The sequence below is a fragment of the Mesoplodon densirostris genome, chromosome 18 (assembly GCF_025265405.1).
Source record: "Mesoplodon densirostris isolate mMesDen1 chromosome 18, mMesDen1 primary haplotype, whole genome shotgun sequence".
In the NCBI taxonomy this organism is placed as follows: Eukaryota; Metazoa; Chordata; class Mammalia; order Artiodactyla; family Ziphiidae; genus Mesoplodon; species Mesoplodon densirostris.
The window spans coordinates 63,614,396-63,902,753 of NC_082678.1; positions in this window are offsets into that span (position 1 = coordinate 63,614,396).

The window sequence follows — 288,358 nt, forward strand, 5'->3', positions numbered from 1 at the left end:
TCCCTTATGAAATAGATACCACTCTTTGAAAGTCCTGTTTTAATTTACTCTGGGCCATATTAATTGCACAGTCCCTACTGGGCTTATTTGTTTTCATTTATGTTAGTTGGTTGGATCCTGTAGGCATTTTTATACTACACTGCTGGAAGCCGGCCATCTGTATAAGTTTACCGACACACCCCACCCCACCCCAAACATGCTAGCCTTCCTAAAGGAACCTCCATGTCACCTGTTTTTTTCAGATTCTCCATAGCAAATGGGATTCTTCTAGACACATGGCTGGCATGCCATCGATATGTTGAGTTTGAAACATACAGTTCCCTAACATCCTTCTGTGAAGTAAGCCAGTTTGGGAGACACTGTAATATAAAGGTCGTAAAGGTTAGTATCGGAACTGGGTTTGGTTTTTGGCTTTTCTGCTTATTAACATTGCAAAAAGAGCAAGTCAGTTCCCTCCCTAAGCTTCTCATTTATAAAATAGAGGTGTAATAACATGTATTCTAAAGTTACCATGTGTATTCAATGAAATCTAATTTATTGACTACAAAGTGGTTAATCAATGTGTAGCCTCCAGGGCATCCCCCTTTCCACACTATTTCAAAGGAATGTTCTCATCTTAGACATTGTTGTAACCAATTAATTACATTTTGATTGCTTGTGGGATGCCCAGAAGGGTCCTCTCCTCTTTAGGCTGACTCTGTCAGAGCTGTTTATAACTTAGTCGGGCTTTACTTATACTGTGTTTAGCTACCTTGATCAGTTATTTCTAGAATTTCCTCTGATTTTCAAGTGGATAATTTGAAGTAGAAATCTGAACTTGCTTCTACCTTAAGAAATTCATCTCCTGGGACAGTGCATGTGGCAGATGGCATCCTCTGATCCTTCTGCTATACTCTGAAGGGTGAAGGTGGTTTGCAGTTTTTTCTTTCTTGATGATACTATTTCTTGTGAATGAAGAACATGAAAATAGAATTCACTGCCTACTCTTCTTCTGTTTAGAAAACTGTCCTTCAGATTTGCTCATCTGCATCTGTCCTTTAAACCTTTCCACAGCCCACTTCTCTTCCTCCCCTAAGGCAGCTGTACTCCCGCTTTCCATCTGACAATACATCTCCCACACACCTTATATAATACTGGAAAAGAAGGGACCTTACATATCACTGAGTCTAATTTTTTGAATTATTATTTTTCAGACTAAATTTGCTCAATTTACCTTAGCCATAAGTGCAAAGAGGATTAGAACTTCATAAGCCAGCATTGAAGCAGGCATATATATCTAAATATTAATCACTTAAATACAAATAATAGATGCAAACTATTATATATGGAATGGATAAACAAGGTCCTACTGTATAGTACAGAGAACTATATTCAATATCCTATGACAAACCATAATGGAAGAGAAGAAAAAATAAATACAAATAATACATGCCTGATGTAATAATTTAAACATTATGAAAGTATTTAGATTAAAATTAATAGTGTTTTTTCTCAAGCTCCAATTCTGCCCTCTTCAATGTATCCACTGTTAAACATAAAATTCTTATCATTCTATATATTTTTATTTGTTTATGCAAGATTACATCAATTGTATACATATACAATTTTATTGTAAAACCAGGATCACAGTGTATGTTATTCTGGAATTTTTTTCACTTCACTCTATTTCATGAATATTTTTTCAAGACAGCACTCAAAACTATAACTCAGTTTTTAAAATGAATGCATTATATCCCATATTAAGAATGTACATCATTTATTCAACCATTCTCATATTGAAAGATGCTCCAATTTTCCCATTTTTTTGCTAATAAAATAATGCTTTTATATACATTCATATGTCTATATTTTATTTTTATTTTTAAAATAAATTCCTGGAGGTAGGATTGCTTGGTTAAAGGATGCCTGCATTATAAAATTTAATCCATATTGCCAGAAGGCAACTCAAAAATTGTTGCAAGTTAAGCCTTTCAACAATGCATGAGTAGACTTCTTTACTTACTTACTTGCTTCATGAAATGTTGTTAAACTTTTCCAGTTGGAAGGAAAACTTTTACATTTTAAAAATTTGTATTTATTTTGTGTTTTGTCAACTATTCTGTTTGAGAGTATTTTCATATTGGACTTTTTCATGTCATTTTTTGTGATTGCTTCTTCAGATACTTTTGCTCATTTTTATTGGTTTATCCTTTCTTAATGAGTTTGAAGGAGCTCTTTGTAAATTAATGATAATTATTCTTTGTCTTCATACATATTGCAAATAGTTTGTATTTTCCTAAGTTTATCTTTTATTCTTTGGTTTTGTATATAGTATCTTTTGCCATAAAAGTTTTTTTAAGTTTTACTGAATTAAATCATTTATAAAACGCTCCTAGGTTTTCTGCTTTCCTTTAGAAAATTTTCACAAGGAGTGGGTATTTTAAATAGAAATGCATACAAATTCTCATATTTTTTTCATTTTTAAGAACCCATTCAGACTTAAAAGCCTTAGGCTAGATTTTCATTGCACATGAAGAATTTTCTTCAGTGCATTTTAATTTTTCTGGAAGCGTGTCCTCATGAATCACATCTTTAAATTGACTGTACCAGTTATGAATTTATTGCCTCAGCCTGAAATATACTCTTCTTCACTGTGCTTTGGATACTGGAGCTGGACCCTGTAGGCATTTCTTCTTTCCAGTTGGCACAATGTTTGTCTTTGATAATAAACTGTGCTGGAGTGATTCTGCAAGGCCAAAGCAGGAAGAAGGGATTTCTTTTCCTTCTTCCAGTCTGCTGTGAGAGCCACATGTTGGTTTGTGTATGTGTGTGTGTGTGTGTGTGTGTGTGTGTGTGTGTGTGTGTGTGTGTAGGTAATAGTGGGAAACATGCTCACCCCTGCAGCCCTCATGGTTTGTTTGCAGCCTTCACTCTTCAGCAAATATGTCCTCCATTCAGCAGCTGTCTACCCCTGTAGTCTAGCTGTAGTGGCTGCCTTTTGGCAAGCTGATTTTCCACTATTGGCTGTGTGTTCCTGTAGCTGCCATACCTTTCCTTAGAGATCTGAATCTCAGCTTGTGGGAAGGGCTCCTATAAGTTTCCTTTCTTGTTTGTTCTCCCTTAGTCCTAGGAATAGTGCTGCTTCCTGCCATTGTTGCTTCAATTGCTACTATGTCTTAGAAGCCTCTCTTACTGCTTTTAGTATTAGCCATTCTTTATTCATTAATAATTCTTTATATTAAATTTTCCGTGTTAAATTACTGGTGTGGTGTTTGTCTCCTGACTTGGCCTTATTTGAAATGTAAGCATAATTTTAAGGTTTCTGGGAGAAAACGTCTTCTGTGCATCAATATGGATTGGTATGTAGATTTACCTTAAAAGATGAAGTTACAAATGTTGACCACAGTGACAAATGAAGGCAACATGATAGGTAGATAAAACTCCCAAATATAGAACCTATAGTAATTTCCCAATCGGTAGTAGTTTGTGTTTTGCCTTATAATGTTTGCCATAACTATGGATCACCTGTGCTTTTATTTATTAATATTTTTCCTTCAACCAAAGCATATTTAATTGTCTTTATTTTTAATACAGTCTTAGATTTACAGAAAAATTAAGCAGATGGTGCAGATCAACACATTTTAACTTAAATAACTTGTTTAAAAATTAACTTTATAAAATGGTAGGTAGTAATAATATATATTTGCCATAAAGTGTCAACTGATAAAAGATATTTAATTATTAAAATAAAGTGTTCACATATGAACTAAAATCATATCTTGTAACATTGTATGTTCTATGTTTGAGAAAGAGTAGACCAGAATATCTCTGAGGCAAGTCTCTGTCTCTAAACTATGGGCACACTAAGTTCATGCACTTTTGGTTTGTTTCAGGAGAGTGTGAAGATCAATTGTTCCAAATACTATCTTTTATAAACAACAAAAATACCTATCCATATATACATATATATCTATCTACATTTGCATTTGTGTATATACCCACAAATCTTTCTGAATATATGGCTAATATCTATGTCTGAAATATCTTAATCTATATACCATCATTTCCTTTTTCTTTGGAATTTGTTCACTTACTTGATGTACTGGCATAAATCAGACCCATCATTATCCCTCAGCTGTTCTTGACATTTTTATTTAAATTGTAACCTTGAAAGGGCAAAAGCAAATTGCTTTCTCTATACTCTGTAGCCCTATAGCAATCAAATAGTGCTATTATGATTTATCAGCCATGAGGAAATGTTTTCAATGAAGATAAGGAAGAAATTTCAAGGATTTTCTATTGTTTATTGAGTTCAAACAAAGCACGTGGGGTTGCTGTTGCCACAGTAACAGATCTGTCTGCATTAGTTCATAGCTTTGTCTTTAATAATAAGAAACTGGATTCTTTGTCTGTGTGTGTGTGTGTGTGTGTGTGTGTATGCATGAATGCTTGTGTACTTCTATTCCACTTTACATTAGATTTGTGACCTTTATTGTAATAGCATATGCACATACAGATCCATTTAAGGACTAAACAGTCTTTTTTTAGACTCCTTCTGAGGCATAGACTGTTCCCTCTTTTTACTAATAGCAATAATATTGCAATGAACATACATGTACATATCTCCTTGAACATGGAAAAAAATCTTTAGAGAGCTTAAAGTGAAATTTCTAAGTTAGGGTTAGTATTATATTATAAATGTACAAGCAATATATGTTTTTATTTTCCCACATTGTTTCCAAAAGTTAATTTCATGAATCTTATTAACTTCATTCAGTTAGATGAATGTGTGAAATTGTATCACATTTTAAATCTACATTTTCTCAGGACTTCCCTGGTTGCACAGTGGCTAAGACTCTGTGCTCCCAGTGCAGGGGGCCTGGGTTCAATCCCTGGTCAAGGAACTAGATCCCACATGCATGCTGCAACTAAGAGTTCACATGTCACAACTAAGGAGCCCGTGAGCTGCAACTTAGGAGCACATGTGCTGCAACTAAAGAGCCTGCCGGCCACAACTAAGGAGCACTCCTGCTGCAACTAAGACCTGGTGCAACCAAATAAATAAAAATAAATAAATCTACATTTCTTATTTGGTAGTGAAATATAATATTTTTTCCATATATTTATTGTCCATTTGTGCTTTTTTGTTTGTAAACTGCTATTACAATATTCTTTGCTCATTTTTATGATCTCATGTCAGCCTGAGGTGTGTCTTTTCTATCTATTTATGGCAGTTCTATTTTTCCTACAAGGAAGTTCATCAGTAAGCCTACGCTGGGTTCTGCTGTATTAACAACCTTCAAATCTCAATGGCTTCATGCAACAAAGATTTATCTTTTTCACAGGAAGTCTACTGTGGGTTCAGATGTCTCTTTAGGAAAGCTGTCCTCCACGTAAACACTCAGCAATTTAGACTGCTCTGACTTTTTAGCACAAATTCTCCTCCACAATTCCTGTGCAGGGAAAGAGAGCTGAAAGGTCTCACACTGGCAATTAAGTCCTTATGTCTAGAAATGACACAACCCATTGGCCAGAACCAGTCACATGGCTTAGCTTAATTGCAAGGGGCAGGGAAGTGTAATCCTCCTACATGCCTGAAAGGAGAAAAGGGCCACTTAACGATGATCACTAGACATTGTTGTCACAGGAAGATTTAAAACATTGTGGAAATTTATTCTTCCCGATGAACTTTAAAATTAGTTTAAGTTCTCTCCCCAAATAGCATTGGAATTTTAATTAATATTGCCATACCATTTCAGAGTAATTGGTGACAAAGAGGGAGGAGGAGAACTGACATCTTCCATTATTAAGCCTTTCTATTCATAAGCATCTTCGTCTTTCCAAATATTAAAACTTCATTTATACCTTACAGGGAAGATTTACAGCTTTATCTATATTTAGTGTCTCTAGTCTTTAGTTAATTTCTAGGTACTTTATATTCTATGTTGCACCTATAAACAAAATTTTTTTTCTAATTGGTTGTTTCTTATTTATAAAAGGACATTTAGGTATATTTATTTTGTATATTTCAACCTTAAGAACTCTCCTTTTAGTTTGAATAGGTTTTAATGGATTCTTTTAGATTTTTCCAGGTAATAATATTGAATATAATATATTCAATAATAATATTGAAAACAACAATACTTTTACTTTTACCCAGTTCTTTCTCACGTCTATATATTTTTAATATAAATAAACATTATTTTTCTGTTTAAATAACAGTAGTTTCAAATAGTAGTAATAATTACATGCAACATTACCTTCCTACTATATAGAGAATGACTTTAGGATTTTACAATTAAGAATGACATTTATTACCAGTTTGAGCGAGTCTCACTCTTTACATGATTAAGGTACTAACTAAGATGATTAGGAATGGATATTAAGTTCTATCAATTATCTTTTCAGTATCAAGATAATCACATGATTTATCTATTTTGACCTACCAATATGATGAATTATATTTAAAAATTTTCCTATTAAACTCCTTTGCATTATATAACAAAGCCAACTTGGTCATACTATACTTTTAATTATGTTTATGGACTCATTTTACAATTATTTAGAATTTTCCTGTGTTTTTAAATAATAATTGGCCTAAACTTTAGTTCTCTTTGTGCTATGTTACACCTTGCTGGCAAGATTATGCTAGCTTTGTATAATGAATTGCAGAGATACATCTTTTTTATTTGCACTACAATAGTTTAAGTGGCGTCTGGATTTTCTGATAATTAAAAATTTGTAAGCAATCACTTATAACAATCTTTGGTACTGGAATTCATTTTTGACTATATTTCTCAATTTCTTCTTCATTCATTTTTAAATTAAGTTTTCTTACCCTTCTTGGGACAATTTTGGTCATTTTTGTTTTCTTAGAAAATGCCCATTTTATCATAATTTTCAAATACATAAGCACAGAATTGTAGACTATATTCAACTATTTAAAATATACCTCTGCATTGATGGTTACGTTCCTTTCTATACTACTTTTGGGGGTTTATATTCTCTTTATATCATAAATTTATTATTTCTTTCTTCCTGCCACTCTTAGTCTAATTTGATGTTAGTTTTTATAAATTACTGTGCTGAATGCTTAATTTATTTTTATCTCATTTAATGATAACACCAATTATAGTGTAAAATTTCATCACAATAAATTAGTCCATATCTCATAGGTTTTGACATAAACTATTCCCTTTCCTATTGTTATATATATTGTCTTATATAAACAGCTTTAATTTCTTCCCTTGCCCAATTGTTATCTTAAAAAGTTTTTTCTATTTTTAAATAGTTGAGTTTTTGTTTGGCAATTTTGTTTTATTTCAAGTTTATTGCATTATTAATAAAGTCTTTTTTTTTACTTTGAAATACTTTGAAGTTTCTTTAGCTTGTTCTAGTATGTGCTGATTTTAATCTGTTCTAGGGAAATTTGAAGCATGTGTTGTTCCTAGGATACAGAGATTGCTATACATCCTTCTAATTTGTGTCCCTGTTCCCATTGTTGACCCCATGCAATCCATGCTCCATGCTGCTGTTGGGGAGGATTAAGGAGGAATGTTGAGCTATAATTAGGCACAGGGATAAGGATCAAACGTCTGTGGTTAACTGAGACATCAGAATTACCTCAACATATCCCTTTTTATTTCCTTGTACATGCCTTAGCGTTCTGCATTTTTCATTATATCCTGGCTTCCCTTCATCATAGAATGGTTTACATATTAAAAGATAGTGGGTACTAGTTAAAGTGTTGGAGGCATGGTCCTTACTCTTCTTATATTTGTTAGGTTTGTTTTATTTGTTGAAATGTGCATCGAGACATTGGGGAGAACCTTTATACTTCTGAACTGTTTTCCTGATGCCACTGAAATCAGTGCATTTTCATCAAAATCGGGCGGTTCTTAGTTTTGATTGGCCAAGGATATCAGTTTCCTGAAGACAAACACTTGAGAATTAGGAGACTGGCACATAATTAACCATCAACAAATATTTTTTGAGTAAATAAGTTTGGGGGGTACTTTTTTTATAAATAAGATTAAAATTTAAAGTTCAAGTGAAAGGCTCTTCATTGTAAGGCTCATAAATGGTAAGACTTGGATTTGAGCCTAGGTCTTCTGCCATTGGGTCAGATTTTCCCAGTGAAGTGTTTCTCAAAATTTTGCAAATTTCTTTTGCAGCCCAGACAAGAACAAGCGTAAAGGTAAAATTCTGCAAAATCTGCTTTTTTGGGGGTTTTGCCAGTTTTGTCAGCAGAATCTTGTCATTTGGGCTCTATCTCACGTACATTAAGTTTTTGTAAAACAATTATACACACACACACACACACACACACACGTGCATACCTATATGAAATCTAAACAGTAATTAACTCAGTATATTAAAACACAGCAAAGGATTAACAAAGAATTACTGAATGGGATGAGAAACATATGCAGTTTACTAGTGAGTTAATCTATGCACATTTATATAAGAAACAACCAAAAAATAATGTAAAGTTTGGTTCAAGGATGAACTTTTATTCTGTTCTTACAGAAGAATTGATTAAACCAAAAGTAGGAAACAGCAAAAGGCAATGTTTCTCTTGGTTTTATTTGGATAGCTTTAAAAAAAATTATTCTCGTTCTATATTTTCCATTGATTCTTTTCTGCATTCTGTGCTATGTATATCCCATAGCAACTTTTTTTTTTTTTCCTGGTACACGGGCCTCTCACTGTTGTGGCCTCTCCCATTATGGAGCACAGGCTCCGGACACGCAGGCTCAGCGGCCATGGCTCACGGGCCCAGCTGCTCCACAGCATGTGGGATCCTCCCAGATCGGGGCACGAACCCGTGTCCCCTGCATCGGCAGGTGGACTCTCAACCACTGCGTCACCAGGGAAGTCCCCCATTTTTTTTGAATGAGTCAGATAAGCATCTATAATAAAGCTTTTATAAACACCCATAAATAAATTTTAATATTCAGTAGTTGGTTCAATTAGTTTAAAATACTTTATAAGAATAAAATTGAATTTAAAACTGATTATAAAACACTTTTGATGTTAAACTCTTAAAAAGCATGAAAATTATATTGTTTTAAATTTATATTCTCTTAATCCAAACATATATATTTTTCTACCATTAATTGCTTCTGAATTAATTTTTCCAAGCCATGTATTTTTAAATTATTTTAACTTTTTATCATTGAATTATTATTGCATTTTCAAATTATTTATGGAGATTCGTTCTGGAAATATGCAGATGAGATTTTGTTTCTTGTTCAGACTTTTGATTTTTTATATTTAGGAATTTCACATCTATATCATCTGTACCTTGAGATGGAAACCTCTTCAAGGTCAGAGCCCAAAATGACTCTATTCTTTATTATTAGTCACTAATAAACTGCCTTCACTACTTACTACCTCTGTGACCTTGAACAAATGGCATCTCAGCTCTGGGCCTCAGTTTCCTCAGTGAAAAAATCTGGATAATTATAATAACCATTTCATAAAGTTGTTGTGGTTGATTTAAAGGATTAATCATATCAGGAATTTTTAACTAGCACTTTGGGTATATTAGTAATGACAAAGTAGCTGCTTAGCTGACAACTCCCCAAATCTCTGTTGTTTCACAACATAGAAGTTTATTTTTCATTCCATAAATGAGAGAGGGTACTCCACACAGTAATTCAGGGGCCCAGGCTGATGGAGGCTCTGTCATCATCAACATGTAACTTTTAAGTTTTTACTGGGTGATCTATTATCTATCTGACCTATCTATCTATCTATCTATATCTATCTATCTATCTATCTATTTATCTATCTATCTATCATCTATTTCAGGTGGCAGTGGTGGGATATATGCCTGGAGAGGAAAAGCGTTAATGGAGAATATCAGAAAAACATCACTTCTGCTCACATTCCATATGGTCTTCCTTATATTTGACTGTGACTGCGAAATGTAGTACCTATGTGGGCAGCTTCTTCCCAGCAGTAACTCTTCCCTTCAGAAGAGGAGCATGAATCTTTGATAGATAGCTTGATATCACTACCTCACAGATACATGGGAAGTAATTGGTACATGATGGGTATTGTTTACATATCTTTATATACCACTCAACACAATGTATCATACTTACAATTTCCTTGTTAGACTCTCCAATTAGGCAGGAGTCTTTTGAAGTCACACAGGGACTATATCTTTCACAGAGTCCCTGATTGTTAGCAGAATTGAAGAACAATATAAGTTCTTAGCAAATGCTTGGTGAATGGATGTCTGTGGATGGCTCTCACTTAAGAAATAAATAAATATCAGATCTGTTGTTGAATATACAATCGTAATCACCATTAGTATTAACTGAAAATTACAAATAGCTCCTCTACATTGGAAGTTTAAAGTTCCAAAAAAGTGAACTAGTCTCATTGCTTGGCCTCACTGAGTATCAACAATCTGAAGAAAAATAAGCCATCTGGGTGTAGATGGATTTGAAGAATAATAGATGTTGTCATGGCAGTTAATGACAACATGGTCACCCCTTTGAAGTATTGTATAATGGTTGTCACTGACTTCCCATTTCTCCACACCTTTTTTGGGAAATACTCAATAAACCTAGATGTGTAGTACAATTTATCAATGATTTTGTAATCTAAAATCAATATCTAGAGTTATAAGAATCTGCTTAGATTGACTAAGCTTTCCTCCACTGCTCCAGTTGTGTTGAAGCCTGCTTTTCCAATTAGATGACATTTAATCTAATGGGGAGTGGGCTGTTGAACACAGTGTCACATTGCCTCACCATTTGGTCTCATTACTTCTATTAAAATCACAAAAGAGGACTCCAGTAAGAGGTGAGTAACTTGTAATCTAACCTTTGCATTCTCAGAGCCTTATATCCATGTCTCTCATGACGTGCAATACTTTCTCTCCTCTAAGAAGGCAATATCTCAGGATGCTAGAGCATTCTGAGCAATTTTTACTCAGAGGCAAAAATTGGCATGGATGGTTGTGTCACTATTCCTCTGGAACTTTCACATATCCTCCCCCTTTTTCTGGTTCTTCTGAGATCAGGACAAAAGGAGGGTTCTAGATGGTAGGAGAAAAGTTTTTTTTTTTTTTTTTAGTTGTTTGTATTTCTCTTGTGGTTGTTCATGCACTGTCTCATGACAGGCATCCAGATATTGGCTCTTCTGTGGGTGTATCAATGAGTTCTCCAAAGGGCCCTATGGGCACATCTCTCATGGACAGGCCCCTGATATGGATGCATCCTCTGGCTGGACCTGCTGATACCCCCCAAAAGCTTTTTCCTGTAGCAGAAATCCCTATAGCTTCTTACCACTTGCTTGTCCTGTGCCAGCAGGGCATCCTCTTTGGTAGAAGCCCCACAAGACAATTCAAACAGGGTTACTTGGCCCCTAGGACATACATCCTTATCCTGCTAAATCATGGAAGAACAGTCTCCCAAATTCTTATAACCCTTTTTTAAATGTGTAGACAAAGGCTGATCCAGCCAGTCTCTCACCTTCAGATTTCCCCAGTGACTACTATTTGTGTTCATTTGTGCCCACAAACTCCTGGGGATACATAGCAGACTCTTCAAATATCTCTCCCCATAGCTTCACTTTGGCTCCACAGAGACTTGGGACAGGCCTATGAATTTTTCTTGCTCAAAGGGCATTAAACTAGTATTAACCTCACTTCTTTTCTGATATGAACTTAATCTTTAAGATTTCTTTCTCCTGGCATGATAGAGGGGAGACACCACCCTTCCAAATCTTTTCCTAAGGGGGTAGGAAGAGAAAGAAAAAGAATTCTTCCCTTGTATGAAAATTCTTCGACCAATTCTATTCAATAACTATTTGAATTTCTAGTCTTATAAGACAGAAGCAGAAGATGATGGAAGGTTTCATAGTCACTGATTTGATGTGTTTATGTTTTAGCACAGCATGGATTCATCTTATATACAATAATTATCTGCTAAAAATTTGTACAACTGCCACAGATCAAGCCATTTCAGGGTCTTTAATTAATTTAAATTCCAAAATCCCATACCAAATTCAACTTTTCAGCTCCCCTGACTCTCTACTATATTCTTATTTTTGTGTGTTTTTATGTTTTGCTGCATGCTTGGACCATTTTTCTTTTCTTACAAACCATGTCTTGTAAGTCTGTGTTTGGATTTAATTTTCTTTGCATAACCCAAGGGATATATATCATGAAAATCTGTTGTTTTGCCACTAAGTGGTTCTGATTCTGAAAATAAATATAGTAACTTGTATGATTATGTGTATATTGGCTAGATTTTTCTGTGTTTATAAGTTAGGTATGTTGTCTTCTGAGGTTGAATGGAAACTATTACCACTTGTCTCTCCTGAATCAGTCAGTTCGTCATTAATTTCCTAGTCCATTGTGTCATTCATGGTGGTGCTTTGATATTTAGCTCTGCAGGGAGAAAAAATAATCTAAGAATATGTTTTATTGTTTTCTGTGTTAGAGTTTCAGCCAAAATCCTGAGATAATAGCAAAAGTTCCATTTAATATACTGTTACTCTAATAGGAAATTTTAATGGCATATTTTCTTTTTTGTAAAGTATGAAGAAAAATCTTAACTAACCTACTTGAGACTTTTGACACATATTGTCACTCACATGGCAGTTAGTTGATAACCATAAAGCTGAGTGAGATACAGTTGCTGGGAGGTGGGGCTAAGTGGTCCTTTCCCCCACACCAGACTGACAGTACACACTTTCCAGCCCTCTCCTCAGAAAAACTGCAACTAGCCACACATCTTGAACCTTCAGAGTGACTTACAAATATTCAAAAATCTCCCATTGTTAAATAGTCAGATGCTGAGGGTCTGCTAAGTGGAAGTAATAGGTTGTTTCAAAGATTAAAAGCAATTACATTTTTTTTCTGACCCTGACATCCTAAATATCTCCCCTGCTTGACTGAAACCTTTCTGAGGGCTCACTTACTTATCTCTATCCTCTTCCACCATCCCAGTGGGGTTGAACATTTGATCTTTAGAGTGTTGCCAGCTTGAATTTTGCTCTGGAACTTAATGGGATCCTGAATCACCCTATGGTTCAGGAAACTAGCCAGTGGTTTGATTCCTTTGTCAGGGTTTTCTCCCCTTTATAGAGAAATTCCTCAAAACCAGATGTCTATATTTGCTGTTTCCATTTCCTCTACTCTCAGTCTCTTTTGAATCCATATTAATTGGTGTTTTGTTCCCTCTTCCACTGAAAGAGCAATTCTATAGTCCTTGATGATCACCATGGTACCAAATCCAGTAGGTGATTATTATCCCTCATCATATTAGGTCTATCAACAACGTTAGGCAGAGTTGATCATTCTCTTCTTCTTGAAACACTTTCTTCACTTTACTTCCAGGAAGTTCCCTGGTTGTGTTTTCCTTCTATTTTGCTTGTTACCCTTCCTCAGTCTCCTCTGTTTGTTCTTCCTCATCTCCCTGAAGCCCATTCTTCAGACCTCTTCTCCTCTGGTTTTATACTCTCTCCCTAAGCTCTCTCTCCCAGTTTCAGGGTTTTAAAAGCCATGTGAACTCTGAAAACTCCTAAATTTATATCTACAACCCACATGCCTCTCCCGAAATCATTCTCATACATCCAACTGCCTACTCAACACATCCCCCTTGATGTAAAGTTGTCATCTCAGACTTAATATGGCTAAAACATAACTCTTGATTTCTAAGCTCCCAATCTGCTCCTCCCACAGGGTTATCTTAGTGACTGGCAGCTCCATCCCAGTCACCTGAGCCAATAATCTTGGATTCAACTCAAGTTTCCTCTTTCTCTTGTAAAATTCTTTCAGTGGTACCTTCAAAACATCTCCTGAATCCAATCATTTCTCAAGACCTTCTTTACTACCTATTTTATTTAAAACAATATTGTCATTCACTTGGATTATTATAACCTCCTAATTTGCCCTGTCCACCCCGACATTTGGCAAAAGTAGGCATTCCAGTAATATGAATTAACTAAATTCATATTAAATTTGAATTCAGAATTTTGCTAAGGGAATGAATGGATGGTTGCTTATTGTTACTGAGTGGCTGTTTGGAGGTCATGTCCCCCAGGCTCGCCCTCAGGATTTGAGATCGCTTTGAGACTCCCTCACCAATCAACATATATGTGTACACGTCTGTGTACACAGTTCTCACTTCTCTTATCTCTTAATAGGCTTTAAAGACTGCCTTTTAACTCTTGGTAAGGTTATTCCAGTAAGGCAGTGAATGCCCCTTTAGGTAGAGGAAGGTGAGCTCCACCTTAGAGCAAATTATGGGGCTAAGCTGGCAAGACATTCCAAAGGGTAGAAGTGAGAGCTTTTTTTATTTGAAGACTAAGATTCTTTTATAATAGATGATGGAGTAGGAAATTAACAATGAGTGGAATCTGGCAAAACTGCCTATCTAGGTGGGATCTTAAATCAGGTATAATTAGCCTATGACTTCCCAGTGACAGGAACAACTTCAAGATCAATGACCACTGGTGGACATTTTCTTCCTAAAAAGAGCCCAAATCAGCATTTATGCTGGCTTGGTTTGTTTCTCACTCACTCTGACCCATTCCATTATTTATTGCCAGAGGTCTGTGGCTTGAATATTATCTCAGCCCTGATTTTCTCATTGCCCTACTTTTAGGCTTCATGCTATGTGGACTTGATCTGCCTTTGGCTATTAGGTTCATGCTATGTGAACTTGATCTGCCTTTGGCTATTAGGTTCATCAAAAATGTTCAGTTTTTAATAATAACTTCTAGTTCTTTGTGCCAGGTGCCCTAGGGCCTTTGGATCCACAGCCAAATCACAAAAATGAATAAAAACAAGTTTTCTACTTTCACTAATAAGAGTGCAAACTTCTCATCACATTTTCAGCAGAATTGTCCTTTCATCAAAGTCTCTTATTTGAGGTGATTGGGTCTAAGATTTAATCAAAGGACATTTGGCTCAGACAGAAAGGTGTGGAATTGTTAACACTTCACTTCAACGCTTCTTTGAGTATTCAGATAATAATAATAATTATAGCTACAGTTAATACTGCTTACCTTGTGCTAGGCAATGTGTTGTATTTTTTACTTTTAACTCTACTGACAGCCTTATGAAATATGTACTAATTTTAATCTCTTTTCTATGTAGAAGATATGAGGTTTAGAAAGGTTAAGTGACTTGCCAAAAGTCACAGAAGAGACAAATTGCAAAATGGATACTCACAAATGTACTCCTAATGCCAAAGGCTATTATTTTAAAAAACTTCACACTACTATCTCCCTTAGAACAAGGGGTAGTGACAATGAGGCAAGGCATGTTGCTTTCTCCTCTTTCTGTAAAAGAAAAGGCCCAACATGTGAGTCCTCTTCAATTATTTTCATTTCTGTCCTGAAAGAATAAGGTAACAGAGTCATTTAGATGCACCTTTGGTGCCCAAGTTGAGACAAATGATTTCCTAATGTTCCCTACTTGATAGAAGCTTAGGGAAGCTACTCACTCAATTATGTCATTGAACAAACCATGAGATCAGGATATTTTCTGTCCTGGCAGATTCTGAAAAAAATGGAGCCAGAAACCTTTTGGAGGAAAAAAGCCACATTTGAGAAGCATTCTCTAGCATTATCCTGTCCCAAGGCATCCACTTTCTGTGACTTATTAAAAGTAGCTTTGACTCAAATGCTAACGTTTAAATTAGATTTTTAGTATATCAATTTCACTATTTTTTTAGAAAAGGGCTGTAATTCTAACCCTGGGCCTTTTTAGCTACATTAATAAGGCCCAAACCTATATAAATAAGTTTTGATGGTCTGAAAGTGAAAATACTTCATGAATCAGGCTGACAAAAACAAGGAAACCCAAACTCATTTAAACCAATAATTGGATCATTCCTACTTTTGGCAATTCCTTATATATTTCCCAATAAATTAATATGATTACACTTGAGACCAGAGAACATCAATTTTCACTTTAAATTAAAGAGAAAGTGCTTTGATTGATCATTTATCTGACCAGCAAGAGGTCTCCAGAGACTCCAGGAACTCATTAATATATTGAGCTTTGAAGGTTTTGATTTGGTAGAATATGTATGTTGAGTCACTATTAAGTGGTATAATGCTCAAATTCCTTCTCAGCTAGTTAGCTCCATGAGTTAGAAAACGCTGCTAGCAAAGCCATTTATTCTTTGTAGAGTAGAGAAAGTTGCTGTTCTGAACTATTGGTTGGATTCTTAACTCCAGCTTGTAAATATTTGCAGTGTTTCACAAGGCAGGAACCAGGGACGATCGAACCATTGCATTCATTAGGGCCTTTTGTACTTTGCTAAGCTTGATCTCATCACTAAAGGAAAACAAACAGTGTTGCTTTCCTTCTACCCCCAAGAATCTCACCTTGCTTGGTCAAATCCATGCCACTTTTTAAAAGATGAAGCAGAAGGCTCTTTGGGTTGTATCTAAGGGCATCAACGTTGGGAATGGCCCAGCCAGGGCAAATTACTTTATATCAAGGACCATTTTGTCAATTACTCGATTGTATAGGAGAGACTCCTGTGACATCTGAGCAAGCAAGGTTAGAGGAAAGAGTGGTTGAACTCTTGGCTTCCACCATCATGTGATTGTTTACTCAACATCTCCACTCAATAAATTCAGACAAGTCTCATATTTAACATGTAAAAATAGAACTCTGGTTTTCCCTTTGTGGAGGGTTGAATGGTGCCCTTCCCAAAAGATATTTCTACCTGGAATCTGTGAATATGACTTTATTTGGAAAAGGAACTTTGTAGATGTAATTAGGTTAAGGATCTTGAGATGAGATATTCTGGGTTATCCAAGTAGGTCCTAAATCTAATGACAAGTGTTCTTATAAGAGACAGAAGAGAAGATACACAGAGGAGGAGAAGGTCTTGTGAAGACAGAGGCAGAGATTGTGGTCATACAGCTCTAAGCCAAGAAATGCCACCAGAAGCTGAAAAGGCAAGGGAAGATGCTCCCCTAGAGCTTGGGAGGGAGTACGATCCTGCTGACACTTTGATTTTGGACTTCTGTGCTCTAGAACTATGAGAGATACTAATTTCTGTTGGTTTAAACCATCAAGTTTGTGGCACTTTGTTACAGTCACCCTGGGAAACTACCCCCCTCTTCAAATCTGCTTCAGCCCCAGCCTTCAGATGATAGTAGCTCTGGTGTTCCAGCTCAGTCCAAAAACCTGGCAGTGGGGGTGGTCGTCCTTGACTCCTTTCCTCTCATCTAATCCATCAGCAAATCCTGTTCCTCTACTTTCAAAATATTCCAAGAGGTCAAATTATTTCTCATTATTTCCAATGCTACAGTCATCATCTCTTGCCTACTGTATTACAAAAGCCTACTAACTCATCTCCCTGCTTTGATCATGTCCTACTACACTTCATTTTCAACAGAACAGTAGGAGAGAGACTTTAAAAACCAAATCAGATCATGACATTTCTCCATTTAAATAATGTCAGTGGTTTCCTATTTTACTGAGTAAAACCCAAAGTTCTTACAATGCCTCTAAAGCCCCAAGTCAACTGCTCGTTACCCTTAACTCTGTAAGAACTGCCCAAAACACCTTTTCAGAATGTGAAACTCCTCCCCTTAAACATGACCCATTCCCTTTACCCTGATTAATCTCTCCCATGACACTTAACTTTCTAACTATATGATTAACTTTTTACTTAAGCATATTGACAGTCTTCTCCCATTAGAATGTAAGCACCATGAGGGCGGGGTTATTTCTGTGGTTTTTTGTTTTTCCTATTTTTACCACTGCTGTATCCTAAGCTTCTACAATAGTAGGAAGCAAATTCGTTCTACAAAGGGCCAGGGAGAAAATATTTTATGCTATATGGTCCATATGGTCTTTGTTGCTGCTATTTAATTTTACCATTGTATCAATAGTATGAAAGCAGCCATAGACTGGGTGTGGCTATGGCCTGATAAAATTTTATTTACAAAAATACGCATTGGGCAGGATTTAGCCTGTGACCTATAGCTTGCCAATCTCTGCTCTAGAACAATATCTAGCACGTAATATTTGTTGAGTGAGTAAATACATGAAATTCACAAAAGTGGGAAGATTATTAATCCTCTGGGAGCCTCATTTTATTTAGCTATCAAATCAGGATATTAATGTAATTCTCCTAGGGGTGTTTTAAGGTTTAAATGAGAAAAGATATGTGAGAAAACCTGGATGAGTGTCACATGCATGAAATTCATAACAGGGCTTTCTCCCTCTGCCATGTAGAGAGTAGGAAAATGTAAAATGGGTTATTGAAAAGCATTGTCTTAGTCCAATTGTTTTAAACAGTAAACAGTTATTTCTCCCAGTTCTGAAGGCTGGAAGTCTGAGATCAGGGTGCCAACCTGGTCGGGTTCTTGGTTTGGGACCTCTTACTGGTTTACAGACCACCATATTCTCATTGTATCCACACAGGGCAGAGAGAAGAGAGTAAGGAAGCTCTCTCACTCTCTTATAAGGATACTAATCTCTTCATCAGGGTTCCATCCTCACGAAGCAAGCAAGGCCCCACCTCTTAATTCCATCATGTTGGAGATTAAAGTTTCAATATATGAATTTTAGGGGACCACAAACATTTAGTTTATAGGAAGCATCTTGTATTTGTACATTATTTTTAATTCTGGGCATTTCACATGTATTACTTCAGTGGATCCTCACAGAAACCCTCTGATGGAGTTGGGACCCTCATACTCATAGAGCTTATGTGATTTCAAAATCCCTCAGCTGGGTGCAGGGCAGTATGAGAATCTTATCTTGGGATCCTGATCTCTGATCCTGTGCTATTCCCATCATGATGGCCGCAATCATTTAAAAGTTATTCTTCTTGAAAATAGTGCAGTTCTTCTAAAATATCAAGTAGTTCAGTTTTGTTCCAGTACCACAGTCTTCCCATTTCATGCCCCAGATCTGAGTTATATAGGACAAAGACTTACAGGATTCTCTCTATGTGGTGCCTGCAACACATCTAGTTGTACTTATTTGCTAAATAGTTGCCACAGTGGGCTATATTTCTAAGATTCTAAGATTTTTCCCCCTCACTGTTGATTCAGAGCAATGAGAAATAGAGAGGAATAATCAGCATAGGAAAAGCACCTCATAAGATGCAGAGTGGGCACTGAGATATGGTAGGAGTGAAAATTTGATTACATACAGAGCTCTGGTCAGAGGGACTTGGAGGAAGTTTCTCCTGGGAATCCCCTTCTCCCCCTTTTACTTGGCTGCACAGTGCATTTGGATACCAGGCATCAAGAATGTTCTTCTGACTCAGTGCAGGGATTTCTGGGAAGTCAGCTTGTCAATATGGGGCAAGAAAAATCATCATGAGGCCTGATGGCACGGAACCAGGAAGACTGCCCCAAAGAATGTATCTGTGGCTGTGCTTCCCTCATCCGTTTTATGCATCCCATTTCCACAAAGAGAAAGCAAACACATCACTTTGCTTCTTAGTCTTTTTACTCCTCTGGACAACTGTCAAAAAAAACCTAACCAATAAGACCTGTGTATTTCTATTTTGCAAGTATTATGTCTTATATTATTTCTTAAGATCATTTCTCTCAACCCCTTTCTCACTTTCTTCCTCTTCCAACCAAAATAAATGTTAATTTCATTAGCTTTTGTAACCATAGTGGAGAGGTCCTTCATGATTCATGGATCATTGCTCCAACCCAGCCTCGTTAATTTTCTGTGTCACATAAGTCTTGAGGTCCACTAATCTCAGGATTATTGAAAATAGGATGCAGTCACTTTTTAACATATTAATGCTGTTTAAATGGGCCTTTGTATACTAATTTTGATTTAGTAAACGTAGTTAGGGTTAGGAAGAAAAAGATGAAAGGGACACTGTGACTAAAACGACAGTGTTAGCCAGGAGCTACATTGGTAATAAGATCATTTGAACATATTTTGATAATGTGCAGGCACCAAAAATATTTGAAAAGTGGGATGAAGAGAAAGGATAATATTGGAAATGACAGGGGAATGATTTTCTGCTGTATCTCAGCTCTGCCAACAAGGCAACCAGGGAAGAGAAGGGTTGAATAAACACAAAATTTTGGTTGCTGAACAAAATAGGATCAAAGAAAAGGGAAGAATAATCAGGGGTAATGATGGTAAATTGCTTTTTAGTTCAGAGATAATTGACCCGCACTGAAAACATAATTATGGTACCTTGAGGAGATTAAAAGAAAGACAAAGGCAAAGGCATGGAGTGACAACAAACATGATTCAAGATCTTATAATTATGATGTCTTTATAACCACAATATTTTGATAGTAGCCTTTCAACCTACAAAATGCAGGAACAGCAGAAAACCAAGCAGATTCCATTTCAGTTGTTATATATGTTTTCTTTTTAAAATTTCTATTTCTTCTCCTTTTCAGTTTCTTCTAACAGCTGCCGGTACTTGAATGGTATCTGCTAGTAGTAAAGATGTGGAAAAGTGGAGAGAAATGATGGTGTATTTAGATGAGAAGGGTGAGTCTGCAATGAGAATTCTCCACTCCTGCCTTTTCATCCAGCTCAAGCTAGGGTATTTTGGGCTCAGTCTGAAATTCTAGCAGCTCTCAGCTGGGCTTTCTACTAGATGTGAATTTCCCAAAGTGTGACTTAGGCACATAAGATGATTTTAGGTCATAAGTGAACAATTTTTTTTTGTTGTTCCATCAGTTATGGATTTGAATGAGCATTTAAAAAGTTATTCATCCCTTAAATCTGTGTTACCATGGTTGTTATTTGCTTAGGATGAGGCCAAGTAAATATAGCAAGTCAATTTGAAGGATAATACAATTAAATAATTGTATTAATGGTGCATGACTTTGGTACAAATCATGATAGAGCCTATCATAAATTACTGACATTTGCAAAATGCTGGTTAATTCCTCCTTTTCCTTCATCCCACGGAGCTGTCCCATCACTGCCCCATGGCAATACAGTGAGAGAGAGGTGGGATAAAAGTTCTGAAAAACCATCAGAATGGAAATTGTGTTGCTATATACTGACCACATTGGTGTTAGTCAAGGCAATCTGTAATCTCCAGAAATCTGGACTTGAATTATGTAACGAGTCAACTACTCACTGTTGGCAGGTTAGCTATTAATCTAGGGAGTATGCAGAGAGAAACCCATAGGTGCCACCAAAGCTGCATGATGTAGCAGGGATACATGTGTTTTCTGTCTCAATGTGTGTGTGTACGTATGTGGTGCAAGGTTGACTGCAGGCAGAATATGCCTCAATGTGGAACAGGTGGTGTGCTTTCCAGAACCAAGCAGACTCTTCAATCAAAATGGGATCTGTCAAGAATAACATACAGAACCCATTATAAGAAATTCAGTTTTCCCCAACTCAATTCTCTCCTTACCTAGCCTCTCCTATTACACAAATGAAGACACACACCTTTTCTTTGATCCATGGCTCAATCCATCATTTTTGGAAGTGCAATTCACTGTTTGCTTAGTTTTTTAGGAGGCTAGTATTCACCACTCATTGTACTTTCTAACTGAACTTCTAAAAACCTTTTCAATTACACAAAAACTAGAACTGACATTCAAACTACTTGCTCAGAAGGAAGTGAGACAATTTTTCTAAGTATACGAGGTGAGCCAAGTGGGTTGCAAAGTCTAGAACAAAAATGGTCTCCAGGTTGGGAAAAATAAGTTTAAGAAATACAAGGAAAATTGCTTATGAATTCTTCTTAGATGGAAATATCTTACCAGGTAGACCTCAGAAATGCTATTTAAATTTTTTTTCAAGATTAGGTACACAATCCTCACATACCATTCTCTTTATGGCAAAGGTTTCTGTTTTGAAAGTTGCCATCTACTGCTCTCTCTCATTTGGAGCATCCTCCAGGACTTGGTGCTCAGCTTACCAAGTTTACCCTTTGCTCATGTCTCTGATTGTGAGTATTTGTCTTCCCTAAAACTCTTGCAGGACATTTTCCTCATCCAGTTCCTACATAGTCACCTTTGGCAGGGGGCGTTATTCAGCCTACAACATGTGCTTTTCAACTCATTTGCCTTTCAGAACTCATGTCATAGAAATGTTTAAGGTTGGACAAAGGAAAAAGTCACTGGAAGTTTATATTTAACTTCAGTTAACCATTTTATTTAATGTCCTTGCAACTTACATAAATTCTTAAATATCTGTCATGTGTAGCACACCTATCTGTCTATCTATCTATCTACGTATCTACCTATCTATCTATATTTGTAGTGTGTGGCATACTGGGTACGTTTCTTCACTGCAGTTGTCAGTCATACCCATATTCAGTTATCATTAATTAACAAGATTTGGAGTGTCTAACTTGACCTTGAACATCATCCTCTCCGTTTTCAGCTTCCATTTCAGGCTTGTGTAAATGGTTTCCTTCCTCTCTATATATTTGTATCATAGAATTTCTCCAGATTCTTACCCTTGAACTCTCTTGCTATTTGCTTGACCAGTGTTATCAGTCTTTTGCTTCAGATTCATTTCCTCCATCATTTTTGACTTCATGCTTCATTAAAAAAAATATTTCTCCCTTACTCAGAATACAATCTTGACTCATCCACTTTGTTCCCATGAGATATTTTTTTCTTCTGTATAGTAATATCATTAGATGGGAAGGTGAATTTTGTCTAACAATAAACCTTTCCCTACAAGTCTACAACATTTTAACTTATTAACTACACTGAACATGGCCCCACACAGAAACAGATACAACAGATCTCTGCCATACCCAGCAGTTTAGTTTACAGCCAACACCTGGCACTTGTATTGACATTTTCAACCCACACCTCTCTGGCCAGACTGGATTGTGATACTCTTTAGTTTTAGCCTAGAAATGGCCTCTCAACACGGTGCTTGAGACAACCATCACTAATCGTCAAAGGGAAACTTATATGCATCCTTGGAATAAGTCCATGGAAGGAAACTTGGTAGAATCATATGGGCATTTGTAGAAGGAAATAATATATCATGTAATAATTTCACTTGCCCCCTTACTTCACAGGGAATTTTTAGTAGTTTTAATAAGTATTATTTTTCAAGTACTTTGTAACCCAGGTGCAAGTGCCTAGGTACATTAGTCTGTTTGAGGTCTGTAGGGAAAAGTCAATATTAAACCTTCTAAGCTTGACAGCTCCATTTCAGACATGCCCAATTTACCACACTTCAGCTTTAAGCAACCTGGGTCAGGATGAAGGCTGTGTTCTGCTCCTTTTTGACACCTTCTGAGCATCCATTGTCAGCTTTAACAAGCTGTGTATTAACATTATTCAATATACCTTATCTGCCAAGATGCATTCTAGCCATTAAACAAGGGTGTACTTTTAAACTGGCAATGGGAATGACTAGTGTAATGCTTACAGTGTCAAAACTTGAGCACACAATGTCACTCATTTGCTATATAGGTGTAGGGAAGATGCAAGATGCAACTTTTTAGTTTCCAGGAATTTTACAAGGAAAAGGTAAGAACCTCCAAATCTTTTAATCAGTTCTTTCTTTCAAAAGGAATTACTTGCAAAACAAACTATCTATCTATCCATCTTTTATTTATACTTATATACTTGTGTATATGAATGTGTGTATATGTAGATATATATTGTGTGTATATATATACACATATTTCTGCTATTCATTCTATTTCTGCACCTCCTCTTGTATTCAGTAGTGAGGGTTAGTTTCATATTCTTTTTGAGTCATGGGTTATTCATGGAATCACTGCTCCTTAAGGTCGTGTGTACTGTATCTCTCTCTGCTGAACACCACTTGTATCTCCCACATACACCCACTTCTGTAGTATGCTTGGGCACCAGAAAATCACACTAGCCTTTACTCCCCATTTTTCTTGTTGTCCAAAACACCACTATGCAAGCCTTCATGGGTATAACCAACTTTTTTAAAAGATTGGGGTCTAAAGGAAATTACAATATAATAAGGGAAGAACAGTCAGTGGGAAATACAACTATTCCCATAGTGGAAAGCATCCAAGAATTTCAAGTTTTGAGGGATAATGGTTGATTTTGAGTGTGGGAGGTTGTCTTTGGAATGTTTTCTGTTCCTTACCCAGTATCACTGTTCTCATATGCATCTCTTTCTGGGACCACCACCTTCTACTTGCTGTGCTTCAGGCTATCCATGCTATTCACTACCTACATGGAGGACATATGACAACGTTTTAATTATTTGTTTAAGTAATATTTAGAATAATGGTTCTGAGGTCTCCAGCACAACCAAACCCATGGCCCCTTTCTCTTTGACCCCACTGAATAATATGTTAAAGAGTAATGGGGTCTGGAGGACTTTATTACTCAAAACCCACACAAAAATACAGGATGGTGTAAGACAATTCCCTTTGAGTATTTTCCATCAGTGGGAGTTGCAGATTCATTTCTTCATTATTTTGGTTGTCCAGTAGCTAACTATAAAATCAAACAAAGAGAAATACTTACCTTTCAAAAAGAAACAACTCTTAGGATAAGTATAATCTAAAGCAGAGGTAACAAACTCAGTTGCTTAGATGGCCAGGTAAGGAAATTGATTGATTGGGTAGGGTAGGGGTTGTGTCAAACTGAAAACTATGTATTTCTTTTAAAGGTGTATTTCACAGATATCAGGACCTCAGAAGTTGCTCAGTTCCAGGGAGTAACACATGTGCATCATATAAGTAAAACTCCATTATATTAATTTTACTTAGGTTACAAGCTAAGTGGTGCTCTTTGAATTTGTAAGACAACATGGCCCTGTGACATTATATTTGATTTTTAGTATGCGGAAATTCAAGCTTAGTGTTGTCAGGACTTTCTTTCTTTCTTCCTGAGAAAACACAATTCTATGTGTGAAATCTCCAATTTAATTTTTTTTGCAAGTAATTCAAATAAAAAACAACTCTGTGTAATCCAACAAAATGTCTGCAGGCCAAATTTGTACTATAAGCAAAGCTACTGCAGTCCATCTAAATCCTTAAGGCAAGAGAAACATTTTCCTAACTTCCCTAATAGGTTGAGAGATTGTTTTTCTTACAGTGGGGATAGTACTTCACATTTTAATCAGAATGACTGTACCCCATGTTTTGCCTGAGGAAATCCTGGTTTATGGCAATAATCATGGTATCCAGTTTCATTTAGCATTTGTCCTAGATTTTTCATTTTTTTGAGCATAATGTTGTTATAGATAACTGCATTAAGATAAGCAGTGTGCCTTTGGTTGATTTCATTTCTACTTCTAGTTTCTGCCATCTTTTTAAAATTTAATTTAATTAATTTATTTATTTATGGCTGTATTGGGTCTTCGTTTCTGTGTGAGGGCTTTCTCTAGTTGTGGCAAGTGGGGGTCACTCTTCATCGTGGTGCGCGGGCCTCTCGCTATCGCGGCCTCTCTTGTTGCGGAGCACAGGTTCCAGCCGTGCAGGCTCAGTAATTGTGGCTCACGGACCTAGTTGCTCTGCGGCATGTGAGATCTTCCCAGACCAGGGCTCGAACCCGTGTCCCCTGCATTGGCAGGCAGATTCTCAACCACTGCACCACCAGGGAAGCCCAGTTTCTGCCATCTTGAGTGTCAGATGCATGTGCAGTTAAAAGAGTTCTTACTTTAACACATAGTTAAATATGAAAAATGGGCTAGTGATGACCTATTTCTGTTTTCTGACTCTTTCCAAATGTAAGGTAGCTAACACCCTAAATTCTTTGAATGATAGCATTAAGATGCTTGCTGGTGAACTTAAGTGCACTCTAGAGAAGCTAGGGACAGCTAACACTTACTTTTAGGCAGAAAAGGAAGAATTGTTTATTGCTGCTGTTTCTGCTGGCCAGTTGGTGAATTGCTGTGGGCTTGCTTGAGATGCTAGACACACAAAGCACCAATCACAGACAGTGGGAAACTAGCAAAATTATAGGTGAGATATCTGTGTAACATGTTTGAGAAATATTTATCGGAATGCTGTTTCTACAGTGATTTTTGTCATTTATTCTATGGTTACTCTATCTACAACGATTTATTTATTTTACTGTTTCATTATGCATTTTTAAATTTTCTAAGAAATTATTGTTGCAATGAGCTAAAGCAAAAAAGTGTATATTTAATAAGAGATTAAAAATGAATTTTTGCTTCTTAAGAACATTGTAATGAATGTGAAGCTTTCATAAAATTTTATTGACAATTATTATTAACTAAGGAGGTTGTCATGATATTGATGACCACATAAAAACCAGGAGTCAAAAATATACTAAATAAATAAAATATTAAAGAAGCATCATCATCTATTTTGAAAGTTAGCAGTTACTTTAAGAACACTATCTCGTTGGCAATGACTAAAAACATACAGCTACAGAAAGTGCACTTATATATCATCTTGTGAAGAATGACTTTTCATTTAGATCAAATGATGGCTTAAAATTAATTTATTTTATTGTTGATTCCAGCTTTCCTTGTGAACATAATAAAAGTAGAGTAATTGTTGCTAATATGGTAATTTCATTAGCAGAAGAACTTTGTAAAGATTTAAATGATACCAGTTTTTTTCCCCTCAGTGTAAACAAATAATTCAAGTAGAAAATAAATTTAGATAAATTCAACAATAGTGAATTTTTAAGTCCCAATTAATGGAATCAAAATCATTCTGTCGAAATTACAACATCTGACAGTATGGTGAATACTATTATAAATTTAGTTAAATATGTCAACATTTAATATAAAATATTTATTATATGGAGAAAAGATGAATACAGATTTTAGTGGAGTATGGTGGTAAAAATAATGTTCTTATTAAAATAAGAGGTCATGGAGCAGAAAGGTACTTGAAGTTGGTTGTGGTACACACATTATTTATAATTGCATCTAAACCAAACATACTATTTTACGGATCAAAATGAGAGCTGTAGAGATCAAAATAACAAATGTCATATATATCCACTTAGAATAAATAAACTACAACTTTTTTTGGTAATAAAGATGGTATTAAATTTTTAAAAATATTTCAGCATGGCAGTACATGCTTACTGCTCTTAGTTATCCAGCATTAGTCAGAAATGTTGGATTTGTGATGAGAAACTTTAGAAAATAAACTAAATGTTTTATGATGCTTTTTTTTAAAGTAAATCCTTTAATTTTGATTGCATTTTGCTCAAAATTAATTGGAAATCTTTAATCAAAATATTTAACACATGAATGCCAAAAAAACTTCAGCTTTTGAAGTATTCAGCAAGCTTGAAAACTGGAAGACAGTGAATTTGATCTCTCAAAAGAAAGGAGAAACTGAACAAATAAAACAATAAAAACCTAGATTGTAACTTTGCTATTCAAACTGTGGTCCTAGGCAGCATTGGCATCACCTGGGAACTTGTTAGAAATGCAGACTCTCACCCACCCCAGAATTACTGAATCAGAATCTTTGTTTTAACATGATTCATGTGGCTTTTGTATTTACATTATAATTTGATAAGCACTGATGTAAAAGGTTTCATTTAGAAATTTGGTAATTACACTTCAGAATACCTTGACAAATAAGAAGAATACTTTGATGATACTTTTTTATTAATTGGAAAAATTATTATTCTCTGCTAGGATCATTAAATTGAAAAGGCCTATGAAGATGGCATAATTTGGCAAAATATACAAAATAATCATAGAGAAAAAACCATAAATAGAGATTTGATGATTTTTTATTAAAGAAAATATCTAAATGGAAGCAAAAGTAACAGTATCCATAAAAATATTTGTTCTGAAATATTTACACATTAAAAAAACCCAAAAAATTAGGATTGAGAAAAACATCCATTTATGAGAAATTGCTCTGAGCTTGTCAGATACCTCAGTGTCTCTGGGAATGATTTTCTCAATTAAAGACATTTCGATCTACAGAGAAAGGCTAGCTGGAGGTGTCAACAATTTTAAATCTATTACATATAAAATGCAATGTTGAGGGTGATGTGTGAAATTTAGTTTTAAAAATTAAAAAAAATAACATTTTGAAAAAAGCAACTTTAAGAAGAATACTCGTGATAAGAGATTAGAGGTAGATATGGCTAAGAAAGTAAAGTAAATTAATCCATACAAAAATAAGTATTCTACTTATGTTATTTATACTTTTTTGCTATAACATCAATAATCAAACATTAAAGTTTCATAATAATCAGTAAAATACTGTTTTGTTTGCAGCTATATGGATATATATTATTGTAATTTAGAGAAAGAATTATATTTTGAAAATAATTTTTAATTCAATTATTTTAAGGTCCAGCAATATATTTGATAGTCAATAAATTATTTCAAAAATTATATAATTTTAAATTATCCCTCAAAAGTGTTTGGACAGTATATCATAATGCAGGACTGTGTTAGTTTCTTTCCACTTGTTTCTTTCACCTTACCCTTTCCAAATTATTCCTCTGCTGACCTGTTTAAAGAAAAAAAAAGGTAGCTTTAAATTACCTATTTTCTTTTTTTTTTTTTTTTTTTTTGTGGTATGTGATGCGCAGGCTCAGCAGCCATGGCTCACGGGCCCAGCTGCTCCGCGGCATGTGGGATCCTCCCGGACCGGGGCACGAACCCGTGTCCCCTGCATCGGAAGGTGGACTCTCAACCACTGCGCCACCAGGGAAGCCCACCTATTTTCTTAAGTGTGAAAAATCTGGTTAAAGCCTTGAAATTGTCACTTTTAAGGGCTCAACTAAATTAAATTCTCAGACAAGAACAATAATCCTCTTCAGTTTTGAGGGGTGGGAAAAAGAATAAAGATGGGTAGTTTCAGAACTGCAGTTACATCTAAATTCATTTAAAATGATTTTAGTAACTATGCATTTATATTGACATTATGCCTAATATGGCTATTATACCACATTAATATGTAGTACCTACTATCACTACTGTCACCATCCAGGTTCAAATCACCATCTATTACAGGGATTATTGAGGTAGACTTCAAATAATACATCTCCTCTTGCCCTATTACAGTTAAATGTTAATATAACAGCCAAACTTTTCAAAGTTCACTTTATAACACTTTTCTGCTCAAACTTCTGGTGGCTTCCAAATTCATTCACAATAAAAGCCAAAGTTCTTACAAAGTCCTATAAGCCCTCTCATGTTTGCTTTCATCTGGATTATACATACCACAGTGAATGTAATAATGTGATGGCTTACATTTTATTTGGTCTTATTTCAGAGATCCTTGATTAGCATTTCTCCGTTGTTGTTACCATTGTTGCTCCACATCTCACGCTCTGCTATCTTTTCTCTCTCCCACCATGAGACTCATCCCACTCAGACTCTAATTCTACCTGCTCCTCTTTTAGAGAGAGTTCCATTTAGCCAGCTAGCCTTCCCTTAGAGTTCTGGAAAATACATTTTTTCTTTCCTATTTTACTGCATGAAATTATTAGCCAGTGATCTATTTCTCTGGTAGATTTATTTTTTATTTTTTATTTTTTTTTTTTGCGGTATGCGGGCCTCTCACTGTTGTGGCCTCCCCCGTTGCGGAGCACAGGCTCCAGACGCGCAGGCTCCGGACGCGCAGGCTCAGCGGCCATGGCTCACGGGCCCAGCCGCTCCGCGGCATATGGGATCCTCCCAGACCGGGGCACGAACCCGTATCCCCTGCATCGGCAGGCGGACTCTCAACCACTTGCGCCACCAGGGAGGCCCGGTAGATTGATTTTTGACAAGTATTTGTTCCCAGTTAGACTTCATCTTTCTAATTTAGGACTTGCCTTTCTGGCTACCAATCAATGGCTATTAGAGCAATACAGATCTGCTTGAATATGAGAATGAGCAAAATGCACTAAGACAGTAGTTTTGCTGAGTCTCAAAAATCATCCAATATCCATTCAAAGCCCACAGTGTCTTTTGTTCTGACCTTCTCAATTAACTCTGTTGTGAATCATCCATGTGTGTATTTGAGAATTGATTCTGCTACAAAGATAGCTTTCCAAGAACGATATGGCCTGTGGCAGTCTCTCTATATTTTGATCTCTAAAAGAAACTATTTTGTGTACCATGCATTTGGACAATAGAATATACACTGCATTTTCTAATGTATAATTGTTTCACTCATTTAATAGTGCATTCCTACTAGGTGTTGAGCACACTTAAGTTTCAGAGCTATTTTCAGGGTACCATTAGTCAAATGGCAAATTTATGCCAATTTAAGAAAAAGCAGCTTTTCTCTTAGAAGACATAGCTCTGTGTCAGGTTGCATAGTTTGATGAGCAGAGCATGGGTTATTTCAAACTTTCTCTTACTTCCTTGGCTGGGCATCTTTGGACAGTGAAAAACTTGCACCACAGTATGTGACAGTTCTAGAGATGAAAGGCATTTCCTTTGTTCTTGAGGAATTTCAGTACTGTTGGAAATTTCTGGAGGAGCTGGACTCTTGTTTGATCTTTTTTATTCCCACTTATACCTAGAAGAAAGACCTGAACACATAGTAAGCTCCTGATAAGTACTTATAAGGATGAAATGTCTAACTTACTAGAAATAATGGGACAGTATAGTCTAAAAATCAGCTTGTGTTTTTTTCACCAGCTTTTTTCTAGCTGTTGTGAAACTTTTAATTTTGACTGAAAGGGGAATATAAAAAAATTAGAAAGAGAATGAGAGAGAGGGAGAAAGAGGAAGATGAAACAAGTATTCTTACTTGATGAATTGAATTGCAAATGGGTTTTTGTTGTCAACATTAAAATAATATATAATTTCATTTGGAGAACACAGTAACTCTTTGATTGCTTTCAGAGATATAAATCCCTGTGCGTATAATAATGAAATACATTCTTTGAAATATGGGTGATGATAAAGATTCTTTGATTTTAGACATCTATTCAGCCTCTTTTCACCTCTCTCTGCAGAGCAGCTGTTATTCTTGTTAGCAGAGACGTCAGAGGATCCATTTGAATTTTACGGATACCTTTTTAACACTCTACTCAACCAACCCTGGACAGATCCTTGTCTATCAATTATACAAAAAGAGATGTCACTTGAAGTAAAACCAATATCTCAGAACAGAGACAAACCGCTTCCAGTTCCTAACATCTTCTCTCCTTTAGTGAGACTTAAGAACAGTTTTCTTAAGTAGCTTTATCACTTGTTTATCATCCTTATGTTTGCAATTGAAACACACTGGTGTGCCAGAATGTCCATGACTTCCCAGTGAACGTAGTACCTGTTCATACCAGCTTTTCTCTAGGGGGCTTGTGGCAGCCATGAGAATACTCCTTGCACACTATCAGTTATGGAAGGTGTAATTGAACAGGAGCCCCAGCTGCTGTGCTCTGAAATCTACTGCCACATTTGTACCTAGTCCATGCTTCCCATGGCTGCTTCCAGCCAATGACTGAGCTTGGCCAGGATACACAGGCAGACCCATTCCTGGGAGATTTGGGACTGCTCTGATGGATAATTTGTCTCAAGTACTCTCTCAAGACCTTGTCAAACATTCTTCTGAGAACATGGTGGTCTAGAACATGTCTATCAAACACTGGGCTCAGACTGGCATCATGGTCTGATGGCTCGCCCAGAATTTCCCATATATTTTTCTATTTTTTCTCATACAGGTATTTCCTTAATAACTCCTTGCAAATTTCATCCCATCTTGGCACCCAGTTCTTGGATAGACTGGAATAACACAGAACCTGACTCTTAGCAGCATATGCCCAAAATCCTACTTGGGAAAAAGACATAGAGTCAACTGCCTTTGTTCTACCTCAGGTAGCATGTTGGTAACTCAATGAATAGTAATCCCCATCTTCATAGTTTAATCTCACTTCTTCATCTGTTGCTTTTTACCCATTTAAACTAACCCCTGAGTCATAGCTGTACTCTAGAAAACCATATCTGTTCATACCTGTCTGTTGGGTCATTTGGTCACTGACTCTGTATGTGAGGCCCTAAATTCAAGTCCATGTGGTTGAACTTCCTAACTGCAGTCTGTCATGTGACCTTAATCTTGTCTATATCCTTGACTGGGATGAAACTGTAGGTTTGCCTCAGGGCCCACAGAATTTCTGCTCAAAGGTAAATTTGTTAAAGGAGGAAAATAAAACTTCTATAATATTTTAAAATGGAAACCTTTACTAAAATCTTTATATACCACTTTATTCTTATGTTCCAGGCACTCTGCTAATTAATATGCATGGATTATCTCTACTAATCCATATCAGCCCCTTTAGGCTGGCATGATTACCACTCCATTTTACAGATAATCAGCCTACCAGAGGTCTCGCACTAATGAGTGGTGGATCCAGGGAGTGTGACCACAGAATTTTGCTCTTGATTTTAATGTCTATATGCCATTTCTTCACTATGAAAAGCTGTGTGACCTTGACTAAGTCACTTAGTTGTGGTAAGCCTATTACACATATGTAAAAGGAATATAATAATACTACTGACTCTTTATTGAGTTTGTCATGTTTTTGACATTTTAGGTTATATATTATCTTAGTCCTCATTACAATCCTAGAAGGTAGGCATTGTTCTTGTACCTATTGCTGTGTAACAAAACATTGCAAAACTTAGTGGTATAAAACAATAATATTTTATTATTTCTCATGATTCTGGGCATGTACAATCTGGGTGGTTCTTTTCCTGGCCTCACTGGAAATAATTCATGTGATTGTTGTCATCTGATGGCTCCACTGGGACTGGAGTTTCCAAGAGGGCCTCAGTCACATATCTGGCAGTTGAAGGGACAGAGACTTTTCAGTTCTTCTACCTTTAGCCTTTTAAACTTCACTAAGCTAGACTGACCTTCACAGCATCATGGCCTAAGGATTCCAAAGAAGTGAAACTGAAAAGTATAAAGTAACTTAAAGCTTAGGTATCACACTTGTAAATATTGCTTTTGCTGGTCAGGGTAAGTAACAAGGCCAGTCCTGATGAGAAGAGCAGCAATGCCACATTCCAAAGTGGACATTATTCCATTCATTGGGAGTCATTATTACTATAAACCTCATTTTAAAGGTGACAAAACTAAATAGAAAAGTCAGAATTAAAATCCAGATCTGTATTCTCACCTCTTTGGTTTTCTTCCCGCTCTGCCATGCTATCAGTAGTACCTCCTTCTCCACAGTTTTGGTGTTAGGACTAGATGAGACTGATACTAGGGAAACAGTCTGCAAACTCAGCTGTGTCATTAAAAGTCCTCTCAGGTCTATGTATTGAGTTTTTATTCTAGCACATTTTTATTAATTGTAAGACACAGTTTCAGGGCATGGAGTTATAACCCAATGATAAAGTAGGATTGGAACTTGAACATGGATCCTCTGAATACCAATACATTACTCTTTTTACCATATCAAGGGATGATAAATGCATGGAACTTATGCTGCCACTACCATTCTCCCGTGTCCCTGGTACCACTAATTGATCAAAGTAAACACTGAAGAAGAAAGAATTTTCATACATAAAATGGGGAAATAGTAGTCTCAAATAGTGCTGGGCACACTGGATATTCATATGCAAAAGAATTAAACTGCACCCTTATCTCACACCTCTCACCCAAAATAACAGGAAATAGATTAAGGACTTAAATTTAAGACCTGAAACAATAAAGCTCCTGGGAGAAAACATAGGGATTACACTCCTTGTCATCAGTCTTAGCAATGATTTTTTTGGATTTGACACCAAAAGCAAAGGCAACAAGAACAAAAATAAACAACTGGGACTCCATCAAATTAAAACACTTCTGCACAGCAAAGGAAACCAGCAATAAAATGAAAAGGCGACCCATGGAATGAAAGAAAATATTTGCAAGCCATATATCTGTTAAGTGGTTAACAATCAAAATATATAAAGAAGTCACACAACTCAATAGAAAAAAAATCTGATTAAAAAATAGGCAGAGGAATAAAACAGACATTTTTCCAAAGAAGACATATGAATGATCATCAGGCTCATGAAAAGGTTCTCAACTGCATTAATCATCAAGGAAATGCAAATCAAAGCCATAATAAGATATTACCTCAGGGCTTCCCTGGTGGCGCAGTGGTTGAGAGTCCGCCTGTCGATGCAGGGGACACGGGTTCGTGCCCTGGTCCAGGAAGATCCCACATGCCGCGGAGCGGCTGGGCCCGTGAGCCATGGTCACTGAGCCTGCGCGTCCAGAGCCTGTGCTCTGCAATGGGAGAGGCCACAATGGTGAGAGGCCCGCGTACCGCAAAAAAAAAAAAAAAAAAAAAAAAGAAGATATTATCTCATACCTGTCAGAATGGCTATCATCCTTCACAAAATATAAGAAAATCAAACCATCATGCTGTACACCTTAAACTTATAGAGTGATATATGTCAATAATTAATAAAACTGGAAAAATAACATTATATAAAAAGGAATGACTATCCTCAGAAAGATAAGAGATAACAAGTGTTGGCAAGGCTGTGGAGAAAAGGGAAACCAGGTGCACTGATGGTGAAAATGTAAATTGGTGCAGCCACTGTGGAAAACATCATGGAGGTTTCTCAAAACTTGAAAATAGAACTGCTGTATGATCCAGCAATCCTACTTCCACGTATGTATCCAAAAGAAATGAAAACACTATCTCAGAGAGATATCTGCACTCGCAAGTTCATTGCAGCATATTCACAAGAGCCAAGATACAGAAACAATCTAATTGTTCATCAATGGATGAATGGATAAAGAAGTTGTGGTATATTACATACAATGGAATATTATTCAGCCATGAGAAAGAATAAAATCCTGCCATTTTCAACAACATGGATGGGCCTTGAAGGCACTATGTTGAGTGAAATAAACCAGACACAGAAAGACAAATACTGTGTGGTATCACTTATATATGTAATCTATTTTTAAAAGCCAAAGTCACAGATACAGAGAGTAGAAAAGTAGTTTGCTAGGGGATGAGGGTTAGGGGAAATATAGATTTGTAAAAGGATACAAACTTTCAGCTATAAAATGAGCAAGATCTGAGGGTCTAATGTACAGTGTGGTGACTATAGTTGATTACACTGTATTATATAATTGAAACTTGCTAAGAGACTAGAAATTAAATGTTTTTCCCTCCGTATCTATCTATCTATCTATGTATCTATCTATCTAAATATGTGGGGTGAGGGATGTGTTAATTAATTAGATAGGAGGAATCGTTTCACAATGTATACTTATATCAAACCATCACAATGTACACTTTAAGTATCTTACAATTGTATTTGTCAATTATATCTCAATAAAGGTGGAAAAAAAATGGGTCCTACTTGAAATTTATCTATCTTTTCAGATAACAGACAGATATACAGTAAAATCATTGGTCATTTTCTTCTTAAAGGTTAGAACTGCCCAACTCAGCTTCCTAAAATATCTAAGACCGGGTACTTTGCAGTCAAAAGAACACTTTTTCTTTTGTTTTCCCTTTTAAAATTAGGTATTTCCTTTCCTGGTGAACTGGGCATGGAAATATTTGGGGCCTCTTTACCACTATTCCACAAATCCTTTTCTGATTGTTCCTTCTTTTCCTCAGCCCCTGCCTCCTTTTTTCATCATTTCCTCTCTTTCTCTCTCTTTTCTTCTTCCATCTTTCTCTGTCTCTGCCAAAGACATAATTAGCACATCTTGCATTTAGAAATGAAATCCTGCAGAGTGCACTATTATACTACGAGTAATGACTACATGCTAATGGCAGTAAAATTGCCATTTGGAATAAGAAGTTTAATGCTCTGCACATCTGCAATGAATAAATCAAAAGAAACCATTGTTGATTTTGTTTCATGATTCCTGCAACAAATACCAATTTTGATCAAAGCAGTTGTTTAAATGTTTCCTTTTCAGCAGTACCTCACTGCAATAATTGAATGCAAACATTAGGCCACTGTTTTTCACCATGCAAACTCAGACATTTCTCTGAGTTCCAGAGACCTGTTTGTATACAGTCGCTGTTGACTTCAAACAATTTAAGAATGTTGAAATCATAAAGGCGTCTGAAAGAAAATTAAAATTCTCATTGGTCAGAAAGTTTATCTGGACAAAGTGGACCTCATATGTGAGTATTTATATGATAAACTGGATGTAACTAATCAGGCAATCTAAATGTAGTCACAAATCTATTTTTAATCTATGACTTTTTTGTCTGAATGAACATGAAAATTTACTTCCCTTACTATTGTTTTGAAATTGTAGAAATTGAAGTGAATTCTGAGGATCATTTTGTCTAGTTTCCTGTTTCTAGAATTTTATTCAAAAAACTTTTATTAAACTAATATTATATCAGATCTTGGTAGTTACAGGAACATTTCAGGATGAATAGAATACAGTATCCGTTATTACTAGCTATACCACGTAAGTCAGGAGGGTATTTCTACTTATAGGCATCTTTAGGAATAAAAATTCCATGAACTCTTCACGTTATCCAATGATCAAAGCAAGCAGTTCTATTTCACTTATATTTCTATGCAACTCTAATTATTACTAGGGGATTAGAGTGGAAAAGAAACCCTTAGCTCTCAGCTTATAAACAAAGAAATTAATTGTTATTTTCCTTTGCAACCAAGGAAAATAGCCTATTGACCTAGTGAAAAGAATTAAAATGCATTTGTTTCACAATTGCTTGGCATGAAATCTATTTGGCATAAATTCAATTAGTCATTTATTTGAGAGAAATGCATTTCCATCTGTGGCCATGTCAGCTGAATCAGCTACTGGGAGTCCACTTACTGTGATGTTCCATCGATAATTATTTTCGTTTTTTCAACCCAGGTGGGTTTTAACATACTCCAGTTAGTTGCTATATAGTTTTACTGTTATTTGTTTGCTTTTCCCCCAAAGATCTTAGTATTTTGTACTCTCTAAAATAAAAACATGACGTGTATACTTTTACCTAATCTAAAATCACACGCACATGAATCTATCATAGTGGTTTAAGCAATGAATTCGATGTGTATCGCAAAGTGAAGCATGAGTAAAAATGAAAAAAGTAGAAGCTAATTGTCCAGTTTACGGAGTAGTCAGGGAATGCTGCCCACTGGTCTTTTCTGTGGCAGACACGCTGGCAGCAAGAATGGAACTACCGTTTAATTTTTTTTTTTAACATCTTTATTGGAGTATAATTGCTTTACAATGGTGTGTTAGTTTCTGCTTTATAACAAACTGAATCAGTTATACATATACATATGTCCCCATATCTCTTCCCTCTTGTGTCTCCCTCCCTCCCACCCTCCCTATCCCACCCCTCTAAGTGTTCACAAAGCACCGAGTTGATCTCCCTGTGCTATGTGGCTGTTACCCACTAGCTATCTATTTACATTTGGTAGTGTATGTATGTCCATGCCACTCTCTCACTTTGTCCTAGCTTACCCTTCCTGCTCCCCATATCCTCAAGCCCATTCTCTAGGAGGTCTGTGTCTTTGTTCCCATTTGCCCCTAGATTCTTCATGACCCTTTTTTTTTTTACATCCCATATATATGTGTTAGCATACAGTATTTGTTTTTCTCTTTCTGACTTACTTCACTCTGTATGACAGACTCTAGGTCCATTAACCTCACTGCAAATAACTCAATTTTGTTCCATTTTATGGCTGAGTAATATTCCATTGTATATATGTGCCACATCTTCTTTATCCATTCATCTGTTGATGGACACGTAGGTTGATGCCATGTCGTGGCTATCATAAATAGAGCTGCAATGAACATTTTGGTACATGACTCTATTTGAATTATGGTTTTCTCAGGGTATATACCCAGTAGTGGGATTGCTGGGTCATATGGTAGTTCTATTTTTAGATTTTAAGGAACCTACATACTGTTCTCCATAATGGCTATATCAATTTACCTTCCCACCAACAGTGCAAGAGGGTTCCCTTTTCTCCACACCCTCTCCAGCAATTATTGTTTGTAGATTTTTTGATGATGGCCATTCTGACCAGTGTAAGAAGATATCTCATTGTATTGTATATCTCATTCACATTTCTCTAATGATTAATGATGTTGAACATTCTTTCATGTGTTTGTTGGCAATCTGTATATCCTATTTGGAGAAATGTCTATTTAGATCTTCTGCCCATTTTTGGATTGGGTTGTTTGTTTTTTTGATATTGAGCTGCATGAGCTGCTTGTAAATTTTGGAGATTAATCCTTTGTCAGTTGCTTCATTTGCAAATATTTTCTCCCATTCTGAGGGTTGTCTTCTCGTCTTGTTTATGGTTTCTTTTGCTGTGCAAAAGCTGTGAAGTTTCATTAAGTCCCATTTGTTTATTTTTGTTTTTATTTCCATTTCTCTAGGAGGTGGGTCAAAAAGGACCTTGCTGTGATTTATGTCATAGAGTGTTCTGCCTAAGTTTTCCTCTAAGACTTTGATAATGTCTGGCCTTACATTTAGGTCTTTAATCCATTTTGAGTTTATTTTTGTGTATGGTGTTAGGAAGTGTTCTAATTTCATTCTTTTACATGTAGCTGTCCAGTTTTCCCAGCACCACTTATTGAATAGGCTGTCTTTTCTCCACTGTATATTCTTGCCTCCTTTATCAAAGATAAGGTGACCATATGTGTGTAGGTTTATCTCTGGGCTTTCTATCCTGTTCCATTGATCTATTTTTTTTTTTTGTATCAGTACCATACTGTTTTGATTACTGTCACTTTGTAGTATAGTCTGAAGTCAGGGAGCCTGATTCCTCCAGCTCCATTTTTCTTTCTCAAGATTGCTCTGGCTGTTCGGGGTCTTTTGTGTTTCCATACAAATTGTGAAATTTTTGTTCTAGTTCTGTGAAAAATACCATTGCTCATTTGATATGGATTGCATTGAATCTATAGATTGCTTTGGGCACTATAGTCATTTTCACAATGATGATTCTTCCAATCCAAGAACATGGTATATCTCTCCATCTATTTGTATCATCTTTAAGTTCTTCATCAGTGTCTTATAATTTTCTGCATACAGGTCTTTTGTCTCCTTAGGTAGGTTTATTCCTAGATATTTTATTCTTTTTGTTGCAATGGTAAATGGGAGTGTTTTCTTGATTTCACTTTCAGATTTTTCATCATTAGTGTATGGGAATGCAAGAGATTTCTGTGCATTAATTTTGTATCTTGATACTTTACCAAATTAATTCATCAACTCTAGTAGTTTTATGGTAGCATCTTTAGGATCCTCTATGTATAGTATCATGTCATCTGCAAAGAGTGACAGCTTTACTTCTTCTTTTCCAATTTGGATTCCTTTTATTTCTTTTTCTTCTCTGATTGCTGTGGCTAAATCTTCCAAAACTATATTGAATAACAGTGGTGAGAATGGGCAAACTTGTCTTTTTCCTGATCTTAGTGGAAATGGTTTCAGTTTTTCACCATTGAGGACAATGTTGGCTGTGGGTTTGTCATATATCAACTTTATTATGTTCAGGAAAGTTCCCTCTATGCCTACTTTTTGGAGAGTTTTTATCATAGATGGGTGTTGAATTTTGTCAAAATCTTTCTCTGCATCTATTGAGATGATCATATGGTTTTTCTCCTTCAGTTTGTTAATATTGTGTATCACATTGATTGATTTGCTTATATTGAAGAATCCTTGCATTCTGGGGATAAACCCCACTTGATCATGGTGTATGATCCTTTTCATGTGCTACTGGATTCTGTGAGTTAGTATTTTGTTGAGGATTTTTGCATCTATGTTCATCAGTGATATTGGCCTGTAGTTTTATTTCTTTGTGACATCTTTGTCTGGTTTTGTTGTCAGGGTGATGGTGGCTGTGTAGAATGAGTTTGGGAGTATTCCTACATCTGCTCTATTTTGGAAGAGTTTGAGAAGGATAGGTGTTAGCTCTTCTCTAAGTGTTTGATAGAATTCACCTCTGAAGCCATCTGGTCCTGGGCTTTGGTTTGTTGGAAGATTTTTAATCACAGTTTCAATTTCAGTGCTTGTGATTGGTCTGTTCATATTTTCTATTTCTTCTTGGTTCAGTCTCGACAGGTTGTGCATTTCTAAGAATTTGTCCATTTCTTCCAGGTTGTCCATTTTATTGGCATAGAGTTGCTTGTAGTAATCTCTCATGATCCTTTGTATTTCTGCAGTATCAGTTGTTACTTCTTCTTTTTCATTCTTAATTCTATTGATTTGAGTCTTCTCCCTTTTTTTCTTGATGAGTCTGGCTAATGGTTTATCAATTTTGTTTATCTTCTCAAAGAACCAGCTTTTAGTTTTATTGATCTTGGAGATCATTTCCTTAATTTCTTTTTCATCTATTTCTGATCTGGTGTTTATGATTTCTTTCCTTCTGCTAAATTTGGGTTTTTTTTGTTTTTTTTGTTCTTCTTTGTCTAATTGCTTTAGGTGTAAGGTTAGGTTGTTTGAGATGTTTCTTGTTTCTTAAGGTAGGATTGTATTGCTATAAACTTCCCTCTTAGAACTGCTTTTGTTGCATCCCATAGGTTTTGGGTCGTCGTGTTTTCATTATCATTTGTTTCTAGGTATTTTTTTATTTCCTCTTTGACTTCTTCAGTGATCTCTTGGTTATTAAGTAGTGTATTGTTTAGGCTCCCTGTGTTTGTATTTTTTACAGATTTTTTCCTGTAATTGATATCTAGTATCATAGCATTAGAGTCGGAAAAGATACTTGATATGTTTTCAATTTTCTTAAATTTACCAAGGCTTGATTTGTGACCCAAGATATTATCTATCCTGAAGAATGTTCCATGAGCCCTTGAGAAAAATGTGTATTCTGTTGTTTTTGGATGGAATGTCCTATAAATATCTATTAAGTCCACCTTTATTTATGTATCATTTAAAGCTTGTGTTTCCTTATTTATTTTCATTTTGGATGATCTGTCCATTGTTGAAAGTGGAGAGTTAATGTCCCCTACTATGATTGTGTCATTGTCGATTCCCCCTTTTAGGGCTGTTAGTATTTGCCTTATGTTTTGAAGTGCTCCTATGTTGGGTGCATAAATATTTACAATTGTTATATCTTCTTTCCTTGATCATTATGTAGTGTCCTTCTTTGGCTCTTGTAATAGTCTTTGTTTTAAAGTCTATTTTGTCTGATATGAGAATTGCTACTCCAGCTTTCTTTTGATTTCCATTTGCATGGAATATCTTTTTCCATCCCCTCACTTTTTCTGTATGTGTTCCTAGGTTTGAGGTGGGTCTCTTGTTTGCAGCATATATACAGGTCTTATTTTTGTATCCGTTCAGCCAGTGTATGTCTTTTGGTTGGAGCATTTAATCCATTTACATTTAAGGTAATTTTCGATATGTATGTTCCTGTTAACATATTCTCAATTGTTTTGGGTTTGTCATTGTAGGTTTATTCCTTCTCTTGTTTTTCCTGCCTAGAGAAGTTCCTTTAGCATTTGTTGTAAAGCTGGTTTGATGGTGCTGAATTCTCTTAGCTTTTGCTTGTCTGTAAAGCTTTTAATTTCTCCATCAAATTTGAATCAGGTCCTTGCTGGGTAGAGTAATCTTGTTTGTAGGTTTTTCTCCTCCATCACTTTAAATACATCCTGCCACTCCCTTCTGGCTTGCAGAGTTTCTACTGAAAGATCAGCTGTTAACCTTATGGGGATTCCCTTGTGTGTTATTTGTTGTTTTTCCATTGCTGTTTTTAATATTTTTTCTTTGTATTTAATTTTCTTGAGTTTGATTAATATGTGTCTTGGTGTGTTTCTCCTTGGATTTTTCCTGTATGGGTCTCTCTGTGCTTCCGGGACTTGATTAACTATTTCCTTTCCCGTATTAGGGAAGTTTTCAACTATAATCTCTTCAAATATTTTCTCAGTCCCTTTCTTTGTCTCTTTTTCTTCTGGGACCCCTATATTTTGAATGTTCGTGTGTATAATGTTGTCCTGGAGGTCTCTGAGACTGTCCTCAATTCTTTTCATTCTTTTTTCTTTATTCTGCTCTGTAGTAGTTATTTCCACTATTTTGTCTTCCAGGTCACTTATCCTTTCTTCTGCCTCAGTTATTCTGCTATTGATCCCTCCTAGAGAATTTTTAATTTCATTTATTGTGTTGTTCATCACTGTTTGTTTGCTCTTTAGTTCTTCTAGGTCCTTGTGAAACGTTTCTTATATTTTCTCCATTCTATTTCCAAGATTTTGGATCATCTTTATTATCATTATTCTGAATTATTTTTCAGGTAGACTGTCTATTTCCTCTTCATTTGTTAGGTCTGGTGGGTTTTTGCCTTGCTCCTTCATCTGCTGTGTATTTCTCTATCTTCTCATTTTTCTTAACTTACTGTGTTTGTGGTCTCCTTTTTGAAGGCTGCAGTTTCATAGTTCCTGTTGCTTTTGGTGTCTGTCCCCAGTGGCAAATGTTCGGTCAGTGGGTTGCGTAGGCGTCCTCGTGGAGGGGACTAGTGCCTGTGTTCTGGTGGTTGAGTCTGTATCTTGTCTTTCTGGTGGGCAGGTCCATGTCTGGTGGTGTGTTTTGGGGTTTCTGTGGCCTCATTATGGGTTTAGGCAGCCTCTGTGCTAATGAATGGGTTTGTGTTCCAGTCTTGCTAGTTATTTGGCATAGAGTGTCCAGCACTGTAGATTGCTGGTCATTGAGTGGAGCTGGGTCTTGGCATTGAGATGGAGATCTCCGGGAGATTTTCACCGTTTGATATTACATGGAGATGGGAGGTGTCTTTTGGACCAGTGTCCTGAACTTGGCTCTGCCACCTCAGAGACCTCATGCCATGCTGGAGCACCAAGATCATGTCATCCACACGTCTCAGAATATAATGGAGAAAAAAAAGTTAGATAGAAAGAAAGAAAGAAAGAAAGAAAGAAGATAAAGTAAAATAAAGTAAAATAAAATAGTTATTAAAATAAAAAATAATTATTAAAAAATTATTTTTAAGTACTAAAAAAATAACAAAAGAAAGAAGAGAGCAGCCACACCTAAAAACAAATCCACCAATGATAACAAGAGCTAAAAACTATACTTAGAAAAAAAAAGGACAGACAGAACCCTTAGACAAATGGTAAAAGCAAAACACTACAGACAAAATCACACACAGAAGCATACACATGCATGCTCACAAAAAGAGAAAAAGGGTAAACAATATATATATCATTGCTCCCAAAGTCCACCTCCTCAACTTAGGATGATTTGTTGTCTATTCAGGTATTCCATAGATACAGGGTACATCAGTTGATTGTGGAGATTTAATCCGCTGCTCCTGAGGCTGCTGGGAGAGATTTCCCTTTCTCTTTGTTTGCACAGCTCCCGGGGTTCAGCTTTGGATTTGGCCACACCTCTGCATGTAGGTCACCTGAGGGCGTCTGTTCTTCACTCAGACAGGACGGGGTTAAAGGAGCAGCTGATTCGGGGGCTCTGGCTCACTCCGGCCGTGCAGAGGGAGGGGTACAGAGTGTGGGGTGAGCCTGCGGTGGCAGAAGTTGGTGTGAGGTTGCACCAGCGTGAGGCGTGCTCTGTGTTCTCCCAGGGAAGTTGTCCCTGGATCACAGGACCCTGACAGTGGCAGGCTGCACAGGCTCCTGGGAGGGGAGGTGTGGATAGTGACCTGTGCTTGCACACAGGTTTCTTGGTGACAGTAGCAGCAGCCTTAGTGCCCCATGCCCATCTCTGGTGTCCACACTGATAGCCGCGTCTCATGTCCTTCTCTGGAGCTCCTTTAAGCAGCGCTCTTAATCCCCTCTCCTCATGCACCAGGAAACAAAGGGGCAAGAAAAAGTGTCTTACCTCTTCGGCAATTTCAGACCTTTACCCGGACTCCCTCCTGGCTAGCTGTGGCGCACTAGCCCCCTTCAGGCTCTGTTCACGCAGCCAACCCCAGTCCTCTCCCTGCAATCTTGACCTCCAAAGCCCGAGCCTCAGCTCCCAGACCCGACCTGTCCTGGCGGGTGAGCAGACAAGCCTCTCGGGCTGGTGAGTGCCGGTCGGCACTGATCCTCTGTGCAGGAATCTCTCCGCTTTGCCCTCCACACCCCTGTGGCTGTGCTCTCCTCCGCAGCTCCGAAGCTTTCCCCCTCCACCAACCGCAGTCTCCACCCACGAAGGGCCTTCCTAGTATGTGGAAACCTTTCCTCCTTCACAGCCCCCTCCCACTGGTGCAGGTCCTATCCCTATTCTTTTGTCTCTGTTTTTTCTTTTTTCTTTTGCCCTACCCAGTTATGTGGGGGAGTTTCTTGCCTTTTGGGAGGTCTGAAGTCTTCTGCCAGCATTCAGTAGGTGTTCTGTAAGAGTTGTTCCACATGCAGATGCATTTCTGATGTATTTGTGGGGAGGGAGGTGATCTCCACGTCTTACTCTTCCACCATCTTGAAGCTCCCCAGTCTAATTTGCATTTTATAAATTTCAAAGTAACTGAAAAGATACCTCAAAGAAGTGTATCTGTGTGAAGTTTTCAGCCAGTATAATGCACAAAGACAAACGCAGGGTCACAAAAGTTCTCATGTACTCGAAATTCAAACGTAGAATCAGACACACAGAAAGGTGAGTCAAAATTATCTCTGTCTTACATAGGTAATACAAGCCACTCAAATCCCTACCATTCTGTCTTTTTGATATTCAGATAAATATAAATTTTAATATGATATACATGACTCAATCCACTTAGAAAGTGTATCTTTATGTTTTTGAGAAGTGGTAAATGTTTATTTTTTCTTCTTCTTTTTCTCCTGAAACATCTGTTGGCTTACGCTCGGCATCCTTTGTAATGCACCTGTGTAGGAAATGAAAATTTCAATAGAGAAGGGAGAAAGTTGGGCAGGAATAGGGAAGAAATGGGAAAGGCATGTAAAATGTTATCAATTTATGAATGCCAGCATTTCATCTTGTTATACAAAAAAGTAAATGCATGTGTTAGTGTGTCTGTGTATATTGTCTTCGATTCACTTGCTCTTCTAATTAGGTAAACACAAGATTATTTTTAAATTGTGCGTCACAGCCAAAAGCACAATTGATGTCTAAAGTACAGGCTTAGTTCTGTATGACTCCCACTGTCCCTCTTCCTTCTTGCTCTCTGAGGCAAACACCCATTCTTCTGGAAGAATAGCTCCTCAGGGAGTAGATTTTGTCCCTCTCTTCTATGTCCTTTGAGTACTTTGAATCCTCTAAAATTGCTGCCTTTTTTAGGGCTTTGTATGAGGATCAAGGATTCTCAGTGAGTCCTCTAGGGATATGTACATACAAATCAGATAAGTGCCCTTTCCAGGTCACCTCTTGGCCAGTAAGTTGGTTTGATTGCTTTTGGTGCTGCACTTTGGGAGTTCTTGAATAGTTTGGCAACAAATTAAGGATGCAGAAGAGTTGTTGGTGGCAGGGGAAGAGACAGGTACTGCTCTTGACTCCCACCTTTAAAAATACCCTCCTGGTCCCCATAGGGAATTGTTGGTTGTAAACCTTGGCACCCTTAAGTTTTTTCTTTTATATAGGGGTAGGCAACATCTGTGCTTTAAGCACTTTATAGAATAACTATAAAATAAAGGAAAGCCTAAAATTAAAAAAAAATACATAATGTGAAGGCATAGCAGGCATATTAATATGTGCCAACTTAATCCTCACAATGTCTTTATAACCTCATTTTACAGATTGGGTAGCTGAGGCACAAAAAGTTTAAGTACCTCACCCAAGTTCACACAGTAAGTTGCAGAGCTGGGATTTGATCTAAGAGTCAAATATTCACTAGCCAAGAGAGAATCTTATAAGCATGAAGTCAAAAAAGCAGTAAAAATAAACTGACATAAATACATAAATATTTAAAACCTGTATTCATCAAAAATTATAAACAAAATTGGAAATCAACAAACTGGAGAAAAATGCCATTGCACTGTATGGCAATATGTTTTGTAAAGGAGCAAAGTGCATTTCAATATTTGATTTGTACTGAAAAAGAGGAAGCTAAATTCTATTTCTTTTGCATATTTAGAAGATAAAAGAATCAACTTCTAATGATAAATTTAATATCATTTTAAAGGAATTAAATTTTGGTGGTTCTAGAGATTATGTAGGGAGACCTATAAGAAGATATAAAGTACAGAAAGCTAGCATATTAGAATAAGGAGAGACTAAGAATATTAAATGAAGCCAGAAATTAAACAAAAAAATGCAGACCATAGACTATTTTATCCTTGTAAATGGGCTATGAACGGCCTTCTCAAAATATTTATATCATTACAGCAATGACTTTGAAAAACTTGTTCCCACACAGTCCCTGTATATAGCTGATAGCATCTCAACAGAACACGATTCCATAAATGCACATCTACATTGTACAGGAATAAATATGAAAATTCTTTTAGGTACAAGGTAAATGTACAAAATCAATAATAATTATAGACAACTCAACTATTTACAGAATGTAATGAATGAAAAAAATCCTTATTTCACAATTGCAACGAAGAAGATAAAAACCCAGCAATAATTTTAACTTAGACTACATGACATCTATATCAAGGAAATCTATAAATACTACTGAGAGACGTTAAAAAAAAGACTAAACTCTAACCAACATTGTAAATTAACTATGATTCAATAAAAAGGGCTATAAAATAAATAAATAAATACTAAGAAAAAAAAGACTAAACTATGGAAAGTCAATCTAAATTAATAGATGGAAAGTTCCAATATGATAAAATAACATGTCAATAAATGTATTTGTTAAAATAGAGTTAGTTCTCATTAAGGTGTGTGTATATATATACATACACCTTAATTCAACATTTTGTCATATATACATAAGATTTTGGTAATTTGTCTAAGTGATTCTAAAGTTAAATTGAAGAATACATATATATCACTATCTGGGAGATAATTTTATCAGCCTAAAGCCAATAAAGCAGTAAAAAATCAATTAATAAAAATACATAATTATTTAAAACATATATACATAAAACATTTATAAACAAAATGGAAATATCAACAAACTGGAGAAAATATACCAAAAGTATAATTGTGATAAATTGTAAAAATAGGCATTGAAGAAAAGGGAAGCTGGATCCACCAGTTCCAGTGCCTCACTGATTGAGGGTTTCCCTTGGGAAGGTTGAATCCATGGCACTTTGGGACGACCACAAGCTCCCATAAACCTGGAGAAAGTCTTCAAGCAGAAAAACAGAGATGCTGATGATGGAGATGGGAAGCTGTCAGCGTGTCTGGGAGCTGTCCATGTGACTGCAGGTGAACTCAAGGAGGGTGGAGGCAATATGGGGACAGGGGAGATTCAGCAGTATCTCTACAAAGGAGAAGTGTCTTGATTATAGAATTTAATGAAAAATGCTGGAGAAAAACTGTGTGTATGGAGAACAATGACCATTATGTAAGAAAAGTGCATAGGTTAAAGACTGGAAGGAAGCATGGCAAAACATTAAAAGTGAATGTCTTGGATTCTAGAACTATCACCAAATTTCATTTATAATTGTAGTAGCAATAATATAGAAATAAAGAGTTGTTATAATTATGGTTGTTGTTAATTTTGTTTCATTTATAGCAGGTGTTGGCAAACTACAACTCAGTTTCTATTTTTGCAAAAACAGTTTTATTGGATGCATAGCCACACCCATTCATTTACATATTTTCTATGGCTGATTTTGCTACAACTAAAGAGTTGAGTCATTGCCACAAAGACTGAAAACCTAATATATTTATTTTCTGAATTTTTACAGAAAAGTTTTGCTGATCCCTAGTTTAGAACAATATACTGAACTAATAAGATAATATGAGCACAATTTGAGTATTTAGGGGGAAAGAAAATGGACGGGGCAGTAAAGTACTGTATTTATGAATGCACATTGTGACATAAAGTTAAGAAGCGCAAAGGTAGGGACATAAACTACTCATAATATCCTCTCAGGTAATAATCAAATTCAACTTTTCTATCCCATATTTTGGCTGTTAATCTTTTATAGCACAGACTGGGAAAATTTGAGAACATCAACCATTCCTCTTGAAAGAGTTCAATCAGTGCTTGAGTTTCAAATCAATACCATCTTGAAGTTATGTGAAGATAATGAAGTGGCCCACTAGCAAATTACCTTTAAAATTGGGTCTGAAAAGCTTCAATTAAATGGCTTCATTAAGAAAAGTGAGACCCTAAATATCCAATAAAAGGGAGCAGGACTCCTTTGAGAAATGGGTAATTCCAGGACTGAGGCAGAGAAAATACAAGGTGAACCTAGGAATGTTTTAGTGCCTGAAAGTAAGAAAGTGTTCAAAAACCATTGACAACATGTCAAGTGGATACAAGAGCTAAACTGATGGGTCTCGCTAAATTTGAGACAGTTTGAGCATAAAAAATAATGATGGCAATGGAGTATAATACAAGTAAAAAAATACATGAACTTATAACAATACCAAAAAATGGGAGAGGGGGATGGATGCTTTTCTTCATAGAAGAATGCCAGCTAATACATGTGGAAGAAATGATAGTGTTAGAATATAACCATTTAGATACCACCAATATAATAATTCAGGCAAGGATCATCAAGGATGCTAAAATTAGTTGGTGAAATAGGGAGCAGCATATTTCATGGTCTCAAAATATCACCCTAGTGATTGCTTGTTAAATGACAGAGAAAGGGTACTTTCATAATGAAAAGATTGGGCACTAATCTGACCTGAATCAAATATTTAAACTTGGGCCCCCATTAATAGAACAAATGTGACTCAGGAATTTACACAACATCACCTATGCAGTATTCTTATCAAAAATGTTTACTCTGAATTTAATCATGAAGAATCAGGCAAATCTAGAATATGGGACATTGTACTAGTCAACTGACCTAAATTATTAGGAGATTGTTCTAGGTTGAAGGAGATTATTTTGGTTTAATAGGAACCAAATGCAATACACGTACTCTGGATTCTGGACAGGGGAAAAAACAGATATAAAGGACATTTGGGAAAATTTGAAGATGAATTTTATATTAGACAACATTATTAAATCCATGTTAAATTTCTTGACATTGTAATAACATTGTGGTTATATAGGATAATGTTCTTGTTCATAGGAGATAGATGCTGAGGTATTTAGGGGTGAAGTGTCATGGTATCTGCTATGTACTGCACATAGTTCAGAAACGAGAGGGGAGTGAGAAAATGTAGCAAAAACGCTAACTAATATTTATTCAAAATTATCTTTATTTAAATTACTTTTTATTATTTAAATTGCATTTGTTTTGTTTTGTAATAACATTATTGCAAACATTTTTCATACAACTACTATGTCTAAATACCTTTGCTAAGTGTTAGATCACTAAGAGGCATAAACCATAGAATCCAGTTCTCAAGAAGGCATCTATTTGCATGGCAAACAATTCCCAATTACTATATGTTAGATGCTAAATAGATAACTCCAGAAACAGGTACTGGAAGAGTTCAGAGGAGAAAGCAGTTTCTTCAGCTGAACTAATTTGATACGCTACAAGTAGTAAGTGAGTCCTGAAGGAATTACCACCATTTACTATGCTGAAAACTCCAACTAAAAACTTATACTCACCTTTCGTGGTAAAATCTCTGAAATCCAAATTCTGATGAGCTCACCCTTACAAAATTCCAAATGTATTGTTTTATACCTCAAACCTTCTATCATACTTTCTCTGATCAAATATAGAAAGAATAAAAGTAAAGAGTGAGTCTTCTAATCCATTGGTGTCTGGATAACCCTCACAAATGGACTTATTTCCCATCTGGTAAGAGATATGCAGCAGGTTGTTCTGACACTTTGTTGGATCTTAGCAACCTTTCCTCCTGTCTGTGCTTTCACTTTATCACGAGAGACTAGAGCCTACAAACTGCACTTCTCTGATTCCCTTGCCAGCTGGCTTCTAACTAGGTTCTTCCAATAGAAGACACTGGAGGCATATTGGAGGGCTGGAGAAAAGAAGTCAGTCCCCCTGGTTGATGCCTCAGACAACAGAAGTCCAGGCTCTTGAGGTCCTGCTCAGGTAGAGTTCCACATTGTGCAGTGGCAGCAAAGACACAGCAGCCTCCACAGCACGGGGCTACCTGCTCTGGTTCTGGTACAGGTGGCATGGCAGCTGTAGACCCCAGTGCCTCAGTGGCATAGCCCTGTGGCCTTGGGCTCCGACAGTGTCTGTGATGATAATAGCTGAGTATGCCTTCGGACTTACAGCAGCATCAACAGAAGAGCAGTGTCTTAGCTTTCTGCCAAGTAGCAGAAATGGGGTTCCAATAACGGCTGTGGATGTTCCGGCAACCTCAGTGACACAGCAGGGGCTTTGGATACCACAATTTACCCTTTTGCTCCTTCAGTCCTATTAGAAAATAGAGGCTTCCTATCATTACCAATATCTGAACAAACTAAACTCTTATTTTTCTCCTCTAGTCAGTCCAACACTTTGGAAATGCTATATTTCCAATGCCACTTGGAATTCCTTGGAAATGCTACTTGGAATTCCCAGAGCCATTCCTGCTTCGTTTTTGTTTTGGACTGAACATTGACTGACACATCAGAGACTTTAAGGATTTGTGTAGAATAGGGCTTCAGGACTTGGGGTCCTGGGAGCAGCAGATTTTAGGTTTAATCTAATACATTTTTCTTTATGACTGCCTCTTAGGTGTGTTTAAGAAACTGAAATTTGATTCACTCATTGAGATGGTTTCCTGATGCATTTTCTGCTGATGGCAGCAACAGCATGAGGTATCAGGAAATCTTTGAAGCATGGGAGCAGCAGAAGTGGTGCTGGTTGGTTTTGCTGGATGATACCTGTATAACTTTGGGAATTACTCCTGACTATATGTATTTAGCACCTCCAAAGTGCCAATACTGAACTACATGACTTCACATGTGTTACCACATTTTTCCTCCCCAGCCCCGTGCCAAAAAACCCCTCAAACCCCTAGTCTAATGAGTATTATCATTTCCTCCCTAGGAGAAAGATATTTTGGCCACCTGCATTAGAATATCTTGGTGTGCCTATTAACAATCAGGTTCCAGGAACTTACCCTACGCTTACTAATCAAGAATCTCTGTGGGTGGCACCTGGGTGTCCTAGGTGATTCTTATGCATCCCCCAAATTTGAGAAGCACCATCAGAGAGAAGTAACTTGCTCAAGGTCAGAGTATTAGAGATAACATTTGAACTTGTTGGTCCGACTTGAAATCCCACATTTCTCCCACTCACCCCATTTACATAGTCCTATCATCTAAGGGAAGGAATTGTTGAGCAAAGATGAGAGGCCACATGCTCTCAACTATTATATTAATGTTCTACCTTTGATGAATATTTTGAGGTTCCAAAGTATTTTTATCCAGCTTTCCCATTTAACAAAGCATAATATGGTTTGATTAAACAAAGGCTTTTTCTTCAAATTTATTCCGAGTAGTGCTTCATATTTCTCTTCTCTTGGCAAGTGATGAAACAACTCAAATTATCTATCATTAAATATATTATGAGAATACACCCCATGTCAATTTACTACATTTACTGGTTCTGAAATGGAGGGCAATTTACCTCTGTCTTCTTTATTTTTCCAACAACCTGCTTGTTATTTGTTGCTTTGACTTTTCTTCTAGTATCTCATCTAATTTAACAATCTTGATTCATTTCAATTCAGCAGGCATTTATTGACAACCTATATTTTTCACACTGTCTTAGGCCCTGTGGGAGATAAAGACTCTGCCCCCAATGGAGCATGTTCTCCAAAGCTCCTCTTGGCGTGGCCTCATATCCATGCTATGCTGCTTTTGGAGTGAAATCAATAAAAATCACCCTTTCATCTTTAAAATTATCCAAATTGACAGCATATGGCTCAGGTATTTCTCAATTAAGAGGTCATTGAGGGCTTCCCTGGTGGTGCAGTGGTTAAGTATCCACCTGCCAATGCAGGGGATACAGGTTCGATCCCTGGTCCGGGAAGATCCCACATGTCACGGAGCAACTAAACCCGTGCGGCATAACTACTGAGCCTGTGCTCTAGAGCCCGTGAGCCATAACTACTGAAGCCTGCGCGCTTAGAGCCTGTATTCTGCAACAAGAGAAGCCACTGCAATGAGAAGCCCATGCACCGCAACGAAGAGTAGCCCCCGCTCGCAGCAACTAAAGAAAGCCCGTGCGCAACGAAGCAGCCAAAAAAAGAAAAGAGGTCAGTGAAAATGTCATAAAATATGCTAGGCAAGGAAGTTGAAGTTTCCAATGTTAAATGTAATTGAAGTTGAAGATGTTGCAAAACAAATTCCTTCTTGAGATATATTTCCCAGGAGTGGGACCACAAGCTGATTCACTTGGCTTTCCAGTGTGTTAAGGTAAGCAGTCTTTTCAGAATCAGAAATTCCCATTTTAAAGGAAAGTCTCATTTTGAAGGAAGAGATTTCCACAGTACCTTACCTTCTAGAGTTGTTGGGATGATTAAAAGAGGTTTTGCATTAAAAATGCTCAGGATAGTTTCCACCTAAAAGTAAGAGTTCAGTAAGTGTGAGTTACTTTAAAATTGAGGGCTGTGCTTGATAGGAAGCATTTTCAAAATGCAGGAACAAACTTATAAACCATTTAGTACACATTTCAGCACACATTTATGGAATGTGCTTATGGGAAAGAATAAAAATAAGACCTGGTTTTAACTTACTATCAAGTTGCTTACCATCTAGATTTATACAAATATATACATAAACATTACCTAAAGCATTATTTTTAATGATCATAAATGAGGACATGTCCAAATAGTGATGATGATGATAAAGATGATGATGATGATAAATAAAACAAGAACAATATATTTTTATATGGCTTTAGAGCTTCAAGTGCTTTCACAAACATTTTCTCACTTAATCCTCACAATAACTGTGTGAGACAAATATTCTTTAATTGAGATAACTGAGCATTGATGAATTGATTTGTCTGTGGTTCAGAGCTTTGAGGGAACAGAGCTAGGACAAAAATCCAGTTTATTCGAAGGTTAAATCTGGACAAATGATATGAGAGAGGTATGAACTGTCCCTTGGATTTTAAGGGACAGTTCTAAGAAAAAAATGGAGTCCATTTGTTCAGATTAAAGAGTTAGGCTTTTTAATTTGCCAAAGGATGTACATACAAAGAAGTGATCTTGTTCTCTGGGCTTTTTACATCATCCAACAAATCATCCTGCACTGCCTGTTAATAAACCAACATAAAATTCCTAGCTCATATTCAAGTGTGATTGATGGTTGTGTGATATTATTATGAAAACAATAAGTTAATATCATTAATTAGTCGCTAATATCTCAACTGAGTCTGCTAATTGGAAAATGAGCTTGGAAATGTTGGTCAAAAATAAATTACACCAATACAGTCATACAGTTTTGGACCTAGTTAAAAGAATTAAACATTTACATCATTATATTTTCTAATTAAGCATCAGCCTAGGACACCCTTAGAGTAAACACTGAAAGGAAGGAAATGCTGTTTGACTTTCAAGCCAATAATATTTAAACTATGGCTAGGAAAGAGGGAGGGAGGGAGGGAAAAGGGGGAGAGAGAGAGAGAGAGAGGAAGAGATAGAGGTAGATTGAGGAGGGGATGGAGGGAGAGGGAGAGAAGGAAAGAGAGAGAAAATGTTTAGCTTTTAAATTCATATTCCATGATGCCTATGATATAGATGTTTAAGACTGAGTTTCTGGAGAAAACATACAACTAAATAATAGTACCATGGCTTTTACTTTAAACTAGTAGAGAACTTCTGTTAAAATATTACAGAGAATAGATAGGATTTTTAATTCTCCACTATGTTTAGCCTACATGAAACAATGAAAGAATAAACAGTTAACCTCCCTTCACAATAAAATTAAGAAATAATTATAAATTCACCAACTATGAAGACAATTTGCCAATAATAGACACAGCAGCCAAAAACTGATATATGATTCAAATGTAAGTTAAAACCCACGTGATCCAGTCTTCGAGCAGTATCTCAGTCTAGCAGCCAGGAACAATTAAAAATTAATTCATCACTAAACTATTTTCTTTCAGAAAAGTCTATCTCTTCCATTTGTAATCTTAATTTCTTTAATCCCTTCTAAACTCTTAGAAGACTTCAGTTCTACAGTTGGCCCCTCTCGTTCCTGCATCCCCATCTCTAATAGGATAAATCTAGTAAGCATATGAACAAGTTAGTGCTAACATCTTAATATGCACTTGATCCCACAACCCTCTCCAGCTGTGCCTCAATTCTTCACCTTTCTCCTAGAAACATTATTTTCTTAGTTGTCCCCACAACCAGCTTTACTGAGATATAATTGGCATATGACATCGTGTAAGTTTAAGGTGCACAAGGTGATAATTTGATACACATATATTGTGAAATGTTTACAACAATAAGGTCAGTTAACACATTCTTCACTTCACATAGTTACCATTTTGTTATTGTTGCTATGGTGAGAATATTAAAGCTCTACTTTCAAAGCAACTTTCAAGTAAATAATACATATTGTTAACTATAGTCACCATGCTGTACAGTGTTGGTAACTATAGCCACCATGTTGCACCTGGAAGTTAATCATCTTATAATTGAAAATGTTTACCCTTTGACTAATATTTCCCCATTCCCTCCAATCCTCATCCCCTAACAACCACAGTTCTACAATCTGCTTCTATGGGTTCAGCTTTTTTAGATTCCACAGATAAGTGCGATCATACAGTGTTTGTCTTTGTGTAACTTGTTTCACTTAGCATAATGTGCTCAAATTCCATCCATAGTGTCACAAATGGAAGGATTTCCTTCCTTTTTATGGCTGAATAATATTTCATTGTACATATATTACTGTTACTAAAATGCAAGTCCATGTGCCCAATGCACAGTGAGGTCAAACAATACCAAAACGTCAGAGTTTGGAACAGAGAAAAGTTTATTGCAGGGCCGTGCAAGGAGATGGGTGGCTCATGCCTTATAACCCCCAAACTCCCTGAAAGCTTTCAGCAAAGCCCTTTTATAGGAAAAGTGAGGGAGGGGAGTGGTTAGTTGTTGCACACTTCTTGATGTCAGATCCTTTGTTCTTGAGGTCAGGTCATGGTCAGGTAATGATGTTCCTGTAAATCTTTCACCAAGAAAATGTTATTCTCTGTTCTGACAAGAAAGGGCAAGGTCCCAAGGCACAACTTTCACCCTCTGAGGTCCAGATCCTGGCTGAAGAGGCAGATCTCAGCTGGTGGTTCCCTCAGGGCCTGGTCCCCAGACCCTGTCCAGCCACCATCAGTGAGGGAGCCAGGTGCCGAGGACCCAACCAGCACTCAGGCTCCCCAGGCCACACAAATGGTGAGGGCCAGGTCCCACAGACTGCATCCTATGCAAACTGCCACTGTCATTAGGTTGCAGAGGCAGGGATGGGGGAGAGGTTCGCTGCTCCCTCAAGGTCTGGGCCTGGCCAGTGGGTGGCCTTGGCGAGGGCTCTGGAGCCCTGCAGGGCACAGCCCCCAGCCTGTTCCCTGGGCCCCACTAGCTCACCCACTGGCCCGAGGCCAGGTGAGCTGGAGGGCTCCAGGGAGAAGGCCGGGATCTGTCTCTAACCTCACTCTCTGCCTGACGACCACCACTCCACTGACCGTTGGTTGAACAGGCCCACAAACTGTCGCTTACTGACAGTTACTTGCTCGGGGGAGGGGCCCACTGCAGCACTGAACAATGGCTGAGCAACCAATAGTGGTCTTGAGGTAATGGGGTGCGGGGTATTGGCGCAGAGCAACAGCTGCCTGCTAAGGGCTGCACACGGCTGTGCTCTATTATATTACCACATCTTCTTTATCCATTCACCCATCAACAGGCACTTAGGTTGTTTCCATGCCTTGGCTATTATGAATAAAGCTGCAATGAACATGGGGGTGCAGGTATCTCTTTGAGATAGTGATTTCACTTCCTTGGAATATATACCCAGACATGGGATTGCTGGATCATATGGTAGTTTTATTTTCAATTTTTGAGGAACCTCCATATTGCTTTCCATAGTGGCTGCACCAATTTACATTCCCACCAATAGTGCACCATAGTCTAGTCAGCACATTTTATTTCTTGTGCTTTTGATGATAGCCATTCTAAAAGGTGTTAAGTGATATCTCATTATGGCTTTGATTTGCATTTCCCTGAGGATTAGTGATGTTGAGCACCTTTCCATATACCTGTTGGCTAATTGTATGTCTTCTCTGGAAAAAATGTCTATTCAGTTCCTCTGCCCATATTTTAATAGGAATTTTTTTTTTTTTTTTTACTATTGAGTTGTGTGAGTTCTTTATATATTTTGGATATTAATCCTTATCAGAGGGCTTCCCTGGTGGCGCAATGGTTGAGAGACCACCTGCTGATGCAGGGGACATGGGTTCATGCCCCAGTCCAGGAACATCCCACATGCCATGAAGCGGCTAGGCCCGTGAGCCATGGCAGCTGAGCCTGCGTGTCCAGAGCCTGTGCTCCTCAATGGAAGAGGCCACAACAGTGAGAGGCCCACGCACAGCAAAAAAAAAAAAAAAAAAAAAAAAAAAAAAAATCCTTATCAGATATATGGTTTGCAAACATTTTTCCCATTCTGTAAGTTGCCTTTTCGTTTTGTTGGTGGTTTCTTTTGCTGTGCAGAAGCTTTCAGTTTGATTCATTCCCAGTTGTTTATTTTTATTTTTGTTGCCTTTGTTTTTGGTGCCAAATCCAAAAAGCATTGCCAAGACCAATGTAAAGTAGCTTACCCTATGGTCTCTTCTAGGAATTTTATGGTTTTAGGTCTTAAAGTCCTTAATCCATTTCCAGTTAATTTTTGTGAGTGGTATGAGATAGTGTCCAATTTAATTCTTTTGCATGTGAATATCCAGTTTTCCCAGCACCGCTTGTTGAAGAGACTATCCTATCTGCATTGATTATTCTTGGCTACCCTGTCAAATGTTATTTGAACATATATGCATGGGTTTATTTTGAGGCTCTTTATTCCATTCCATTGGTCTTTGTGTCTTTTTCTATGCCAGTACCATACTGTTTTGATTACTATAGCTTCATAATACAATTTGAAATTGGGAAGCTTTATATCTCTAGATTTGTCTTTCTCAAGATTGCTTTGGCTATTTGGGGTCTTTTTTGATTCCACACAAATTTTAGGATTGTTTTTTCTATATCTGTGAAAAATGTCATTGGAATTTTGATAGAAATTGCATTGAATCTATAGATGGCTTTGAGTAGTATGACATTTTAATAATGTTTACTTTCTGATCCATGAACATGAGATTTTTTTCCATTTATTTGTGTTTGCTTCTATTTCTTTCTTCAGTGTTTCCTACAGTAAACTCAACTGATTTTTATATGTTGATTTTTTATATTGAAATTTTACTGAATTAGTTTCTTGGCTCTAACAGTTTTTTTGTGGAGTCTTTAGGACTTTCTATATGCAAGATCATGTCATCAGCAAACAGACAATTTTACTTGTTCCTTTTCAGTTTAAATGACTTCTACTTCTTTTTCTTTCCTAATTCCTCTGACTAGGACTTCCAGTACTATGTTGAATAGGAGTGGTGAGAATAGACACCCTTTTCTTTTGATCTTAGAGGAAAGATTTCAACATTTTACCATTTAGTATGATGTTAGTTGTGGGTTTGTCATACAATATATGGCCTTTATTATGTAGAAGTACATTCCTTCCATATCCAATTTTTTGAGAATTTTATCATGAAAGCATGTTGAATTTTGTAAAAAAAAATTTTCCTGCATCTATTGACATGATTATATGAGCTTTGTCTTTCATTCTATTAATGTGGTGCATTATATTTATTGATTCATGTATATTGAACAATCCTTGCATCCAAGGATTAAGCCCCCTTAATGAACTCTTGAATTGGTCTTGCTAGTATTTTGTTGAGAATTTTTGCATCTATATTCATCAGGGATATTGGCCTGTAGTTTTCTTTTCTTGTAGTATCCTTATCTGGCTTTGGTATCAGGGTAATGCTGGCCTTATAAAATAAGTTTGGGAGTTTCCCTCCTCTTCAGTTTTTGGAAACAGTTTGAGAAGGGTAAGTGTTAATTCTTTAAGTTTCTGGTAGAATTCACTTCTGAGACCATCTGGTCCTGGACTTTTCTTTGTTCATATGCTCCTGAATTGATCCCATTAAAGGGCAGGGGTGTGGGGACACATGATGTAGGAAAGAGAGGGTAACTGTAGGACTGAAGTTTTCAAAGAAAATAGAAGAGATTAGAGAAATTCAGATTACAAACAGAGGAGCTAGACTTTTCTGAAAGAAAAAAGTTTAATTGAATTAATTATTGATTGTTTCTGGATGCTGGATTGAGATGCTACTTCAAGGCTGGGCCACATGGACTTGAGCTTCACCATCTGGCCTCTGATCCCTCTCCCACTCACCTTGTGCTACTCTGCCCTCACCCCTTTGTCCATCCGGCCACATTGAGACATTCCTCATACTAGTTCACTACTCAGATGAGGCAAGTTATTTCCTGTTTTAGGGTTTACGTCCTCTGACAGGCACACCCCTTACCCAGGTTTACAAAAGGAAGCTTTCTTTAATCCTTCAGGCTGCAGTTCAAATGTTACTTTTTCCAAGAGGACTTCATTGACCCCCTCAACTGCCCTCCATCTCATCACTTCCATCTTACCATCTTGTTTATTTCCTTTTTAGAATTTACCACAAGCTGAAGCTAATGTTTTTTGTTTGTATGTTTGTTTATTTATTAACTATCTTCACCAACTAGAATGTGAGCTTGAGGAAGGAAACTTGATGAATCTGCTTACTGCTCTACCCTGCAGTGTCTAATATATAGAAGATACATGTAGAAGATAATAGATATTTGACAAACAAATAAATGGAAGAAAAACACATCCTTGGTGACACTTTGAAAAGTCACCTTTGCTGGTTTCTCTCCTCCCATTTTCTCCCTTCTGTTACCATATTTTCAGTCTAGCTGATTTCTTCTATTCTCTTGTTGTTCATTATGGACGTGTAGAAATTGGTCTAGCAAAAATCAGACTCTACTCAAAGTGCAGGAAATCGGGGGTCGGGGTGGACCTGTGTTTGGAAGGGAGCTTGAACATGTTAATCAATTGACCCCCTTCATAGACTCATATTTTTTTAAACCTAAACAATGGTAAAAAATTCCTAAACATAGTGAGCTTGTCCTAAAAGTTCTAAAGAAAGAGTCTCTTACTAGGAATGAGGATCATCAGGGTGTGAGTCGGCCTAAGGAGAAGCAAGAAACACATCCTTAGGATCCCAGTTTCATACTATTAGAAATACATGCCATCTTCCCTTTTCTTGAGATAGCCCCTGATCCAAGATACATGAACTGGGGTGAGGCAGAGTAGAAGAGAGGGAGAAGCAGCAATCAGCTTTCTATTATAAGTTCCCTTCAGATTCAGCTGAACAGAGATAAAAAATACTAAACTACAAAGAGGGCCTGGGAGCTTTGAATAATCTTCTTAACTCTTAAAGTGGGAATTCTGAAAACTGAGGAATGATATTTCCCTAAGAAAGAGGACACTGTTCTAAGCTAATCCCTGACCCCAACTGCTAGTTTTAGCAAATAAGAGGACCAGAGAGAAATGCCTACATTCAGGGATAAATAATAATCTACACATAAGATGGGAATATATCTCATTACTATAAAGAGTAACGGGAAGGACTGACCAAAGCCGAGAGAAAAGAGAAAGAAATGAGGTAAAAAGATTTGATAGAAGGAGGGAATTCATCATTATTTTTAGATGATGTAGTGGGATGAATAATGACAACCCTCTGTGTTACTTTACTTGGCAAAAGGGACTTTGCAGACATGATTAAGTTAAGGATTATGAGATGCAGAGATTATATTAGATTACCCAGATGGGCCTAAGTAATCACATGGGTCCTTAAAAGAAGCATGCTGTACAGGTAAGGAAAACATGTAAAGATGGATGTAGAGGTCAGAGAGGAAGAAAGATGCTATACTGTCGGCTTTGAAGATGGAGGAAAGGGCCATGAGCACGGAAAATAGGTGGCCTCTAGAAGCTGGAAAAGACAAGGAAACAAATCCTTCCCTAGAACCCTCAAAAGGAATGCAGCCCTGTGGGCTTCTGTGGTCCAGAACTGCTAAAATTTGTGTTGCTTTAAGTCACTAAGTTTATGGTAATTGGTTACAGGGGCAATAGGAAACTAATACAGATGATGTGTTTATAAACCTGGAAAGCCCAAGGTGATTAATTTTCAGACTCTCTTAGAGATGAAAAAGTTCATTAAAATATTTCTACTTATAAATTAATGTGCAGAAATCAATAGCTTTTCTATATACCAACAGTTACCACTTAGAAAATATAATGAAAGAACAGATCTGATTTACTACATCCACAGGGGGAAAAAAATTTCCTTGAAATAAACAGTCTAGAAATGGGATACCTCAGTGGTTCTTAATCTTGGCTGAATATTATTATAATAATCTGGGAGAATTAAAAAATCCTGATGTTCAGACTGTACCCCAGACAAAGTAAATCAGAATTTCTAGGGGAGAACCTTGACACTGATATGTTCTTAAAAGCTCCCCAGAGATTTCAATGTGCAGCCAGATTTAAGAACCATTGGTAAACTGTATTTTGGGTGGGGATAGGGGTTGCATGGAGTTATAGTCAATTAGGATAGAATAGTCAAGCCCACACTTGAGGATTGAGCATCTGGACTGAGATGCTGATCATAGCAATAAAAGGAGAGGAATTCAATAGGTGCTTTGCAGGCAACACTGAAAGGACTTGGCAACAAATTCAATGTGGAAAATGAAGAAGAAGGCTACTTCAATGATTATTCAAAGGCTTCACAATGGGCAGAATGTTATGTCACTAATTCAAACAACTATGTAGGGAGATAGATGTCCAGATTGAAGGAAGAAAACATGCTGACATGTGGAAACTGAAGGAATGGTGAGGAAAACACATGCATTCTTTAAGCAACTGACAATAGGCATTTGAGATCTCAGGAAAATTGGAAAACCTAGAGATAAAAATTTGGGCATCACTAGCTCAGACATGAAACAGCAAGAGAGAGAGAAAAACAGCTTCACAGGTAAGCCTGCAAGAAAAGAAAGAGGAAACATAACCAAAAGAGAAAAATGAGTAGAAATAATAGAAGGTATGCTACTGCTACATAGAAGTGCTATAACTAAAAGAAAATACGATTTTGGAAAGAGGTGATTTTCAGGTTCAAAAATCAAAAATTAAAATAAATTTAAAAAAGTAAAGGAGGCTAGGGAAAGTCCTTTGGATCCACCACTAGCAAAGCTACACATTAATTGACATTAAGAATAGACGAGAATGTGAAATCTATCTACTGAAATTACAAAGCATATTTGGAAATATTGATGATTTTAGCCAATCGAATCTAAGTTAAGAGAAATGGATGCTCCTTCCTAATTGACCAATTAAATTCAATAAATATGTACTGAGCATGAAACACAGTGCTTAGTGCTATGGAAAATACTGAATTTTGAAAGCATTATTCACGATGCCATAAAGCACTTATATTTTGGAATACGATATTTCAGTTGTTTTGATGTATATTTTGGTGGCTTTGTAGGTCACTAGTCACTTTGAATAAATGTCAGTGGGAAAGTGCTGGCATGTGCCAAAAGCCCAAATGTAATCAAAACTCTGTCTCCTCTGTTGCATCCTAAAACTACCTCAAGACATGCAATATTTATATTCTTTGAAATAACAACTTTTTTGACCATAGTTTAAAAATTCACTTTTAGTATTTCTGAAGACGTTTTCTGTGGGCATGTCTAACAAATTTACACTCTTGGCAGATAAGATTAGGGCTAGAAAGATTACATGACTCGGCTAAGATCAAGTAGTATTTGGGAAGAGAAAGATCAGATTCCCAGACCTTTTAACTGGCCTAAAATGGTTCTTATATTTTGATAATACATAACATTCAGAGACCCCCATCCCAATTTGTAATGGTCCAAACCCAGTAAAAGTTTATTTTTTCTCATGAGAAATCCAAAGATAGGTATGCTTGGTCAGTAGGAGTCTGACCTCCCTGTTGATGACTCAGGGACCCAGGCTCCTTCCAAATTGTGACTTCCCCCATTCTGCAGGTCCTATGGTCATGCTATCTTCTGTATTCAGTTGATGGAAGGGGAAGCAGAGTGGTAAGCAGGCACACCCATTTCCGAAAAACCTTGTCTGGAAAGTGATATAAATCACTTCTTACCACATTCCTTTGATGATATTTACTTACATGGACACAACTTGCTGCAAGGTGGGCTTTGTGAGAGAATGGATTTTAAGAATAAAGGGCAGTCTCTCCCATATGTTACAAATGAGACTTTAAAAATCAATAATTTAATTCAACATTTTAATAGTAATTCTGAGTCGACACATCTAGAAGCTAGTTGCTAAGGGAGATCACTGCATGATCACTAAGCCCCTTTGGTTGTTTGGTTTCATTTTACAAATATAATGAAACCTTATTTTTTTTTTTAGTGGCACTTCTAGCCTAGTATCTAATTTATTGATATGCACAATTACTGTCTGTTTGAATGCAGTGTACAAACATAGTAACATAAATTCTGCAAGTGTCATACCACTACTGTAATTACTTGTCATGTTCTCACCTTTTCCTTGGCCTGTCAATGCTTTAATCATGCAAGAGAGATATTTGTGTTGAACTTTTATGTAAGCAGTTTCATTAACAATAATAAAATACATCTCTCATCCGATTTGTTTTGGATAGGGGAGGACCAGCATGGATTTTCTATAGCTGGTAATGTGCAGGTCTGAAGGACAAGTGGCAGAGACCGAAACTGAGGCTATCGAACAAGCATCTGTGTATCTGTACTGTCATCGGCCCCGGGTGCTTGGCTCTGCAATTCTACATTGTGACACAGTAGATGCCAATTGTAATAAGGAAAAGAAAGACAAGTAGTGCTAATATGCAAATACCTGAAGCATTCTAGTGGAGCTGAGTTGATTAAATTGCTTATTATACTGAAGACTCAAACAGAAGTAAGAGAGAAGCAAGAAATTTTCCCCAAAGCAGATCTGATCATAGACTTACAGCCTCCAGGTAGAATATATATCCCGAGTACGTTTTCCAAGCAGGATTAGATACTGCTGGGTTCTATCCTTGCATGTCGGCAACTGCAGAGTGAGGGGGGCTGCTCATGGTTGCTCCCCATGGGTGGGGGGAAAATATTCATTACGATTCCCCTTTTCACTGCATCTATGCTGATGTATTTAATTTAGCAGAATGAAATGAGTTGAAAGGAAAATAGAAATTGTGATAAAAATATTTTGGTATTACATGACAGCCTTTATTTTCAAAGAATTGTTGTCTCTCAGGAACTCTGAACTCGATTTCTTCTCTCAGTCAGAGAATGTGACTGTGAGGGCTGGAAAGGAAATATTTTGAGCATATCTTTTGGCCTACTAGATTCCTTGTCCATAAAATGAAAATAATAGTGTTGAGAAAGTTCATGGAGGAGAGTTATAATAGAGAAGAGGGTGAGCAATATTGAATTTCCAATTTTAAGATAGAACCTGAGGCCAGCTATAATCTGATTTTTCCAGGGGTTAAAAAAAAATTCTCCTTAACATTCTGCATTTCATTGTGCTTTAGAGCATATGCCAGTCATCAACTTGTTGCCCCTCAGTTCCAAATCCACCTTTCTTTGTCTTTAGTAATACCTGGCAACCCTGGGCTGGTATATTGTATACATTCCTCCTTTGCCAGCTGGGACAAAGCTAGCCCTTGTCAGTAGAGGGCGCTGGAGGAACGCTGCAAGATGAAAGGGGTGTTCATTGATTCTGGTGCTTTTCTTACTCCTTTGGCAGTGGGCAGCTTGTCAGTGAATCTCAGCACAGCCACCACCCTGAAGAGCTTCTCAGGAAGTCCCACTGGTACTTACGCAGGCACTTCCTACTTGCTAACATTGACAGGTATCACCTCAGCAAACATCTTCCCACTCCAGGGAGCCACAGTCACGCTGCTCCAAGGAGATCTGGCTGTTAGCCTTGGGGGAGGCAGGACCTTTCCACTGTTCCTTCTTTGAGTGCTCTCTCAGCCTTTCATTTATTCTTTAGCATTTACTTTCCCCCTATTAATAGTTAATCCCCTTTCACGTGATCAAAGTTCTTATTAGTTTTTTTTTTTCTGTGCAAATCACTCATGTAACTTTTGTCTTCTGACAGACCCTGACAGATACAGAGTGCTTCTAGAATTTTCTTTTGTGACTATGGTTGTCTGAGCAGGGACTTTGGAATGTGCTTAGGATACTGGGAAAAGCACATGTGGTTGGTTCTAAATTCTATCCTTGTCACCAAGATGCCTTGGTACCTGTTTCTAGTGGTAGGACCGTTTGATGTTGATGAATGGGTCTTATGCATTATTAAATATTAAGAACCATCAGGAGGAGGTTAAGAAAAAATACTCCACTGGATAAGATGGCAGGGGAATGTTTTACTTCTAGGCTTGCACTTCTCAACTCTCCTGTCAAATGTCCCTGCTGCTGTATGTCGTGTGGTGCATAGTAACAGGAAGAAAGTGAAATGGGGATAGAGAAAGATGTTGCAATGAATATATTTTGTTCCTTCCTTTTGAGTTGAGCCAGTTCATCCCATCATCTCCTGCCATTGAACTGGTGAACGCTCCAAAGAATCTGAAATACAGAGTGTTCCCTGTCATCACTGTTTATCCTGATGACAACTAGGTGACCCAAGTCATGTAATTTGTCCTCAAGATTGAGCATTACAACAAAGATTGTGCAGTATCTGAAATGTATAGTGGAGTGATTTTTGTAAATGACATGACATAGTGACATTCTATCTTTTCAGGGTATTGCAAACAAAAAAAGTCAAATACCAAAGAATGGATTTACTAAGAAGTGTAGATCACATTTGTGAGGAAAGCATAAAACCATTATCTATTTCTGTATAAAAATTATCCCAAATCTTAGCAGCTTAAATCTGTAACAATTATTAATTACCTAACAGTTTCTGAGGGCCAGGAATTTTGGAGAAGATCAGCTGGATGTTTCTGGCTTGGGGTTTCTTATGAGGTTACATTTAAGATGTTGGCTGGGGTCATAATTATTTAAGGGCTTCTCTGAGGTTAAAAGATCTGATTCCAAGATGGCTCATTGTATGGCTGGCAAGTTGGTGTAGGTTGTTGACAGGAGGCCACAGTTCCCCATTAACTGGACCTCTCCATAGGCTACTATAATGTCCTCACAACATGATGACTAGCTTCCCTCAGAATGAGTAATCCAAGAGAGAGCAAGGATAAAGCCTTTGAAGTTATATACTGTCACCTCTGCTGTATTCTGGGGTCACTCAGAACAACCCTGATAAAATGTGGGAGAGAGCTGTACCAAGGCATTAATTCCAGGAGATGCAGATCATTGGTGACATATCTTAGAGGGTGGTTACCACTGGTATTTAAAGAAGAGATGAACACATTAAGAAAATTACAATGTTTCTGGATGGGAAGACCAATACTCTTCAAAATGTCAATTCTCCTTATATTCATATATTAATTTAATGCTATTCCAATCAAATTGTTTCTTTTTGGTCAAAGATTTTGACAAATTGGATATATTAGTTCATCTGGAAAAATAAATGCATTAGACATATAGTTTCTAAATTCTGAAAAAATGATAATTAGGTGGGCGTTTGTTCTATTAAGCTGTTAAGTTTTTTAAAAGGCACAGTAATTAAAACATTGTATGGATCAGGACATGCTGGACATTAAAACATGCTGGATCAGGAATGATTTAATAACCTGGTTAAAACTGTAATAAGGGGTCTGACTCTGTTTCTGATGTTTGCAGACAGTTTGAAGACCCACCAATCTCTTCTCCCCTACTGCCTTACATCTGGGCAAACTGATAAGAGAGCCCAGGTGTTCCCTTCTTTGGCATCAGCATGAAGTTGAAACCACAGGAGATTCTGCCTGTCCATGGGAAACCCTCACCCTGGCCCCATCCCTAACCACCATAAAAACCATCATTATGTACTGAATTGCATCCCCTCTACCAAATTTGTGTATTAATATCCTAAACCCTACTACTTCAGAAAGTGAACTTGCTTGGAGATAGGTTTTTTTTTTTTACAGAAGTAATCAAGTTAAAATAAGGTTTTTAGAGTGGGCTTTAATCCACCATGACTGGTGTCCCTATAAGAAGGAGAAATTTAGACTCAGACAGACAGAGAGAATGCCATGTGAAGATGAATATGGCCATCCACAAGCCCAGGAGAGAGGCCTGGAACAGATCCTGCCTTCAAGGTCCTCAGAAGAAACCCGCCCTGCCGACATCCTGATCTCAGACTTCTAGCCTCCAGAACTATGACAGAATACATTTCTGTTGTTTAAGCCAGAGGTCCCCAACCTTTTTGGCACCAGGGACTGGTTTCATGGAAGACAATTTTTCCATGGACCAGCGGGTGTGGGGGGATGGTTTCGGGATGATTCAAGCACATTACATTTATTGTGCACTTTATTTCTATTATTATTACATTGTAATATATAATGAAATAATTATATAACTCACCATATTGCTGACAGGAGGTGGAGCTCAGGTGGTAATGCGAGTAATGGGGAGCAGCTGTAAATACAGATGAGGCTTCACTCACTCGCCTGCTGCTCACCTCCTGCTGTGTGGCCTGGTTCCTAACAGGCCACGGACCAACAGCAGTCCATGGCCTAGGGGTTGGGGACCCCTGGTTTAAGCCACCCAGTGTGTAGTGCTTTGTTACAGCACACATAACAAACTAATACAGACTTACTACCAGCACCATTTCCCTGTTCCTGAGGCCATCGTTGGACCTGCTTTGGACCCTACTGTGCTCTCTCCAGAAAGCTTCATTGTGTAAATAGTAAATCTTTTCCTATCCTCTTGAGGAGTGTGTGTGTGTGTGTGTGTGTGTGTGTGTGTGTGTGTTATCATCAGTCTCAGCTTATGAATCATGTCTTGGATGTATGTTTCGGGGGTCTTCCCACTTCTGAAATGACCACAGCAGGGGTCCAATTAAAGTCTTACATGTTTTCAGAGACAGCATAATAGAGTGGTTTAGAACTTACCCTGGAGCCAGATGCCTAGGTTCAAATCCAGTTCTACCAGTTACTAACTCCATGAATTTGGGTAATTCAGTAACCCTTATAGGCTGAAGTTTTCTGGTCTTTATAATGGGAATAATAATAGTAATACTTCATAGGGTTGTTTGGGAATAAAGTAGTTTAACTTTAAGTGTTAAAAAAAGTACTTGGCATATAGTTAGCATTTAATTGAATTTGTTAAATAAATCTATGAAAATTTAATGAATGATAAATGAAACATTTCGAATCAGTAAGTAAGAAAAGGATTATTTAATGTTTATTTTTTTAACAAATGTCACATTGTATATACATCCTTATACAAAGACAAGTTCCAGATGGATTCAGTGTGTAATATTAAAAATAAAACCATAAAAGTAATAGAAGAGAGCCAGTAAATATTTTTATTCATATAGTGCCATTCTTTCATAAATAATACATGTGTATGAAATATGTATGAAACTAAATGTATGGAAGTAAAGCAATAGATATGTACTGTTTTATATAGTCAGGGGATGTAGTAAACTGGCTAGATGCTCTCAAGTCCTGTTTCCTTTTCTTGGAAATGCAGAGAGCCTAAATTTCTCAACCTCCTTTATATCTGACTGGGATCTTGTGACTATGTTCTGGCCAATGGAATCTGTGAAAAAGGGATATAGACTATTTGAAGACCTGACCACAAATGTTTGTGCAGTCTCCCATAGTCTTTCATTCTCCTGTTTATCTGCGTAAAAGCAAAGGACAAGGCAAAAGCTACACAATGTGTAACCATTTCAAGCAGAGCCACTCAGAACTGTATTGTTCTGTGAGGTGAATGAGAAATAAACTTTCATGGTGGTAAGCCACTGATATTTTGGGGTTGTTTGGAACAGCAAATAGCATTACATAGCCTAAATAATTTGGGGGGGAGCGGGGGTCCATTCAAATGGAGGGAAAAATGTTGCCTTATAGAACCAATCTTTGTTAAAGCAAAGCAGAGTAAAATAGTGATTAATTGCAGAAACACTACTGCAAGGTTAAAGGTAGCTATGTTGTTGAAGCTGACCTTGGCTAGTAGGGAGTGCAAATATACAATAATTAAAATGGAATGTTTATGACCTAATGTCATAAACACTGAATGTCTAATTGTCTGAGTTCATTATTGGCAAGTTGGTTTGGGGACAGCAGTGTAGTATAGGGAACTCCAGCTTGTGTGAAAATTAAGCATATGAAGATCAAGGGCTACCTATAATTTTAGTTGGGGAAGACCCCAAGTCAGAAGCCATCAAAGAATAGACTGCAAGATTTTACCATACGATATTTTTAAAGCCTGCATGGCAAAATCATCATAGCAATATTAAAAAATAACTGACAAACTGGGAAAATAATTATATATTATATAACTAGGCATTTTAGTAGATAAAAATGCTTAAAATAGCTAAGAAAAAATTAATACCTTAATGGAAAATTTGGTAAAAAAACAAGAAAAAGTATTTCACATACACTTACATACAGAAATGCTATTGACAAACAAACATGGACTAAAATGTTTATTCTCATTTAGTATCAAAGAAATATAAATTTAAATAATAAACTGAAGATTAAAAATGAATAAAGCTCAATGTTGACATGGATGTTGGGAAGTAAGCACTCCATACGTATATTTTTGGAGGTCTGGTTGTAACTATCCAATATTTTTGGAGGGCAATTTGTGCATATCCTTTCATCTGTCAGTTTTACTTCTACCATTTACACATTTATTTTAAGGAACCCAGTAATTATGTGTAGAGTTGTTTACAATAGTGAAAACTAGAAACAAATCAGGTGATTAAATAAGTTATGGGGGATTCTTACAAGAGACTATCATTCAAAAGTCAAACAAAATGAGGTAGGTATTTGTGACTTGATGTAGAAATGTTCCCATAATACATTGTTCACAGATTGGGGAGGGGCACAAGCAGGCTACAAAACATTTTGGAAAGAAATATATATATATGACGTACATATATTTTACCTCCCTTTCTTTCCAGAGTTGCTTTCCTCTAATGTTTTGGGAGTGGGATTCTTATCTTCCATTCACTCCTGAGGTATCAGGATACAACAGTGCTTCTCCACTGTTACCTGGCTCATGCCTTCCTTCCAATCTGTTTTGAAGTATCGTCCCCACTTGGGGATCACAATGTTTCTCCAGGATGATATTGTTGCCATCACATGCTGACCTCAACATAGGGGCAGTGTTGGAAAAGAACTGAATGTTCCACACTAAGAACAATTCTGTTAAAAGAAACAAAGAAGAAAATGACTGCATTTAAGTCAGGGTAGAGAAAAGAGGTAGTACACACTTGTCATTATGTGTGTTGAACAGAACAAGGAAAGGGGCATTTGCTTCTTGACAAACTGGCCTGAAATGTCCTTCCTACAGGAGACTGAAGAGAGAGGTGGAATGTTTTCCAGGGGAGGGCTCAGTCCTTTACCTGAGATCTCTCCAGCCTCCCTGGCTGGTTTGGTTCCAACATCTCTTCCCCTCTGCTAAAACCTACTTTGACTCTTGGCAAGAATGTCATTAGTGGAGGGGAGACAAACCTGGTCTGACAGATTTTAGAGTTAATGGTACAGTTAAAATAGCTGTCAAAGTAAACCTTGCCAGAATTCATGGCACTCATGAAATAGAGTAATTTGTTCAAAATCTTATTATCCCAGGAGCATGTATATTAGGAGAAGGAAGATGAGGTGCTGCTTAATGTTCCTTGTAACTGAGTATATCTCTTACCCTAATTCTAACTCATGGCCTTAGGGAGTTTGCTTTCAACTGAAATGGGCAGCAGGGTGTTCTTTATGGGGAAAAATAAATAATAAAAAATATATATATATTTTTTATCCTCAGTTTTTGCTTATGGGAAGCCACACACATATATTCAGAGAACACCACAATGTTTTTGTAGAACTGAGTCAACTCCTAGTCTTGGCTCTGTGTTAGACTAAGCGTGACTCAGTGGTTAGTGATGTACGGCCTAGTTAGGTACGTTGATGGAAAGAAATCACACAATAGAGGATGCTGTTGGGTGATGCTTTTCAATCACTGGAGATGTTGTATGATAAATATTGTATTCAACAGTATGTATTATTCATGCTTTCTGCAAAAATGTCTGCAAACTAATCTCTGACAAGCACAGATGACAGGAAATACTTAATGCAGGGCATTGGCAACTTGCTGACATGCTGCCTACACATTCAGTGTAGGCAGAAGCTCCCTTACAGAGAGATGAAGCACTTCATAAATGGGATAATAATAGTCCTCAGTGCCCAGTGCATTTTTATTTATCCAAGAAACTGAAATGCTTCCCAAAGGTTGTCCTATTCCTCAGTGTTTAAATCGGAGCAGAGAGAGTTTAAATGCTTTTCTACTGTCTTCCAGCAAATCTAATGTAGGTGAGAGTCCTGACTTTATATGCACAAACCCTCCAGTAGGCACCTGGCAATTTCTGTGTCCCGCTAACCTACATCAGAGGAGTAATGGGGCTACTTAAGTGTTGATTATAAATGTCAAGATGTTTGTAGGTGTGGATTTGAAATGGTCTAGGTGACATAGAATATTTGTAGAAGTCATGCCCTGAGCAGCAAAAGTGAAAATGAAAATGTGTTTTCCTGAGAATTAGAAGAGATGGGGAGGGTGTCAGGGAAGGGTGAGGCTTGTCATCAGACCAGATCTTTGAGCTTAAAATTTTATCAGCTCTGAATTCACACCCAAAGGGGAGCTGAGAACTGAACAGTATGTATTCAAGTACTTATATACTCTAGGGCTCTGAAAACTATTGAAAAAAATCAGAAGACAAATATCATTGATTCAGAGGGCTGAAAAAACCCTGGGGATTGTCTCCCTTAAGCCACTGCCCCCTTTTCCTTTTACAAATGAAGAAATGGAAATCTCATAAGCCATAGTGATAAAGCGACTTACCTAAAATCATCCTATGGGTTAGCACGGAACCAGGAAAGAACCAATCCAGTTCTCTCTTTTTGCTTATTGGACATTTATAGGAGTTAAGGAGACTAGATTGTTTTTAAACCAACGCTTCCTTGGAAATATAGAGAGGAGGTATCAAAGCTATCATTCCTTCGAATATTCTTTCAGACCTACTCTCTATCTCTTCTCCTTCTGGAATTCCAATGACAAGAATATTGTATTTTTCATCATTGTCCCACAGGTTTCCAAAGGTTCTACTCATTTTTTTCCTGTCTCTTTTCTCTGTTGTTCTGATTGGATATGCTCTTTTATCTGTCCTCAGTTCACTGGTTCTATCCTTTGTCATCTCCCCCCCTATTATTCAGTTCACTCAATGAGTGTTTTAAAATTTGTTATTATATTTTTCACTTCTATAATTTCCATTAGATTCTTCTATATAACTACTATTTATTAAAATTGAGTTTTGCTCTTTTTAGCTTGCTTCAGAGAATTTATAATTAACTGTTTAAGTGTTTTTACGATGACCGCTTTAAAATTCTGGCCACATAATTCCAACATCTGATTTGTCTCAGCCTTGGCATCAGTCGATTGTCTTTTCTCCTCCAAGGTGTGATTTTCCTAGTTCTTGGTATGATGAGTTTTTATCTACTGTAGTCTGGACATTTTGCCTATAACCTCAGGACACTCTGGGTCCTATTTAACTCTTTTATTGAACAGACAGTCACACCATTTAAGGTTTAAGCATGCAACTCCTGGCCTATTTTATGGGCTGTGTCTCCAATGAGAGTTTCCTAGTCAGAGCTTTTGCTGTGTCCTTTTGTCCTGTTTGGTGTATCTGGTGCCTCTGGGGCTCCATTGTTCCCTGCTGGTGCTGCCTGAGGGGACAGTAGGGACTTCTCCAGGCTGTGCCCCTTAGGTGTCTCTCAGTTGAAAAAGGGAGTCTCAGGACTACGGACGAATGGGTTTCCTGGGCTCAACTACTTGTGGTGGTGGGAAAGGTGGATCCCCTTGCTAATGACTGGCTGCTGCTTCTTAGCTGGGCCCCCTAATGAGAAATGGTGCCCAACTCTTATGGTGCATGCAGGGGACTCCCGTTTGATCCTAGAAGAGGAACGAGCCTGCCTGGACTGCCTTCTGTTGCTCAGTCAGGGGTCAATAACTCTCATGCTTGGTTGCTTTTTTCTGTTGGGATGCACTGGTAAGGTGTCCTAAGACTGTTGTGTTGTTCCTACAGTCAGAGAGCTCCAAACAAGTTTGTCTTCCTCTAACCGCCTTTCAGAACTCTCCTTTGGTCACCACCGGCTTTATTTCCAGGGGTTATTGTATTTAATGGGGAAAAGCATGGAAAAACAAGTCTATGCCAACATGTCTGGATCAGAATCTGCTAGTTTCATTTTTATTACCATTTTATTCTTACTTATGGTGTGTGTGTGTGTGTGTGTGTGTGCACGTGTGCATGCGTGAATGTGAAAATTAGCAACAAAAGGAAGAGAAGCCGGGTGAAGTTGTGGTGACCTAAAGAACGGTATTATCCCTTTGGCCTTAGCCTGTCAGATCCTCAGGTAAACTCCACTACCTTTGCTATAGTAAACCTAGAAAGCATAACTGAGTCACTGTTTTTGGAGATTGGGGTGTTGGGGAAGGGTGACAACTCTGCAATGAAACAGTCACCTTGTGAGAATGTGATACGATTTCAGAGACTTTTGAACCCAGACATCAAAGAAGCACAGGTATGAGACCATAGTGTTTCCTTATAACCAGAACTCTGCCTTTCTCATATGAAGACTTCTGATAATTTTACGAAAGGGCTTGCAGTTACTTCTTTGTCCTGTATCATCCAAGATTTCAAAAAAAAAAAAATTGTTTCAAGTGGGTAGTCAGATCTAGAGAGGTTTCACCCTAAAATTTAATATCTTTTGGAATAATCTTACATTTACAGAAAAGTTGAAAGTACAGTACAAAGAGCTCCACTTTTCTCCAAACCATTTGAGAACAAATTGCTATCACCTGAAAATGCTGCAGTATGTATTTCCTACACAAGAATATTTTCCTATATAACTAAACTGTAATTAAAAAATTAGGAATTTATCACTGATACATTGCAACCATCATATTCTCAGCCCTTTTTCAAGTTTTTCCATTTGTCCCAATAATATCTTTTCTGGCAAAATGATTCAGTGCAGAATACTGTATCGCATTTGGTTGTCAGATCTCTTTTGCCTTCAGTTGGGAGCCGTTCTTAAGTCTTCCCTTGACTTTGGAGACCTTGACTCTTTTAAAAAGGCCAGGCAGGGGCAGCCTCATGTGTGTGTGACCTGTGTAGTCATACAGGACCCTATGTTTAGAAAGACCCTGTACTTTGTTTAGTGTTCTAATGTTACTTCTTAAAAATGTTGATAAGTTTTGAACAAGGGTCCCTGCCTTTTCAGTGTGCACTGGGTTCCACAAATCACATGGCTAGTCCTGAATCTAGTTGTTTTACTGAGTGTCCCTCAGCTTGTCTGATTCTTTCTTAGGATTAGATTCAGGTTATACACCTTTGGTAGAATATCATAGACATGATACAACATTCTTACTGCCTCCTTCCAGGTGGCACAACATTTTAATTTGTCGCATTACTGACGATATTAACTTTGATGACTTAAGTTTGTGTCTGCTAGGATTCTTCAATTTGTAATTAATATGTATTTTGTAGGGGTATTTTGAGACTATGTAAATGTACCATTCTTCATTACACTCTCAATTTATTTGTTGCTTTTTTTATAACAGTATGGACTTGTAGATTCCAGTTTTACTCAATGATTATAATCAATTATTATTATTTATTTTGATAGTCAAACTGTCTCAGATTTGACCAGTGGTACCCCTGCAAAATGACTCTATGTCCTTTTGAGAAATCTGCATCATTTTGGGAGTGTTGCCTTATTTTCAGGTATAAGAAGATATTCCAGGCTCAGTTTGTATCTTCCCAGCCATCTTTCCAAAAAGTTCTGATTTCTGTAGGTGGAGAAGGGTATTTAAAATCATGATCTGGATGCTAATTATGCTCTTGGTATTGAGTGTTACTCTCAGTAGACAGAGCTAGGGACACACACCCATATCCACACCATATCTATACATATATGCTTGCATACATACATACATACACACATTTATCTATCATCTATCTATCTATATCAATCAATCTATCTATCTATCATCATCATCATCATCTACCCATCCATACATCCATCCGTTTTGAAAACCATGAGTTCACACTGATATCTACAACTCAACTCCTACACCACAAAATACATTCCAGTTTTCTCTCTTTCCATACTTGTAACTCCCTTCTCTGACAAAGAGAAACTTTGCTCTCATTCTCTTTAATATATTCACTTATTTGATCTATTCCCTAATCTCCTGTTGCTGCTGCCTGCTACACACCCCTCTCCCCCTTCACTGGATGCCATCAGTTTGTTCCCTGTGTGGGTGCTTCCTCTCTTTACTGGGGTCCCCAAATCCTGGACCACTGTTGCTGCATCCCCCATGTGGATCCCCTCCTTTTCCTCACTTTGGCTTCAACACCCATACCAGAATCTACCTTATTCTGCTTCCAATATGATGCCTACCTGTTGAATTCTACCTAATAACATTTTTTCTTTGGATCTCAAGGACTTTACTCTGAGTAAAAAAAGGGAACTCTTAAAGGTTACATACTATATAATTCTATCTATATAAAATTTTTGAAATGAGATAATTATATAGATGGAAAACGTATTACTGGTCGCCGTGGTTTAGGGATGATGCATAAAGATGATGGATGTGCCTATAGATAGGTAGCATAAGAGAGAACTTTGTGAGGATAGAACAGTTCTGAATCTTGATTTTGGTGGTGGTTAGAGAAATCTACATGTGTGATAAAATGACATAGAACTATACACACAAACAATGTACAAATGTCCTTTTCCTGTTTATATATATATATATATATATATATATATATATATATATATATATATATATATATATATTGGAGTATAATTGCTTTACAATGTTGTGTTAGTTTCTGCTATTTGACTGAATTGTTTTGGAAGGAAAAAAATGGGAAGGGAAAGAAAAAGAGGAGGAGACTTAAGTTCAATCTTAATGAAAATCCCAATTATTTTCAAGTTCTGTTTCACTTCAAAATGTTACTAGGAGCCAAATATAAAAGAAATTTGTTATTTAAATTTTGAAAATTCCATTTTAATGCAGGAAAAGTTAATCCTCTTTCCAGCATTTTAGGTCTTTAAAAGAATTAAGGTTTGTTTCTCCTCATTTTCTACTTCTTATAGGAAATTTGGACAAAGACATTTCAGGTTGGTTTCTTCTGAGTTCTACTACTTGACAAGTTACAAAGTAAAAAAGTTCTGTCATAAAATCAAGGTCCAATGACAAATCAAGAAATTTTCAAAGAGTGAAGACATAAGTAACTGTATATTTAGTCTGTATCTGAGAATAAATGGCTATTCTGTTTCTGATATCTATTCAGGAGTATTGAGTTTGTTGATCACACCCTAGCAAGCTTAATACTACTCTTAGTAGGATACAAAAGAGCCTCATTACTTTCCTCTCCATTAGAAAATACTGTCTGGCTTCTCTGCCTGACTTCTATAAACTGCCTAATTCCAAGAAGGGTATTATAATTTAACTGACTCTCTATTTTACCTTAAGAAGTCATCAGGATTAATCTCATCATGATGTGTGTACCCATCCATAATTACCAGGCCAACAATAATACTGTCAATATAAGGGAAACTGAAATACATATAATTTATATTTATATATATATTATATATTTATGACTTCTAAGTACATATCTTATATGTATAAATTTAAAATTTACAGATATTTATAGACGTTTCAGTTTCTCTTATGAGTGTGCTCATTTAAAAGAAGAGTATATCCAGTCTCCAGCAGGTTGATTGTGATTGCATCTGTGTAACTGCTAAATTTGAGGCTACAGAGTAATACTGACTTCATATGAATAAGAATTAGTACAGACTTTTCTCTGATTCCACTTGGCAACATCTCCCCGCATATACACATGTAAACACATGGCTCCCATGCTACTCTACTTGTTAGAAAGGCAACGTGGTGGCATGCAGGAGAAGCAGGAGGTAACAAAAGAGTGAGTACCCGGAGGAGTATTGATTTTTTCAATGCTGGCCTTGGTTGTCTCTGATGAATTCCAGGTTGCTCTACAAAATTAAAGAATAGCTTTAGAGCAGCCATAACTGAATACAAAATAGAGTTGAAGGTGAATCATTTATATGTTTGCTCAAAAGACTCTCCCTTTCTGAAGTGAGCCTGTGTGGATTTGTATGGCACAGGTGAGAACTACACACCCATTTGTTTTACGGCTAGCCACTCACCACTCCTCCAGTACCCTTCACATATTGGATTTCTCTTGAGGACCCAGCCCAGAAGCACTGTTATTCCTTGAGGAAGGACACAAAGGAATGTAAATGCAAAGTTTCATGGTATTAATAATACCATCTGACTGCTTGCAAGGAAGCAGCTGTCATGCAGGTCAAAATATTACACAATATGTTCAGAATTAAAATTTGGAATTAATTTTAATAATGAATTAATGTTTTAAAAAATATTCAAAAGGTCTGGAATGAGAATATATAAAAGCACTTATTATTGCAATATGTATAATTAGGTAATAATGCATATCCTGAAATGTCTTAGTTATAGCAGTGCTCTATAAACTTTGTGTGGTTACCCCAAAAGACCCATTAAAATGAATAAAAGTTTGTCTTTTTTGACTCTGTTGGTACTATTGAATTCAGAGTAAAATTTAAGTGTATTGGAAAGGGGAAAGAGAAACAGGAACCCGAAAAACCCTGAAATGCAACAGTCTGTCCTAAGGGGATTTGGGTAGAAGTACCTAGAACAGTGCTGGATTTTGATAAATATTTGATGAATAAATGGATGGAATATGCAAAAAATTAAAGCAGTACATTCTACTGTGGTGAATCTAAACAACAGATGGAAAACAATCAATTTAAGGGGTATATTTTCCCTTACTTAAATCATGCTTAATCTTATCTAATATGGAATCACTTAAGTAAGTATCATTTTAATAGTTTATATTTAGGTTTGTTTAAATTTAATGAAATTCATTTCATTAAACTTTCTAGAGCCTCAATATATTTTGTCTACCAAGTGAATGAGGTGAGAACACAGAAACTCACATTGATCCTGTACCTTTCCAGTATAAAATTATCATATTTTAAATAAAGATTTGTGTAAAAGATACTAACCATAATGCAGTGTGATTGTTGCTGGTGGGGATGTGGCTGTGTGGGATATAGACATGAGTTAGCTTAGCTCCTTCCTTCAATGATCTCACACTCTGGTTTCAGAAACAAAGAAAAAATTTGTTACTATAATATAGAGCTGAACAAACATTTTGGAGAGGTAAAAGCCACATGCTATAGGGAGAATAAAGAGAAAGGGATCAAGTCCAGTTTCATGGATCAGGATGTATGTCAAGGTGATGATGCTAAAGGATGCATAAGATTTTGATTGATAAAGAGAGCAATGAGAAACAGAGAATTTTCCTCTGGAACAGACATAATCATTTAGAGATGTAAAAGCAAAGGACCTGTTAAGGAAACCCAGAGAATATTCTTCCAGTTTGGATGGCACACAAGATACATGCAAAGAAGTAAGTTCAAAATGTAGCTTAAAGTCACACTGTGGAAACCTTAACAGTCAAATTAGAATTCAACTTGATACAGTAGGCAAAAAATAAGGGCATTTATCTGTTATGGACACTTAGGTTCACTGCATATCTTGGCTATTGTAAGAATGCTTCAGTGAACATTGGATGCATGTAACTTTTTGAATTAATGTTTTCATTTTTTTTCAGGTATATACCCAGGAGTGGAATTGTGGATTATGTGGTAGTTCTATTTTTTATTCTTTGAGAAACTTCCATACTGTTTTCCACAGTGGCTGCACCAATTTACATTCCCACCAACATTGTACATGAGTTCTCTTTTCTCCACATCCTTGCCAACATTTGTTATTTGTACTCTTTTTGATGACAGAAGATGTGGCATATATACACAATGGAATACTACTCAGCCATAAAAAAGAATGAAATATTGCCATTTGCAGCACCATGGATGGACCTAGATAATATCATACTAAGAGAAGTAAGTCAGAAAGAGAAAGATGAATAATATATGACATCACTTATATGTGGAATATAAAAAAATAATACAAATGAATCTATATACAAAATAGAAACAGAGCAACAGACATAGAAAACAAACTTATAGTTACAAAGGAGAAAGGGGGGAGGGATAAATTAGGAGTATGGGATTAATAGAAACAAACTACTATACATAAAATAGATAAGCGACAGGGATTTACTGTATAACAAAGGAATCTATATTCAATATATTGTAATAACCTATAATGGAAAATAATCTGAAGTATATATATATATATATATATATATATAACTGAATCACTTTGCTGTTCACCTAAAACTAACACAATATTGTAAATCAACTATACTTCAATTTAAAAAAATCATCCCCAAGACTGAATGTCAAGGGAAAAAAATCTACTCCAGAGTGCAAAGTAGAGGAAACAGATCTTAGAATAAAGGGAAAAATAATCTGTGGAAAAGATATAATTTGGAATATCTGAGTTTAAAATTTGGCCTTGTCTTTCTTTGATTTGTCTTATCATTGTAAGAATTTCTTTAACTTCTTTAGGCATCAGGTTGATTATTTTTAAAGTAATAATTACTTACCTTCTTAAAATACTTATTATTCTTCAATCCCAAGACTTTTATTTTACAGTCAATTAAAAATGTTCATAAAGAAAATACTGGAAGACTTCTCAAAACAATTGCTGAAAATATGCTCCATGGTATTGCCCAAACTTCTTGTGTGGGAAGCCATGGATGAAATGATTCTCAACATGCAGTGCTAGCTTGTCTCTCTCTCCTCTGATGACTGGCTAGAATTTCTTCCACATTCAAGCAGAACCCAGTATACTCTCCATTGTTGAAATTTTCTCTGGACTCATTTACAGTGCTTTTACTAGCATTCTAAAGTCACACCATTATTAGACTTAAATTATACCCCTGTACTTAAAAATAAAATGACATAGCATGGCTGAATGGATTTAAAAAAAAGATTCATATTTATGCTGAGTACAAGAAACTCACTTCAGATTCAAAGACATACACAGGCTAAAAGTGAGGGGTTGCAAAAAGATATTCAATGAAAATGGAAACAAACAAATAAAAAGGTAGGGTAGCTTTCCTTAAATCAGAAAAAAAGACATTAAAACAAAGACTGCAACAAGAGACAAAGAAGGACATTACATAAATGATAATGGGTTCAATCCAACAAGAAGATATAACATTTGTAAAAATATATGCACCCAATACAAGAACACTTAAATATATAAAGCAACTATTAGCAAACATGCAGGGAGAACTTGACAGTAACACAATAATAGTAGGGAACCTTAACACCCCACTTCAATGGACACATTATTCAGAGAGAAAATCAATAACAAAACACTGGCCTTAAATGACACATTAGATCAGATGAACTTAGTAGATATACAAAGAATATTCCACCCTAAAACAGCAGAGTGCACATTCATTTCAAGTGCACACGGAATATTCTCTAGGATAGATCATGTTAGGCCAAAAAACAAGTCTCAGTTAAATAAGAAGACTGAAATTATATCAAACATCTTTTCTGACCACAAATGTATGAAACTAGAAATCAGTTATAAGAAGAAAACTTGAAAAAACACAGTCATGTAGAGATTAAATAGCATGCTACTAAACAACTAATGGATCAATGAAGAAATTTAAAAGAAACCTTTAGACAAAGGAAAATGGAAATACAGCTTTCCAAAATCTATGGGAAAAGCAGTTCTAAGAGGGAAGTTTATAAGATACAGGTTTACCTCAGGGAACAAGAAAAATCTCAAACAATCTAACCTTACACCTAAAAGAACTAGAAAAAGAAAAAAATAAACAAAACACAAAGTTAGTGGAAAAAAGGGAATAATAAAGATTACAGCAGAGATAAATGAAATAGAGACCAAAGAAAACAGTACAAAAGATTAATGAAACTAAGAGCTGGGTTCTTTGAAAAGATAATAAAACTGATAAACCTTCAACCAGACTCTTCAGAAAAAAAAAGAGACCGTCCCCAAAATCAGAAACAAAAAAGGAGAATTTACAACTAACAAACACCACAGAAATAAAAAGGACCATAAAAATTACTATGAACAATTATATACTGCTTGGAAAACTTAGAAGAAATGGACAAATTCCTACAAATGTAAAATCTCCCAAGACTGAATCAGGAAGAAATTGAAAATATGAGCAGATCAATTACTAGTAATGAAATTGAATCAGTAAGAAAAAAAACTTCCAACAAACAAAAGTCCAAGACCAGATGGTTTCACACGTGAATTCTATCACATATTTAAGAAAGAGATAACACCTATCCTTCTCAAACTACTTCAAAAATTGAAGAGGAAGGTATTGCTTCCAAACTCATTCTACAAGTCCAGCAGTACCTTAATATAACATACTTCACAATCAAGTGAGGTTTATTCCAGGGATGCAAGGATGGTTCAATCAATAAATGTGATATAACATACTAACAAAAGAAAGGATAAAAATCACATAAAAATCTCAACATATGCAGACAAAGCTTTTGAAAAATTCAACACTCATTTACGATAAAAACTCTCAACAAAGTGAGTATAGAGGGAACATATCTAAACATAATAAAGGTCATATATGATAGGCCTATAGCTAACATCATACTCAACAGTGAAAAAGTGAAAACATTTCCTCTAAGATAAGGAAGAAGACAAGGATGACCACTCTTGCCACTTTTATTCAGCACAGTATTGGAAATCCTAGCCAATCAGACAATAAAAAGAAATAAGAGGAATCCAAATTGGAAAGGAAGCAGTAAAGTTCTCACTCTTTGCAGATGACATGATACTATATATAGAAAATCCTATAGACAACACACAAAAAACTGTTAGAACAAGTAGCTTTAATATAATAAATAACAATAATAAATACATTCATCAAATTTGCAGGACACAAAATTGATATACAAAAATCTGTTTTATTTCTATACACTAATAATGAACTATCAGAAAGATAAATTAAAAAGAAAACAATTCTATTACAAGTGTACCAAAAAGAATAAAATTCCTAGAAATATATTTAACCAAGGAGATGAAGAACCTGTACTCTAAAAACTATAACATATTGATGAAAGAAATTGAAGATGACACAAATAATGGAAAGATAGATCATGCTCATGAATTGGAAGAATTAATATTTTTAAAATGTCCATACTACAGAAGGGGATCTAGAGATTCAATGTAATCCCAATCAAAATATCAATGACATTTTTCACAGAACTAGAAAAAATAATCCTAAAATTTGTATGAAACCAAAAAAGCCCCCAAAGAGCCAAAGCCAATTTCATGTTGAATATAATACAAATTATATTCATTAATTTAAAAAATATTCATTTAACTCAGAGGAAAAATAGAAGATGACTTTGGTATGCACTTTTTGAGGATAAGCCTTATTTCAATGCTTGAAATAAAAAAAGAGTGTTAGTCTTTGAGTGAGTAATAGTAAAATTTGACATAAATTTCATCTAAACCAAGAAGGGATGCTTTACAAAGGATTCTTAGCGGCTGATAGTTCTAATATCTTTGTGAGATAATAACATTTTTTTTGTTGCTTGACTTGTATGCATGCCTTAGGCTGTAAGGAATATAAAACAAGCTCTAAGTTATGACTTTAAGCAGATTTCTCTAAATGTTGTTTATGGTGCAATTTCCTAGTAGTTTTCTCAAAGTAAGGTCCATGGGTTGATGAATGAGCATCTCTAGGAGGAGTGGATTTCTGCTTCCAGTAGCAAAATACCTTTGCTCCCATGGTAACATGAGGCAAAAACAGATAATATAAGGATCATGCTATTTTTTAAAAAAAAAAAATCAGGTTACAAAGTAGAGAAGGATGCCTTGATGAACTGAATTCTTGAGAGGGGCTCTTTACAGATGAGCAGAAAGTTTCATACCTGAGGGAAATTGTCTGGTTTAGATATGTCCAAGTGGAGCAATTGATCTGATTTACATGAGATTTTTTCAGGGATGAGGAGAAGCCAGCTGAGTATTTAAATGAGATTATTGTACAATAAATTGAAATCTATACATATTCAGACTCAGTCTGAAAATCGCATTGCTACACCCTCTTCCCACCAAAAATTTTATGTAGAGAGAATGTATAGACAAGGGGTTAGAAGGCAGATTGCGTGTGTGTGTGTGTGTGTGTGTGTGTGTGTGTGTGTGTGTGCAGGCTTGCACATTTTTACAGTATTTAGATTCTATAGCTCTTGTGTATTTGACTCAAATGATGAATCAAAACTATCTGAAAATGTGGCCAAGTACCCCTCCCATTTCAAACACTGTCAAAATCAAAGGGATTGATCCCTGATCTTCCTAGCTGTTGCAGGAAGTTGTCGGTGAGGCTAATGGGGTAAAGTTAATGTATTTAAAACTGCAGCTCAGCCCCAACCAAACTCAACTCTTGAAGTAATGTGAATGCCCAGCCATCCAGAATATCCTTCAGACATTCATTTTCTGAAAACAAAACAAAATGATATGATATTTCAATCCCCATTCTTCTTCTATATACAATGTCCAGAATACAGTTAAAAATTACTAGATATGTGAAGAAGTAAGCCTGGGCCTGGACCCCACCTAGATCAGCTAAATCAGACCCTGTGGAATAACTAGTTGGAAGAGAATAATTAAATGGAGGAGGTTTCGTGTAACATAAAAGAAGGAACATAATAGGTGTGAAAGAACAAAGATTGCTTTCTGTCAAGAATGCTGGGGAGGTGAAATGATTTAAGAAAGGAAGTGAGAAGCATCATAAGTTGCATAAGAGAAGGTATAAACCAGATGAAATCATATTGGTTTCTTTATTCCTTAAAAATAGTCTCCTCTTTTGTCCACCAGAAGTAGAATTTATTAAAACTCACAACTCAATCCATGGAAGTTCAAATTTGCTGTTACAAATTTGCAAGAATAACTTTATATTTCAAAGGTTGCTTTTCTTAAAAGGTTTATCCTTGTAAGACAAGGAATTTCTAATCAAAAAAGAGAAAGCACAAATTATATCTTGTGGCTAATTGTACTTTATCAAGCTATTAATTTTAATCAGAAAGCAAATATGGTAGGCTACAAGGAATGGAGAATTAACCAGATGCTCATTGATAAATTAGAAGAGAAAATTCTATCTGAAAAAGCAATGAATGTTTTCTCTGTTATCCTATTTAAACAGATGTTCTGCCTAATCTGCATTTACTTTACTTACTATCTTATCTTTGACCCTTTCTTTGAAGGTATTCATGAAAGAGAATGTCAGTATTTACCTACCTGCTGTGCTTCCATCTGTCTAAGCAGTGCATGGGTACACACAAATTATATTTTCTTTGTATGACTTTGAATGACAGAACATAACTAAGACTTCATAGACATAGAATGGTCAAATATTATCTCTTTAGTCCCAGGATAAAATATAACATCATCTTACATCTGAATAGTTTATGCTAGGGACAGGTGCTTTCAAACACTTCAAACTAGAAATCCTGATTTCCAGATTCTTCAGAGACCTCTCAAAACAAATTTTGTTGGCCTGTACATTTGGCCATTTTTAAATTAATTTTCTCTGCCTGGACATGTGGGCTAGGGTAGAAAGAGCAACAGTAATTATTTGTGATATGTGTTGATTATTTTAACTGCCCAGTCAAATAAGCTCTCATGTTTGCAGTCTCAGGTGTTCATTGATGGTCTGGGGTTAGAAGCTCAATATGAAAAGAGCTTGGGCTATTTGGGATTTGTTTCATTGTTCAAATGGCTTGGTACTTTTCAAAGTGTACAGGGACCTGAAGCAGATAAAACTATCTCTGATAAGATGTCTTCCCATGTATCTTAAATAAAAATGTATTTCTTGCCCATAAGGGGCTTTAGATATCAGTTTCTTAGTTGCAATAGGGGAGGAGACATTACAGCTATAAATTTTTCAAACAAGAGACCTTAAAAAGTCAAGGATTCTGTTAAAGGTGATATCTTGGTATTCTGGACAAGAAAATATATTAACATAATGAAAATATTTCCAAGATGGTCTAATGATATAGCTCATGGCATAAATAAATTTAAGTTCTTAACACATACCTTATCTCTGAGAAGTATATTGGGGATAGAGACTTTCTCCATCAGAAAAGGCCAACATAAACTTGGGCTGGTGTTTATTGATACCATTTTTACATAATTTGGGCGTAATCTTCTTGAAGTCTGATTTACTTTATAAAGGTGATACAATGAAATAAATCCCTGACATCTTCCCATCCTAATGCATCTGTATCTGAAAAAACTAGCATTGATAGCAATGCATAAGAAATTATATCACAAATCAGTGTCTTAAAACAACAAACATCTCACATATTCTGAGGAATCTGGGAACATTTTAGATTGTAATGGTTCATAGTCTCTCATAAGTTTCACTCAAGATGTTGGATGGAACTTCTGTCATCTGAAGGCAAGGCTGGAGCTGAAGGGCTCACATCTAAGAGGGAAATTTTAGAACTGAAAAATATACATGAAATAAAAAACTCACTGGATGGACTCTATAGCAGACAGGAGAAGACAGAGATTGATAGAGTCTGTCTAAAAAATATGACCCAATTATATGATATCTTTAAGAAACTGACTTATAATAATGTAGGTAGGTTGAACATAAAAGAATGGAAAAAGATACAGAATGCAAACACTAATTAGAAGAAACCTGGAATAGCTATACTAATATACCTTTTCTCCCACAAAGTAGATTTCAGAGCAAAGAAAATTACTGGGACAAAGAGGGACATCAAATAATGATAAAAGGTCAATTTACAAGAGGATATAACAATCCTAAATGTATGAGTACTAAACAACAAGGTCTCAAAATTCATGAAACAAATGATAGAACAAAGGAAAACAGACAAATCTATAATTGTTGTTGGGGACTTCAACATCCCTGTGTCAATAACTGGTAGAACTATTAGTAAATCAGCAAAGATACAGAAGAACTAAACACCAAAAACTATAGGATGTAACTAGCATTTATGGTACATACCATCCAACATCAGCATACACATTTTTTTCAAGTGCCTATGGAACATTTACCAAGATAGATCACTTGCTGGGCTATCAAAAAAAAAAAAAAAAAAAAAACAAGAAAACCGTGAATTAAAAAAGTGAAATAATTAAAAAATGTTCTGTTACAATAATGGACTCAAACTATAAATCTATACCAGAAAGATAAAAGAAAAATCCTAAAAGCCCTAAATATGTGGAAATTAAAAGGCATACTTCTAAATGTTCCATAGGTCAAACAAGATGTCTCAAGGGAATCAATTCAATAGGTCTGGAGTAGATTCAACAATTTGTATTTCTTCTAAGTTTCTGGTTGACACTTATGCTGCTGGTCTATTGTAGGTGTAGGGGTGGAGCAGTGGGGGACCACATTTTGAAAACCGCTGAGGTAGAGTATTGGAAATGCAGAGTTCCTATTCCAGAGGTATTTATGTTAGGCATACAGACCACTATGCCAGGTCAAGCACTCCTCTTTATGGAATTATAAGAGCTTATGATCATGTGTTTCCTACTTGTAAATTTTTCTCTAATAAAGCTTAATTTACATTTATACCCCCATGACACTAGTGAGAACCATGCCCCTTTGCCTGGCATCCTAGTTACTTAACATGTTTGTTACCTGTTCAGCCCCTGAAGACCTGCTTGTTACTCCTGTTTAGACAGTGTAATTGAATGATGGCACATAGAATGTATAGTGTAATATTACCCCTTACTTGATATGTTTGAATTGAGAAAACCAGCAAACATATAATTGGTTCCTACCTCAGCACCATATTCACAATTAAGCTAACTTCTACTTTAATTTATAGTGGTGCCTGGCTTGGGTGGTTCAGATACCTAGATGGCTAACTGAGAGTGATGGAGTATTGATTGCATAATCCCTATGCAGTTGAGCCTTTTCTTAAGGAAAAGGAAAAGAAGAAAAAAGAAAAAGAAAAAAAAAAAAAGAAGAAAGGAAAGAAAGCAACAACCAAAAATCCCCTTTGTTAAAATTATAAGCAAATATGCAGCTATACACGAGTGTCTTATATACCTTTAAAATTTAATAAAAGGCTCTGGGTAAAACAGGTACCAATCTACAAATGGCACAGATCAATTCAATAAATGGTTATTATGTCCCTATGTGTGTCAGACATTACATTTAAAGTGTATAGGGAGTTGAGGAAGATGGCGGAAGAGTAAGATGCAGAGATCACCTTCCTCTCCACAGATACATCAGAAATACATCTACACGTGGAACAACTCCTACAGAACACCCACTGAACGCTGGCAGAAGACCTCAGACCCCCCAAAAGGCAAGAAACTCCCCATGTACCTGGGTAGGGCAAAAGAAAAAAGAATAAACAGAGACAAAAGGATAGGAATGGGACCCGCACCAGTGGGAGGGAGCTGTGAAGGAGGAAAGGTTTCCACACACTAGGAAGCCCCTTTGTGGGCGGAGACTGCGGGTGGCGCAGGGGGGAAGTTTCAGAACCACAGAGGAGAGCGCAGCCACAGGGGTGCGGAGGGCAAAGCGGAGAGATTCCCACACAGAGGATCGGTGCCGAGCTATACTCACCAGCCCGAGAAGCTTGTCTGCTCTCCCGCTGGGGTAGGCAGGGGCTGGGAGCTGAGGCTCGGGCGGCGAGAACACAGCCTGAAGTGGTTAGTGCACCACGGCCAGCCAGGAGGGAGTCCGGGAAAAGGTCTGGACCTGCGGAAGAGACGAGACTTTTTCTTCCCTCTTTGTTTCCCGGTGCGCGAGGAGAGGGGATTAAGAGTGCTGCTTAAAGGAGCTCCAGAGACGGGCACGAGCTGCAGCTAAAAGCGCAGACCCCAGAGACAGGCATGAGAAGCTAAGGCTGCTGATGCCGCCACCAAAAGGATGTGTGCGAGCACAGGTCACTATCCACACCTTCCCTCCTGGGAGCCTGTACAGCCCGCCACTGCCAGGGTCCCGTGATCCAGAGACAACTTCCCTGGGAGAATGCATGGGGCGCCTCAGGTTGGTGCAACGTCATGCTGGCTTCTGCTGCTGCAGGCTCGCCCCGCATCCGTATTCCTCTCTCCCTGTGGCCTGAGTGAGCCAGAGCCCCCGAACCAACTGCTCCTTTAACCCCGTCCTGTCTGAGTGAAGAACAGACGCCCTCAAGTGACCTACACGCAGAGGTGGGGCCCAATCCAAAGCTGAGCCCCGGGAGCTGTGCAAACAAAGAAGAGAAAGGGAAATCTCTACCAGCAGCCTCAGGAGCAGCAGACTAAAGCTCCACAATCAATTTGATGTATCCTGAATCTTTGGAATACCTGAATAGACAACGAATCATCCCAAATTGAGGTGGTGGACTTTGGGAGCAAGATATATTATTTTTTCCGCTTTTCCTGTTTTTGTGAGTGTGTATGTGTATGCTTCTGTGTGAGATTTTGTCTGTAAAGCTTTGCTTTCACCATTTGTCCTAGGGGTCTGTCCGTCCGTTTTTTTGTTTGTTTGTTTTTCTGTTTAACTTAAAAAAATTTGTTTCCTAATAATTATTTGTTATTTTAATAACATTATTTTATTTTATCCTCTTTCCTTCTTTCTTTCTTTCTTTCTTTCCACTTTTTCTCCCTTTTATTCTGAGCCGTGTGGATGAGAGAATCTTGGTGCTTCAGCAAGGTATCAGGGCTGTTCCTCTGAGGTGGGAGAGACAACTTCAGGACACTGATCCACAAGAGACCTCCCAGCTCCACGTAATATCAAATGGCGAAAATCTCCCAGAGATCTCGATCTCAACACCAAGGCCCAACTTCACTCAACGACCAACAAGTTACAGTGCTGGACACCCTATGCCAAACAACTAGCAAGACAGGAACACAACCCCACCCATTAGCAGAGAGGCTGCCTAAAATCATAAGGCCACAGACACCCCATAACACACCACCAGATGTGGACCTGCCCACCAGAAAGACAAGATCCAGCCTCATCCACCAGAACACAGGCACTAGTCCCCTCCACCAGGAAGCTTACACAACCCACTGAATGAACCTTAGCCACTTAGGACAGACACCAAAAACAACGGGAACTACGAATGTGCAGCCTGCAAAAAGGAGACCCCAAACACAGTAAGATAAGAAAAACAAGAAGACAGAAAAACACACAGAAGATGAAGGAGCAAGGTAAAAACCCACTAGACCTAACAAATGAAGAGGAAATAGGCAGTCTACCTGAAAAAGAATTCAGAATAATGATAGTAAAGATGATCCAAAATCTTGGAAATAGAATAGAGAAAATGCAAGAAACATTTAACAAGGACCTAGAAGAACTAAAGAGGAAACAAGCAATGATGAACAACAAAATGAATGAAATTAAAAATACTCTAGAAGGGATCAATAGAAGAATAACTGAGGCAGAAGAACGTATAAGTGACCTGGAGGATAAAATAGTGGAAATAACTACTGCAGAGCAGAATAAAGAAAAAAAGAATGAAAAGAACCGAGGACAGTCTCAGAGACCTCTGGGACAACATTAAATGAAATAACATTCGAATTATAGGGGTCCCAGAAGAAGAAGAGAAAAAGAAAGTGACTGAGAAAGTATTTGAAGAGATTATAGTTCAAAGCTGACCTAATATGGGAAAGGAAATAGTTAATCCAGTCCAGGAAGCACAGAGAGTCCCATATAGGAAAAATCCAAGGAGAAACATGCCAAGACACATATTAATCAAACTATCAAAAATTAAATACAAAGAAAACATATTAAAAGCAGCAAGGGAAAAACAACAAATAACACACAAGGGAATCCCCATAAGGTTAACATCTGATCTTTCAGCAGAAACTCTGCAAGCCAGAAGGGAGTGGCAGGACATATTTAAAGTGATGAAGGAGAAAAACCTACAACCAAGATTACTTTATCCAGCAGGGATCTCATTCAGATTTGATGGAGAAATTAAAACATTTACAGACAAGCAAAAGCTGAGAGAGCTCAGCACCACCAAACCAGCTTTACAACAAATGCTAAAGGAACTTCTCTAGGCAAGAAACAAGGGAGAAGGAAAAGACCTACAATAACAAACCCAAAACAATTAAGAAAATGATAATAGGAACATACATATCGATAATTACCTTAAATGTAAATGGATTAAATGCTCCCACCAAAAGGCACAGACTGGCTGAATGGATACAAAAACAAGAGCGATATATAAGCTGTCTACAAGAGACCCACTTCAGACCTAGGGACAAATACAGACTGAAAAAGATATTCCATGAAAATGGAAATCAAAAGAAAGCTGGAGTAGCAGTTCTCATATCAGAAAAAACTGACTTTAAAATAAAGACTATTAGAAGAGACAAAGAAGGACACTACATAATGATCAAGGGATTGATCCAAGAAGAAGGTATAACAATTGTAAGTATTTATGTACCCAACATAGGAGCACCTCAATACAGAAGGCGTATACTAACAGTCATAAAACGGGAAATCGACAGTAACACAATCATTGTAGGGGGCTTTAAAACACCACTTTCACCAATGGACAGATCATCCAAAATGAAAATAAATAAGGAAACACAAGCTTTAAATGATACATTAAACAAGATGGACTTAATTGATATTTATAGGACATTCCATCCAAAAACAACAGAATACACATTTTTCTCAAGTGCTCATGGAATATTCTCCAGGATAGAACATATCTTGGGTCAGAAAGCAAGCCTTGGTAAATTTAAGAAATTTGAAATCGTATCAAGTATTTTTTCGAACCACAATGCTATGAGACTAGATGTCAATTACAGGAAAAGATCTGTAAAAAATACAAACACGGGCTTCCCTGGTGGTGCAGTGGTTAAGAGTCCACCTGTCAATGCAGGGGACACGGGTTTGGGCCCTGGTCCGGGAAGATCCCACGTGCCACATCTGGGCCCGTGAGTCATGGCTGCGGAGCCTGTGCATCTGGAGCCTGCGCTCCACAACGGGAGAGGCCACAACAATGAGAAGACCATGTACCAAAAAAAAAAAAAAAAAAAAAAAAACCAACAACAACACATGGAGGCTAAACAATAAACTACTTAATAACGAAGTGATCACTGAAGAAATCAAAGAGGAAATCAAAAAATACCTAGAAACAAATTACAATAGAGACAGGACGACCCAAACCCTATGGGATGCAGCAAATGCAGTTCTAAGAGGGAAGTTATAGCAATAAAATCATACCTTAAGAAACAGGAAACATCTCAAATAAACAACCTAACCTTGCACCTAAAGCAAATAGAGAAAGAAGAACAAAACAACCCTAAAGTTAGCAGAAGGAAAGAAATCATAAAGATCAGATCAGAAATAAATGAAAAAGAAGTGAAGGAAATGATAGCAAAGATCAATAAAACTAAAAGCTGGTTCTTTGAGAAGATAAATAAAATTGATAAACCACTAGCCAGATGCATCAAAAATAAAAGGGAGAAGACTCAAATCAATAGAATTAGAAATGAAAAAAGAGAAGTAACAACTGACACCACAGAAATAAAAAGGATCATGACAGATTATTACAGGCAACTCTATGCCAATAAAATGGACAACCTGGAAGAAATGGATAAATTCTTAGAAATGCACAACCTGCTGAGACTGAACCAGGAAGAAATAGAAAATATGAACAGACCAATCACAAGCACTGAAATTGAAACTGTGATTAAAAATCTTCCAACAAACAAAAGTCCAGGACCAGGTGGCTTCAGAGGTGAATTCTATCAAACACTTAGAGAAGAGCTAACAGCTATCCTTCTCAAACTCTTCCAAAATGTAGCAGAGGGAGGAACACTCCCAAACTCATTCTACGAGGACACCATCACCCTGATACCAAAACCAGACAAAGATGTCACAAAGAAAAAAACTACAGGCCAATATCACTGATGAACATAGATGCAAAAATCCTCAACAAAATACTAACAAACAGAATCCAACAGCACATTAAAAGGATCATACAACATGATCAAGTGGGGTTTATTCCAGGAATGCAAGTAGTTTTCAATATACACAAATCAATCAACGTGATACACCATATTAACAAATTGAAGGAGAAAAACCATATGATCATCTCAATAGATGCAGAGAAAGCTTTCAACAAAACTAAACACCCATTTATGATAAAAACCCTCCAGAAAGTAGGCATAGAGGGAACTTTTCTCAACATAATAAAGGCCATATGTGACAAACCCACAGCCACCATCATCCTCAATGGTGAAAAACTGGAACCATTTCCACTAAGATCAGGAACAATACAAGGTTGCCCACTCTCACCACTCTTATTCAAGATAGCTTTGGAAGTTTTAGCCATAACAATCAGAGAAGTAAAAGAAACAAAAAGAATCCAAATCGGAAAAGATGAAGTAAAGCAGTCACTGTTTGCAGAGGACATGATAGTATACATAGAGAATCCTAAAGATGCTACCAGAAAACTACTAGAGCTAATCAATGAATTTGGTAAAGTAGCAGGATACAAAATTAATGCACAGAAATCTCTGGCATTCTCATACACTAATGATGAAAAATCTGAAAGTGAAATCAAGAAATCACTCCCATTTACCATTGCAACAAAAAGAATAAAATATCTAGGAATAAACCTACCTAAGGAGACAAAAGACCTGTATGCAGAAAATTACGACATTGATGAAAGAAATTAAAGATGATACAAGTAGATGTAGAGATATACCTCATTCTTGGATTGGAAGAATCAACATTGTGAAAATGACTCTACTACCCAAAGCAATCTACAGATTCAATGCAATCCCTATCAAACTACCACTGGCATTTTTCACAGAACTAGAACAAAAAATTTCAGAATTTGTATTGAAACACAAAAGACCCCGAATAACCAAAGCAATCTTGAGAATGAAAAATGGAGCTGGAGGAATCAGGCTCCCTGACTTCAGACAATACTACAAAGCTACAGTAATCAAGACAGTGTGGTACTGGCACAAAAACAGAAATATAGATCAATGGAACATGATAGAAAGCCAAGAGATAAACCCATGCACATATGGTCACTTTATCTTTGATAAAGGAGGCAAGAATATACAGTGGAGAAAAGACAGCCTCTTTAATAAGTGGTGCTGGGAAAACTGGACAGGTACATGTAAAAGTATGAAATTAGAATACTACTTAACACCATACACAAAAATAAACTCAAAATGGAATAAAGACCTAAATGTAAGGCCAGACACTATCAAACTCTTAGAGGAAAACATAGGTAGAACGCTCTGTGACATAAATCACAGCAAGATCCTTTTTGATCCAACCTCCTAGAGAAATGGAAATAAAACCAAAAATAAACAAATGGGACCTCATGAAACTTCAAAGTTTTTGCACAGCAAAGGAAACCATAAACAAGACAAAAGACAACCCTCAGAAATAGGAGAAAATATTTGCAAATGAAGCAACTGAAAAAGGATTAATCTACAAAATTTACAAGCAGCTCATGCAGCTCAATAACAAAAAAACAAACAACCCAACTGAAAAATGGGCAGAAGACCTAAATAGACATTTCTCCAAAGAAGATATACAGATTGCCAACAAACACATGAAAGTATGCTCAACATAATTAATCATTAGGGAAATGCAAATCAAAACTACAATGAGATATCATCTCACACTGGTCAGAATGGCCATCATCAAAAATCTAGAAACAATAAATGCTGGAGAGTGTGTGGAGAAAAGGGAACACTCTTGCACTGTTGGTGGGAATGTAAATTGATACAGCCACTATAGAGAACAGTATGGAAGTTCCTTAAAAAACTACAAATAGTACTACCATAGGACCCAGCAATCCCACTACTGGGCATATACCCTGAGAAAACCATAATTCAAAAAGAGTTATGTACCAAAATATTCATTGCAGCTCTATTTACAATAGCCAGGACATGGAAGCAACCTAAGTGTCCATCGACAGATGAATGGATAAAGAAGATGTGGCACATATATACAATGGAATATTACTCAGCCATAAAAAGAAATGAAATTGAGTTATTTGTAGTGAGGTGGATGGACCTAGAGTCTGTCATACAGAGTGAAGTAAGTCAGAAAGAGAAAAGCAAATACTGTATGCTAACACATATATATGGAATCTAAGAAAAAAAAATGTCATGAAGTACTTAGGGGTAAGACGGGAATAAAGACACAGACCTACTAGAGAATGGACTTGAGGATATGGAGAGGGGGAAGGGTAAGCTGTGACAAAGTGAGAGAATGGCATGGACATATATACACTACCAAATGTAAAATAGATAGCTAGTGGGAAGCAGCCGCATAGCACAGGGAGATATGCTAGGTGGTTTGTGACCACCTAGAGGGGTGGGATAGGGAGGGTGGGAGGGTGGGAGATGCAAGAAGGAATAGATATGGGAACATATGTATATGTATAACTGATTCACTTTGTTATAAAGCAGAAACTAACACACCATTGTAAAGCAATTATACTCCAATAAAGATGTTAAAAAAAGTATATTATGGTCTATGATAGCCATACTATATTCACTAATTTCATAATGCTTTTATTTCAAATAATTTGATCCATGGAAATATAATAATCTTGTATAATTTAGTAAATCATGTTCTTGGTTAGCTGAATCAAATCAGTTTTAGCTGCAGGGAAAAAGATCTCAGATTTTGATTTTTAAAACTATTTTATGATTTTTAAAACATCTACAAGAATAAAAATTAAGTGATTTAAGTTATTTTTATCAATGTTAACAAGTCACTAATTATAAGCAATAGAAGATCAAGAATTAAAGAAGTGAAGAGCAAGAATTAAAGAAGTAAAAACCAAATGAAGTTGAAATTGAGAGGAGAAATTTTTTATCCAAACCTTGCTTTCTTGTATCACATTTAAATAGGAACCTTAAAGTCTTCTTTTCTGTTGAGGTTTTAGGGCCTCCAAACTTCTTGCCCATGACTAGCCAATGAGAGCAGTAAAATACAGCCTTCAGTCTATAAGTCAGAAACATTTAAAGTCCTGCTTGCACCTATGATTTTTAAGAACAAATGTAGCTACAGCTATGTTCAGGAGTAGAACCAGTGATGATGACTGCCAAAACAGGATTCTGAGAATGTCTTTTTAAAAGTCTTGTCAATTAATTTTAATGACAATAAGTATAGAAATTAACTGACTTCATTAAGTGACTCCCCCTGCTAAAGGAATAACTTAATCAGTGTTCGCCAACTATTAGGTTTACTGTTTAAGAAACACCTATGTAATTCACACACATGTAGTCCATTTAATTACACATTAAGATAATTTTCAATTTCATGACAGAGAATACTGTTTTCCACGTCTTAGACATAAGTTTTAGTTTCTTTTTTTTTGTCTGGCATTATTGGAATAAGACTGAATGAATGCATCTGTTTTTCCTTTAACTAACAATCATTAAGCACCCACACTGTTTAGGCACTTGATCTTAATTACCCTGCAGCCCTTTTTCCATATAAACCGTGCAGGTTACATCATCCAAGAGGATGATGTAAGGCTACATCATCTTGCTCATCACATTAGCACCTACTAGACGGATTTTCCAAGAGCGCATTGGAGCCTGTAACTCAGTGACCAGGATTAAGTGTTAAATTTTTCTGAAACCTTGATGGCTAGAAGGGAAGAGGGTTGGGACTATTTTAAAGTCTGAGCAAGTTTTTCTTTATCACTAAAGAAAGAGGCTTAGGGCTTCCCTGGTGGCACAGTGGTTGAGAGTCTGCCTGCCGATCCAGGGGACATGGGTTCGTGTCCCGGTCTGGGAAGATCCCACATGCCTTGTAGTGGCTGGGCCCGTGAGCCATGGCCTCTGAGCCTGCGCACCCGGAGTCTGTGCTCCGCAACGGGAGAGGCCACAACGGTGAGAGGCCCGCTTAACACAAAATAAAAGAAAAGAAGAAAAGAAAGAGGCTTAAATTTGTTTAAATAAACTTTTTTAAAATTTTAGGATAGTTTTAGAGTTACAGAAAAAATTATGATGATAGTACAGAGAGTTCCCATATACCCTATACCCAGTTCCCGTATTATTAATAGTTACATTTGTAGTTCATTTGTTACAATTAATGAACAAATATTGATACATTATCATTATCGAAAGTCCATATTTTATTGATTCCTCGGCTTTTACCTAATTTCCGTATAATGTTCCAGGATCTCATCTAGGAAACCATATTATAATTAATTGTCATGTCTCCTCAGGTTCTTCTTGGCTGTTGCAGTTTCTCACGTTTTCCTTGTTTTTGCTAACTTTGATATGGTTTTCAGAAGAAGTGAACAGTTATTTCGTAGAATAGCTCTCAGTTGAGATTTATCTGATGTTTTTCTCATGATTAGACTGGAGTTACAGATATTGGGGAGGAATAATCACAGGGGTAAAATGGCATTCTCGTCACATCATATTAAGGGGACATACTATCAACATGATTTATCACTGTTGATATTCTCCTGGTCAAACTTTGCAATGTTTAACAATTTTGTCCATTTTAAAGTTATTCTCCACCCACACCCCCCTTTTTCTGTACTGTACTCTTAGGATGCCAGTCACTATGCACAACCCACACTTAAGGAGTGGAAAGTTATGTTCCATCGTTTAAAGAATAAGTATTTTTATAAATTATGTGGAATTTCTTTGCATGGGATATTTCTCTATTCTCCCCCATTTATTTATTTATTCAATCGTTTATTTACATCAGTATGGACTAATGGGTACTTATTTTATTCTTTGTGTTATAATCCTATACTACTTTAATTGTCCTGCTTTAGAGATTGAGAGTGCTTTCATTTGGCTCTTTGACATAACATAATTCCTGTCCTTGTGTGTGTGTGTGTGTGTTTTTGAGTGTGTGTGCATGTGTATTTAATTCGACTTTCTTACTTTTCTTATTTTCTGCCCCAATCTTAGAAGCAGCCACTTCTCCAAAGAGTCTTGGTTACTTTTTTAGAGAATGGCATTGGACATCAAGATCTTGATTCTAGGTATGCTTGTTGCTGCTAAAGAGTCATTGTTTCTAGACTCTCTCAGCTGACAGAGAAAGGAAATATATATATATATATATATATGTTTGTGTACTAACTGGTATATATGCATGTATTTGTAGATATCTCTATATGTAACCATCTATATCTACGTTAAGTAAACATGAGCTCATATTGATGTCTCAATCTCTGATCCATTAACACATGGATTATTCTTGCCTCTTCCCCTTGCTTTTCTGTAATCCCTGACTCTGACACTGATAATCTGAATCTTTTCATCTGCTAACTATTTACTTGTTTAATTCTAGTGTACACATATAGTGGTTTCAGAATTGTTAATCCATACCTCTGGGAACCAACTTTATCAATTAGAACATAGTGCTCACTACAACTCCTTTTTAAATCTAGTCTTACAGACTACATTATTTTCCTGCCTGATTGATCTGTCAATTGCTGATTGACACAGGACAGTTGATGTCTCCAACTATAATAGTGTGTTTTTCCATTTCTCCTTCAGTTCTGTTAGTTTTTACCTCACATATTTTGAGATTCTATTGTTAGGAGGATGACTGTTTAGGACTGTTATGTCTGCTTATAAAATTCACCCCTTTATAATATGTAATACTCCTCTTTATCCCTAATACACTCCCTTGTTCTAAAGTATGCTTTGTCTGAAATCACCAATCTTTTAATTAGTGTTTGCATGGTGTAGCTTTCCCCAACCTTTTTACATTTAATGTACGTGAGTCACGGTATTAAAATGGGTTCGGCATAGACAATATACAGTTGATGTTTGTTTTAAAATTCAGTCTGACAGTCTCTGATCTGGTGATTTTAAACCATTTACATTTAAAGACGTTCCAGAAATTTATATAGATATATTAATATCCATCATATATTTAACTGTTTTGTGGTTAACTTAAATGCATATATAACTGCATTTATTGTTTGTTTCTTTTTATTTCTGTTTTTCCCCTGGAGTCAAAAACCACCAAAACCCACCTAGATAAGATTGAGAAATTAGATTAATTTCTTTGGCTCAGGTGAGTTTGTGTTGTTTTCATCTCTTGATGAAAAAATGTCATTCAATCATACTTTCTCTTTCATTTATGATGTGCAGAGGAGAGGAGCAATATAGTGTTATTTGAAAGTTGACTTAGGTTAGGTAAAGACGTATATTGTTAACTTTAGAACAACACTAAAAATTTTTAAGAGAAGTATAATTGACACACTGAGAGGAGATAAAATGAAATAGTATAAAAGGTTCAATTAAAACCAGAGAAGTTGTGTTGTTTTCATGGTGGTCATATCCTCCTCTGTATTAAAATACAGTTGAATTAATTTACATATTTGATGGTTGGAAAACTCAGATCCCCAAAGAACTCGAAGTGACTTCTCAGCTACAATCTTTAGTCCACCCAAAGGGAAAGTCCTTCAGGATCATTCACTTTTAGTAGACAAACGTTTTATTTGCTCCCAGGCCCTGAGGCTGTGCAGCTCCTCTATTAAGGACAGGCAGAACAGAAACTAGAAAGGGTAGATTAAAGAAAAAGGGAATAGTTAATAGAGGTTACCAATATAATTGATAAAAATGAGATTGAAATGGTTTCAGGATTTCCATTATGCCAAAAAGATAGAAAAGTTCAGCTATTATTTTATGTCCTGCTGTGATCTGAAATAAAAACGTTCAAAGTGACCTTCACTAAATTAGGATAGTTTTGTTTTGCCACCGGGAATACTAAAAAAAAATTAACAACATGTTTTGAATTCATGTTGTTTGAAATATGCCAGGCAAAGAAAATTAGGTAAACCATACAAGCTGAGATATTTGTAGATTGTTTTATAGGCTAACATTTGCCAACTGTGTATAGTGTAGAAAGCATGAGATAGATGTGCCGATTTCCCACAGGGTCTACTTTATTGGAAGCCATTGTTCTACATACTCAGAATTTCTGTGCTTGAACTCCTTGGCCTTTTCATGTCCAATGACATGATACTGGCTCATTCTTAAGAGTGGTTCATGGTGATGCAGCCAGAGAGCTGAGGTTCTATCCCTGGAACATTGTGCTTGCTTCTCTACTTCTCAGGCAGCGTCCACTGGTGTATTTCATGAATGACAACATTAGCATTCCTCTCACCCTGCTCTGGTGTCTTGTTGAAACTTTTCAGAGACTTGTTTCCAGTAGCAATTTAGATTTTCCCTGTTACTCTGATGAATTTATTTCATCTAGAACTTTGAAAATGGATAAATCAAAACTGTGAGCTTTGAGCCCCACTTTGTATAAGAAAGAACCTATTTTTAAAAAGAATTTCATATGTTTTTATGTCTGACTTCACATATTTTCTAATCAAGAAAGATCACTCAAAGATTTATATGGAATATGAAAGGGCCCCATTACATCACACCAATTAACATTATTTACAAAATTCTTTCTATTTTGGCAAAAATTTTTATTACAAGGGAGAAAATTTACTTACATATCTCCCTAAGCTAAGTGTTCTCTCTCTCTCTCTCGCTCTTCCTCCCCTCCTTTCTTCTCTCCCTGTCACTCTCCTTTCTATGCTCTTCAACCTTATTCTATTGTTTATAAGAGCTAAACATCTTCGTTGTCTTGATTTTTTTCCTAGATATCATTTATGTATCATTTAAGCAGCAGTTATATAGGTTATATGGTTATATGTTGTCAATATGGAGCTTAGTTTAAGATGATGATTCCAGGTCTTATTTTCCTGAATTCTGTTTAACAGGATTAAATTAAACAGTTAAGTGCATTAACAGATGCACTTGTTATATTCTCTCTACCCAGCATTCTTTGAACACTATTACTATATTTGGGGTATTTCCAGTCAAATTCAACCTTTCAGGTTTCATTAAGTTCCTCTGTATCTAGTTCCCAGGCATACGTCCTAGACTTCATCAGCTGATGCCTGCCTGCTGTGGATTGAATTGTGTCCTCTTCAAATCCACATGTGGAAGCCCTAATACCCAGTGTGACTGTATTTGGAGATAGAGTCTTTACAAAGTAATTAAAGTTAAGTGAGGTCATGAGGGTGGGGCCCTAATCCTATAGGACTGGTGGCCTGTCAGTTTTCTCATCTCTTTTTTTATTGATTAGTGTGTCATTTTGATATATTAACAAAAATTGTCTTTTGTCTGTAATAGGTGTTTCAAACTATTTTTTTCAAGTTTTTTGTTTGCCTTTTAATTCTTTAGTGTTTATTCAGAAATTTTCTCTTTTTATAGCATAAACATTCAACCCTTTCCTTTAATGTTTCAATATTTCTTTGCATGCTCTGAAAAACTTCATTCTTGAAGATTTTAAAATTATTTTTTAAAATGTTTTATAGAACTTTTTAATTATTATTTTTATATTTAAATTGTGATTCATGATGGATTCAGAAAAAAAATAAATGCAGGATTTTACTTTTACTAATTGACTAATTGTCCCATGTATTGAATAGTCTGTTTTTCTCCCACCAATGTAAAATGCCACATCTATCGCACTCAGTTTCCTCAAGTTTTTATGCCCATTTTGGACATCCATTCCACTATGTTGATCCATCTGTTTAATCCTGTGCCTGTAGCTTCTCTGAGTGTTTCTCTTACTTTTTAACTCTAAAGGCACCAGACTTTTCCTCAGAACAATGTTTCCCTGAAGCACTCTGAAGTGCTTTTCTGTCCCATGCTCCTCATGTCACAGAGCTAGGGGGTAGAATGTTTTCATGCTCCTCATTACTGCTTCCAGACTATTCTCCATTTTTTTCCTCTCTAAAGACACCCAAATTTAAGTCTGAAGTCTTCAAACTGATCTTTGAGTCACTCTCATTCAATCTTTGAAGATCTTAATTTTCTCTCCCTGTTGGTTTTATTATAATCTTGGTGACTTCCATATCTATGTAGGTGATCTCTGTGTCTGAACTTTCTCTTCCCTAGTGAGCTTATCCCACTAATTCCCACAATCATGTACTGGTCCTCTTCATTTCCACAATAGCAACATTCCTTAATCCTCACTTCTCAGTTTCTGGGTTCCTTTCCTCCAGTGATCTTCTTTTGCAGGTACGTAAGTCAGTATTTCCACAGCCATGTGCTAGCCTTGTTAGTACCAGTATTACTGACCTCTTCATTATCTCAATTTAAACATTCCACTCTTCAACTAGCATGTGCTATTTTTCTAGCTCACTCCCTCTAGTCCTCCATCTCTAACATTCCTTCACACACTTGTGCTTAAAACCCATCAGTCATACCACCTTTTTACTGTCTCTCACCCTACTCCATACTGCATCTTCTTACACAAATATTGGGACCTCTCCCTTGCATACATTCTATTTATCATACTGACTTGCTAAACTGATTAACTCCAGCTCTCCATGGATTCTGCCCCTGCACAGGATTGAACCCAGCTGGAGAAAGCACATAGTCATTCTAACCATTAAAAGGTCTCCTTTTTAAATTCATGATTGTGGTTTCATGTAGGTTTTTAATACTGCCTAGCAGACAAACTATATTTCCTTGGTCTATTCAGTTTCTCACTCCCCTAGATGACCATTTCATTCATTCTTTTCTCTCCTCAAATCCCCCCAAGACCTTTTCCTACATCCTCACTCTCAGCTAAGAACCTTGTTTCATATTTCACTGAGAAAACAGAAGCAGCCAAAAAGAAATTCCCAAGCTTCCACCACCTCCTCAGTTCAGCTGCCTGCACCATTTCCTTTGCTTTCTCTTTTGTTTCTATGGATTTCCATCCATGTTCCTAATCAAAGCCAAGTCCTCAACTTGTGTGCACCCTTTGTTCATTCCTTCCTAGTGTCGCTTATTAGTTTCAGTTAATCTCCTCAGTCTCTAAGTATTTTAGTGCTCATGGCTATAATTTTGGATTTCTTTTCTCTTTTTCTATCCACAGTCACCATTTGGTGATCTCACCTGATTTCTTGGCTTTTAATATTATCTACTTTTGCATGACTCCCAAATTGACTCCAACCCAGAACTTTCTTCCAGACATCAGATTTGTATATCCAACTATCTCTATGAGGATACATGTTTTAGACTGATACATCCTCTGAAATTCATGTGTTGAAGCCCTAATCCCTTTGTTACCTACTCTAATGGCTGAGGCATGTTTATAGAATTCTAGGAATTTCATGAATCACCATTTGAAAGCATAACTGTAATCAGTAAAGGATTTTTGACTAGGTAAGGAAGACAGCTTAGTCTCCTAGAACTTTCAAAACTTACCAATACTAAAATGCTTATATTTTAAAAATAAACTTAGTTTTCTTTATTTAGTGACTTTGAATGTGATTTCTTGCTGAGACGAGTACTAGAGTTTGACAAATTATTTTGCATGGACTTTCCCCATTCACTTTCCTAGGATTCTGGGAGAGTTAGAAACTATTGAAGGGTATTAAGCCTTTAAGTTAAGTCCAAGATATGGCCAGTGACAAAAACTTTATATGCCACCTATTTTTTTTTAAAAAAGAATGTCTAATTCTATTCCACTCTCTATATATCCAAAATAGAGAAAGCTTCAGGGGAAAGTGTCAAACCACAGTATAAAGCCAACTCAAGTAGTTACAAAGAAAAGGGTTTTCTGCATGTGTTGAAAGTTATTTTTGACATTTCTATAAATAAGCTCATCTCACATTTCTGTGCACTTCCTTCACTTAATAAGAATTTTAAAAGTCTATTAGCAGAGTTTTCTCTTTTATACATTACCTAAATTTCAGTTAACTTATTTTTTACTTTTAGATGAAAACTGCGTGGAAATATTGCTACTGAATTTCTACACTCATTAAAATAGTTTAAAGTGTAACTCTATCTCTCTGAAAAAGCAACTTGTCACTAAGGTGTCTATTTGAAAATACCTTTGATTAATTTTATACAGCTGCCCAATATCAATTGTCAAGTGTGCAGACTGAAATCTGCAATAAGACTGAAATCATGTAAACCAGAACATATTTGTTCTGTTTGAAATTATTAGAATTTCATGATTAGACAACATGACAGAATTATCTGGTAATGTTCCAGGAGTCTGATTGTTTCATAGAAAATAAGGAGCTAAGGAAAGAGAAACTTACAATCATGGGTGTTTCTAATGTCTGCAATAATTTTCTAATTTAGAGTAGAGGAGATTATTTTCATGGTGTAAGCAAATGGGCTCTGTGTGTGTTGGGGTAAACAATCCTTTCATCAATTTTAAAGTAAAAAGATAAACAATACAGCAAAAAGATAAATGAAAGAAATGTGTGCACCATCTATCTAATCACCTCAGTTACTTCATATTTTTCTCCTGTAGTTAATGAGTATTTATTAAGTACCCACCACATCTCAGGTAGTATGACAGGTGCTGGGAACATAGCAAAAATCCAGGACAGGATTTCACTCTGCATTCATGAAGCCTAAAGGGTGAGAAAAACAGAAAGTGAACAATTACAAGTATGATGAATGCCATCTGGGAGGTGTGTGCACAAAGATCTAATTTGGCCTATGAAGACTTCCTTGAAAATTGAATTTTACTGAAGCTTGAAAAAAATGAAGCACAGGAGTCTGAGGAGAAAGGAAGAGAATATTCCAGCATTTTACCTGCAACAGGAGAGAACTTTTCTTATTCCAGATACATAGAAATTTCCAATGTAACTGCATAAAATAAAGGGAATAAGAGTGTATGAGGTAAGCCTAGAGGAACTACCAGGAATCAGGGACTCATGTAATTTGATCCAAATCCATAGAATAATTCTAAGTGGAGAGGGGTAAGCATGACAAAATTTACATTTTAAAAGATCCCTTTAACTGTTTGAGAAAATAATAATGATTCCCAAAAAAGAATGGCAGTAGAGAAAGAGAGAGGTGGTTGAGTTTTGTGCTTTTTAGGAATCAGCCTCCATTAGATTTAGTAATGATTAAGCAGAGGTGAGAAGTGGAGGAGAAGAGGACAGGTGTGAATCTTAGGTTTCTGGTGTGGGCAAGTAGGTAGGCCAATTAATGGGATAAGGAAGACAGAGGAAGAACAGATTTGGGGGCTGAGAAACAAAGAATTCACATGCGTGATTCTAAAGCTCAAATGACAATTTGAATCTGGAGATTTACATTTGGAGACCATAAGTGTTTAGATGGCATGGAAAATAGTGAGAGTGGATAAGATTGCCTGGGGAAGAGAAAAATGAAATGTGGAAGTGTGTGGGGTTTTTCAAAAGTATGGTGGGGATAAGTAGTATGAAAGCCTGAGGTAAGAAACAGGTGTGGGAAAGGGGAGCTTTATGTAGAGCAGACCGAGACTAGGAACTGAGAAATGTTGGTAGAGGAAACGATGTAGAGGGGTTTATTTTTGTGCTTTCCTCAGGAAAATGATGACTGTAATACCTAGCTTTTTAAAAAAATATTTTCCTCTGATATTATAAATTCATGTTTACTGTCAAGTAGCTGCAATAACCTCTAAAGTTAGATGTACCTGTCTTTCTTTGCATGGTAGTGTGGAGAACTGAGGGTCATGATGACAAAGACAAGTATGAACTGCCCCAAATGCACAACAGTTGACATTAAAAAGGTAAAAGTCACATGTGCACAAAGATAATCAGGGAGTGCAGTGTTAAGATCAGACAAGACTGAATGTAAGGTAGAGCTTTAAAGGAGACAAACTGGGGCACTTTCTGATGAACAAGATGTAATCCACAAAGAAAATATAAGTGTCACAAGTCTTTGTATAGCTACTAAAATACCATCACAATACATAAAGCAAAAAACCTAAAAACAAGCAAAAGCAAAAATAGGACAAGAAATTAATATAACACATCTCTCAGCCAGTTGTGGATAAAATAGACAGAAAAATATGAATATGACCAAGGAGGATAAATAAGAGGATAAATAAGTCAATGATATAAATCTATATTACAGACTCTATGAAGCTAACAGAGAATGTCCCTTCAATTTAATCAATCCAGAGTGTTCATACACATGCACACGCACAGACATGCACACTCATACACACATATTATTTTGCTTTTTGGGGAGATATACATGTATATTTCTCTTTATATATGTTTATACATATGTAAATCATTGTTCTGTTTAGTTTATACATGACATACAGAACTCTGTAGGAGTTCTTTACATATTTGGATATTAACCCCTCTTCAGATATATGACTTGCAAATATTTCCTCCCGTTTCATAAGTTTTCTTTTCTCTGTGTTGATTGTGTCCTTTGCTGCACAGAACTTTTAATTTTTTTTAGTCCAATTTATCTAGTTTTCACTTGTTACCTGTGCTTTGGATATTATATTCAGAAATCATTGCCAAATCCAATGTAATAAGCTTTATTTTTATGTTTTTTCTTAAGAATTTTAGTTTTAGCTCTTATATTTAGGTCTTTTATCCATTTTGAGTTAATTTTTGTATATGGTGTAAGGTAAAGATCCAACTACATTCTTTTCCTTATAGATATCCAGTTTTCCCAGCATCATTTGTTGAAAAGACAGTCCTATTCCCTTTGAATGATCTTGGTACCCATTTAAAAAAGCACTTGACTATATATGAGAGTTATACTTCTGGGCTCTTTATTCCTTGGTCTATATGTCTGTCTTTATGTCAATTTCAAACCTGCTTGGATTTCTGTAGCTTTGAAGTAAGTTTTGAAATCAGGAAGTGTGAAAACTCCAACTTTGCTCTTCTTTTTCAAGATTGTTTGGGCTGTTTTGGATTCCGTATGGATTTTAAAATGGATTTTTCTATTCCTGCAAAAAAAAAATCACCTTTGAGATTTTGATAGAGATTGCATTGAATCTATAGGTTGCTTTGGGTAGTATTGACATCTTAATAATATTTTCTTCCAATCCATGAAGATGGGGTGTATTTTCATTTACTTGGGTCTTATTTGATTTTTTTAGGCAGCATTTTGTAATTTTCAGCATACAAGTTTTTGCATCCTTGGTTTAGCTTATTCCTAAGTATTTTATTCTTTTTGATGCTATTGTTAAGATTTGGTTTCTTAATGTCCTTTTTGGATTGGTCATTGTTAGTGTTTAATAATGAAACTGATGCTGGCTGTCTTTGAAGATGATCTCTCAAGGAGGGCTATATTTTAAATATGTTGTAACTAATCTATATGTATTCAGTGTAACCCATCTCTCCAGGAAGAGTCCACTATAACATTTATTGTACAGATAAATAACTCACTAATTTTATTGGTGAAAATTCATTTCTGGTATTAACTATGCTAATTTACAAAGCTTCTGGTGTAACTGGTATATTAATAGCTGAAGCACTTATAGTAATCACATTTGAAACATAGACTTCCAAAATAGTATGCTAGCTGGGTCATGAATTTATAATTAGGTCTATGGATTTTTTTCACCTTAAGTGTAACTTAGACTAATATATACATAGTATCATACTGTCTATGTTGATGTATATTGAAAGTAAATTGCCTATTCTAATTAAGAAAAAAATGAGAGTAAGCAGAAACACACAGAATCAGAACTGAAAAGTGAACCATTCACAGATACAGAGAACATTTTTTAAAATGTGAGAGAACACTTTTTATCACATTATGCAAATGAACTTAAAACTTGGGAAAAATACTATTTTTAAAGGAAAATATATATCATCAAAACTGTCTTTAAGCAGTAAGATAAAATAGGACAATAGACATGGAAATACCTGAGAAAGTTATTGGAGAACTATCTTCTAAAATGGAAAGAAAAGAAAAAAATGAACAACTAGCCTTATATATTTCACTGGTTAATTCTCTAGACAATTTATTAATCTGATGTGATGTGTGAGGTTCAGGGGCATGGAGAAATAAGATGGACATCAAAATTATTTTTATTTTTTGGAAGACAGTCAATTTAATACAGGATGCATAAAAAGAAAAATACATATAGAATTTAATTTATTAATCTTGATGAAAATATTCTAAATTAATAAATAAGTTCATAGAGTCTAGCTGTAAATTAAAAGAATACTGTGGCATGACAAAACAGGGTTCATTATAAAAAATAACAATCTATTAATTAAAAGCATAACAGAAATAAAACCTTGTGATCATTTCAAAAAGTGTCAGTCTCATGTTTAATATGAAATGCTAGAAACATTTCTATTAAATTTACAAACAAGACCAGGAGCCCACAGTCACTTTTAACACTGAGTGGAAAAACTAGCTTATTTCCATTAGACAAGAACACAAAATAAGAGATATGAATAGCAGCAAAGAGGGAGTAAAACTTTTACTTTCAGCTGACAAAACCAAAGAGAATTGATTAAAATCTATTTTGAAACAATAAGTATACTGACTAGTTTGAAAGTAATATATGAAAATATTACTTCCCTATAAACAAATGTAGTTTATACCTGGAGAAGTGAGTCTTCAAGCTTTTAGTGGATGAAACCGCTACTGCTTCTTGGATTGGGAAGGTGGAATTTTGAAATATACCTTTTTACCTCTTCTGAAAACACTTTAGAGGATCCCTATGGTTACCCTAATTAAGGTAAGCACCCCTAACTGTTGAAAAGGGCTGTAGTGGGACTCCATATGGCCTGGCAAAAGGGCTCCCTAAACACTCCTCCATACTGAGTGTTGTTTCATGGGAATAAGCTTGGTACATTTTCATAGTAGTCATGTAACCTGTTGGGAGGAACCCAACTATATTGAGACCCCAGTTTTTTTTTTTTTTTTTCATTTGAAGCACAGTGTCTTTAGAACTTAGTGATGGAGTCAGAGTATTGTGAATTCTGACTGGAAGTGACAGCTTAGCCTAATGTGGGTATAACTTCTGAGAAAAGCATCTAGAACAGAGTCAGGGTCTAACACCCAGGTCTAGACTAGAGGCTCATAAGGAAAGTCTGGTTCTAACACAGCAAGGGGCTGAGACTAAATCCCTAAGCTGAACCAGACATCAGACCACAGTAACCCTGATTTGGGAATAACTGAGATTGTGAATACAAATGTAAATGTGTAGCTCAATCTTGGAATCACCTAGTAGATACACATCTACTAACAATTCTAGTAGATACACATCTACTAGCATTTCTAGTATATACACATCAGTAGGACCAGCTTTCAACAAAAGGGCACTTTGAAGAGGCAGGAGCAATGGCAGGTGGGGACTAATTGTTCTCTCTAGTTTCCCTCCACTTGGCATCTGAAGGGGAAACAGATGTCTAAGTAAACCACCTGTATTCCTAGATATTTCAATGGGGAAATTTCAAGAGGGAGAGAAGAATATTTCCTGCCAAGATGGGCAATGACAGCAATATACTGGAAAAATAACAACAGGGAATAACATTTTTAAGGTTATTGTCTTGATGGATACATTAACAATACCCAGTGAATCATAGCACATTTATTCAGTGGGATATATATTAAAAAGATGAGGTAAAAAGGATAAGGCAGTTTTTTACATACAAATTTAGAAGGGAATTAGAAGTATGTATCAAGGAAAGAAACACATCTATAAGAGGATTCCATTTGAGGAAAGTCTGATCTCATCCCCTGCATGAACATACACACATACATATGAATACACACACATTTGCTTATTGATAGACTACATGAATATATTCATTCTCAAAACTGTTTACCATGATTTCTTCTAAAGAATGGAAATTGAGTAGCAAATAGGAATTTTATTTTTTATTCTCTATATTTCTAAGCTCTTAACATTTCTGTATAATAGCATGTGTTAGTTTTATGATAAAAGCAATTGATAATTTTTAAATATATCTCTTAAAATCTGAGAGTGGTCAGTAATGCTCAACTAGTATGAAAACTTAGTAATAGAAAGGATTCAGTATATTTAACAGAACGGAAGTCTTATTAAAATTATTTCCTCTTAGTAGGAAAATGTACTCAGTTTAATAATTCTATCAATGCCTATCATAATTTAGTAAGCATTTATTAATTTAATTTTAAAAATAAAGAATTTACAAATCCAAAAATTTTGAATTGCACATATGTCTAATATTGTTCAGAGGGAAACATAACTTCATGGAATTTTAGAAAGGAAGGTTGACAGTTGCTTCAAAGATCATTTCAGTTTATGGAAGAGCATATCAAAGTGAATTTGATAGGTTTTCTTATTGATTAAGGCAGCCAACAAACAGATGCTTGAGAGGATAGACTTTTGAGGAAAAGGACTCATGATAGAAAATGAATAGTGATAGTAAATTAATAGTGGTATAAATCCTTATAAATCCTATGAAATCAGTACAGCAAAAGTCTTATCTAAATAGCTGAGGTACCTTGAGGTTTAAATAACAATATAAATGGCTAGATTGACCAAAATTCTGTGGCAATGAGAAGAATTTTAAATAAAATTGTGTTTATCTATTTGATATCCTTTGAGTCAGAAGTTACAGTCATATTTCCCACTAAGAATCAATCTTTGGAGGAAGACAGCTTTTACTCAAGACCTTTGGAGAAAATAGATGGTGGTATGAGATGCTGATACAGTAGATTCTCATTATCATGATAGTTATATTCTATAAAGTTGTCATGAGCACTGGATTAATTAATACTGAACCACTTCTCCCACATTGAAATATAGGGTTAAGTTCTTTCAAGTCTTTGTTCCCATTTTTTGTGAATTGATTAATACATAACTTGGTTTTGTGTGTGTGTCTGTGTCAAGACATCCTACTTAATATATATTGTGGATTCACAAACATTAAACTTCAAGTCAACAGCACCATGACTCATGTCTTATCTAATGTGTATATTTTCTCCATAGGGCACATCAAATCCTTCTTGGATTTAAAAACACTAGGCAGCACTTTGGCACTGTGCTTGGGGGCCATTTTAAACAGTAAAATCACCAGTAAAAAGCACAAAAATGCAACAACAACAAAAAAAACCCCAAAAAACATGTCACTGAATAGAAAACAGAAAGGATACTTGCTAACACTATGAGACCTGAAACAAGAAGGTAGAGCTTTATCATGTTCAGCCTCAGCTTGGAATGAGCATGTTGGAAGAACTTAAATTTTCTGCTGTGCTGGGAATATCCAAAAGTGACCACAAAAGCACCATGGATATTGATTCAGAAGTTATAAATAATTGTTAGTGAGTGGGAAAATTTGCAAAAATCAAATCAGCAAATAATTAGGATGAACTGTATCTTCCAACCAAGATCCATGGTTAAAATCCAGATAACAACTTGAAGTCCAAGTTGTCATGCTTTAATCTGTAAGCTTTAGGTATGTATTTTCCTATTTTCTTTCCTCTTTCTTTGGAATCAAATTAACTTTCATTTTATTATACATAAAGCCCCTATTCTTTGTATTGATTTTTGCCTCCTTAGTCATTTCAGCTATAAGTAAAACACCTGGCTAGATTTTAATTATGTGTTGATAAAGGACTGAAATTAACCAACATTTGGGTTTGTATACATTTTCCTTTGAGACCCTTATAGCTTCTTTCCCTTTGTGCCACTTGGTATGGATCTTGGTTTCCTAAATAAATTGACTTGACAATTAAGAGGCTTTTTAGATTGCATATACTACAATGGGTCAGACAGCAAGAAATATAAAATTTAGAAATCTAAAATTTTCATACCTCGTTAGAGAGGTTCCTATCTCTACCAAGAACAAGGTCCTGCTGTGGGAAGTCCTTCACAGACACAGAACTTGAAAAAGGACTAGGGAATAGAAGGTGCCTATTTGGAGGCTGCTAACTTCCACAGACCTCACAAGTCAGATATGCTTGTTAAATTCAACTTAAAGCTGTTTTGATTTAGACTTACCTAATGCTCTCTTTATTATAAATTTCATTCAAAACTATTTGATAGCCATATATATATGGAAAATACATCATTAGTTGACTTTAGATGACTGTCATTCGATTGTGGTGCAAAAGTCAATTGGTTATATTACCTGCAAACTAGAAATGGATTTGTCGATTTAGTGGATGGAATACCTGCCTTTAGGATAGTCCCTGATATCACTCGGGTTACTTTTAAATCCATGTTTGCCTTTGCTGAAGAAACGATAATTAGATTCTTAATTCAAAACAGAAAACAAACAAACCGACCTGAGCCTTGATTTGAAGACTGAAATTCCAGCCTCTTAAGGGGAATTCTGGATCACTTTCTTTTTTCCTCAAGCTTCTTTAATTCATGCTTTATAAATAGTCCAGAGAGTAGGGGATTCCAATGGGTTATGATTCAAAGAGTGTGTGAGGAACAAGACAGTACCACCAAGACTATAGAACTCCTCATTAGAGAGGGTCATGAAATTGATCAGGTGTCAGTTTAGAACGAAGCTCTTTGGATATAATTTGTCCTCTCACTGGGGAACATATGTTATTTTAAAGGAAGAATGTTATGCATATACCTTTCCAGGATCTTTAATATTATAAAAATTACCCAAGAAGCAAATAGTAGGGCTTCCCTGGTGGCACAGTGGTTGAGAGTCCACCTGCCGATGCAGGGGACATGGGTTCATGCCCCGGTCCAGGAGGATCCTACATGCCGCGGAGCGGCTGGGCCTGTGAGCCATGGCCACTGACCCTGCGTGTCCGGGTCCTGTGCTCCACAACGGGAAAGGCCAGAACAGTGAGAGGCCCGTGAACCGAAAAAAAAAAAAAAAAAAAGAAGCAAATAGTAAAGAAATTATATAATATAGCTAATAACCCCATTTCTGGTCTGGTTTTTTTCAGATTAGGGCTTGGATATTTCTTCTTGACTTACATAGAGCATTCTTGGCTCCTGGTTGAGAATTACACTGCATACAAACTCTGATCATAATCCTGCTCTTAGTATTCATTTGCTATGTTCAGCTCTCTGATCTCCATGGTCTTAAATGCTGATGCATAGCTGTTGTCCCCTAGCCACTGTCCCACCAAATGATCCAACAAAGGAGTACAGGAAAACCTGATAATTTTTAGAAGTTAAATGGCCATCCACTAAAAAAACTTCATGAGCAATCATGACAACTCACACAGTGGTGAAATTAGGATTGCCTTTGTTCCCATATTTAATGGTATATCCATTAGGGTAGCCTGAAGAGTAACCACAAGGGGGGTCTGAGAACTGAAACCATTTACAATGGCAGAACTAATTTACTATCCCAGGAAATTCCTGCCCAGGAAGACGAAGTTGAAAATAACTTTTTGTTATTTCAAGAGCTTACTGCAAATCCATTTGTCCAAATAATAGACTAATCAACCAGCTCTCATCAGCGTAAATACCCCCTCTTCAGTACAATAGATAGTTCAACCAGGCTCGTCAAACCCAAGGTCTCCCCTTTGTGTCCACCTGTCCTGTACTTTGTCACAGATTTGCTCTATCCCTATCATTCTCCACACTGAAAGACACACCTTAAAACAGACTGTCCCCCACCAGGACTTCTCTGACAGTCCAGTGGTTAAGACTCCACCCTTCCACTGCAGAGGGCATGAGTTCGATCCCTGGTCCCTGGTTGGGGAACAAAAATCCCACATGCCACATGGCCAGAAAACAAAACAAAACCAAAACCAAATAAACAAACAAGAAAACAGACTCCTTCCCAAATCTTATAAATGCCTTGCCTTCCCCCTCCCCATCCCCTCCACACCCCCACCCTGGGGTAAGACAAGACTAAGACTCTGTTCTTGCTTCCTTTAGTGAAGGTAAGCAAAAATTCCAGTTCTGCTTAATCATCAGAGTTTACTTTGTTGGTATTTTTGGAGTGTTGGCAGCTTGCAAATGAGAAACTGAGACACATGGAGAAACTTACTTACTAAATACCACATAGCTAGTAAGGGTTACTTCAGAGGCTGTAAAAGGGTAGATGCAGGCAGTAGATTAATTTTGTTTGGTTTCATTCATTTAAAAAGTTGGATTTAGTAGCTAACACTTAGAAACTTGAAGATTTCATATAAAATTGGAATTTCTGACTTTTTTCAAATATTGAATTTGATAAGCTGTGCCTGCTTTTTTCTGCATGGTAATAATTATTAGGTCCTTGAGATACAATGCACCCTTGGTTCACCACAGTCCCTGCCATTTGCTATTGTTTATTTCTGGCAACTCGTTTACTTCAGGGGTCAAAGAGTAAATGTTTTTGGTTTCAAGGACCATATGGTCACTGTCTTACTTTCTCAACTCTGTTGTTGTAGCAGGAAAATAGCAAAAGACAATGCATAGATGAATGAGTGTGGCTGTGTTCTAATAAAACTTTATTTATGAAAACAGTCCTGAAGGCATCATTGTGACCTCTGAGTTGTGTAATATGCCTAGCCACAGTTGGCATTTGAATTTGGAACCACTGTTATGAAGGAACCTGGTCTGGCTTCGAGGAAGTGCCCATGGATTCCGAGGAAAAAGAAACTTCAAGGTAAAACTAAAAATGTATCAGGTTTAAAACAAATTTATTGTTGGACTTCCCTCTCCTAAAAAATAACCCAAGAAAGGAAATCTATTGTCCTGACGGCTGGAGAGAAAAGTGAGTACAAGAGGTCAAAGTGGGTGAGTCTGGCTTTATGTGTTGCTGACCTGGAACACCAGCAGTTTAAGGAATATTCAAGTTGCATTTCTATGTGTTGTATACATATGCACAGCTGGTTGCTTCTAAATATGCATGAGAAAATATAGAATTGTTTAAAATTAATGTTAAATTTGGATGTAGCTAGAAAAATAGACTTGTTTTAGATAGCAAACTTTCTTGGCACATATAAATTATGTTTAGATTTGTGAAACTTCAGTTTTTGATGAGTTTTTTTTTTTCCAACAACTCTTCTAGAAACAAATTTAGGACCCAGAGCAATATGAAGTATTATCTGAAAATACCATATCTTGAAACTTTGTTTAAATATCAAACTTACTGCAATCATCATAACCAAAAAAATATATATATATATTGTTTCTCTGATCCTGTAAAACATTATAAAATTCTGTGAAATTTGCCTAAATAAAATAGAAATCTAGATAGTGAACATCAAGATATAAATTTTTTTAAAATTTGTTAATTAACACTTCACTAATTTACTCTTGAAAATTATGAGAACAGCTGGGATGAAATCATATTTCTCTATGTATGAAGATAACTTGGCAGGAAATTCTTGTGTATTTACAAGTCTATGTAGAATCCTCTTTAACTGCATTGGCAATTTTGTCAGTCTTCTTAAATAAGAGGCACATTTTTTTTGCTATTTCAATTTCTTCACCAATTTCCCTTGTAGGCTCTTGAAAAGTAGTTTCTATTTCCATCATTCTATTGAAACTCTTCTCAAGAAGGCCGTTTTCTAAATTTCTTATTTACACATTTGTTAACCTTTTTTTCATTTTTCATTTTCCAAGACTTCTCTGCTGGGTACTTGAAGTTTTTACCACCTTAACCTTTTACAACCAGAATCTTGCTGTTATTCTTTTATCATTTCAACGTCTCCTTCTATTGACTCTATTGTTCCTCCTATAACCTAATGAGTGAAGTATTCTTCTAGTGTCTATCTTTGGCTGCTGGTCTTGGTTCTTTCTTATTCTTGTCCTTGGAAAAATCAAAGACTTCAAACCCTCTATGCCAACAGTACTAACTTCCTGCATAGACTACATTCCTTTACTTTTGCTTCCTGGAAATTTCCATTATTGTTGCTATGGAGGACATTTTTGTTAAAGTCCCTCCATTGTGTCTGATACCAGCCATATGACATTTTCCTTCTTCTTTCTTTATGAGAATGGTGGATATTGAAATCATCCACTGTTCCTAAACAAGATGGTAAAAAAATGATACAGCCCTTTTTTACTGCATGATATTTTCCCTGTTTGCACTACAGAAGGTAAATTTAATTTATAGGTTACCTGTTTGAATTTATTTTGTGTAGAGACCTTACTCTTCATATATTTGTTTATCTAGGGTCTAATAGGACTAGGCTTTATCTAAAGATGCAATTTTTTTTAACCCATGAAAAGATTATAACGATGTTTATCACAGCCTTTGGGGCTGATGACCTAGAAATTCCACAGAGCATCAGATGCTGACTGCAGGAGTGTTCCTTTGTTAATCCGCTTGTTTGGGACTCAGATAGTTAAGAACTGTAGATGATTTCAACTTCAGTCAGGGTGATGTGAAATACAGCTTTTACATCGTATATAATAGAGAATGATATAGTGGGTTTTTTTTTTTAACCTTGCATTTAATAAGGAATAAAAAGACATGTCAATTTAAAAGATTAAAATCTGAAAATGTTACTGAGTCCAAGCTTGTACTCCTCACCACAATAAATGCAGAGAGAAGTTGGTGGGGCAAGAAATAGTGACTTTATTCGGAAAGCCAGCAGACCTAGAAGTTGGTGTCTTAAAGAACCATCTTACCTCAGTTAGAATTCAGGCTTCTTTTACACTTAAAGGGGTGTGGGTCTGGCTGATTGTTGCAGACTTCTTGGTTCTTCCAAGACCCCAGAGGGGATGTGATAATCCTTTGTTCTTGCAGCTGTCCTCTTAGGTCTGGTCACTATGTTCCTGTAACCCTTTAACAAGACAAATGTTATTTTCTGTTCTGCAGTTTTTTTATCTCTGTGTGAATGAAAAAGTGTTATGGCTTTAAAGGTCAAGCCTGGGAGGCAGAGCCTTGAGGAAGGGCTACTATGTATATTTCAGGCTATAGGCAACATTCCTTTACAAAGGTGCAGAGCCAGCATGACTAAGCACAGGCAACAGAGCTCAAAAGGAAAGATCCAATATGGAGTTGGGTTTGTTCTTCTTGTTACATTACTATGAAGCATAAACCTTATCTCCTCCCTGTAATTAGGTCAATTACTCCTACTAATATAGTAAGTCCAACATTTTACTGCTAATATACTGAGCCCCTAATGACCAGATCACAGGTATAATGTTAGGTCTAGTGAAATCCTTATTTTGGTCCTAGTAGAATGTTACTCCAGGAACCATGGCTGCTAATGAACCTATAGTAGTGATGACAAATTTAAGATTATTTAAAAATCAAAATGGAGTAACTATGGTTCAGGCATCCAAAATGGAGCCAGGTGGCCATTGTAGATAGGGTTTCAGACATGTTCCTACATTACTGAGAATTTGAATTTTCTCTGAACTGTGTCAAACTCAAGGACACCACTAACACTTTTTCAAAACAGTATCTGCTAGTAGCTGCTAGCTGCAACCTTGTAGTTTCAAAGTCCTCCCACCTTTGCAACTATGTATTATTTCTGACCCCAACCAAACCTTGCTTAACAAGCACCCTTACTTCTTGCCAGCTCCAATCTTAATTCTCAACAGTTTATGTAACCTTGTTGGGTTTTGCCTTATAAATCTCCCTCATTTTTTAGTCCAGTGGAACACAATTCAAGTGTTTTCTTTGGATTCGTGCTTCCCAGGCTATAATCCTAACAACCCCCAAATACACCTTTTTTTTTTTTTTTTTTTTTTTTTTTTTTTTTTTTTTTGCCTCAACCAGGTCTGTTCTTGGAATTCTTGGTTAACAGATGCTTTGCCAATATAACAGTCTCATCGTATCTAAAAGCTAACTCACCCATATTTTTCCAAAATCCTATCTCTGTATCACCTCCCCATAACTATAACACAACTGTTGTTTTTTTCAAACAAAGAGGAGAATAATAGTAACATTGAGCACTTAATAAATGCATGCTCTTTTCTGGACACTGTTCTAAGTACTTACTTCCGACCATAACTCTTTCAGGTGGGGGCTATTTTTATTCCTACTTAACAAATGACATACAAGTTGAAGTGATATGCCCCAAATAAAATGGGTATTAAATGATGGAGCTGAGATATGAACCCAGCCAGTCTTACTCCAGACCCATGCATGTTATCAACTATTCTATTATATAAACTCTCAAAACTTGAGATTACCTTGGAAGACCACTTAGTGAGTTGGAAATGTCATGTGGTTACTATCTAGATCAACTTGAGTAAAACTCTATCTCCATCATTTTTGTGCTGTGTGACTTCAGGAAAGCTAGTTAACCTTCCTAAACTTCAGGTTCATTACCTGTTAACTGCAACTAATTATTCCAGCTTTATGGGTATCTTTAAAATCAGAATTAAATCAGCTAATATTTTTAAAGTACTTTAAACAAGGGTCTTGGAACATAAACCACTTAATTAGTTGCTAAGTTCTGTTGAATATTTAAGTCTTTAAATCCTCTTTCATATTCACTTATTCCTTTCAACCACTATCCTCATCACGAATGAAATAAAGCCTATCTTTAATTGTTCTTCATTCTGGACAATACAGACTCCATATTCTGGCATTCAATTTTTCTCATCGTCTGGTGTTCAATTATTGCACCACCCTAGAGCTCTCCAAGTGAACCCCCCATTCCATTTGGACTGGTCTTTCCACCACTCTCTAAGTGTGCTTTTGTTATGTCCACCTCAAAGCCTAGTTCACATTGTGGCCCCTGTTTCCTGCATCCTGGAAACCATAGTGTATACAAGACTTTAGGGAGAAAGAAGAGTGTTTTTCTCCTAATTTCTAGTTATAAAACTTTTTGTTGGGGACTTGGAAGTTCTTACTATGTTTTCAGATTTTAGAAGAAAAGCCACTGAGAAACTAAATCAACCAAGGTGTTAATTAGGTTTTAATATCTAGTAAACAAGTTGGTTCTATTTCTCACATCAGAATCTACAGATCTTCTTCAGCTTAAAGCCATTTTAAGACACAAAGCTGTAATGGAAGGGAAGAGAATGGCAGAATAGAATACCAGACAATATTCTTTCACACCTCAGTCTTTATTTTAACATAAACACACAGAAAAATAATGGCGTGGATTATGCAAGGAAATGAAATAATGCAACTGTATATAAAAATATATTCCCACAATTGAAATTTTCACAAGTTGTGATTAGCCTTCCTCCCAATTAAATAAATGCTCCTGATTTGTTGTGGTATGAATGGTGAGAGGGTGGGGGGAGCTGATAGCCATGTCCTGGCAGAGGGAGCATAAAGCAGTGGTTCATGGAAATATTAGATCTGTTCAAAATATTAAGGCAAATTCAGACATTAAGACAAAACAATGCAAAACAAATGAACACACAAACAAAAAACCACAGCTTGGTCTGTGTAGGTGTAGCTTGCTTCAGAAATATTCACAAGTTGTGCAAATTTGGGAATAACTAAATTTTAATCAATCTAATCACCATATTTTGAATTTTCTTTTTTTAAGTTAATTTTTATTGGCATATAGTTGATTTACAATGTTGTGTTAGTTTCTGCTGTACAAGAGAGTGAATCAGTTATATATATACATATATCCAGTCTTTTTTAGATTCTTTTCCCATATAGGTCATTACAGAGTACTGAGTAGAGTTCCCTGTGCTATACAGTAGGTCCTTATTAGTTATCTATTTTATATATAGTAGTGTGTATATGTCAATACCAATCTCCCAAATTATCCCTCCCCCCTTTCCCCCTTGGTAACCATATGTTTGTTTTCTACATCTGTGAATCTATTTTGGTTTTATTGAAAAACTTAAGATATCAAGACATTTGGATGTAATCTTTTTAAAGACCAGTCTTTTCATAAAGCAAAGTCATTGTGCAGAATTTTCTATGCACAAGTGTAGGTTTCTAGTTATTGGCTCTGCTCCTAGAAAGTTACTGTAGTTCAAGAATCTGTCACTTTTTCATAGTGATGTCAAATTGAAAGTTTGGAAACTTCAAAAAGAAAATGTGCTTGAACCTGAGCAGGGTTCTCCCCACTTGTGGGGAGAGGCTATAAGCAACCAATGTATTCATAGTGGAAACATCACCTTTCAGTGACCCAGGGTGATGCAAACATTATTGCTCAGGTTTTTTTTTTCCCTCTCCAAGTTCTTTCTTCACCATATTACAAAGCAGAATAACATTACCTATAACATCAGATTGCCAGGAATGATAGAATCTAGCAAATGGAGAACTGAGTGTTTGGTAATTATGTTAACTTCAAAGTCAAAAAGTTATAGCAAATGAGTATGATATGAAGTGTCCTATCTAGTCTCACTTTGAAGCTGGAATTAAAATTGATGTTTCTTAAAGCACAAGTACTGAGAGTACGGATTACAGAAAATGATGTCTGAGATGAAGTTTTTATGTTTAAAGAATATGACTGCTACTAAGGACCATGTAAATACATTTTTAAAGTCAGGTAGTTAATTTAGTATAGATATGGCTGCTGTGAGACTCTTTGAACTATTCACATCTGAGAAGCAGAAGAGATTTTAAATCAGTGGACACAAGTCCAAGTCCTGATCCCAAGACCTCTTAGCTGCAGGGATATTGGACAAGTTATTATGCTTCTTTAAGCCTCAGGTTTCCGAGGGAGTAATAATATTGCCTGCTTTACAGGGTTACGGGGAATGTTTAAATTGTAAAATATGTAGAAAGGGGTTTTGTAAACTCTAAGGCATATTATTAGATTTTTCATGAATAAAATAATTTAGGACTTATTTTAGGTACATCATCACCAAGTAGCAGTAAATGTCTTGATTGCATTTGTAATCTCTTGCCTAGAGAAGTTTCTCTTACTTGCTCCCTTGCTTCTAGTTTGCCCCGTTCCAGTTCATCCCTTACTCTGCTCTCAGGGCAGTCTCTCTTTCCCATCTCCTATTCTACCTCCTCCTTCTCATCCTAAATTCCCTGCCTGTGCCATCTCCTTCTCCTTCTTCTTCCCTTTCTTTCTTCTCTTTCTCTGTCTAATATGAATACATAGACAGTTAAAGAGAATAATAAAATGAAGACTTGTGTTTCCCTACTTAGTTTAATCAAGTCTTAACATTCTATCATATTTTCTCCAGAATTTTAATGAAATTAAACATTTCAGTTGAATCCTTCTGTATACTTCCCTGGATCCCACTTTCCTCAGAGGTAACTATTAGCATGTCCTAGTTAAGAGCAGGGTTAAAATTCCAGCATTTCATTGTTTACTAGCTATATAACAAGGACAAATTATTAATCTCCATGTGCCTCAGTTTTCTTATCTATAAACTTGGAATAATAATGGTATATATCTTATAAGGTTGTTATGGTGATTAAATGATAGAATTAAGTATCTGTAAATCATTTGTAGCAACACATGACACGAATTCCACTCTCAAAAAAATGTTATAAACTAACACAACAATGTAAAGCAATTATACTCCAATAAAGATGTTAAAAAAGAGACTTCCCTGGTGGTGCAGTGGTTAAGAATCTGCCTGCCTATTCAGGGGACATGGGTTCGAGCCCTAGTCTGGGAAGATCCCACATGCCATGGTGCAGCTAAGCCCGTGAACCACAACTAAGCCTGTGCACCACAACTACTGAGTCTGAGTGCCACAACTACTGAGTCCACACGCCTAGAGCTGGTGCTACACAACGAGAAGCCACTGCAGTGAGAAGCCCATGCAACACAACGAAAAGTAGCCCCCGCTTGCCGCAACTAGAGAAAACCTGCACACAGCAACAAAGACTCAACGCAACCATAAATAAATAAATAAATTTATTTATTTTTTAAAAAGATGTTAAAAAATGTTATAATTATTTACTGGTAGCTGTTGAGGTAGAAGTATAATGAATTTTGGTATTTATCATTCCCATGCATGCTTTTGCATATTATTACATATTTATGTATTCTACATAGTAAAAATATTCATGTTTTAAAACTGTATATAATTGGTATCACATATACGTATCATCTTACAATATACTTATTTTGTTTAACTGTAGGTTTTTGAGATTTTTTTCATGTTTTTAAGTACATTTTCAGTTCATTTGTTTTAATTGCTTTATACTGCTTAAAAGATTACATAAATGCACCACAATTCATTTATTGTCCTGTAAACGGATATTTGAGATGTTTTTAACATTTTTGCTGATGCAAATCAGATTACAAAAGAATAGTATTTGTTAGGAAGCATTTATTCCATGTATTAACATTGTCTTAAGGGCTACACTCACAGGTGGAGATGCTGGGTAAGAAGACATACACCTTTTCTGCTCCATGAGTATGACCAGGTTGTCCTTGGTGGTGGTTGTACCAACATTTACTCTCTCCAGTAATATGTGAGAATTCCTGTTTTTTCAAAAATAAGAGGAATTGTTATACTTTTAAAATTTTGTCCATTAGAATCGATATTAAGTGTACTTCATTGTGGATTTAATTTGCATTTACCAAATTACCAGTGAAGATGAGAGTATTTTTAAATGTTTATTGCCCACTTTGGGTTCCTTTTCTGTGAAATACCTACCAAAATCTTTTGTCCATTTGCCTTTTGGGTTGTCTTGTTACTGATTTGTAGTTCTTCACAATTCTGGATACTAGTCCTTTGTCAATTACATGTATCTCAAATGTATCTCTCACAGATACTGCCTTGTCTTTTAGATTTATTTTCAGGGCTTTTGTTTGAGCAGAGGTTTGACATTTTACAGTAGTCAAATTTACCAGTCTCTTTCCTTTTCATTTCTTAAAAAAGTATACCCTTCCCTAAGGTCTTAAATGTATTCTTCTATATATTCTATGGACATTTAAAAGATTTTGCTTTTCATACTTTGGTCTTTAATCTACCTGAAATTTATTTTTGTCTAAATATTAATGGGAATCCAATTTCCTTCTTTTTCCTACTTGATTAACCAGTTGTTCAAACACCATCTATTAAAAAATTCACACTTTTTTCCCAAATACTCTAAGACATAATTATGATAATGACATTGCTGTAAAATATATATTTGAAATATATTTATAATATATGCACACACAGGTGTATATCACATATACATATACTATATATACACATAATATATACACATATATATGCAAATATATATTTATATGTTTGTAGATATATACATGAAACCTAACCATATCACCTACATACTTAAAACCCTTCACTGTCTCCCTTCTTGTTTAAAAGATGAAATTAAAATTTCTCAACTGTGGAGATAAGTTTCTCCATGATTGTTTCCTTCTTTCCTATACTTCTTAATCTCTTGTCATTGATATCTATGCCTTACACTTCAGCTGAAAAGAATAATCTGTAGGTTTTGAACTTGTCTTGCTGTTTTACAGCTTCAAACTTATTTGCATGACATTCCCATACCTGGAGTTCCTGATCCTTCAAGGTACACTTGGCATTTGACTTTCTAGTCTTTGAGATTCAGTTTGAGTCCTTTTACTCTGTGAAACCCACTCAAGGAGCCTTAATGATTTCCCCCTTTTGACTTAGCACATTTTCAATGCAATTATTTTTGAACTTGCCACACATATATATACACATCTTATTCAGTGCGAGGGTTTGTCTTGAGGCAGGAGTGCCTGGAACCCATGCATATGTTTCCATAAAAGCCTGTATGCACAACAAGTATTATAATTATATTTGTCAATCCTCCTACTACACAGGGAGCACTTTTATTTTTGAATCAGCACAGTGCTTGATACCTGATAAGTTCTCATTAATATTTGTTGAATGAATGAATAAATGCATTTTTATAGGCTGTGCATTAAAAACATGAAATGTTCTTAGGATGCTGTTTCTAGTTAGCCACTTTATAGGAGAATAGAAATTTCATATTTGACTTCAAAACTGTAGGATTTATGACTTAGACTAGATTTTCTTGAGAATTAACATCAGATCCAAATTGGAATTTAAGCTCTGAGATCTGCTTATCTTATGAAGTATCAGGTGAGGCAAATTAATGATTAAGCCTTTCACAGTCAAACAGAAGTAAAGCTTCACAACATAGGCAGATTTCCTAATAAATCTGACATATATTCTTAATATTCAGAGCCAGTTTATGTGTATACTCAGCTCCCAGCATTAATGAGCTTTGCCACAAACTTTCTAGCTTGTCATCTGCTACAGTGATTTTGTCAGTTTTTGGTTTTTTGTTTGTTTTGATTTGTTATTTTGAGCAAGACAGAACAAGGAGAGAAAACTGGAAATCCAGGAAAAGATAATCTGGTGGCACTGTATGAAAAATCATAAATAGTATCTATATAGCCCTGAAGGAATTTTTCATCTCTGATCTTCAGCTGCCTCATCAAATGAAATGAAGAGCCTGGATTTGTCAGTCTCTAACATTTTCTATTTTAAAATATTCTATAATTTTAGGATGAAAAGTATTATGTTGAGTCAGTTTCCTGACCCTGGAATGTTTATGCATAATTTGAATGACCAGGTCAAGATGTTCAACTGTGGATTCAAGCATGTGGTGGGGATTCAAACATGTGGTGGAGATTCAGGCTTAAGTGATTTGTTAAATCTCTTCTCTCATTTGAAAGAGGGACAGAGAGCTGGAGTAGCGGGGGATAAGCAAGCAGCAACTACTTTGCTCTTCAGAGTATCTCCTGGGAGTATCAACAGGACTCCCATCAGTTATTTAGCACTTTAGGCTACCCCAAAAGTAGAAGTTGGTGATGCTATTCAATTACTATCATAAAAATCAAGAGCTCCTGGATTATAAGTAAGCGTTTTTTGATAAGAGTAGGCTTGATCTTTCAAACATAAAATAAGCATCACATACTTGAGATTAAATTTAGAAGCCTGGGCTAAAAAGGCAAATTAAGTATAAAGAACTAAGTAGATTTTCTATACTGATATTTGTGGGAGAAAAAGGACCAAGTGTATATCAAAGAAGTGATTGACTTGTAATGCACTACAGTCTAGACAGTATTTACCTTTATACAGGATAAGGGGGGACATGTTGATGGGGAAAATATTTTCATCCCTATAATTGAATTTATTATCAGTTGAAAAGATGCATGTACCTTAACACTTAGCTTGGTCTGTTGGATCACAAAAACAGCTGTCTTAGGTAGGACCCCCTGGAAATGACTCCTGAGATAAGAATTCCTGTACAATGGAATTATTGAGAGAGTGCTCACAGGAAAAGGGGAGTAAAGGAAGAGCAGGGCAAGAAGAACTAAGCAAGGGGTGGTGTCAGCTGGAGACTAGCTTCCATCTGATCCCTTGGGTAAAGTCTGGAGCACAGATTGCACCCCAGAGTATGCCCAATCTTGAGGCAAGGGGAATATGCTTTTCCTAACTTCAATCAATTATTGGCCAAGATCTGGGAGTATACACAGAATGTATCAAGGAGGCAGTTCCCCTTTAAACAAATTATCTAATTCTCTAGAGAAAAGGGGAGCTGTAAATTGTCATCAGCCAGCACTTTCAGCAGACAAGGGTTTGGTGGGGTCTCAACAGCATCCTCTTCTCTGACAAATCTTTCCCAGATGATGATCACTACTTTTTTGTGTTCCAGACCTACTCTATATGTAATTTAGTCTAGTTCTTGTCATAAAATTTTGTTATCTGTTTAGTTATGCCTCTGCCATCAACTGTGAGAGTCTTACATGAAGAAATATGCTTTCAATCTCATGCCCCAGAATTCAACACAAGTGCTATTTTATGGGGGAAATAAAATTATTTGCTTTCTAATTGTTTCTCCTAGGAATTCCAAAACCCTAGATATTAGATTCCACCCCAAATTTTAAGTCACTAAAAATGTGTGTCCTGTGAACTCGTTTGAATAGATGATTGTAATGTTTCACATTTTATTTGTTTTTAACTCTTGGCTATGGTTCATTGTATTAAAAATATGTTAATTGTATCCCATGGCAACCATTAAGAAAAATATACATGGGATTTTTTTTTTTAACATCCCATCTCTTATTGAGCACTTGGTAAAATGGCAGGATTCCAGTAGGGCTGTCATAGTCCTCTAGGTTTTCATGTGCTCTGTGTCACCCAAAACTCCTTGGCCTACTTTTTCACCGTAAGTAATTCATGCCACATTCTTCTGATATTAGTGGAACATGTGATTGAGATACATTTACCCTGTTGCCAATATTCTAATATGAACTCAAGCTGAAGTCAGTCAGGAGCTGGTCTTTTCTGCCTGGTGCCTCATAAACCACCCATATCAAAACTGAACCAACTAATTAGGGCCATAATTTATGTATGGCTAACTAAAGAGTTTTTAATGGCTCATAACATATTTGTCGGCTCTAAGAACAATTCAGTGAAAATCAAATGGCCCATAGTATTCTCCTTTTGTTGGTACAACCTACCTGTTTTCCACAGCTCACAGTCAAGATTAGCTCCTCTTGGTACTATAATATTTTTTAAATTGTAATTTTCTTTCATTGTCAACATTACAACATGAACCATAAAGTAGGAGCAAAATAGTTAAGATAAAGTGACAACCCTCATTTCAATACGTCACTACAGGGAATTTTTGAAATAAAGGTGATCGACAGGTTCCCTTTCCAATGATGTATTTTGGTTTTGGTAATGTAGGGAAAAAAATCAATAACCTGATAAAAATGGTCAAAGAATATGAGTGTTCAACATACAGAAGAAGAACTCTAAATCACTGATATGTGTATAAAAGAGTCAACTTTTCCAATATTCAAAGATATTTTATTCATGAAAATTGGGAGCATGCACTAAATGCTATTTTGCAATATTTTTTCTAGGTCACTAACAATCTATCACCAAAAAGGGTACACTTGTTCTCTATCAATTAACAGCACCACATTTGTTGTCACTTTATTATTTGTCTTCATTAAAATGAAACATTTGATGCAGGAAGTGTCCATCATTATTTAGTATTAATAATAGCTATTATTTGTTGAAAACTTCCTACATGATAGACATTATACTTTGTGCTTATACAAACATTATTTTACATAATCCTTATAACAATTTTATTGTTTTACATATAAGAAAAATAAGGTTTATTTATTTAAGCTTAATAAGGCTTATGAAGAAAAATAAAGTTATTCTGAGATTTTTTTCGAAAATGATATCATTGAAAATGGTGAAGCTCGGATTTTAAACTCTGTTATGTCTGTCTTCAAAACACCTACATTAAGTCAGCTACATATGAACCTTCAAACTGTGAACTTTCAAAGATGCAAACGTGCATTTGCATGTCCATTCACATAAGTTAGTTCACATGTCTGGCGTACATTGTCATGTGCGTGCATCCTCTACAAGTGGTTGTGCTTTTGTGTACTTTACTGTACAGTACTGTTGCTGTATAACACGAGGAGCTTACTAATGAAGACCTGATGGAATTGGAGGCCCAGAGGAAGGACAAGGAGAGACAAGAGGAAGAAGTAGCTAAAAAACCAAAGAGATTCACGACACAGGAAATGGAAAGGGGGTTTTCTTTATTTAAGGAGGCACTGTTAGTTTTTGAGACATAGGACCCAAACATAGAACATTACACAAAGGTTGAAGCAGCCATTCAGAATGCAATCCAGGGCTACCATGTCATCTATGATAAGAAAAAAAAAGAGCTACTACCCAGACATCACTGAATTGTTTTTTCAAGAGTGTAGATAGAATTGAATCTAGCAAGAAAACAGAACCTGTACCAACAGTGTCAGCCATGAGTGAAATTGCAGCTTGCCCTCCATCTCCTATTGCTGATGATCCTTCAGCTCTACCATCTCCCACCTCCTCTCCCTCCTCCAGTCAGTAACTCTTCTTGCCTGTTCACTCGATGCCAGCCACTCTATGCCAGCTGTTGTACTGTACTACTGTACTTTTCAAGGTACTGTACTGTAAGATTAAAAATGTTTTCTTTATTTTCTGTGTTTGTTTTTTATGTATTATTTCTGTGAAAAGTATTATAAACCTATTACATCACAGTACTATATAGCCAAATGTGTTAGCTGGGTATCTAGGTTAACTTTGTTGGATTTACGAACAAATTGGACTTACAAATGCACTCTCAGAATGGAACTCATCCATATGTAGGGGACTTACTGTACTCTTTACAAGAAACTAAGCTCCCTCCTTAATTTGATGTGAGATTGCTTTTTGTTGAGTACATTTTTTTTGACTCTATATAAGGATATTGCTCTAAATTCATTCAGTTTGCTGAGTCAAGTGACCTATTGTCTCTACTAGAAATAAAGGGAGAGATTGAGAAAGAGGAGAGCAGTGGCCAAAGACAGAGAGGTGAGGTTCTGAATGAGAGAAAATTTGTCCTTGACTACTGTACCTGAGTTGAGTCATGGTGTTCTCCTGTTGAACATAAATAATTTCACAGGACCCAGTATCAGAAAAGGTCACTCTGACCATCCTGGAACAAGTCAAAACAGTACCACTCTGTCATCTGAGTCACAGACAAAAACAACACTGTCCAAACTACAGCAATGATCAAACATCTCCCTGTTTAGCTAATATGAGTGACTGCTGCTTCTTTATCTATGGTTTCACTCTGCTCCATCCCCCTTACCTTTTAGATAAAAATTGGTAAAATATTGTGATGGTTAATTTTAAGTGTCAACTTGACTGGTTACAGGGGCTCAGATTAAACATTATTTCTGGCTGTTTCTGTGAGGATATCTATGGATGAGATTAGCATTTGAATTGGTGGACACTGTAAAGCAGATTGCCCTCCCCAATATGGATGGGCACCATTCAATCTGTTTCTCTGGAGAAGCTTGACTAATACAGATAACCAATCAGATTTTTTTCCCACTTTCTGACAGCTCCTAATACACAACAAAACTATACCATCTTAACGCCGCCCCCTCCCCAAACCACCTAACACATGCACAAATCCTACAACAAGCCCCTTCTAGTACTCTCTTTCTGAGACACCTTACAGTTTCCATGCTGTGTTCTCTTTCTGGCTGCAATGAGCCAAAAAGTACACCTTTCCTTGACTACAGGTGTGTTGTTATATGTTCTTAGTGGGAAGGCATTGGAAAGCTCCTTTTCTAATGAAGCTCTTGGATATAAGTATGCCTTTGATAAAGCTGTCCTCTTTGATTAGCTCTCAAGGAAAGACTTCTGGTTTGACTAGAGGTTAGCAAACTTTTTCTATTAGAGGCTAGTTATTATTTTCATCTTTTCCCACCATATAGCCTCTGTTGCAACTACTCATCTCTGCCCTTATAGTACAAAAGTAACATAGACAATATGTAAACAAATGAGTGTGATAGGGATAGAGTGGGATAATTAAATAGTCAGTTTCGAAATCCCACTAGGGGATTAAAAACAGAAAGGGATTTTTAAGGGAGTTTGGGAGATTGTTGTAAGCTAATGACTGCTCAAGAAAAGAATCTAGTAACCAAGCGACAATCTATATTACCTTGAAGGAAGACCAGGTGCGTTCAAGTGCCAGACACTCAAGCCACAAACCCAGATAGTTAAAACACAAGACAATAACTATAGGGTCTGAATCTTGTTACATGAACTCAGAGCGTTAATAGTCCTTGAAGAGTATCATTTCTGCATGTAGCCAAGACAGAAATATAGGTGAAAGGGAACATTATACTGAAACCTGAGATAAATTACCATATCTTAGTATACATTATCACCCTTTTGCTAATATGCAGATGATTTAGATGACACCATGACAGTCCTGGTTAAACCATATAGGGCCAAAGGAGGAACTAATGATGTAAGCTTTGACACCTGCCCAAGAATGAGGAAGAAAGTGGTCTTCTCCCCTCCCCACTTTTTCTTTGATTATAAGAGCATGGTCTTCTCTGTTCTTGGGGCTGTTGCACTCCCTTGCCAGCCCACTCTTATAGCTCACAAGCATCCTATGTTAATAAACTCACTCTTTGCCTGCTGCTTTGCCTCACGCTGAATTCTTTCTGTGACGAGACAAAAGAACCTGAGTTTCAGTAAGTCCTGACACCAGGTGAGCAGTTTTAATCAAAAGACAGTGGTTTTGAGTCCCCTCCTAGTCAGGGATCGTGGGTTCAAGTTCCAATCTGAGGTGTGAGTCCCACTGAGAAGGAGTACTATTTCAAGTGAGGCTGAATTTGGCCTGCCCAATGGCTGTGTTTAGATTCCTGGGTTTGACTGGCTTGACTGGGGTAACTGTTAGACTCACACTGAGATATTTTCCCTCAAGAACTACTCTTTCAATTGTCTTTATTTTCTTAATTAGAACCTGATTATTCTGTATAAACTTCTCCCCTTATGATTGTCATATAAAATGTCCTTTCATATAGGTAGAATTCTAAATTATATAACATCTATAGAATTAGCTTTGCACATTTGAGTGGTTCCACAGTGTTCCCTGCAAAATGAATCAATGTAGTCATTTGATTAAAAAATATTTTTAAGCCACAACTCTGCCCTGGATACTCTTTTAGGCACAGAAGGTAGGAAGATAATCATCTCCTTTAGGAACTCAGAGTATAGCTGGAAATTCAACCACACAGACAATTAATTATGAAGAATAATTTTTAAGAGGCTAAAAGTTTGAACCAAATGCTAACGGAAACCCATAGAGGGAATGAACAATTCTGTTAACCTAAAAGTAAAGAAGGAAGTTAGGAATTTACAGGTTTTGAAACCAGAAAGATCTGGGTTCTGGCCAAACCCTGACTCAGCTACTAATTTGCTGTGAATTGGGGCAACTTATATAATCTCTTTTCTTCCTCTGTTTAAGGATGTTAGTACCCATTTTAGAAGATTGTTGTGAGAATTGGAGATATTTAACATAAGGCCACCTATGCAACACTCAGCAAGGAGTTATAGTAGACATTACTACTATTCACCAATATTCAGTTGTCTTCTACCTTAGATACATTGAATTATTTTTCTCCATTCCATTAAAGTTAAGCCTGGCTATGTGGCTCTCTATAGCCAGTGGAATATTGTGGGCATGTGATACATATCACTTCTGAGTGGAAGTTTAAAGTTTTCTGTACCCTTCTTCTTAGTGATAATGATGAAAGCTGTGTTGAAATGGAAGTGCTATAAAATCAAAGTAACCTGGAATGTTAAGCCAATACTTAGAGAGAAACCCATACCTGCGGTGGGTTTTATGCCAGTGGAAAAATGAACTTTTTCTGTTAACTTTTTAGGGTCATTGGTAGCTGCAGCATATTCTAACCATTTTGATTAATACAATAGTAGATACTTTAAAAAATTGTACTTATTATTATTAGGCAGAGATGCAGGAGAGGAGGGACAGTGGAAGAAATGAGAACTTGGATTCACACAACAGTTGAATCAAATTAAAAGCAGGAGATTATAGAAATATTTTTGTTCCTTAACTCCTTCTCCATAGAAGAATTAGGAAAAAAATGTAAGGAAGTATTAACTTTCATGATATATATTTCAAGTTACTTGGAAATTTAAAGAAGTGCTATATGCTTGAATATTTGAGAAAGTAATACTTGAAAGGTCACAGGGAATATTTAGAGTAGCACTTTCTAATATAACATAAGCCAAAAATGTGGTCATTTATGTAACTTAAAATTTTCCAGTAGCCACAAAATAAATAGTAAAAAGAGACAGAAGAAATTAATTTAGTGATGTATTTTATTTAACCTTATCTAAAACATTATAACTTTAACATGTGATCAACATAAAATATCAACAATATATCTTCCAATCATATTTTCATATTAAGTCTTTGAAATCTTGTGTATACTCTGCACTCATGGCAGATATCAATTTGGACTACTCACCTTTCAAGTGCTCCATAGCCACAAGTCACTAGTGACTCTATATTGGATGGTGCAGATTTAGAGACTGGGTAAGGAGAGATGTAGGGAGAAGAGGAAAGATGTAGAAATAAACACAGTCTACAAATACACTTGTACATTCTAGTGAGTGAATGGGGAAAGTTCTCTTACTTTTCTGGGCCTTAGTTTCCTCCCTATAAAATGGGGATATACTTAATGAGGTAGTTTAAGGATCACACAATATTGTGCATATAAAAATACCTCGTAAGGCACACCAACACAACATTGTAAATCAACTATAGTCCAATAAAATTAATAAAAATATAACAATTAACTTTTAAAAATCTGTATTTTCCAAAAAAAAGAGAATAGAATCTAAAATAAAGTGTCCTAAATAAATGGTATAGACATTCATTCATTTATCAGACAAGTGTTTATTTAAGGTCTAATGATGTGTTGGTCACCGTTGAGAGGATCATGGAGTGAGTGCCTTGACTTCAGTCCGCTCTCTGTATCAAACATTTACAAAATGAAATTGAATAGGTAGAGAAGATACTGGACAATTCAGTGAGGTAATACAGGGGGATATATGGCGTGGGGAAATGGATTCATGACACCTGGTTTCAAGATCTATCTTTGCCAATGACTGGCTGTGAGACATTCAGCAGGTCCCTTACACTTTATGCATTTGCTTACTACTCTGTAAAACTGGACATAACAAATAGTAATTTTACAGGATTGTTCTAGTGTCTAAATGAGGATATATGCGGGAAAGTAATTTATCATCTGTGAAGAGTTACAGAAAGTATTAAGAGCTTTCATGGAGGGATTTTAAGTTTGTCAGTATTATCATTTATCCACAATACAAGCAAACACAAAATGTGAGTGTTTCTGAGTTGCGGGGTTTCTTCTGTCCTATGACTTGTCACATGGGCTTTTTCTTTTTCTTTTACATCTTTATTGGAGTATAATTGCTTTACAATGTGGTGTTAGTTTCTGCTGTATAACAAAGTGAATCAGCTATATGTATATGTATATCCCCATATCCACTCCCTCTTGCACATCCCTCAAACTCTCCCTATCCCACCCCTCTAGATGGTCACCAAGAACCGAGCTGATCTCCCTGTGCTGTGCAGCTTCTTCCCACTAGCTATCTATTTTACAATAGGTAGCATATATGTGTAAATGCTACTCTCTCACTTCATCCCAGCTTACCCTTCCCCCCAAACCCATGTCCTCAAGTCCATTCTCTACATCTGCATCTTTAGTCCTGTCCTGTCCCTAGGTTCATCAAAATCATTTTTTTTTTTTTTTAGATTCCATATAGATGTGTTAGCATACAGTATTGGTGTTCTCTTTCTGACTTACTTAACTCTGTATGACAGACTCTAGGTCAAACCACCTCATTACAAATAACTCAGTTTTGCTTCCTTCTATGGCTGAGTAATATTCCACTGTGTATATGTGCCATATCTTCTTTATCCTTTCATCTGTGGATGGACACATAGGTTGCTTCCATGTCCTGGTTATTATAAATAGTGCTGCAATGAACATTGGGATACGTCATTTTTTGAATTATGGTTTTCTCAGGGTATATCCAGTAGTGGGATTGCTGGGTCATATGGTAGGCCTATTTTTAGTTTTTTAAGGAACCTCCATAATGATCTCCATAGTGACTGTATCAATCTACATTCCTACCAACACTGCAAGAGGGTTCCCATTTCTCCACACCCTCTCCAGCATTTATGGTTTCTAGATTTTTTGATGATGGCCATTCTGACTGGTGTGAGATGATATCTAATTGTAGTTTTGATTTGCATTTCTCTAATGATTAGCGATGTTGAGCATTCTTTCATGTGTTTGTTGGCAATCTGTATATCTTCTTTGGAGAAATGTCTGTTTAGGTCTTCCACCCATTTTTGGATTGGGTTGTTTATTTTTTTTGATATTGAGCTGCATAAGCTGCCTGTATATTTTGTAGATTAATCCTTTGTCAGTTGCTTCATTTGCAAATACTTTCTGTCATTCTGAGGGTTGTCTTTTCGTCTTGTTTATGGTTTCCTTTGCTGTGCAAAAGCTTTTAAGTTTCATTAGGTCTGATTTGTTTATTTGTGGTTTTATTTCCATTAATCTAGGATGTGGGTCAAAAAGGATCTTGCTGTGATTTATATCATAGGGTGTTCTGCCTATGTTTTCCTCTAAGAGTTTTTTAGTGTCTGGTCTTACATATAGGTCTTTAATCCATTTTGAGTGTATTTTTGTGTATGGTGTTAGGGAGTGTTCTAGTTTCATTCTTTTACATGTAGCTGTCCAGTTTTCCCAGCACCACTTATTGAAGAGACTGTCTTTTCTCCATTTTAAAACCTTGCCTCCTTTGTCAAAGATGTAGTGACCATATGTGCGTGAGTTTATCTCTGGGCCTTCTATCCTATTCCATTGATCTATATTTCTGTTTTTGTGCCAGTACCATACTGTCTTGAATACTGTAGGTTTGTAGTATAGTCTGAAGTCAGGGAGCCTGATCCCTCCAGATCCATTTTTCTTTCTCAAGTTTGCTTTGGCTATTTGAGGTCTTTTGTGTTTCCATACAAATTGTAAAATTTTTTGTTCTAGTTTTGTGAAAAATGCCTTTGGTAGTTTGATAGGAATTGCATGGAATCTGTAGGTTGCTTTGGGTTGTATAGTCATTTTCACAATGTTGATTCTTCCAATCCAAGAACATCATATGTGTCTCCATCTGTTCGTATCATCTTTCTTTTCTTTCATGAGTCTCTTATAATTTTCTGCATACAGGTCTTTTGTCTCCTTGGGTAGGTTTAGCCCTAGGTATTTTATTCTTTTGGTTGCAATGGTAAATGGGAGTGTTTTCTTAATTTCTCTTTCAGATTTTTCATTTTTAGTGTATAGGAATGCAAGAGATTTCTGTGCATTAATTTAGTATCCTGCTACCTTACCCAATTCACTAATTAGCTCTAGTAGTTTTCTGGTAGCATTTTTAGGATTCTATATATATAGTATCATGTCATCTGCGAGCAGTGAAAGTTTTACTTCTTCTTTTCTGATTTGATTTCTTTTATTTCCTTTTCTTCTCTGACTGCCATGGCTAAAACTTCCAAAGCTATGTTGAATGATAGTGGTGAGAGTGGGTACCCTTGTCTTGTTCCTGATCTTAGAGGAAATGGTTTCAGTTTTTCATGATTGAGAATGTTGTTTGTTGTGGATTTGTCATATATGGTCTTTATTATGTTGAGGTAGGTTCCTTCTATGACCACTTTCTGGGGAGTTTTTATCATAAATTGGTGTTGAATTTTGTTCAAACCTTTTTCTGCATCTATTAAGATTATCATGTAGTTTTTATCCTTCAGTTTGTTAATATGGTGTATCACATTGATTGATTTTCCTGTACTGAAGAATCCTTGCATTTCTGGGGTAAACCCCATTTGATCACGTTGTATAATCTTTTTAATGTGCTGTTGGATACTGTTTTCTAGTATTTTGTTGAGGATTTTTGCATCTCTGTTCATCAGAGATATTGGCCTGTTGTTTCCTTTTTTTTGTGATGTGTTTGTCTGGTTTGGGTATCAGGATGATGATACCTTGAACAATAAGTTTGGGAGTGTTACTCCCTCTGCCATATTTTGGAAGAATTTGAGAAGGATGTGTGTTAGCTCTTCTCTAAATGTTTGATAGAATTCACCTGTGAAGCTATTTGGCCCTGGGCTTTTGTTTGTTGGAATATATCTCATCACAGTTTCAATTTCAGTGCTTATGATTGGTCTGTTCATATTTTCTATTTCTTCCTGGTTCAGTCTTGGAAGGTTGTACTTTTCAAAGAATTTGTCCACTTCTTCCAGTTTGTCCATGGTATTGTCATAGAGTTCCTTGTAGTAGTGTCTCATGATCCTTTGTGTTTCTGCAGTGTCAGTTGTTAATTATTTTTTGTTTCTAATTCTGTAGATTTTGGTCTTCTCCCTTTTTTCTTGATGAGTCTGGCTAATGGTTTATCAATTTTATTTATCTTCTCAAAGCACCAGCTTTTAGTTTTATTGATCTCTTCCTTTCTTTTTCATTTATTTCTGATCTGATCTTTATGATTTCTTTCTTTCTGCCAACTATGGGGTTTTTGTTATTGTTGTTCTTTCTCTAATTGCTTTAGGTGTAAGGTTACATTGTTTATTTGAGAGTTCTTGTTTCTTGAGGTAGGATTTTATTGCTATAAACTTCCCTCTTAGAACTGCTTTTGCTGCATCCCATAGGTTTCGGGTTGTCCTGATTTCATTGTCATTTGTTTCTAGGTAATTTTTGATTTCTCTTTGGTTTCTTCAGTGATCTCTTGGTTATTAATAGTGTATTTGTTTAGCCTCCATGTGTTTGTATTTTTTACAGATGTTTTTTCCTGTAATTGATATCTAGTCTCATAGCATTTTGGTTGGAAAAGATACTTGATACGATTTCCATTTTCTTAAATTTGCTGAGGCTTGATTTGTGACCCAAGCTATGATCTATCCTGGAGAATGTTCGATGTGCACTTGCAAAGAAAGTATATTCTGTTGTTTCCGGATGGAATGTCCTATAAATATCAATTAAGTCCCTCTGACCTAGTGTGTCATTTAAAGTTTGTGTTTCCTTATTTATTTTCATTTTGGATGATCTGTCAATTAGTGAAAGTGGGGTGTTAAAGTCCCCTACTATGATTGTATTACTGTCAATTTCCCCTTTTATGGCTGTTAGCATTTGCCTTATGTATTGAGGTGCTCCTGTGTTGGATGCATACATATATACAATTGTTTTATCTTCTTCTTGGATTGATCCCTTGATCATTATGTAGTGTCCTTTATCTCTTGTAATAGTCTTTATTTAAAAGTCTATTCTGTTTGATATGAGTATTGTTACTCTAACTTTCTTTTGATTTCCATTTGCATGGAATATCTTTTTCTATCCCCTGACTTTCAGCCTGTGTGTGTCCTTAGGTCTGAAGTGGGTTTCTTGTATACAGCATATGTAAAGGTCTTGTTCTTGTATCCATTCAGCCAGTCTATGTCTTTTGGTTGGAGTGTTTAATCCATTCCCATTTAAGGTAATTATCAATATGTATGTTTCTATTACCATTTTTAAAAATTGTTTTGGGTTTGTTTTTTAGGTCTTTTCCTTCTCTTGTATTTTCCACTTAGAAAAGTTCCTTTAGCATGTCTTGTATAGCTGGTTTGGTGGTGCTGAATTCTCTTAACTTTTGCTTGTCTGTAAAGCTTTTAATTTCTCCATTGAATCTGAATGATATCCTTGCTAGGTAGAGTAATCATGGTTATAGGTTTTTCCCTTTCATCACTTTAAATATGTCCTGCCACTCCCTTCTGGCTTGCAGAGTTTCTGCTGAAAGATCAGCTGTTCACCTTATGGGGATTCCCTTGTATGTTATTTGTTGCTTTTTCCTTGCTGCCTTTAATATTTTTTCTTTGTATTTAATTTCCGATAGTTTGATTAATACGTGTCTTGACATGTTTCTCCTTGAGCTTATTCTGCTTGTGACTCTCTGCACTTCCTGCACTTGAATGACTATTTCCTTTCCCATGTTAGGGAAGTTTTTAACTATAATCTCTTCAAATATTTTCTCAGTCCCTTTCTTTTTCTCTTCTTCTCCTGGAACCCCTATAATTCAAATGTTGATGAGTTTACTGTTGTCCCAGAGGTCTCTGAGACTGTCCTCAATTCTTCTCATTCTTTTTTGTTTATTCTGCTCTGTGGCAGTTATTTCCACTATTCTATCTTGTAGGTTGCTTATCCATTTTTCTGCCTCACTTATTCTACTATTGATTCCTTCTAGAGTATATTTAATTTCATTTGTTGTGTAGTTCATCATGGTTTGTTTGCTCTTTAGTTCTTCTAGGTCCTTGTTAAATGTTTCTTGTATTTTCTCCATTCTGCTTCTGAGATTTTGCATCATCTTTATGATCATTATCTGAATTCTTTTTCCGGTAGACTGCCTATTTCCTCTTCATTTGTTTGCTCCTTCATCTGTTGCATATTTCTTTGTCTTCTCATTTTGTTTAAGTTACTGTGTTTGTGGTCTCCTTTTTGCAGGCTGCAGGTTCTTAGTTCCTGTTTCTTTGCTGTCTGCCCCCAGGGGCTGATGTTTGTTCAGTGGCTTGTGTAGGCTTCCTCGTGGTGGGAACTGGTGTCTGTGTTCTGGTGGGTGGCGCTGGATCTTGTACCTCTGGTGGGCAGTGCTGTATTTGGTGGTGTGTTTTGGGGTGTCTGTTAACTTAGTATGAGTTTAGGCCGTCTGTTTGCTAATTGGTGGGGTTGTGTTCCTGTCTTGCTATTTGTTTGGCATCATGTGTCCAGCACTTGAGCTTGCTGGTCTTAGTGGAGCTGAGTCTTAGGGTTGAGATGGAGATCTCTGGGAGAGCTCTCACTGATTAATATTGCATGGGGCTGGGAGGTTTCTGGTGCTCTAATGTCCTGGACTTGGCTCTCCTACATTGGAGGCTCAAGCCCAACCCCTGGTTGGAGCACCAAGACCCTTCCAGCTGCACAGCACAGAGGAAAAGGAAGAAAAAAAAAAAAGAATCAGACAGAACCCCAAAATAAATGGTAACAGCAAAACTAAACAGACAAAATCACACCAAGAAACACACACACACTCTCAACAAAAAAAAGAAACAAAAAACAAACAAAAAAAGAACAGGCAGAACCTTAAGACAAATGGTAAAAGCAAATCTAAACAGACAAATTCACACAAAGAAACATACACACACATACTGACAAATAGAGAATTAAAAAAAGGAAGATAGCAACCAAACCAATAAACAAACCTATTAGTGAAAACAAGCACTAAAAACTATACTAAGATAAACATAAATCTGAAAACAAATCAAACACAGAAAGCAAACCCCAAGTCTACATTTGCTCCCAAAGTCCACCACCTCAATTTTGGGAACATTCATTTTCAATTCAGGTATTCCACCAATGCAGTGTTTTATCAAGCTGATTGTGGGGACTTAATCTGCTGCTCCTGAGGTTGCAAGGAGAAATTTCCTTTTCTCTTCTTTGTTCACACAGCTCCTGGGGTTCAGCTTTGGTTTTGGCCGAGCCTCTGTGTGTAGGCTGCCCTCAGCTGTCTTTTCCCCACCCAAACAGGAGTGGGTTAAAGCAGTGGCTGATTAGGACACTCTTGCTCACTAAAGCCAGGGAGAGGGAGGAGTCTGGTAGTCATAATTGCAATGTGGGGTGAGCCTGCAGCGGCAAGGCCAGCATGAGAGTGCAACAGCCTAAGGCACATTGTGTTCTCCCAGGGAAGTTGGTCCTGGATCACAGGACCCTGGCAGTGGCGTGCTGCACATGTTTTCGGGGTGGTGTGGGTAGTGGCCTGCACTTGCACACAGGATTCTTGGTGGAAGTGGAGGCAGTGTTAGTGGTCCGTGCCTGCCTCTGGGGTCCGAGTTGATAGCCACAGCTTGCACCTGTATCTGGAGCTTGCTTAGGCAGTACTCTGCCTACTGTGGGCACATGGGAAAGGAATCCCCTTTCCTTGCGTACCCTGAAACAATGGTCTCTTGCCTCTTAGGCAGGTCCAGACTTTTTCCCGGACTCCCTTCTGGCTAGCTGTGGCTTGCTAGCCCCTCAGACTGTCTTCACACAGCCAACCCCAGTCCTCTTCCTGGGGTCTGACCTCAGAATCCCAAGCTTCAGTTCCCAGCCCCCACCCACCCTGGCATGTGAGCAGACAAGCAACTCAGTCTGGTGAGTGCTGGTTAGCACCAATGCTCTGTGTGGGAATCTGTTGGCTTTGCCCTCTGAACCCCTGTTTGCTGCCCTCTTCTCTGTGGTTCTGAAGCTTCCCTCTGTCTGTCTCTGCCAGTGAACAGGCTTCCTAGTATGTGGAAACTTTTCCTCCTTCACGGCTCCCTCCCAGAGGTGCAGGTCCCATCCCTATTCTTTTGTCTCTGTTTTTTTCTTTTTTCTTTTGCCCTACCCAGGTACATGGGAATTTTCTTGACTTTTAGGAAGTCTGAGGTCTTCTGCCAGCATTCAGTAGGTGTTCTGTAAGAGTTGTTCCACATGTAGGTGAATTTTTTTATATATTTGTGGGGAGGAAGGTGATGATCTCCACGTCTTACTCCTCCATCATCTTGAAGGTCTCCCCTCGGATCACTCTACATGTGATTCTTCTGAGGCTTATTTTCTCTGGGCAATTACAAAGTTGATTGGGAAAATAAATTAAAAAAACAAATAATAACATTTGGATTCAACTTACAATCTTTTTTGGGCTCTGGGGAGGAAATTGGTTATGTAAAAGGAATTACTGGATTCTCTTTGCAAGACTGAGTCAATGTTTTGGTCCCTTCTAGGACAACTACACACTTCTCCTTTGAAGACTCACATTCTGTAACTGAAATGAAGTTCACCAAGGCTCCCTTCCCTTCCTCTCCCTGCAGTGTTCCTGTAGTCACTCTCAGCCCAAGTCAGAACCAGCACACAGCCAAAACTCCTTTAGAGAAATTTTGCTGATAAACTTTAAAAATTGTCCTCAATCCTCAATTCTCAACTTCCCTTTTATCAGAAGTGATAACTAAGGTTGATGATTCTGATGACAATCCAAAAGCTCTGGAGAAAAACAAAAACAAAAAAAAAACCATATTTTTCAGGCTAGGTAACTTCCCTCATCCTTCATCCTGAAAGCAAGGCTTTTCCTTTCTTCTCTAATTAAACAGTTAAGATAGCAGTGATTATTCAACCAAAAGAGACACAGACCTGTCAAACTCTCCCATCATCCCTTCCCTTCCAGGCAGATTGTTGTGATTTGTGAGAAATGTGTCAGGAGCAGATGTTTGCTGGCCTTGGAGGTGGAGGTCGTTCTTCCAAAGTCTCCTTAGGGAGTCCTATTTCTTCAGCACCTCCACTTGTTCAGCAACACATTTGGGTCAAGATTTGAGCTGGCGTAATTGCTGAATCCAAAAGAGGGTTACATTATTAAAACTGCCAACAAGGAGGGCAGGTATTCTGTATTATTTTCAGACTAATGGAAGAAATGTTAAATGGAATTTTACCTCTTTTCTCTGGCTGCTAACAGTGGTCCAAAACTTGGGATAAAGGTGCATCAGGTACCAAACATTCTAAGGATACAGGTGAGAAGGAGTTACAAGAACTGGGGCCACACATGTCCCTCAGGTTTTGTTAAGAACCAGATGAAATTGCTCTCCTTGTTTCCTGACCTCAGGTCACATAAGAAGGAGGAGAAGAGCAGGAATGAGAAGTGTGTGTGAGTAGGGAATCTCATGGATGTTGTATACATCCTGCTTTTAGGAGAAACTTAAGAGAGAGTCATTTGTAAAGATTGGGGGACACCTATAAGAAGGAGGGAAAACTGGCATCACATTGTCTAGAGGAACACAGTGTTGACAATGCATTTGCATCTCTGCCCATATCTGCCCATTTGTAGAATGGAAGATGAGAATTAGAATGAGGAGAGGGAGAAGGGAGGGACAGTGGAGGAGCATCCTGTATGCTTACTGTTTTGATGACAAGGATGCATGCAAGCTCTTTCTACCTAGAGCATTAGACTAGGTGGTCTATAATTCAGTGTGTTGAATTTTCTTTGTCCTTAATTGTGGATCTCTTAGTTCCATTAAAACAGAAACACTGTGACCATGTTGTCTTCCAACTTCACTCCTCACAAAAAAAGAGAAATAGAGAAGAGGAAGAAATCACCCCACACCATGAGGACTCTTAAAGCAAAACATGCCAAATTTAAGAAAGGTTTGCTAATCACCGTGCTTGGCACTTTCTAATCAAAAGCATATTCTTGACCTTGCTCTTAGAATGGAGAAAAATCCCTAAAGTAATTCAGGGCTGTGTCACTTCTGGCTTGCCATAGAACTAATTCTGAGTCTGGGATCAGAATCCTGAAGTGCTCCACATCACTGGCATTAAAAGCTTCAAGAAGTCAAATTCTGGGACCCTCTTGTCCTTCCCAGTCCTAAGCATGCACCTCTTCTCATTATTCAGTTGGCTAATGATCCCCTTCCAGCGGGTGTAAATGAGTTTTCACACTCCAACCTGGATTTTGTCGAGGCTTTAATGTAAGTAGTTAATGAGTGCTATTGCTCTGAGTTTTCTCCTGTGAAAGAAGGGTATGTCTAACTAGTGATATAATGACAAATGCACTCTAATGTTATTCTGTTCAGTGGTGCTGAAGAGCACAGAGAATTTAAGAAAGATGAATCCCTCAAACAAAGGCAGACTAAAAACATATTAAGCAGAGCTGTGCTGACAACTTAATTCCATTACTTCTACACGATCTTGAATCCACTCAAGCATAACAAAGATATCTCAGAGGCGAGGAAGAAGGAAGCAATATCCTCATTAAAAATGCAAGCAGAGCCTAGAGGCAGGCCCAGCATGGTAAATTGGCCTGACTGGTGAGGAGAGGCCAAGGAGGCGAAAATTGATCAAACCAAACATTGTGACTTCAGTGTTTCTGGGCACGGAAATACTCAGATTTGACATCCTGCCAAATAAGACTGCAAATGAATAATCTTCTCCAGGACTCTTGATGTTCTTGCTGTTCACCTCTCCCAGAACAATAGGTTTTTATTTTGATGATCAACTCCCAGAGCTTTGGAAAGTGCTAAGCCCAACAAAACAGTTTTATTCTCTTTGCAGTTAGCACGTGATAGTCGTGTTTCAAATGTGATGGTGTGCATTTTAAATAACACAGGTAATACTTTTGGAGAGAAATATTTTTTAAAAACTCTGTTACAATTTCCCCTGTGATCCTTATAAATTACTTGAAGCACATGTTGTTCACTTCATTCAGTACTGGGTGGCAGGGATTGGATACTATAGTATTTCTCTTTTCATGTTAGGAAGTAAAGCTCCCCAACTCACTTGTGTTTCCCTGGTATTTTTTAAAACATCTCTAGTGTTGGTTTTCTGTATCTTCCAGATAGGATTATGCTTTGTTCATCTATGTAGCCCTGGCAGCTTGTGCTGGCTGGCACAGAGAAGTTACTCATTGATGTTTGTTAAATAAATAGATGAATAAATGAGTGAATGAATGAAGTAATTGGTTAATCCAAAAGTCAAAGAAGAGACTCTTATGAAAGTATACACATATACTTTGTTTTATTTTAACCAAATGATATAAATTCCCATTTATTTGCCAGGCCTTTGATATAGGGTCAAGGGCTTTCTTTGGGTATCATTACACCCAATGAAGTCCCTTGTTTGTTTGTTTTTTTCTTGCATAAAACACACCAGTAGTGCATCTTTCAAAATTTCAAATTTTGGTATCTTTGAAGGGAACAAGAACTTAAAGACAAATATCAAGCAATTTGAGTACAGATTTTTTTTTTAGATTTTCATGACTTCTCCCCAAATGTTTTACATTTTCCCTCATACACCTAATTCAACAATTCAACAACATTTTTAAAGCTATTGTACTAGTTTTTGAAGAATCTTTTGCTTTTCTAATAAAAAAAAATAATAACAATAACAAAAAACCAAAACAAGACAATGTAATTAGTATTACACTTACCCCTTTTTTTCTCCTTTTTTCCTTCCATGATAAGGAGGACATGGGCATGATAGCTGGAGTTTCAGCAAGCATTTTGTGACACAAAGGAGAGACCAGTGCAATCCCATGTTCTTGACTGTGGGGTCTTGAGTTACTTAACTGAAACTGCCTACCTCTGACTTCTCGTAAAGTGAGGTAAACAATTCCCTGGTGCTTTCTGATTCTTACTGCCAAATATATTCTTAGTTGATCTAATGGTTTCAGAAATGCATGGACACACTAGAGAACTGCCTACTAGCTATGGGTATTCCAACTACAGAGGGATTGGAATGAGTGTTTACAGGCATGTTGTTTAAGTGGAGGTCACATAGGGAACAGTCTAGTATTCACTGAATGTACTATTGCAAAACAGTGTAAAGCACAGTTGCCTTTCATGTCAAGAGTTTATGTCTATGGCTGGAAAATGTCACTTTTAATCAGGTTAAATTCCAATATTTAAAACAGTGTAGTATGTGTGTTTTGGTTAAATAGAGCCTTTGATGAGACTTCTAGATGTCCTAAATGGTAGAAAGGTCTACCTCCTGGCTCTTCATTCAATGTCCTGGAAGTGCTGAAACTGTATGTTGTCTCTAAAATACCCTATGCTGGTTCATAATTATATCCCTTCAGATGTATTGTCCCCTCTACCTACAATGCCCCTCTTCCCTTGACAATGTGGAAATTGCCTATTTAACACTTCAAACACTTTTCAGGTATACCTCCTCTGTGAAGCCCTTCCTTATCCCAAGATCCAGGACATCCTTGGCCCTCCTCCCCACAGAGTGAATCAGTTAATCACTGCTGAGCTACCTTCTGACCTTGGATATACTTTTACCATTATCCTTGCACAAATCTCTTCACATGCCTGCTTCTACTTCTGAAGAGTTGGGATCATATTTGGTGTATACATATTTGTAACTCCAGCATCTAACACAATTCTGATATATAGTGGTCCCTCAATACATGTTTAAACTAAATTAACCGTGCCTTCTTTCCTTTCCTCCCTCCCTCCCTCCTTCCCTCCCTCCTTCCTCCCTCCTTCCTTCCTTCCTTCCCTCCCTCCCTCCCTCCTTCCTCCCTTCCTTCCTTCCTTCTTCTCTCTTTTACTTTTTTAATAGCAAGGAAGTACGGTATACCAGGACTTGCTCTGAAGTCCGTCTGCTTGGTTTGAACCTTGCTGGGCCACTCACAAATTTACTGAGCTTGGAAAAATTACTTGAGATTTATAACCTTAGTTTCCTCACCTGCATAATGAGGACTAAAGTAATCTGCTCCATAGAGTTTTTAGAAGGTTATAAATTTAATTTATGTTTATATGCATCTGTGTAGCATGACAGTCACACAGTATGTTAATGATGATTCATGTGTTGTCTTCCTTTAAGGTACTCAGTTTCACTTACCTTTCTTCCCTAGGACCTCTCTCACACTTTTTTGTGGTCCCTAAGGGAGCTTTAAGGAAACTTATACTCTATGAATCTCAGTGTTTACCCAAAATCACAAAGCAAGTGACTGTAAAAATAATACTAGCAATTAGTGAACATTTTTATGGGTCAGGGATCTTGCTAAGAGGTTTATGTGGATTATTTTATTTATTTCTCATTTAAAGACAGAGCGAATGGGCTCAGAGCAATTTAACAATTGGATCAGTGTTAGTTACAGGGCACTGGGTGATGTAGCTGGGATGAGAATCCAGGGCTCAGTTGGGTGCTCGGGACCATCATACTGTCCCTTCATTTCCATTCATATCCCATTCTCCTAGTTCAGAACTATGTCATTCTTTATAGCTTCTAGTTCGGCATGAGACACATCAAAGATGTTAAATAAATACATGTTAATTGACTGATCAACTAATTACTCCCAATTACTTAAAGGCCTTTATTGATATCTCTTTTAAAACTATTTATGTTTCTCATAGAAACTATGAAATTTGTGGCATATTTAGAAACAACATACATTTAGCTAAGTTGGACATTAGATAGAATTGAATTGAATATGGCATTTAAAATGATGCTAGCAGGGCTTCCCTGGTGGTGCAGTGGTTGAGAGTCTGCCTGCCGATGCAGGAAACGCAGGTTTGTGCCCCGGTCCGGGAAGATCCCACATGCCTTGGAGTGGCTGGGCCTGCGCGTCTGGAGCCTGTGCTCCACAACGGGAGAGGCCACAACAGTGAGAGCCCTGTGTACCGCAAAAAAAAATAATAATAAAATAAAAATAAATAAAATGATGTTAACAAAAGCCCTATTCCAACATGCAAAAATATTATCTAAAGTATTTTCAGTGACAACAAACCCCCCGGATTTAAAACTGTACATGTAAGATAATCTGAACTAACTTAAATTACATTATCATGCTAAAAGTTATTGATTCTGGATGGTGGGATTAGAGTGATTATCTTTTTTTCTTGTTTTATATGTATATACATTGGTTATAATTTTATAACTAGTAGAAAAACGTTTTAAAGAAGTATGCAGGAAGGCAATAGTCAATATGAAATTCTAATGATGTCTAAAAAATTAAAATGAGATGACAGTCTCTTATCAATGCTTAATTGCCTAAGAAAAGGCTGATTAATTTTATTGATCTCTAGCTAAGTCAGAAAGTTTTAAAACACTTTAAGGATTTTTTAGTAGCATAACAACTGCAGCTTTTAGGACACCTAACATTAGGCCACATGGAAATGCATGATCCTCAACTATGGTTTCTGAATATACATGAACAAAGTCTTCATTTACCCTCTTAACAACTGATTTCTCTAACAAGTTTTTCAGAGTTGCTCACCATTTTGTAGAGGAAAGATTACAGTTCTTGTTAACAGAAGAATAAACTAATTTGGGGACTCTTTCAGGAAGTTGCTTGTATTTATGTAATTTTTAAGCCTATAGGTTGGAAGACTTACATAAAAATGTTATGCCCACTTAGCAGATATAGGTCCTACTCATCTTTTCAGGGGAATTTACACAACCTATATCAAAGAAGTATTCCCATCTTAATGAATTTCCTCATATGAATCTTTAAGAATTGTTATAATGTATCAGAAAGAGCTTGGGTTTCAGAGTTAGAGCAAAGTTATCATACTATATGCTTCATGCAAACCAGTAATTAAATATAACTACAGCAACAAACAAGTAAACAAATATACACAATGGCACACATTGCTTGTATTATTACCAAGATGTGGGCATCTTCTTTACCTTGAATTCTAAAAATAATAATCTATTCTACTTGAATTGAGATTTCAGATGACTGCAGGAGTCATAACTGTACTGATGCAGAAATTAACCCTTTAAAATTTAAAGAATGATATTTCCAAGTGTTATAAACCTTCTTGCCTTACTGAATTAAGGACATTGAATATAATTTATCATTTCTTGATGATGCTCTGTCTAGGATTTCCAATACTATGCTGAATAAGAGTGGTGAGAGTGGGCATCCTTGTCCTTGTTTCTAAAAGAGGGATAGCTTTCAGTTTTTCATCATTGAGTATCATGTTAGCTGTGGGTTTGTCATATATGCCCTTTATTGTGTTGGGGTGTGTTCTATCTCTACCCATTTTATTGGGAGTTTTAATTATAAATGTATGTTGAATCTTAACTGCTTTTTCTGCATCTATTAAGATGATCATATACTTTTTTTCCTTTATTTTGTTAATGTGCTGTGTTACATTGATTGGTTTGTAGATGTTGAACCATCCTTGCATCCCTGGAATAAATCCCATTTTATTATGGCATATGATCTTTTTCATGTATTGTTTTGGTTTTGGCTTGCTAATATTTTGTTAAGGATTGTTGCATCAATGTTCATCAGACTTATTGGCCTATAAATTTTGTTTGTGTGCTGTCTTTGTCTGGTTTTTGTATCAGGGTAATGTTGGTCTCATAAATGAATTAGGAAGTGTTCCCTCCCTTCAATTTTTGGAAGAGTTTGAGAAGGGTATATTAGATCTTCTTCATTGTTGGGTAGAATTCATCTGTGAAGCCATCTGATTCTGGATTTTTGTTTCTTGGGAGGTTTTTGATTGCCCTTTCAATCCCTTTATTAGTGGCTGGTCTATTCATATTTTCTATTTCTTTTTTACTCAGCCTTGTGAGGTTATATGTTTCTAGGAATTTGCTGATATATAGCTGTCATAATATTCTTTTATAATCCTTGAACTTCTGTGTATTTGTTTCTCCTCTTTCATTTCTGACTTTATCAGAGCCTTCTCTCTTTTTTCTTAGTGAGTCTAGCTAAAGGTTTGTCCATTTTTTTAATCTTTTCAAAGAATCTGCTTTAATTTCATTGATCTTTCTATTGTGTTTTCAGTTTCTATTTCACTTATTTCTGCTATGATCTTTATTATTTCCCTCCCTCAACTGACTTTGGGCCTTGCTTGTTCTTCTTTTTCTAGTTCTGTTAGGTGTAAAGTTAGATGGTTTATTTGAGACTTTTTCTTTTTTTTTTTTTTTGAGGTAGACCTGTTTTGCTATAAAATTCCCTCTAAATACCACTTTTGTTGCATGCCATATATTTTAGTTTGTTGTATTTTCATTTTCATATGTCTTCAGGTATTTTTTTTTTTTATGCGGTACGCGGGCCTCTCACTATTGTGGCTTCTCCCATTGCGGAGCACAGGCTCCAGATGTGCAGGCTCAGCAGCCATGGTTCACGGGCCTACCTGCTCCACAGCATGTGGGATCTTCCCAGACCAAGGTACGAACCCATGTCCCCTTCATCGGCAGGTGGACTCTCAACCACTGCGCCACCAGGGAAGCCCCTGTCTTCATGTATTTTTAAAGTTCTCCCTTGATTTCTTTGTTGACCCAATAGCTATTCAGTAGCATACTGTTCAATCTCCACATATTGTGATTTTTCTAGCTTTCTTCTTGTAGTTGACTTCTAGTTTTACACCACTGTGATCAGAAAAGGTGCTTGAAATAATTTCTCTCCTCTTAAATTTGTTGAGGCTTGTTTTGTAGCCTGGTATGAGGTCTATCCTAGAGAATGTTACATGCATGCTTGGAAAGAATGTGTATTCTGATGCATCGGGAAGAAATGTTCTATATCAATCTATTAAGTCCATCTGGCCTAATGTTCACTTATGGCCACTATTTCCTTATTGATTTTCTCTCTGGATAATCTGCCCATTGACGTAAGTGAAGTGTTAAAGTCCCCTACTGTTAACATGTTGTTGTCAATTTCTCCGTTTAGTTGTGTTAGTAATTGCTTTAGATGTTTTCTTCCTCCTATGTTAGGTGCATATATATTAATAACCGTTATGTCTTATTGATGAATTGTCCCCTTTATCATTATGTAATGTCCATCTTTGTCTCTTGTCACCTTTTTTGGCTTGAAGTCTATTTTGTCTGATATGAGTATGTACTTTTTTGGAGGGCTGTCATTTGCTTGGAGTAACCATTCTCCATCCCTTTACTTTGAGCTCATGTTTGTCTTTAGAGCTGAGATGAGTCTTCCATAGGGAACATATAGGTGGGTCTTGATTTTTAATCCATTCAGCCACTCTGACTTCTGAGTGGTGAATTCGATCCATTTACAGTTAGAGTGATTATTAATAGATAAGGATGTAATATTGACATTTAATCTTTTGTTTTCTGGTTGCTCTATATCTCTATTATTTCTTTTTTCCCCCTTTGCTATACAGTAGGCCCTCACCAACCATCTACTTAATACAAAGTTGTGTATATATGTCAATCCCAATCTCCAAATCCATCCCATTCCTTTCCTTCCTTGGTATCCATACATTTTTGCTCTACATCTGTGTCTCTATTTCTGCTTTGCAAATAGGTTCATCTCTGCCATTTTTCTAAATTTCACATATATGTGCTAATATACATGTTTGTTTTTCTCTTTCTGACTTACTTTACTCTGTATGATAGTTTCTAGGTCCATCCACGTCTCTGCAAATGGTATGATTTTGTTCCTTGTTATGGCTGAGTAATATTCCATTGTATATATGAACAACATCTTCTTTATTTATTCCTCTGTTGATGGACATTTAGGTTGCTTCCATGTCCTGGCTATAATAATTAGTGCTGCAATGAACATTGGGGTGCATGTATATGTTAGAATTATGGCTTTCTCCAGGTGTATGCCCAGAAGTGTGATTACTGGGTCATACAATAGTTCTATTTTTAGTTTTTTAAGGAATCTCCATACTGTTCCCCATCGTGGCTGTATCAATTTACATTCCCACCAACAGTGTAAGAGGGTTCCCCTTTCTCCACATCCTCTCCAGCACTTATTGTTTGTAGATTTTTTGATGATGGCCATTCTGACTGGTATGTGGTGGTACCTCATTGTAGTTTTGATTTGCATTTCTCTGATAATTAGTGATGTTGAGCATCTTTTCATGTGCCTCTTGGCAATTTGTATGTCTTCTTTGGAGAAAAGTCGATTTAGGTTTTCTGTCCATTTTTTGATTGGGTTGTTTGTGTTTTTGATATTGAGCTGCATGGGCTGTTTGTAGATTTTGGAGATTAATCCTTTGTTAGTAGCTTCATTTGCAAATATTTCCATTATTTCTTTTCCTTGAATTTCTGTCTGCTATTTTGGTTCAGTGGTTTTCTATGATGTTTTTCTGATTCCTTTCTTCTTTGTTTCATGTCTCTGCTCTAGTTTATGTTTTGTGGTTACCATGGCATTTGTATAAGATGAATCACAGATAAAATTGTTCTTTTTTTTGCTGATATCATTTTACCTTTATTTGCCTATACAGGGTCTGCCTTTTTCCTCTTCTTCTTTTGTTTTTGTTGTCCTAAATTATATCTTTTATGTTGTGAGTTTGTTATCAATTTGAAGTAGCCATAGTTATTTTTTCATACTTTCTCACCCTTTCACCATTATGCTATAATAAACTTTTAAAATCTATTCTGATAGAGTTGCAATTTTCTGATTCTGTCTGTCTATTTATCATGTTACTCAAAGTTTTGTGTATTTTTGAATTTTGGTTCTAGTAGAAGAGATCCTTTCAACATTTCTTGTAAGGCGGATCTAGTGATGATTAATTCCCTCAGTTTTTGTTTGTCTAGGAAAGTATTTCTCCTTTGTATCTGAATTATAGGGTATCCTTTGGTGACAATTTTTATGTTTCAGTATTTTGAGTGAGAATGTCATTCTAATCTCTCCTGTCTTATAGAGTTTCTGCTGAGAAATCTTCTCATAGCTTAATGGGGGTTCTTTGTAGGTTCCTTTTGCCCTTGCTGCTTTTAAACTTCTTTCTTTTTCATTGACTTTTGACAGGTTTAGTATAATGTGTCTTAGAGAAGGTATTTTTCATTGGGGTAATTAGGTGTTCTCTTAACTTTATGGACTTGTATATCCAGTTCCTTCCAAGGTTCGGGAAGTTTTAAGCTATTGTTTCTTTAAATAAACTCTCTGCTCCCTTCTCCTTCTCTTTTCCTTCTGCTATAGACATTACCTTAATGTTGCCTTTCCTAAAAGACTCAGATAGCTCTCATAGAATTTTCTTATTTTTACAATATCTTATTTCTCTTTCCTCTTCTACTTGTATCATTTCTAGATTTCTATCTTCAAGCTTGCTAATTCTCTCTTCCATATGATCTGCTCTATTTCCAGTGTTTTCTAATGCATTCGTCATCTTGTTTTCCAGCTCCAGAATTTATGTTTGTTTCTTTTTTAGAGTTTAAGTCTGTTTGTTAAGGGTTTCTTCTGTTCATTCATTTATTCCTGAGCTCATGAACTGTCTTTCTGAGTTTTCTTGTAGCTCATTGAATTTCTTCATGACAGTAATTTTTAATTCCCTATTTGTTAGATCACAATATTCTATGACTTTAAGTTTGGTTTCTGAAGAATTCTCATTTCTTTTTGTGATACGGTTTTACTGTGGTTCTTCATGGTGTTTGATGGCACCATGACTGTCACATGTGAAGTAACTGCTGTCCTTTCTTCTTTAGATAAAGCTGTTTTTTTTTTTTCTTCCACTTGATTCTAATGTTTCATGTTAGAAATTAGGGTCTTCTTTTATTTTTCAGTAGGTGGCGTTTTAGCACAAGTTTCTGGTGTCTCTTTCCTAATTGCCTCTGGCTATGTTTGAGAGTTGGCGCTTTCCTCTGTCAGAGTGTTGCTCAGTACCCTTGATATCGCTGCTGTGCTTCCAGGGTTGTTGGTGTCTTGCTACAGCAGGTGTCATTGGTTTTGCTGCCTGGAGCACCAGGATGGTGGGTGCCTCTGCAATGTCTAGGATGTCCTGAGTCACAGGCTCTGTCACTGTAGGGGGAGTGGGGCAGGGGAGCCAGGGTGCTGGGCTCCTGTGCCATATCTGCTGTTGTTGGGTTCATGAGCTCCATCACTGCAGGAAGGGGCTGGGGTTCCAGAGTCTTGGGTGCCTCCACAGCTGGAGAGACAGGGTCACAGGCCCACTGCCTCTGCTGCCGAGTTATCTGTGACCATGGGTGCTTCTGTGGTTGGGAGTAGAGAGTCATGTGTGGTGCCTCCCTTGCTTCTACTGGGTTCTCTGGAAATGTGGGCTTAGCCACTGTGGCAAGGGAATTGGGCTTGCAGGCACTGCCTCCACTGTCCCCCCTGGTTCTGACTCGTCTATGTGTTCCAGCTCACATAACTTCAGATGTACAGATATGGAAAATACTCAGCCATCCTGGTGTGTGGGGAAGAAACACCTTTGTTGAGTTGTGGATGTTTTACTGGTTGCATGTTAAAAGGGGAGAGACAAAGAGAGCATCTCCCTCCAGTATGATGTTGATGTCACACCCTGATTTACATTTAATTAAATAGAAAATATAAATGGTATCTATATCAATATAGATAAGTAAATATATATATTCAATTTTATATATAATTTATAGATAAATTTATTATAATTTATTTATTTATATGTACATAAAAGAGTAATTTTATAAAGTGCCAATCAATACATGCATAGCATATATTAAAAAATAGGAATTACATGTCAGTTTGTTATACTTTTATTTCAATTTCTTATATGGTTTTGTAAGTATAGCTATGTGCTGGGCCATATATATACTAATATTTCTTGCTATGGAATGATCCAACATATTTGAAATCCACTGCTCTTATACCACAGTAACTTGAGCAACAGAAGGATCTATACAATCAGCTGAAAAGGCCAATAAAAGAACAGCCACTCTTTCTGTTTTGCACACACACAGAAAGATAATTCCTCAATGCCAGGCTATAATCACTCTTTGACAGGCTCATACTTGTTGCCTTGTCTTTTGAAATTTGTAGTCAGGCAGCATTTTTTGTTTAAAAGAACATCTCCCATTTCTTATAACTACTTGCAAGGCTGGGAATTCTGGTCTTGGCTTCCAAGATGTTCATAGCAGTGCCATCAGTTTAGAAGTTGTTGTCCTATCTTTTAAATCTTTATTCTGCTTACTCAACTTAGAGCAGCCCTCTTCAGGAATAATGTGAAGATCCTACTGCCCTCATCTATTCTACCATCCTTAATCTAACAGAGCAATTAAGAGTATAAACCGGGCTTCCCTGGTGGCGCAGTGGTTGAGAGTCCGCCTGCCGATGCAGGGGACACGGGTTCGTGCCCCGGTCTGGGAAGATCCCACATGCCGCGGAGCGGCTGGGCCCGTGAGCCATGGCCGCTGAGCCTGCACATCCGGAGCCTGCGCTCCGCAACGGGAGAGGCCACAACAGTGAGAGGCCCGCGTACTGCAAAAAAAAAAAAAAAAAAAAAAAAAAAAAAGAGTATAAACCTATAGGTACAAGTGAATTTCATACTGTAATTTCTAAAAAAAATATATGGCTTATTTTAACTATATTATGTAGAAGGAATTTGTATTCATTTAACTTAATGCATAAGCAATTATGCTATCGTCTAAGAGTAAATCTGTAATTATTCATATATCATTTCTTTTCTAGATAAGCTTTGTAAGTTTTTGAAATTGAGAAAATAACATTTAAACAAATAAAGTTGAAAGCCTCAGCAAAAAATGTTGTTTTTTTAAAAATAAAACTACTAAAAATAATAAAACCAAAAAATGACTATATATGAAAAGTAGGATATGTGCTTTTTGTAAAAGACAGTATGAGTAACAGAGAGGCATTTTTTGTTGTCACTGTTTTTGAGGAAAAAATAATAATGTTGCTGTAAACTCAAATGATTGCCAGAATAAGAGGGAAAAAAAAAAGATAGGACAATGAAAATAGTAAGTTATATAATATTTATGAGAAAGGAATCTTTATAGAGGAATTTTCATATATGTTCAATCTTGAGAAAGAAAAACGGAGCTGGAGGAATCATGCTCCTTGACTTCAGACTATATTACAAAGTTATAGTAATCAAGACAGTATGGTACTTGCACAAAAACAGAAATACAGATTAATGGAATAGGATTGAAAGTCCAGAGATAAACCCACACACCTATGTTCACCTAATCTATGACAAAGGAGGTAAGAATATACAATGGAGAAAAGACAGCCTCTTCAATAAGAAGTGCTGGGGGTTTCCCTGGTGGCACAGTGGTTAAGAGTCCTCCTGTCAATGCAGGGGACACGGGTTCATGCCCTGATCTGGGAAGATCCCTCATGCCACAGAGTGGCTAGGCCTGTGAGCCATGGCTGCTGAGCCTGCGTGTCCAGAACCTGTGCTCTGCAATGGGAGAGGCCACAATAGTGAGAGGCCTGTGTACCACAAAAAAGAAAAAAAAGAAAAAAGAAGTGCTGGGAAAACTGGACAGCTACATGTAAAAGAATAATATTAGAACACTCTCTAACACCTACACAAAAATAAACTTAAAATGGATTAAAGACCTAAATGTAGGCACAGACACTATAAATGTCTTAGAGGAAAACATAGACAGAACACTCTTTGACATAAATCACAGCAAAATCTTTTTTGACCCACCTCCTAAAGTAATGAAAATAAAAACAAAAATAAACAAATGGGATCTAACTAAACTTAAAAGCTTTTGCATAGCAAAGGAAACCATAAACAAGACGAAAAGACAACCCTCAGAATGGGAGAAAATATTTGCAAATGAAGCAACTAACAAAGGATTAATCTCCAAATTACACAAACAGCTCATGCAGCTCAATATCAAAGAAACAAACAGCCCAATCAAAAAATGGGCAGAAGACCTAACTAGGTATTTCTGCAAAGAAGACATACAGATGGACAAGAGGCACATGAAAATATGCTCAACATCACTAATTGTTAGAGAAATGCAAATCAAACTGCAATGAGGTATCACCTCACACAAGTCAGAATGGCTATTGTCAAAAAAATCTACAAACAATAAATGCTGGAGAGGAAATGGAGAAAAGGGAACCCTCTTACACTGTTGGTGGGAATGTAAATTGATACAGCCACTATGGAGAACAGTATGGAGGTTCCTTAAATAAACTAAACAATGGAACTACCATGTGACCTAGAAATCCAACTGCTGGGCATATACCCAAAGAAAACCATCATTTGAAAAGACACATGCCACCTAGAAGGATGAGATAGGGAGGGTGGAAGGGAGACAAAAGAGGGAGGAGATATGGGGATATATGATTATGTATAGCTGATTCACTTTGTTGTACAACAGAAACTAACACATCATTGTAAAGCAATTATACTCCAATAAAGATGTTAAAGAAAAAAGGAAAAAAAAAAAAAAAACCAAAATGACACATGCACCCCAATGTTCATTGCAGCACTATTTACAATAGCCAGGACATGGAAGCAACCTAAATGTCCAACAACAGAGAAATGGATAATGAAGAATTGGTACATATATACAATGGAATATTACTCAGCCATAAAAATGAATGAAATTGGGTGATTTGCAGAGATGTGGATGGACCTAGAGACTGTCATACAGAGTGAAGTAAGTTAGAAATATAAAAACAAATATTGTATATTAATGTGTATATGTGGAATCTAGAAAAATGATATAGATGATCTTATTTGCAAAGCAGAAGTAGAGACACAGACATAGAGAACAAACGTATGTATATCACGGGGGAAGGGGGGTGGGATGAATTGGGAGATTATGATTGACCTATATAAACTACTGATACTATGTATAAAACAGATAACTGATAAGAACCTACTGTATAGCAGAGGACACTCTACTCAGTGCTCTGTGGTGACCTAAATGGGAAGGAAATCCAAAAAATAGGGCATATATGTATACTTATAGCTGATTCACTTTGCTGTACAGTAGAAATCAGCACAACATTGTAAAGCAACTATACTCAAATAAAAATTAATTTAAAAACCCCATAATTTGAAATCATTGATCTTAAAAAATAAAATAACCAGATCTTTAGCTAACCAAGATGAGTTTACTTGGGAATAGCAGAGGAATTGCAATTCAGGACAAGCCAACTATGATGAACCATAGCCAAGTTCAAGGAGACCAAGGGAAAGTCAGCTTTTATTATATTTTCAAAGGAAACTGGGGAGGGCTGTGGCAGTTTCTTATTGGCTGCAATTATAGGCAGCTTGTTGTTGCTGTCAGAAGGTACTCTTTCTTCGCCTGAGGCCTGAAATATGCAGTGAATGATACGTGTGTTAGAGCCCTCTCTTCATGGTTTCCTTACTCCATTTTTATTTAGGTTTACTTTGTGCAATTTCTCAAGATTATAATTTCAATAAATTAAGTACAAACATACCTCAAAAAAATCATAACAGTGAACTGGGTAAATTTTTTTTAAAACTTTAATGGAAAACTCATTGATTCATAAAGTTTCTAACACAAGATCCAAATTGAGAAGAATTAATTACAGGAGACTAGGGATGTTTATAACTTTTAGAACTTCTCATACAGGTTCTCTAATGTTTTACTTTTCCAGATTTAAGGAAACTTTTCTTAATCATCTATGACTTACAGCAATTTGATAAAATATACATTTTTAAATAAAGAGGAAATATTTTTCTATCTGTTTTCCCTACCTGATCCCTCCAAAAATTGGGAACTCTCATTAAATATTCTTCTTCTTCTTATTATTTTTTTTTGCGGTACACGGGCCTCTCACTGTTGTGGCCTCTCCCATTGTGGAGCACAGGCTCTGGACACGCAGGCTCAGCAGCCATGGCTCATGGGCCCAGACGCTCCACGGCATGTGGGATCTTCCCGGACTGGGGCACGAACCCATGTCCCCTGCATTGGCAGGCGGACACTCAACCACTGCGCCACCAGGGAAGCCCCAATATTCGTATTTTTTTAAATAATATATGTATTTTCATAAGTTCAATAAGAATCTGTTCTCATTCTAACAGAAAACAATTGGAAATGTTGGTTATATTACCAAGGCTTGACTGAATTATTATATTCAAGAGAGGTGGACATAGACTCAGATATGACCAGACAGCTTTAAGAAACTCTTTGAAAAAATTGGTCAAGATTCCAGGAAAGCAATCTTAAGAAAAGAGCTAACCATCAATAACCATTCTTGCTGCATTTATCTAAATAATCAGGCCAAGTTTAATACAGACAAATTAACTTTGCTGTGATTATCTTTGATAAAAAAGGAGAATAATTGTGAAGAAATTATGTTTGCATCTATATAGATATTAGATTCTTGTCCTGTTAATTATCTTTAAGGTTTTATTATACACATGTAAACTGGACTGAGTCCTAAACTCTTCTAATTTCTCCAAATATCTGACTACAAATCTCTAAACTAATATTTCCAATTTTCTCCCACCCATCTGATTTGAAATCATTAAGAACAAAGACGGACCTTATATCTCCTTGGAAGGGACCATACCAGGTTCTCCTCACTACCCAGATGGCAGCCAAACTTCAGAGACTACAGCCTAAAGTACACATCTCACAGGTAAAGAAGAGTACATCTGACACCTGTTTCTATACAAGCCATGGAAATCTCTGAATCAAACTGACTAGGAATTGAAGCAGATGACAGTTGAGGGAGACAGCTTTCTCAAGATGATCGGACCAGACCTGTATATCTTTTTCCTGCTGATAATTTTTACCTTATCCTCTTCCTCTTTTTCTTGGAAAGACAATGCTCTTATCCACATTTTTCAATCTATTGAAAAAGGGAAAAACTTACCTAATTTTTGGGTTTGCCACTACAAATTGTAATCTGTTCATGACAGTGGTGACTCTTTAGTCCATATTGCAACAATTTTTTTCACTTGTCCCAAGTGCCACTGCTGATTACACCTGGTGTCTCCTTGACATCAGCTACAGAGTAAGACTTTTGAAGCCTGTCATTGGTCCACTCTTTTAAGCCTCCATGGCCTCTTAGAACTTCCAGGAGGCATACATGACTCCAAGTTTGCCTCCATAGGGAAAGTCCTCCTCCTTTGGTTTGGAATAAGTGCCAATTAATGCTTGATCAGGAATCTCTCCTTAACGTTAGGAGAGCTGGCTGATTCCACAGCCAAGACAATAGCAACCCAGTGATGATCATTGGCTAAAGTAATTTTGGGCAATCACATGGCCCTCAGTTATCTACTTGATGAATAAAGAGGCGTTTATGAAATAGCAAACAACACCTGTTGCACAAGGATAAGTGTCTCTGGAGAGATTTAAAAACTACACAAAATCAGGAAACAATCCCATTGGTTACAACAAATTTCACCCGATGACTTCTGGTCTTTTCACCTATTTAGCTGGTCACCCTCAGGTTTGGGCTATTTTAGAACCATCATACTAAATGAACTTGTCATATTACTTTTAACTCTGTTTTGCATAATCATTTTTGAGTTTTGTACCTGTTGCCTGTCAAATCTTTATAAAAAGGATGAACCCAATAGGGTGATGCTGGCTCAGCACTTTGAGATGATATTCAGTGCTTATGACCTTGATAAGATATAGACTTTAGATGAGAAATGCCTGAACAGTCTCCCTCCCACTCTTCCTTGTTACTCAAATGAGGTCTTAATGGTTTCCAGTCTGCACTTCCCCTCTGACACGGGACATGACAACTAGGAAAGGTCCTTCCTCACATTGAGAGACAAAACCACTACATGCAGAAGATCTAACTCTTGATCAGTGATGCTTTCAAGGAAAGATCTTGATCAAAAGAGGGGAATGTGAAAATAAAGGACACTTCATTTAAAACAGAGGCTGGAAGGCCTGAAGGTGGAACTCTCATGCACATACCACTCATTGCAGCCTGGATAAACAGCAGGAAAAAGGAATATAAGAATTATTTTGACTAAGGAGGATATATTTCACTTGAGAATTTTACCTGCTTCTTTTAAGAAAGATGAGGAAGATCCCTCCTACCCCAGCAGCAGCACTCTAATCACGGCTTGCAGCCAGTGAGAAAACACAACAATTCCTGCTCTTCTCCAATAAATTTTTGTTTAAAATAGCCTTGGCCAATTTTCTGAAACCTAGTAAAAGCTGACCTTCCCTTTGTCTCTTTGGACTTGCCTATGTTTCACTATAGCTTGAATGTCCTGAATTGCAATTCTCTGCTATTCCCAGATAAACCCGTTTTGAAGATCAATAAGCTTTAGAATATTTATCATAGTTTGTGTGTGCATATGTGTATGTGTGTATGTGTACATATACACATATGCCTAATATTGGGTTCTTGGTCATGTTCCAGTTAGATGAGTTTGATCAATAATGTGAACTTCCAATAAGTGATACATTACTAAACATATATTTTCATGACAACACATGTTTTCATGAAAATAATATATTGAGGTCATTTAAAATATTTTACAGGTGATTTTGAAAGTAGTAAACTGTATTTAGAATATAGTATTCAATATTTGGAGACTGGTGCAAGATACCATATATTCTATGGTGTTTTGTTATGGCAACCAAGCTAGGACATCTCCCTTTTTAGATGGCCAGCTACTTGAGGGCAGTAACTGGACCTTATTCCTTCCTGCATCTCTAGCGTGGTGATTCAGAATCCTGGATGTACATCACAGAGTATTTTAAATATATCAGCATCTTGGTCCCATTCCAGGTAATTGAATCTGATTCTCTGGGGTGAGGACCAGGCACCTTCTTCTTAAAAATACTGCCCAATTTGTTCTTATGTGTAGACAAAGATGAGAAAGACTGTTCTAGCAACTAGTAGAGTGCCATGACATCGTAGGCACTTGACACATGATTTGGGATTAAATTACTGCTCAAAACAGTAACTAGAAAACAAAATACTTATTTTTTCAGTTATAAATGCTTTTCAGTTTGGGAGCAAATGGCAAAAATATCTTCATTTTTTTTACATTTATTTTATGTGGTATTTTACAGAGAATAAAGGAGAAAACTTTAATAGGAAATAACAATTAGAATGCACCATTTTTCAAATCCAAGTGTACTGCATTCTTTCCCTCAGACTTAGTTATTTCATTGTTTTTATACATAATGCAAGAATTATTGCCATATTAAATAATAATTTAAAGTTAGGCTTTTTGACAAACACGTCAGCCACTGAAATAATGATAAGCCTTGATAGGTAGTGAATAGATTACCTGACACTCCAAAACAGGAGACTGTCTGGGAAGCTGGAAAGATCACTTTGAATATGTTCTCTGACAAGTTGTCTCTGAGCTGAAATAGGACAATTTACTGCTTACATGCAAAGCAACTTAAGAAGGAAACAGAACAGGGGCATAATCTTCTGTAAAGAAAGAAGACAATTTATTTCTTGAAAAATAGGCAGAGGGACAAACTACCAGACTACTGCCAGAGCATTTTGCAATTCAGAGGATGGCTGTAGTTGGTTTATAATGAGTTTTTCAGGGAAGCAGTGTAGAGCTACTCTCTGTAACTTTGCAATATTAGTCTAGCCCTCAACCAGCTTTAAAAATGATAAATCTTTGTCCCTGAAATAGCATCTTTTATGTTTAATTTATTTGCTTTAGCTTGAACAAAGCCTCCCTATTTATTTTCTGTGTCCCTGGGGGTTAACAATTCATTTTCTTCAGCCTCAGGAATGTCGTCTTCATTTATTTTCCACAGTTCAAGGAAGAACCTTTTTAGATGCAGATCAAATGGTACCACTGACCATATAAGCTAAGGGACAGAGCAAATATGGAAGTTTATTCCTCTGTCCTTGTTATGCATTTTTCTACATCTGACAGGACACATTAGGTTTAATTGTGTGTAGTGATGTAGGCAGCTGCAGTTACAGGTTTCTGTGACAATGCAATAAATTGTCATTTGTTTTAAAGGCTCCATACTCGTGTGCTAGACCTGGCTGGCACCATCTCATGAAAGTTGATTTGTGAACCTCTTCCCAACACCATGATCAGTGATATCTTGTTGGTAGCTTGAAATTGACTGCAGTGGTAGCATTTACATCAAGAAATTGGCAAATCTCACAAATCAGGTCTTTTGTTTCTTTAGAAAGCTAGTATTAAACATGTTCCAACACATTACTCTCTCCACATGTGTATATCTGTGTGTGTATCAAGTACAATTGAACAACTTTATTCTGTTTCTATATATAGCAGAGATTAAAGTCATAGCTTCAGAGATACTTTGTTTTTTATTCAGTTAATTATCCAGAAGTATTAACGTGAAACTAATTCAGTCATGAAGTGCCTATACTTTACTGCTCCCTCAGGTCTTTAACTGGTCAACTTTATGTTTGTTTTTAGTTGCTACAACTTAAGTAACTTTTGAATATTAGGCTTTCACAATTTATTATTCTATTCTTATTTGTTTAGCACAGTGTCTCCAAACATCCATTCAATACAGAATCCCCAAATCAATCTATTTTCCTTTCTATCTCCCCATCTTCTCTCCATCCTAACTACCATTCCAACTTCCACTGCAACCTCAGACAGGAAGATAAGAACTTCTAAGACTGACAAACAATATTCGTATTTATGGCTAAAACAAAATAGTTTAAAGCATATTCCCTAGGGAAAACAAAAATAAATACAGAACGTCCAAACATTAATATTTGCCTTGAAGATACATCTAGAATAACATATTTCATTTCCAACTAGCATATTCAGAGGAGAGAGATCAAGTTTGGTAAACCACTTATAACCATGCCACAGGAGAGAAAGTTGAATGAAAGGACATACTAATTCAGATGATGTAGTAGATACCAATTCAATGTCCTTCCAGCCACAATATGCTAGATATGGGACACTCATCCCAAAATTGTATAGTCTATGCTCAAAAACAGGGACAATAGTTTGGAATTTTACCTACATTTTCTAAACAAACAGAGGTTTTGCCATTATTTAATTCTTGCTAAAATATTGGCAAAGAAAAAACTACTTAAAAATAAAATCACCTTAAATGATTAAATTTAAATTGAGTGGGAGTGGATTCTGGTATAAAAAGTAAATATGACCCGATGTTGATAAGAGGTTAATGGACACCTTCATTTATGGCTGGTGGAAGATGAAACTGAGAGATACTTTGGCCAGACACCCCAAAATCTGAAATGTCAGCATACTTTTGGACATTATTCTATGGATTTTATGTTGTATGTGTGGGGGGAGTTGATATGCATGAAGATTTACATATAGGGGTGTTGATCAGAGCATTTTTCATCAAAGGTTAGAATAATATAGTGTTCAGAAATAGATAACCATGAAAATAGTGGTATAGCTATTGTCAAAATGCTAACTATTTGAGCTTGAGTAACTTAAATCCCTCTGAACCTATCTTCCATTTGTAAAATGAGTAAAATACTAGTAGTTGACACTTATATAGTCTGATTGTATGCAGCCACTCTTCTAAGTATTTTACTTATTTTAGCTCATTTACTACTCACAGACTCTAAAGTGGGTACTTTTATTATCTGAAGTGCCTAGAGAATGAGTGACTTGCCTACAATTACACAAATAGTAAGTGGCATAACCAGGCTTCTAACCCAAATTACTGGTTTTGCCTCTTCTCTGTGTTGCATAAGTTTCCCTATGTACCTCACAGAACTGGAAGGAGTGTGTGAGATAGGAATATAGACTGCCAAACATTTGGAAAATGCTCAATAATACTTTCCATTAAAAAAATAGAACTAATATAAGCTCGTTGAACTTGGTCAAGTCTAAAGAGACAGATCAGAGGCAATGCAACTGTAAAGGGAATTTGAGTAAATTGGAAAATTCTTCCAGGAAATGTGTAAACAGGTAGGCAAATGGTCCCAGCAAAGCACTCCTGGACAGATTTGGAATTGTCTTACAGTTGCTGTAAAGACTTGTAATATAGAACTTTTGAGGACTAGAAAGCAAGAACAGAAATTACTAGAGTACCAGAAGGAGGAAACAATTGTAAGAAATACCACAGACATTTAAAAAGTGCTGCATAGCTGCATAGCTGAGACAGAAGGGATTGAATCTGGAGCAACAACCATTGTCTATGAAAAGTGAAACAACAGTCAGGAGGCTGCTCACTGGGCAGGGAAGACAGGACACTGATAATTCATTCATGGCACAAGAAGTTGCAGGGCAGAATTGGGAAATCTGGTATCAAAGACTGGCTTCTCTGGATCTCAACACCACTACACTGGTTGGTAGTGTATATATTCAGTAAGTGCTCATAAAAGGAGGGCAAAAACCAAGTCAATTACATTTCCAAGCATTTTTTTTTTTTTTTTCTTCTGTGCTGCACAGCTTGTGCGATCTTAGTTCCCCAACCCGGGTCCACAGCAGTGGAAGCCCACATTCTAACCACTGGGCTGTCAGGGAATTCCCTGCCAAGCCATTCTTGACTGAGGTTTTACTAATTTGAATTCTGAAGTCTTAGTAATTAATACTTGACGAACACAAAATTGGTCAACTTCTTGTATCTAATAGGAACTTTTCAAATTACTTATGTGTTAATGTTTCTTGGGTCCTGGATAGATCTTACTTAACTTAATTTTTATTTAAGTTGAAAAATTTTGGTGTGTACCCACACCAAAGCACTTATACATACACATAGATTTTTCTGTGGGAAAATTAAGCCCTGTAAGATATAAGCCTGTTTTTCACAAGCCTTAAATAACAGCGTGTCTTATCCTCTTTCAAACTATATGTTCTTTAGTAATATTCATCCAGTTCCACCATTAACCTAGCTTTATTCATGCCAAAATGTACTATGTATTCTATTTTGTATACATATTTTTATTTTGCTATATTTTAAATTTAATTACCTCTTGAATGCATGCTTCTTAATAAAGAAAATCAAAATAGACAGAAGTTTTTCAGGTTTTATACCTGAAGATCCCTCTTCAGTGTGACCCATGTACTTAGTACTCAAAAGTAAGTTCTGACTCTTACACATATTCTCTGGGACAACGAATTTACATACTCATGTTTTAATATTTATATTTTAAAATATTTACTTAATAATATATTTTCTATTAAAAATAATATAAGCACTTTTTTCTCAATAGGACATTTCAACTCAACATGGCTTAACTGTGTTATTTGATAGGTCATTAGCAACTTGCCAATAATTCCCAAATATATTTGTTTGCTTCTAACTTCAATCATAAAAAATCAGTAATTTTATTTTTTAAACTTACTTTATGTCATTCTATTCCTTGAGGTGTCATGCTCTTTATATAAACGTGTGTAATATATCCTAGATGCTCTGAGTCAGATCTGAGCACCATGTGCTATGACTATTTACCTAAACAATTCACTTTTTGTGTTTCTTGAACTATATCAACAAGTCAACCTAGAAACATTTCAATAAAAGTACATATGGATGCCAGAGTTTCAGCATCCATTTATTTTTTTCCAGGTCAAGTTCTATTCATAAATTTACATTAAATTTATCATTTTATTTCTGGCCTCACTTCTCCTAAAGAGGAAAACCATGTGGGGTTTTTTTTGGCATTCTCTCTTCTCTCATTTTTTTTCCCACCATCACTCACTTTTGCCTCACAGCCACACAGCACGATCACTACCACTGCTTTTTACTATTAACTTACCTCACTTCCCCCAAAGGTGTTTGCATTTAATAACTGTTAATTTCCTGTTTTTCAAGTCCCTTGTAATTAGTTTTTTATGTGTATGTGCTAGCTTGCATCAACAGGCCTTCTAGCCTAGGAGACTGTCATTGCTTTGGGATCTATGCTGGGCTGCAAAATAACCCTAAGTGCCCACCCAACCTTCAGTTGCCAAATGCCTGATCTTGATGGCGTGGTTTGTGTTTTGTATGCCATTTCCAATATATGGTTGTTAGATGCCTGGGACTTTTAAATTTCATGTCAAGTGGATTGTTCAAATGTTCTCAGGGGTAGGGATATAGCTTTTATTGGACTCTACATTGCTTCAAGCCTAATGTAGAATTTTCTACTCCAGAAAACTTTGCTATATTCTTGAGGCATAGAAAATAGTGCAATTATAATGTTTTCTACTGTTATATGAATTTATCAGTTCCTACATGCAATTCTGTCAGATACACTATTACGTATATTCTATTTAAAATTGTAGAATCTTTCTAGTGAGTTTTTCATTATCAATTTGTAAAGAACATCATTAGCCTTATTAATAATTTTTTTCTTTTATTTATTTATTTATTTTTTTTACCTTTTGACTCCTTTCACCCATTTTTCCCAACACCCACCTTCAATTCTGGCAACCACCAATCTGTCCTCTGTATCTGTGGGCTTGCTTTTGTTTGTTTGTACATTTTGTTTTGTTTTGTTTTTTAATTCTACATATGAGAGATCATACAGTATTTGTGTTTCTCTGTCTGACTTATTTCATTTAGCATCATGCCCTTGAGGTCCATCCATGTTGTTGCAAATGGCAAGATTTCCTTCTTTTTTATGGCTAAACAATATTCCAATATATTTAAAATAAATTTCTTTATTCATTCATCCATTGATGGACAGTTATGCTGTTTCCATATCTCTGCTATTGTAAATAGTGTTCTAATAAATGGGTGGCTGCGTATCTCTTTGTGAATTAGTTTTCTTATTTTTTTTTCCTTTTAGATAAGTATCCAGAAGTGGAATTGCTGGATCATATGGTAGTTCTATTTTTAATTTTTTGAGGAACTTCCCTACTGTTTTTCATACTGGCTACGACAATTTTCATTCCCACCAACACTATTTTCCACATCCTCTCCAACACTTGTTATTTCTTGCTTTTTGATAATAACTATAATAACAGGTGTGAAGTGATATTTCATTGTGATTTTGATTTGCATTTCCATGTTGATTAATGTTGAGCATCTTTTCATGTACTTGTTCACCATCTGTGTGTCTTCTTTGGAAAAATGTCTTTCAGATCTTCTGGCCAATTTTTTTTTTTTTTAAGATGTTGGGGGTAGGAGTTTAGTAATTTATTTATTCATTTTTGCTGTGTTGGGTCTTCATTTCTGTGCAAGGGCTTTCTCTAGTTGTGGCAAGCGGAGGCCGCTCTTCATCACGGTGCATAGGCCTCTCACTATCCTGGCCTCTCTTGTTGTGGAGCAACAGGCTCCAGACGTGCAGGCTCAGTAGTTGTGTCTCACGGGCCTAGTTGCTCTGTGGCATGTGGGATCCTCCCAGACCAGGGCTCGAACCCGTGTCCCCTGCATTAGCAGGCAGATTCTCAACCACTGCACCACCAGGGAAGCCTGCTAACCAATTTTTAATTTGATTTTTTTTGCTGTTGAATTATTAAAAATTAAATTAAAAATTATTTAATTTCTTCAGATATTTTGGATATTAGCCCCTTATCAGATTATGATTTGCAAATATTTTTTCCCACTCAGTATGTTACCTTTTCACCTTGTTGATGGTTTCCATTGTTGTGCACAAGTTTCTGGTTTTATGTAGTTCTAGTTGTTTATTTTTGCTTTGTTGCTTTTGCTTTTTGTGTCCTATTTAAAAATCATCACCAAGACTTATGTCAAGGAGCTTACCACCTGTGTTTTCTTCTAGGAATTTTATGGTTTCAGGTCTTATGTTCAAGTCCTCAATCCTTTTTGAGTTAATTTTTGTGTGTGGTGTAAGATAGTGGTCCAGTTTCATTATTTTGCATATGACTGTCCAGTTTTCCCAGCACCATTTATTGAAGAGACTGTCCTTTCCCCCTTGCATATTTTGGCTTTTTGGTCTTAATTAATTCACCATATATACATACGTTTATTTCTGGGCTTTATATTCTCTTTCATTTATCTATGTGTCTGTTTTTATGCCAATATCATACATTATTATAGCTTTATAATATAGTTTGAAATCAGGGTGCATGATGTCTCCAGCTTTGTTATTCTTTCTCAAGAGTGCTTTGGCTACTCAGGGTCTTTTGTGGTTACATACAAATTTTAGGATTAATTATTCTGGTTCTGTGAAAAATGCCATTAGAATTTTGATAGGAATTTCATCATATCTATAGATTGCTTTGGGTAGTATAGACTATTTTTTGAATTTTATTTAATTTATTTTTTTATACAGCAGGTTCTTATTAGTCATCAATTTTATACACATCAGTGTATACATGTCAATCCCAATTGCCCAATTCATCACACAACCACCCCCACCAACCCACTGCTTTCTCCCCTTGGTGCCCATAAGTTTGTTCTCTACATCAGTCTCTCAATTTCTGCTCTGCAAACCAGTTCATCTGTACCATTTTTCTAGGTTCCACATATATGCATTAATACACAATATTTGTTTTTCTCCTTCTGACTTACTTCACTCTGTATGACAGTCTGTAGATCCATCCACGTGTCAACAAATGACCCAATTTTGTTCCTCTTTATGGCTGAGTAATATTCCATTGTATATATGTACAACATCTTCTTTATCCATTTGTCTGTCGATGAACATTTAGGATGCTTCTATGACCTGGCTATTGTAAATAGTAATGTAACGAACATTGTGGTGCCTGTGTCTTTTTGAATTATGTTTTTCTCTGGGTATATGCCCAGTAGTGGGATTGCTGGGTCATATGGTAATTCTATTATTACTTTTTTAAGGAACCTCCATACTGTTCTCCATAGTGGCTGTATCAATTTACATTCCCACCAACAGTGCAAGAGTGTTCCCTTTTCTCCACACCCTCTCCAACATTTGTTGTTTGTAAATTTTCAGATGATGCTCATTCTTAATAGTGTGAGGTGATACCTCACTATAGTTTTGATTTACATCTCCCTAAAAATTAGTGATGTTGAGCATATTTTCATGTGCTTCTTGGCCATCTCTACGTCTTCTTTGGAGAAATGTCTATTTAGGTCTTCTACAATTTTTGGATTTAGTTGATTTTTTTTTTTAATATTGAGCTGGATGAGCTCTTTATATACCTTAGAGATTAATCCTTTGTCCATTGATTCGTTTGCAAATAGTTTTCCCATTCTGAGGGTTGTCTTTTCATCTTGTTTATGGTTTCCTTTGCTGTGCAAAAGCTTTGAAGTTTCCTTAGGTCCCACTTGTTTATTTTTGTTTTTATTTCCATTACTCTAGGAGGTGGATCAAAAAAGACCTTGTTGCGATTTATGTCAAAGAGTGTTCTTCCTATGTTTTCCTCTAAGAGTTTTATAGTGTCTGGTCTTACATTTAAGTCTATAATCCATTTTGAGTTTATTTTTTTGTATGATGTTAAGGAGTGTTCTAATTTCATTCTTTTACATGTAGCTGTCCAGTTTTCCCAGCACCACTTATTGAAGAGACTGTCTTTTCTCCATTTCATATGCTTGCCTCCTTTGCATAGATTAGTTGACCATAGGTGTGTGGGTTTATCTCTGGGCTTTTTATCCTGTTCCATTGATCTATGTTTCTGTTTCTCTGCCAGTATCATGTTGTCTTGATTACTGTAGCTTTATAGTATAGTCTGAAGTCAGGGAGTTTGATTCCACCAGCTCCGTTTTTTTCCCTTAAGACTGCTTTGGCTATTCAGGGTATTTGTGTCTCCATACAGATTTTAAGATTTTTTGTTCTAGTTCCATAAAAAAAAAGTCATTGGTAATTTGATAGGGATTGCATTAAATCTATAGATTGCTTTGGGTAGTATAGTCATTTTCACAGTATTGATTCTTCCAATCCAAGAACATGGTATATCTCTCCATCTATTTGTATCATCTTTAATTTATTTCATCAGTGTCTTATAGTTTTCTGCATACAGGTCTTTTGTCTCCCTAGGTAGGTTTATTCCTACGTATTTTATTCTCTTTGTTGCAATGGTAAATGGTAGTGTTTCCTTAATTTCTCTTTCAGATTTTTCATCATTAATGTATAGGAATGCAAGAGGTTTCTGTGCATTAATTTTGTATCCTGATACTTTACCAAATTCATTGATTAGCTCTAGTAGTTTTCTGGTGGCCTCTTTAGGATTCTCTCTATATAGTATCATGTCATCGGCCAACAGTGAAAGTTTTACTTCTTATTTTCCAATTTGTATTCCTTTTATTTCTTTTTTTTCTCTGATTGCTGTGGCTAAGACTTCCAAAACTATGTTGAATAATAGTGGCAGTAGTGGGCAACCTTGTCTTATTACTGTTCTTAGAGGAAATGCTTTCAGTTTTTCACCATTTAGAATGATGTTTGCTGTGGGATGGTCATATATGGCCTTTATTATGTTGAGGTAGTTTCCCTCTATCCCCACTTACTGGAGAGTTTTTATCCTAAATGGGTGTTGAATTTTGTCAAAAGTTTTTCTGTATCTATTGAGATGATCATATGGTTTTTCTTCCTCTATTTGTTAATATGGTGTATCACATTGATTGATTTGCATATATTGAAGAATCCTTGCATCCCTGAGATAAATCCCACTTGATCATGGTGTATGATCCTTTTAATGTGTTGTTGGATTCTGTTTGCTAGTATTTTGTTGAGGATTTTTGCATCTATATTCATCAGTGATATTGGTCAGTAATTTTCTTTTTTTGTAGTATCTTTGTCTGGTTTTCATATCAGGGTGATGGTGGCCTCATAGAATGAGTTTGGAAGTGTGCCTTCCTCTGCAGTTTTTTGGAAGAGTTTCAGAAAGGTGGGTGTTAGCTCTTCTCTAAATGTTTGATAGAATTCACCTGTGAAGCCATCTGGTCCTGGGCTTTTGTTTGTTGGAAAATTTTTAATCACAGTTTCAATTTCATTTTTTGTGATTGGTCTGTTCATATTTTCTATTTCTTCCTTGTTCAGTCTTGGAAGGTTATACCTTTCTAAGAATTTGTCCATTTCTTCCAGGTTGTCCATTTTTTTGGCATAGAGTTGCTTGTAGTAGTCCCTAAGGATGCTTCATATTTCTGTGGTGTCTGTTGTAAGTTCTCCTTTTTCATTTGTAATTTTATTGATTTGAGTCCTCTCTCTCTTTTTCTTGATGAGTCTGGCTAATGTTTTATGAATTTTGTTTATCTTCTCAAAGAACCAGCTTTTAGTTTTATTGATCTTTGCCACAGTTTTCTTTGTTTCTATTTCATTTATTTCTGCTCTGATTTTTATGATTTCTTTTTTTCTCCTAACCTTGGGTTTTGTTTGCTCTTCTTTCTCCAGTTCCTTTATGTGTAAGGTTAGGTTGTTTATTTGAGATTTTTCTTGTTTCTTCATGTAGGCTTGTATAGCTGTAAGCTTCCCTCTTAGAAATGTTTTGCTGCGTCCCTTAGGTTTTGGATTGTCTTGTTTTCATTGTCATTTGTTTCAATGTATTTTTTGATTTCCTCTTTGATTTCTTCAGTGATCTCTTGGTTATTTAGTAACATATTGTTTAGCCTCCATGTGTTTGTTTTTTCAATGTTTTTTTCCCCTGTAATTCATTTCTAATCTCATAGCATTGTGATCAGAAAAGATGCTTGATATGATTTCAATTTTCTTAAATTTACTGTGGCTTGATTTGTGACCCAAGATGTGATCTATCCTGGAGAATGTTCCATGTGCACTTGAGCAGAAAGTGTAATCTGCTGTTTTTGGAGGGAATGTCCTATAAATATCAATTAAATCTATCTGATCTATTGTGTCACTTAAAGCTTCTGTTTCCTAATTTTTTCATTGTGGATGATTTGTCCGTCCATGTAAATGAGGTGTTAAAGTACCCCACTATTATTTTGTTACTGTCGATTTCCTCTTTTATAACTGTTAGCAGGTGCCTTAGGTATTGAGGTGCTCCTATGTTGGGTGAATATATATTTATAATTGTTATATCTTCTTGGATTGATCCCTTAATCATTACGTAGTGTCCTTCCTTGTCTCTTGTAACAGTCTTTATTTTAAAGTCTATCTTATCTGATATGAGTATTGCTACCCCAGAATTCTTTTGATTTCCATTTGCATGGAGTATCTTTTGCCATCCCCTCACTTTCAGTCTGTATGTGTCCCTAGATCTGAAGTGGGTCTCTTGTAGACAGCATATATATGGGTCTTGTTTTTATATCCATTCAGCAAGCCTGTGACTTTTGGTTGGAGCATTTAATCCATTCACATTTAAGGTAATTATCAATATGTATGTTCCTATGACCATTTTCTTAATTGTTTTGGGTTTGTTTTTGTAGGTCATTTTCTTCTCTTGTGTTTCCCACTTAGAGAATTTCCTTTAGCATTTGTTGTAGAGCTGGTTTGTGGGTGCTGAATTCTCTTATCTTTTGTATGTCTGTAAAGCTTTTGATTTCTTCATCGAATCTGAATGAGATCCTTGTCAGTTAGAGTAATCTTGGTTGTAGGCCTTCCCTTCAGCATTTTAAGTATATCATGCCCCTCCCTTATGGCTTGTAGAGTTTCCACTGAGAAATCAGCTGTTAACCTTATGGGAGTTCCCTTGTATGTTGTCATTTTTCCCTTGCTGCTTTCAATAATTTTTGTTTGTCTTTAAGTTTTGCCATTTTGATTACAATGTGTCTCAGCGTGTTTCTCCTTGGGTTTATCCTGTATGGGACTCTCTGTGCTTCCTGGACTTGGGTGGCTATTTCCCTTCTCATGTTAGGGAAGTTTTTGACTACAATGTCTTCAAATATTTTCTCTGGTGTTTTCTCTCTCTCTTCTCCTTCTGGGACCCTTATAATGCGAATGTTGTTGCATTTAATGTTGTCCCAGAGGTCTCTTAGGCTGTCTTCAAGTCTTTTCATTCTTGTTTGTTTATTGTCTTCCACAGCAGTGAATTCCACCATTCTGTCTTCCAGGTCACTCATCCGTTCTTAATCCTCAGTTATTCTGCTATTGATTCCTTCTAGTGTAGTTTTCATTTCATTTATTTTGTTGTTCATCTCCGCTTGTTTGTTCTTTAATTCTTCTAGTCTTTGTTAAACATTTCTTGCATCTTCTTGGTCTTTGCCTCCATTCTTTTTCCGAGGTCCTGGATCATCTTCAGTATCATTATTCTGAATTCTTTTTCTGGGAGGTTGCCTATCTCCACTTCATTTAGTTGTTTTTCTGGGGTTTTATCTTGTTCCTTCATCTGGTACATAGCCCTCTGCCTTTTCATCTTGTCTCTCTTTCTGTGAATGTGTTTTTTTTCCCACAAGCTGCAGGATTGTAGTTCTTCTTGCTTCTGCTGTCTGCCCTCTGGTGGATGAGGCTATCTAAGAGGCTTTTGTAAATTTCCTGATGAGAGGGACTGATGGTGGGTAGAGCTGATTGTTGCTCTGATGGGCAGAGCTCAGTAATACTTTAATCTACTTGACTGCTGATGGGTTGGGCTGGGTTCCCTCCCTGTTGGTTGTTTGGCCTGAGGTGACCCAACACTGGAGCCAACTGGGCCCTTTGGTGGAGCTAATGGTGGACTCTGGGTGGGCTCACACCAAGGAGTACTTCCCAGAACTTCTGCTTCCTGTTTCCTCATCCCCACTGTGAGCCACAGCCAGCCCCTGCCTCTGCAGGAGACCCTCCAACAACAGCAGGTAGGTCTGGTTTAGTCTCCCCTGGGGTCACTGCTCCTTCCCCTGGGTCCAGATGAACACAGTACTTTGTGTGTGCCCTCCAGTAGTGGAATCTCTGTTTCCCCCAGTTCTGTCAAAATCCTGCAATCAAATCCCAGTAGACTTCCAAGTCTGATTCTCTAAGAATTCATCCTCCTGTTGCCAGACCCTCAGGTTGGGAAGCCTGACCTTGGGCTCAGAATCTTCACTCCAGTGGGTGGAATTCTGGAGTATAAGTGTTCTCCAGTCTGTGAGTCACCCACCCAGCAGTTATGGGATTTGATTTTACTGTGATTGTTCTCCTCCTACCATCTCACTATGGCTTCTCCTTTGTCTTTGTATGTGTGGTATCATTTTGGTGAGTTCCTGTGTCTTCCTGTCGATGACTGTCCAGCAGCTAGCTGTGATTCTGGTGTTCTCACAAGAGGGAGTAAGAGCACGTCCTTCTACTCTGCCATCTTGGTTCCAATCAGTGTAGACATTTTAACAATATTAATTTTTACAATCCATGAGCATGGGATGTCTTTCATTTATTTGTGCATTCTTCAATTTCTTTCATTAAGGTCTTACAGTTTTCAATATACAGGTCTTCAGTGTACAGTGTTTAAGCAGGCTCCTAGATATTTGTGTTAAATTAGATGCCCATCCCTGAGGCAGATGCTTTAATGTAAGCAGGTGATCCTCCTTCACTTTAAGTCTGGGAATGATTGGCTGCCTCTGACCTGGGCCCCAGGCCAGGTGAGTGTGTGTGCATGAGTGCTTTAAGAGCCATTTCTTAGATCATTACAGTGTTGTGGTTCTCAGGAAACAGGCCCTACTGTTTTACAAAATTAGATGTTTTGGGGGCTCATCTCTCAGGTGCAGGTATTAAAAGCTGAGGTGCTGGGCTTCCCAGGTGGCGCAGTGGTTGGGAGTCCACCTGCCGATGCAGGGGACACGGGTTCATGCCCCAGTCTGGGAAGATCCCACATGCCGCGGAGTGGCTGGGCCTGTGAGCCATGGCCGCTGGGCCTGCACATCTGGAGCCTGTGCTCTGAAACGGGAGAGGCCACAATGGCGAGAGGCCTGCGTACTGAAAAAAAAAAAAAAAGCTGAAGTGTCATATGTGGGATTTGAACATTCACTCCCCTGGGAAAAGCTCTCAGTTCTGAATTTTCCCCTGATCACTGTGCTAGGGTTACTGTGCTGAGGAGGTAGGGTGGGGTTTATGGCAATATTGTGTCCCAGCTTCTCCTACCAGCTTCTATGTGGTTTTCTTCTGTCTGTTGTGCAGTCGTCACTCATCCAGGTTTTAGATTTCTTTTAAGAGGAAATTATTCCATATGGAGATTCTTTAAAGCTTAATTAATTGCCAGATTCTCTTCCCATTATTGGCTCTCACTCAGGCTGGCAAAGAACTGGATGTTTATCCTCTGGAAAACTTCAAACAGAGATTCTAGGAACTACAGGAATTTGTGCGCAACTGAGGGTAGGGATAATGTACTAAAATACAAGGACACTAAAAGCCAAAATTACATCTGTAGGAAGGGGAATGGAAGTCTCCCTTGAGGAATATCACCATCCTCAGAGAAAAGAAAAATAATCACCTTATAGTGAAACCCATAGTAAACAACTCCCAGTCATATCCTCAATCTTCCAAAGAACTTTTTATTGCCAAATTATTTAGTATGAGCTGACAGCCAAAGATCATGTTGTCAGAAATTTGAAAAAAGTCTTTAACCTGAAAGACAGAAACCAATATAAACAAAAACCAAAATGAAACTGGAGAAATCAGAGATTATGCAGGGAGTTTAATAACTAGAATCTGAATGATTTTTGAAAATCATTAATATCTTCAGAAAGATAAAAGATAATTTTCTTTTCATGAAACAAGAAAAACATGCTATAAAAAGAATCTTTTAAGGCTTCCCTGGTGGCGCAGTGGTTGAGAGTCCGCCTGCTGATGCAGGGGACATGGATTCGTGCCCCAGTCCAGGAAGATCCCACATGTTGCAGAGCAGCTGGGCCCGTGAGCCATGGTGACTGAGCCTGCATGTCCAGAGTCTGTGCTCCGCAACAGGAAAGGCCACAGCAGTGAGAGGCCCACGTACTAGAAAAAAAAAAAGTATCTTTCAGAGAACAAGTAAATTTAAAATATGATAGTAAAAATTAAAACATCAATAGAAATCTTGGATGATAAAGTTAAGGATCTTTTCCAGAAAGTAAGATAAAAAGACAAAAAGATGTAAAATGGGAAAGGAAATATAAAGCAAAGGAATAGTCTGAATCCACATCCATGTAAGAGAATTAAAAAAAGAGAAAACAATAAAAATGGAATGGAAGAAATTATAAATAAATAATTAAAAACAATTTCTTGAATTTGAAGAATGTCTCTTTATTAAAAAGGTTTTAAAATGACTGAAATAAAGGATGAGAAAAGATTTTTCCAAGGCACATAATCTTGAAATTTCAAAAGATTAGGGAGGGGCTTCCCTGGTGGCGCAGTGGTTGAGATTCCGCCTGCCAGTGCAGGACACACGGGTTCGAGCTCTGGTCTGGGAGGATCCCACGTGCCACGGAGCAGCTGGCCCCGTGAGCCACAATTACTGAGCCTGCACGTCTAGAGCCTGTGCTCCACAACAAGAGAGGCCACGATAGTGAGAGGCCTGGGCACCACGATGAGGAGTGGCCCCCACTTGCCACAACTAGAGAAAGCCCTCGCACAGAAACGAAGACCCAACACAGCCATAAATAAATAAATAAAAATTAAAAAAGATTAGGGACAAAAAAAAGGAAAGCTTTAAGAAAGAAAGGTAAAACATAGTAAAGCAATAGCAATGAGCAAGAAGAGGAATCAACATTGAGTTGAAATTCTCAATAGCAAAGTCTCGGTTATATGTCAGGAAATTATTTCCAATCTGGACATCCATAAACAACCAAATCATCAATCAAAACCTGAGAGTAGAACTTCTGCTCACAGTAATGAGAGAGTAGTTTATATCAGGCCAATCCTCCTACTAAGAACAAGCAAAAAAACTGGTTAAGATACTTTTTCAAAATCTGTGTGAAGGTATTAGAAAACTATCAGCGTGGGGAGGACCTGAAAATTCAATATCCTGGTGGAAAAGGGAGTCCAAAGAGGGATGCCTGACATCTGACTCTATTTTCTCCTGACACATTTCCTACGTCTAAAGCAGTGCCTTGAGAGGCTGGAACACTGACTCTGCCATACAAAGTGCCTAAAGTGAACTGTGTATTATTTAATTCACTGAACCATAAAATTAGATACACACAGCCACAATCCATTACTAAATGTAAATGATAAATGGGCCTGAACAGGTCTGGGTAAAAAATAAGGCGGTATGTTGAGGAGTGAAAGGGGTAGACAGATGGATGTCTTCTACTCTCCCCTCCAGATCCTCTTTCCACCATTTTCAACTTTTTAAATCTGGAATGGTCTGGCTCTCAGTTGGGTTTGACCAACAGGAGGCACCAGCAGCAGATCAGAGGAGGGATAAGGACTGAGGTTTGGTTGTTCCTCTGGCTCTCTCCTTTTTGGCCTGCCGGTTGACAATGACTGATTCTTTTCTGTATGGCACCCTGCCTGCCTGGAGGCCCTCTCCTGTAGCTACTAAGGAAACAATTCAATCCCCAGCTTCCAGACTCCTTTCTCTTTGACCTTCAGACTTAGGATGGTAAAGGATCTAACTCTTTATAGCAAAATGGTGCTTCTCTATTCTTACTAATTTCCTTTAATTCAGCTCATACCCTTGAAAATATTTCCTTTATTAAAATTTCTTCAATTACCTCATTTCACAGTGTCATCTGTTTCCTGTCAAGACCCTCGTGATATAATTTCTAATTTAAAATGCAAACTTTATCATAGTATTTAATTATCATATATATGAGTCTCTTTCTGGACTCTGTTCTCTCCATTGATGTGCTTAAATGTTCTTGCACCAACAACACACTGTTTTAATTAATCGAGCATTATAGTATAGTTTTATCTCTGATAGGGTAAGCAGTTCTTGCATGTTTTGGTTTCAGTATGCCTTTGCACTCTTAAAAATTATTGAGGAGTCCAAACAGCTTTTGTTTATTAGAGACAAAGTACCAAATTTTCCCATACTAGAATTAAAATGAAGATATTTAAAAGTATTTTAAAATTCATATAATAATAATAATAATAATAATAATAAATCTATCACATGTTAACATAATATATTTTATGGAAAAATATTTATATTTTCCCCCCAAATTAATGAGAAGTACTTTATTATTTGAAATTGCTTCAAATGTTTTTAATATCAGGCTTAATAGAAAAGATTTGTATTAACACATCTGCATTTACACAGAATTTGTTGTAGCATGTTGTTTTCCTTGAACTATATAAAGCAAATTTCACTTCATACATATTGGTAGTTGGAAAAAGAAGGAATATTTTAATAGCCTTTTCAGACAATTGTGAATATTTTTCTTTGATCATATATACAAGTTTGACAAACTAGTTTCTTAGAGATTATTTTTAATGTGGAATATGAAACCACATCAATGAACTTCTTAAATTTAAAATTCATTGGTCTATCTCTCACTCGAAATGGATCTTGGTCTCAAATATGATTTTGTAATATTATGTATTGGTCATTTGGAAAATATTGATTTGTTAAGGTATACATATCTTCCAAATGTTGAGATAATTTATTAGACAATGTCAAAAAGAATCACATTAATCAATATCGCTAAGGATGTCATCAGAAAAGTCTCAACTATTGGGAAGCTCTCAAGCTAATGGTGGCAGATACAAGTTCCTCAAAATTTTAATGTTCACTTGAAAATGCAAAGTTTATCATTGACAAAAAATAATGGCAACTGTTTTTCTTTTTTTTTCTTTTTTTTTTTTTTTTGTGGTACATGGGCCTCTCACTGTTGTGGCCTCTCCCGTTGCAGAGCACAGGCTCTGGATGCGCAGGCTCAGCAGCCATGGCTCACAGGCCCAGCTGCTCCGTGGCATGTGAGATCTTCCTGGACCGGGGCACGAACCTGTATCCCCTGCATTGGCAGGCGGACTCTCAACCACTGCGCCACCAGGGAAGCCCTAACTGTTTTTCTTGAAGTGACAGGCTCAATTTATTTATTTTTGAGAAAACATCTGCCAAATATTTCAAGTTTGAATAGTCAGAGTTTGTCTGTTTATCACTCTTTGAAGTAAAAATCATGGCTAGTTCAGTCCACAATTCAAACAATTTCACAAATCCTGTTTCTCAAGAGTATTATTGTACTTCAATATGCAATAGAGGTACTTTAGTTGTACTTTCTATTTTTTCATACAGGATATTACAAATGTATATTCTCAAAGGTCAAGATTTAATAACACTAGCAACATATAATTATTCACTAAGGACATTCTAAGTAAAACTGTCTCTCTTTTTTTTTTTCCACTGTGTATGTGTGGCAGTGAAAACATAACTTCTTGTACAGTTTTGTCTCCCTGTCTTGATTCGTGCAAAGGTGTCAGCAGTTTACCCACCACTGCTTCCACACCATCAGTATAAATAGCAACACAAAAAATAGCAAATTATATCTTAGTATTGTTATGAAGAGAGTTTTGCTTTTGTGGACCCCTGAAAAAGACCTTAGGAAACGCCAGGGTCTATGGACCATAATTTGAGAAAAACTTTAATGGGATAACTATTCTGTTCTATGCTAGAGGTAATATATAGCATAATGTTAGAATCTGGGGATCTTAAAGTGAGATTGTTTTGGAACCAAATTCTGACTTGACCAATTATTTTGGGCCTTCTGACCACTCCCACTCTATGAGTTACAATAATTCTGACTCCCTGGAATGCATGGAAGCAGATGCCCAGTAAATTTGAATTAATGAATAAAAAAGGGTAAAAAGATGATATGTCTATATATTTAATTATAGAGCAACAGGGTCCAGTTATCTCAAAGTGAAGAAAAGTATACTTCTTTATATGAAGGATTTTTTAGTCCTCCTCTCAACCTCAAGATATAATCATTTCCAGTATTTTCAAAGTATTTTGAATATGTTCCTTTTTAAATAATTTTGTTTTGTTTTGTTTTGATTCATAATGTATCTCTCTCCCCCTTAAGTTTAACTCCTTGAAACCAGGAAAGGTATTATTATTATTATTTGGTTTGTTTATTTGTTTGTTTTGTTTTTTGTTTGTTTTATTTATTCTATTTCCAAACACAGCTGAGCTCTGACAAAAGGTGAGTATTCAGTAAGTGGTGATTAAAATAATGATTGAATGGCAAAATCAGAGTTGACCCTGAAATCTATTTTTTTTAATTCATTTTACACACATTCTTTTTAGAATTAAGTTAGGAAGGAGATATGGTAGAGTTCTTTGTTTCTTAAAGACAAACTTAATTTGGTGATGGAATTATATACAATGGCATCTGTTCCCCTGAGTGTAGAACACCAACAAATACATACTTAGGTATCTGAAAGAAGGTTATTTTTTGTTATTAGTTTCCTTTATCACATTTTTAGACTTTTGCCAAAAAGTAATGAGACAACAGAGGATAGAGCCATGGCATCTTCCTGGAGAAAGATGATCAAATATCCAGTGAGGAAATGTAATAATTTCTTCTGGTTCTTATTTTCCATAAGAATAAAAAGTTATTTTTTTTCAAACAACATATAAGACGATTAAAGAGAAGAATCTGAAATTCTACTCTAAGATCAAAGAATAAGAAATGTTCTATGTACTATTCTGATTCATCCTTTAGGGTCAGTTGGACCACAATAAGAACAATAACAGTGATCCAGAAAGAGAAAATGTAGATCTTTAAGGCCCACATGGAAGTGTTTCTACAGGAAGTTATGCTCAGTGGAGGTGGAGGTGGAGAACCCCATTCTCATTACTATTGCAGTAAAAGAGCACAGGGTGACTATGCTGTAGGGCTTTTATTCTGCTTTCTCTTTTCTTTTCTTTTAGGAATAAAATATTTATAATCTTCAAGGGCAGGCTATCTAAATAAATAAGAAGGTAAATAAATAACTGCCTTTTTCTTGTAGCACATGATGAGTCCAACTGGGAAATGCCTCTCTTCAGTCAACTGCCCTGTTCTTTGGGAGGCCTGATGCTGCAGAACATAATACATACCACTGCTACTCTAGCTCCTATCATTTTTGCGATCTTTTCAGGTAACGTCAGTGTCTATTGATATTCATTTTTCCAGTTTAGAAAAAGTAGTTTAAAAACTCTAGTGATTTAAAGGACATAGTTTTTCTTTTTCTTTTCTTTTCTAAGTTTTTCTTTTTCTTTCTTTTCTTTTCTATTTTATTACTTTTCTTTGCATGGCCCATGTCACTGAATTTATAGTATTTAAATAGACATATAATAACTTCTCCAGTCTGTGTCCTCTACGTGTTCTTGAAATCTCATTCAATCAGGAAACACTTTCATATTTCAATCATACAAAACATTTTTTTTCTTTTTTAAATGAGGCTAAGCTCTGAATTCTGGATGAAGGGTTAAAACATGAAGTGTAGATATGAGTTAAACTTTTCAAATGTCAGAAATGGAGGATCTTTAGAGATTGTTCAGTTCGATAACCAATTTGAAGATGAGAAAACTTTCTTTGAGAGGTACACAATACCTACCATTATGGTCTATGTACTGGGAGCTAAACATTGTGTTAAACACGGTGCATGTACTATCTCCTCTGATTCTAACACCTTTGTTACCAGAAGGGGGACCCCCTCCCAGGGCTGGAGAGTGGGCTCTTGTCTAACACTCAGAAATGAAGTGTCTGAGACACATGTGCTAATAAAGCAAAAAACTTTATTGGGAAGGGGAACGCAGGCAGAGAGCAGCAGTGTAAGGGAACCCAGGAGAACTGCTCTGCCATGTGGCTCACAGTCTCAGGTTTTATGGTGATGGGGCTAATTTCTGGGTTGTTTCTGGCCAATCATCTTGCCTGCGCTCATATTTGGTCTGACCTAGGGTCCTTCTTGGTGGAGCATGCATCTCTCAGCCAAGATGGATTCTAGCATGAGCGTTTCTGGGAGGTTGGCAGGACATATTATGGACTTGCATCTCCTGCCTCCTTTTGACCCCTCCCAAATTCTCCCAGTTAGTTTTCCGCAGCAGCACCATATTCCCTATGGGGACCTTCTGTTGTGAGACAACTCATGCAAGTGGTTATTGCTGTGCCTAGCCAAAGTGGGTGGTTTCAGTCAATGGTTCCCTAATACATTTACAGACAGGTAAACCATCTCCAGCCTATAGAAGTGGAATCTAAGGCTCAGAGAGGCTAAATAATTCACCTATGTGTCATATCTAGTAAGAAAGAGTCAGGGTGAGGATTTGAATCCAAGTTTTTCTGCTTGACATTCTAACTCAAGTCAGAGCTCCAAGGGCTTGTGCTGAGAAACTTCAGAAGGAGAAGGTCATAGCTCAGTGGAGATAGTGTCTTTAAGGTTATCACTTAGTTTCTGGGAATTGGTAGATTTACGATGTCAGCTAGTGAGGTGATAATTGAATTTTTAGCTCAACTCAGAATGACTTGGAGAATGTAATTTATTTTTCAGTACCTACGGGAATTTTAAGGTTCTATATTGAGCAGCAGCCCTAGCAGTTCTCTCTAACATGGTACAAACTATATGGGTTGGGGGAATGTTGCTAAGGCATCTCCCATCCTAACAGTAATATCAGTGACATGTATTCCTCAGGTTCGTAGCCTCTGTCACTATTTGCTGTGTGATTTGGGCATATCATTTCAGCTTAATATCACTTTTCTCATCAGTAATTTGGTGACAATAAGAACTGCTTAACAAGTTAATGGTATTGTTGTGAAGATTTAGCAGAATAATGTATATAAAAGAAAATTTTAAATGTGGTACAAATTTAAATATCATTGTGCTAAAAGTCACCAGGTTTTTGTTAAGCAGGTTTGACTAGTGAAGTCAGCTCATGCAGAAACCTGTAGTAGGCGCTGTAGATTAGCACACTAACCTCTTAATGTGGATAGGAATCACCTGGGGAGCCTGTTAAAATGCAGATTCAGATTAATTAGGTCTGAGTGGGGCTTAAAAGTTCCCATCTCTACAAAGCTCCCGGAGTATGCCAGTGCTACTGGTCCACAGATACATTTTAATAGCCAGGGTCTAGATTACAAAATTTCAGGATTAATGTACCTTATGGAGTTGAAAATTTTGGCTGAAGTAACAAATATTTTTAAATAAAATTCTAAAAATGTTGGGGTAATGAAAACTGAAACTGAAATTATTTAGAAAAAAGGATAGTTTTATTTAACTCCTCATTTTTGTAAAAGAGGAAAATGGACACACACACACACACACACACACACACACACACACACAAAGGTAGAGTTCCTTTCTGAATGCCTTCCCCATCCCGTACCTACCATCTAGCTGGTGGAAGAGGCCAGGTCACCTGGCCTAAGGATGGTGCTCTCCCCACTGGGCTAGACTTCTACAACTGAACATCCCTCACACACTGCATCTAATTATCATGGACCCCACGCATTTCTCAACTTTATGCAAAACTGTAAGGCAGTAGTGGGGGTGACCCCTCTCAGTCTGTAAGGGCTCTAGGAAGTGTACCATCTATCTTTAGATAGAAACTGCAAGCCCCAGCTCCTAATTTTCAGTCTAGACTTCATGCAACATCACTAACACAGCTCTTTCTTTCAGTGAGATTACATTCCAGTTCAGTGACAAGTTCTGGCAGTAAGATAAGACAAGCTGCTTCTTTCAAATGATTCTTCATATTATACCTCTATCTACACACAATTCTGAAATATTCTAAAATACAGAAAAGCTAAAAAGATGATATAACAAATATCTGTATTTCCATTTTCCCAAATTACCGACAGTTAACATTGTGCCACCTATGCTTTTTTTACTTCATTCTTCTTTATTGTCTACGTAGTCCATGTTAGATACTGTCCTGGGTACCTGGGATAATGCTGTGAAAAAGATGAACAAGGTCTCTGCTCATGAACTTGCATCTAAATGGGGAAAATGGAAATATAAACATTAAAAACAAAGGGAAAATATCAGTGTTATGTGCTATGCAGAGAATTCAAGCAGTCACATGACAGGGAGAGACTGGGTGATTATTAAAGATTGGGTGGTCAAGGATGGCCACACTGCAGAGCTAATATTTAAACTAAGGTTTAAATGGAAGTTCATGCATATGGAGATATGGCAAAAGAAGCATTCTGAGCAAAGGGGACCGCTCTGACAAAGGCTTTAGAGGAAAGCAAGACTGCTGTTTAAAAATAGAGAAAGAATGCTGGAATGTAGAAGACAATGAAGAATGGTAGAGAAAAGGTCAAAGAGCTGGGCAGGGGCCAGTTACTTTATGGTGAAGAGCTTGGTTTTTACTTTATATGAAGTCAGAAGCCATCAGAGGCTTTTAAGTAAGGGATGAACATCATTTGATTTATCATTTATCACTGAGAACATGATTACTCAGCTTGCTTTGTGTGTAGAATGAATAATTGGAAGCTGGAACAGATAAGTTAGGGGTCTATGGAACAATTCAGGCAAGAGATGACAGTAATTCTCAGAAAAGGGCACAGATAGGAAATATGTTTGCATGTAGAGTTGATGGAACTTGTTTATGGATTAGATGCTAGGAATGAGGGAAGGCAACATGTGAATGATTGTTCCTTTTATTGGGAGGGAAAATCCTGGGCAAGCAGCAGGTCTGGAGGAGGAAATCAAGAGTTTGTTTTTGGCCATGTTAATTTCGCAATACCTATTGGATGGATCAACATGTCCCTGGCGTTCTAGAAAGAGATCAAGGCTGGAGATCTGAGAGTCTTTAGTGTTTATATAAGATTTAAAACCCTGGAATAGGCAGCTGTCTCCTGGAGAGAACATGTTGACAGAGAGGTGGATCCTGGGCACACTAACATTTTGGAAGCCAGACAGAGGAAGAGGAGCCGACATAGAAACTGAATGGTTGTGGCCAACAAAGTGGGAAGGAGTGTGCATTACTCAGGGGTCTGCAGAGAAACAGAAGTGTTTATATATTATTGTGTGTGTGTGTGAGATAGAGAGAGAGACAGAGAGAGAGAGAGAGAGAGAGAGAGAGAGTGAGAGAGAGAATGTGGATATGTGGAGGCTGGCAAGTCCAAAGCCAGCAGGTTGAAGACCCAAGGAAAGAGTTGATATTCCTGCTTGAGTCTGAAGGCAGTCTTTTGGCAGAATATCCTCCTCCTTAGGAGAACCTCAGTCTTTTTTCTCAAGGTCTTCAACTAATTGGATGAGACCCACCTGCATTATGGAGAGTGACATGCTTTACTCAAAATCTACTGATTTATATATTAATTCCATCTAAAAATACCTTTGCAGCAACATGTAGACTTGTCTTACCAAATAAATATCAGGGCACCATGGCCTAGCCAAATTGACATGTAAAATTAACCATCACAGGATGTTACCATGGAAACCCAGGAAATAATATGTTTAAAGAAGGAAAGGGTGGCCAAATATGTTGACTACTGCCAATAAATTAAATAGGATAAAAGATCTCACTTTTAGGGTTCAATGTCTAGGAAGTTATTATTGTCCTAGACAAGAACAGTATCTAAGTGATAGGTACAGAAGCCCAATTGCAGTACACTGAGAAGAAATAATATGCCTACAAATTTTTTTTATATTTTTTTCTCAATCTTTGAGAAATAATGAAAGATAAAGTCACTTTTTAACACATCCCATTCCCTTCTCTCCTCTCCATTTACAGAACATCTTGACTAAAGTTATAAAGTTGGAATCCTGGAGATTATTTAGGTAGACTCCAAATCTCTTTTTCTAATAACAGAGCAAATGAAAATAAGCCATAATTGTCTCAGCTATTTTAAATCTTGTCATACTATGTATATTTTTTTCTGTAAACAGACAACTTCTTTTTAGAATGAATTAAGGTAGAAATAAAACATAGTGAAAGTACAATTTATTATAGTACATTGATCAAGTGAAATATTATATAATTTATACTAAAAAGTTCATATAATGGAATTAATGAATAAAAGTTAAATACCTTTTAAAATCAAGTCACAGTCATCCCACAAAACCCATTTCACCATTGCATATCACCTACTAGATTTTGTACACATTCATGCTTTAAAAAGAAAATCACTGTTCTTAGGCCAAGGTGACTGAGTTCTGGTATGAGACCAGACACTAACTCTTTGTATGACCTTAGCAAGTAAGTCCCCATCCTTAGGGTTTGTTTTTTTACCCATAAAATAAAGGATGAGGTTCAATTAACTGATTCCTAATGTTTCTGCAACTGTGACAAACTATGCTTCTATGCAGCTACAGCACTAGGATTTTAAAAAAGGGAGACAGGTATAAGATTGAATAAGATCAAATTTTCTTTATTTAAGTGTGACACATACAATAAATAATATCACAAGAAACTTCTGCTGCTTTGTCGTCAAAGGTATTAAATAATAAAACATATCAGATTAAAGTAATAAATCATGAGTTCCTAGAAAATATACTTGGGTAGAACTCTACCAATTTATTGAGCATAAAAATCAGCTGGAGAGCTTGTTTAAAATGAAGACTTTTGAGTTTCTTCCTCAAAGATTCTACTAGACTATGCTATGGCCAGGCTAAAGTTTAAGTACCTACATTTTTAATGTTTCAGGTTCCAATTGGTTTTGATGTGAATGAGTCCAAAGACAACATTTGAGAAACAATGAGTTAGAAAAAAAAATCAAACTAAGGTTAAAAAAATTCATGTCCCTCTCATGTGGGGAAGATAATGAGTTATAGGAAGAATTCCTCATTTGAGTAAGTTGAAATGCGGAGCAATATTTTTTTTCTTTTCCAATCATATTCTGTTTAAGTAAAAACTATTTGGTTCCCTAAGAAACTGCAAATGTATGGCATTTGTTTGGATGGGTTAACATGCTACATCAAATGATCTACGATATGGGCAAGCAACTAGGGCAAAGGATACACAATATTCCAAGCGTAAAGAACCCTTTATTAGTATGGACAAGTTATGATACCTGACTTTAGAGACTTTCTCAGGATTAATGTCAATGAGTGTATATCTCCTTGTCCCAATTGGTGGAAGTTTAGTCTAGTCTCTGTCATTAGTTATTCTACTTTGGGCAAGTTAATTATCATCTCTGGATTCAGTTATTTTAGTTGTGTTATGATGACCAAGATGGTTTCCTAATTTTATTTCTCTTTGAAAGACAGTTATCTTCTAATACTAACATGCAGATGTTAACCAACTCCCAATAGGTTTTGAAGTACAATAAATCTATTTGCTCTAAAACAATGGCCAAACTCATGGCCCTGGTCAATATAATATACCACACATGTTCATTAAAAGTTTTTTGAAATGTATCATATATGCAGAAGTATACATAAAACACATATGTTCAGTGTAAGATCTTAGAAGAACACCATGTGTCCAGAAAAAAAAAAAAACCTTCCTATGCCTAGAGGTAAGCTCTATCCTGACTTCTATTATAATTATTTTCCTGTTTTTCTTCATAGTTTTTAATCATTTACACATACTTACCTAAAAAATATTGTTTAGTTTGTCAGTTATCTAGCTATATAAATGGAACAGTTATATATTCTTTTGATTCTTTTTTCTTTCACTCAATATTTTTTTGTGAGGCACATTCATATTTCTATGTGAGCTGCTTTCACAAAATGTCTTTTTGAAATGTCTTTTGTCTAGTAATATCCCACTGAATGAAAACATCATTATTTACCTATTCTACTTCTGATGAACATTATGAACAGTAATGCTACTAATATTCTTTTATATATATCCTCATGCAAGACTTTTATTGGAACATATTGTTAAAGAGTAGAAATGTGTAATTATAAGGTATTCACATCTTTAACTTTATTAGATAATTCTAAATAGTTCCAAAGTGATTGTGCTAATTTATAATGCCTTTGCACTATCTTCTTGTCAACACTTAATTTTGTCAGATTTTTAGCTTCTTTTTGCCAATCTGATGAGTTTGTACTGATATAATTTATTTTGTAATTTTTGGCCTGATTGTTAATGCAGATGAGTACTGTTTTATATATTTATACTACTTAACAGTACATCAGCATGTTGTTACCCTAATGTTAGTTTATCAGTAGTTTTTCATATATACTGGATACCCTGTGGTTTGTCTTCTCTTTATGGTGTCCTGACTAAAAGTTCTTTTTTATTTTTTTAACATCTTTATTGGAGTATAATTGCTTTACAATGTTCGTTTAGTTTCTGCTGGATAATGAAGTTAATCATCTATATGTATACATATATCACCATATCCCCTCCCTCTTGAGCCTCTCTCCCACTCTCCCTATCCCACCACTCTAGGTGTTCAAAAAGCACACAGCTGATCTCCCTGTGCTATGCAGCTGCTTCCCACTAGCTATCTATTTTACATTTGGTAGTGTATATATGTCAATGCTACTCTCTTACTTCATCCCAGATTCCCCTTCCTCCACTCCATGTCCTCAAGTTCATTCTTTACATCTGCATCTTTATTACTGTCCTGCCACTAGGCTCATCAGACCATTTTGTTTTAGATTCCATGTATATGCGTTAGCATACAGCATTTGTTTTTCTCTTTCTGACTTATTTCACTCTGTATGACCGAAACTACGTCCATCCACCTCACTACAAATAACTGAATTTCATTTCTCTTTATGGCGAATAATATTCCATTGTATATATGAGCCACATCTTCTTTAATCATTCATCTGTTGATAGACATTTAGCTTGTTTCATGTCCTGGCTATTGTAAATAGTGCTGCAATGCACATGGTGGTACATGTCTCTTTTTGAATTATGGTTTTCTCAGGGTATATGCTCAGTAGTAGGATTGTTGGGTCATATGGTAGTTCTATTTTTAGTTTTGTAAGGAACCTCCATACAGTTCTCCATAGTGGCTGTATCAATTTACATTCCCACCAACATTGCATGAGGGTTCCCTTTTCTCCACACCCTTTCCAGCATTTGTTGTTTTTAGATATTTAGATAAAGGCCATTCTGACCGGTGTGAGGGGATACCGCACTGTGGTTTCAATTTGCATTTTCCTAATGATTAGTGATGTTGAGCATCCTTTCACGTGTTTTTTGGCAATCTGTAAATGTTCTTTGGACAAAGGTCTTTTTAGGTTTTCTGCCCATTTTTGGATTGGGTTGTTTGTTTCTTTGATATTGAGCTGCTGTATGATCCTTTTACTGTGCTGTTGGATTCTGTTTGCTAGTATTTTGTTGAGGATTTTTGCATCTATATTCATCAGTGATATTGGCCTATAGTTTTCTTTTTCTGTGATATCTTTGTCTGGTTTTAGTATCAGGGTAATGGTGGCCTCGTAGAATGAGTTTAAGAGTGTTCCTCCTTCTGCTATATTTTGGAAGAATTTGAGAAGGATTGGTGTTAACTCTTCTCTAAATCTTTGATAGAATTCACCTGTGAAACTATCTGGTCCCAGACTTTTGTTTGTAGGAAGATTTTTAATCACAGTTTCAATTTCATCCCTTGTGATTGGTCTGTTCATATTTTTCATTTCTTCCTGGTTCAGTCTTGGAAGGTTATACCTTTGTAAAAATTTGTCCATTTCTTCCACGTTGTTCATTTTATTGGCATAGAGTTGCTTGTAGTAGTCTCTTAGGATGCTTTGTATTTCTGCAGTGTCTGTTGTAACTTTTCATTTTTCATTTCTAATTTTCTTGATTTGAGTCCTCTCCCTCTTTTCTTGATGAGTCTGGCTAATGGTTTATCAATTTTGTTTATCTTCTCAAAGAACCATCTTTTAGTTTTATTGATCCTTGTTATTGTTTTCTTTGTTTCTATTTCATTTATTTCTGCTCTGATCTTTATGATTCCTTTCCTTCTAATAACTTTGTGCTTTGTTTTTTCTTCTTTCTCTAGTTACTTTAGGTGTAACGTTAGATTGTTTGTTTGAGATTTTTCTTGTTTCTTGAGGTAGGATTTTATTGCTCTAACCTTCCATCTTAGAACTGCTTTTGCTCCATCCCATAAGTTTTGTGTCATCTTGATTTCACAGTCATTTTTTTCTAGGTTTTTTAAATTTCTCTTTGATTTCTTCATTGATCTCCTGGTTATTTAGTAACGTGTTGTTTAGCCTCCATGCATTTGTATTTTTTTACGGATTTTTTCATGTAATTGATATCTAGTCTCATAGCATTGTCGTTGGAAAAGATACTTGATATGATTTCCATTTTCTTAAATTTACCGAGGCTTGATTTGTGACCCAAGATATGATCTATCCTGGAGAATGTTTCATGTGCACTTGAGAGGAAATTGTATTCTGGTGCTTTTGGATGGAATGTCCTACAAATATCATTTAAGTCCATCTGGCCTAATGTGTCATTTAAAGCTTGTGTATCCTTATTTATTTTTGCTTTGGATGATCCGTCCACTGGGGTAATGGGGAGTTAAAATAACCTACTATTATTTTGTTACTGTCAATTTCCCATTTTATGACTGTTAGCATTTGTCTTATGTCTTGAGGTGCTCCTCTGTTGTATGCATACATATGTACAATTGTCATGTCTTCTTCTTGTATTGATTCCTTTATCATTATGTAGTGTACTTCTTTGTCTATTGTAATAGTCTTTTTTTAAAATTCTATTTTGTCTGATATGAGTACTGCTGCTCCAGGTTTATTTTGATTTCCATTTGCATGGAATATATTTTTCCATCCCCTCACTTTCAGTCTGTATGTGTCCCTAGGTATGAAGTGGGTCTCTTGTAGCCAGCATATACATGGGTCTTGTTTTTGTATCCATTCAGCCAGTCTATGTCTTTTGGTGGGAGCTTTTGATCTATTTACATTAAATGTAATTATCTTTATGTATCTTCCCATTAACATTGTTAAAATTGTTTTGTGTTTGTTTTTGTATGTCTTTTCCTTCTCTTGTGTTTCCTGCCTAGAGAAGTTCCTTTATCATTTGTTGTAATGCTGGTTTTGTGGTGCTCAATTCTCTTAATTTTGCTTGTCTCTAAAGGTTTTAATTTCTCCTTCAGATCTGAATGATATCCTTGCTGGGGTAGAGTAATCTTGGTTGTAGGGTCTTCCTTTTCATCACTTTAAATATGTCATGCCACTCTCTTGTGGCTTGCAGTGTTTCTGCTGAATGTTCAGCTGTTAACCTTATGGGGATTCCCTTGTATGTTATTCGTTGGTTTTCCCTTGTTGCTTTAAAAATTTTTTTTTGCATTTAATTTTCATTAATTTGATTAATATGTGTCTTGGACTGTTTCTCCTTGGGTTTATCCTGTATGGGACTCTCTGCATTTCCTGAACTTGAGTGACTATTTCCTTTTCCATGTTAAGGAAGTTTTCGACTATAGTCTCTTCAAATATTTTCTCAGACCCTTTCTTTTTCTTTTCTTCTTTTGAGGCCCCTATAATTACAATGTTGGTGTGTTTAATGATGTCCCAGAGTTCCCTGAAACTGTCCTTAAATCTCTTCCTTCTTTTTTCTTTAGTCTGCTCTGCGGTAGTTATTTCCACAATTCTATCTTTCAGATCACTTATCCATTCTTCTGCCTCACTTATTCTACTGTTGATTCCTTCTAGAGTATTTTAAATTTCATGTATTGTGTTGTTCATTGTTTGTTTTGTCTTTCATTCTTCAAAGTCCTTGTTAACACTTTCTTGTATTTTTTCCTTTCTATTTTCAAAATTTTGGATCATCTTTACTATCATTACTCTGAATTCTCTTTCAGGTAGACTGCCTATTTCCTCTTCTTTTGTTTGGTCTGGTGGGTTTTTGCCTTGTTCCTTTATCTGCTGCATATTTCTATGTCTTCCCATTTTTTAAAACTTATTGTGTTTATGGTCTCATTTTCGTAGACTGCAGGTTCTTAGTTCCCCTTATTTTTGGTGTGTGCCTCCAGTGAATGAGGTTGGTTTGGTGGCTTGTGTAGGTTTCTTTGTGGGGGCTGGCCTGGTGCCTGTGTACTGGTGCATGGGGCTGCATTGTATCCCTCTGCTGCACAGGGCCGTGTACAGTAGTGTGTCTTGGGGTGTCTGTGATCTTAGTATGAATTTAGGCAGCCTGTCTGCTAATGGGTGTGGTTGTGTTCCTGTCTAGCTAGTTGTTTGGCATGGGGCCTCCAGCACTGTAGCTTGCTGGCCGTTGGGTGGAGCTGGGTCTTAGTGTTGAGAGGGAGATCTCTGGGAACGTTCATGCTGATTATTAATACCTGGGGCTGGGAAGTCTCTTTTGGTCCAATTTCCTGGACTCAGCTCTCCTACATTGGAGGCTCAGGCCCAACACCTGGCCAGAGCTCCAAGACCCTGCCAGCTGCCTGGCACAGAAGAAAAGGAAGAAAAAAAAAAGAACAGACAGAGCCCTAAAATAAATGGTAAAAGCGAAACTAAACAGACAAAATCACACAAAAATCCATACACACACACACTCACAAAAAGAAGAGAAAGAAAATGAACAGACAGAATCCCAAGACAAACTGTAAAACAAAACTAAACACTCTGCACCCCACACCAGACCAAAAAAAAAAAAAAAAAACTAAACAGACAAAATAGCACAAAGAAACATACACACACACACTCACAGAAAGAGAGAGAGAAAAAAGGAAGAGACCAACCAAACCAATAAACAAACCTACAAATGAAAACAAACACTAAAATCTAAACTAAGATAAACATAAAAACAAAAACAAATCAAAGGCAGAAAGGAAACCCCAATTCTACAGTTGCCCCCAAAGTCCACTGCCTCAATTTTGGGAACACTTGTCTATTCCGGTATTCCACAGATGCAGGGTTTACCAAGCCAATTTCAGGGATTTAATCCACTGCTCCTGAGGCTGAATGCAGAGATTTCCCTTTCTCTTCTTTGCCCACACAGCTCCTGGGGTTCTGCATTGTTTTTGGCCCCTTCTCTCTGTAGGCTGCCCTCAGATGTCTGTTCACCACCCAGACAGGAAGGGGTTTAAGTAGAAGTTGATTAGGGCTCTTTTGCTCACTCAGGCAAGGGAGATGAGGATACGACAGTCACAGTTGGGATGTGTGAGCAGTGTGTGTGGCGGCAGAGGTCGGTGTGAAGTTACAACAGCCTGAAGCACGCCATATGTTCTCCCAGGGAAGTTCGCCCTTGATCATGGGACCCTGGCAGTGGTGTGCTGAACAGGTTCCTGGGAGAGTGGAGGTAGTGACCTGTACTTGCACACAGGACCCTTAGTGACAGTGGCGGCAGTGGTAGTGGTCTGTGCCCACCTCTGGAGTCCAAGATGATAGCTGTAGCTCTCACCTGTCTCTGGGACTCACTTAGGCAGTGCTCTGCCATCTGTGGGCACATGGGGCAGGAAGCCTGCCTCCTTGTGCATCCCAAAATAATGGTCTCTTTCTTGTCCAGCAGGTCTAGACTTTTTCCCAGACTCCCTCCCATCTAGGTGTGGTACACTAACCCCCTTCAGGCTGCCTTCATGCAGCCAATCCCAGTCCTCTCCCTGGGGTCTGACCTCTGATGCCAGAGCCTCAGCTCCCAGCCCCCACCTGCCCCAGCGGGTGAGCAGACAAGCCTCTTTGGCTGGTGAGCACTGATTGGCACTGATCCTCTGTGCATAAATCTCTCCACTTTGCCCTCTGCACCCCTGTTGCTGCACTCTCCTCCATGGCTCTGAAGCTTCCCACACACACATCTCCTGTCCCAACCAGTGAAGGGGCTTCCTAGTGTGTGGAAACTTTTCCTCTTTCACAGGTCCCTCCCAGAGGTGCAGGTCTTGTCCTTATTCCTTTTTTTTTTTTTTTTTTTTTTTTTGCCCTACCTAGGTCTGTGGGGATTTTCTTGCCATTTTGGAAGTCTGAGGTCTTCTGCCAGCATTCAGTAGGTGTTCTGTACGAGTTGTTCCACATGTAGATGTATTTTTGATGTATTTGTGGAGAGGGAGGTTATCTCCACGTTTTACTCCATTGCCATCTTGAAGGTCTGCCTGACTAGATGTTCTTAATTTAAAGGGAACAAAGTTATCATCTCTCCCTTTATGATTACTGTTTTTTTTGTCCTTTCCTACTCTGAGGTTATGAAAATATTTTCTAAAACTCTAAAAATGTACCTTTCCTTTATTAACTAATTTTTATATATGAGATAGAAGTTGAAATTTATTTTTAATTTCTTAAAATTAGGCTAAAATTTATTCACAGTAAAACAAAAATATTACTTGTACAATTCAATACATTTTGAGAAACATAACCAACACACCAAACAAGATGTTATAACATTTCTTTTATCCTGGAAATGTTCTTGTCCCCTCTAGGCAACCACCATCCTTACAAGCTTCTTTTACTCAATGTATTTTAACTTACCCTTGCCTCACCTCTGCATTCCTTCTTGTAGATCAGAGTTTCTGTCTAGTATCATTTCTACTCAGCCTCAGGACTTTCTTTTAGCATTTCTTATACTACAGGCTAACTACAATACATTCTCACAGCTTTATTTCATTAAAAAGTCTGGATTTTGTCCTCATTTTTGAAGGTCATTTTTCCTGGATATAGAATTCTGGGTTGGCAGTTGTTTTCATTAAATATTTTTACTGATGATGTTGAATTTTACCTAGTCCTATACTCCTGGAAACAGTGGTTAAAGGAATCTCCCCAGTGTTCTGTGTTCAGGAAGGTGGCTTACTACACAGAACACTCTTTCTCATGTGACCTAGGTAAGGTTCATGAATATCCCCCTTTTACCTATGATAATGGCAGTCATGGATCCTCCAAATTCCTGCTTTCTGCTTCATGAATGATTAACTAAACTGTATGTCCCCATTGAGCAATCATAACAAAATGCTTGTTAACTAAACTTGGGTAAGATTCTCTCATTCCCCCACGTCCCTGTACCAGCATATAGTCTCTTCTTAAGAGCTTGGGAAACAGGCTGGCTTCAGGGTAAATCATTATCTGATCATACCACTCTTCCATACCAAGGCCCTACACCCTGTTCCTTCTAGCCTGTCTACACCTCTCTATAAAAGAAAAATCCTTTTTACCCGATCATTGAGATGCTTGCAGATCTTATGGTCAAAGTATTCTCTCTATTGCAATAGTCTCTCCCTCCTCTCCTTGCAATAATCATTTTGAATAAAGTGTCTCCCTACTAAGTGCATATTTGCTTTTTACTTGACACAGTGTAACAAACAACCATGAAACTTAAGGCTTTTTAAAAGAAAAGCATTTTATTATATTTCATGGTTTTGTGGGTTGACTGGAATCATCTGGGTGGTTCTTCTGCTCCATGTGAAGTCATACAGAGATACACTAGTCTGGGTACACAAATGGGTTGAAAAATCCAAGATAATTCACTTTCATGGCTGGCTGTTGTTGTTGGCTTTGTGTTGGGAGCTCAGCTGGGGCTGCTGACTGGAGTGTTTACACGTGACCTCCATTTCAGCTTGGGCTTTTCACTGCATGGAAGCTGTGTTCTGAAGGGGAGCAAATGTTCCAGGAAAAGGAGGCACAACCTGCCAATACTATTAAAGGCGAGACCCAGAACTGACACAGTGTCATGTCAGGCATATTGTATTGGCTAAGCAGGCACAGAGTCAGCACCCCTTCAAGGGTAATTGAAATAAACTCCATCTCTCCTTGAAGGGGGTGATAAAGATATGGCCATCTTCCATCCAACATTCTTTCAACTACTTTAAAATATCTTTTCATTTTTTTCTGACCTCCATTGTTTATGATGAGAAACCAGACATCACGATTATCATTGTTCCTCTGTATGTATTTATTTGCCCTCCCCCATGCTGTTTCTTTCAAGACTTTATCTTTCATTTTCAGCAATCTGACTATAACATGCCTGGATGTGGTTTTCTTTATATTTATCCTGCTTGGGCTTCACTGAGTTTCTTGGATTGTAGGTTCCTGTTTCTCACCAATTTGGAAGGTTTTTCAGTCATTATTTCTATTTTTGTCTCCTTTTTTCTCTTTTTTTCTCCTATACTCACATACTACTTGATTTGATGGAGAAGAGAAACCTCCAGGCCTTGTTCATGGATTTAGAAGCATGGTAGTTGGTGTGGGTTGAAAATGGACTGCACTGCAGTGCAGCCTGACTAAGGCTGCACTGCAGTGCTGAAAGGTGATGATGAGGGAGGGGAATCTTCCCAGTGGACGGAGCTTCAAGAAATGGACTTAAGCATCAATTAATTTAGAGAAAAGTGGACTGAAGAAAGTATATGCATGGACTCCCTGGCAATGGTAAATGACTTGATTGGTTAGGCAGGGGCTTAGAGCAACATGATTAGATATTCAGAGATGGAGAAGTCTGGGGAAGAAGCATGTGTATAAACCTATGGAAATGGGCCCAACCTGAATCTGTTTGTCTCATGTAAATACCTATTAGAGAAGATGCACTTTGGGCATGGCATCAAACAATCAGCTGGATATTAGTCACCCAGTGATTGCACAGTGAGTCCATGAATGGAGTAGCTATGTTTTCTAGGCTATAGTTTATTCATGGGCTAAACAGCTTGGGTTCCCTCTCAGAGACTGATTGAGCTGATTGAGTCTGAGCTCATAGTATCATACCATCCTTTGAAGAGACATCAAACAGCCATTTTGTTTCAATCTGATTGCAATGAAACACTTCCAAACTGGAAGTGACAGAAATTTATCCTTACCAAAATTTATGCATAGTCTGAGGATAAGTTATTTATTCCTATCTGCAATGCCTTAACCTATTATTTGAGGACTCAGACAATGTCTGTTTTACTGACATAGGATCTCACATAATACCTCTATGGGCAATTGACCTGCTTAATAACAAAGAAGGGATAGTAGTGGGCATATACCATATACTTTATCCTGCCATATACTTTATCACACTGAAGCTTCCATGTCTGACAGAAAATTGGAAAGAACTCTTAAATGCACACTTACATGCTTAAATGCAGCACCTTGTGGGGCTGGAGTGCTGTTCTCTAAGATGTGGTATTTGAGTCAACAGCCCTTGTGTGCTGTTGTGCTCTGAGAGGTAGAGAATTCAAGGGTTGGTAGTAGGAGTTGTCTCTCTCATTACCACTTTCAGGGACCTTTTGAGAACAAACTGTGCACCCTTTCTTCACTGGTGTTAACCAAGAATGCTAAGAACAGAGACCTGGTTGAGGCAAACAATATGTTTACTTGATGTTTGTTAGGATTGCAGCCCAAGAGACACAGATCCAAGAAGCATTTGAATTGTGCTCTGCTGGACTAAAAAATGGGGGAGGTTTGTAAAGGCAAAAAAACGCAAGAATTAGGTTTGTCAAGAATTAGGATTGGAGATGGCAAGGAGTAAGGGCACTTGTTAAGAAAGGATCAGTTGGGGTTGGAAATAATTATGTAATTGAAAAGGGTGGGGGCAAGGACTTGGAGACTACAAGGTTGCAGCTAGCAGCTGTTAGCAGATATTGTTTTGAAAAAGGCCTGGTGATGTCCTTGAGTTTGATACAATTCAGAGAAAATTCAAGTTCTCAGTAATTTTGGAATGTGTCTGAAACCATATCCACAATAGCCACTCAGCTTCATTTTGGATGCCTGAACCACAGTTACTCCATTTTGATTTTTTTTTTTTTTTTTTTTTTTTTTTTTTTGCGGTACGCGGGCCTCTCACTGTTGTGGCCTCTCTCGTTGCAGAGCACAGGCTCCGGATGTGCAGAATCAGCGGCCATGATGGGCCCAGCCGCTCTGCGGCATGTGGGATCTTCCCAGACCGGGAGATGAACCCGTGTCCCGTGCATTGGCAGGCGTACTCTCAACCACTACGCCACCAGGGAAGCCTTTTATTCCTCTTCTGATCCTTCAGTTCAAGTCCACTGAACTGAGTATATACTCTGTTGCTAATTACTCTGTTTCAATTACTCTTGCATTAGAGTTTATACTAATTTCATAAGGATTTATGGATTTATTTCATCCTTTGCGAGTGAAAAATAGACTTTTCTGTAAGAACGCTGGAGAACAACTGCACGCCTCCTGCCTATTCTCCTATTGGTACACCTGTGTTCTGGTCAGGCCCCTGTTTTCCATTTCACACGTTGAGCTTTTCTAATAAGGTACTGATCTTGATTGGCAATGGGTGTGGGCTCCTATTCGATGCATTTTCATGGATTTAAACATAGTTATTAGCTCTGTATGTCTTGGGTAGATAAAGAAAAACCTCTCAATCCCATAGCCATTGCCAAAAAACAGGAGGATCTGTAGCACTAGAATTGCATGACTGATTTTTCAATTGCATTAGTTTCTCCTGCTTTAAATCTGTTTCAGAGGTACAAGAAAACCTTACCAAAATTTATGTCTTACATGTTTGTTTGCTAGAGCTGCCATAACAGCTCTACAGCCACAGACTGGGTAGTTTAAACAACAGAAATTTGTTTTCTCACAGTTCTGGAGGCTAGAATTCTAAGATCAAGGCTTTGTTTGGCAGATTTTGTTTTTCCAGAGGCTTCTTTTCTTGGCTTGTAGGTGGCCACCTTCTTGCTTTGTCCTCACATGACCTTTTCTCTGTGTGCATGCATCTCCCATATCTCCATCACTTCTTATAAGGATACCAGCTTTATTGGATTATGGCTCACCCATATGACCCTGTTTAACCTTATTTATCCCTATAAAAACCCTGTCTCCAAATACAGTGACATTCTACAGTTTTGGAGGTTTATAAGTTCAACATACGAATTTTGGAGGACACAATTCAGTCTATAACACCACGGCCAGTGGAAATATCATAATGCTCTATTTAAAGGAGTTAATATGTGTAAGGTGTTCAGAACTGTTCCCAGCACATAATTAGGGCTCAGTCATTACTGGTGGTGAGAGTTACTATTACTGTTCATGTTGTGGCAGTGATTATTTTTATTAATTATTACTAGTATTTAGCAAACTGAGGCCATACATATATCAACCTAAGGTAAAACTCTTTTTTACAACCATGTGTTGTTAGCCTCCGAGCAATAGCTGTCTTATTTGAGGTGCTATTTAATATTACAAAACCCAAGCCAGTGGAAGGATTTGGACAGAGTAGAAGAGGCAGTTTGGAAAAAGTGAAGTCTTTGGAATAAGAAGACCCATGTTTAAACTCCAACTCTGCAAAGCATTGGCAGAGTCACTTGAAGCAAATCTTTAACTTCCCTACCTCTCATTCTCTGCATCTAAAAAACAAAATGACTAGTTTGTATTTGTATTGCAAAGATCAAGGAAGATAACATATTTGGAATTTTGGAAGGGCAATAATTTTATGTGTCAACTTGCCTGGGTTAAGGAGTGCCTGCATAGCTGGTAAAGCATTATTTCTGGGTGTGTCTGTGAGGGTGTTTAGGAAGAGATTAGTATTTGCATCAGTAGACTTAGTAAAGAAGATCACCCTCACCAATAGGAGTGGGCATCACCTAATCTGTTAGGGTCTGAATAGAACAAAAAGGTGGAGGAAAGATGAACTTGCTCTTTGCTTGAGCTGGGACATCCATTTTCACCTGGCCTCAGACATCAGTGCTCTTGGTTTAGACTTGGACTTGGACTTACACCATTAGCTCCCTTGGTTCTCACACCTTAGGATTTGGACTGGAACTACACCACTGTATTTCCTGGCCCTCCAGCTTGCAGATGGCAGATTATGGGACTTCTTAGGCTCCATAATTGTGTGAACCAATCCTTCAGAATAAATCTCTTTCTGTTTATCTCTATAAAGCCTATTGATTCTGTTTCTCTGGAGAACACTGACTAGCAAAACAGCTTTGTCCTGAACCATAATTCTAACCATTGTTCAGTGCTAAAAGCAATGCAGATGGCAGATGAACACCCATTTTACCAAAAATAGAAAAAAAATACAATTGTGAAAAAATTGGCATCACCATCTTGACTCTTTTAGACATTGTAATTAGGAAGCAAGAGACTTTTCACTTATATTGTATGTTTATAGACACATTTCCCTGAAGGGAAAATACTTTAATCATAAGGAAGGTAAACATGAAAGAGTGAAACAAACTCCATAAATGCTTAGAGCTGAGAGGGATGATAGAGGTTGTCTAATTCTACTATCTTATTTTTGCAGACAAAGGCAGTGAGGCCACAAAAAAGGAAGAAATTTGTCCAAGGTCACACAGTGAATTTGTGGCAGAATTGACTCTGAAGTCCATTTTTCCTGGCTTTAAATTTACTGCTCTTTCTACAGAGTCACACTGTTTCTCTCTAGCTTTCACCAGTTACAAGCCTGAATATAATGGCCAATAAGATACTTCTGTTAGCATAATGTGCTTTATCTGTACACTGAATTTGTAGTCCATGACTTGGTGCAATTTGAGGTTTCACTGATCTGTCACGGTAGCATTTGGGTACCTTTCCTATAAGAGTGAAGTATAGATGACCTTTAGGCATTTGGTAGCATAGATTCATTTCCTCGACATGACAGCTCATCTGATGCTGGATCTAAGGGAAAGGGAAACAGGGCTACAAGGAAGGGTTTTAAAGCCTTGAGACAAAGATTGATCATGGCTTGCATGGATTGCTATATTCATAAGAGTGGGGATGGATGTCTGAATATATAGGAGGTCTTCATTTCTAGGTAGCTGGGACTCACTACAGAGACTCTTGATTCAAACAGGGAGTTAGGAGAAGAGATGGCAGTGTCTCAGATAGAAGCTTCAAGAAGTTTTAAATTTGATGTGAGCCCACATCCAGTGGTTTTTTATAGGTATCCCTAGGTTCCTTGTTAAAATGGAGAGACAGCTAAATATCTTTTTGCTTGAGAATTACTGTGAAGGTTCTTTTGATGTTTCTAGGCACTTGCTATCCAGAGTTATAGACACTGTGAATATTTTATAAGATAGCCACAGATATTAATAGCATTTGGTAGGCTTTCATAATATGCACTTTTAGAAAAATTATTATTTTCCATGTCACACTATTGTTTGCAGATTTTCTTATTTTTTATGTTTATTGAAAACAGAAAAAAAATTAATGGCATCCAACAGAAACTATCTTACCCATGGAGCACTAAGACTTTTATATTTATTTTCTCTTCCTCTTAAGCATATGCCTTTGAAGTACAAAAGGCCAGAGAACCTAAAGAAGAAAGGAATGATGTCAGTAACTAAGGATAGATAATGTCCTGTTAGAACCAACCCATAGCTCCTGATGCTTACTTAAATTGACAAACATTAAATGGAAATTTAATGGACATTAGAATTGCCTGAAACTTTATAAAATGCTGATTTCAAGGTTCCTTCTCAAGACAACCTGGATAGCATCCCTTGGATTGAGCTCAGAAATCTGCATTTTGTTTCATTTCATTTTTTCTACCTAAAACTTTAAAAATAACATCTATTATGATTATAAAGAAAAGTACGAACAAGCACCAAGAGTACCAGAATTATTTTTTTAACATTTTAATTTTATTTATTTATTTATTTATTTAATTTTTGGCTGTGTTGGGCCTTTGTTGCTGTGTGCGGGCTTTCTCAAGCTGTGGAGAGCGGGGGTTGCTCTTCCTTGCAGTGCATGGGCTTCTCATTGCTGTGACTTCTCTTGTTGTGGAGCATAGGCTCTAGGCATGCAGGCTTCAATAGTTGCAGTGCATGGGCTCAGTAGTTGTGGCGTATGGTCTTAGTTGCTCCAGGGCATGTGGGATCTTCCCAGACCAGGGATTGAACCCGCGTCCCTTGCATTGGCAGGTGGGTTCTTAACCACTGCACCAGCAGAGAAGTCCTTAATATTTTTATTGAAGTATAGTTGATTTACAACGTTGTGTTAGTTTCAGGTGTACAGCAAAAGTGATTCAGTTATACATTTATATATATAAACATATATATATTCTTTTTCAGATTCTTTTCCATTATAGGTTATTACAAGATACTGAGTATAGTTCCCTGTGCTATACAGTAGGTCCTTGTTGGTAGAATTAAGTAATTATTTAAGGTGATTCTGCTGATGGTGGTCTAAATAATACTCCTGCTAACAGTGGGATGCCTCTAATTCTTTCACTCCAGCAAGAAATCTCAAAGACTCATAAATCATAGAATTTCAAAAATTGAATGTACCTTATGAATTATCTCACTAGTCCAACTGTCATCTATTTTTAAGGTCTGTCCAGAACATCCCCATTGGAAATTGCTTTGTTTTACAAAGTTTCTTTTTGTACTGAATCAAAGTCTTTCTCCATGTGCCTTATAGTCACTGTCCTTTTGCTTTTAAGAATGTGTGTAAAATGTTCAGTTCCTTTTTCATATATTAGAAGGTAATCTTCCATACCCCTTTGACACTTTCATTCCCTGTGCAAAACATTCCAAGTTGTAAAGCATTCAGAATTTTTACCATGATATCACATTTCAAGACATGAAAAATAGTTTAGCATGTATTTCTTCTGGCTGCTCCAAGCCTGCATGTCCATTTGGGATGCAAGATATTTTTTTAATGAACTAGTTATTTAATTGCTGAGCCTGTACTAGTTGAATTGCCTCTAACTGCCTTAGTCCAAGCCCTTCCTTATAGGTCAAGTTGGGCAGTGCAATTATGAGATACATTTCACCAATTTCCATTTCACCAATTTTCCTAAAGATGTATTCTCCAAATGTTGATGAGATACTCCTGATGTGTCTGGCTATAATGTGTCAAGTACTGTGTTTGGTGTCACTGTTGTGGTCTCAGTTGCAGTGATAGACAACCAGGATATCTCACTCCCTAATTCCCCTGTGGAGTGGCCTTCTTAATTGATTCCCTCTGCATTTCTTATAAGTTAGAGGGAGGAGTACAAAGGACATGGAGCACCTTTATTTGCACTATTTCTTCCAAGAAGTTATTTCCTTTGCTTTTATTCCAGAGAACTAGGTCCCTCAGCTTTTAAGAAACTTAGGTCAGAGTTGTTATGAGATTCTTCCCAAAAGGACTGGGACATGATAAGCAGGACCAGAGGCATAGATAGAAGATAGACGGAGGAGAGAAAATGGGAGGATATTTCAGATAAAGCATATAATGAAAAAAATCAGGAAGCCAGCCTACGTGATTGTGTGATGGGAAGTGTATGTATGTGAGTGTATGTGGTGGGAGAGGGTCACAATTCAAGGACCTCAACCTAGAATACTACGTTCACTTTAGGGGACAACAGAAGGTAAATAGCACACACAGTAGAGATAGGGAACTCTTCTCAAATGTCTGGCAAAAATGATTAAACTTTATGCTGAGGCAATATGAGCTTAATATACTGATGCTCCATCTAACATCCTGAGAATGAGCTCATCACATGACTGCCGACAGTTTAGGAAAACCCAACTAGTAGTTAATGTGGCATAAATTTAGTTATTTAGTCTGGTATTATCCTCTGTTGAAGGAAAGTTAGGGGTTAACTTCTCTGATAGAGAGAACATTGACAAGAGGACAAATATGACTGGTGTCTCATCTAAATTAGACATTCTAATTTGGAAGATAAGCTCAGGGGAAAATAGCATCTGAGACACTGACATTTATATTATCAGAGCCATATATAAAAATACCACAAAAAATTGGGATATGTACAACAATTATGGTAAAGCTAAATGCAGATTAGATATCTGTTATTCAGTTTTCACTGGTAGCATAAGTTTCTATGACTTGCATATAAGTGAGTATGTGTGCTAAAAATCTGTAATATGTGTGTATATTGCTTTAAATAGATTTGCTCCTAGAAAGCAGTAGTATGTCTTTATAGATTGATGTCATATTTAAATAATATTTAAATCAATAAGGGAACTTTAATAATATTCTGTGAGCCAGCAAGATTAGTGGTACAAGTAAAAAAAAAAAAAAAAAAAGGAAAGAAAAAAGAAAAGCCTATAAGAAACTGCATTAATTCAAATAGAGTTTCCAGATTAGGAGAGGTGATAGTTCAGTGGACTCTGCACTAATATGATCACACACATTGTATTGTGTTAAATTCTAATCACAGCCTTTTAAAAAGGAAATAGACAAGAATGAGTTCTTATGTAAGAAAATTATTATGTGTTAAGAAAGGCCTGAATATAACTTCATACAGAAAGGATAATTATTTTAAAGTTTAAATAGCTGTAACATGAAAGGGAGACTTCAAATTCATGTTTTCTTGCAGCTAGACTTAAGGCTAAATAGTGAAAGTTAGGAAGGGAGTTTCTCGCTCAGTATAGAAAGAGTATTATAAAAATCAATACTTTCTAATACAGAGGAATCTAATGTAATGTCTGGATGATTATACACCTATGATATTACAGAAAGGCTTCCTATGCAAAATTTCATGGAAGATACAATTAAAAGCCCTAAATGTCCTTTTATAGTATACCTTCTGTTATACATTCTCTTATATATTCTATTACACATATTATTCTCTAATATTTATAACAGTAGGTTGAATCTTTTAATAAAAAGATAAAATTAATGGGAGCAAAACAAATGAAAATATTTGTTTTTACTCCTACTTAAAGTTGTACGTAACTATAATATTTACTTATATTGGTATCAAAAATTAATAAGTTCAGCATTTGAGCAAAGTTATTATGAAAACAATATAATAATATGTTATAAAATCCTGCAGCCTGTGCAGCAAAAACCACATTCACAAAAAGATAGACAAGATGAAAAGGCAGAGGGCTATGTACCAGATGAAGGAACAAGATAAAACCCCAGAAACACAACTAAATGATGTAGAGATAGAAAACCTTCCAGAAAAAGACTTCAGAATAATGATGATGAAGATGATCCAGGACTTCGGAAGAAGAATGGAGGTAAAGAACGAGAAGATGCAAGAAATACTTAACAAAGATCTAGAATAATTAAAGAACAAACAAACAGAGATGAACAAAACAATAACTGAAATGAAAACTACACTAGAAGGAATCAATAGCAGAATAACTAAGGCAGAAGAACGGATAAGTAACCTGGAAGACAGAATGGTGGAATTCACAGCTGTGGAACAGAATAAAGAAAAAAGAATGAAAATACATGAAGACAGCCTAAGAGACCTCGGGGACAACATTAAACAAAACAATATCCACATAATAGGGGTTCCAGAAGGAGAAGAGAGAGAAAAGACTGAGAAAATATTTGAAGAGATGATAGTCAAAACTTTGCTAACATGGGAAAGGAAAAAGCCACCAAGTCCAGGAAGTGCAGAGAGCCCCATACAGGATAAACCCAAGGAGAAACATACCAAGACACATAGTAATCAAATTGGCAAAAATTAAAGACAAAGAAAAATTATTGAAAGCAGCAAGGGAAAAATGATAAATAACATACAAGGGAACTCCCATAAGGTTAACAGCTGATTTCTCAGCAGAAACTCTACAAGCCAGAAGGGAGTGCATGATATACTTAAAGTGATGAAAGGAAAGAACTTACAACCAAGATTACCCTACCCAGCAAGAATCTCATTCAGATTCGAAGGAGAAATCAAAAGCTTTACAGATAAGCAAAAGCAAAGAGAATTCAGCACCACAAAACCAGCTTTACAACAAACGCTAAAGCAACTTCTCTAAGTGGGAAACACAAGAGAAAAAAAGAACCTACAAAAGCAAACCCAAAACAATTAAGAAAATGGTGATAGGAACATACATATCAATAATTACCTTAAATGTGAATGGATTAAAGCTACAACCAAAAGACACCGGTTTGCTGAATGGTTACAAAAACAAGACCCATATATGCTGTCTACAAGAGACCCACTTCAGACCTTGGGACACATTCTGACTGAAAGTGAGGGGATGGAAAAAGATATTCCATACAAATGGAAATCAAAGGAAAGCTGGAATAACAATACTCATATCAGATGAAATAGACTTTAAAATAAAGAATGTTACAAGAGATAAGGAAGGACACTACATAATGATCAATGGATTAATCCAAGAAGAAGATATAACAACTGTAAATATAGATGCAGCCAACATAGGAGCACCTCAATACATAAGGTAAATGCTAACAGCTATAGAAGAGGAAATTGACAGTAACACAATAATAGTGGGGAACTTTAACTCCTCACTTAAAGCAATGGACAGATCATCAAAACAGAAAATTAATAAGGAAACAGAAGCTTTAAATGCCACATAGGTCAGATAGATTTAATTGATATTTATCGGACATTCCATTCAAAAACAGCAGATTACACTTTCTTCTCAAGTGCACATGGAACATTCTCCAGCATAGATCACATCTTGGGTCACAAATCAAGCCTTGGTAAATTTAAGAAAATTGAAATCATATCAAGCATCTTTTCTGACCACAACACTATGAGAATAGAAATCAATTACAGGGAAAAAATGTATAAAACACAAATACAGGGAGGCTAAACAATATGATACTAAATAACAAAGAGATCATTGAAGAAATCAAAGAGGAGATCAAAACATACCTAGAAACAAATGATAGTGAAAACACGATGATCCAAAACCTACGGGATGCAGCAAAAGCAGTTCTAGAGTGAAGTTTATAGCTATAGAAGCCTACATCAAGAAACAAGAAAAATCTCACATAAATAATCTAAGCTTACATCTAAAGGAAGTAGAGAAACAAAAACAAGCAAAACCCAATGTTAACAGAAAGAAAGAAATCTAAATGATTAGAGAACAAATAAATGAAATAGAAACAAAGAAAACAATAGCAAAGATCAATAAAACTAAAAGCTGGTTCTTTGAGAAGATAACAAAATTGATAAACCATTAGCCAGACACATCAAGAAAAAGAGGGAGAGGACTCAAATCAGTAAATGTAGAAATGAAAAAGGAGAAGTTACAACAGACACTGCAGAAATACAAAGTATCCTAAGAGACTACTACAAGCAACTCTATGCCAATAAAATGGACAACCTGGAAGAAATGGACAAATTCTTAGAAAGGTACAACCTTCCAAGACTGAACCAGGAAGAAATAGAAAATATGAACAGACCAAACACAAGTAATGAAATTGAAAATGTGATTAAAAGTCTTCCAACAAACAAAAGCCCAGGACCAGATGGCTTCACAGGTGAATTCTGTCAGACATTTAGAGAAGAGCTAACAACCAGCCTTCTCAAACTCTTCCAAAAAATTGCAGAGAAAGGAACACTCCCAAACTCCTTCTATGAGGCCATCAACCTGATACCAAAACCAGACAAAGATACAACAAAAAAAGAATATTACAGACCAATATCACTGATGAATATAGATGCAAAAATCCTCAACAAAATACTAGCAAATACAATCCAACAACACATTAAAAGGATCATACACCATGATCAAGTGGGACTTATCCCAGGGATACAAGGATCCTTCAATATATGCAAATCACTCAATGTGTTACACCATATTAACAAATTGAGGAAGGAAAACAATGTGATCATCTCAACAGATGCAGAAAAAGCTTTTGAGAATATTCAACACCGAGTTTTGATAAAAACTCCAGAAAATGGGCATAGAGGGAACCTACCTCAACATAATGAGGGCTATATATGACAAACCCAAAGGAAACATCATTCTCAATGGTAAAAAACTAAAAGCATTTCCTCTAAAATCAGGAAAAAGGCAAGGATGTCCACTCTTACCACTCTTATTCAACATAGATTTGGAAGTCTAAGCCATGGTAATCAGAGAAGAAAAAGAAATAAAGGAATACAAAATGGAAAAGAAGAAGTAAAACTGTCACTGTTTACAGATGACATAATACTATACATAGAGAATCCTAAAGAGGCCACTCGAAAACTACAAGAGCTAATGAATGAATTTGGTAAAGTTGCAGGATACAAAATTAATGCACAGAAATCTCTTGTATTCCTGTAAACTAATGATGAAAAATCTGAAAGAGAAATTAAGGAAACACTACTATTTACCATTGCAACAAAAAGAACAAAATACCTAGGAATAAATCTACCTCAGGAGACAAAATACCTGTATGCAGAAAACTATAAGACACTGATGAAAGAAATTAAAGATGATACCAACAGATGGAGATATATACCATATTCTTGGATTGGAAGAATCAACATTGTGAAAATGACTATACTACCAAAAGCAATCTACAGATTCAATGCAATCCCTGTCAAATTACCAATGGCATTTTTTACAGAACTAGAACAAAAAATCTTAAAATTTGTAGGCAGACTCCAAAGACCCCGAATAGCCAAAGCAGTCTTGAGGGGGAAAAAAAAAAAAAAAAAAAAAAAAAAAACGGAGCTGGAGTAATCAGACTTCCTGACTTCAGATTATACTACAAAGCTACAATAATCAAGACAATATGGTACTGGCACAAAAACAGAAATATAGATCAATGGAACAGGATCGAAATCCCAGAGATAAACCCACACACCTGTGGTCAACTAATCTATGACAAAGGAGGCAAGGATATACAATGGAGAAAAGAGAGTCTCCTCAATAAATGGTGCTGGGAAAACTGGACAGCTACATGTAAAGGAATGAAATTAGAACTCTCCCTAACACCATACACAAAAATAAACTTAAAATGGATTAGAGACCTAAATGTAAGACTGGATACTATAAAACTCTTAGAGGAAAATGGAGGAAGAACACTGTGACATAAATCACAGCAAGATCCTTTTTGATCTACTTTCTAGAGTAATGGAAATAAAACCAAAAATAAACAAATGGGACCTAATGAAACTTAAAAGCTTTTGCACAGCAAAGGAAACTACAAAGAATATGAAAAGACAACCCTCAGAATGGGAGAAAATACTTGCAAATGAATCAACAGATCAAGGATTAATCTCCAAAATATATGAACAGCTCATGCAGCTCAGTTTTTAAAAAAACCAATAACCCAATGCAAAAATGGGCAGAAGAACTAAATAGGCTTTTCTCCAAAGAAAATATACAGATGGCCAAGAAGCACACGAAAAGCTGCTCAGCATCACCTATTATTAGAGAAATGCAAACCAAAACTACAGTGATGTATCACCTCACACCAGTTAGAATGGGCATCATCAGAAAATCTACAAACAACAAATGCTGGAAAGGGTGTGGAGAAAAGGGAACCCTCTTGCACTGTTGGTGGGGAAATAAATTGATACATCCACTATGGAGAACAGTATGGAGGGTCCTTAAAAAACTAAAAATAGAATTACCATATGACCCAGCAATCCCACTACTGGACATATCCCCAGAGAAAACCATAATTCAAAAAGACACATGCACCCCAATGTTCATTGCAGCACTATTTACAATAGCCAGGTCATGGAAGCAACCTAAATGCCCAATGACAGACAAATGGATAAAGAAGATGTTGTACATATATACAATGGAATATTACCCAGCCATAAAAAGCAACAGAAATGGGTCATTTTTGGAGACTTGGATGAATCTAGAGACTGTCTTACAGAGTGAAGTAAGTCAGAAAGAGAAGAACAAATATCATATATTAATGCATACATGTGGAACCTAGAAAAATGGTACAGATGAACCAGTTTGCAGGGCAGAAATTGAGACACAGATGTAGAGAACAAACGTATGGACATCAAAGGTGGAATGTGGGCTGGGGATGGAGTGGTGTGATGAATTGGGAGACTGGGATTGACATGTACACACTGATGTGTATAAAATGGATGACTAATAAGAACCTGCTGTATATAAGAATTAATAAAATTTAAAAAAATACTATGTTATAAGATCAAAGTTAAATGGGTAGCATTTATGTACTTATTTGTATGATTCAGCAGGAATGTTTTTTCTGAGATTCAAACAAACAAAAATCTAAAGAGTTGAAGATTCAAAACAAACCTTAAAATTTCAAAATATATAATAGATTTTTTAGTACAATTAATCATAGGAGTTACAAGACAATTTTAGTTGGTTGAGCAAAAGCCATATAAAATCTCCTTCCCCCTTTTCCCAGTGTCTATTCATATCAGTTAATAATGTGTGAACTTTGAGGCAATGAGGAGATTCAGGAGAACAGCATAATGTTTGTCATCCAACCAGCTACATGGACTGCATATAAAAGAAAATAATAGTTAAATACATGGGTTCTGGAGACAGAATGCGTGACTCAAAATCCTAGTTTTATTTCTTCAAAGCTAAGTGAACTCGGGCAAGTAATTCAAGCATTTATTATCTCACTTTTCTCATTTATAAAATATAAAAAGAAAAGAAAATCTATCTTAAAGGATTGTTCAATATAATTACAGTAATAGCTAATATTTATTAAGTGATGACTTTGTACCAGGCACAATTCTGTGTACATTGAGTGCATTAACTCGTTTAACCCTCATAACACTATAAAGTTGACCAATTTTTTTCTCATTTTTCTAGATGGGAAACTGAAGCACAGAGGGATTCAGCACCGTACTCAAAGTAATGGCATTAACCCAAGCAATCTGGCTTAAGAAATCAAGTCCTGAAGTATTATTCTCTAACTATATCAAATAGATCCTAGAGCAAAGTAAAGAATTTGATGAATTATAGTTATTATTATTATTAGAGTGAAGACATGTTTTATATTCCTCAGATACTGAACTCTATTAATATTTGGTTGCCATATTTTAGAAATAAATATGAGATCTGTAAAGAGATCATGCTAGAATCTGGCAAAACAGATTTAATGAGATGCGTTGTGAGACTCCAGACACAAATGGAGCTACTTTAGATTCTAAGTAAAGAATTAGAAAAGGCCATCTCTCTTCCTCTGTTCAGAACTTGTTTAGGGGCAACACAGCAGACAGTGGCAATGGTGAGACTTCACCAAAAGACTTTGCAGTCAGTGAACATACACAATGGGGAAGAGGGTGAAAATTGCATGACAAAGGTGGTCAATACACTGGTTTGTAGGCATGTTTAAGGTACCCCTTTTATAACTTCTTATAATAGCCAAAAGATACATTGAGGTGAATCAGTTTTCACCAGATATGCCAGGGACATCTGAAGTTACCATAATTTGATTATTAAAAATAAATGTGGTTTCCATTTCTAGTGATAACTCAGAAAGATCCTGTTATACTGACACCCTGATATAACAAATATGAAATCTAAAAATATATGTATTGTAGTTGTGGTTAATACCTACAATACATATGAGTGAGTTTCCCACTTTAACTGTTTCCTGCCTGAGGAGAGGCCCTAATCTGCACATGTGAGGTAGTAAAACTTAGAAAGAAAATCTGCCATCATTTTGATTTGAAGAAACAGAAGACAGAGATGAGGGCAACCACAGTTACAGGAAAACATAGTGGGGATCTGGGGGAGACACCTGTGGAGGGAATGTTCAATAATTAGTGTATAAACTCTTCTCAAGTATCTGGGTGACACCTGAACCACACCTGTGCATGGTCAACTTCAAGTAGCACAGCAAAGCTAAAAGGACAAAATTAAGATCAGAACTGCTGCCCAAGAGACAGAGTGTGCACTTTGAATTTAACCAAAACAACCTGATAAGACAATCAAATCAACACTGTATGGGGCAGTGTAAGAGAATCCAGAGTCTCCACAACATTAAATGTGTAAGTCTAGGATACAATCCAGAATTACTCAACGTAAGAAACATGAAGATGTGAATCATTCTTTTAGTAGAAAAGATCAGTAAGAGAAAACTGCCTCTGAAATAAGCCATGTGTTGGAATTATCAAAGATTTTAAAGCAGATGTTATAAATGCTCAATGATATGAGAAAATATGCTTGTAATAAATGAAAACAATAGAACATTTCAGTTGAGAAATGGAAAATATTAAAAGGAAGTTTTAGAAGTGGGAAATACAATATCTGAAAGAAAAACATACCTCCTGGATGAGCAAAATCTAGATGACAAAGAAAAATGTCAGTAAATTTGATGATAGAACAAGAAAGAGTATTTAATCTGGAGATGGAGAGAAAAAAAACATTAAAAAATAAACAGAGACTCAAAGACATAAAATTTGTTTTAACATGTAAAATTTGAGCTCATGGAGGAAGATAGAAAAATATTTGAAGACATGATGTCCCCCAAATTCCCAAACTTGACAAAAAGATAAATTAACAGATTCAAAAAGCTAAAAACCTCCAAGCAAGATAAATACACACAAAACTATGCCTAGGCACATTATAATCAAACTTCTGAAAAGCAAAGATAAAGAGAAAATCTTTCTATGGACAGAAGAAAAAAGACACATTACATACAGGGGAACAAAACATTGTGCTGAGCAAGGGAAGCCAGATGCAAAAGCGTATGTGCTGTGTGATTTTATGTAAAATTCAAGGAGGAATGAAACTGATCAGTAGTGACAGAAAGCACATCAGTGGTTACCTGGGACTGAGGGTGGGGATGACCTCAAAGGGACATGAGGAACCTTTCTGAGGTACTGGGCTTTTTTTATATCTTGATTGTAGTGGTGTTTATGTGATTGCATATATGTATCAAAATTTGTTGAATTGTACACTTAAAATGGGTGTGATTTATTTTCATAAGTTATAACTCAATAAAGTCAATTTAAATAAATGAAAGAAGTGTTTGTAAAACATCCCCCTAAAATGTAGCTGCATTTCGACCATCTTAAAGTCCAACCTATGCTATTGCCTAATAGATGTGGCTAATAAGTATTAGCCATCTACATATTAGCCAATATAGATTTGAAAAGATGTCAAATGAAATGACAAGTGGTGTACAAAACAACTTCAGAGAGCACAAGTTTAGCAGGGCAGCAAATTTTCTGATTTGGTTTCTATCAGATTGTTCAGATATTTAGAATTTTTTTTCTTTTCAACCATCCAAAGTTGTTTATTATTACTATCAATTAAAATGTCCAGGGCTTCCGTTGTGGCACAGTGGTTGAGAGTCTGCCAGCCGATGCAGGGGACACGGGTTCGTGCCCCAGTCCGGGAGGATCCCACATGCCGCAGAGTGGCTGGGCCCGTGAGTCATGGCCGCTAAGCCTGCGCGTCCGGAGCCTGTGCTCTGCAACGGGAGAGGCCACAACAGTGAGAGGTCCGCATACAGCAAAAACAAAAACAAAAACAAAAACAAAAACTTCCAGAAATCATGCAGTATTTTTTTTTTAACATCTTCATTGGAGTATAATGGCTTTACAATGGTGTGTTAGTTTCTGCTTTATAACAAAGTGAATCTGCTATACATATACATATACATATACATATATTCCCATGTCTCCTCCCTCTTGTGTCTCCCTCCCACCCTCCCTATCCCACCCCTCTAGGTGGTCACAAAGCACTGAGCTGATCTCCCTGTGCTATGCAGCTGCTTCCCACTAGTTATCTATTTTACATTCTGTAGTATATATAAATCCATAAATCTCACTCTGTCCCAGCTTACCCTTAACCCTACCCATGTCCTCAAGTCCATTCTCTACATCTGAATCTTTATTCTTGTACTGACCATAGGTCCTTCAGAACCTTTTTTTTTTAAGATTCCATAAATATGTATTACTATATGGTATTTATTTTTCTCTTTCTGACTTACTTCACTCTGTATGACAGTCTCTAAGTCCATGCACCTCACTACAAATAACTCAATTTTGCTTCTTTTTATGGCTGAGCAATATTCCATTGTATATATGTACAACATCTTCTTTATTCATTTATCAGCCGATGGACACTTAGGTTGCTTCCATGTCCTGGTTATTGTAAATAGTGCTGCAATGCACATAGCAGTACATGTCTCTTTGAATTATGGTTTTCTCAGAGTATATGCCCAGTAGTGGGATTGCTGGATCATATGGTAGTTCTATTTTTAGTTTTATAAGGAACCTCCATACAGTTCTCCATAGTGGCTGTATCAATTTACATTCCCACCAACAGGCAAGAGGGTTCCCTTTTCTCCACACCCTCTCCAGCATTTACTGTTTGTAGATTTTTTGAAGATGGCCATTCCGACCCGTGTGAGGAGATACCTCACTGTAGTTTTGATTTGCATTTCTCTAATGATTAGTGATGCTGAGCATCCTTTCATGTGTTTATTGGCAATCTGTATATCTTCTTTGGAGAAATGTCTATTTAGGTCTTCTACCCATTTTTAGATTGGGTTGTTTGTTTTTTTGATATGGAGCTGCATATGCTGCTTGTAAATTTTGGAGATTAATCCTTTGTCACTTGCTTCGTTTGCAAATATTTTCTCCCATTCTGAGGGTTCTTTTTTCGTCTTGCTTATGGTTTCCTTTGTTGTTCAAAAGGTTTTAAGTTTTATTAGGTCCCATTAGTTTATTTTTATTTCCATTAATCTAGGAGTTGGGCCAAAAATAATCTTGCTTTGATTTATGTCATAGGGTGTTCTGCCTATGCTTCCATCTAAGAGTTTTATAGTATCTGGCTTTACATTTAGGTCTATAATGAATTTTGAGTTTATTTTTGTGTATGGTGTTAGGGAGTGTTCTAATTTCACTCTTTTACATGTAGCTGTCCAGTTTTCCCAGCACCACTTATTGAAGAGGCTCTCATTTCTCCACTGTAAATACTTGCCTCCTTTTCAAAACTAAGGTGACCATATGTGCATGGGTTTTTCTCTAGGCTTTGTATCCTGTTCCATTGATCTATATTTCTGTTTTTGTGCCAGTACTACACTGTCTTGATTACTGTACCTTTGTAGTATAGTCTGAAGTCAGGGAGCCTCATTCCTCCAGCTCCGTTTTCCTTTTTCAAGATTTCTTCATTGATTTTGGCTATTTTGTGTTTCCATACAAATTGTGAAAGTTGTTTTTCTAACTCTGTGCAAAATGCCAGTGATAGTTTCATAGAGATTACATTGAATCTGTAGATGCTTTGGGTAGTATAGTCATTTTCACAATGTTGATTCTTCCAATCCAAGGACATGACATATCTCTCCATCTGTTTGTATCATCTTTAATTTCTTTCATCAGTGTCTTATAGTTTTCTGCATACAGGTTTTTGTCTCTTTAGGTGGGTTTATTCCTAGGTATTTTATTCTTTTGGTTGCAATGGTAAATGGTAGAGTTTCCTTAATTTCTCTTTCAGATTTTTCAGCTTTAGTGTATAGGAATGCAAGAGATTTCTGTGCATTAATTTTGTATCCTGCAACTTTACCAAATTCATTCATTAGTCTAGTAGTTTTCTGGTAGCATCTTTAGGATTCTCTATATATCGTATCATGTCATCTGCATAGTGACAGCTTTACTTCTTTTCCAATTTGGATTCCTTTTATTTCTTTTTCTTCTCTGATTGCTGTGGCTAAAATTTCCAAAACTATGTTGAATAATAATGGTGAGAATGGACAACCTTGTCTTTTTCCTGATCTTAGAGTAAATGGTTTCAATTTTTCACCATCGAGAAAAATGTTGGCTGTGGGTTTGTCATATATATGGCCTTTATTATGTTGAGGTAAGTTCCCCCCATGCTTACATTCTGGAGGGTTTTATCATAAATAGGTGTTGAATTTTGTCAAAAGCTTTTTCTGCATCTATTGAGATGCTCATATGGTTTTTCTCCTTCAGTTTGTTAATATGGTTTATTACATTGATTGATTTGCGTGTATTGAACAATCTTTGCATTCCTGAGATAAACCCCAAATGATCATGGTGTATGATCCTTTTAATGTGTTGTTGGATTCTGTTTGTTAGTATTTTCTTGAGGATTTTTGTATCTATGTTCATCAGTGATATCGACCTGTAGTTGTCTTTCTTTGTGATATCTTTATCTGGTTTTGGTATCAGGGTGATGGTGGCCTCATAGAATGAATTTGGGAGTGTTCCACCCTCTGCTATATTTTGGAAGAGTCTGGGAAGGATAGGTGTTAGCTCTTCTCTAAATGTTTGATAGAATTCGCCTGTGAAGCCAACTGGTCCTGTGCTTTTGTATGTTAGAAAATTTTTAATCACAGTCTCAGTTTCCGTGCTTGTGATTCATCTGTTTATCTTTTCTATTTCTTCCTTGTTCAGTCTTGGAAGGTTGTGCTTTTCTAAGAATTTGTCCATTTCTTCCAGGTTGCCCATTTTATTGACTTATAGTTCCTTGTAGTAATCTCTCATGATCCTTTGTATTTCTGCAGTGTCAGTAGTTACTTCTCCTTTTTCATTTCTAATTCTATTGATATCAGTCTTCTCTCTTTTTTTCTTGATGAGTCTGGCTAATGGTTTATCAGTTTTGTTTATCTTCTCAAAGAACCAGCTTTTAGGTTTATTGATCTTTGATGTTGTTTCCATCATTTTTTTCATTTATTTCTGATCTGATCTTTATGATTTCTTATTTTCTGCTAACTTTTTTTTTTTTTTTTTGGTTGTTGTTGTTCTCTTTCTCTAATTTCTTTAGGTGTAAGGTTAGGTTGTTTATTTGAGATGTTTCTTGTTTCTTGAGATAGGATTGTATTGCTATATACGTCCCTCTTAAAACTGCTTTTGCTGCATCCCATAGGTTATGGGTCATCCTGTTTTCATTGTCATTTGTTTCTAGGTATATTTTGATTTCTTCTTTGAGTTCTTCAGTGATCTCTTGGTTATAAAGTAGTGTATTGTTTAGCCTCCATGTGTTTGTAAATTTAACAGATTTTTTCCTGCAATTGATATCTAGTCTCATAGCATTGTGGTCAGAAAAGATAATTGGTACGATTTCCATTTTCTTAAATTTACCAAGGCTTGATTTGTGATTCAAGATATGATCTATCCTGAAGAATGTTTCATGAGCACTTGAGAAGAGATTACATTGTGTTGTTTTTGGATGGAATGTCTTATAAATATGAATTAAGTTCATCTTGTTTAATGTATCCTTTAAAACTAGTGTTTGCTTATTTATTTTCATTTTGGATGATCTGTGTATTGGTGAAAGTGGGGTGTTAAAGTCCCCTACTATGATTGTGTTACTGTCGATTTCCCCTATTATGGCTCTTAACATTTGCCTTATGTATTGAGGTGCTCCTATGTTGGCTGCATCTATATTTACACTTGTTATATCTTCTTCTTGGTTTGATCCATTGATCATTGTGTAGTGTCCTTCCTTGTATCTTTAACAGTCTTTATTTTAAAGTCTATTTTATTTGATATGAGTATTGCTACTCCAGCTTTCTTTTGATTTCCATTTGTATGGAATATCTTTTTCCATCCCTTCACTTTCAGTCTGTATGTGTCCCTAGGTCTCTTGTAGACAGCATATAGACAAGTCTTGTTTTTGTATCCATTCAGCCAGTCTATGTCTTTTGGTGTGAGCATTTAATCCATTTACATTTAAGGTAATTATCAATATGTATGTTCCTCTGACCATTTTCTTAATTGTTTTGGGTTTATTATTGTAGGTCTTTCCCTTCTCTTGTGTTTCCTGCCTACAGAAGATCATTTAGCATTTGTTGTAAGGCTGGTTTGGTGGTGCTGAATTCTCTTAGCTTTTGTTTATCTATAAAGCTTTTAATTTCTCTGTTGAATCTGAATGAGATCTTTGCTGTGTAGAGTAATCTTGGTTGTAGGTTTTTCCCTTTCATCACTTTAAATATATCTTGCCACTCCCTTCTGGCTTGCAGAGTTTCTGCTGAAAGATTAGCTGCTAACCTCATGGGGATTCCCTTGTATGTTATTTGTTGTTTTTCCCTTGCTGCTTTTAATATTTTTTCTTTGCATTTAATTTTTGATAGTTTGATCAATATGTGTCATGACTTGTTTCTGCTTTGGTTTATCCTGTATAGGACTCTCTTCCTATATAAGTGCTTACTGGACTTGATTGATTATTCAGGGATCTTTTAGGGAACTTTTCAACTATAATCTCTTCAAATATTTTCTCAGACCCTTTCTTTTTCCTTTTGTCCAGGACCACCACAATTGCACCAACATTTGAATTGTATTCGAATGTTGGTGCAAATAATGTTGTCCCAGAGGTCTCTAAAACTGTCCTTAATTCTTTTCAATTCTTTTTTTCTTTTTTCGGCTCTGCAGTAGTTATTCCACTATTTTATCATCCAGGTCACTTACCCATTCTTCTGCCTCAGTTATTCTGCTATTGATTCCTTCTAGATAATTTTAAATTTTAAATTTATTGTGTTGTTCATCATTGTTTGTTTGTTCTTTAGTTCTTCTAGGTCCTTGTTAAATGTTTCTTGTATTTTCTCCATTCTATTTCCAAGATTTTCAATCATCTTTACTATCATTACTCTGAATTCTTTTTCAGTTAGACTGCCTATTTCCTCTTCATTTTTTTGTTCTGGTGGGTTTTTACCTTGTTCCGTCAGCCGCTGTGTGTTTCTCTGTCTTCTCATTTTCCTTAACTTACTGCATTTGGGGTCTCCTTTTTGCAGGCTGCAAGTCCATAGTTCCTCTTATTTTTGGTGTCTGTCCCCAGTCGCTAAGGTTGGTTCAATGAGTTGTGTAGGCTTCCTTGTGGAGGGGACTAGTGTTGTGTCCTGATGGATGAGGCTGGATCTTGTTTTTCTGGTGGGCATGACTGCATCCAGTGGTATTTTTTGGGCTGTCTGCAACCTTATTATGATTTTAGGCCACCTCTCTGCTAATGGGTGTGGTTCTGTTCCTGTCTTGCTAGTTGTTTGGCATAGGATGTTCAGCACTGTAGCTTGCTGGTTGTTGAGCGCAACTGGGTCTTAGCATTTAGATGGAGATCTCTGGGAGAGCTTTCACCATTTGCTATTATGTGGAGCTGGGAGGTCTCTGGTGGACCAATGTCCTGGACTCGGCTCTCCCATCTTAGAGGTACAACTCTTTTCCTCCTTCACAGCTCCCTCCCCAAGGTGCAGGTCCCATCCCTATTCTTTTGTCTTTGTTTTTTCTTTTTTCTTTTGACCTACCCAGGTACGAGGGGGAGTTTTTTGCCTTTTGGGAAGTCTGAGGTGTTCTGCCAGCATTCAGTAAGTGTTCTGTAGGAGTTGTTCCACATGTAGATGTATTTCTGATGTATCTGTGGGGAGGTAGGTGATCTCCACGTCTTACTCCTCTGCCATCTTGAAGGTCTCCCCAGTCATGCAGTATTGAGTTACAAGTATTTTTGAAACCTAATTCTTATGCCAGTATCCTACCAAAAATACAAAATTCTGAGATTTTACATGCCAAAATACCCAGGATACTATTTACATTGTAGAGAAACACTTATTCTTAATATCTCTGGGCAAAAAAGCCATAAAGCATATAGATGCTGTGGTGAGCAAGAGAGTATCTCTGACCTCAGGAAACAGATGGTTTTATAGGGAGAATAAAGGAAGTAGCATAGTATCAAGTAGGGTTTGATAAATGCCACAGAGATAGTTCTATATCACTCAGTATACTTCCCACTGCTTACTTAGGTGTCTGAGTACATAATATGATACCAGTGACCAGGACTGATTTCTAACATAGTCATCTCTGTTTCTTACAGGTATTGTCATCCCTCTATTATCTCTTAACACTTCTGGTTTTCATGGTGCCCTTTTGTCTAAAACATATACAAAGGAAAAAAGGAAAACAAAAGACAATTTTCCCATTAAAGTTTTGAGTAAAGGAAAGACAAGTGCTTTGAATTGGTAGCTCTTTAACAAGGACATGATCTAGTTGAAATTAGCAACTCATCTAGAAATGCTTTATTGCTATTGCTGCTATTTGTTCAACTTCCATTGAGCCAGTTTATATAAATTATCCATTAATATGTTCTGGACAGTTTGGTTTGGTGAGGATGCTCACTTTCCCCAAGGAGCTAATGAAATTTCAGTGTTTGCCTATTCCCTTTACCTCATGACAAAAATCAATGCCTGAAATACAATAGCCACAATGCAATGATCTGTGCTTTTGGTGCCTTCACAGAGCTGAAAATTATAGCTTGAAAAGCAATCTTTCCTTTTCTCCTCTGAAAACTTTAGATTCACACATCTGCTGACTTCTTGACCCTGAGCTTTCTATGTTCTTACCAGACAAGAATGTTTTCTCCTTTTATTGTGTGTGTGGAAAGTGCTGACTTTTTCTGGAAGTTAGTCTCAAGGGGTTGCTACTTACCACGCACCTGTAGCTAGATTTGAAATTTCTGTAGTATGCCAGATCGAAGAACTGTGCAAACTGAAAATTACAGAGTAGCCTTCTGACTTTTTAGCAGTAAATTTTATTTGCTAGGGTGAAAACTCCAGATCAGTACTGTTCACTAGGCCAACAAAACCAAGGGATTTGTTTCTTTTATTGGAGTTGTGGAGTTAGAATATTTGCTGAAGAAGAATGGAAAATAAGATTGGGCGAAAGAGGATAGACTTTGGGCTTTATCTCTTTAATTTCTTTAAAATTGAAGTTTTAAACTTGAGGTCCAGGTAGGCTTACTGAGGATCTGAGATCAAGGATAGGGTTTCAGGGGTGTTTAAATCTATGTACAGGGTTATGAACTTATATGAATTTGGGAAGAGGTTGATTCCATCAATTTCAAACAGTTATTGCCTCAAGGCATTTGATTATCATATGATTTTGTTTAAAAATATAGCACTAACTGTGTGATCTTGAGAAATTCACTTACCCGAGATTCAGTTTTAACAAACACACAATAGGAATAACAGAAATATCTCACAAAGTTCTGAAAAAATGCTTATAATGAGATCACCACTGATATAAGTGATTATTGTTTATTTTCATTTTGTATAGGATAGCACTAAAGACAACTAATAATTACTAGCCTGGTGAAGGGAAGTTTAAAAAGGAACCTGATATTTGTTTTCCAATATATTAAGAACTATATGGATGAAAGATGAGGCTTATTTTGAATATCCCCAAGAAGGAGAAATTGAACTAATAAATAAAATTGTATTAAGATGGCTTTATAAAGAACATCCTAACATGCCAGTGTCCAAACATGGAATAGTCTGTTTCTGTTAAAAATGGATTTCCTGTCACTGGAGGTGCAAAACAACTTTGAGTAACTCAAACGGTTGAAAAACTTGCTCAAGTTCATGCACTTAATAAAGCCAGAGTTAGGATTAAAATTTTAGTGTGATCTGAAAGCCCTGGCCAAATTTACCAGAGATGATGATTATCTCCTGACACACTTCCTGGCACTCCATTAAAGGAACACATGTTTGCCTGCAGGTGGCACTGTTGAACAATTTGTTAAATGACTTAATTGCTAAATTAAATAAGTATGTGTTTTCTCAGCATCATTAAATTTATCTTAGATTCTAAAAACCCTAATGTACTTTACTTGAACCTGTTCAGGATAATGCATAATATTCCTTAAAGGCAAGCACCAACAGTTATTCTAATTCCCATCACGGTTGCTAACTTATTTGGACAATTCAACCCCAGTGTTTTAAACAAACAGAAGTACAAAAGACCCAACCCCAATGCTCTCATTAGCTGAAGAAATGTTATAGTTTCTCCCTGATGAAAGACATTGTTCCTTCCTCACATTCTTCTGTTTCTCCCTGTGGTGTTTGAGAACAGACAGCAGGGTATCTAATCAACTGCTGCTTTGACTGAATTACCCTTATGTCCTGGTTCCCTGCTTATCAGCCAGCTGGAGGGAACTCCTTTGTTGTCATGTGGAGGTGGGTGGATTGCTTTCTTCAGTTTCTCAAGGAATCATTCACATTTGTGATGTTAAGCAATTATAGCATCTAATTCGACTGTATGTAACAAACCTCCTGTTTCACCTCAGAAAAGGCTCATTATGTCTTGTAAGTGTGCTACATGTTGAATTTGCACCTTTGGTAATTAGTATGACTGCTCTGTCAGCCCTCCTTCCTGCTTTTGCCAACAGTTTCAGTGTTAGCAAACAAGCATCAATCACCAACGTGATGAATAAAATTAAGGCTTCTCTGTGCAACTCGGTGCACAGACTGGACTGAAATTCCAGGTTGAAGAATTCATCTTTGCCAATATTGCAACAATATATAATGAAAGTAACAATAGTCCATATAACAGTAATAATGGTTAACTTTTATTGGGGACTACTATGTGCCAGACACTCTGTTAAACACCTTCCATGGATTATTTCACATAATCTTAGCAAGAAGCATGAGAGATAGGTGATGTGTTTGCCACTTTACAAATAAAAAATTGAGGCACAGAGGAGATAAATAACATGCCCCAAGCCATAGAGCTATAAAGTGTTAGAGCCAGAATAAGATAAGCAACATCTTCCAGTTCAACATGGGAAAGTTAGTTCTGAAAACGAGTCTCCCTAAAACTGATTTCCTCTGCTGAGTTTATGATTAACCTCTCTATTCAAAACATTATTTCCTTTCCTGTCCAATACCTGTTCCCCTCAAGATTGAGGAGTATTAAATAAAAAGGGGGACTGAAGCCAAGCAGCACCCTTACCAGGGTGCTTACCTGGGGCCTTACCAGACACAAAAGCTTCTCCGTGTCCCTCATTTCCTGTTTGTAGGAAAAAGGTTTCAGTGTCCTAGACCTTCCCTGAGTTGCCAAGGGCAGATTCAATGACTAATTAGAGGAGTGATGGAACACAGAAACAAAGGAAAGGCAGTCAAAAAACAATAGTGCTCTGACGGGGCAGGGTCCTAATTCCTTTCCAAGGGATGTACATAAAAATCTGATACATATCTTTGAGTTCTTCTACAGGAATTGAGACCTCCACCCAGGTGGAAGATGGTAAGTAACTTCAGGCTGAGGACAAGAATGTGGACCCCAAACTGATTGGAACCAGAGGCTGATGATTGAGATTCCTGGAACACCCCCTGTTAACCTCCCCACCAACCAATCAGAGGAAAGTCACACACCCTGCAGACCTCCCACAAATTTTGCCTATAAAACTCTTCCCCCCAAACCATCAGAGAGTTCAGGGTCTTTGAGCATTAGCTGCCCCGGATTCCTTGTCTGGTGCCTTAGAGTAAGTGTTGCACTTTCTTTCACCACAAGCTGGTGTCAGTAGATTGATTTTATTGCACAGGTGTGAGTAGACCCAAGTTTGGCTTGGTAACAATTCTAACCCTTTGGAATAACAGTTCAGATTCTCTGATCCAAATCTGGACAAGTTACTTCTGAATCAGACATTATTAACTCAGAAAAAGCCTGTGGTGATTACAATTATTAGATAAGCCTAAACAAGTTGGAAAGCACTGGTATCAAAAGTCAAGAAGACATGGAATATTTCCCAAAGTCTTGAAGACATTCTGAAAGGGGTTCAGATGAATATGGAAGCATAAGAGAGTTAGATAAAAGGAATAGAGACTTCTTTTTTTAACAGTTACTGTCATTTGAATTGATCTCCATGCTGGGATGAATTCCCCTTAAGGGTGTGTGTGTGTGTGTGTGTGTGTGTGTGTGTGTGTGTGTATTGTTGCTATTGTTCTTACGGGGTGGGGATAGTGTAAAACTTAAGGGGAGTAAGTGAGTGTTTACCAGTCATTGCCAAACAAGCTTTGCCACTGAACAAGCCTCTGATATGCAGCTCTGCTTTCAGTGACTGGGTTTCTTTTGGTTCTTGGGACCACGTGCTGCTGATATCCTTTTTCTTGCCTCTTAGTGTTTGTCGTGTCCTTTTTGTGCCAAATTTGCTATCCCAAGCCATTTTCACTGGTTGTTGGAAAAGGAACAATGATTAGAGAAATTTTGCTAAAGCTAATTTTATTAAATTTAAAAGACGGACATTCATTTTGAGATTATGCTCTCTTACTTTTTGTTTCCCTGATGCTAATTTATGACTTTCCTACCAACCCACTTGCTGAATGTTTTAAGTTTTAGATTCCCAATAGCCATCATCCACATGCTTTTTTTAATTAAGAAATATATTTTCTTGTTACTGAAGCACTCTAATGTCAATGACAACTATAGTTACTGCTATTTTCTAAGCAATCATTAAAATAGGCTGTTGAAATCTAGTACCTGGCATGACAACATTTAGAGTGATAAAACACTATAGTTGGACCATTGGGAGTAAAAACCTCCAACCCTAAACATGCTATCTCTGGAAACTTGAGCAATGTACTTAATCTTTCTAAACCTCAACTTTAACATCTGTAAAATGGGAATGCTAGTACCTATGTCATAAGGTTTTCATGAAGATTAAATCAGACAATCCATAATTCATTTAGTACAACCCAGGATCATAGTAAGCACTCTTATTTGAAAACACTGGTATTATTTTAAGGTAAGTCATGTTGAAGTCCTTGGACTCCAAAGAGTTAAAATTTTGAATAGAATGATCACAGATTATGCATGCACATTTAAAAATCATTATGGTATATATTAATAAAGAAACAAAATTATTCTTGAATTCAGCTTATTAGGGCCTCTGTGACAACATGGAATGCAAAACTACCAGCATGTTCTGGAATCCATACTCCAAGTTGTGATACTTCCTAAGCTAACTTTAAAGCAAAACATTAAGACAAAAACATGTTATCTGCGTAAATAAGTTTTTAAAAATCATTCAACAAATTTGAAAAAGTTTCTTTGTTGGAACTACTTAGGGTCTTTAAAATGCAAATGTGCATTGTGAACAGCCAAGAAGGGGATTTGTATTTGCAACATTACACATGTGTTTTTGACCAGACCATTGTGTTCTCAAAGCAGCCATGGAAGCTACTTTGGGAGTGCAGATTGGGTCCCATAAGTCCTAGTTGGTGTGTCTATTTCCAGGTCGGACCCATCTTAGCCAGGGCTGGTCTATAACACTTAAATCTTTTGTTCTGGGTTATTTCCCCAAACATGAATATATAGACTACATTAAGATCTCAGAATTATTTATTTCAATTCAGAAACTGAATGTTAGAAAGGATAATCTTTGATATTTTATGGGTCAGTAGGTAATATTACAGGTTAGTGAATGCACCTATGTGTTGATGGAAAAGAAATCCTAGAGTGATCCTTATTTGGAAGGCATAGTACTAGATCATAGGCCATCAGAGTTGAAGGATACCATTCCCTGTACTTTTTCTTCCTTCTAATTAAAATTTTATAAAAAAGTGTCTATCTGCCTTTAGGCTGCCTCATGTATCTCCAAAACCAATTCAATCCAGAAGGCCAGGTAGCAGTATCTATCTCTTGACTCAATAACTTGTCTTCTTGTTTGACCACCGTCTGCCTGGTTATCTTAGGAGGCTGGGCTTCCAATGCTCTGGGGAAAGTCCTATCTTGAATTCAACTTTACATCATAGGTGGTGCTTTCCTGCTTTGCTCTGTGCCAAAGAACCAGGGGTTAGGTAATAACAACCTTAACACAAATATACTTAAAGCCTCCAACTGAGAATCTATTACTTGCCAAAAAACATGAAAATTTGCATATCATCACCAGTAATCAGAGAAATGAAAATCAAAACATCAATTTGGCAAAAATTAAAAAGATTGATTGTATACAGTGCTGATCAATTTGTGGTGAAAGGGGCATCCTTATATATTGTGATAGGAATGTAAATTGCTGCAAAAGTGATCCAGGGTCTGTGTTTTATATGTGTCTATCTCTTGACTAATGATTCAAGAAGCTTCAGTACATAAGAAAATGTGTAGTAGGATATTTTTGGCCGTGTTGTTTTATTTCTGTCCTCTGTGCCTGGAGAGTTCTTGCCCCAGATAGATGCATCTCTTGCTGGCTCTTTTCCTTCAGTTCTTGGCTTACACACCTTCTGCAACCACTTATGTGAAAGGGCAAGCCTCTCCTATACCCCTTTTCTCTGGAGTCCCCTACAACACTCAATACCATGTGACAGGCTGTTATTTTATTTCTTTTTGTGTTTATTGTCTTTCTCCCACATTAGAATGCAAATTCCATGAAAGCAAGGATTTTGTCTGTTTTGTTCACCTGAATGTCTAAAGCAGATATCTATAGACAGTCATAATAAATATATGATGAGTGAATGAATATATAAATTTAAAAGAATGAGTTATATTTGTATGTAATGACCCAGAGGGAAGAATAGGATATCCTGTTGACAGAAAGCAAGTTTTATAGAAAAGTTGTATAGGATGACTCAATTTTCATAAAAACATGAAATACATATGTGTGTGTGTATACCTTTTCTGTCTATCTATCTTCTATCTATATTTCTAGGAGCACAGACATATCAATAGGTACAGAGTATATATACCAAATTGCAAATTAACATAGGTTGCTCTGGGATACTGGAGGTAGACTGGAGGGTTAAATAAAAAATTGTTAATTTTTTATACTTTCATATTGTTTTCCTTGTGACTACAAGCATTGTATTACTTTTCTAATAAAAAAAGAATACCTAATAAAATAAATGCAATCACAAACACATAAAATGACTCTGGGCTGTTTCTTTAATTGTAGTATAGCAGATAATATTATTTTATTCTTGCACAGTTGGGCTGCTTTGCATCTCCATGATACCAATGTCTGCAGGCTTGTAACAAATAGGTAATTAGCTTCATTGTGGTTTACTAGAGTCTCAGGCTCCCATGAATGTGTAATTGTTGGCTAAGGCTTAGCCAAGAGGGCTACCTTGAACTTTAGCTCTTAATTGTCTGATGCTTTGATAGAAGACAATAGTCATGCAAAGGAATTTTTGTACCTCTCAAAAACAGTTTTGTACTTGAGGCAAGACAGAAATAGGGGTCAGTCTGGAGTGCAGGCATATTGGGGATACATTGTCTGTAGACAATTAAAATCAATAATAAACAAATGAGTTCATCTACTATTTATTATCACCACGTTCTAGCAATTCTAAATAATACCTGTGTTAAAATTCTCCTCTGAAAATTTTCAGCCTAATTTTTAAATAATTGCTGCAGTTAATGATAAGCCAAGATGGACTCTACCAGCCTTGATATATCACTACTCATATAATTTCCGGTTTTAATAATGAAAGGTAATATCTTTGTTTTCTTAAGCATCTATCATATATTTAGTGCACTGCTAGGGAATAGAAATAGAAAGATAAATAATATATAGCTCTCACACTTATGAAGCTCACAATCTAGAGAGAAAACAGGTGTAGATGTAACTAGATTAAATATGGAACACATATTTTTTTTTTTTTTTTTTTTTTTTGCGGTATGCGGGCCTCTCACTGCTGTGGCCTCCCCCGCCGCGGAGCACAGGCTCCGGACGCGCAGGCTCCGGACGCACAGGCTCAGCGGCCATGGCTCACGGGCCCAGCCGCTCCGCGGCATATGGGATCCTCCCAGACCGGGGCACGAACCCGTATCCCCCGCATCGGCAGGCGGACTCTCAACCACTTGCGCCACCAGGGAGGCCCTGGAACACATATTTTAATGAAGCAATCTCTAAAGTGCTAGGAGGACACAGAAGAGAACAGAAGAGGAAGTGATTCATTCTGTCTGGAGAGTTTGCTCAGTAACTTGTTCACACATGTTTACTGAATGAGTTGTCTACACTGGGCCAGGCACAGTGGACAGGACACAAGATTCCTGTGTCATTGGAGCTTATTTTCAGGTAGGAGAGTGCAGGTCCCAGCGCGAATAAGCAAGGTAAATTTAGGCAGAGAAAGGTGATTGAGGGTACCTCCTGAGGAGGTTCCTTTTGGGCTGAGACTGAATGATGACATGGAGACAGCAGTACAAAGATCAGGAGGAGTAAGTGCTATGAAAGTCAGAGGTGGCACAGGCCAGACCATATAGAATGGAGGTTCACAAACCTGGCTGCACTGAGAACCACCCGGCGAGTGGTACGTCCTACATAGTAATCTGCTGTGGGGTCCAGGCTTTGTTACCTTGTAAAAGCTCTACAGAGATTCTCATGTGCAGCCAGGGCTGAGACTCTACAGAGTGTGATAGGAGAAGTATGATGAAGACCATGGGAGGGTTTTAAGAAAAGAGATTGGCATGATCTAATTTACATTTAAAAAAATACTGTGTGCAAATGATATGGCCAATAAAGGGTTAATATCCAATAACTATAAACAGCTCATACAACTCAACATCAAGAAAACAAACAACTTGGGCTTCCCTGATGGTGCAGTGGTTGAGAGTCTGCCTGCTGATGCAGGAGACGCAGGTTTGTGCCCCGGTCCAGGAAGATCCCACATGCCATGTAGCAGCTAGGCCTGTGAGCTATGGCCACTGAGCCTGTGTGTCCAGAGCCTGTGCTCCACAACGGGAGAGGCCAAAACAGTGAGAGGCTGGTGTACCGAAAAAAAAAAAAAAAGAAAACAAACAACTCAATTAAAAAAAGAGAAGAACTGAATAGACATTTTTCTAAAGGTGAAATGTAGATGGACAACAGGCATATGAAAAGATGCTCAACATTGCTAATCATCAGGGAAATGTAAGTCAAAACAACAATGAGATAACACCTCACATCTGTCAGAATGGCTACCATCAAAAAGAAAACAAATAGCAAATGTTAGCAAGGATGTGGAGAAAAGAGAACCCTTGTACACTGTTGGTGGGAATGTAAATTGGTGCAGCCACTGTGGAAAGCAGTATGGAGGTTTCTCACAAAACTAAAAATAGAACTATCATATGACCCAGCAATTCCACTCCTGGATATATATCCAAAAAACCCCCACTAATTCAAAAAGATACATGCACCCCAATGTTCATAGCAGCATTATTTACAGTTGTCAGTATATGGGGGCAACCTAGGGGTCCATCAACAGATGAACGGATAAGAAAGTTGTGATATATGTGCATAGAGGAATACTACTCAGCCATAAAAAGGAAAACAATTTTGCCATTAGTGGCAACATGGATGGATTTGGAAGGTTTTATGTTTAGAGAAATAAACCAGAGAAAGACAAATACTGTACGATATCACTTATATGTGGAATCTCAAATATACAACAGACTAATGAACAAAACAAAAAAGAAGCAGACTCACAGATATAGAGAACAAACTAGCAGTTACCAGTGAGGAGAGGGAAGAGGAGAGGGGCAATATAGGGGTAGGGGAAAAAAGGTGTTATTATGGGATTATATGAAATTATGAGTGTGAAATTTTTGAAAACTGTAAAGCACTATAGAATTTAAAGAGTCCTTCATTCAATAAAAAAATTTTTAAATATCATTTTGATTGCTACATGCAAGAGTGATCACATGGAAGGCAAGCATTAAATCAGGGAAACAAATTAGAAGGTTCTTACAGCCGTCCAGTGGAGAGCTACTGATGGCTTGGACCAAGGTGCAGACAATGGAGGCTGTGAGAGAAATGTAATCAGAAAATCCTTCATGGTTTTCTGAGGGGTCTTGAAGAAAGAGGAGTAAGATTTTTACTTTTGGTGGAAGAGTGGGAACAAGGGCCCAGAAAAGGAATGAAAAGTGATGTGGATGTGTCGTGGGAAGGAGTCATGGACTCTGGGTGACACAGGTGTAGACAGATGTGGGAAATAGCATATAGGAACTGCTAAGTATATAAACCGCTTAAAAGTTACTCAATTACAGAAAAGTTAAGGTTTTGCCTTAGGTAAATTGTTAAGTACAACAGTAATCTTTGATTCTTCTTGGTCTTCCCCTTGGGGGGATCTCTAACCTCTTTCAGAATCCCTCTCTCATTGTCCATGTTAAGAGGCTTCCCACCCTGGAGTGCTATTTTCTTTTGTAGGCTTGCAGTTTTTTTGAAAATTTTTCCTGTAGTGGTTGCAGTGATTTTAATGACTCCTCCTGTTTTCTGCCTGCAGTATCCATTGCTGTAGAGTAGCAGTGACGAAACAGACAGTGAGTTCTGGAGCCTTCTGAAGTGGGCTTTCACCTAAGTCTCAGTGTGCTAATATACCACTGACGCCATTTGCTATAAGACATTCCCAGTCTCCTGGTTCTGAGGTTCTCAATTCCCAAGTCAAGAGCCCGATTAAATGTCTTTCTTGGATTCTCCTGCACTGTGACGACTTTATTATCATGGAGACTGTGCTATGTTGGCACCAAATCTTGATCCCACATGTTATGAAATCTCTCTGCCTTTTATCAGTGGGGCAATGGTGGGACTTCACAAGGTAGAGCCAAGAAAACAGCTAGTGTGCTGTAATACAGGCAGAAATTGTCTAATTTTAAGATTTCTGAGCTTAAGACATATACTTCCCAAAAGGAGTGAGGGCTGACATGTCTGTTTTTTCCTAGCTTAGCAACCCATTGTTGTCAAGCTTACCTCTTTTTTCCTCAGAGAATGTGCTATCTGTGCCTACCTTTATGGGGAAGCTAATGATTAACTGAGAATATAGGCTGTGGAAGTCAGACATACCTGTCTTCCAGTCACGGTTTTACCACTTACTTAACCAGTCTGACTTGATGTCCTCATCTGGAACCTTGCCACTCAGTAAGATATCCTTGACCAACAGCATCAGGGTCACCTGGAGACAGCAAGAAACGTAGAATCTCAAGTCCCAGCCCAGACCTACAGAATCAGAATCTTCGTTTTTAACAAGATCCTCAAGTGATTGCATGTGCATTAGGGTTTGAGAAACAATGATACAGAAAAATCCTTGCTGTGTATTAAACATTACCTGTGGATAAAAATATCTATTCCTGAAAAATGTCAACAGAGGAAAACTTGGTGGTTGCAATTTTCAGTATAGAGGGAGTTTTTAAGGAGCTTATTTGTGAAAGATAGAAACAATGGAAGAAAAAGGATAAATCACTTTATATTTGGGAAGGCAGACAGGCCTTTAGTTACCCCCTCAAATTATGATATCCCAGTGGCCACTCAATTTGTCTGTGACCTGAATTAGCATTCAAAAACATAGTGAAGGCAAAATTCTATTGTGAAGCCTCAAATCACATTTTTGAGGCTTTTCACTTTATTTAGAATTGCCACCACCCACCTCATCTTGGAATACTCACTCTTCTTGATAGAACTCATAGGAAAAATAGCTTTATAACCAGTACTGAATATATACACAAATATAACAAGCTTAGACATTTCATAAACTGCCAATTTTTATTGGCTTTATAACTGTATCTATTTTTACCTAGTTGGGAGAAGGAACAAGTAAGAAACAATACTGAAGTTTCTAGAGTCATTCTAAGTCATAACCACACTTGCCCTATCATCATCTTTTGTCTCCTACTTACAGGTATTTTATTAATCCTTTAACTATTGCTGTTTCATTCCCAGCACAGCTTGGACCACTAAAGAAAATGCTTTTCTATTTCTTCAACCCACCACTATTAATATTTTTCTCTTTTTTATTTTTAACATAAACACCACATGTTTCACTCTTCTCTTGCTCCTCGCTACCCTCACCACCTAGAAAGTAGCCTGTGAATGTTTTGGCACATATTTTGGATATAACTCTCCATAGTGGTAATTCATGCATGACCCTCAGTTACTTTGTGTTATGTTGTATTTCCCACTGGCAGGTGGTAGACAAGAAAAGTTCTTGCTCTTCCGTGTTAGGAAAAAATGATTTTGATAAAAATGACTATAATCCTCTTTATTAGCCAGAGCTATCAGTTGGTATAAAGCAGCCAGTGTAAAACATCAAGATAGTAGACTGTTTTGCTGAAAGTTTTACTTTCGTTTTAGGTTCGAAGGATTTGTTAACAAAAAGACACCACTTGTCATACAAATAAACAGTTTTAGCTCAATATTAATAGGAAATCATCAAAAAGAAAGAAATATAAAAGAGAGAGAGAGAAGTAAAACATTTACTTCATCAAATTGGGCCTACACCTACATCCAGACTCGAACAGTGCTGGGAAGTCCTGGAAACAGCAATCTGGAGTCCCAGTTGGGAAAAGTCCCAGGCACTGTGTCCACTCCATGGGTGAGACTTCAGATTGTACTCTAGGAAAGTCTGCTTCTAATCCCAGGCTGCAAACTGATATCATCAGTTTTCGTGCAAATATGCAACTCTGGTTTTCTTCAACAATGCTGTTTGTTTTACCTTGTGAGTCACAAGATTTTCCAGACCCTGGGTAACTGGCCAGGTTCTCAGGGCTCAAGAAATTCCAAGGCCCACTCCCTTTCTTTATCTTAAGAGCCTCCAGACTTCCTGATGGCAGCTTATGAGCAAGCATGTAGTCCAGACAAGGTCACAAATTGGTCAGAGGCCTAGTATTGCCTCTGAAGCCTGAAAAAGACTATTTCCATTTCAGTTTTCCTAAATAGACTCAGTGATTCAGATCCATCATCCAATTAACATTCAACTATTTTATCATACTATGTAAAGAGCTTGCATGAGAAAGGGGAAAAAGTAGAAGTCAAAAATATACAGCTCAGGGCTTCCCTGGTGGTGCAGTGGTTGAGAGTCCACCTGCTGATGCAGGGGACACGGGAGAGGCCACAACGGAGAGAGGCCCACGTACTGCAAAATAAATAAATAAATAAATATATATACGGCTCAGGATAGTCTTGGTTATTCTGTGGTAACAAGCCACTCCCAAATCACAGTGACTTAACCTCCCAAAATGTCATAAGAATTTAAATTACATGCCCAGTGTGAGTTGATATTGGTGCCCTTCTCATTGTCGATACTCAGGGATGAGACTAAGAAGCGTCCATTTGACACATGCTTCCTCCATAACCATGGAAGATGGCAAGGAATGGTGGCTCTCAAAGTTTCCAGAAGTGATATGTCATTTTCACCCATGTGGCATTGGCCAAAGCATGTCACACAGTCTATCTTCAAATGGGGTGGGGAAGTGCAAGCCTACTGTGTCCAGAAATACTTGAGGACCAGCACTGATGACTATCTGAGACTGTTACATGCACAGATATTGTGGGTTTGAGCTTTCCTACTTTACCACACACTACTTTTATCACCTTGGTAAAACTTGACTTTCTCAACAGTAAAATAGATATAATACCACCTACCCTACTTACCTCACTGCATTATTTTGAGGGCCAAATTCCCTAATGTGTGTAAAAGCACTCTGAATGTGTGAAGGATTCTCACCAGCAACATTTTTAGTTCCTGATACATGTCTTTGTTTCCATCTGTGCTCTATTATGTTGGTTAAGCAATGAATGATTTGTTCTTAATATATGTGAATGTTCTTATATAATCCTAAGATGAGATAATTAAAATATCAATAAGATTATTTATATATTATAAAAAGGCAGACATAAAATCTGAAAATGCAATTAGTTTTGTTCTCTATATCAGTGTAAGAATATGGAATATTATTCTGTTTCTCAGAAAGCCAATTTCACCACTGCTACCATTCCTGTGACTCTACATACCCCAAAAGGTTTGTCCTGTAAATCAATAGTTTAGTATGGAGGGAGGCCTCCAGGAGCAAAGTCCCCAGGATCATGATTGCATAACCGCAAAACTGCTTTCTAAAAAGAAGGGATTTGAAAGGCTATGTGGAGAAGGGAAAAGGAAAAGAAGAGAAATTGAATAAATGGCTGGCTGCCAGAGAGAAACTTTGGGGATGAGCAAGTGTACTTAGTCAGAAATTTTAAGTTTTCTTGTGGAGCTTATTATTTGAATCTTCTTTCATGTCTCTATACACATTTTACAGAATAGCTATAACACCCAATAAAGTTTTGTGGAAGTGAACCTTTGTTTTGTTAACTTTTTTTTTCTTTTGAGTGGATGGTTTATTAAATGCTGAGTATGGGCTCAAGGTGGGCACTGGTTGAGAACCCAGTCTTATTTTTGAGAAATCCACTAAAATGAGTGATACCAAGAATGATGAGAATGGGAAAAGCAGTCTTTCAGGCAAGACTCAAAACCAACTAGCCAATTATTTGTGTCTTCCAAAATAGAATTTAGAAGTTTATACATTCTACGGTCCCTCTACTTATTTAACATTTGATTATATAAATAACATTTTTGATGACTCACCCCCATTAGGAAGTATACTTAGCCATTCAGTTTCCCAGGGCCAGAACAGTGATCATTGTAAACAGGCCAGAGGACTGGTAACAAGTTCAAGATGGAAAGTGAATATACAACAGATCCTCTAAACTAGAGGCATCAGAGGAGAAAACAAGGAACCAGCATAGAAACGAAGCAGATTGGAACAGGTTAAATGGGAGGTAATCTAAGTTTATGCTGAAAACTGGATTCAGTGCATCTACACTGGCCAGCTTAGCCCTCTACAAGTTGCTAGAACAGAACAGGCACTATATATTTATTGGTCTTTTGAATTTCTCTCACCATTAACTTCTCAACAGGTTTTTAATTCACAAAGCATCTGGGTTTGTGCAATTGCTTACCTAATAGTGTGCATTACATGGTTGGTTGTTAACCAGGACAGAGATAAACTAGGGAAATATAGAGTGTTCTTCAAAATATCTCAAGTGGTGGAGTAGAAAAATATGGTTTAGTAAAATGTTCAGTAAAATAGCAATTTCATGGCTTAAAGTCCCAGTCCTGTTACTTCTAAACTCTGTGACCCAAGCCAAGTCACTTCACCTCTCTGAGCAGCAGTTTCCCCATATGTAAACTGGATAATAACAATAAACTCACTGCCTACATCACATGGTTATTGGACAATGTACCAATTAATCATTTAAGTTCTTTTTTTAAAACATCTTTATTGGAGTATAATTGCTTTAAAATGGTGTGTTAGTTTCTGCTTTATAACAAAGTGCTTCAGCTATACATATACATATATCCTCATATCTCCTCCCTCTTGTGTCTCCCTCCCACCCTCCCTATCCCACCCCTCTGTGTGGTCAAAAAACACCAAGCTGATCTCCCTGAGCTATGTGGCTGCTTCCCACTAGCTATTTATTTTACATTTGGTAGTATATATAAGTCCATACCACTCTCTCACTTTGTCCCAACTTACACTTCCACCTCCCCATGTCCTCAAGTCCATTCTCTATGTCTGTGTCTTTATTCCTGTCCTGCCACTAGGTTCTTCAGAACCATATATATATTTTTTTAGGTTCCATATATATGTGTTAGCATTGGTATTTGTTTTTCTCTTTCTGACTTACTTCACACTGTATGACAGACTCTACATCCATCCACCTCACTATGCAAATACCATACTCCCCTACATTCATGCCTCTTCATGGGTGTTTCCTTTGCACAGGCTTCACCCCCAAACAGCTGCATATGTTAACCCCTAAAGGCTCTTCATGCCTAAACTCCAGTGGCCTTCTCTGGCCAATGCCTTCATCCCCAGTTTGGTAAGATGTTCTTCCTCTATCCATTATAGTGTAAATTATATTGTATCATCATTTCCTAATGTCATTTTCATGATGGCAAGTCAGTGTCAATTTATTAAAGAATGAGCTGTATTCTCTATTGTCTTTTTCAAAAGAACACTTGATGACTATTATTGCTTAAAAAGTCAACGTGAAGACAAAGTAGACAAAGACAAAAATGGCTAATTATTACCATTTTGACACTAGTTTACGCCTTCTTAACATCAACCAAATGCTTACTAACTCAGTCAAGGTCAAGCTAGAGCCCGCTCCCTTAGATCAAACATAAACATAAGAAAAAGCAAGGACATATAAACTGCAGATCTGTACTTGATTATAAATTTGTCACCTAAACAATCGAAACTATGCATATACTTAATACTTTAAAATATAATCATCAAAGTAAATACACACTCAACTCTCATAGAGATTTTCCTAATCCATAGAATATGTCTTTGGACACCCAAGGGCAACCCAAGGGATGCCCAGTTTCAGACAAATTGTCCTGGAGATTGGATGGAACAGAGTGTTACTGAGCTGAACTCAGGTCTGCTTGCCTGACACGCAGCAAAATCAATCTACTGACACTGTTACCGAACTCAGGTTCAATTGCTCACCACTTAAAAGCCCATACTTGAGAGATGAATGTTGGCTGGAAAGAAAAGTTTGCTTTATTCAGGAGGTTGGGAACCTGGGGAGAAGGCAGACTCATGTCTAAAAACCAATTCTGAAGATTCTGCTCAACCATGAAAGTTTTTAAAGGGAGAATCATTTGTGGATGGGGTGAGAGTTTATCTTTCACTGTGTGCAGATTTTCTTCTAATTGATTGGTGGTGAGGTAATACAATGATGTTTTGGAAATCTTAACTATAGCCTTCTGTTTCTAACCAGTCTGGAGTCTATATGCTGTGGTCAGCCTGTAGTCACCATCCTCTACTGGGTAGGGGGTCTTAGTTTCTGCAGAACTCAAAGATATGCATCAGATTGTTATCTATATTCCTTCAGAAGGAACTAGAAGTCTTGTGAGTCTACTGTTCTAATGATTAACTGCTTGTGTCTGCTCACTGGAACTCAGGGAAGGCCAGACAAGAAGCAGGGAACATGGAGGGGCTTGTACTAGAAGGCCCCACAGGTCCCATTCAGTTTCAATCACCCCCACTTTTTTTTTTTTTTTTGATAGTCCTCAATCTTGAGGGGAACAGGGGTGAGACAAGAAAGAGAATAAAGTTTTGGATAGAGAGGTTAATCATAAACTCAGCAGAGAAACTTAGTTTTAGGGGGACTCAGTTTCCATAGTGCAAATGGTGAGAACAGAGACCTAAATAACTCACCTGCAATATAATATTTTGACAGAATTCTGAACCAAATTTATGAAGAGATAATGGTTGGCAGATAATTTGTAGAAAAACTCAAAATATACTGGACATAAAGAGGTTTATTCTGGAATGCAAGTAGAAGCCAACCAGAAAATCAAGACAGATGTAATTAACACAAACTGAAGAAGACACAGAGAAGGAAAAGTAATTTCTTGGGCAAAGGATTATTACTTGAAATTTCTTTACTGCTAGACAATGCTGGACACTGATTTGATTTTTATTGCAATGCAGTGATAACAAAGTCACATATCATTATGTTTCCTCAGAGGATATTAAAAGGAAAAGTCTCTTTCATTCTGTTATTTAAACGTTGATCTTTAGCCTGAGTCAAGGGGTTCCTTAACCCAATAACTGGCTTTCCCAAAACATCCGGACTAGTGTCGACTTAGAATGCTGCCTGGCACTTCCGGGGCTTGAAGTTCTCAGAAAGTCCGCTGAATAAAACATAATTCTCAAATTTTAGGTTTTGCTTTTTTTTTTTTCATTTGACAGTGGTCTCTCTAGGAAGTGCATCTGGAGGGACACAGGAGGGTGACTGTGGTTTGACAACACTAACCTTTGTGATTTCCTTAACAATGGAACACTTAGAGTTTCAAGAAATTTACAGAAGTGCATTCAGAGAAAGAACAATGGTTATCCCTGGGAGGGATATGTGAGGTGCACCCAAGCATGGGCACGTTGGATGAATCCCTCTCATTCTTTCCTTTTTCACTTCTGTTTGTTTGATTATTTTTTAATATAACACAGATGCAGTACTTTGTAATTAAAGCAAAAACATGAAGGATCACCAAAGTAATTCTAAAATCCCTTGATACCATTCCTCTATTTTCTTTTGGAATAGTAGTAGTTATTACAATGGAAGAAATGACTTTGCTTAATACCTTGTTGAGCAAGAAGACACCTTATTTGTAAAGGACTGTATTTCCATAACTTCAAAATCAGCTACTTCTTGACCACTGAGGAAGATTACTTTTAATACTTTTCCCAAGAGGGCTTCTCATTAAAATGACTCTGTGTTAGGAGCTAATGTAGAAACTCATTTTGCTCCTTAATTATTTCATGGGTAGAAATTGCTTCCTAAGCTTTACTTGGAACTGAGTTTTTTTCCCCCTTAACTTAATTTCCCTTCATTCACCAGGTTCAATTGCCTGTGATAAATACAAAGAATAAAAACTCAGTCTGTCACCTGAAGTTCTCTAACAACAAAAATTGTATTTCTCAATTATATCTGTTATGAACCACCTTTTCTATTCTATGTAAAGATGTGCAACCCATCTTGAAACCGCAGGCCTTTTATTTTCACTCTGAGCCTGGACGTTGTTAGGCCTATTTTAATTCAAGCACTGTTAGTGTCTCAGATTTCAGTAATACAGTCAACAAAATAATCTATGAGAGGTGAAATAGAAATGTATTCAGGCTGACCTGAACCTATCACATCTGATCATCATAAATAGCTTGACACTGTAGCGTGTCTTTTCCAATTCCTATCTCAGAGAAATTTATGTTGAGTTGGAAGCTCAATTTTGCTGCCTACCATTAGGAAAAGTTAGATGGAGCTCAGATAAAGTAACAACTTGTCAGGACTTCCACAAATGCCACTTACCTCCCTCTTTGGTGAGGAATAGATACTGTCTTTCAGAGTAGGCTTGAGTATGGATTCTTGATTCAAGCAGATCTCCACAGCTCCTCTTGACCTTTATTTTTGACATAGGTCTAGCCAGATGAAAAACTTGATTCTAACAATTTATTTTTAGAGAAAAAGGAAGACTTATTTAGAAGGAGAGAGAGAGCCAAACGACATAGGGAATTGGGGATTTCTTTAGAAACTTTCCTTTTGATGAGTAGTATTCTTTTCTTTATTAAATGCCTAATATACATTAATGCTAATGAAATGAGCAGAAGTTAATTTATATAAAAACTTTATTAAATCCAAAATTTAAATACAAATCAGTACACCTACCACATAAAAATACCACTCAAACTAAATGTATATTTACATACAAAACATTATCTTTTGTAACTAGTATGTTGATGATGATTGAATTATGAATGTTATCTTTCCAATACATAGCTTGCCTTTGAAGCTCATTAAATTCATTCCCTTAACTTGATATGTAACATTGCTATGAATTACTTAATTATAAAAGATACAATTTTGTTTTTATAAACAAAGCAAATTCTTTGGGAAAATATATATGGCTTATCATATCTGAAAAATACTTGACTTCTTTAGTAATCAGACATAAAAATTAAATCAACAGTAGACATTCTCCACTTAATTGACTCACCAGATTAAGCCTCTCCATTTCTATTGTAAAACGCAATTAAAAGTAATGATTGTGTTTAATTTAATTGATTAATTAATGGGAAGGACAACTGGACACTATAGCAAGTGACAGTGCACTTCTGCTCTTAGCAGTTGAGTCCCATACTTACTGTGAATCAGTTGTGGTTGTTCTCAAACCATTTTAAAATAGCAATACTTGTCATCAGAATCACATAATTTAGTTATGTTAATTAACTATATACAACTAAAGAAGAAAGTGTTACTTCTATGTTGAGTGTGTTAGAAAGTCTCACTAAAAATGAGTTAGGAAAAAAATTGCTGGTATTGAATTAGATATATACATTTATATAGATGAGATAACTGTAAGAAAAATGAAATCAATAAGAATCTAGGACTGTGCATTTGGAGCACTTTAGATTTTCTTTCCACTTTATAATAGAAAATGGAAATCATAGAAGACCAATTAAAGGAGTGATTTATGTAAGAAAATCCAATCATGTACCTGAAAAAGGAAAAAATAAAAAGGTTCCAATCCTGAAAGAAGTCAGTTATGCCATCTAGCATTTCTAATAGCATACTTCAGCAATTAATGTTCAGCCAGTTTGAAACAGCCCTTTGTTGGTGATGTCTGTACTAATTTGCAGTATATGTGCATAACTGGTCCATCTTTGACGTTAGCTTTTCATCTAACATACTGCTTGTATGTTTGGCAACTACTCATCCATACATCTTCCCCTCTGTAGAATAGTTTATTTCCCCACCCCACTGACTTGGGCTTGCCCATGTGACTTATTTCAGCCACTAGAAAGGGATGGAAGTGACAATGTGTCAACTCTTAGTTAAGGCTTTATGAGGTTTGGCCAATTTCTGGAAGTCCTCTGGAGCCTCTGACATCCACCATGAGAAGATCATGCTCCAGACTGAAGCTCTTCCTTTCACCTGAGTCTCAAAATGGAGGAAACCTGAATCTGACCAGCAGCATGGAATCAGGAGATTAGCCCAGCTAAGCTGGGTCAAGTTGAAGCTGAGTTGCAGCTAACCCATGAACTGTGATGCGGGAGTCTTAACTAGGTGTTGTTGAAGGCACTGAGTTTTGTTTTGTGTTTTTCCACATGAATATTGGGGTGAAAGAAGACTAATCCAGCTTTTAACCAATTTTATGACTAGTCTTACTTTTTAAATAGACATTCCTTTTTAATACTTTGTCTATAACATGTACGTAGTATCCCTTTTTCTCCACTGAAGATGACCCTTGCTGATAAATAAATATTTGAACTGGTATTATTTGGAACTACTTATTTCACAGCAAGCCCAAAACAATACTGTGAAATGTGTTTGTAATTCACTGGGGAAGTTTGCCTTAACAGACACATGCCCAAAATAGGAATGGCTTTAGCTGTACATCAAAATTTGAAGAATCAGTGCATCTTAATATACTTTAAGTAAATTTAAATGTTTGAGACTCATGTATTATATATATGATTTCTTGCTTTATCTCAACCTTTTATGTTAGCCTACAACTACTAGATACAGTAGCATTTTATGAGTATATTATTATTGGCAAAGAACACATGCCTGGCATTAGAGAGAGTGTGAGGAAATGGGCAGTCTCTATATACTCTAATAGTTGAAGTATGTATTTTTTGGACGTGGTAAGCAAAGTGCCTCTGGTCACACCATAAGGTATGTGGAAGGAGTCATTCTGTCCTTATTGTGTGCTATACCCAGAAGAGGACTTGGCACATATTTGGCAATCGGCAAATATTTAATAAATGGAAAGATGTATATGCCTAAATCTCTGCATGGATACAACCCTCTGAGACTGGTTTTATTGACTTTCTACTCCTCCCCCTTGCTTGCTTTCTCATGGGAGTATAATTGCACCCATAAATATACTACAGGCAGAAAAATGTGTCACGAATAATGAAACGAAGAGAGTTGGTGACTCACTGATTGACTAGTCTTTTTATGGACTATTGATTGAATATTTAATAATATGCATAAAAATTGGAAATGTGCATGCAATTTGCAATGGTACAATCAGAATATTTCCAAAGACATTGTCTCTTCTCTAATGTGTCTGTTTCTATCAGTTGAGTTGTAGGGAGGGAGGCTTACATGGATATTCATTGTAGGCTTGATTATAGTAGTGAAAAATTATAAACAATATAAAATGTCTGATTATAGATAATTGGTTAAATCTATCATGGGGTATACATGCAATGAAATACAGCATGTCTTCATTTAGTAGGAACTCAGTAAATATTGTTAACTCACTGACTGCAGCCTTTAAAAACAAGGATGTAGGGCTTCCCTGGTGGCGCAGTAGTTGAGAGTCTGCCTGCCAATGCAGGGGACGCGGGTTCATGCCCCGGTCCAGGAGGATCCCACATGCCACGGAGCGGCTGAGCCCGTGAGCCATGGCTGCTGAGCCTGTGTGTCCTGAGCCTGTGCTCCACAATGGGGGAGGCCACAACAGTGAGAGGCCGACACACCACAAAAAAACAAACAAAAAACCAAGGATGTAAATATATATTTTATTGACAATGAAAAAAGTCCACAATATATTAAGACTAACAGGTTATCAAGTGGCATGTATAATGTAGTTCTAATTCTGGGGAGGTGGAAGGGAACACCATACATATCTGTCTGTCATCTCTCTCACTCTCTCTACATCTTCCTATCTATCTATCTACATAGAAATGTTAAAGGATTCTTATCTGAGTATTAAAAGTTGTTATCTCAAGGGGTAAATTTTTGTGTTATCTTTCTTTTCTTAACTTAATGTTTTTATTATCTTCTGATTTATTTTATAATTATAAAAAGAGAAAGACAATACAATTTTGAAAAAAATAATTATGTATGTAAAGTATTTGGGGATGGACTTTAGTATAAAACCAAATCAGCTGTTCAGTAGGTAAAGGATATTCACTATCTTAATTTCCATATGTTTGGTTTGTCATGTCATTTATGGGTGAATTGACAAGTGTTGTAAATGGATAAGGGGTTGGAAAACTTAGGTTTTTCTACCAGATCCACATTCTACCTTCAAACATAGTAACAGTTGATCACTTATTCTATAGAACAAGGCAGAAAGTAATTTTGGACATTATTCCTTAGACCATTAATCAGAAAATAAATACCAGAAAGAGACAGGTAAAGCACTATTTAAAACTAAATTAGTTCTTCATTCTTCAAATACTTTCCCAAGAAATCTCAATGTCTGGAGAATACACAGATGTGTGGTGTATGGGACATACTTATAATAAAATATTATTTACTGTTTATCTGAAATTTAAATGTAACTAAGTGCCCTATATTTTACCTTTGATCAATCTAGCAATGTATTGACAACCCATTTGTTTGGGCTTTCTCATTGAATAGGAAATAAGCAAACCTGCCTTCAAGGTTATAGTGTCAGATGTAGTATATCTCTCTTTTACTTTCCCTCTCAGCTCCTGGTCCCTGACTCTGCAATGGCCTATCCAGTCCTAGCACTGACAGCTGTAGTGACTATGTTTTCCTATAATGCAGAGATAAGACCCTATGAGCCCATCCTCATTCTTTACCTGATAGAGAGGAATAAATACTAGTATGTTTGTTATATAGAACAACAAGAAAAATGCCCTAGTTTTCACTTTCTCTCCCTCTCCTCCCCTACCAGCCAAGAAAGCATTAATGATATGGTTCTAATAATCTCCTTTATTATCTCCTAGTATGAAAGGATGCTCATTGTTGCAGATAAGTTACCTGCTGCCTAAATAGTACTGCATAACCAACCATGTCAAAAGATAATCACTTAGAGGGGGCAGTTTGAGATGGTAGCCTAAGATCCTGAACTCACATCCTCCCATGGACACAACAAATGTGTAGCTATATATGGGTCAGTTCCCTCTGAAAATGACCTGAAAACTAGCTGAGGAGCTCCTTCACAACAAAGGATAGAAGAAATACACCAAGATGAGTAGAAGAGGCAGAGACACAGTCCTGCCAAGAACCCCATACCCACAATTAGGAAGTATTTCACAAATATGAAACTTCTCCCAGAGGACTGCTGGGTGTGTGTGTGTGCCCAACATCAGGCACAGATATTTATGATACTAGCATAAAACAAACACAGAGATCAGTGGAACAGAATAGAGAGCCCAGAAATAAATCCACACATATATGGTCAATTAATCTATGACAAAGGAGTCAAGAGTATACAACGGGGAAAAAGTTTCTTCAATAAACTTCAATAAACTTAAAGCCACATGCAAAAGAATAAAATGGGACCACTCTCTTATACCATGTACAAAAATTAACTCAAAGTGAATGTAAGACCAGAAACAATATAACACCTAGAAGACAACATAGGCAGAAAGCTCCAGAATGTAATGACTTAAACAATAAGATTAATGTAGCTTGCAAGTTTGCAGGTGAGTTTTATTTCTTTTTCTTTTTTTTTTTTTTGATAAACTTCAGTTTATTTTATTTTTTTAACATCTTTCTTAGAGTATAATTACTTTACAATGGTGTGTTAGTTTCTGCTTTATAACAAAGTGAATCAGCTATACATATACATATATCCCCATATCCCCTCCCTCTTGCATCTCCCTCCCACCCTCCTTATCCCACCCCTCTAGGTGGTCACAAAGCACAGAGCTGATCTCCCTGTGCTATGTGGTTGCTTCCACTAGCTATCTATTTTACATTTGGTAGTGTATATATGTCCATGCCACTCTCTCACTGCATCCCAGATTACCCTTCCCCCTACCCATGTCCTCAAGTCCATTCCCTACATCAGCGTCTTTATTCCTGTCCTGCCCCAGGTTCTTCAGAACCTTCATTTTTTTTTTTAAGATTCCATATATATGTGTTAGCATACGGTATTTGACTCACTTCACTCTGTATGACAGGCTCTGGGTACATCCACCTCACTAAAAATAACTCAATTTCTCTTCTTTTTATGGCTAAGTAATATTCCATCATGCCACATCTTCTTTATCCATTCATCTCTCGATGGACACTTAGGTTGCTTCCATGTCCTGGCTATTTTAAAGAGAGTTGCAGTGAACATTGTGGTACATGACTCTTTTTGAATTATGTTTTCTTTGAATTATGGTTTTCTCAGGATATATGCTCAGTAGTGGGATTGTTGGGTCATATGGTAGTTCTATTTTTAGTTTTTGAAGGAAACTCCATACTGTTCTCCATAGTGGTTGTACCAATTTACATATCCACAAACAATGTAAGAGGCTTCCCTTTTCTCGACATTCTCTCCAGCATTCATTGTTTGTAGACTTTTTGATGATGGCCATTCTGACTGGTATGGTGGTGATACCTCATTGTAGTTTTGAATTGCATTTCTCTAATGATTAGTGATGTTGAGTGTCTTTTCATGTGTTTGTTGGCAATCTGTATATCTTCTTTGGAGAAATGGCTATTTAGGTCTTCTGCCCATTTTTGGATTGGGTTGTTTGATTTTTGATATTGAGCTGCATGAGCTGCTTATAAATTTTGGAGATTAATCCTTTGTCAGTTGCTTCATTTGCAAATATTTTCTCCCATTCTGAGGGTTGTCTTTTCATTTTGTTTATGGTTTCCTTTGCTGTGCAAAAGATTTTAACTTTCATTAGGTCCCATTTGCATATTTTTGTTTTTATTTGCATTTCTCTAGGAGGTGGGTCAAAAAGGATCTTGCTGTGATTTATATCATAGGCTGTTCTGCCTATGTTTTCCTCTAAGAGTTTTATAGTATCTGGCCTTATATTTAGGGTTTTTTTTTAATTTTTTTAAAATTATTAATTAATTAATTAATTATTTGTGCTGTGTTGGGTCTTCGTTTCTGTGCGAGGGCTTTCTCTAGTTGCGGCAAGTGGGGGCCACTCCTCATCACGGTGCACGGGCCTCTCACTATCGCGGCCTCTCTTGTTGCGGAGCACAGTCTCCAGACACGCAGGCTCAGTAATTGTGGCTCACGGGACTAGTTGCTCCACGGCATGTGGGATCTTCCCAGACCAGGGCTCAAACCCGTGTCTCCTGCATTGGCAGGCAGTTTCTTAACCACTGCGACACCAGGGAAGCCCTATATTTAGGTTTTTAATCCATTTTGAGTTTTTGTGTGTGTATGGTGCTAAGAAGTGTTCTAATTTCATTCTATTACATGTAGTTGTCCAGTTTTCCCAGCACCACTTATAGAAGAGGCTATCTTTTCTCCATTATATATTCTTGCCTCCTTTATCAAAGATAAGGTGACCATATGTGCATGCATTTATCTCTGGGCTTTCTATCCTGTTCCATTGATCTATATTTCTGTTTTTGTGCCAGTACCATACTGTAGCTTTGTAGTATTGTCTGAAGTCAGAGAGCCTGATTCCTTCAGCTCCATTTTTATTTCTCAAAATTGCTTTGGCTATTCAGGGTCTTTTGTGTTTCCATACAAATTGTGAAATTTTTTGTTCCAGTTCTGTGAAAAATGCCATTGGTAGTTTGATAGGGATTGCATTGAATCTGTAGATTGCTTTGGGTGGTATAGTAATTTTCATAATGTTGATTCTTGTAATCCAAGAATATGGTATATCTGTCCATCTGTTTGTATCATCTTTAATTTCTTTCATCAGTGTCAAAGTTTTCTGCATACAGGTATTTTGTCTCCTTAGGTAGGTTTTGTTCCTAGGTATATTACTCTTTTTGTTGCAATGGTAAATGGGAGTGTTCCCTTAATTTTTCTTTCAGAATTTTCATCACTAGTGTATAGGAATACAAGAGGTTTCTGTGTATTAATTTTGTTTCCTGCCTCTTTATCAAATTCATTGATTAGCTCTAGTAGTTTTCTGGTAGAATCTTTAGGATTCTCTATGTATAGTATTGTGTCATCTGCGTACAGTGATAACTTTACTTATTTTCTAATTTGGGTTCCTTTTATTACTTTTTCTTCTCTGATTGCTGTGGCTAAAACTTCCGAAACTATGTTGAGTAATAATGGTGAAAATGGACAACCTTGTCTTGTTCCTGATCTTAGAGGAAATGCTCTCAGTTTTTCACCATTGAGAATGATGTTGGCTATGGGGTTGTCATATATGGCCTTTATTATGTTGAGGTAAGCTCCTTCTATGCCTACTTTCTGGAGGGTTTTATCATAAATGGGTGTTGAATTTTGTCAAAAGCTCTTTCTTCATCTATTGAGATGATCATATGGTTTTTCTCCTTCAATTTGTTAATATGGTGTATCACATTGATTGATTTGCATATATTGAAGAATCCTTGTATTCCTGGGATAAACCCCACTTGATCATGGTGTATGGTCCTTTTAATGTGCTGTTGGATTCTGTTTGCTAGTATTTGGTTGAGGACTTTTGTATCTATGTTCATCAGTGATATTGGCCTGTAGTTTTGTTTCTTTGTGACATCATTTTCTGGTTTTGGTATCAGGGTGATGGTGGCCACGTAGAATGAGTTTGGGAGTGTTCCTCCCTCTGATATATTCTGGAAAAGTTTGAGAGGGATAGGTGTTAACTCTTCTCTAAGTCTTTGTTAGATTCGCCTGTGAAGCCATCTGGTCCTGGGATTTTATTTGTTGGAAGATTTTTAATCAAAGTCTCAATTTCAGTACTTGTGATTCATCTGTTTATGTGTTTTATTTCTTCCTGGTACAGTCACAGAATGTTGTTCTTTTCTAAGAATTTGTCCATTTCTTCCAGGTTGTCCACTTTATTAGCTTATAGTTGCTTATAGTAATCTATCATGATCCTTTGTATTTCTGCAGTCTCAGTTGTTACTTCTCCTTTTTCATTTCTAATTCTATTGATATGAGTCTTCTCCCTTTTTTTCTTGAAGAGTTTGGATAATGGTTTATCAATTTTGTTTATCTTCTCAAAGAACCAGCTTTTAGTTTTAGTGATCTTTGCTACTGTTGTCTTCATTTCTTTATCATTTATTTCTGATCTGATCTTTATGATTTCTTACTTTCTGCTAACTTTGGCATCTTTTTGTTCTTCTTTCTCTAATTTCTTTAGGTGTAAGGTTAGGTTGTTTATTTGAGATGTTTCTTGTTTCTTGAGGTAGGATTGTATTGCTATAAATTTCCTTCTTAGAACTCCTTTGCTGCATCCCATAGATTTTGGGTCATCGTGTTTTCATTGTCATTTTTTTCTAGGTTTTTTTTTTTTTTTTTTTTTTTTTACGTGGGCCTCTCATTGTTGTGGCCTCTCCTGTTGTGGAGCACAGGCTCTAGACGCTCAGGCCCAGTGGCCATGGCTCATGGGTCCAGCCACTCTGCAGCATGTGGGATCCTCCCAGACCAGGGCAAGAACCCATGTCCCCTGCATCGGCAGGTGGACTCTCAACCACTGCACCACCAGGGAAGCCCTCTAGGTAATTTTTGATTTTCTCAGTGATCTCTTAGTTACTTAGTAGTGTATTGTTTAGCCTCCTTGTGTTTGTTTTTTTTTTTTACAGTTTTTTTTCCTGTAATTGATATCTAGTTTTGTAGCATTGTGTTCAGAGAAGATACTTGATAAAATTTCAATTTTTTTAAGTTTACCAGGCCTTGATTTGTGACCCAAGGTATGATCTATCTTGGAGAATGTTCCATGAGCACTTGAGAAGAGAGTGTATTCTGTTGTTTTCGGATGGAAAGTTCCATAAATATCAATTAAGTCCATCTTGTTTAATGTATCATTTAAAGCTTGTGTTTCCTTACTTATTTTCATTTTGGATGAATTGTTCATTGGTGAAAGTGGGGTGTGAAAGTCCCCTTTTATGATTGTGTTACTGTCGATTTCCCTTTTTATGGCTGTGAGCATTTGCCTAAGTATTGTGGTGCTCCTATGTTGAGTGCATATATATATATTTACAATTGTTATATCTTCTTCTTGGGTTAATCCCTTGATCATTATGTAGTGTCTTTCTTTGTCTCTTATAATCGCCTTTATTTTAAAGTCTATTTTGTCTGATATGAGAATTGCTACTCCAGTTTTCTTTTGATTTCCATTTGCATGGAATATCTTTTTCCATACCCTCACTTTCAGTCCGCATGTGTCCCTAGGTCTCAAGTGAATCTCTTGTAGACAGCATATATATGGGTCTTGTTTTTTTATCCATTCAGCCAGTGTATGTCTTTTGGTGGGATATTTAATCCATTTACATTTAAGGTAGTTATTGATATGTATGTTCCTATTACCATTTTCTTAATTGTTTTGGCTTTGTCATTGTAGGTCTTTTCCTTCTCTTGTGTTTCCTGCCTGGGGAAGTTCCTTTATCATTTATTGTAAAGCTGGTTTGGTGGTGCTGAATTCTCTTAGCTATTGCTTGTCTGTAAACTTTTTACTTTCTTTGGTGAATTTGAATAAGATCCTTGCTGGGTAGAGTAATCTTTGTTTTAGTTTTTTCCCTTTCTTCACTTTAAATATATCTTGTCACTCCCTTCTGGCTTGCAGAGTTTCTGCTGAAAGATCAGCTGTTAACCTTATGGGGATTCCCTTGAATGTTTTTTGCTGTTTTTCCCTAGCTACTTTTAATATTTTTCTTTGTATTTAATTTTTGATAGTTTGATTAATATGTGTCTTGTTGTGTTTCTCCTGGGATTTACCCTGTAGGAGACTCTCTGTTCTTCCTGGACTTGTTTGAGTATTTCCTTTCCCATATTAAGGAGGTTTTCAACTATAAACTCTTCAAATATTTTCTCAGACACTTTCTTTTACTCTTCTTCTTCTAGGACCCCAATAATTCGAATGTTGGTGCATTTAATGTTGTCCCAGAGGTCTCTGAGACTGTCCTCAATACTCTTCATTCTTTTTTCTTTATTCTGCTCTCCAGTAGTTATTTCCACTATTTTATCTTCCAGGTCACTTATCCATTCTTCTGCCTCAGTTATTCTGCTATTGATTCCTTCTAGATAAGTTTTAATTTCATTTATTGTGTTGTTCATCATTGTTTGTTTGCATTTTAGTTCTTCTAGGTCTTTGTTAAATGTTTCTTGTATATTCTCCATTCTGTTTCCAAGATTTTGGATACCTTTACTATCATTACTCTGAGTTCTTTTTCAGGTGGACTGCCTATTTCCTCTTCATTTGTTTGGTCTGGTGGGTTTTTACCTTGTTCCTTCATCTGCTGTATGTTTCTCTGTCTTCTCATTTTGCTTAATTTACTGTGTTTGGGGTCTCCTTTTTCCAGGCTGTAGGTTCATAGTTCCCATTGTTTTTGGTGTCTGTCCCCAGTGGCTAAGGTTGGTTCAGTAGGTTTTGTGGGCTTCCTGGTGTTAGAAGACTGGTGTCTCTATTCTGGTGGATGAGGCTGGATCTTGTCTTTCTGTTGGGCAGGACCACGTCTGCTGGTGTGTTTCGGGGTGTCTGTGACCTTGTTAGGATTTGGGGCAGCCTCTCTGCTTATGGGTGTGGTTTTGTTCCTGTCTTGCCAGTTGTTTGGCATAGGGTGTTCAGCACTGTAGCTTGCTTGTGGTTGAGTGTAGCTTGGTCTTAGCATTGAGATTGAGAACTCTGGGGGAGCTTTTGCCACTTGATATTATGTGGAGCTGGGTTGTCTCTGGTGTACCAATGTCCTGAACTCGGCTCTCCTTCCTCAGAGCCACAGGCCTGACACCCAGTCAGAGCACCGAGACCCTGTCACCTACATGGCTCAGAAGAAGAGTGCTTAAAAGTGAAAGAAAGAAAGTAAATAAATAAATAAAATAAATTTATTAAAATAAAAAAATAAAAATAAATTTAAAAGTAATAAGAAAAAAAAGAAGAGAGTTACCAAACCCAAAACAAATCCACCAATGTTAACAAGTGCTAAAAACTATATCAAAAATACCTCAAAAAAACAGACAGACAGAACAGTAGGACAACAAGTAAAAGCAAAGCTATACAGACAAAATCACACAAAGAAGCATACACATACACATTCCCAAAAAGAGAAAAAGGAAATATATATATATATAGAAAAAGGAACAAAATCAATAAACAAATCTACCTATGATAATAAATTCTAAATACTAAACTAAGATAAACTTGAAACTAGAAACAAATTAGATGCAGAAAGCAAACCCCATGTCTACAGTTGCTCCCAAAGTCCACCATTTCAATTTTGGGATGATTCGTTGTCTATTCAGGTATTCCAGAGATGCAGCGTACATCAAGTTGATCGTGGAGATTTCATCCACTGCTCCTGAGGCTGCTGGGAGAAATATCCTGTTCTTTTCTTTGTTCACACAGCTCCTTGGGTTCAGCTTTTGAATTGGCTCTGCCTTTCTGTGTAGGTCCCCTGAGTGCATGCAGGTGAGTTTTTAAGGATGAGCTTGCCTGGGCACTTCTTCTGTTTTCAGCTGGGATCACTGACATGTCTGTAACATGACTGACTGGGGCAACAGAGGTCACTGGGTCCTGCCTTCTTCATCTTCCAGCAGGCCAACTTGGGCAGAGACAAAGATATAAGAGCACAAGGGGAAATATGTGAGCCCTTTTTTTAAGTCTTCGTTTGTGTATCATTTGATAACATCTTTTTATCCATACTAGTCATATGTCCAACTAAAATCAAGGGACAGGGAAACATAATCCATCCTTTGGTGGGAGAATGTATAAATTCACATGACAAAGGGCATGGATATGTTAATGATTGAAGGTGTCATTAAAACAATCAATATATCACAAAATTCATGTGATAATAATTAAAATAAATAATGATGATTAGCCTTTACTAAATACTTGAACAGTTCTTTGGCACAGTATAAAATTAGTGAGGTCTCTCTACTAACATTGAATAAATCTGCTGGCTCAACATGAGATTCTCATAATTGTTATATTCTAGGAATAACATCTTCTTCTTAGGCATCCTGGAACCACCTGTGAAAAGAATAGGCCGGCACCTCCCTAAGGAAGGTCTAGGAATATTTCTGCTTAAAACTGAGCACCGTTTGCATTTTTTAAACTCATAAATTGATTTTCAGTCGGACCAGGTAACTGTGGCACTGCTCCTTACTGAGCCCATCAAAATTATAAATCTATTTAACCTTTTTTCTCTAAACTTCTATTAAATACACAATGTGCACTGCACAGATAATGTAACACAGAATGAAATGGAAAATAAGGTCTTCATCCATCCCTAATCTAATTGTAGCAACTTGCTGATAACCAATGAAAGGACCAGAATGTAATCATTTCCTCTTTTGAATGAAGAAGAATTTTGAAGCTTGACTGTAACTGTGAATTTTAAGCTCCATTTGCTGAAACTAACATGAAAACAGTATATTTTACTCTTTTGGAATCATCATGCAAAATTGTTTGGAGACTACTGCAGAATTTTATATTCATTTTCACCTTCTCACAATCATTATGTCCCATCATACTTTATAACAAAATAAATATCCTGGATTTTATAAAATTAAGGCAGAATAAAATTGAATTATAAAGGATTTTCCCTGATGTTACTGGCAATTAACATTTAAATGAAGATTTAAACCATCTATAGAATAAAATTGAGGAAAACTATTACATTTAATTAAATGTATTGTTCACAATGATTAAAATAGAAGCTTAAAAATGATTGGCAACTAATTTCATTCTTAAATATCAAAAGTAAATTTTAATATTTTAATTATTTTTCTGTGTATACATGACATTTACTCAAATAACTAGAATCACAAATCAAAGAGGGTTTACCCTATTTTCTGAATTTATGTGTATGGTCTTCAAGGAATGTATTACTAAACATAATGTGGGGATTTTTAATGTAGTCAATGGAATTGCAATGTTGTTACTGAAAATGCATACATTTGAAAATTTACCTTGAATTCTGTGAACTCTCTCTGTAGACCAACTAAACATGTAGAATAATCAGAATAGTTTTTGTTTTATTTTCTCCCAGTTTGGGCATATAGATTATACTGTAAATAGCCGTCATAAAGAAAGTCAGTTGTGATAGGGTAAAAAGAGTTTTAGACTCAGCATCATGTGTCCTGGCTTTGAGTCTCCAACAGTTATTATCTATATGACCTTGGGCAAATTTCACCCGAGCTTTAAGTTTATCTGCTAAGTTTCAGTTGTGATACACCAATGGCACAATTCAAAAACACAACTTACTGAACAGCTGAAAGAAGAAGTACACAGAAAAATAAAATAAAAGATGAGGTTCCTATCTACTTTTTCTGTAATCAATTGACATTTTCTGGAGTTGGGCATAAAGAAGGTCAATAATTCCTCTGTTGTTCAATAATATGGATAAGCAACAAATATTATGGACTTTATGATAATGCTTTTGTGAAACTATGGCTCTAAATATAATGACACTATTTATCAAAGCTATTTCTAAAATGTTGATGAGAGTTTTTTTTCTAAAACAACTCATAAGCTCAAATAAACACCCTGATAATTATATAATTATCATTGTTATTAGTGTTTCTAAACTTTTAGAGGGTGTGGACAATTTAAGAATTTGCCAAAGCTTTGGGCTTCTTATACAAAACAAAGTATCCATACATAAAGATTTAGAAATTTTGTGCACAGTTTCAGCAGGATTTATTAGACTGTCTGAAGCTACATAGACTTCTGATTTTAAAGTCAGATATTGGCTCATCCTTAAATTTCAAGCAATTTGTTGGTTTAACCTTAGGAATAATTTGGATTTTAACTTTTCCTCATTAATGATATGGTGGGGTTAAAAACCAACTGAAAACTTATTCAAGAAGAACAGTATTAAAGGTTCATATTTATATAAGATGGATAAACAAAGTGTGTCCTTTTAAATTAAGAAAAAGTTTCTTAGTCTAGTGGAAACAAGACAAGAAGCGATTCAATGTCAAAGAAAAGTAAAATTACACAATGAATGGTTGCCCAAACAGAACTAGTGGTCTATATAAGGAAAAAAAAACCACTTCCTTTGCCTCTTCCTGAGGTAGCTACAGTTAGATATTTGACAGCCGTTTTCCTTGCCAGCAGAGTCCATTTAGCATTATGGAGGCTAAAAATGCTGGATGCTTGTTGTCGTAATCTTCCTTGCAATCGAGGCACAGGCAAGTGATACAATGATGGCCAGTGAGACAGGATAGCAGTTTACTGCAGACTTGCAGGAAATATTTATTTCTTCTTGAATAAACAATGTTCATGGAAAATAAACCACTGCCCCTTCCTTCCTACTTTTGGATATTGTCCTATGAAGGTGTCATTGAGCTACTGTAGCCATCTTGTGACCATGAGTTTAAGGCCAGAGGAGCTTACATAGAGTCCTGACAACTGCTGAGTCACTTAACCAACACTGATCTGCATATCTACAGACTCATTGTTATTAGGGAAAAAATTAACTCATATTGTTTATATACCCACATTTAGTCAGATATACTGTTACCTGAGTCCAAAAGTACTCTAATGAACTTCCTATCTCCCAAAGTTTTCTCACTATTGAACACAGTGAGAGGCAAGATACATTTTTATGTTATGGGAGACAGTGAAAAACAATGATATTTCTAAAATCACAAATACCATGGTGGGCGTTCTTATCTTGACTTTAAGTAGTGCAAGAGATAGCCTCTAATGCCATTCTGTTGATTCCAATATGAAAACTCTTTTTAAGATCAGTTAAGAAAACAGGCCAGAGAGACATACATAGAGAGAATACCACAACATCAGATAATAAAAGCTAAAATAGCAGGTCAGAGTAGGTGACGTATGCTATGATCCGAATGAATTCTGAAGTCTTGATTTTTATGTGACCCCTCAGTGCATGTTTGTGTGACTGTGTTGTGTTTCTTTAAAAGCTTTATATAGAAGAGGATGACAATCCTGACAGAATTTGGCTAAAAAACTCTCCAAAAATGAAAAACAAAACCAAAGAAATCAGACATGCTATTACCTATTGCTTAGGAGGAGGTAAAGACAGGTTATATTTTGTTTTCCATTTCATACATCATTTAGAACTTACTGCAGTGATTCCACAAAGTCAGGAGGCTTTAAAAAGTTAATGAGAAATATATAAGAAAAAAACTGTTGTGTGTTATTTTGGAATACCCTGTAATGTCCAGGTTTTGTTACAAAAGAAAGCAAGGCTATTTTAATGGCTTCCATTTTTATTGCACGATATTTGCAGGGAGCACCCTCAACCTTCTAAGTTAATAAATAAAAAATACTGTGACATTTACTTGGTTGGCAAATAACATTGTTTCAGCATTGGGATTTTCAAAGCTTGTTCTTCTGTAGTTTTGACCTCAAATACTTTGTATTCATTGTTGCAAATTATAATGCTAATTAAATTAAACCCTGGCATTGGTTTTGGTCTTCTGATGCCATGGTACACTTGATCACAGAGGACTGGGTAATTAGTTTTACCCTTTAATCATGACTTCTTTTGTTTTAGAGTCTTAAAGTGAGTTTAACTGTATATTCCATTTTAACTTAATGTGAACATATTTTTCTCTTTAACTTATTTTTAAAAAGTCCCTGGAAAGTAAAGACTCTATTATATTATTCAGTTTCTTCCAGAACACAATTACTTAATATATGTCCCATGGAAAACAACTTCCTTTGGATGTCAATAGGTATAAAATTTAAAAAAAAAAAAACGTTATCTTCTAAATAAGGTAGGAAAATCTTGGCTTAGAAAAAGGAAAACAAGTCTTTTGTGTGTAACATTCAAAACATTTAAAATCCTAACACATCCCATGTCCCCAAGCTGGGGACATGTATGTAGGAAATCCCAAACATATTTGAACATAAACTTTTCATTTTTTTGAGGGGGGGCGTGTTTTAAAGGGATAAAATACCTCTAAAAAACACACACACATTGAGAAATTCTGTTCTACATTACATAGTCTAGTATTATGAACGTGGTTTATGTCATATCCAGACATAGAGATTCTTTTACTGGTTTTAACAAAATTCTTTCATGAGGGATGATACTTATTTTTCCAATCTGGAAAAAAATAAGTTTAGCATTATAGTTAAGTAAGTTATCTTTATATAAACAGGTACAGGTTTCGCCAGCTATCTGAAAGTAGAGCATTCCTATGAAGACTTTTGTAAGCCAAAATGGCATAAAACAAATAAGCAATTACCTTAGGACACATCTTGCTAATGGATACACAAAATAAATGGAGATAAAGCATAGATGTTTGCACACAGTTCAAAGCTGTGGTGGCTTGAAGCTGAGATGCTGTGTGTGGTTCCTGGGGAAAGAGCTTGGCGGTGCCACTCTCGCTGCTCTGGGTGCAGCTGCCTCTATAATGGCTCCTTGCAAAACAAACACTGAACACTATTTTCACATTATGACTTTTTTTAAAAAGTGAAAGTCATCTTTGGATTTCTTTTGGTTAGTGAAAACGATACTGATGTGGGTCTCTTGTAAAAGCAAAGTGATGTAAAGAGAAATTTTGAAAAGTGGAGGATACCTGTATCTTGATTTAAGTGTTTCAAGAAATATTTAAATTTGTGGCTTTATAAAAGAAAGAAACAAAGTTTTTGGAAGTAGTTGAATCCACATTTAATCATTCATTATTTAAAGTTTATGTAATGTGTTTATACACAAGGATTTATGGCAGATGATAGTCTGTAAATATTGAGACATCTACTTCCAGTACAGCCACTAGTTTATACCATCCAAACTTCTTCCAAGCAAGGTGGTTGAGAGGCCGAATCACTGAATAGAACTTTTAGCAACTTTGTAGTGCTTGGGAGGCAAAATGTTGGAGTTAAGGACCTGCCAAGGTGGATGGGGACTAAAATGCCCATCTTTCAGCTGAGACCTCTGAAGGGCTATACCACGGAGTAATAGCAATCTAGAATAGACCAGCCCTCATAAAGACTCAACTGTGAATCAGTTCAATCTCTGAATGACTTAAAGTGATCTGCCTTTCACCTAACTGCCTGCCAAAGGCAGAGTAAATCTTTTCTGGAGAAAGGTAAAATCATCCAGTGCTTCAAATTACCTCTACAATGTCAAGTAGTCAACCAAAAAATAACAAGGCGTATGGAGAAAGAGGAGGAAGGTCTGAAATAACATGATAGAAACATACCCACAGAAGAGCCAGAGTTATCAGACATGGCCTTGGGAAAACTGAATAACATGTTCAAGAGAACTAGAATATATAAGAAGAGTCAAGTAGAAATTCTAGAAAAATTTCAGGAGAAAATGTTTAACTCATTCATTAATTGAATAATATTTATTAGTCACCTAATATAAGTGAAAAAGGACAAAGAGAAGAAAAGAGAAGGAAAGAGAAAGAAATTCTGCCCTTATGACACTTATATTCTGGTATATAAGAAGAGAAAATAATCAATAAATATAAGTGAATAAATGCTATATTAGAATGTTGTAAGTACAATAGAGAAAATAAATAGATATGACATTTCAGGTAGGGAAGTAATGGATGGAGTGAGTGGGTATAATTTAAATACAGTTGATAGGCAGGGTTTATTTAGAAGGTGACATTGTAACAAAGCCTTGAGGGAGATAAACCAGGTTGATACCTTTGGGAAAAACATTCCAGGCAGAGAGAAGAGCCAGTTGTAAGATCCTAAACAAGGAAATTAACCAGTAAATTCAAGGAACAGCAGGGATGTTAGTATAGATAGAGGGGTGCAAGCTAGAGGGAGAGCACTGGGGATACGGGGTAGGGAGGAGGGGTTAAATTGTATTGAACCTTATTGACCAAAAGGACTTTGACTTTTACTCTGAGGAATAGGGGAAGACATCAGAAAGTTCTGAGCAGAAAGAGCTATAATCCAATGTACATTTTTAAAGGATTCTTCTACAACAACAGGAACAAAAACTGTAAAGGGCAGTAGTGGAAGCAGGGAGAGCAGTTAGGAATGATTGCAGAAAACCAGGAGAGACATTAATACAGTTCAGACAGAGCTGAAATCGAATATATAGGGAGAAGTGTTTGAATCTGTACATACTTTGAATGTGGAGCCAATACCAATTCCATATAGATTGAATATTGGGTATGGGAGGTAATTATTAATAGAACCCTCTTTTACTTTCAAAAAGTTTTTTTGGACAATAAATTGTATGATCTCCTTAGTTAAATCAGGATAAAACACTCTAGGTCATGGTGCATTATTATTTTAGCACACTGATTGAGTCTAAGTTATAATAACTTATATAGGATCTTATCATCAACATTCATAAGAGTGCTTTGTCTTTCTTAATGCTTTGGAAAAGTTTAAACAGCATAAAATGCTTTGGAAATGTTTAAACATCTTTATATTCAATAAAGATGTTTAAAAAGTCAGTCTTGAATCTGTCTTGGTCTGATAGGCTTCAAATTTGATAATTAATGTCAAGAACTGCTAAGAATATAATATTTTCCCCCTATTTTCCAGGTAGTAAACTTGCCATAGTCTTGTGGATGTTAACAGAAAACATGAGATATCTTGGTCAGAGACAAAGGAGATTATTACACACAGCAGAGAAGGCAGCATGAGCTTCATGTTTGTATCATTCCTCCTGGTCCCCCAAGTCCCATGGAGGACATGCAGCATGCAGAAAATTTTGTTTCACAGCTGAAGAACCTAAACTTCAGTAACTTGAATCTTTTATAATGGATAGTAAGCAGACCTGCCTGATGATTTTTCTAGAAGGAGAAATTATTATATTGAACACTAAGCAAACATGTCCCCTGTTGCAGGAAGAGATAGCATCTCTAATTTACAAGACTATTTTTCTATACACACATCCTTGGAAAGATATTTTAGAGTAAAAGGGCATTAATGCCCCCACTCATTAGACACACAGAAATTTAGAGACTCGGAGAGAATTATCTCTCAACAATTAAGCTCTACCAGAGACTTTGCTTTCCTATAAGCAAGTGTGTAAATACTGTTTTTCTGTTTTGCATATAACTTCTGGAGTGACTGTACACTGCTGAAAACTCTATGTATGCTTTTTTAGTATGCTTTTGGCAGCTATACTAGCATTCTCTACGGACTGTTATTTCGTGCTTAATATCCTGTGAATTACTATGGAATTGAGCTTTAGTAAATATTTACTTAATAAATCAATTTCTATCTGTTCTTAACAAATTTATGCTCAAGCCTGCTTACAGGATATTGTGCATGCTTATTTTAAAAGATCACTATGATGAAAATAAGAGTATTAATAAACATTTGGCTGCTAATGGAATTTTGAAAAACTAACGTTTATTAGAGAGTGAACAGTTCCAAGAAACATTCCAAGAGAAATTCCTTCAAACTAATAAAATTTTTATTTAATTTTAGTGGATAGCCAAATAGGGACTAGTTTCACACAGTGGATTAGTTTACCTCTTTTAAAAGATGTCAAATTTGAAGCCAAACAAACCAAAATAAACAAAAAAGGACTTATAGGATTTAATTTTCATCTCAAGTGGGATACTAAATGGATTTCCTATAGTCATGAAGGTTCTTTTCCCATTGAAGGGATTGGCTCTGGGAATATAATCACATAGAATTGGAGTTTAGGGATAGAGGCTACCCAGTGGAATTTAAGAATTCTCTCCTTGAAGAATAAGGACACAGAAGTTGTTTTCCCACAAAAAAAGACAATGGATGGTGTAGAAATACAGCACTGTCATAAGCCATAGAAGGAACTCACATTTAATCTTTTATCAGCCATCTAGATTGACAAGTCCTAGAGAGCATGGATGCTCAATTTTACAGGTCTATAAAAATAATATAGTTGATAAACCATGGTATGCTTTGAAAGTCATTAAATAATAGAAAATGATAAATTTAAGCTAAAGTTACATTATACTTTTATCCTTTTTTGAGAATTTTTTTTCATGGTAAGGAAAATGGTAATGGTGGTCTATTTTCAAAACACACATTAAAAGGGTGGGAGTGGGAAAGTGAGAAATGTATCAGAAGCTCTTGAAGACTTTTGGACAAGTGATTGATAGATTTGTTTTTAAAGACCACCTTGGTTGTAGTGTGGTAAATATACTGTAAGGGATGGGACAGCAGCAGAAATGTGGAGAGAGAAGACTCTCGAAGAAGTTTCCATTAACTGAGGCAGGGAAGGGATTGAATTGAAAACTTGAGGGACCTCAGAGGAGGAAGGCAGGAGGAGACTTCCACTTGGTCCCTCTGTGTACACTTCCCTAAGAGATACAGGACAAGGCCTGCCTTAAGCCTCTCTTGATCCACAACTTCCAGATGGTTCAGGCATAAATTCATCTGTGACCATTCAAAATCAGACAGCACAGCAGCATAATATTCTTCACTTCATTAAGGATGAATAAACAAACACAAATCAGTAGGAGGCAATGAGAATACTCTCTGCAGAAAAGAATATATTTGTAAATTAGAAAGCAATTTGAGAAAGCACATACTTTCTGTTATCAACAAAGTACCAGAAACATGGAATGAGCGGTGCAATGGGAGGAGAATTTCCTATAGTCATGTGGTCATGTGGACAGGTGATTTCTTTAATAAGTGGGTGTTTGTTACTTTTGTTTTGTTTTTAGACTGAGGAAGGCTTTATAATTTAGGCACTTTAAAATTGAGGACTGACCATTTAACATAAGGTACTGGAGAGAGAAAGACCAGAATATATGTTCCCCCATCACCTACACTTACTACCTATGAAATTTTGGACAAGTCACATGACTTCTTTTTTCTTTACTCACTCAACTGTAAAATAAGAATTATAGTAACCACCATGCAAGTACATGGAATTTTGTAAAGATCAATGGGATCATGTGACTGAAAGCTTTCTCTATTGTAAAAAAAAAAATTGCTGCTGGTCAATATTACCACCTCCATCATTATAATTAATTCTAGGATTAATCATCTTAATGAGTTTGAAAATTAAAAATTCAAAACTACAATGAAGGCTTCCCTGGTGGCGCAGTGATTGAGAGTCTGCCTGCCGATGCAGGGGACACGGGTTCATGCCCCAGTTCGGGAAGATCCCACATGCCGCGGAGCGGCTGGGCCCATGAACCGTGGCTGCTGAGCCTGCGTGTCTGGAGCCTGTGCTCCACAACAGGAGAAGCCACAACAGTGAGAGGCCCGCGTACCGCAAAAAAAAAAAACAACTACAATGAGATATCATCTCACACTGGTCAGAATGGCCATTATCAAAAAATCTACAAACAATAAATGCTGGAGAGGGTGTGGAGAAAAGGAAACTCCTGCACTGTTGGTGGGAATGTAAATTGGTATAGCCACTATGGGAAACAGTATGGAGGTTCCTTAAAAAACTAAAAATAGAGTTAATATATGATCCAGCAATCCCATTCCTGGACATATATCTGGAGAAAATCATAATTCAAATAGATACATGCACCCCAATGTTCATTGCAGCACCATTTACAATAGCCAGGACATGGAAGCAACCTAAATGTCCATTGACAATGAATGGTTAAAAAAGATGTGGTACATATATACAATGGAATATTACTCAGCCATATAAAAGAACAAAATAATGTCATTTGCAGTGGCGTGGATGGAACTAAAGATTGTCATACTGAGTAAAGTAAGTCAGAGAAAGACAAACATCATATGATATCATTTATATGTGAAATCTAAAAAAATGAACTTATTTACAGAACAGAACTAGAGTCACAGATGTAGAAAACAAGTTTATGGTTACCAAGGGGAAAAGTGGGGGAGAGATAAATTGGGAGATTGACATTGACATATACACACTACTATATATAAAATAGATAATTAATAAGAACCTATTGTATAGCACAGGGGACTCTACTCAATACCCTGTAATGACCTATATGGGAAAAGAATCTAAAAACAAATGGATCTATGTATATGTATAACTGATTTGCTTTGCTGTACAGTAGAAACTAATGCAACACTGTATATCAACTATACTCCAGTAAAAATTAATTTTAATAAAAGTAACGTTGAGGGCTTCCCTGGTGGTGCAGTGGTTCAGAGTCCGCCTGCCGATGCAGGGGATGCAGGCTCGTGACCCGGTCCAGAATGATCCCACGTGCCACGGGGCGAGTGGACCTGTGAGCCATGGCCGCTGAGCCTGCGCATCTGGAGCTTGTGCTCTGCAACGGGAGAGGCCACAGCAGTGGGAGGCCTACATACTGCAAAAAAAAAAAAAAAAAAAAAAAAAAAAAAAAAAAAAAAAAGTAACGTTGATGCAAATCATCTGGATGAACCAGCCAAGGTAACCAAAAACCCTTTACATTTGTGTTTCTTCTGGAATGGAGTTGAAAAAGTATATTTTTAGAAAAGTACTTTGCAAATAAGAGAACTTAGAAGAAAATCATTTATGCATTCCAAAAACACTACTGAGTGAATACTGGGTGTTGGACACTATGCTAGGAAAGTAATAGTCACCAAGAAAAAACAAGTGAGAATTCTTTCTGAGAGGGTGTAGCCTGGTAGAGAGGTTGAGATATGTACATGAAAGAATAACATATAAGACATTGATGTTTGCCCTAAGTGAGGTACTGATTTGAGTTATGCAGTAAGGTCCAATTGAATTGTGGCTAATTACAGACATTAGTACACACAGTGGATCAAATACTATTCCTTGAAGTATGCTGCCTTCATAATTAACATGAAATTAATAAAATATATTAGTCCTTTTTCCTAATACCTGCAATTTATTATTATATTACAGAAGACTCAGTAATTCTTGTTTGAGGAACTCAACATTGGTATTTTAACCTATGTCATTTTCCCTATTACCATAGATTAGTGAATACTCATTAGGACACACATACAATAAAAGAGTGATGAAAAGAACCAAAACTAAATAGATACCATGTGAAAAATGGATAATAATTTGAATAAAATGTGTTTTTTGAATGAAAACATCTAAAAAATTACAGATGTTTTTGCTTTCCTCCAATTTCCTCCAACTTCATCATCTTTTATGAGGTATGTCATCTTTTTCTCCACTAACTGAAATTCTGATCTCACAATAAAAAAAAAAAGTTTATTGACTTCAGCATTTAATGGTAGAGAAGGAAACTCTAAACAGAGTAAGTGGTGAATTGGAGGCTCACTGCTTCTTACAACACAGAATAATGATAATGGCTCCTGAAGTTTCAAACTTAAAAATAAATTGCCTTTAATATGAAGGTGGTCGCCTGAATGGAAGTTTTTCATTCTCTACTAAATCATCTTTAGATAGAAAAGTCAAGAGGACTCACAGAGAACTTTCTTTCCACTCTATTTTAGAACTTATAGCACATACAAGACATCCTACTCTTGGCAGAAATCTCATTTATCAAGGCATCTACTACAAGCAATCAGAATATCAACTATTTCTTTCAGATACTTCTCTTTCCTTGGATAAGAAGGCATCCCAGGTACACGGAATTACACTTTTTCTAGGGGCTTGGCCTTTTGTTCATCAGTTCCAGGTTCTCAGATCATCATAATTAAAGTTAGGCATAAACAAATTCAGAACACCAGTATCACGAAGAGAGGACTATTCTTATTTGACTATTTCTAGTCACAAGTTGGCTTTGCTCACCAATCACCAGAGCTCTTGAATAGCTCAAAATGAAACAAAACCTATTTCTCACAAAGGCAAATTTTACATGACTGCTTTTTTAAAAATCTGACTATGGAATATAACTCAGTTTTTGTTTCCTAACCATTAAATTTTCCAAGCTTTAGAAATTGGAATTTCACATTGCCTAATAATACACAATTTTGATAATGTGCAGAGAGCTGCTGTTGTCTCTCTTTTTCATTTTTTGTAATTTCTAATTTTGTTCCCTCACTTTCCAAGCACAGCTGATTTAAGATTTGGGTTTGTCTGTCTAATGGGCCAATACATCTAGTTTGCACTGAAGCTAGATTTGGTATGGAATAGTAGGTGTATCCAAATAAGAACCTTCTTAGAGGGCAAGCATAAGTGTAACTTAATGTATAGAATTACTACTAGTTGCTTTTAACCAGAAAAAGCAAAAGAAATAACATTTTAAATGCATCATAAGAACTTTTAATTACATTGAATACTTTCCTAAGATAGAGGGCAAAATTCCCATATTTATTTCACTTAGATTTTCAGGACTTATGATTTCAAGATGATTAAGTAAAGAAAGACATTTTTACTATTTCTACAAACTTCTCTCAAAAATTACCCAAATCCAACAGAGAATGATAAACAAGAACAGCCTAATCTTCAGTGAAACTGAGGTAACAAGTAGATGGGTCCCTGGGCTGAGCAGCTGGAGTTTGTCAAGCTGAGCAAATTGGAGCTTGTCTCTCCCTGACATTTCAAGGAAAAGTTAATGACAGGAGCAGAGAGGAACTAAGCTCTGCTGGAGTGAAAAGATAAGATGACCACATCTATCATTCTTGAGGTCAAGGAGACCTCCCTGACTGCACATGCACAGAAGAGATTCTCGGGTTTAAAAACAGAGGGGGCATTATCCCATAATATGTACTGTTAATCTCCCAGAGACCCCCATGCTGGAATCCATCTTGGCTAAAACATGCATGTGCATATCGGGAAGGGCCCTGGGTCCAATCAGATATGGGAAATGAAACAAGATGATTGGCCAGAGAAAAACAAAGACCCGGCAAAACTGCTCTTATACAAATTATTTAACCAACTCTCTAGCATACTCCTCATTAGCAAGGGTGCCCACACGCTTCTCTGGGTGCATATTTCTGCTTTGCTTCTGTTTAAAATAAGTTGCTTCTCTGTGTGCTCTCCCACAGGTGCTGTGCTTCTAAAGATAAACTCTGTACATGTTTTACAGCGTCAGTCTCTTTGTAAAGAATTGTTTTTTCAAAGAAGATAAGAGCCAGGACTCTGCATCTAGCCACTCACCATTGGTGGATTAGTGGTTAGGATTCCAGGTTTACACCCAGGGTGGCCAAGATTCGATTCCCAAGCAGGGTACTGAGATCTCGCTTCAAGCCACTCTTCACTGCTGTCACCCTGAGATCAAAATTTGGAGATACTGGTAAATCTGAAAGACAGTGTATGAAGACGGAAAGTACTTAGAGGAATGATAAATGATTTAAGAGGGAAAAAAGGTTAAAATAATGGTTATAATGATGAGAAATTCACATTGTAGCATCCAAGGACAAACTTAGGAATTGGAGGTACCTTGTAATTGAATACTTGGATATAGATGAGCCTGGGATTAAAAACAGGAAGACTGTAGATAAAATTCCCTTGTGGGATCCAGGCTGCCAAGTGACTTTTCTTTCCTCACCAGAGGTTTTCCAGAGGGAGGTCAGACCCAGCAGAAGGTGAGTTGGTGCCACTGTACTTAAACAAAAGAATGAGGTGAAAATCTGTATTCTGAGAGCTGATGCACACAACATCAATTTTAATTTATGGAAGCAGGCTGATTTTCTCCAAATAGTTTGATAGGTTAATATGGTGAGAAGCCCATCTTAATGTGGGTTCTCCTTTAGGAAGTTGCTTCCATGCTCTAGAAAAAATATTCAGGATTCTTTGGTCCAGGTGACACAGCAGTTGTTATGGTAACTACTCTGCATTGAATGACAGGGAGTAGGTGCACAGATTTAGCTTTGGGTAGATCCACCTATTTTCTTTTCCCCCAAACAAATGGTCAACTTTCTTAAGTAAATAAATACATTTTTTTTCACTAGAAAAATTCAAAATACACAAATAAAATCCACTTTCAGTTCAAAAATTTCCAGCAGGCTGAGTCTAAAAGCCTTCCAGAGGGAATATTTAGTGAAACTTGGTTTAAATAAAAATACAATGTTCATAACCTATCAAACTCAATTTTTATCAATATTCACCAATGTCCAATGTCCTCATCTACTCTGCAAATATTTACTGAGCACCTACTCTGTATCAGTCATGACATATGCACATTCAGAGAAAGTTGAGGCCAGGAGAAAGGAAGAGAATACATTTTTGCCATATTTAGACTATAGCTAAAAATGTCAGATAAATCTGCTTAATATTGACTTAATCAGTTCATCATTAAAAATTTCATACTGATACTACATTAGTGACTAGAGCTTTTTATTAATTTATTTGAAATGCTTTATCTGTTTAATGTTTAATGAGATTTCAAACAATCATACCAGCCAGATGATATTTTTTCAGTTCATTATTACTTTATTAAAGAAACACAATCTTTGCTCTTTTGTGTAAACTTATGTTTCCACAATTTTAGAATAAGAAAAATGGATTATGGGCCAGACGTAAGAGCTCTTCTTAATGGAATCCACAAGATGCTGCACTGGAGATACCTTCTTCGTACGATGAGTCCTTAAACACTTTCTTCAGTTTCATCTCTGACCTTTTCAGATTGTGATAAATTCTGATGGTTTATATTTCTTTATAAGGTAACATTTCCATCCTGAGAAAAATAAAGAAGGAGGAAGATAATTGATTTGAAAAGCACATCTTTCATCAAACCTGGAAATGCGTTGTGGCAAGGATAACTCAGAAAAAATGACGTGCTACAGGAAAGAGGTTATATCACAGCTTCCAAACACAAACCAAATGCCAAAACATACTGAGCCAAAATGTTAAATTGTCAAAAGAATGGTTTTGCTCTATGTATTTGAATCACGGGGAAAGCAGGTGCATTGACAACTACTGGTAGATAATATTATCTTAAACTATTAATTATAAGCTACAAAAGAGATACGAGTTTTAGCAGTTGATGACTAGGAAATTTATTATAATTTTGTAGGGGCACTGAAGGATATCTTCTGTAGGTGAATCAGAGTATTTTCAGACCCCGATTTACTCTAAAAATGCCTAACACATGACACAATAAATCATGCTCAATTCTTTCTCTTTCCTCACACTTCCCCACACATAGGAATAAGCATTATTAACATTCGGTGGAAACTGAGCTTGCCTGAATCCAAAGAGTACTTGAATCCTTTTCTAAGTCAGTGGTTATCCTAAAGCATGGTCCTTGGACCATTAGCAGTAATATCATCTGGGAACTTGTCAGAAGTTCCCAGAATCTCCTGGGAACTCAGGCTGCACACCAGAGTTTTACAATCAGAACACATGGGGTGGGATCCAGAAATCACCCGCAGGTGATTCAGGGTTATGCTAGAGTTTGAAAACTACCATCTAGGGAACTTGAGAATGAGCAGAAATATAAAGGGGAAACACAATTCAGCATTTCCAACTGAGACTCTGTCTCAGTCAGTGATCTTTGCAGCTCTCAGAATATTCATTTCCATGGTCTAAAAAAGTTATAATTGATCAATAATTAACTACATTGTTTGGAAAATTGAACACTACCTTTGAGTAAATTTTTCATAGAATTTATAGACTCTTAAACATGAACAATAGGAAAGAGCTCATTTAAGTTAACCCACTTCATTTATACGGTGTCCCTTTTTTAGTGGTTCCAAATACCTTTAGTACTTGCTTTACAGAGACTTTCATCCAAGCAAGGGAAATTGTCATGTTTTCTATACATTCTTAGTGTTGAATCTACATAGGAATTTGGTTTTAAAACACTGTATACGTTTCTAAAATCATCTTGTAAATTGAAAACTCAGATGTAAAGCTTACCCTTAAATATATTTTATGAAAGTACAGCAATGGAGTTCAAAAGTCCATCTCAGAATATTCCCAGCACAGCCAGTTTTTCCTCCATCATTAATGAAAAATTTTGTTTTTTTGTTTGGACACTGGATGACACATTTGGCTGGAAGCCATGTTGTATGAAAAATAAACATATTTAATGCAATTTAACACAGCTAGATGCTTAGATTATGAGTATAAGAAAAATGATGCTAACAAAGAAACTAGGATATTGTCATTTCCATCATGCTTGTTTCAGGGAATATATTTATTGATTGAATAAATTCTTTCCTAGTGGGAAGAATTTCTAACACAATTTAAATTATTATTTTTCTCTCTTTCCCATTTTAAACTAAGTGTGTATAGTTTAATTCAAATAAATAAAATTCCCATATGATATATCATTTTGGCCATATTATTTAACTATATGCTATATTAGAGTAACATCTCTTATTAAGAATAGATTAAACAATTAAAAAAAAACCTGAGACCCTGGGAAACTAGTGATAATTATAGTTTGAACAACATAACTAGCTCCATGATTTGGGACAGAATAAGGCCTCAATTTTCTCATTTATATTCTTCTATGAATGAATCCTGATAATTGGTTTGGAGGTCAGTGTAATGTGTGTGTGTGTATGTGTGTGTGTGTAAAAGAGTGTTCTCAGTGTAGAAAGGTTTTAGTCTTGCAAGGACACGAGCTCTGTTTTAGGAAGGATGTAATGTCTAGCAGTGATTGGAGTTGGAGTCAAGTCACTTTCATATAACTTGTTTTTTGTACTAAAGATAGAGCCAGGAAGATTCGACTAAATGACATCTGATGTATAACTTTCGATTTTTTTTATAGAAACAAAAAGAAACTAATCATCTAGATAGCATGAATTCATAACATAGAGCATCCTGGTATTTGCACATCTCAACAATTTGCTAAATATTTTCAACTGAATACTTGGTATTCTAGAGATCTTGAATTAAATTAATCAGATTTCAATTTAACATGCATTTGTTGAGCACCTATGAAATGACAGATTATATACTAAGTTCTGGGATTAAAGTGCTACAGGAGATAGAAATAGATTCCTAACTTCTTGGAGTTTTTATTCTAGCAGTTCAAGCAGACACTAAATCAATAATAACCAAAATGGTTAATTTTTAATTTAGATAAGAATCTGTAAAAAACAAATTAATAAAAAATTCCACTTTCTAGGCACACAAGATTGAGAGGGGTATCCATCATACACATCCTCAAACACCCTTAATTTATGCCACTATAACACTTACCACAAAGTATTACAGTCTCCTGTTTATTGGTATGTATGTCTCTCTCACTAGATTAAATGTCTTTGAAGGCAAACTCAAATGTTCTATTCATTCTTTGCTTTATAGGCTTTTTGTTTCCAGCTTTTATTGTAGTTACTGGTGAGATACTGAAAATATAATACTAGTAAATATTTATGTATACAGAAAGAAATAATGAAAAAAAAAGAAAAATTCTCTTATCCCTATGTATCTACCCATACAATGAATTCTTGCAACCATCAAAAGTGCTTTTTTGAAGGGGGTCAAAAGGTAAAAACAAAAACAAAGCAAAAACAAACCAAAAATTTGCTTTCTTGGTGATCAGGTCTTACTATGTTTCTGTTTCTTGGGGTTCTACTCTCAGTGGCACTAACTGGTTTAATGTTAATGGAAAGAGTAAAAATACCAGAAATGGAAGTCAATGACCACATCTTTCTAGCCAAAGGCAAAATGAAGACAGTATTAGAGTATGAGACACAGGAAGGACTTTTTCCTTTCATTTCAGTTTTTCTCTGTCTATAAGTTTTTAGCTCTGAATTCAGAGGACAAGGTAGATGATGAAATGGGAATGAGAAAGTAGGTGAGGGGTAGGAGAAAAAAATGAGTAAAAGGTAAGATTTTTAAGAAAAAAACACATAACAATTATAAACCAGTTAAGGGAAATGAAAGCATGAAGAAGTGGTCTACAGAATTCATGGAGATGGCCAACAGAACCCAAGCTGGTGACTTGAAATAATTAATCAATTAGAAAAACTCTAGGAATATGAAGCCAGGAAAAAGCATATGGTGTTTCAAAAATTAGAAATTAGAATATATAACAAAGAAAACTGTTTTTTTAATTGTTTAAATTAAATCTTGGGAATTCCACAAACAACTTTAGCACAATACATACAAGAATTTAGAACACATGAATCAAAATGGTGAAATCAACTTCAGAAGTAGAAATACTGAATAAGTCAATTGTCATTGAATTAGTAATCCAAGCTTTTCCCAAAGGGACAAGAAAGTTTTATAAACATTTAAGTAACAAAAAATCCTTTATCATAACTGCTTCAGAGAACAAAGAAAGAAGGAACATTACCCAACTTACTTTATGAAGCTAATAGAAACTTGATAGCTTAATTGATCAAAAGCAGTGCAAGGAAAGTATAAACCAATTATATTTATGAAATGTATAGATGTAAAATTCCTAAATGCAAAATGAGTGAATTAAATTTATGCATAAACTAAAAAAAATCCTGACAAGCAAGATTTATACAAAGAATATGATCATTGAATTTTCGAAAATCTATTTTCACATTAATGTCACATTAACAGTTAAAAGTAAACAGGAAGGGCTTCCCTGGTGGTGCAGTGGTTGAAAGTCCACCTGCCAATGCAGGGGACACGGTTTTGTGCCCCGGTCCGGGAGGATCACACATGACACAGAGAGGCTGGGCCTGTGAGCCATGGCCATTGAGCCTGCACATCTGGAGCCTGTGCTCCACAATGGGAGAGGCCACAACAGTAAGAGACCCACGTACTGCAAAAAAAAAAAAAAAAAAAAAAAAAAAAGTAAACAGGAAAATTTGCTTGCCTAAATACATGCAGAAAAATTATTTAATAAAAATTCTTAACAAACTGGGAATAGAAAAAAAGCCATTTTGGTTTTTAACCTTATAAAGTGTTTCTGTGCTGGAAAAATGATAGCAAATATAAACTAAATGGTAAAACTTTGAAGTACCTCAAGTAAACAGACAAATATATCTGTCATTATTTCTAATATTAATATTGTACTAAAGGTTTTAGACAAAGAAAAAGACAAGAAAGATACAAAAGAAAAAGAATGGAAATAATGGAAAGTTGTAAAAATCTTCTTATTTTCAAATAATGAAGTTGTATACATAAAAATTCAAGAGAATTTGTAGGCAAATTATTACAAATAATATCAAGATCTTCATATACTAGATCTGCATACTAAAACTAAAAGTACTCCTAATTCCAGTAAAGTGTAATAGTTTAAAACATTCTCATTCACAATAATAATAAAAACTTAAAAAACAAACCTAGGAATACACCTCACAAATAACTTATATGGAGGGAAAATTACAAAATATTGCTAAAAGAGACAAGAAAGAACTAAATAAATTGAGACATACTATGTTCATATATGGGAATCCTCAATATCACAATGATATTAATTATCCTAAACTTAATCCATAATTTACTGCTATTCTGATAAAAATCCCAAAATGATTTTTGTGGAACTTGACAGAGTCATGAAAATTTTGAAAAAAGAAAATGTATTGGAAATAATTGTGACCAATATCAAGATTATTATAAATCTATAGTAATTAAGAAAGTATTACAAGTGACACAGAAATGGATAATTAGACAAATAGAACAGAGTAGAAAGCACAGAAAAAGACCCAGACATATGTGGAATGTGATATATGGCAGCAATAGTGTTTTACATAGTGGGAAAATATGGGTTACTCAAAAAATGGCCCTAGGACAGTTTGTTATTCATCTGGAAAAATATTTCAAAATCAGATTCATACTGCATATCACAATACAGATGTAAATATAAAAAACAAAATTTTATATATTCTGAAATAATACAGAAAAATATTTTATTAGTACAGATTAAGACAACATTTCTTAATGTAAAGAGAATAAATGAGATATGAAAACACTTCAAGTTTTGAAAAATTAAAACAAAATTTCCATATAAATTACCATAAACAATGTGAAAATATGTCAATGACTAGAAAAAAAACTTTTATATGGAGAATACACTAATAATTCCTAAAAATTATTAAGAAAAACACAATAGAAAACTGGGCAAAAGATATGAAGAGAAAATGTGATTTCCTATCCTCCTCCAAGAAAAAGAAAATCTCAAAGAAAAATATTCACATCTGATTCTCATGATACTGACAAAATTAAATGCTTAGCTACATAAATTCTTGGTAAGAATATAGCATAACAAGAACTTTTTATACATTCTAGTTGGGATAAACATTGTTATAGTCACTTTGGAGAACAATTTAGCAATATTTAATACATTTTTTAAAATGTACATATATTCAACCACCTACAATGGATCACCACATGGAAGTAGAAATGGTTGAATGAGACCCATGTGTACTAAGAAGGACAACTCTCACAAACATTAAATGAAAAGAAAGCTATATTTTATTTAGGAACACATAATTATGTAGAGAATATATAAGGAAATATGTGGGAATAAAACAATCTAATGGGGAGAGGATGTAGTCATCTTTGAAAACCCCTCTGTGTCATTATCAGACCCTCTGCCTCCAATCTCACTTCTCTCCAAACAATTCCAAACACCAGAGCCAGACCAATCTTCCTGAAATTGTTCTTTCCTCCTTAAAAACCTTCCACATTTTCCCTCTGACTCAAAATAATGCAGAAACCACGGCACTGTAAAGTTATTGGGGGCAGAGACAATCAAATTCTCTCTGCGTTCCCAGCCCCCAAAACGGTTGCATACATGCAGCAAATGCATTATGATTAAAAAGCCCTGAAATGATTGGGTTTTGCTCAAATTATTCAGTTTTTTTGAGCTTTTTCAACAGGAAATCTAACTTGAATTTTTTTTGCAAATAACGTCAAATGCTTTGGAGGAAAATTAAAGTTATATCTTAAATTTAGCAAGATTAGATACAGAACATGAGGCATGAAGTAAGGCTAAAAGTATAATAAAAATTCCATAACTTATATGAGTATGTGGTTTAACACAATGTATTCTACCAATAATGTACTAAGAGACTAGTCAGAATTGCCACAGGGAAATAAATAAAATGAAATAACATTTGAATAGCTATAGCAGACAAGATACATTAATTATAACATCAATTAAAAATGTTATCTCCTGGAAAGAACACTTGATGAACTTGGGATAAAAGTATTTTTCTCTTCCAACAGTATAAAGTAGCTTATATCCCATTAATGGATTACCAACTTTTGAGTGAATTTTTTCCAGAATGAGACAGACTTGTGGAGAAGTGACCTTCGTCTTCCAGATGTGTGGGGATTCCAAGACCAAAGCCAGAGACATCTTGGGTCTGCTCCCTTCAAATGATCTGGCCATTCAGAATCATCTTCCCTGGCAGTGATATATTCATTTGACTATAAGATGCATAAAAAAAGGAGGAGGTATTTCCTGGTTGCTAGAATGGCATAGTAGTGTAGGTGGTAAGAATCACTGGTGTGCAAGACACAAAATTTAATAAAAAATTAATTAGCTCAACTTCTTTTTTGACTAAAAGTCTCTATTAAGCTAGACCTTCAGAAAGTTGTCTCTGAGGATGTCAGTTCTTTCTGGGGTTTCTTCCTCCACCTTATAATCATGCCAGAGTTCTATCATTTTAACCATTTGTCACAGGAGGATGGGGGGAGAAATACACAAAATAGCTCTTAATATACCAGTTGTGGCTGAGATATCCGGTCATCTTTACCCACTGTCTTTCAGCTCCCAGGAGCTTCTTCTCTGTGTGCTAAGCTGGAGTTACAGAAATCATTTGCCATATTGCCTACGGTTTGGTCAAGCTGGATACATAAAGCAGACATACCTCTCTTGAGTCAGATAATATCGTGGCAGCAAAACTTCCAGGAAAGGAAGAAAGTCCTCTCAGTCCCCTGGATCCACAGACTTCTCTTTCTGTCTTGTCGAAACACTGTAGATTCTCATTCTATTTAGCCACTCTCTCTATTTCCTGAATAGCCTTGTTACCTCCTCCTGAGCATTTCTCACATTCTCCTACAAACTCAGGCATGGGGAAATTAGAATCCTAATGACTCGCAGGCTTTTTCTCCTTTCTTCTCTACACATCACTCCCCTGAGGTAATGAACCCGGAGCATTCTATCTTCTTGAATGAGAGAAAGGAAATGTGGCAAAAAAAAAAAAAAAAGGAGAGAAATATAAAGGGTAATAGGTTAAAATGGTATCCTTTAAAAATACAGCACAAGACACATGAATTTGCTCACCAGTTCCAGTGATGTAGACAACTTGTCATACAGCAGTAATTCTCAAAAATTATTGCACATTAGAATCACCCAGGGAGCTCTGGGGAAAAAAATGCTATTGCCAGACCCAGATTAATTAAGTCAATATATCTGGCAAATGGAGACGAGAAGATAAGGATATTAAAAGTATTCTGGGTGATTCTAACATGCAGACAGACTTGAGAACTATGGCCTTTGAACCGTGCTACTCAAAATGTGGTCTCCAGAGTAGCAACTCAACATCACCCAGGAGGTTTTTGGTAATGCAGAATCTGAGGCCCACCTCAGACCTACTTAATTAGAATCTCTGTTTTTTAACAAATTCTCCAGGTGATTCTTATGCACATTCAAAATGATAATCTTTTCATATTATTTGTATTTTTAGATTTATTTTTTATTTTAAAAAAATTATTTTATATTAGAGTACAGTTGATTAACAATGTTGTGTTATTTTCAGGTGTACAGGAAAGTGATACAGAATATTGAGCAGTGTTATCTGTGCTATATAATAGGTCTTTGTTGGTTAAGTATTTTAAATATGACAGTGTGCAAGTGTTAATCCCAAACTCCCAATCTATTGCTCCCCCTCTTTTCCCCCCTGATAACCATAGTTTGTTCTCTAAGTCTGTGAGTCTGTTTCTGTTTTGTAAATAAGTTCATTTGTACCATCTCTTTAGATTCCTCATATAAGTGATATCATATGATATTTGTCTTTCTCTGACTTACTTTATTCAGTGTGATAATCTCCAGGTTGATCCATGTTACTGCAAAAGGCATTATTTCATTCTTTTTAATGGCTGAGTAATATTCCATCATACATATGTACCACATCTTCTTTATGCATTCCTCTGTTAATGGACACTTAGGTTGCTTCCATGTCTTGGTTATTGTAAATTGTGCTGTAATGAAAATTGGGGTGCATGTATGGTTTTCTCCGGATATATATCCAGGAGTGGGATTGTTGGATCATATGGTAGCTCTGTTTCTAGTTTTTTTATGGAACCTCCATACTATTCTCCATAGTGGCTGTACCAATTTACATTCCCAGCAACTGTGTAGGAGGGTTCCCTTTTACCCACACCCTCTCCAGCATGTATCATTTGTAGATGTTTTGATGAAGGCCATTCTGACTGGTCTGAGGTGATATCTCATTGTAGTTTTGATTTGCATTTCTGTAATAATTACAGATGTTGAGCATATTTCTATGTGCCTCTTGGCTATCTGTATGTCTTTCTTGGAGAAATGTCTATTTAGGTCTTCTACCTATTTTCCGATTAGGTTGTTTTTTAATACTGAGTGGCATGAGCTGTTTGTAAATTTTGGAGATTAATCCCTTGTTGGTCTCATCATTTATAAATATTTTCTTCCATTATGTGGGTTGTCTTTTTGTTTTGTTTATGTTTTACTTTGCTGTGAAAAAGCTTGCGAGTTTAATTAGGTCCCATTTGTTTATTTGTGTTTTTATTTCCATTATTCTGGGAGATGGATCAAAAAACGATATTGCTGCAATTTATGTCAAAGAGTGTTCTGCCTAGGTTTTCCTCTAAGAGTTTTAGAGTATCCGGCCATACTTTTAGGTCTTTAATCCATTTTGAGTTTATTTTTGTGTATGGTATTAGGAAGTGTTCTAATTTCATTCTTTTACATATAGCTGTACAGTTTTCCCAGGACCATTTATTAAAGACACTGTCTTCAGACCTACTAGAGCATGGACTTGAGGATATGGGGAGGGGGAAGGGTAAGCTGTGACAAAGTGAAAGAGCGGCATGGACATATATACACTACCAAATGTAAGGTAGATAGCTAGTGGGAAGCAGCCGCATAGCACAGGGAGATCAGCTCGGTTCTTTGTGACCGCCTGGAGGGGTGGGATAGGGAGGGTGGGAGGGAGGCGCAAAAGGGAGGGGATATGGGAACATATGTATATGTATAACTGATTAAATTTGTAAAAAAAAAAAAAATAATAAAGACACTGTCTTTTCTCCACTGTATATTCTTGTCTCCTTTTTATAGATTAGGTGACTATAAGTGTGTGGGTTTATTTGGGGCTTTCTATCCTGTTTCATTGATCTGTATTTCTGTTTTTGCACCAGTGCCATACTGTTTTGATGACTGTAGCTTTGTAGTATGGTCTGAAGTCAGGGAGCCTCTAGCTCCATTTTTCTTGCTCAAGATTGTTTTATCTATTTGGGATCTTTTGTGTCTCCATACAAATTTTAAGATTTTTTGTTCTAGTTCTATGAAAAATGCCATTGGTACTTTGATAGAGATTGCATTGTATCTGTAGATTGCCTTGAGCAGTATAGTCATTTTGACAGTATTGAGTTTTCAAATCCAAGATCATGGTATATCTTTCCATCTGTTTGTGTTATCTCTGATATCTGTCATCAATTTCTTATATTTTTCAGTGTACAGGTCTTTTGCCTCCTTAGGTGGTTTATTTCTAGGTACTTTATTCTTTTTGATGCAATGGTAAATAGGATAGTTTCTTTAATTTCTCTTTCTTATCTTTTGTTCTTATTATATAGAAATGCAACAGTTTTCTGTGTATTAATTTTGTATCCTGAAACTTTACCAAATTCATTGATTAGCTCTACTAGTTTTCTGGTAGCATCTTTATGATTTTCTGTGTAGGGTGTCATGTCATTTGCTAAAAGTGACAGTTTTACTTCTTCTTTTCCAATCTGGATTCCTTTTATTTATTTTCCTTCTCTGATTGCTGCGGGTAGGACTCCCAAATCTATGTAGAATAAAAGTGGCAAGTATGGACATCCTTGTCTTGTTCCTGATCTTAGAGAAAATAATTTCAGCTTTTCACCATTGAGTATGTTGTTAGCTGTAGTTTTGTCATATATGGACTTTATTATGTTGAGGTAAGTTCCCTCCATGACCACTTTCTGGAGAGTTTTTATCATAAATGGGTGTTGAATTTTCTCAAAAGATTTTTCTGCATCTACTGAGATGATCATATGGTTTTTATACTGCAATTTGTTGATGTGGTATACCTCACTGATTGATTTGGGGATATTGAAAAGTCCTTGTATCCCTGGGATAAATCCCAGTTGATCATGATGTATGATCCTTTTAATGCATTGTTAAATTCTCTTTGCTAGCATTTTGTTGAGGATTTTTGTGTCCATGTTCATCAATGATATTTGCCTGTAAGTTTTTTTGTGGGTATGGTATCTTTGTCTGGTTTTGGTATCAGGGTGATTGTGGCCTCAGAGAATGAGCTTGGGAGTATTCCTTCTTCTGTAATTTTTTGGAAGAGATTCAAAAGGATATGTGTTAACTCTTCTCTAAATGTTTGATATAATTTGCCTTTGAAGCCATCTGGTCCTGGACTTCTGTTAGTTGGGATTTTTTAAATCACAGTTTTAATTTCAGTACTTGTGATTGGTCTGTTCATATTTTTCTATTTCTTCCTGATTCAGTCTAGGGAAATGGTACCTTTCTAAGAATTCATCCATTTCTTCTAGGTTGTCCATTTTATTTATATATAGTTGGTTGTAGTAGTCTCTTATGATCCTTTGTATTTCTGTGGTGTCCATTATAACTTTTCGTTTTTAATTTCTAATTTTATTGAGTTGGGCCCTTGCCCTTATTTTCTTGATGAGTCTGGCTAAAGTTTTTTCAATTTTGTTTATCTTCTCAAAGAAACAGTCTTTAGTTTCTTTGATCTTTGCTATTGTTTTCTTTGTTTCTATTTCATTTATTTCTGCTCTGATTTTTATAAATTTTTCCTTCTACTAACTTTGGGTTTTGTTTGTTCTTCTTTCTCTAATTACTTTATGTATAAGTTTAAGTTGTTTTTGAGATTTTTCTTGTATCCTGAGGTAAGATTGTATTGCTGTAAGCTTCCCTGTTAGAACTGCTTTTGCTGTGTCCCATAGGTTTTGATTGTTGTGCTTTCATTTTCATTTGTCTCTAGGTATTATTTTGCTTTCCTTTGAGATTTCTTCAGTGATCCACTAGTTGTTTAGTAGCATACTGCTTAGCATCCACGTATTTGTGTTTTTTACAGTTTCTTTTTCTTGTATTTGATTTCTAATCTCATTTTGTTATGGTCAGAAAAGATGTTTGATATGATTTCAATTTTCTTAAATTTATGGAGGCTCGCTTTGTGGCCTAACATGTGATCAGTCCTGGAGAATGTTCCATGTGCACTTGAGAAGAATGTGTATTCTGCTGCTTTCAGATGGAATGGTCTATAAATAACAAGTAAGTCCATCTGGTATAATGTGTCATTTAAGGCTTTTGTTTCCTTATTGATTTTCTGTCTGGATGATCTGTCCATTGATGAAAGTGGAGTGTTAAAGTTCCCTACTATTATTGTATTACTGTCAATTTCTCCTTTCATGGTTAATAGTATTTGCCTTATATATTGAGGTACTCTAACATCAGGTACATATATATTAACAATTGTTATATCTTTCTCTTGGATTGATCTCTTGATCATTATGTAGTGTCCTTCTTTTCTCTTGTAACAATCTTTATTTTAAAGTCTATTTTGTCTGATATCTATATTACTACTCTAGTTTTCTTTTGATTTCCAATTCCATGAAATACCTTTTTTTTCCATCCCTTCACTGTCAGTCTGTATGTGTCCTTAGATCTGAAGTGGGTCTCTTGTAGACAGCATATGTATGGGTACTGTTTTGTATCCATTCAGCCAGTCTATGTCTTTTGGTTGGAGCACTTAATACCTTTATGATTAAGGTAATTATCAGTATGTATGTTCTTAATGCTATTTTGTTAATTGTTTTGGATTTGCTTTGGAAGGTGTTTTTTCTTCCCTTCCTCTTTTGTTCTCTTCTCTTGTGATTTGGTAATGACTAACTTTAGTGTTGTGTTGGAATTCCTTTTTCTTTTTGTGTGTGTGTATCTATTGTAGATTCTTGGTTTGCAGTTACCATGAGGTTTGATATAGCAGTCTATGTATAAACTAGATTGTTTTAAGTTGCTGGTCTTTTAATTTCAAATGCATTTCTAATATCCTGAATTGGTGCTCTCCTCACAATTGCTGATTTTGATATCATATTTGTGTGTGGATGATTTCCTACTTTTATTGTATGCTTGCCTTTACCAGAGGGCTTTTCCATTTGTAATTTTCTTGTTTCTAGTTGTGGCCTTTTCTTTTCCACCTAGAGAAGTTGCTTAAGCATTTATTACAAAGCTGGTGTGGTACTGTTGAATTCGCTTAGCTTTTGCTTGTCTGATTTCTCCACTTAATCTTTATGAGAGCCTTGCTGGGTAGAGTACTCTTTGCTGTAGGTTCTTCTCTTTCATCACTTTAAATATATTGTGCCACTCCCTTCTGGCCTACAGAGTTTCTGCTGAGAAATCAGCCTATAACCTTCTGAGAGTTCCCTTGTATGTTATTTGTTGCTTTTCCCTTTCTGCTTTTTTTTTCTTCTTCTTCTTCTTCTTTTTCCTTTCTGCTTTTAATATTTTTCTTTGTCTTTAATTTTTGTCAATTTGATTACTATGTGTCTCAGTGTGTTCCTCCTTGGGTTTATCCTGCTTGGGACTCTCTTCACTTACTGGACTTGGGTGACTGTTTCCTTTCCCATGTTAGGGAAGTTTTCAGCTATTATCTCTTCAAGTATTTTCTCAGGTCCTTTCTCTCTCTCTTCTCCTTCTAGGACCCCTATAATGTAAATGTTGGTATTTAATGTTGTCCCAGAGGTCTCTTAGACTGTCCTCATTTCTTTTTATTCTCTTTTTCTTTATTCTGTTTCATGGCAGTTATTTCCACCATTCTATCTTCCAGCTCACTTATTCATTCTTCTGCTTCAGTTATTCTGCTCTTGATTCCTTCTAGTATATTTTTCATTTTAGTTATTGTATTGTTAATCTCTGTTTGTTCTTTAGTTCTTCTAGGTCTTTGTTAAAGATTTATTTTATCTTCTCAATCTGTGCCTCCATTCCTTTTCTGAGATCTTGTATCATCTTTACTATCATTATTCTGAGTTCTTTTTCAGGTAGCTTGCCTTTCTCCACTTCATTTCGTTGTTTTTCTGGGGTTTTACCTTATTCCTTCATCTGAGATATATTCCTCTGCCGTCTCATTTTGTCTAACTTTCTGTGTTTGTGGTTTTCATTCTGCAGGCTACAGGATTTCAGTTCTTCCTTCTGCTGTCTTCCCCCTGGTGGATGACGTTGTCTAAGAGGCTTTTGCAGGCTTCCTCGTGGGATGGAATTGTCCCTGCACCCTGGTCAGTGCAGTTGGTTCTTGTCCCTCTGGTGGGCAGGGCTGAACCAAGGGGCATTTTTACAGGGCTCTGGGCTCAGGAAGACTTTATGCAGCCTGTCTGCTGATGGTTGGTGCTGTGTTTCTGCCCTGCTGGTTGTTTGGCCTGAGGTGTCCCAGCACTGGAGCCCACAGGCTGATGGGTGGGGCCAGGTCTTGGTAAGAAAATTGCAGCCTCCTTGAGGGTTTACACTAATGAGTACTCTCCAGAACTGCTGCCCCCATTGTCTTTGTCCTTGCAGTGAGGAACAGCTCCCACCTACCTCCACAGGAGACTCTCCAATACTAGCAGATAAGTCTGGCTCAGTTTCTTATGAGGTCACTGCAATTTTCCCTACATCTTGGTGCACACGAATCCTATGTGTGCCTTCCAAGGTGGAGTTTCTGTTTCCTCCAGTCCTGTGGAATTCCTGCAATCAAACCCCACTGGCCTTCAAAGCCATATTCTCTGGGGGCTCCTCATCCTGCTGCCAGACCCCCAGCCTGGGGAGCCTGTGTGGGGCTCAGAACTTTCACTGCTGTGGGATAAATTCTGGGGTATAATTATTTTCCAGTTTGTGGGTTGCCCACTGGTAGGTATGGGATTTGATTTTATCATGATTGTGCCTCTCCTATCATATTGTTGTGACTTCTTCTTTGTCTTTGCATATAGGGCATCTTTTGTGGTAGGTTCCAGCATTTTTTTTTTGTCAATAGTAGTTCAGCTGTTAGTTGTAAGTTTGGTGTTTCCATAAGAAGAGATGAGCTCACGTCCTTCTACTCAGCCATCTGGCCTCCATCTCAAAACTGAGAATCCTGACCACTGAGGAAGTTAACAGAGGTCAGATGTACAGCTATTACTTCCCTTGTGATTGATTTAGAACCATGCATAAGGGAGTGATCAAAATGATAAAGAATGTGATTACATAGTCTTGTGTGGTTAGAGATATTTAGTAGCACAAAAGTGTTCCAGAGTTAGGTAAACTTTAAACTTTCTTAGATGCCTCATTCTTCTTCACAGATTTTTCATCCTGTGAATCTAATGTTCGTCCATTATCTGGTATGAATTCCTAGCAATCGGCAGTGTTGGCAACTGCAGCAACTAGTGTTGAGATAAGATAGCTCCAATATCCCAGCTGTCATTTAGCAATTATGCATTTTGTCTCATAATAATGTCTCCTTAGATTTCTCCTTACATTTCCTATTGCTCTACAGTATAAGTTGCTCTATATACATGATCTCATTTAAGCTTCAATACATCACTTAATAGATACTGGAACTGAGGCTATGAGAATCTAGTGACTCAACTTCTCTAAGACCTAGTAGTTGGTAAGACTCAACTTCTGGATCTAATTATAGACTTTTATCCCCCTCAACATACAAAAGTATTTTTGAGTTCAGCTAATTTCAGTTGATTCCTCTTGTTCCATTTTTATGAAATGAAAAAAATCTTAAGTAAGGCATTCTTAGGCTGTATTGTTCATACAAAATACAGATATTTAGTGGAGTCCCACCTGATGAAGCCAGTGAAAACAAATAAGCTTTCATTACATGAAGAGTTCTGAACAAGGCAGCTTTGTTTTGTTTTGCTTTTAAAATGGTGGGAGGTTTGAGGGGGAAAGGGTTTGCCAGGAAAAGAAGAGGGAGCAGCATAAAATAGGCAAAACAGGTAAAAATAGACAAAATAATTTTGAGATGAATAATTTTTAAAATTGAGATTGAGACTTGGATACAAGCACATGGAAAGAAGACCTGAGAATATTTCAAACCAAATATTAAACAGTGTCAATTAATACTATGGAACAGTACCACTAAGGTGTAATTAACAATAGGACAAAACAAAGAGTTTTCCCCAAAGTAGTATACACTCCCATGTAAGCTACCTTTTCCAGGTAAAAAAGCTCTATACATACTTGAGAGTAGAAAAAAGAAAGAAAAATACATTTTCGGGTTGGGAAGACTTTAGGATACCACTTGCTAAACTACCTCATATGAATTATTAACCTTAGAGCACAGCTTTGAGATTTTTCCACACAGAATATTGCATGTTTGATATTTTCTTCAGGTCATTCATTTCAATTATATATTTGTTTTCTTTTTAAATTCACTGCCTTTGAAAACTTTATATATTACTTGATTATTAAACTAGCATAGAGCATACAGTAGAAAGATACTGTGTTCACTATCATTTGTTAATTTCTACTGTGCAGCTTGGGTAATTTAAGTCTTTCTAGCTGGAGGAATCTTCTTGGTTCTGTGTTACACAGGCACTTTCATAAAAATATAAAGCCTTCCAGGCTTTCAGAATGCAGGTGTGTCAGAAGATAATATGCTGCACAAAAGTACCTTAAATCACGCATCAGCTTAACTTTTTAAAATGTACTATACATTCACACATCAGGATATTTTATGATCTAAGACAGCAACTTTAATATTTAAAATCTTACTTTTACTCTGAGAAATCTAATCTAGTGTGGTGTGTTACTTCTTATTGCAGTGTTTCAAATTGTGTGTGAGTAGGGGACTAAATTTTCAGTTTGATTTATTATCTTGTGAGTCAAGTACTTTTAATTGCTCTCCTATAAGATAAAGGTTTATTCATTTCATCTTCACAAATAATTCATGAAGGCTCATGAATACGCATATCCTGTCTTATGTAACATAACATTATTAATCAGCTTTTTCCTTAGATGAGGGTAATAGATTAAATAAAATATGATTTAGAGTGAATAATGGATTATAAACAAAATGATTTATAGAAAATAACTGTCATCTTTCTTAATTGTTTTAGAAAACACATTCTGATTGTCAAAAGATATGGTAAATTCTCTAACCTTAGGCATACTATATTATTATCCATCATTTTTCCCAACAGTACTTGTTGATTTGTGTACACGATAAGACTAAAGATATAAAATGATCAAATATATGAGCCTAGAAGAAAATGAACACATTTATTAAGTATAACATTATTTAAACATCTATTTTAATAATTATTTAATGTTTAAATAAACATTATTTAAACATCTATTTGTTTCATCTAAAATATACTACTACCTTCCAAGGCATCTATATTTACTATAATATTAACATGTGTTTGTATTTCTAAAATGCATATTTGGAACTCAAAATTCACTTTTGAGTGAATTAAGTCATACTGACACTTGTAATTATAACATAAAACTCTTGCTTAGAGTTAAAATTTGTGTAATTTTTAGTGGAAAAATTTATTCTGGTGTTCTCTTGTGCCCTCACTGACTGTTCAGAAGTAAACTGTAGTAGAAAATTATTTTAGTTATTTTGCTTACTATTAGTTCTAGATATGCTGACTTAAATGCACATAATAACATACAGATTTGTTCAACAGTGCTGTTATTATACTTCAATAATTAGGAGACTATAAAAATATTTCAATCTAATTTTCTGAGATGATAATTATATGAAGTTTATTTTATCTATGTTGGTGACCTTAATTTATTACCTTCTTTGAAGAACACTACATTAATATCTTCTGTTCTGTCATAGGATAATGTAGTTGTGTTATTTATAGAAAATCCATTACCAGTTTACTTCTTAAGAAGTTAGCCTGTTTTACTAATTGGCCAAAATGGAATTATGCAACTCAAAGGAGCTATCTTACATCTGTTTGTTCCTGAAATGAGAGAAATTTACCAAATAACTTCAGCCATTTGGCCCTTCTCCTAATTTTTACCAGGCAAAGGAAGTTATCCAGTATATAACTCCTCTGTATGCAATGGTTAATAAGAAGTTCCAAGCAGAATTGCTGCCTGAGAACTTTAAAGGGCTAAACTCTCAGGATTCTTCAAAGTGTAAGATAAATAGGAACATAGAATTTTGTTTACATAACTAGTAAAACAAGGACTCTGTAGATAAATACACATGCACAACCTTCTTTTACTTTTTCCCTTCCTTTCTCCCTTCCTTTCAATCTTTCTTTTGTAAATTTCTCAAAAAAACAGCAAAGGATTACACATTAAAAAGCTGTTACTTAGGGCCTCCCTGGTGGCGCAGTGGTTAAGAGTCCGCCTGCCGATGCAGGGGATACGGGTTCGTGCCCCGGTCTGGGAGGATCCCATATGCCGCGGAGCGGCTGGGCCCGTGAGCCATGGCCGCTGGGCCTGCGCATCCGGAGCCTGTGCTCCGCAACGGGAGAGGCCACAACAGTGAGAGGCCCGCATACCGCAAAAAGAAAAAACAAACAAACAAAAAAAAAAAAAAAAAAAAGCTGTTACTTAATAAATGTCTTTAGGATTTTTTTAAAAGCATGGATTTTTTTTTTCTGAATTTCCCTGGAATCTTTCTATGTTTTAGGATACAAGTAATGATTAAGCTAGTAGGTATTATTTTCAGGAAACCTTGAATAATAATGGACTGTTAGAGGATTTTAAAAGTCTGTGATGAGTCTACATTCAATATGTACTAGAGTCCTGGGTATTTATGTAAGAGTAAAAACAACCTTTGACAAATGTATTTAAAATACAAAAAGAAGGCACACAGAAATTTAGAATAACAAGTATTACAGAGTCAGTTTGTGGAAAAAATAACAAAGTCATCATTAAACTGAGGAATGCACAAAACCCAGAAATGAATTCCTATATTCAAAGAGAATAACCATATTATTAAATAAATATCATATTAGAATTTTAGAACTGAAAGGGAACTTAAAGATTATCTGACCTTTAATTCTGGTCATTGGAACACAAATTCTGCAGGGTTTGCTACTCAATTTGAAAAATATTGGCTTAAGAAAAAGCTAAAAAAGTGTTTTTGTTTTGTTTCATTTTGTTTTGTTTAAGCTGTGGGACTCCTTAGCATCTGTAAGTTTCTCACAAGCATTGTGAATTAGCAGAGTAAATATTTCATTAGTTGAAGATGGATAAATCTTTTATGAAACATCTCATAAGTCCTGTTAATTTTTCCTCACAGAACACTAGTTTGCTTGTTAATTAAGTCTAAATTCTCCTTGTACTTTTTTCTTTCTTTCTTTCTTTTTTTGTTGAGATTTTGTCATTTTCAGTTTGAATCTCCAAAACTTTCTAGATAACATGGTCAATATGCAAAGATAATAAATAAAATCTAATGTCTTCTCAGTTGACCGTACTTTAGACAAGTTTCCTCCAGATCATAGGCCTCTGACCTTCCTCTTCTTAGTGCATTTACTTTAGAAAACTTGCAGTTGTAATTTCTTTCTCTGACCCTTTAAGATGTAAATATTCTCTTGCCAGTTTTACAACACAGAAATGTCTTTATCAGGGACCTAGGAGCCATCTCCTTGTAATTTATCATTAAGAAAGAGAGCAACCCTATCTTCCAGTCTCTGAAGAGGGTAGGAACCTACATTTGACAAGAATCAAAGAGCAAACACAGATGCCCTAGCCACATGGACCAACCTCCCCATACTGTTCTCCCTTACTCTTCCCACTAGCTCACCACCGTGGTTAAAACTCTTCCACTTTTTGCTTCAATGGATTTGAGTTAAATTTCTCTCCCCTATTGCAAAAGTTTTTCCACTCACTGCAATAGCATTAAATAAAAGTCTTCCTTGCCTGTTTAACTTGTCCAATGCAATCTTCTTTGACAGTCCTCGAGGATCACACAAAAACATGCACAGCCATGACTAGACATTAAGATTCCTGAATACCAATTGCATGCTTTTCTTCTTAAATGGGTTAATATGAATGGTGCATCAGTTTGCTAAGAAAGAAACATTAAAGATGAGAGTGGTTTCTCAAGAACTTTTGTTCTATTCATTAATTTCCTGTGAAGATGGAGAGATGGAGAGGAGGAGAGGTGTGTACTAGCAGAATAGAATACCTGAATGCTTTATTCACATAATTATATTCATTAGAACTGTTTTAAAACTCAGCCTTAGAAAGGTTCTCTCATGCCTTTTGTAGTAAAGAAAGGTTTGTTTCATTTTCTTTCCTAGCATATGGTCTGTTGAGAAACAGAAACAGTTTTAAAGTAATTGTTCAATTAAAATCAGAAACGAACCCTGAAGGCACACGGCCATACATTTGATTTCAATAAATGGTCTTCTCTATTTTAACAAGCAACTTCATGTTTTCTGCAGCTATTTTCTTTTTACGACCTAATTGGACTATCTACTCAAATTCATTCTCCCTAAATCAGAGTTTTATTATAAGCCCTGTTTGGAGTGTTGTAGAAATTTTCATTCAAAGACACTGAACTTCTTGACTGTATTATTTTATAACTTCTGCAAACAAGAAAACTTAGTGATTACTAGGTGATTATGATAAGTCATAGATTACCTTGAACATACTTAAAATTAATACATTTCATTGTTTTACTTTTATTATTATGCCCTTACAAAAATATGTTGATATTCTGCCCTTGATTTTTAAAAATAAATTTGAGAAATTTTTAAATTGGCCATTCATAGAGGAAAAATGAAAAGTTGGATATCTCTCTTTTATAATATACTAAGCACCAAATTGCTAAGTATGTGTTATGTGAAATTTTATTATCCTGTTATACTTACTAAACTATGGCTTAGTTGATACTTTACCTGATGGAACATTGAAGAATTCATAATCTGTGGGATGGGACACAACTTTTTATTTTTCCATTTTCTAAATGAAGAAACTAAGTCTTCATAGAGTTGAATTTCCTAGGATTATTCAGGAAGTGTCATCATCCAAATGTAATCCTCCAACTCTGCATTCTTTCCATGTTCGATTATTTCCTTATGAAGTTCTATGACAATTTATTAGTGCAATTCCATAAACTATTGAAAATTGCTAAGCATCTTCTTCAAATTTTAAGGCTGGGAAAAATTACACAATGGCTTACCTCACCTTCATCACTTTGTCTGGTATAAACATATTTATTTATTTATCTATTCATTTAATAAACCGTTGCTACCACTTAACCTTTTTTAATGTAAGTGGAATAGTAATGTAATGCATGGGAGAAAAATAAAATGGAAATAGAAAATGTGTGTGTGTGAGTTGGGGAAGAGGAATAAGTTTATATCTTCTAAGGATTTTATGTTCCAGAATAAATAGATTCAAAACCAAGGCCATCAAAGAAAATGGGAGGACCTTCTATTCCTAGGTAATAGATATTGGAAATGCTTTCACATTGTAACAAAAGAGAAAACTGGACACGAGGCAACACAGGACTGTAATTCCTGACAGAAAGGAAACAAATGAAGAAGCCTGTAAGATCAGCCCAGCATTCCTAAAACAGACACACCATGGAGATATTGTAGGTTCAGTACCAGACAATCTCAATAAACCAAATGTGACAATAAAGCAATTTTTTTAACTTCCCAGTGCATAGAAAAGTTATGTTCACACTATATATGTAGAAACTATATGTGTATTAAGTGTGCAATAGTGTTATGTCTAAATATGTCTATATATCTGTATCTTAATTAAAAGGTATTTTATTGCTAAAAAATTCTAACCATCATCTGAGCCTTCAGTGAGTCATAATCTTTTTGTTGGTGGAAGGTCTTCCCTCAATGTTGATGGCTGTTGACTGATCAGGGCGGTGGCTGCTGAAGGTTAGGGTGGTCGTAGCACTTTCTTAAAATAAGACAACAATGAAGTTTGCTGCATTGATTAACTCTTCCTTTCACAAACAAGTTCTCTGTAGCATGCAATGCAGTTTGATAGCATTCTACCCACAGTAGAACTTCTTTCAAATTTGGAGTCAATTTTTTTAAACCCCGCTGTTGCTTTGTCAATTACATTTATGTAATATTCTAAATCCTTTTTTTGTTATTTGAACAATTTTCAAGCATCTTTACCTGGAGTAGATCCCACCTCAAGAAACCACTTTCTTTGTTCATCTGTAAGATGCAACTCCTCCTTATATAAAGTTTTATCATGAGATTGCAGCAATTCCTTCACATCTTCATGCTCCACTTCTAATTCTAGTTCTCTTGCTGTTTCTACCACATCTGCAGTTACACTTTCAATGAAGTCTTGAAACCCTCAAACTCATCCATGGGGGTTGGAATCAATTTCCCCAAAACGTCTGCTAATATTTTGACTTCTTCCCATAAATCACAAATGTTTTTAATGGAATCTAGAATGGTGAATCCTGTCCAGAAAGCTTTCAATTTACTTTTCCAGATCTCTCAGAGGAATCATTGTCTGTGACAACGACAGTCTTAAGAAATGTTTTTCTTAAATCATAAGAATTGAAAGTCAAAATGACTCCTTGATCCATGAGCTACAGAATGGACGTTGTGTTAGCAGGCATGAAAATAACATTAGTCTCATTGTACATCTCCATCAGAGCTCTTGGGTAACCAGGTGCCTTGTCAATGAGCAGTAATATTTTGAGAGGAATCTTTCTTTTTTTTCCCTCTGAGCAGTAGGTCTCAACAATTGACTTAAAATGTTCAGTAAACCATTTTGTAAACAGATGTGTTATTATCCAGGCTTTGTTTCTCCATTTATAGAGCACAAGCAGAGCAGATTTAGCATAATTCTTTAGGGCCATAGGATTTTCAGAATGGTAAATCAACATTGGCTTCAACTTAAAATCACCAGCTGTATTAGCCCCTAACAAGAGAGTCAGCCTCTTCTTTGTAGCTGTGAAGCCAGGCCTTGACTTCTTCTCTCTAGCTATGAAAATCCTAGATGACATCTTCTTCCAATAGAACATTGTTTCATCTACATTGAAAATCTACTGTTTAGTGTATCTGCCTTCATTATCTTATCTAGGTCTTCTGGCTAACTTGTTGGAGCTTCTACATCAGCACTGGCTGCTTCACCTTACACTTTTATGATATTGAGAGGATTCTCTTTCCTTAAACCTCATGAACAGAGATTTGATTGGCTTCAAACTTTTCTTTTGTAGCTTCCTCACCTCTCTCAGTCTTCTGAGAATTGAAGAGAGTTAGGGCCTCTCTCTGGATTAGGCTTTGGCTTAAGGGGATGTTGTCACTGGTTTTATTTTTTGTCCAGACCACTCAAACTTTCTCCATTATCGGCAATAAGTCTGTTTTGATTTCTTATCGTTCCTGTGTTTACTAGAATAGCACTATCAATTTCTTTCAAGAACTTTTCCTTTTCATTCACAACTTGGCTAACTGGTGCAAGAGGCTTAGTTTTCAGCCTATCTGGGCTCTCGACATGTCTTCCTCACTAAACATAATGCTTTATAGCTTTTGATTTAAAGTGAGATATGTGTGACTCCCACTTGAACACTCAGAGGCCTTTGTGGGGTTATTAATCGGCCAAATTTCATTATTGTGTCTGATAAAATAGGGAGGGAGACAGGGGAATGGCTGGTCAATGGAACAGTCAGAACACACATAACATTTATTGATTAAATTCACTTTCACATGAATTGTGGTGCCCTAAAATAATTACGATAGTAACATCAAAGTTCACTGTTCACAGATCACCATAATAAATATAATGATAATGAGAAAAGTTTGAAATATTGTGAGACTTACCAAGATGTAACACAGTGAAATAAAGTGAGAAAATGCTTTTGGAAAAGTGGCACTGATGGACTTGCTTGATGCAAAGTTACCACAAACCTTCAATTTGTAAAAAATGCAATAGCTGCAAAGTGCAGTAAAGTGAAGTGCAACAAAATGAGGTATGCCTATAGAAGCACTTTCTAGATTGAAGCACTAGGAAAGGGAATACCAGTGCAACATTACGGTTCTACTGAGTTGAGGACACAAATATCAGAGTTCAGGGAGTCTGCTGTGGCTGTAACTTGGAGGGAAGACTAACACAGCAGGCAACTGAGTAGAGAAACAGCACCTGTTTTGACTGAATACTAAGCTGAATATGAATAGAGTAAGACTCTTGGAGGCCACACGAGGTCAGACAAACCAAAAGTGGTGGGAAAGAATAACTTCTGGTAGATTATAAACTGAAAAGTTCCCAGAGATTATACAGGGTTGGGAAATAGTGAAGTACTCACCAGTCAGAAAGACTTTATTGAACGGTTAAGGAATTTAGTAGATTAGATATTGCAGAGCAAAATATCAATAGAAATCCAAACTGAAGAACAGAGAACACAAAATTTAAAATAAATAAACAGAGCTTCAGTGACCTGGGACTTTAACAACTGGTTTAACATATGTATAATTAGAGTTACATAAAGAGGCAAACTATAGCACAAAATATGTTTGAATGTATAATGACTAAAATTTTTCTTAATTTGACAAAATGTATAAACCCACAGATCCAATAAACTCAACCAAACCCAAGAAGGGAAATAAAATGAAAACCATACCAATATACAATCTAATCAACTTGCTAACAGCCAATGACAGAAATAAAATCTTATAAGTGATTGGAACTTCTGATCACATTACAATGATCAGAATTATCACTGAGTATCTAAAAAAAGACAATGAATTGACATCTTTAAATGCCAAAAAAATTCCCAGAATTTTATATCCAATAATTAAATTAAGCTAAATATAAATGATCTAAATAGAGATAGAGTGAATTTTTAAAATTACACAACTATATGCTATCTATAAGAAATTCACCTCAAATAAAAAGATATAGGTAGATTGAAAGTAAAATGATAAAAAATGTATATCTTTGTAAGTATTAATCAAAGGAAAGCAGGATTGGCTATATCACAATCAGATAAAGTAGACTTTAGAGTGTAGAAAATTACGATAGACAGAAGAGGACATTATATAATAATGGATTTGTCAACCACTAAAATGACATAGTAATTCTTTATGTGCATGCACCAAACAACAGAGTTGCAAAATAAGTGAAGCAAAAAGTAATACAAATGAAAGGAGAAATAGACAAATTCACAATTTTATCTGAGCACTTCAGCAACACTCAACATTTGACAGAAAAACTACACAGAAAATCATTGAAAATGTAGAGTAGAAGGACTCAACACCACCACCAGTAGGATCTAATCAATATTTATAAAACATTCCACCCAGTAATAGTAAAATACACATTCTTTCCAAGTTCCCCCAGAACAAATATGTCAAGATCAACCATATCCTGGGCCATAAGACTTTTAAGAAGACTAAAAGAATTGAAATTGTATGAAGTATATTCTTTAAACACAATGGAATCAAATTAGAAATCAATGAAAGAAAGATAACAGAAAAATCTGCTAACACTTGCAATAAATATCACACTTCTATTCCATGAGTTTATGCCAATGTCTCAAGGGAAATTAAAATATACTTTGAATTAAATGAAAATGAAAATAAAGCATATCAAAATTGTGGGGCACAGTTAAAACTTTCCTGAGCACTAAATGCATGCATTAGAAAAAAGAAAATGCTCAAATCAATAATCTGAGCTCAAGGACCTAGAAAAAGGACTTAAAAATGGACCTAGAAAAAGAAAAGCAAAATAAAGCTAAAGCAAGCAGAAGGAAGGATATGTAAAACTAAGAGCAGGGAACAATTAAATTGAAAACAAAAAATAGAGAAAATAGATAAAACAAAGAGCTGGTTCTTTGAAAAGTTCAATACAATTGACAAACCTCTAGGAGGACTGACAAAGGGGGAAAAAATAAGTCACAAATTCCAGTATCAGGAATGAAATATGAGATAACACTAAAAGCTCTGCATATATCAAAAGAAGAACAAAGGAATACTATGAACAACTCTACACATCTACACATAGAAATTTGACAATTTAGATGTAGACTAATTCCTCAAAAATCACAAACTATCACAATTCACCCAATATGTAATAGAATATTTAAATAGCCCTATGACTATTATGAAAATTGAATTCCTTATTTAAAAACTCACACAAAAAGAAAATGATGAACCCAGATAGTTTCACTGAATTTTATGAAATGTTAAAGAAGAATTAACATTGGTTCTACCCAATCTTTTCCAGAAAATAGAAGAGGGAACAATTTTTAATTTATTTTGTGAGGCTAGTGTTACCATGATTGCAAATTTAGACAAAAAAAAAATACAAAGAATATTAAAACAAATATCCCTCATGAACACAGATGTATGTCCATAACAAAATATTAGCAAATAGAATTCAGTAACATATAAAAAGAATTATACATTATGATCAAATGAGATTTATTCCAGGCACATAAATTTGGCTCAGTATTTAAAAAATCAATCAATGTAATTTACCATTATAAAAGAGACTATAGAAGAAAAATCATATGGTTATAGCAATTGATGTAGAAAGAGCACTTGACAAAACTAAAGACATTCATGATTAAGTTTCTTGAAAAATAAAAATGGAAACTTCCTCAGTTTGATAAAGAACATCTAAAAATTTTTATAATTAACATATTTAATTGTGAATACCCAATGAAGTTTTCCAAAGATTGTGGAGAAGGCAAGGATGTTTACTCTCACCACTCTTATTCAGCATAGTGCTGGAAGTTCTAACCAGTGCAATAAAGTAAGAAATAGAAAGAAAGTCATACTGATAGGAAAAGAAGAAATAAAACAATCCTTATTTGCAGATAATGGTTGTCTATGTAGAAAACTCTAAGGAATCAACTACAACAACTAAAAAAACCCACCAAGAATTAAAAAATGAATTCAGCAAGATGGCAGGATACAAGATATACAAAAATCAACTATATTTCTATTAACTAGCAATAAACAACATAGTATAGATTTTAAAATACAGTATTGCTTAAAATTGCAAAAAAGAGAAACATGTATGTGTTTATCTAACAAAAGCATGTTATAAGCTTTATGCTGAAAACTCTATTTTGCTCATAAAAGAAATCAAAGAAGCTCTCAATAATAGAGGAGACATACCACGTTTAAGGATTGTAAGATTCAATATAGTAAAAGTGTTAATTCTCCTCAAATTTATATACAGCTTTAATGCAATATCTATCAAAATCCTAGAAAGTATTTTTGTAGATATCAACAAAGTATGTGCAAGATCTGTACACTAAAAACCACAAAACACTGATGAGAAGAAATAAAGAAATCTTAAATAAATGGAGAGACATGCCATAGTCATGGATTGGAAGGCTTAATCATTTGTAGATACCATTCTTCCCAAGTTGATCTATAGATTCAATACAACCTTCTTTTGCACTTCTATCCCTGGCATGATCAGAGCATTAATGGTGATAGTGGGTATCAATATCTTGTTTCTGATCTTTTAAGAAATATTTATATTTCACCATAAAATATGATGTTTGCTGTAGATTTTAGTAAATACATTTATCATCTTAAAGACTTCTCCTTTTATTCTAAGTTTGAGTTCTTATAATAAATGGAATGTTTAATTTTATTAAATTATTTACATTTCATTGTGTAATCAAATGCTATTTCTTCATTAATCAATGTGGCTAATTATATTAATGGATTTTCTTATCTTAAACCATTTTTGTATTCCTGAGTATTACAGGTTGAGTTCTCACGGGAGTAGACTTTTAGAAATAGTGTTTAAGATATTTATTAGGGAGTAGCCTTGAGACTAACACCTATGGAAGGGATGGAGAAGCATCAGGATTGGTGAAGGGATAACTCAAGCTTTCATGTAAATCTCATAGTTTCCACTGTCCATGAGATATAGGCCATTCCTGTAAAGGCATGACCTTACAAGATGTCTCTCTGAAGCGGGGTCAATTCCTGAAGGGGATGCCAGGTGAAGGATGTCTACTGACAATACTCCAAACAGCTGGAGAGCAACACATTTTTTCTTGAAAGGCAATGTGGGCTTCATACTTCTAGGTTCACCATGTTGAGGTATATCTGGTCATTACAATTGTTTTATTGTTTTCATTTTTTTAAATACATGGCTGGATTAATTTACTAATATTTTATTTGGGATTTTTCCTTATGTAGTCATGAGTGAACTTGTTCATTAATTTTCATTTCTTATACTATACTTGTCTGTTTCTAGTAACTGAGTTTATAACTATCCTCATTAAATAAGTTACAGAGTATTTCAGTCTTAAAAATATATTTTCTGAGATAATTTGTGTAAGAGAGATCTGTTCCTTAACTGTTTGCTAGAACTTACTGATCAATATGTGTCAGAGACTGCCAGTTGCACTCTAATTTTCTTTTTTAAAGGAGCCTAATTCCTGACAATGACTAACTCCAGCTAACTGCCTTCATTTCAGTGTCCCTTACTTCTAGGAGTGGCAGTTATCACTCAGTTATGGCCAAAGATTGAGTGGAAGTGTTATGTGGAATTCTGTGGAAGTTTTCTTATGAAAGCAAAGCTTTGTGTGCCTTCTTTTCTCCTGCTACCTGGAATGTAGGTATATTACAGGCAGAAGCATGGTATGGCAAATCAGCAAGATAGAAAGAGACTAGATTTTTACATGAGAGAACAGGCCAATGTGAGCTTAAGACCACTGTAGTTGGGTTTTCTAACTGATGTCAATGTTGGCTTATACTTACCTTTGTATTCAACTAACTGTTCGCTCTACCTATTTGT